This window comes from Bufo gargarizans, unplaced genomic scaffold, assembly GCF_014858855.1.
Source record: "Bufo gargarizans isolate SCDJY-AF-19 unplaced genomic scaffold, ASM1485885v1 original_scaffold_2009_pilon, whole genome shotgun sequence".
In the NCBI taxonomy this organism is placed as follows: Eukaryota; Metazoa; Chordata; class Amphibia; order Anura; family Bufonidae; genus Bufo; species Bufo gargarizans.
This window is the reverse complement of record NW_025334601.1, coordinates 5,123-212,722: the sequence shown is the minus strand read 5'-3', so window position 1 is coordinate 212,722 and position 207,600 is coordinate 5,123. Positions and strand designations below refer to the sequence as shown.

Below are 207,600 nucleotides of genomic sequence, written 5' to 3'. Positions count from 1 at the left end.
TTTATGTGGTAATAATTCTGGAATGCTCTTACTTATCCAAGTGATTCAGAGATTTTTTTTCCATATTGTACTTTGTTAGCGGTAAATATATTTTACCTTAATTTATTTTTTTTTTATCCAAAATTAACAGAACATTAGGAAAAATTCGCAATTTTCTAAATTTGAATTTCTCTACCTTTTAAGGCCTCATTCACACCTCCGTATCAGTTTTTGCGGTACGCAAAACACGGATACGGCCATGTACGTTCCATATTTTGCGGATCCACACGTCCTCCCCTTTGTTAGAGATGCCTATTCTTGTCCGCTAAACGGACAAGAATAAGAAATGTTCTCCTTTTATTTTTGCAGGGCTCGTAACGGACATACGAAAGTGGACACCACAAGGTATGCTGTCTGCATCTTTTTTGCGGCCCGATGGGTCCACATCTGATCCGCAAAGTTGCTGGTACAAAACTTTTTCTTTTTATTTCTTTATACATTACAGTATAAAATTCTACATCATGAGGTACGCTGAGACAGACATTGTTCACACCTACTCCCCTCCGAGCGTACCCCATGATGTACCATTTTATACTAGAATAAATTAAAGAAATAAAAAGAAACAAAAGGTTTAGTACCAGCAACTTGTGAGTATGACTTCTCTTGCTCATTCTTTATGTTGCCGTCATTTTGTTAAGTCATTTTATTTATTTAGGGAGTTAGAAGGCTTAGAATTTTCAAGAAAATTTCCAAAACCTATTTTTTTTTTTTTTTTTTTTTTTTAAGTTACTTTGAGGGGCTTACATAATAGAAACCACACATACATTAACCCATTTTAGAAACTACACTACTCTAATTATTAAAAACAAATTTTTATAAACTTTAACACTTTAGTGTTTCTGATGAATTAAAACAAATTGGAGGTGGAATTAAAAAATTTGCCTTTTGTTGCAGATTTTTCATTTTAATGTATTTCTTCCTGTAACACAGCAAGGGTTAACAGCAAAATAAACCTAAATATTTATTACCCTTATTCTGCAGTTTACAGAAACACCCCATATGTGGCCGTAAATTGCTGTATGGGCTCCACATGGCTCAGAAGGAAAGAGTGCCCTATGGTTTTTGAAAGGCAGATTTTGCTGGACTGGCACCATGTAGCATTTGAAGAGAACCTGAGGTCCTACAGTGGAAACCCCCAAAAAGTGACCCCTCGAGGAATGTATTGAGGGGTGCAGTGAATGCTTTAACCTTACAGGTGTTTTATAGAATTTAAAAAAACAATAGGCAACAGGAGAAAAAGCACCCCAAATTTTGTTACATAATTTCTCCCAATTACAACAATATCCCCTATGTGGTCATAAACTGCTGTTTGGACACATTGCAAGGTTTAGAGGAGACCAGCATGTTCATTTGAGTCCTAGTTTGGTGATTTATACAGCACTGGCTGACAACTGCAAAGGTTATGCGATGAAGTTTAAAAAAAAAGAAACCACACCCTTCAGAGAATTTACCAAGAGGTGCAGTGATCATTTTGACCCCACAAGCCCTGTGGCAGGGCTCCATAGGAACGTAGTATAATCCCCAGAGACTCCAATGCTAATGCATTGGAGTCTATGGATGAAGTAATCTAATAGCTGCTTGTTATAGTTCCCTATGGGAAAAAACATTAAAAATACACACCATGTGCATCGTCGCATGCAAAAAGCCCGTACTATTAAAATATACATGCGGGGAAAAAAGTCAAAATGGCCAATTCGCTGTTTTTTGGTCACTTCTCCTCCGACAGAAAATTACAGCAAAAAGTCGTACACACCCCAAAATGGTATCAATGACAAGTACAGATCATCCCGACAAAAATCAGCCCTTACATAGCTTCATAAACATAACTACCCAAAAAGTTATAGGGGTTAGAATATGGTGACAAAAAATAAAGGTTTTCAAGGTTTTTATTTTATCCAGTATAAAATTGCAAGAAAAACTATACATATGTGGTATCACCGTAATTGTACTGACCTAGAGTTTTGGTTAGGTGCTGGGTAGATTGTATTTTTTCCCTTATAACATGGTTATAAGGGAAAATAATAGCATTCTTAATACAGAATGCATAGTACAATAGCGCTGTCTTCTTTTTTGCTGTGTGCAGGAAAAGGACCTGTGGTGACGTCACTCTGGTCATCACATGGTCCATCACATGATCCATCACCATGGTAAAAGATCATGTGACGGACCATGTAATGACCGGAGTGACGTCACCACAGGTCCTTTTCCTGCACACAGCAAAAAAGAAGACAGAAGAGGAGCTGGGCTGCGCGAGCAAATGGATTAAGGTGAGTTTTTAATTATTTTTTATTTATTTTTTAACCCCTCCAGCGCTATTGTACTATGCATTCTGTATTAAGAATGCTATTATTTTCCATTATAACCATGTTATAAGGGAAAATAATAATGATCAGGTCTCCATCCCGATCGTCTCCTAGCAACCGTGCCTGAAAATCGCAACGCATCTGCACTTGCTTGCGGATGCTTGCAATTTTCACGCAGCCCCATTCACTTCTATGGGGCCTGCGTTGCGTGATAAACGCACAATATAGAGCATGCTGCGATTTTCACTCGACGCACAAGTGACGCGTGAAAATCACCGCTCATGTGCACAGCCCCATAGAAAAGAATGGGTCCAGATTCAGTGCGGGTGCAATGCGTTCACCTCCCACATTGCACCCGCGCAGAATACCCACCTGTGTGAACTCAGCCTAAGGCCCCTTTCACACGAGCGAGTTTTCCGCGCGGGTGCAATGCGTGACGTGAACGCGATGCACCCGCACTGAATCCTGACCCATTCATTTCAATGTGGCTGTGTACATGAGCGTTGTTTTTCTCGCATCAGTTCTGCGTTGCGTGACAATCGCAGCATGTTCTATATTCTGCGTTTTTCACGCAATGCAGGCCCCATAGAAGTGAATGGGACTGCGTGAAACACGCAGTGCATGCAGATTTAATGCGTTGCGTTGCGTTTCAATTTATCAAAGGATGTGACTTAGCAGCTGGGCTGTCACATGACCCAGGAAGTTAGCTGACTGCTGATCTGAGCGTTTTTTAAAGTCTGGAGCAGATCCAAACATTTGTCCCAGCCCCTGCCGTTCTATTTTGGCTACTATTTTGGCTACCTAAAATCCCCAGACCACTTGATGTGGAGAGAATGATTATCCTGGTGCAGGATAGGCCCTGCATTTGGGACACACGTTCCGCGGAGTACCACGACCGCTACAAAAAGGATGCTGCCTGGCAGGAGGTTACACAGGAGCTTTTTTCAAATGTGTGGGGCAAGACGTCGGAAAAGAATCGTCATGCTTTAGGTAAGTTCAAATTGTAATCTAATGTCGTATCCTGTAGTATGTGTCCTAGTACATGTCGTATCCTGTAGTATGTGTCCTAGTACATGTCGTATCCTGTAGTATGTGTCCTAGTACATGTTGTATCCTGTAGTATGTGGCCTAGTACATGTCGTATCCTGTAGTATGTGTCCTAGTACATGTCGTATCCTGTAGTATGTGTCCTAGTACATGTCGTATCCTGTAGTATGTGTCCTAGTACATGTCGTATCCTGTAGTATGTGGCCTAGTACATGTCGTATCCTGTAGTATGTGGCCTAGTACATGTCGTATCCTGTAGTATGTGTCCTAGTACATGTCGTATCCTGTAGTATGTGTCCTAGTACATGTCGTATCCTGTAGTATGTGGCCTAGTACATGTCGTATCCTGTAGTATGTGTCCTAGTACATGTCGTATCCTGTAGTATGTGTCCTAGTACATGTCGTATCCTGTAGTATGTGTCCTAGTACATGTCGTATCCTGTAGTATGTGTCCTAGTACATGTCGTATCCTGTAGTATGTGTCCTAGTACATGTCGTATCCTGTAGTATGTGTCCTAGTACATGTCGTATCCTGTAGTATGTGGCCTAGTACATGTCGTATCCTGTAGTATGTGGCCTAGTACATGTCGTATCCTGTAGTATGTGGCCTAGTACATGTCGTATCCTGTAGTATGTGGCCTAGTACATGTCGTATCCTGTAGTATGTGGCCTAGTACATGTCGTATCCTGTAGTATGTGGCCTAGTACATGTCGTATCCTGTAGTATGTGGCCTAGTACATGTCGTATCCTGTAGTATGTGGCCTAGTACATGTCGTATCCTGTAGTATGTGGCCTAGTACATGTCGTATCCTGTAGTATGTGGCCTAGTACATGTCGTATCCTGTAGTATGTGGCCTAGTACATGTCGTATCCTGTAGTATGTGTCCTAGTACATGTCGTATCCTGTAGTATGTGTCCTAGTAAATGTCGTATCCTGTAGTATGTGGCCTAGTACATGTTGTATCCTGTAGTATGTGGCCTAGTACATGTCGTATCCTGTAGTATGTGGCCTAGTACATGTCGTATCCTGTAGTATGTGGCCTAGTACATGTCATATCCTGTAGTATGTGGCCTAGTACATGTTGTATCCTGTAGTATGTGGCCTAGTACATGTCGTATCCTGTAGTATGTGGCCTAGTACATGTCGTATACTGTAGTATGTGTCCTAGTACATGTCAAACAGTACAGAGAATGTTAATATTTTGTTTCTTATATTTTCACATTTTAGTTGACGAGGTGAAAAACCGATGGCGGAGCTGCAGAGACCAGTTCCGAAAGGAAATGGTACATAGCCGCAGTGGGTCTGGCCTCTCAAAGAAGCGGCCATATATGTATAAGGAGCAGCTTATGTTTCTGCGTGCCATCATGGATTTGCGTCCGTAAGTAATATTTTCATAATCTACAAATGATGTTATAGTAATGTGAATAATATGATGTTATGTATATAAAAGCTAACTATATTTGAGCCTTCAATGCAATTTTGATGTGGGCTTGGTGTATATGAAATATTTGTAATAATATCCCGTCTGTCATGTGTATGCGCCTATATATTTTTTGGGCAGATTGGATCCCAAAGTGCTAAATGTATTTTTCATATAATGGTATGGATTCTTTCAAACTTGTGTCAAGTATAGCTGGCCTTAAGTTGCCAATAGCAACCAGTATCATTCTTTTATTTTGTTATTTTTGGATTTTGGATAAATTAACGGAGGAATGTCCGAGAAACACATGACACCCATTTGATAACTGTTCACTAATGTTTTTCCACCTTTTTTAATAGAACGGAGGACAACCTTGAGGAGGACGTGGAGGAGCCTTTTGAGCAGCGCTCCAGTGCCTGTGAGGCAGAAGGGCCATCCTCGCAACCTCCTACTGATGTGGAAGAAGGGAGACATCCAGTGCATCACAAGTGACTGCTCCCCCTCCTGTGGAAGTTGAGGCAGCATTGGCAGGCCACACACGCCGAAAGAGACCAGCCCAGCCTGTGGACACCTCTGTCAACCTGCAGGTGCTTGAGTACCTCAATCGTGCTCGCCATGAGGACAATTTTGACCTGTATGCAAGGAGTCTGGCCACCCACTTTCGAAATCTGCCTGTAGAACGATACTTTCAGATCCAATCTGTAATTAGTATTGCTCTGGAGGCAGCCACTCCTCCTAATGATCCTTCGGATCTTTTTTAGGGCCTGTGAGTACTGGCGGTTATATGGCAACACCAGTGGGCCTGTGCCAAGGCCACCTCCGCAAATATACCCACAGCCATCCCAATACCCTCCACAAGGGCAACACTATGGCCCCCCACCTCAGCATTATGGGCCTACATACAGTGGAGAGGCCGCTTACCGGCAACCTGGGCCCCTCATCTTCCCAGAGTATGCCAGCGCCACAGCCAGGTCCCTCCTCACGTGCCACTTACCATGGCCCACAGTATGAGGCAGGCACATCCTCGCCCACACGTTTTGTTCAGTTATAATTTGTTTTTGTGTATTTTATTTAGTTATGTTGGCCAGGACAGGAGGTCCTATCAGCAAAAAAAAAAAAAGATGAAACAGATAATCTTTATTAAACACGTTTATTTTGGTTATTTACCTGTCTGCTTTTTCTTAATGAACACTTTATTATTTAACGTTATTGTTTACAGACTCATTCCACATCTCCCTCGGGATACTTTTTATTATCATACATTACACACAATGTACACTATGGATGTATTGGAATGTGTTTTACAGTATTGAAATAACTATACCCTTTATTTCAAGTACACAAGGCCAAATATGTTCTTTATTCCACATCTTAAAAAAACATGTCCGTCATTAAAATATCATGTACTACAATTTACACACTTTTATATTAACATTACATTAATAATATGTAGTAAAGTAGCCACAATACTCCTACAAGAGAAAAAAAACATAGTCTCCTGGGACATCGCAGAGAATATCAGATAGCAAGTGAGCAGGGATGGGCAAAGTGCGGCTCTCCAGCTGTTGCAGAACTCCAACTCCCAGCCTGCCAAGACTGCCTACAGCTTTCAGCCTACAGCAGGGAATGGTTGGAGCAGGATTTTAGCCACAGCTGTAGAGCCACACTTTTTCCAACACTGGACTATAGACACGTGAGTGCATCTGACAGGTGTTTCGGTGTTTATTTTCTGGTGGTTGTGGGGCGGATCACACCTCTACACAGATGGTGCTTGGTGTCTATGAAGAGGCCCACTTTCCTTTCACCTCTCAGGGTGTATTTAGCTCAGCATATTCACCTTATCGCCAGTCCAATAATGGTTGTTTGGGTATCCTGTGCGCCCCGCTCATCTGAAGCTAAAGTTCTCCTGATTTTCAAAGTTGGGTTTTGCCTCGGTCTCAGGGAGACGAAGGGCCTTTCACGGTGAATGGTAAGGGATATTTCATCCCCTGCTCTCTATATTTGGCCTTGGGACAGTATGAGCAGGGAATAGGTTCCAGCGTATGAGTTTGCACACCATGAGGACTTGCTCATACTGTCACCTGTCATGGCGAGGCTCCCACCTGGATTGAAGGTCACCTTTCACTCTTCACTAGATTTGAGCCATAGTGTGTGTACTTGGTCATGTTTGTTTATTTGTTGTTCCCCTTAACCACAATTACCGTTATATTGATGATTTCCCAAATATAACACATCACATTGCTCGGTTCCTATTAATGAGGTATTAGTCCATATTTCACAGACATTTATAATAAACATATTGTGGAGAAATATCAATAGAATATCAGCTATTGGTATGTTTTGCACATTCTGATAAATCTCCCCCGGATGTCTGCCAAATATGTAAGCTCGCAACCCACGTCAAGGGTCCTCATTGTCTTGCGAGTCCCTAACTACAAAAATATGAACAAACTAACTAAAAAAAATATCCATCCAGGATGTATCCACTCTATATAGTCATCTTGAGTGAAATTCAAAATAAATTTAGGTATCACTACGGGAAGATTGCTGGGAAGTAAAAGGAAAAGAACCAGCTGGAGAAGAAAAATAATCAGCAAATAATTCCCTCACCCTCAGTCCTGCTGAACCAGCTCTTCCGAGTTGAGAGGGCTCTCCATGGTCTGGTGCTGTAAAGGCTTGGGTATCTTCATCCTGAGTAGCCTCATATATACGAATGTAATTATGGAGGACTACACATGCTTTAATGACTGTGTTAAAATTTTGCGGGGCCATCTGGATGGCAGAAAGAAATATACGCCATTTGCTGGCTAAGATCCCGAAGGCACACTCCACATATCTTCGGCCACGGCTTAGGCGATAATTGAAGGTTTGCCTTTTCGCGTCCAATCCTCGCCTAGGAAAAGGACGCATGAGGTTTGGAGAGAGTGCAAACCCCTCATCGCCAACTACGACAAAGGGTGCAGGTGGTCCAGAGGATCCAGGAAGAGGAGCTGGCTGGGGAATGTCCAGTTGGTTGGTCTGAAGCCACCGACTCATTCTGGAAGCCCGGAAGATGCGAGCATCTGCCGAACTTCCATAGGCCCCGATATCTACAATTATAAACCTGTAGTTTGTGTCAACCAAGGCCAACAAAACTACAGAGAAAAACTGCTTATAATTATAGAATCGGGACCCTGAGTTCGGTGGCTTCTTCACCCGTATGTGCTTCCCGTCAAGGGCACCAATACAGTTGGGAAATTGTGCCCTCTCCAGGAAGCCCTGGGCAATATTTAGCCACTGCTGCCTTGTTGGTTGTGGCAGCTCTCAGACGCAACCAAATAGTGGCACAGGTTCCCCTTACTATGCCAGCTATGGTTGAGGTCCCCATGCGAAACTCGAAGTGGAGTGAGGTAAAATAATTCCCTGTGGCCAAAAATCTGTAGGGAAACAAAAAAAAAAAAAAAAGTAGTAAAACACTGTAACCATACTCTCTTTTAGGGCTCAGGCACACGAACTTGTGCTGGCCGTTATGTGCATTGGGGACATTTGCGGCCCTAAATGCATGGCAGCATCCGTGCGCATGCCGCAGACAGATCCAGACCCATTGAACTTGAAGGGGTATGTGATCTGTGTACGCCCCCAAAAAGTGGTGCATGCACTAGTTTTTGCCGGGGCTGAGGCACGTACTGAAAACATCATCTCTAAATCCACAATAATTTACTTTTATGTCTTTATAACTACACAGTATTTTACCTACCGGAGAGTAATTATGAGCCGTTCCTCTGCAGAAACACAACGCCGCATGTTGGTGTCCATGAAGGTCAACCCAGGCCTCAACTCCGCCAAAAGCCGATCAAATGTGGAAATGGACATTTGGCAGTAAGCAAAAAATTTTGCAGGGTGCGCACGAAGGTCAGAATACAGGCTGGCAAACTGACCTTTACTAGCCCTCTGCGCCATAATTGGATGAACCCACATTCTTTCCTCTGCGGTTCCTCCTCAATACTTTCTCTCTGCTCCCCAAAGCAACGGGATACCAGCCAGTGCAAAAGCACATGGTCAGTATATGATACAGAGAAAGTAGACATCCTGCTAAGGAGCAAAATCAAACACACAACAGCTTCTATCCACACAAAATGGAGCTTTCCCAAAAAGAAGAGCATGCTGGGGGTATTTATATGTCTGGATAATGAACAGGTGACTCAAAAGGATGGTTGCGTTTTTTTTAACGCGCGGAAAAAACGCAGCCAATCCGCATGTCACCCGCGCGGAAAAAACGCAAACATGGAATGCAATCGCTGTGAAAACTGACTTGTTTTTGTGTCAAAATCGCACCATTTTCCCTGAACGCATCCGGCCCAAAACCGCAACGCCCGTGTGAAAGAGGCCTAAGGGTGCTGGCACACAGTGCAGTTCTGACATGCATTCAGGATGCAGTTTTCAATTTAGCCAGTTTAGCAGCTTCATTAAACCCTGATGTTCTTCATAGTGGAAATAATTTTATTTATTTCAGCTAGCTACAATAAAAAACTAAAGAATACCCACTGAGTCACAAATCCGCAACCTGGAACCGTGATGCCAAAGACTCGCCGGTAATAAATGGATTGGTTTTACCAGTATCCAGAGGATGCTTGTAATCTTTATGCAGTAGGAAAAATTGATGATGACGATATGCATGAGGGTCAGGACGGTGATTACATGCCCTGGAATGCCCTGTCAGGTCTATTTTGCCCTAATGACCTCCTAAATATGGAGTCATAGTCCCTACCAAGGGGTAATGATGCCTAATGATGGAATAGCTTGAACAGAAATGTCCCAACGTGTTTCCTCTAATATATTCCTAATACTCATCAGGGGACAGGGGATAAATGAAAGAGCTGCCTGTCAAGGGTTAAAACCAGGTTGTAATTCAGTTCTGTAGGGTCAGAACAATTGTCAGCAAGTCAGAAAATACCTCCTGTAAACAGCACATGTGGCGCTATATATATATATATACATTCCCCCCTCTTATTTGGAGCATATCTGACAAAGAAAATACCTTGCAGTGTCTGTCAGCAGCGTGGTCAGCTGTGCCGCCCGTTTAAATAATGTATGGTGCGCTTCCCTCCTCAGTTCCCGCTGTCATCACTGGTGATGTAGGCAAGTCTGCTGGCAGGCGTTCAGGGAGATGGGTGGTCGTGGTAAAGGAGGTGATGTAGTGTCTGCGCTGCTAGGCAATGGCAGCTAGACTCTCAAATCGCTCCCTCAGTGCACTAGGTGCGTGGTTTTGGATTTGTGGAGTGCACACTGTTTTATTGTCTGTTATTTTTATGGGCAACTTGGATTAAAAGTTTTAGTACATTACACTACCTAGTTCTTGTTTAATTTTTGATTTAAGAGGTAGTATGTGGGGACTGTGTAAGCATCATGCTTGATCACGTGTGAAAGTACGGATTTCTCTTTCACAACTGAATGGAGTTTTCAACTGCATCAGAACTGCTCTGTGTGCCAGCACCCTTAGGCCCCTTTCACACGGGCGTTGCGGGAAAATGTGCAGGTGCGTTGTGGGAACACCCGCGATTTTTCCGCGCGAGTGCAAAATATTGTAATGCGTTTTGCACTTGCGTGAGAAAAATTGTGCGTGTTTAGTATCGGTGTTCTGTAGATTGTATTATTACAATAAATAATAATAGCATTTTGAATACAGAATGCATAGTAAAATAGCGCTGGAGGGGTTAAAAATAAATAAAAAATAATTTAACTCACCTTAGTCCACTTGCTCGCGTAGCCGGCATTTCCTTCTGTCTTCATCTTAGCTTTGTGTAGCAAAAAGGACCTGTGGTGACGTCACTCCGGTCATCACATGATCCATCACCATGGTAAAAGATCATGTGATGACTGTGACGTCACCAAAGGTAGTTGTTACTGCACAAAGCTCAGATGAAGACAGAAGGAGATGCCGGGCAGCGCGAACAAGTGGAGTTAAATTATTATTATTATTTTTTAACCCCTCCAGCGCTATTTTACTATGCATTCTGTATTTAGGATGCTATTATTTTCCCTTCTAACCATGTTATAAGGGAAAATAATAATGATCGGGCCTCCATCCCGATCCGTCTCCTAGCAACCGTGCGTGAAAATCGCACTGCATCCGCACTTGCTTGCGGATGCTTGCGATTTTCACGCAACCCCATTCACTTCTATGGGACCTGCGTTGCGTGGATTATCGCACCGCAACGTACAAAGAGGAGCATGCTGCGATTTTCACGCAACGCATAAGTGATGCGTGAAAATAACCGCTCATGTGAACAGCCCCATAGAAATGAATGGGTCGGTATTCAGTGCGGGTGCAAAGGGGCCTTAGGTCCTTTTCACACGAGCGAGTTTTCCGCGCGGGTGCAATGCGTGACGTGAACGCATAGCACCCGCACTGAATCCTGACCCATTCATTTCAATGGGTCTGTGTACATGAGCGTTGTTTTTTACGCATCAGTTCTGCGTTGCGTGAAAATCGCAGCATGTTCTATATTCTGCGTTTTTCACGCAGCTTTGGCCCCATAGAAGTGAATGGGGCTGCGTGATACGGGTGCGATGCGTTTTTCACTGATGGTTGCTAAGAGATGTTGTTTGTAAACATTCAGTTTTTTATCACGCGCGTAAAAAGCGCATCAAAACGCATTGCACCCGCGCGGGAAAAAAAATGAACAACTAAACGCAATCGCAGACAAAACTGACTGAACTTGCTTGCAAAATAGTGCAAGTTTCACTGAACGCATCCGGACCCAATCCGCAACGCCCGTGTGAAACCAGCCTTAGGCATTTTGTAGGATTATAGTCAGGTGTATGATTAACCAGTTATACCAAACAAGTTATACTAATCTTCATATTCATATGTAGGTGGAAACACTACTTATTAACAGAAACAGCTGTGTATGAGGCTTAAAAATGAGTGAGGAACAGCCAAACTCCAAGGTGGAGCACAAAAGCCTCCAATACAAGCACATTTTCAGTAGTAAATGCCACAAAAAAATAATACTGTCAAAAACAGCATTTTCTTTTACTAATAACAGGCTTAGGCTACTTTCACACTTGCGTTCGGGGCTACGCTTGTGAGTTCCGTTTGAAGGCTCTCACAAGCGGCCCCGAACGGATCCGTCCAGCCCTAATGCATTCTGAGTGGATGCGGATCCGCTCAGAATGCATCAGTCTGGCAGCACTTGGCCTCCGCTCCGCTCAGCAGGCGGACACCTGAATGATGCTTGCAGCGTTCGGGTGTCCGCCTGGCCGTGTGGAGGCAAACGGATCCGTCCAGACTTACAATGTAAGTCAATGGGGACAGATCCGTTTGAATTTGACACAATATGGCTCAATTTTCAAACTGATCCGTCCCCCATTGACTTTCAATGTAAAGTCTGGACGGATCCGTCTGCAGCTACTTTCACACTTAGAATTTTTTCTACAATATAATGCAGATGGATCCGTTCTGAACGGATCCCATCGTCTGCATTATATGGGCGGATCCGCTCTGAACGCAAGTGTGAAAGTAGCCTTAAACAGTTTAGTAAATGTGCCCTGTAGTGTTTACTTCCCTTCCAAATCAGAAGATGTCAAGCAATGCCATGAGCTCAGAACTGGTAGAAACCATTGGGATCTTTGTAAACCCATCTAATGTTCAGAGAAGTCTGGCCAAAAGTGGTCTTCATGCAAGAATTATGGCCATATCTTGATGTGGAAACAAGACCAAGCAACTCCAGGAAAACATGAACAGGAGTGCAGAAAAATGGCAGCAGGTGCTCTGGACTGATGAGTCAAAATTAAAAATATTTGGCTACAACAGAAGGCAGTTTGTTCCCCGAGCACTGAACAGCGATATTATGTGTGTCTGCAGGCAACAGTGAAGCATGGTGGAGGTTCCTTCCAAGTTTAGGGCTGCATTTCAGCAAGTGGTGGTGGGGATTTGGTCAGGATTAATGGTATCCTTAAAGGGGCTGTCTCACCTGAGTCATTGGTAACACATAGCTAGGATATACCACCAATGTCAGGAGTGGATTCCACCTCTGGGACCCTTTCCCAGGGCCGGCCTTTGGGGTGTGTGGGCTGTGCGGCCGCACAGGGCGCCATAGCAACAGGGGCGCCGGGCAGCCGACAGCTCGCAGTGTATATGCGGCAGGCGAGCGAGCTGGCGGCGGCTGGGCACAGGGAGATGAGCACTTCCATTGTGGAAGCGCTCATCTCCAGTCATCTGTATCGCCGTCCTCAGGACAGCGATACAGATGCCTGCCTGTGCTGCGGTAGGGGAGGGAGAGGCGTGTCCCTTTCCCTTCCTCTGATAGGCTGCAGGCCTAGTGCCTGCAGCCTATCGGAGGCCGGCGCAGGCGGCGCAATGACGTCATCGCGCCGCCTGAGCCATACAGAGTGGGACACAGGCCAGAAGAGGCTGCATCGCATCACTGACATGGAGGTAAGTATGTGTTTTTTTTTATTATGTACAATACTTTTACTGGCGGGGGCTGTTATTACTGGCAAAGGGGGGCTGTTATTACTGGCAAAGGGGGGGCTGTTATTACTGGCAAAGGGGGGCTGTTATTACTGGCACAGAGGGGCTGTTATTACTGGCACAGAGGGGCTGTTATTACTGGCACAGAGGGGCTGTTATTACTGGCACAGAGGGGCTCTTATTACTGGGGGCTGTTATTACTGGCACAGAGGGGCTCTTATTACTGGGGGCTGTTATTACTGGCACAGAGGGGCTCTTATTACTGGGGGCTGTTATTACTGGGGGCTGTTATTACTGGCAAAGGGGGGGCTGTTATTACTGCCATAAGGGGGGCTGTTATTAATGGCACGGGGGGGGGGGGCTGTTAATACTGGCACATGATTGGGGGCACTTTAGGGGCATCTACTGAGGCCACAAAGAAGGGGTATTTTATATGGGCTCTCTGTACAGTACAGTTTTATACTGGGACACATTATGGTGGGTACTATGGGGAAGGGGGGAGAGGAGTACTATGGGGTCATCTACGGGGGGCACTAAGAAGGGGTATTTTATACTTGCAAATTATGGGGGACACTGAGGGCATCTACTGGAGCATTTTATACTGGTACATTATGGGGGCACTAGCAGGAAGGGGAGAGAGGAGCACTATGGGGTCATTTACTAGGGGCACTATATAGGGGTATTTTATACTGGCACATTATGGGGGCACTATGAGGACATTAGCTCAAATGGGGGCATTACAAGGGGGTATTTTTTGCACTGTCACATTATAAGGAGAATTATTACTACTGGGGGGGGCATTATGGTGGGCTTTATTACTCCCCCATGGTATGACCCCCTAGTAGCAGCACCAGCCTCTCCCTGCTCTGCTATCCCTCTGCCCCTTCTCCAAATCCTTATTATGAAATCTTTCTCATTAGGATAAAACATATCAGCTCCGCCGAGACCACCAAGGGCCAAGCCAAGTAACTGTTCATGTGGAGTATGTTTGTTATACACATATAGCCTACACTGTGCCCGACAATATTTATTTTATTTTTAGGGGGGGGGGGGGGGGGGGTTTGCGCCACAAGTTCAGTTTGGGAGCTACGTTCTAGAGACAGGTTTGGGGGACAAAAAAAAACCTGTCTGACATTGGTGGCATATCCTAGCCATATACCACTGATGTCTCGGGTAAGATAACTCCTTTAATGCTGATCCATACAGGCAGATACTGAATTCCATCATGCAGTATCATCAGGGAGGTGTCTGACTGGTTCCTAATTTATTCTGCAACAGGACAACAACCTCAAACATACAACCACTGTCATTGAGAACTATATTCAGCATAAAAAAGAACAAAGAGTCGTACAAATGTTGACATGGCCCCCACAGAGCCCTGATCAGAAGATGTTAGTTCTCCAAGATGTCTGAAACAACTTACCTGCCAAATTCCTTCACAAACTGCGTGCACGTGTACCTAGAAGGACTTATGCTATTTTGAAGCCATATGGTGGTCACGCCAAACGTTTATTTGATTTTAGATTTCTCTTTTGTTCATTCACTTTGTATTTTGTTAACACTTTTCTATTTTTAAAAGCATTCTTACTTTGTAGCATTTTTTCTACACCTGCCTAAAACTTTTTCACAGTACTGTACATATAGATACAAAGAAGAAATATCACAGATCTAGAAGAAACAAGGCTGGCAGGAATTTATAATTTTATTATAAAATGCACAATATAAAATCCTTCTGAAAACATAATATTAGGACGTTAAAACAAAGACCTGAAAATTGTTGCAAGGGGTCAGCCTTGGTATGTTCTCCACAGCAATTTGTAAATAATTAAGTAGCAAACCTCGTTACTGGCAATTAACTAAAGACAATGGAAGAATATCCTCATTTTTTAATTATTATATTATGTGCAACAAACCTCACAAGGTGCAAACCTCTAAGTCCCTGCTATAGGACTTAGGACATAAGGGAGTGAAACTTAGAAAACTCCTGACATTCATTATCTTTGGTTACATGCTGAAGTGCCATATGTAACAAGTCTATATAATGACTCCAAGCCTGCAGCCTTTAGTGGCTCTAGCGTTTCCAGTGTAAGTCACGTTCAGGAAGCACAGTCCTTTCTTACTGAGCACTAATTGTTGCAGATGAGAGGAACATCACAGTCAGAATGTAGCTCTGAGAGTCCAGACCCTACTTTCTGAAATTCACAATGCGAGAGGTTCAGCTTTCTGAAGGAGGTTTCTACCCCGCTGTCACACATGCTTTCATGGTTCTGCTGCTTGTATTCATCAGATGCTGCGGTCACAGGATCTACAGAAAAAAAAATAAAAAAAAAGCTGCTCAATGTCTCTAAAAGGAGGAATTATTGGGGGAGATTTATCAAATCTGGTACGCGAGGTCACCGCGCTCACCACGTGGTGAGCATGATTACGTCATCAAAGGTCCTTTTGCAGGTCCTCAAAAAAGAAGAAAGAGGACGATGCCGGCTGCGTGAACAAGTGGATGTGAGTGAGGTGAGTAATTTTATTTTATTTTTTTAAACCCCTCAAGCAACATTTTACTAAGAATTCTGTATTAAGATTATTATTTTCCTTTATAACCATGTTATAAGGAAAAATAATACAGTAAATAGACTTTCATCAATTTACTAACATCATCTCCTAGCAACCATGCGTGAAAATCGCATTGCATCTGCACTTGCTTGCGGATGCTATGCCATTTTCACGCAGCCCCATTCATTTCTATGGGGCCTGCGTTGAGTGAAAAACACAGAATATAGAACATGCTGCCATTTTCACGCAACATACAAGTGATGCGTGAAAATCACCGCTCATCTGCACAGCCCTGTAAAAGTGAATCGGTCTGGATTCAGTGCGGGTGCAATGCGTTCACCTCACTCATTGCACCCTCGCGGAAAACTCGCCCATGTGAAAGGGGCCTTAGGCCACCAGTATTTTACACCAGTATTTGTAAGCCAGAAACAGAACCTAAAGAGAAAAATTATCATGGGTTCCTCTTCTGTGTTATAGACCTGTTCCTGGCTTAAAAATACTGACTATGTGAAAGTGGTCTTAAAAAAAAAAAGGGTGTCAAAACCTGCATATTACTAAAAGATGATTCTATGAAAGACGAAGTTGTGGTTGTGCCACATATAAAATTATTTGTGGGCTTCGCTATTGAAGGCAAAATGGTAAATGTCTCTCTACCTACACAATTTATTACAGTTCACCAAAGTTATGGTCCCAGAAAGGCAGGGAGTGAAAAACCAAAATGATCACTGTTACTACCAGAAAGTTGGAGTCATCTGGTAGTTTCATACCTAATATACTTAAGTTATACAGCAGGGGTGCACAACCCGCGGCCCGCATGCGGCCACCAGTTTAAATTTTTTTTTTTAAAACACAAATAAAAGAAAAAAATATATATGATGTGGCAAGAAAATAAAAGGAAAAATTTCAAAATAAAGAGTGTTCACTGTCCCCTAACAGTCTTTTTATGATCCCTTGGGGGACACATTATGTGGCAAATATATATTTAAAAAAATTATAGAAAATTTAAAAATAAAAACATAAAAAATAATAAAATACAAATAAAAGGAAAAAATAAAATGTGCTAAATAGTAGTGTTTATTGTCCCCCAACAGTCTTTTTCTGACTTCTTGGGGGACATATTATGTGGCAAAAATATATAAAGTAATAATTAAATAATAAGTAATAAACCAATTATAAAAAAAATAATACACTAAAATAAAATAAGTGAAAAATTAACAAAAAGTGTCAGTGTCCCCAAAGGTCTTTTCATGACATCTTGGGGGATATTATTTGTAGCAAAAATATATTAAAAATTAAGTTAAAAAAGCTAAAAATAATAAAATACATAAAAGAATAAACACCCACACCAACCAAAACCATCGCCAAACTATACGTATTATATAACAAAACGACCGACACAAAATAGGGGACTAATTATAATAATTTATTTTGGTGGCAGTTTGCATATTTAAAGAATAAGGAGTTATAGTTTGAAAAAAAATACTTTAAAAATGTTTTGTACAGTTTCCCCTAAATAAAAATAAATTATAAGGCCCTATGTGTTAAGTTAACAATTTTAGCAAAAATTATTTTGGTAGTCCCAACACACAAAAAAGTTCTAACAACCGTTCGAACCACCACGTGCACTAAATCACAAAAAAAAGTGTCTGTTCAGGCCTGGTTATTAAAGTGTTAACCAATAAGTGCTTTCCCCACTAATAAGGGAAAATTGCTTACTGGTTATTGCATGGCGCCTGTAACTGGCAGGAGGTGGTAATAACCAGGGAGCGCCATTCTCTTATTTGCGGCCCCTTGAAATAGAGCAATGTGACAATGCGGCCCTCAGACCAAAAAAGGTTGTGCACCCCTGTTTTAGAGCATGGACCAAGTTAAGCTAATATCCATAGATATGCTCACCTCTTTCCTGTGTTTCAGAAAGAGAATCAGAAGCTTTGGGTGTATGTTTAATGCTTGGCTGTGACTGCTCAATGACATCAATAGCTTCTGTGAATGACATTGTTTTCAAGGCTGTAAGTAGTTCTGCTACTGTTCCTCCGGAAACCTAGAGTAAAGTGAGAAACGTGAATTCAGGAACATAAACGTGGATGCTGTCATTTAATTGGAGCTTCCACCAACACAAGTAAGGTTATGTTCACATCTTGACTAAAAGTAATCCGGCAGTCTGTTCTTGCAGAGGAACAGACTACCAGAGACCGTATCAATCATGGCCAAATACCGCCAGATCCCCCTTAACTATAATGTTCACATCTTGACTAAAGGTAATCCGGCGGTCTGTTCTGGCACAGAAACAGACTACCAGAGTTACCGAATCCAGCTTGGCAAATACAACTGGATCCCCATTGACCAGTAGTCTGTTCCTCTGCCACAACAGACTACTGGACTACTTTGGTGTAGATGTGAACCTACCCTTACCCTCATTTTAATTATTTATTTGGTTATCAAATTGCTAAATTAAAGAATAAAGAGAATTAAAAAAAAACTGCCCTATCTGTCATGAAAAAGAGTTGCAAAAATATTTTTTTTATCCCAACAAGTAAAAAAGGGTTAGGAATGTTAAACTAGTAAGTGTGCTAAATCACAAGAATGTCCTAGTCATAAAGGCATAAGGGACTGGAATATGAGATCATGAAGCTGTGAAATAATAATCTGTAGTCCTCAAGCACACAACTGTATTTTGCATCCGTGTCCAGTCTGTTTTTTTTTTTTTGCATATTGCACATGGACCCATTCAGTTCTATGTCATCCGTGTGCTGTCTGTATCCATAAGTCTGTTCCGCAACTGATTGAATATGTCCTATTCTTGTCCGTTTTGCAGACAAGAGCAGATATTTCTATTTATGGGTTTAAGAAAAATGCGAATTACACATGGAAGGTATTGCATTTTGCAGATTTGTGGTTTGTAGACCACAATATGGACACCTTACTTACATGCTGCCTACTGTATATACTCCACTACTCCTTACAATTAAGGAAGCAAAAATAAGCAAAATGATGAAAGTTGTGGAAACCCTGTGCATCAGACCATGACACAAAAGGAAAAAGTAGAAGGCAATGTATAAAAAGGCAATGGCTATGAGTTCCCCTTCTAATGTGATCTTATGCCTAACACAAGATCAAGAATGAGAAATATAGGTTGTTATGCTTTTTGATTGAGAAGTTTAGTATGCAGTTGTAGCTTGAAGTGTGTGTAGGCACAGTGCTAGAATCCAAGTAAATGGGTACTGACGACCTGAGATCAGCCATTCCTAAAATAATTCTGTCCGTCCGCTCTCACTGCTCATCTGAAGCACAATGCTGATGTTCTATCCCTATCAACAAATATTTCTTCAAAATTAGTCACCCAAACATACAGGGGTATTCTAAAGTAAAAAAAAAAAAAAAGCTTCCCCAATAGTGTCGGAGTCCCTACATGGGTCATGACACACGGGGCCTTGTGTAAAGGCGTTGGCTTTAGGGTTCCAACCAAGGAATCTACACTCACCTAAAGAATTATTAGGAACACCATGCTAATACGGTGTTGGACCCCCTTTTGCCTTCAGAACTGCCTTAATTCTACGTGGCATTGATTCAACAAGGTGATGATAGCATTCTTTAAAAATGTTGGCCCATATTGATAGGATAGCATCTTGCAGTTGATGGAGATTTGAGGGATGCACATCCAGGGCACGAAGCTCCCGTTCCACCACATCCCAAAGATGCTCTATTGGGTTGAGATCTGGTGACTGTGGGGGCCATTTTAGTACAGTGAACTCATTGTCATGTTCAAGAAACCAATTTGAAAATGATTCGAGCTTTGTGACATGGTGCATTATCCTGCTGGAAGTAGCCATCAGAAGATGGGTACATGGTGGTCATGAAGGGATGAACATGGTCATAAACAATGCTCAGGTAGCCCGTGGCATTTAAACAATGGCCAATTGGCACTAAGGGGCCCAAAGTGTGCCCAGAAAACATCCCCCCACCATTACACCACCACCACCAGCCTGCACAGTGGTAACAAGGCATGATGGATACATGTTCTCATTCTGTTTACGCCAAATTCGGACTCTACCATTTGAATGTCTCAACAGAAATCGAGACTCATCAGACCAGGCAACATTTTTCCAGTCTTCAACAGTCCAATTTTGGTGAGCTCGTGCAAATTGTAGCCTCTTTTTCCTATTTGTAGTGGAGATGAGTGGTACCCGGTGGGGTCTTCTGCTGTTGTAGCCCATCCGCCACAAGGTTGTGGCTTCACAAATGCTTTGCTGCATACCTCGGTTGTAATGAGTGGTTATTTCAGTCAACGTTGCTCTTCTATCAGCTTGAATCAGTCGACCCATTCTCCTCTGACCTCTAGCATCAACAAGGCATTTTCGCCCACAGGACTGCCGCATACTGGGTGTTTTTCCCTTTTTACACCATTCTTTGTAAACCCTAGAAATGGTTGTGCGTGAAAATCCCAGTAAATGAGCAGATTGTGAAATACTCAGACCGGCCCGTCTGGCACCAACAACCATACCACACTCAAAATTGCTTAAATCACCTTTCTTTCCCATTCTGACATTCAGTTTGGAGTTCAGGAGATTGTCTTGACCAGGACCACAACCCTACATGCATTGAGGCAACTGCCATGTGATTGGTTGACTAGATAATCGCATTAATGAGAAATAGAACAGGTGTTCCTAATAATTCTTTAGGTGAGTGTATGTAGATCAACTGTTTAGAAGTGTGCTGGAGTTTTGATATACACTGTTATTTTTTAAAGCCTCGGGGAAAGCCTTCTTTTTGTTTAGGAATACCCCTTTAAATTCCATACAAAAAGGACACCTATCCACTTCAAGTTATGTTTACCTCAAAATTGTCCAGTAATGTTTTGGAAGGTGAAGGGCTTAACCTAAAAGCATTATTTAAAATTCCCAAGCCAAGGTGCTGTGCCAGCGTGGACCAGTTCTTGTCTGCATCTTCACTTTGTAACAATGAGTAAAGCTTCTGCTTTGAGTCTTCGCTGAGGATGTTCATGTCTCCTAGAAAACAAAGATTGTTAAATCTTAAAGGGGTAACCTGGTGTAGAAAACAATTTTAGGTTTGTAATAATAAGTCAGACTGAACAGCAGCTACAAAATATCTGTATAAGGGTACTTTCACACTAGCGTTTTTCTTTTCCGGCATAGAGTTTCGTCCTAGGGGCTCAATACCGGAAAATAACTTATCAGTTTAATCCCAATGCATTCTGAATGGAGAGTAATCCGTTCAGGATGCATCGGGATGTCTTCAGTACAGTCTTTTTGACTAATCAGGACAAACATAAAACCACAGCATGCTACGGTTTTATCTCCGGCCAAAAAAACTGAAGACTTGCCTGAATGCCGGATCTGACATTTTTTTCAATAGGAATGTATTAGTGCCGGATCCGGCATTCAAAATACTGGAAAAAAATAGAAACTGATCCGTTTGTCCGTATGACAAACAGGCAGACGGATATGATCTTGCAAGGCATTTGTAAGACTGATCCGTCTACAAATGCTGTCCATTTGCATGCAGATTGCCGGATCACTCTGCCACAACTGTGAAAGTACCCTTAACCAACATTGGTCACTGTTTAAAGGAGTTCTCTGGGATTTTTCATAACCTCAGGATAGGTAATCAATATCAGATTGGTGGGGGTCCAACACCCGGCACCTCAGCTAATCAGTTGTACTAGGAGACCGCGCACGCAATGCGCATGTGCCATCCCCATTCTCTCATACAGCAGCGAGCAGGAAGAGAGAAAGGAGACGGCACGTGCGCACTGTATCTTTATACAGCTGAATGGCGGGGGTGCCGGGTCTCGGAACCATGCCGATCTGATATTGATGACCTATAGTGATGCCTTTAGGAGGCATTCAGTCATAATCGAAGTCTATGGGCCACATAACAGATCCGTCTGGTTTCCCTTATGCAGGAGGCCGATATGTTATGCCCATAGACTTCTATTTAAGAGGCATTCAGTTATGCATTCCGTCATAGAATTCCGTTATGGCCCGTGGTAATGGAATTGTAATAAAATCCCAACCCCGAACTCAAACTTGTAAATCCCAATTCGCTCATCCCTAGTGTTGGCCATATGCTGATGAAATTTCAGAAATGGCATAACTCAGAGTGCTGCCATGTGCAGCTCTAAAAATGGTCCCTCCTTTTCCCCATGCAAGTTGAAGTAGTGATGTCAGCAATTGTGCGGTCTGTACCTGCATATGTGATTAACACTTTAGGTGCCGGTACAGAAGAAGATGCAGCCGGGATAGTGGTTAGGTGGACAAATCAAGAAACTACCGCCATGTTAGGAGCAATGAACGCTGTGTCCAGTGTTTACGCAAGGGCAGACAGTGTAACTTGTGTTTGTGATGTGCTAGTGTACAGAACATGTATAATTAGTACTAATAACAATATTTTTAGACTAAATAATTTTTTTAGTTTTTTAAGACTAGCAGCATGCAGCCAAGCCATCTCCACCTGTTGCAGCCAAATTGTAGTCATTGGCTGCCGCTGGTGAGCATAGTTTGGCATGGTCTGCCATCTGTGTCGTCTGGACATACCCTAAAGATTTACAGAGACGACAAATGTAAGTTACTAATCTATTTTATTGATCTAAACGCTTTATGTCTACAGCTCTTTAACAGACCTGTGTCCTGTTCTTACAGACTACAAACCCTCTCTTCTACTGTATCCATTGAAGAGTGGCCTAAGAATTCTGTTGTAGCTTTCAGTGGCATGAAGGGGAGTGTTATAAATATTCTTATGGCCAATTATGATACGTACCTTGTAAATTGGTGTCCTCAGAAGATACTGGTGACATGTATGGTTTACCGTTCAATATTTCAAGGACCTGTGAGACATCATGTGAGAGGAATGAAAAATTATAAACTAAAAAGAGAATATAAATCATCATTTACTGTAGTTCTTTCCTCAAAGCTGAAAGTCAAGCATGAGGGTCCTGGGCTGCTGCACACAGTAATGCCTTTAGGGCTGATCTGTTCTGCCATTCCACACTGTCCTCAAAATCTTCACACCCACTATCAACAATAGATCACCAGGAACCTATGTAAGTACATATGACCCCCCTCTCCCCTAATTGAGATTTTGATCTATGCAGAGAATCCATTTAAAAACAAAACGGGGCACCAAAGGAAAACTACTGTATGCTATTTACTGATGCTTTCTTTGTATATAACTGTCCAATTAATATTTTATTTTACATTTTTTCTTTTATTAAGTTTTTCAATGCATGATGTTAATGAACTGATCTCTATTGCTCTGTACATTCTGATTTATGCAGTCATTTAGTAAATACTTTTAACCTGTTTGAAGGTAATTCTTATTGTGTTTCTCATTCATATACATAGCTGTGTTCAATATTTGTTCAAAATTCTGGTGGCTTAGTTTGGTCCAAGCAATGGTTTAGTTTCAGTCGACAGCACCATTCAGAGGTTGCTTTCACACAACCTTATTTTCGGTCCGCATCTGATCCACATTTGTAATCAGATTGTGCATGGACCTATTCATTTCCAAGGGCCTGCAAAAATGTGGAGAGCACACAGACGTCATCTGTGTGCAGTCTGAGCCGCAAATCATAGACCATGTCCTATTGAATATTTTGTGGACAAGAATAAGCATTTTTCAGTGGGACTTATAGTTATCACAAAAAACTGCCAACCTACTGAGGTCACCCCTGGTAAAAAAAAAAAAAATGCAACAATATACTGTATCATGTGGAACTTTGTCATTAGGGATTTCATGTCCTGTAGCCACTCCGGAAAGATATGACATAATCGTGGAGGCAGTATCACTACAGCCTAGTCTTCGCACTAGAGCATGGTGGATGATTTTCAAATTAAGAATATATTATAGACCCTTTTCTCCTATTTTTGGAAGGTTTGTATGGAAAACTCTTGAAAACGTGCCATAGTTATTAAAACTCTGTATTGTGGGTGCTTAGAGGTCTATGACCATTATTGGCTATGGACCCAAATAAATCTGTGCTCCATGTGTAACTGCAAAAAAAAGGTTGACCATACACACAGTATGCCTGTGGACCACAATTCCCCATTTTTCCCTTACAACAGAGGTTGCAGCACTGTCAGACTTCTATACACTCTTGGCCAAGATTACCTAATATGTGTGGCCAGTTGTAAGATACTGCATAATTCAGAAACTATTTTGTGAAGAATACAGGGAAAAACAACTACTGCTTACCTCATCACTGATGGCCATGTCTAGTGGTTTTGTACCAGGGACAATTCCTTCATCTACATCACTGTCATCCTCTGTGTTCCCAGGAATGTAGAGGGGTTCAAAATTTTCAATGAAGCAATCAGCACCTAGACAATAATAAATTTTAAGTTCAGATCTGCCATAGTTTTGAATTCAGTCAGGGTAAAATCAACTTGAACTTGTATGGTCTCCACATGCTTCATATCTTGGTTTGCTCTCACACACCAAAAATATGCTAAGGCTAGGTCTACACGTCGACATTTGTTGCGCGACAGATAGGGCGCAACATTTGTCGCGCGACATTTTGTTGCACGACAATTTTTATAATGGCAGTCTACGGTGTCGCACTGCAACATGCGACATGCTGCGACTGCGACGCGACAGTTGCAGAAAAATCCATCTCGAATGGATTTTCTGCGACTGTCGCAGTCGCAGCATGTCGCATGTGGCAGTGCGACACCATAGACTGCCATTATAAAAATTGTTGTGCGACATTAGTGCAACAAAATGTCGCGCGACAAATGTCATTGTGTAGACCTAGCCTAACTGCTTCTTCAACTAAGCCTGGCTTAATTCCGTTTTACTCTCCAAATTTCTACCAAATACAGGAATGGCTTCCAGTAGAAAAACAAATCAAAACATTAACATTGATAAAACCCCATAATCCCTCTCCTGGCATGCATTCTCATTTTGGTTAAAAGGAAATACTCAAGGTTTACACTGAAATTGTCCCTAGCATGTATTTATGACCGAGAATACCTGAGTGGGAACCAGGACATGTGTGACCTATTAAATGTGTTTAGCACAAAGGGCATATATCGTCTCTATGAAAAGGTGGGTATTTTGTTCCTCAATGGACAAAGAAGAATGAGGTTAGCTTTTTTTCTTTGTGGTTACACCATGCATTAGGAGTGCTGCTCTTAAGTGATTGTACTGCATTAATTCCATCAATATGATCTGTCAGGCACCGCTCCCTCTCCTCAATAGTGCAGACAACCACAGCAGACCAGTTAGTCACATTAAAACCAGGTGGACATACCTGCTGCTTTCAGGAGTGCAGTCAGTTTTGTGGAGCCTTTACCAGCTGCTATGTGGAGAGGGGTATTTCCATCGTAGGTTGTACTGTCCACACAAGCATCTCCCTGTAAGAAATCACTTAATATAAAATTCTTTACAAACACTATTCATGGAGCCATTTTTAGTGATATGTTTAACCCACAACTAATGTAGTTAATTAATCCACTCACATAACTATGGTACAATAGAATTGTTTAGTGAGGTTTGACCCTCCAGTAACTAAATGTATACCATGCCTATTTCCAAAGCATTATTGCTGAGAATATATTAGGCTGCTACAATTAGTAGTCAAAGATGCACTTTGCTCATTACGCAAAATGACGTACATGTATGCTATTAGTGGTCAGGGTAAGTATGGAGTAGGCTTACAAGTGGACCCTGCTACATACGTGGCAAGTGCTGGCTGTGTAATACAGCTGACACCTGGCTGCAATTACTCCAGTCATGGTCATTTAACCCCTCAGATAGACAACGTGGCAAATGGGAGGTTAGACAGAGGGAGGGGGCAAAATCACAGGGTTGTCTGATTACTTGTTATGGCAACTTGTGTCAAACTGCCTCTTAAGCTCAGCCTTTGGCAGGGCTTGAAAGGAAGCCATTAAAAATACCATAGACTTCAATAGTATATCATTGCAGGCTATGGTGTAAGTGATCAAACAATCACATGTTCAAGTCCACTAAGACAAAAAAAAAAGTGTTTTTAAAAATATAAAAAGCACAAAATTAAACATTCAAATCACTCCTTTTCCCAATTTTACATATAAAAATAAAGAATGAAAAATTAACATAGTTCATATTGCCGTTTTAAAAAAAATGTCTAAACTATTAAAAATATTTTTCATGCCAGATGAACGCTGTAACAGAAAAAAATAACTGCCTGATTCATTGTTTTCTGGTCACTTTGGCCCCCCAACCCAAATTAAATAAAAAGTGATTAAAATGTTGTATGTATCCCTAAAAAGCTACCAGCTGTGTAGACAAAAATATAAAAAAAAGTTATGATTTTCAGAATGTGGAGAGGCAAAACTATTTTTGTTGACATTTTTTATTTTAAAGGCTATGTAAATTTTGAATCATTGTATTCATACTGACCCGCAGAATAAGGGCTCGTTCACATGAACGGATTTTGCGTTCCATATACGGGCCGTTTTCTGCATTCCGCATACAGAGCCATTCATTTCAATAGGTCCGCAAAAGATGCGGACAGCACTCTATGTGCTGTCTGCATCCGTTGCTCAGTTCCGTGGACCCACAAAAATTATGAGTCCTGTCCTATTCTTGTCCATTTTGCAAATAAGAATAGGCATTTCTATAATAGGCCTGCTGTTCCGTTCCGCAAATTGCGGAAGGCACCACACAATTTGCGGACCGCAAAAAACGGCACGGTTGTGTGAACGAGCTCTAAGGTTGTAATGCGTTTTTCACACACAGTGAACGTTATAAAATTGAAACCCAAAAATCATGGTGGAAAAAAAAAAGTTGAGGCTCTTGGAAGACTGGAAGGAAAATAATTGGGTTTTCCAGGATTTGTAAACTGATTGCCTATCCTGAGGATATACCATCAATATTAGATCAGCGGGAGAATTACAGAGCTCCATCCATTGTGTACTGACAGAGCTGGTAACTGCAGCGCTGCTCCCTTTGACTTAATGGGTGCAGTGCTGTACTTACCAGCTCCATCCACTATGCAGTGTATGGAGCTGTGTAGTTGCGCCTGAGCTACAAGGTAACTATTGACTGGTGAGGGTGTTGGACCCTGCCAATCTGATATTGATAGGCCATCAATATCAAAATCCTGGAAAACCCTTTTAAACAGTTTTTAATAATGGAGAAAACCATACTTTTACTTAGATTTCTTGGTTTGCAAATGCATTTGAATGGCAAGGAATTTACACAGTCAGTGCCTATTATTACCACACTGAACAAATGGGAGACACTGTAAATAAGACCCACCTCAAGAAGAAGACAGCCTGCCAGGGAGATGTTGTCTTGATCCACGGCCAGGTGGAGGGGGCTTCTCCCGGACTTCTGTTCCTGTGCATTCACATCTGCCTTTGCTGATATCATTAGTCTAAGACAGGGCATGCTATTTGCGATAACTGCTTCATGAATTGCATTCAATCCTGTATGCAAACACAGTATTCTTATAGTTCTAGACATTTTACATGAAGGGCTTTCCGATAAATATGTTCATTCTGAATATGGAAGCATACTCGCATAGCTTCAATATCTTAAGGTGGCCATATACCTTAAATAACTATTGGTCGAATTTTCATATCGGCGAGTTATTTATGGTGACTCTCCTCTAAACATGCACGCTGGACATGGCCTAAATGTGAAGAGAGGAATAAGCCACTGCCAGAGAGCTCTGGTAGCAGCTACTGTGCAAACAAAGGACAGGGTATGTTGAAATTTAACATGCCCAATCTTTTTTTTCCATTTACTTTTATGGAACAGTTCTGTCTGTTCAAGTGAATACTACAGAACCGTCCCACAGAAGTGAATGGGGACGCCATACTTGTAGTTACACCTGCTCACCACTGCAATTGCTGCAGCGATCAGGTAAACAGAGCAGAGAATCGTATGAACGCTTCCTTCTTTTCAAACAGCTGATTGGTGGGGGTGCCAGGGGTCAGACCCTCTCTGATATCATATTGATGACCCATCCTGAGGACAGGTCGTGTGTCGGCATCTTAACTGTATAATTAAAAGGCCATGCATTTTTATTTATTTTTTATCTCTGAAAAACCAAAGCTTCACTTTGGCATGAGTAAGTAAACCAGAAATACAGGAGCAGCAAAGTGAATGAGATTTCAACACGTAGAAGTTGGTCTGCAGTAGGATTTAGGCCCCTTTCAGACGAGCGAGTGTCACGCTCCGGCCTCACAGCGAGGCACCCGGCCTGAACTTCCAGCACTCACGGGTTGCATTGTATTGATTTATGATGCTATGTAACCATTACAGTTCTGGAATGTATTGGACAACACTGACAGCATTATGTCAGTGTAATCTAATACATTCCAGAACTGTAAGGGTTACCTAGCATCATAAATCAAGATAATGCTATGCGACCCATGAGTGATGGAAGGTTAGGACAGGTGCTGCGCTGCGAGTCCGGAGCATGACACTCGCTTGTCTGAAAGGGGCCTAAATCAGCAGCATGCCCCTCTCAATGTAGAGGGATGAAATCTGCTAAATTAATGGCAAATTCTGTGCTTTCCGATGCATGTAGATGCAACCCAACAGTTACTTACCCTCATTGTTTGGAAGATCGATGATCTTAGTTATCTTGGGATGATTAAGGAGAATGCTTAAGGTCGCTGCGTCACCTCCTCTGCATGAAAGATGCAGAACAGAATTTCCATTGCGGTCTAACATTAATGGGTCTCCTCCTGCTTTCAGGATCTCTTGAACAATGTCAGCTTGATGAGTGATAACAGCCAAATGTAATGGTGTCTACAAATTTTAAAAGATTTATATGATCAGTGTCACATTTTTAAGAGTGGCTAATTATTCTATTTTCACACTAGCACTAAACTGGTAGAGGAACAGCGTGCCGGAGTTCATTGTATCCAGAATAGCAGGGTACCACCTTTTCCCACCTGAGCCCATTGACTATAATGGGTCCCTGTGAGTTGCAGCGCACTAATGAGGGAAATATGCTGGATTCCCCCTGCGTCCCATTATAGTCATTGTGGCCTGGCGGTGCACTGGCAGTTTCTGACTATGTCGGTTGCGACGAACTCCAGCAGGCTATTCCTCTACCGGAACAGTCTAGTGCTAGTGTGAAACTAGCCTTAGATACATGATAAGTCCAACTAATGCCTCCCTAATAATGCATTATTCTTGATAATAGGAAAATAAGAATTGGCAAAGATTGAAAGACTATCACTGTCCATTTAAAGCTATTGTAAAAGCCTCATATTTTATAACTGAGTAGAACAATGGAAATAATAGTGCTGATGTGAACGTGCCCTTATATACACAATGTTGAACTGGTGACATACCTGATACAGATCATTTCGCACATTGATAATATCCTCACATATAATTTCTGAAGTTATCTCTAGGAACATCTTAACAAGTGCAGATTGAAGATGAATAACAGACAGATGAAGAATACTGAAAAAGAAAGAACAGTCTTATTCTGAGCTCTTCAATACAATAAAATATTTCCAGAAGAAGTTGTTGTGCAGTTCTTTTCTTACTTGTCTCCGTTCTCATCTTGAACTGACGCTAGATGGCGCTGCACGGCCAGCAGTGTTCTCACATCTCCTGTTACTGCGAAGTCAAACAAGGAAGCAGCATGTCGCTTTGCAAGTTGCACAGTCTTTTCTAATAATTCACAACCTGAGGAAAATAAGTCTAATAGTCATCCCCTGTGATACATCAGCCCCCATACGTTTTTTTGACTTGCAACCCTAGAAACATGAAAATGATCCCTTCTAACAGTATGTAAGTGGGTTATCCTGTACACCTCCAATGTAGGAGGATGATGATGATTGAGGCAACAACGACAAAGATACAAGTTCATAGGAAGAAGACAATGGTGCACTATTCCTCTACCAGGAAAACCATATGGATAGACAAAACAGAAGGAATGTTCCTCTAGTGTTGGGAAACTCGCCGTGGTAAAAAAAATAAAAACAATAACCCACCGGTAAAGTTTCATTAAAAACTGTGTGTATGTCTAAGGCTACTTTCACACTCGCGTTTTGGGCGGATCCGTCATGGATCTGCAAAAACGGATCCGTTACAATAATACAACCGCATGCATCTGTCATGAACGGATCCGTTTGTATTATCTGTAACAAAGACAAGACTGATCCGTCATGAACTCCACTGAAAGTCAATAGGGGGCGGATCCGTTTTCTATTGTGCCAGATTGTGTCCGAGAAAATGGATACGTCCCCAATGACTTACGTTGTGTGCCGGCAGCGTTTTGGTGTCCACCTCCAGAGCGGAATGGAGACGGAACGTAGGCAAACTGATGCATTCTGTGCGGATCCTTTTCCATTCAGAATGCATTAGGGCAAAACTGATCCGTTTTGGACCGCTTGTGAAAGCCCTGAATGGATCTAATAAACGGAAAGCCAAAACGCGAGTGTGAAAGTAGCCTTAGCTGGCCTAAATCCTTCTAGCTGCTGGACTTGTATTTTGCCTAGGGACGAACCATCCGAACATGACTGTGCTAAGATTTATAAGCAGCCAGTGAACTCAGATGACAGGAGAACACAATACACAAGACATCACATAGTGGGAAAACAAGATGATTTTTGTGAATATAATGATTCCTCCATTCCCTTCTTAAAGGGATTATCCCATCAGTATAAACCTTGTCCATATGCCTTATTAGTGCATATGGTTATCACAGAGAATCATCCCCACACTTGGTCACTTTTGTCCCATAGCAGTAAATGGAGAAAGCAGCATATGCACGGCATGCTCTACATTTAAAGGGAACCTGTCACGGAGATTTTGTGTATAGAGCTGAGGACATGGGTTGCTAGATGACCGCTAGCACATCCGCAATACACAGTCCCCATAGCTCTGTGTGCTTTTATTGTGTAAAAAAAACAATTTGATACATATGCAAATTAACCTGAGATGAGTCCTGTCCCTGACTTATCTCACGTACAGGACACATCTCAGGTTAATTTGCATATGTATCAAGTCGTTTTTTTTACACAATAAAAGCACACAGAGCTATGGGGACTGTGTATTGCGGATGCGCTAGCGATCATCTAGCAACCCATGTCCTCAGCTCTATACACAAAATCCCTGTGACAGGTTCCCTTTAAGGCTGGACCTGTTCTAGAGTTAACAGTGGGTCCCAGAGGATGTAACCACACCCAAGAGAAAGTTGTGGCATATTCTATCCATACTGTATGCCATAGATGTCTCAGGTTGCAATACCTTTTTAAGGGAAATGTTTTTTTTTTTTTAATCCTCTCCACCCCCAACAAACAGGACCTGTGAGGGGACCTACACCTACCTGCTCCTTGCTGCTTGGTTCCAGCTCTGTGGTTCCTGGACTGTCTTCATTAGTCCTCACAAGTAAAGTGCACAGATGTAGTCATGTGTGCTGCTGCAGGCAATGATGGGCTTCAGCGGTGATGTATCCCCAGGTGGAACGTCACTGCTGGGTCATGTGCCAAATGGGGACACTTCACCACCACACGTCACATCTCAGCCAATCACATTGCCAGCAAGTGACTTCTGTAATACTGACTGGCTGACAGCTGTTGACTAACAGACAAGACCCATTTGTTTCTGGTTGAACACACTACCATATTATGGCTGTGTAGGTACAGATCTAGCAAACATGTAAAATACAAAGTTGCAGCAAACTTTACACTGATAATTAACACAACAAAAAGCACATTAGGGTTCACTGCAATTGTGTATATAAGTGTCAAGTTAAACTTTGCTACATCTGTATGCTTACAATTGCAGACAGAAGTTATGAATGTACTTCATCTGATGCAAGTTACAGAAATATTCTCCTCTGAAGCATTGCTTTAAAGTGGATGTATAGTTGTGAACTGCATATCCGATGGTTGTACAAATAGGCACTCCGGAAAGGAGCAGTTAACATTAAATCTGTGAAATTGATAAATGCCATTAACGCTTGTTTGCATTTACCAGGTACTTTGCAGGCCTCTACTTCCTTCCTTCCAGGATCTGTTTGTGAGTCACTGTGTGTGAGTGACGCCTCCAGACGCTCGCAGCTAGTTTCGCTCTCTTTACACTGGGACAGCACAGACTCCTCTCCTTCCTGGTCTTCACCACAATGGGACTGCGAGACTAAATGTACACAAATCATTTAATTGTTATACAATCCTTCTTCCTTATGTCTAATAACTCAGGGTTTACTGTAATATTAATAATAGAATTCTATTCTCGAAGCAGAAAAGTTAGTGTGAACACAGAACTCCACATTTGGACTCCCTTTGAAGCCTCATATAAGTACTCTTTTAGCAGACTAACATCACCTCTAGCTATCAGGATGCATCTTTCCCACTTAACCCAGAACTGGGGGGTCGTCTTCAGCATCTGACTTCATGGATGGAGCTTTCTTGCTCTGTTTCCTCCCAGGCCCATAGCTGCCCGTGACAACACTAAAAGGGCCCTTTACACGGGCTGAGAATCCACCAGATAATCTGCCAGTGTAAGGCCTCATGCACACGACCGTTGTGTGCATCCGTGGCCGTTGTGCCGTTTTCCGTTTTTTTTCACTGACCCATTGACTTTCAATGGGTCCGTGGAAAAATCGGAAAATGCACCGTTTTGCAGCCGAGGCCGTGATCCGTGTATCCTGTCCGTCAAAAAAATATGACCTGTCCTATTTTTTTGACGGACAACGGTTCACGGACCCATTCAAGTCAATGGGTCCGTGAAGTGTGCGCCCACCATCGCCCAGCCCCCCCCACTTCCTCTCTCTATAGTTAAAAATCGTTGGTGGCACAGTGTGCGCCCACCATCGGACCCCCTCTCTCTATAGTAGTAACAACCATTGGTGGCAGTGTGCGGCCTCCCATTCCCCCCCCCCCCCATCATTGGTGGCAGCGGAGTTCCGATCGGAGTCCCAGTTTAATCGCTGGGGCTCCGATCGGTAACCATAGCAACCAGGAAGCTACTGCAGCCCTAGTTGCCATGGTTACTTAGCAATAGTACAACAGTAGAAGATTCATACTTACCTGCTTGCTGCTGCGATGTCTGTGACCGGCCGGGAGCTCCTCCTACTGGTAAGTGACAGTTCTTTAGCAATGCGCCGCACAGACCTTTCACTTACCAGTAGGTGGAGCTCCCGGCCGGTCACAGACATCGCAGCAGCAAGCAGGTAAGTATGAATCTTCTACAATTGTACTATTGCTAAGTAACCATGGCAACCAGGGATGCAGTAGCTTCCTGGTTGCCATGGTTACCGATCGGAGCCCCAGCGATTAAACTGGGACTCCGATCGGAACTCCGCTGCCACCAAGGATGGGGGGGGGGGGGGGAGATGGGAGGCCGCACACTGCCACCAATGTTGTTACTGGTATAGGGGGGGGGGTGGGCGCGATGGTGGGCGCACACTGTGCCACCAACGATTTATTACAATAGAGGGAGGGAGGGGGGGGGGGCGATGTGGGGCGCACACTGTGCCACCAACGATTTATAACAATAGAGGGAGGAAGGGGGGGGCCCGATGGTGGGCGCACACTGTGCCACCAACGATATTCAAACTGGGGAGGGGGGGCGGGGGTCTGCCCCCTGCTGCCTGGCAGCCCTGATCTCTTACAGGGGGATATGATAGTACAATTAACCCCTTCAGGTGCGGCACCTGAGGAGTTAATTGTGCTGATCACGGCCCCCTGTAAGAGATCGGGTGCTGCCAGGCAGCAGGGGGCAGTCATGTACACAGTTTTTCAGTATATTCTAACCTGAAGCATCCCCATCACCATGGGAACGCCTCTGTGTTAGAATATACTGTCGGAAATGAGTTTCACGATGTAGCTCATATCCGACAGTATATTCTAACGTAGAGGCGTTCCCATGGTGATGGGGGCGCTTCAAGTTATGTTCGGGTGTCCGCCTGGCCGTGCGGAGGCAAGCGGATCCGTCCAGACTTATAATGTAAGTCAATGGGGACGGATCCGTTTGAAGATGACACACTATGGCTCAATTTTCAAACGGATCCGTCCCCCATTGACTTTCAATGTAAAGTCTGGACGGATCCGTCTGAGGCTATTTTCACACTTAGAAATGTTTTAACAATATAATGCAGACGGATCCGCTCTGAACGGAGCCACCGTCTGCATTATGAACACAAGTGTGAAAGTAAAGAGACTCCTGACTTTACATTGAAAGTTAATGGGGACGGATCCGTTTGCAATTGCACCATATTGTGTCAACGTCAAACGGATCCGTCCCCATTGATTTGCATTGTAATTCAGGACGGATCCGTTTGGCTCCGCACGGCCAGGCGGACGCCAAAACGACTTTTTTTTCATGTCCGTGGATCCTCCAAAAATCAAGGAAGACCCACGGACGAAAAAACGGTCACGGATCACGGACCCCGTTTTTGCGGACCGTGAAAAAAAACTGTCGTGTGCATGAGGCCTAAAGGTGCCGACGAGTAGCTGATGAATGAGCAAAACGCTCGTTCATCAGGTAATATGATCGCTTGTGCGGACACCTAAATTGTCGTTTGCTGGAAGCAGATGGTAAAGTGTAAATAGCCTCTGCTGCCGGCACACAATGAGTCTGTATGGGGACGAGTGATGGCATTAACGATCACTTCTCCCCATGCTGTGAATGAGAGAACACTGCATGCACTGACAAGCAGGCTCGTTCCTTCCTGAAAATTGACTGTTGAATTGGCCAGTGTAAAGAGAGCTTAAGTTATGTTAGAAGATTTGACAGCGTGATCAGTAAGACTGGAAGTGATGTCATTTGACAGATGCAGACAGGAGGACGTTATTTGGAGTAAAAGTACACAACATGAATCTTTTACATAAGTCACATATCTTGTCACTGAACTTAGGCTTTAACCACTTCCAGCTGAATCATTTTGACCAAATGTTGGAGCCCCATTTTAAAAATGTTATTTACATTTTATGGGGTAATATCTTTGGAATGCTTTTACTGTATTTATCTATGTCATTCTGAGATTGGTTTTTCGTGATATATTTATTTTAAGTTTGTGGTACATTTTGGCTAATATATTTTTGGGGAATTTATCATGCCCTGCACTCCAGAATTCCAGCTTAAAACAGTCACAAAATATTTGCGTAAATATGTGTGATTTTTTTGTGTGAAACTTTTAGACCACTCAGCCCAGTTTTGAAAAGAATGTGAAAGTGGATGTGGTTAGTTATGTTAGACCAGCTTCACATTTGTTCGGTGATACAGCTCAGTTCCCCTCCAGCGTGGTACAAAAAACGCCATACAGGAACTGAAGCTAGATAGCGCCAGACAGGAAAACACTGCATGCTGTCCGGCTCTATTAGTATATGGATGGTGGACTTGTGTATTGAAGTGCAGTGTGCATATCAGTTGAGTCCGGCTCCCGGCCTAAAACAACTGGCTGGGCAAAACTGTTATATGTAAAGTGGGCCATAATGAGTTTTCACTCCAGATTTATCACTGGGACTTTTCGCAAAAAAAAAGTCACAAACTTTTGTGGGGGGGGGGGTTGAAAACTGGAGTAGACTTTCTGGATAAAAGTGTTAGGCTTAGGCTACTTTCACACTAGCGTTCACATTCCGTTTGAAGGAGCTCACGAGCGGACCCGAACGCCTCCGTCCAGCCCTGATGCAGTCTGAATGGATGCGGATCCGCTCAGACTGCATCAGTCTGGCGGCGTTCAGCCTCCGCTCCGCTCGCCTCCGCACGGACAGGCGGACAGCTGAACGCTGCTTGCAGCGTTCAGCTGTCCGCCTGGCCGTGCGGAGGCGAGCGGATCCGTTCAGACTTACAATGTAAGTCAATGGGAACGGATCCGCTTGAAGATGTCACCATATGGCTCAATCTTCAAGCGGATCCGTCCCCCATTGACTTTACATTGAAAGTCTAAACGGATCCGCTCAGGCTACTTTCACACTTAGAATTTTTTCTAAGTTATTAATGCAGACGGATCCGTACTGAACGGAGCCTCCGTCTGCATTAATATGATCGGATCCGTTCAGAACGGATCCGATCAAGCGCTAGTGTGAAAGTAGCAAGATACACCAAATTAAACAAACAACATATACTACCTGAAAAATTTAGTTAAAAAATACTTCAACACAGGCTCAAACAAAACTAACTTCAAATATTACCCTGATTTCCCCCTTTGTTTTTATTTCTAAAAAATTAAATTTTCCAAATTAGAATTTCTCTGCTTTTAAGAAAATGTATTTTATGCACTTATATAGCACTGCTGTATTCCACAGCACTGTACAGACATTAGCATCAAGCTGTCCCCAATTGGGCTCACAATCTAAAGTCCCTAGTTTCAGTATGTCTTTGGAGTGTGGGAGGAAACCCATGCAAACACGTGGAGAACATGAAAACTCCATGCAGATGTTTTCCTTGGTCAGATTCGAACCTATTACTCTGGTTCTGCTGTTGCACCTTGTGGATTTTAGGACAGCATTTTTATAGGATATTTTGCAAGAACCATTTCGGGTTTGCAGAGCCTTGGAGGTTCCAAAACATTGAAACACCCCAACATACCTCTTTTGGAAACTCTGCTCCTAAAGGAATTCATTTAGGGGTATAGTGGGCATATTGACCCCTTAGAGTTTAATAGAATGTATTAGAAGTTGGCCATGTGGCATGTTTCCAACAGTATGACGTTTTTAAAAAAATTTATTTTCACAAAGGTTAGCAGAAAAAGCATCCAACAAATTGCTATTTGGGCAAAATGCAGGGGTCAGAAGGGAAGGTGCACAATTTGACTTCTGAAGCACATGTTTTACTGGAATGGGCTTGGGCACCAGGTTGCATTTGCATAGACTCTGCTGTACAAGAAATAACTCAATTTTGGTAACTACATTCCACGGGTTTTCATCCCACAGGTGTTTCATGTACTTTAACACTGGATCATGAAAATGAAAAAAATAAAAGCAGGCTGGTTTAAGAGCTGCATTTATACAAGCAGGGTGTTGAACAGGGTGTTAAATAGGTGAGTAAGGCTACTTTCTAGGGCTGCAGCTAACGGTTATTTGAATAATCGATTAGTTGTCGATAATTTAATCGATTAATCGGGGAAAAAACACCAAAATTACAAAACAAAGAGGTTTATATGATTTTACTTGAAAAATTATGTTCAAAGGCCATATTAAAACAAATTGTGGATGGCACTATTATGGGGGATCTGTGTATGGCGCTGTTATGGGGAGATCTGTGAATGGCGCAGTTATGAGGGGATCTGTGGATGGCGCTGTTATGGGGGGGATCTGTGGATGGCGCTGTTATGGGGGGATCTGTGGATGGTGCTGTTATGGGGGGATCTGTGGATGGTGCTGTTATGGAGGGGTTCTGTGGGTGGCACTGTTATGGAGAGGGGGATCTGTGCGTGGCACTGTTATAGAGAGGGGGATCTGTGCGTGGCACTGTTATAGAGAGGGGGATCTGTGGGTGGCACTGTTATGGAGAGGGGTATCTGTGCACTGTTATGGGGAGGGGTATCTGTGCACTGTTATGGGGAGGGGGATCTGTGCACTGTTATGGGGAGGGGGATCTGTGCACTGTTATGGGGAGGGGGATCTGTGCACTGTTATGGGCATAACAGTTCACAGATCCCTTTCCCCATAACAGTGCACAGATCCCTTTCCCCATAGCAGTGCCATAGACAGATCCCCCTCCCCATAGCAGTGCCATAGACAGATCCCCCTCCCCATAGCAGTGCCATAGACAGAGCCCCCTCCCCATAGCAGTGCCATAGACAGATCCCCCTCCCCATAGCAGTGCCATAGACAGATCCCCCTCCCCATAACAGCCCCGGCCCCGCTGCTCACAGCAGACTAATCACTGCATCTTTTTTTTTTTACCTTACAATGACGCTCCAGTAAGGCTGCTTTCACACTAGCGTTCGGGTGTCCGCTCGTGAGCTCCGTTTGAAGGGGCTCACGAGCGGACCCGAACGCAGCCGTCCAGCCCTGATGCAGTCTGAATGGAGCGGATCCGCTCAGACTGCATCAGTCTGGCGGCGTTCAGCCTCCACTCCGCTCGCCTCCGCACGGACAGACGGACAGCTGAACGCTGCTTGCAGTGTTCGGGTGTCCGCCTGGCCGTGCGGATCCGTCCAGACTTACAATGTAAGTCAATGGGGACGGATCCGTTTGAAGATGCCACAATATGGCTCAATCTTCAAGCGGATCCGTCCCCCATTGACTTTACATTGAAAGTCTGGACGGATCCGTCCGAGGCTATTTTCACACTTAGCTTTTTTTTGCCATTTTAATGCAGACGGATCCGTTCTGAACGGAGCCACCGTCTGCATTAATATGAGCGGATCCGTTCAGAACGGATCCGCCCGAACGCTAGTGTGAAAGTAGCCTAACAGGCACTGGCAGAGCGGACGGCGGCGTAACGTCACTCACTCACGTGACGCACCTGCTCCGCCCACTTTATGAATGAAGGAGGCGGAGCAGGCGCGTCACATGAGTGAGTGACGTTACGCCGCCGTCCGCTCTGCCTGTTACTGGAGCGTCATTGTAAGGTAAAATAAAGATGCAGTGACTTAAAGTAAACCGCCCGCATAGCAACGAATCGGACGATTATTCGATAACTGGATTTGTCGGCAACTAATCCAGTTATCGATTATTATCGATTATATCGATTAATCGTTGCAGCCCTATTCTTATCAATGAACTATATTTTATTTTTTCTCTTTTCTTGCGTAATCCCCATTTAGTATGTGTTCCATTATTGGGAGACTCAATTATTAGGGGTACAGATAGGGCGATCTGTCACAAAGACCGTGATTGCAGAACTGTGTGTTGTCTTCCTGGCACCCGAGTTCCACACATCACGGATCAGGTTGACAGATTACTGGGAGGGGCTGGAGAAGATCCAGCGGTCATGGTCAATAACGACCTTAAAAACGATTTTAGGGATATAGGTCAAAAGCTTAGGGCAAGGACCTCAAAGGTAGTATTTTCTGAAATACTACCTGTACCACGAGCCACACAAGAAAGGCAGCGGTATAAGAGAGAGGTTAACAAGTAGCTCAAGAACTGGTGTAGGAAGGAGGGGTTTGGGTTCCTGGAGAACTGGGCCGACTTCTCTGTCGGCTACAGGCTATATCATAGGGATGGGCTGCACCTCAATGGGGAAGGGGCAGCTGTGTTGGGGGAGGAGATGGCTAGAAAGTTGGAGGAGTGTTTAAACTAGGGACTGGGAGGGAAGGTAATTACGTTATAGGATGGGAAGTGCAGATAGAGACCGGGGGCAAGGTAATGGGACTGGGGGAGGAACTAGAACAGCTCAGAAGAAAAAGTGAGCCACCAATGAGGAGAGAGGGGCGGAGGAGGGGCGGGCGCACTGAGCCACCAATGATAGGACTATTCCCATTTCCCACACAGAGCGGCGCCCAGCGATGTCTCAGCACTCACCATTAGTCCTGGGCGCCGCTCCGTTCGCCCGCAGTGCCCCATTACTGTCTCCTCTCCTGCTCCACATGCTGCTGATTACTATCGGAGCGATGGGAGGAGACATCAGCTTCACTAGTGGGCGTTCCTTCTCCCTGCGCTGCGATTGGACAGCGCTACAGCCAGGAAGAAGGAACGCTCACTAGTGAAGCTGATGTCTCCTCCCATCGCTCCGATAGTAATCAGCAGCATGTGGAACAGGAGAGGAGACAGTAATGGAGCACTGCAGGCGAACAGAGCGGCGCCCAGGACTAATGGTGAGTGCTGAGACATCGCTGGGCGCCGCTCTGTGTGGCCTGATAGTGAAAGTCAGTCTTTAACACAATAAAGGAGGCGGGTGCCGGCAGCAGAATCGCATTGCCAGCACCCTGCCGCTGACAGGGAGCTGCGATCAGAGGCAGTTAACCCCTTAGGTGCCGCACCTGATGGGTTAACTGCTGATCTGCCAGTACCAGCCTCCTGTATAAAGGGGTAATTTATCATTGGTGGTGCAGTGTGCCGCCCCCCCCCCCCTCAACCCCCCATCCCATTAAAATCATTGATGGCACAGTGCGCCAGCCCCTCTCAACCCCCCCAGTATTTAAATCATTGGTGGCAGTGGCCACAGGGACCTCTCCCCTCCCCCTCATTGGTGGTGCAGTGGCAGCTTCTTATCGGAGCCCCAGCTGTGTAAGCCTGGGGCTCCGATCAGTTACCATGGCAGCCAGGACGCTACAGAAGCCCTGGTTGCCATGGTAACATCCCTGATGCTGTGTGCACAAGGCACAGAGCAGCAGGGACAGTGTGAAGTCCTATTCACCCTGATAGAGCTGAATAGGACAAGGGATGAAAGATCCCAGGTTCTCGCCCCTAAGGCTACTTTCACACTTGCGTTCAGAGCGGATCCGTCTGAGACGGATCCGCTCATATAATGCAGACGGTGGATCCGTTCAGAACGGATCCGTCTGCATTATATTGTAAAAAAAATTATTATATTTTTTTTTTGATGCTGCCCACATAAACTTAAATTTTTGTTTTTTTTGGCCCATGTTAGCCTTTGAGTTTGACATGCTTGATGTACAGGGTTACAGTCTGTTTAGTAAGGATTGCCAAAACCAGAGAGGAGGGGGGGGGGGTCTGCCTTTATGTAAAGTCCTGTCTAAAGCCCACAGTCAGAGAAGATATAAGTGAGGGACATGAACATGTGGAGTCACTGTGGGTAGAAATAAATGGAGGCAAAAACAATAATAAATTACTAATAGGAGTTTATTATAAACCACCTAATATACCAGAGTCCACAGAAAATCTTTTACTAAACGAGGCAGACGAGGCGGCAAATCATAATTAGGTGGTTATTATGGGGGACTTCAACTACCCAGATATAGACTGGGAAACTGAAACTTGTATATCTCATAAAGGAAACAGGTTCTTGGCAATAACTAAAGACAATTACCTCTCCCAACTGGTTCAGGACCCAACTAAAGGGATGGCCATACTGGACTTAGTATTAACCAATAGACCTGACAGAACAACAGATGTGCAGGTTGGAGGACACCTGGAAAATAGTGACCATAAAGTAATAACCTTCCAATTATCATTCAAAAAAGTGTTTCTTCAGGGAGGAACAAAAATACCAAACTTCAAAAAAGCTAAATTTAGCCTAACTAACTTGGACAAAGTCCTTAAAAATAGAAAATACAGCCACAAAATGGGGGGTGGGCAGGGTGTTTGCGTCCCACCATCAGTTCCATGACTTCAGCGTCTGTTCCCCTGGTTTGAACTTCTACGGAAGAGGGGTACTTTGCACAAAATGTGCCCGAGCTTATGGAAGTGTTTTCGGGTAAAAAAGTCAGACTTTGCCCCTCTGCCATTTCGGAAGTGAAGGTGGCACAGACTAGCTGGAGGTCTCCCCTTGAAGCACAAGTCCCCCCTCTACTAGCCCTGCGAGTCTGGGCCTCCTAGCTCCATAGGAAGTGGCTGTGTGGTACTTCCATGTAGGAGGGGGACTTTGCACAAAATGTGTCCGAGCTTATGGAAGTGTAATCGGGTAAGGTAGTCTGACTTTGTCCCCGGTAAAACTTCCACGAGTGGTGCAGTTTTGAGAAAGAGAACCGCTATGAGAACGAATCTGGATTTTTTATCCGACCAGCAGTTCCAGAGCCTGGGCATGCCGGCGCACCACCCCTGGGTCACAGGGGTGGCGTTGCACGCGAGGGGGGCCCCCTTTCCAACACCTCCCGGAAGAAGGTAGAGAGACCCTGGGGGGTGGGCAGGGTGTTTGCGTCCCACCATCAGTTCCATGACTTCAGCGTCTGTTCCCCTGGTTTGAACTTCCACGGAAGAGGGGTACTTTGCACAAAATGTGCCCGCGCTTATGGAAGTGTAATCGGGTAAAACAGTCAGACTTTGACCCTCTGCCATTTCGGAAGTGAAGGTGGCACAGACAAGCTGGAGGTCTCCCCTTGAAGCACAAGTCCCCCTCTACTAGCCCTGCGAGTTATGGGAATAAAAGTTTAAGGAACAAAAAAAAACTAATGTGGATAAATAGAACGGTAAAGAAATAAATAAATGAATGAAAAAAGAAAGCATTTAAATGACTAAAATAGAAGGGTAGCAAGGAAGCACTGAAAAACTATAAGGATAAAAATAGAATATGAAAAAAACAAATAAAAGCAGCCAAACTAGAGACCGAGAGATTAATTGCAAAAGAGAGTAAAACTAACCCTAAAATATTTTTCAATTATATAAATGGTAAAAAGTATAAATCTGAAGATGTCGGCCCTATACAAAGTAATGAGGGGGGAGTTGCAGAGAGCGATGAGGAGAAAGCAAAGCTACTAAATATTTTTTTCTCCACTGTATTTACTGAGGAAAATAAACTGTCAGATAAAATGCAGAATGTAAAAGTTAATTACCCATTAAAAGTGCCCTGTCTGACCCAGGAAGAAGTACAGCGGCGTCTTAAAAAGATTAAAATAGACAAATCGCCAGGACCAGATGGCATACAGCCCCGTATACTAACAGAATTAAGTAATATCATAGCAAAACCCTTATTTCTGATATTTAAGGACTCTATACTGACAGGGAGTGTTCCACAGGATTGGCGCATTGCAAATGTAGTGCCAATATTCAAAAAGGGTCCAAAAACAGAGCCCGAAAACTATAGGCCGGTAAGTTTAACATCTGTCGTGGGTAAACTGTTTGAAGGTTTTCTAAGAGATGCTATTTTGGAGTACCTCATTGAAAATAAGCAAATAATGCCATAGCAACATGGCTTCATGAGGGATTGGTCATGTCAAACTAGTTTAATCAGTTTCTATGAGGAGGTAAGTTCTAGACTTGACAGCGGCAAATCAATGAATGTCATATATCTGGACTTCTCCGAAGCATTTGACACTGTACCACATAAAAGGTTAGTATATAAAATGAGAATGCTTGGACTGGGAGAAAATGTCTGTATGTGGGTAAGTAACTGGCTTAGTGACAGAAAACAGAGGGTGGTTATTAACAGTACACAGTCAGATTGGGTGACTGTCACTAGTGGAGTACCTCAGGGGTCAGTACTGGGCCCTATCCTCTTCAATATATTTATTTATGATCTTGTAGAAGGCTTGCACAGTAAAATATACATTTTTGCAGATGACACTAAACTGTGTAAAGTAATTGACACGGAAGAGGACAGTATACTGCTACAGATGGATCTGGATAGATTGGAGGCTTGGGCAGAGAAGTGGCAGATGAGGTTTAACACTGACAAATGTAAGGTTATGCACATGGGAAGGAATAATGCAAGTCACCCGTACATACTAAATGGTAAAACACTGGGTAACACTAACATGGAAAAGGACCTAGGAATTTTAGTGAACAGCAAACAGGCTACTTTTACACTCGCGTTTTGTGCGGATTCATCCAGATAACACAACCGTCTGCATCTGTTCAGAACGGATCCATTTGTATTATCTTTAACATAGCCTAGACGGATCCGTCTTGAACACCACTGAAAGTCAATGGAGGACGGATCCGTTTCCTATTGTGCCAGATTGTGTCAGTGAAAATGGATCCGTCCCCTCTGACTTAAATTGTGTGCCAGAAAAGATCCGTTTGGCTCAGTTTCATCAGACAGACACCAAAACGCTGCAAACAGCGTTTTGCGGAATGGAGACTAAACTGATGCATTCATTTTCCATTCAGAATGCATTAGAATGCAAACTGATCCGTTTTGGACCGTTTGTGAGAGCCCTGAACGGATCTAACAAACGGAAAGCCAAAACGCGAGTGTAAAAGTAGACTAAGCTGTAAAAACCAGTGTCAGGCAGCTACTGCCAAGGCCAATAAGATAATGGGTTGCATCAAAAGGGGCATAGATGCCCGTGATGAGAACATAGTCCTACCACTTTAAAAATCACTAGTCAGACCACACATGGAGTACTGTGCACAGTTCTGGGCTCCTGTGAACAAGACAGACATAGCAGAGCTGGAGAGGGTCCAGAGGAGGGCAACTAAAGTAATAACTGGAATGGGGCAACTACAGTACCCTGAAAGATTATCAACATTAGGGTTATTCACTTTAGAAAAAAGACGACTGAGGAGAGATCTAATTACTATGTTTAAATATATCAGGGGCCAGTACAGAGATCTCTCCCATCAGCTATTTATCCCCAGGACTGTGACTGTGACAAGGAGAGATCCTCTGCAACTGGAGGAAAGAAGGTTTGTACACAAACATAGAAGAGGATTCTTTACGGTAAGAGCAGTGAGACTTCTCTGCTTGAGGAGGTGGTGATGGTGAGTACAATAAAAGAATTCAAGAGGGGCTTGGATGAATTTCTGGAGTGTAATAATATTACAGGCTATAGCTACTAGAGAGGGGTTGTTGATGCAGGGAGTTATTCTGATTGCCTTATTGGAGTCGGGAAGGAATTTTTTCCCCACTTAAAGGGAGTCTATCACCTAAAATGACCATTATACACCCCAAACATGATGATATCCATTACATTCCCCATTTTATAATCTTACCTTTCATATTGCTGTCCGTCGCCTATTCGCTCTTAAAAACACTTTTATTCCATATGCTAATCGGGTTCTGAAGGTGCCCAGGGGCGGCGTTTATGCGGCCGGTGCCCAGGCTCCACGGCGCTGTTCAAATCAAACCCCTCCCCTTTCACCCCTCTGGCCCGCCCTCGGTTCTTCAGATACCATCCTCCAGTCAATGACAAATCCGGCGCCTGCGCACTCCATTACTCACTAGGGCAGAGGCAGCAGAGCGTTTAATGCGCATGCGCCGGCCCGTACATCCCGATATTTTGGCAGTTTACTTCCGCCGGCTAGATCGGGATGTACGGGCCGGCGCATGCGCATTAAACGCTCTGCTGCCTCTGCCCTAGTGAGTAATGGAGTGCGCAGGCGCCGGATTGGTCATTGACTGGAGGATGGTATCTGAAGAACCGAGGGCGGGCCAGAGGGGTGAAAGGGGAGGGGTTTGATTTGAACAGCGCCGTGGAGCCTGGGCACCGGCCGCATAAACGCCGCCCCTGGGCACCTTCAGAACCCGATTAGCATATGGAATAAAAGTGTTTTTAAGAGCGAATAGGCGACGGACAGCAATATGAAAGGTAAGATTATAAAATGGGGAATGTAATGGATATCATCATGTTTGGGGTGTATAATGGTCATTTTAGGTGATAGACTCCCTTTAAGTGGGGAAAATTGGCTTGTACTTCACAGTTTTTTTTTTTTGCCTTCCTATGGATCAACTTGCAGAATAACAGGCCAAACTGGATGGACAAATGTCTTTTTTCGGCCTTATATACTATGTTACTATGCAAGTCGGTTACGACGACAAACTGCTGGTAGGTCCAGACCCCAATGAGGACGACGAACATGCAGATGAGCTTCCCTGAGATGGTTTCTGACAGTTTGTGCAGAAATTCTTTGGTTATGCAAACCGATTGTTGCTGCAGCTGTCCAGGTGGCTGGTCTCAGACTATCATGGAGGTGAACATGCTGGATGTGGAGGTCCTGGGCTGGTGTGGTTACACGTGGTCTGCAGTTGTGAGGCCGGTTGGATGTACTGCCAAATTCTCTGAAATGCCTTTGGAGACGGCTTATGGTACAGAAATTAACATTTATATCACGGGCAACAGCTCTCAAACGTTGCGACATCTGGGGCATTGTGCTGTGTGATCAAACTGCACATTTCAGAGTGGACTTTTATTGTGGGCAGTCTAAGGCACACCTGTGCAATATTCATGCTGTCTAATCAGCACCTTGATATGCCACACCTGTGAGGTGGGATGGATTATCTCGGCAAAGGAGAAGTGCTCACTAATACAGATTTAGACAGATTTGTGAACAATATTTAAGAGTAATGGGTCTTTTGTGTATGTAGAAAATGTTTCAGATCATTGAGTTCAGCTCATGCAAAATGTGAGCAAAACCGAAAGTGTTGCGTTTATATTTTTCTTCAATGTATATATACACACACACAATCCACAACTACAAACCGGATTCCCAAAAAGTTGGGACACTATACAAATCGTGAATAAAAACTGAATGCAATGATGTGGAGATGGCAAATGTCAATATTTTATTTGTAATAGAACGTAGATAACAGATCAAACGTTTAATCCGAGTAAATGTATAATTTTAAAGGAAAATACGTTGATTCAAAATTTCACGGTGTCAACAAATCCCACAAAAGTTGGGACAAGTAGCAATAAGAGGCTGGAAAAAGTAAATTTGAGCATAACGAAGAGCTGGAAGACCAATTAACACTAATTAGGTCAATTGGCAACATGATTGGGTATAAAAAGAGCTTCTCAGAGTGGCAGTGTCTCTCAGAAGCCAAGATGGGTAGAGGATCACCAATTCCCGCAATGTTGCGCAGAAAGATAGTGGAGCAATATCAGAAAGGTGTTACCCAGCGAAAAATTGCAAAGACTTTGCATCTATCATCATCAACTGTGCATAACCTCATCCGAAGATTCAGAGAATCTGGAACAATCTCTGTGCTTAATTGTCAAGGCCGTAAAACCATGGATGCCTGTGATCTCCGGGCCCTTAAACGACACTGCACCACAAACAGGAATGCTACTGTAAAGGAAATCACAGAATGGGCTCAGGAATACTTCCAGAAACCATTGTCAGTGAACACAATCCACCGTGCCATCCGCTGTTGCCAGCTGAAACTCTACAGTGCAAAGAAGAAGCCATTTCTAAGCAAGATCCACAAGCTCAGGCGTTTTCACTGGGCCAGGGATCATTTAAAATGAAGTGTGGCAAAATGGAAGACTGTTCTGTGGTCAGACGAGTCACGATTCGAAGTTCTTTTTGTAAATCTGGGACGCCATGTCATCCGGACCAAAGAGGACAAGGACAACCCAAGTTGTTATCAATGCTCAGTTCAGAAGCCTGCATCTCTGATGGTATGGGGTTGCATGAGTGCGTGTGGCATGGGCAGCTTGCATGTCTGGAAAGGCACCATCAATGCAGAAAAATATATTCAGGTTCTAGAACAACATATGCTCCCATCCAGACGTCATCTCTTTCAGGGAAGACCCTGCATTTTTCAACAAGATAATGCCAGACCACATTCTGCATCAATCACAACATCATGGCTGCGTAGGAGAAGGATCCGTGTACTGAAATGGCCAGTCTGCAGTCCAGATCTTTCACCTATAGAGAACATTTGGCGCATCATAAAGAGGAAGGTGCAACAAAGAAGGCCCAAGACGATTGAACAGTTAGAGGCCTGTATTAGACAAGAATGGGAGAGCATTCCTATTTCTAAACTTGAGAAACTGGTCTCCTCGGTCCCCAGACGTCTGTTGAGTGTTGTAAGAAGAAGGGGAGATGCCACACAGTGGTGAAAATGGCCTTGTCCCAACTTTTTTGGGATTTGTTGACACCATGAAATTCTGATTCAACATATTTTTCCCTTTAAAATGGTACATTTTCTCAGTTAAAACTTTTGTTCCGTGATTTATGTTCTATTCTGAATTAAATATTAGAAGTTGGCACCTCCACATCATTGCATTCAGTATTTATTCACGATTTGTATAGTGTCCCAACTTTTTTGGAATCCGGTTTGTACCTCTAGCAAAAGATTTCTATACTGCAGGAATAAACCTAATAATAACACGCTCCCCGCACCGTTCACACCAGCGCGCCGATCAATCAGGACACGGCGCTCCACATGTCGCCTTCACCGCCAACACGTGCGGCCCGGCAAGCAGGTCGGAGCGCCACCATTTCTGTTCGGCAGTCCCAGCCGCCATTTCTGTTTGCCAGTCACAGCACTATCAGCCATATAGAGAGGAGCACCTGTCAGCAGTTTGACCTACCAGTTGCTACCAGCAGTCTCAGCACCAGCAGTCAGTGCCACTCAGCCACCAGTCACAGTGTCAGCCACCAGTCAGTGCCAGCCATCTCAACCATCAGTCAGTGCCACCAGTCTCAGCTACAGCAAGCACTCAGTGCCAGCAGTCACAGCCAGCACTCAGTGCCAGCAGGCTCAGCCACAGCCAGCACTCTCAGCCGCAGCCAGCAGTCTAAGCCACAAGTCAATGCCAGCAGTCTCAGCCACAGCCGCCAGTCTCAGCCACCAGTCAGTGCCAGCATTCTCAGCCACAAGCTGCAGCCAGCAGTCAGTGCCAGCAGTCTCAGCCACCGCCAGCAGCCTTGGCCACCAGCCGCAGCCAGCAATCTCAGCTACCAGCCACCAGTCTCAGCCACCAGTGTCGGCCACAGCCGCCAGTCTCGGCCACCAGCCACAGCCATCAGTCAGTGTGGTCAAGTTCCCTTGCCATTTAATATAGACTGTTCCTACTAATGTTTATGCACTACTGTTCTAGCGCCCGTTATTGCAACGGGCTTAATGTCTAGTATGTATAATAATGCAATACTTGTGTGCTACCTTGAACGGAGTAAGCACTGCTGAGGAAATGATTTATTGTCTTGTAAAATACAGTCATATTAGGCATTGTATGTATTTATCAGGACATGCTTTGGTAGGCTTTTATAATAGCCCTGCATGTCAAAGATGATTTGCAGCACTAAATAAGCCATTAAAATGTAGAAAGCTACCACATTTTAGATACTCTGAAGTTGTTCCCACAGCAGAATAGTTTCCAAGATGTAATTTCCATAGCAGAAATACAATGCTGAACTTCAGATTTCTGGCTGTGCCTTTGCTGGGGATCCACAAGAGGATTACTCCCACTCTCGTTCAATGGGACTAATCTTCACGTTTTGCCTCCGAAATAAATGATATTCTCAAGCATGGACTGTATGCTGATTTCATGCACATTCTCTATATTTAATACTCCCTCTATGTTACTCATCACTCAAGAAACAATACATTTAGGATCCTTTTACATGTGAAGATAAATTTGTAAAAAAATAAATAAAATAATCGCCGATCAATCATATAGCAAGTGTTAACTTTAAAAAGCCCTGCATTTATATGTAACAGTAATCATGCTTTTTTCCGGAATTTCAATCACTTTTGAGATATCTTGTCTGTACGCCTTTCCTCTTGTCTCCAATGCTAACAAATGGCCTACGTCTACCCTGGACAATGTCTCAGAACATCTGCTCGATGTAATGAATTGTTTTTTGATTATCGCCCTAAGTAAAAAGGCCCCTACCAGATGTTCAGGGTTATTCCCTATTATTAAACAGGACACGTCTTTTGTAACAAGATAATCATGAGTAACGTCCTGAAGCTCTCAATAGAAGGGCTGAGCCTGTATCTTACCTGTGTTGGAATTCATTGTGCCTCCATGAAAATTCAGTCCTCCATAACTATTCGTATAGTTGAACGCGGAGTAGCTGTAACCTGCAAGTAACAGTGAGTTCCATGTTCATAATGGTTCTTCTATTGGCTCAGACATTAGTTTTGTTTTTGGCTGATATCGAAAAATCCTAAACACACTGAAATCAAGAATTTGGTCTGTTACCTAATGAGGATTTTTAGTAACTTTCATTTAATAGCCAGAAGATTGGAATGAAGAACGTTGTTATCGGAGTCTGTCACAGATAACATTACAGTTTACATGCATGGTTAAAGGGGTAGTAAGGCTAATTTCACACTGGTGTTTTTCCATCTTGGTGCAGTTTACGGTGTCCGAACTGAACACAGACCCATTTAATTGAATGGCTGCGTTCAAAAATTCAGGACTGCACTTGGACTATATCAGTGTGTGGTCCAATTTACAACTCGTCGTGTTCACACGGACGAGACTCCTGTTGGCTGAAATAAGCCCTATAGTCATATCTATAAAGAGGGCTCTTGTCTCACACGTAAACCATCTTTTATTAGTCACGGCTATCTGTAGTTACAGCTGCATTTACACGCACTGACTGGGCAGCCAGTTATCGGGAAAGAACCATTTCTCCTTGATAACTGCCTGCTCCTCACAGGAGGTGAGAGTTGCTTTTACATGTAGCAATCCCCTCCACTGTATGGTTACGAGTGATGGCTACTACTATCGCTCGTCCTCATGCAGATTCATTGTTTTTGGGGAGTAGTTTGCTGTTTATATAGCATGATCTTCTGCCCAGAAACGATGATTTAGGTGTCCTCATAAACAATGACCACCCAATGTGTTTAAGGCTACTTTCACACTAGCGTTCGATCGGATCCGCTCATATTAATGCAGACAGTGGCTCTGTTCAGAACGGATCCGTCTGCATTAGAACTTAGAAAAATTTTCTAAGTGTGAAAGTAGCCTGAGCGGATCCGTTCAGACTTTACATTGAAAGTCAATGGGGGACGGATCCGCTTGAAGATTGAGCCATATGGTGTCATCTTCAAGCGGATCCGTCCCCATTGACTTACATTGTAAGTCGGAACGGATCCGCTCGCCTCCGCACGGCCAGGCGGACAGCTGAACGCTGCAAGCAGCGTTCAGGTGTCCGCTCACTGAGCGCTGGCAGGCGGATGCATTCTCAGTGGATCCGCCTCCACTGAGAATGCATTAGGGCCAGACGGCTGCGTTCAGGGCCGCTCGTGAGCCCCTTCAAACGGAGCTCACGAGCGGACACCTGAACGCAGGTGTGAAAGTAGCCTTACCTGTTTATCGGGTGATCTGTGGCACCTTTAGGGGGCTTTTTATACCAAACTTTGTGGCTACCTGCCTCTGTGCTGTAGATAGGATTCCCAGCCCCGTAATCGTCAAAATCATAAATCACAGCAGAAGGGTCTTCTGTGATTTATGATTTTGACCTTTAGGGTGCTGCCAGACAGCGCAGTTGAAAACTGTATGTGGTTGAATACAAGCAGTTACTGCATCAACAAACATGCATTTACAGCGCAGTTTTAAAATGTAGTCAGTTTAGCGCATATTTAAAAACTGGTATACTGCATAGGAGAAATCAACTAAATGATTTAATTATGTGTAGCTGACTAAATTCTATGACTGCAGTGTAGATACCGTAAATAGTGAATGAAAAGTGGCACACTCAGATGAGAGCACTGGAATAGCCAAGGTATACAATTTAATAAAACATATAAAAAGATGACAAAATGGCATAAAACCATACATAAAAATAGCCCTATACAAAGGTAGCACCTATATAACCTGTACTGGCTATACACCGCTTGAGGAGCAAGTGATACGTCTCATACACCAGTGTACAGCTTGCTAAAGATATAAACAATGGTATAAATGAGACCTGTATCAGCTCCGCACCATGATGAGTGCACCAGATGGTCAGTCCCGTATACAAATGCGCTGCAATGTGAATAGCCGTTTCACCGTAAAGAGACGTATAGCGATTCGTCTACTCAGACATGTGGCTATCCCAGCAGCATAGAAACATACTCCAAATGTAGTCAAGTTCATACACGTGATAAGTTCATAGTCAATCACTTAATGCAGCTTAGAGATATGCCTCCGTAACAGTGCCCAGTGTATGCACAGCTACAAAACAAACTCCCCACAGGTCTTGCCCTTCTTCACTGCTACTCTGCAGCGCTGGTCCCAGGCGGCCGCACACCAGCGGCATCCCACGTGGTGTGCTAGACCTCAGTGTGGCATCCCACTCTGACCTGATTGCTCGGGAGACCTGATGAAGCTGAAGTGTCGTCACTAGTAAGGGACGGCTTTACCGGATCCAAATGTTACAGACTTTCTTTCTTTGTATGTAGATGTTGTCTCTGCTGGACTAATGAGTCGAACGCTCACTCCTTAAGAAGACCCTGCTCCTGTGAGGAGTTTGTTTTGTAGCTGTGCATACACCTTTTCATTCACTATTTACTTTCTCACTCTGTGCCTGAGGGTGGGCCAATAAGGTGAGCACCTTATCCATCTACGGTGAGAGGTTGAGCCGCTGAGATTCCTATTGCAGTGTAAATACCGGTTTGTTGATACAGTAGCTGCATCCAAACTGCATTACAACTGCGCTGCGCTGTTTGTTCCCGATAATTGCCCTGTTTAAATGTGGTTTTAGATTTTTAACATTCATAATCGGCACAAAGCATTCAAGTGGTTGTCCAGGATTTTGAATTTGATAGCCTATCCTCAGCTGAAGAGGTTGAAGCACTCCAGTGAGCGCTAAGGACTCTTCCTAGGCCAGTGATGCCACGTTCATTAATTACGTGGCCTAGACTCAGTTCAATGAAATTCAAGTGAATAGGACTGTGCAGCAATACCAGACACAGCCACTATACAATGTATGATGCTGTGCTTGGTAAGATCTGAGGAGGCCACAGCCTCTTCAAACAGCTTACTTGCAGGGATGCTGGAAGTTGGACCTCCACCGATGAGGTATTGATGACCCAGGGTGGGCTGAGGATAGGCCATTGAATTCCAAATTCTAGACAACCCCTTTAAAATTATAATAAATCATGTACACGATCTAGCTTGTATCCAACTGCCCTGCGGATCTACACACAATTTTGATGTTTGTCAATGACATGGATTTGCCCAGAAGTGTCATAGGAAGTACTCTTTTCTTCGTTACTTATTTTGTAGTTTATTTCCGGCACTTAGGATTATCTAAGCATTTCCATGTAGAAATACAGTGCTAGGGCCCATTCACTCTACCGTATGTAATCCGTGCTGCGGTGCAGACCCACGGACTTGACTGGGTCTGCGATACGCAACATACGACAAAAGATATGACGTCCTATCTTTTGCGTAGTGGAGGCATGGATTGGAAGCCTACAGAAATACTCAGAAGCCCTTCAGTGGGCTTTTGGGTCCGTGTCTCCACACCGTAAAAGATTGGACATGTCCTATCTTTTGCCATATCTTGCGGATCACAGATCCATTCAAGTCAATGGGTCCGCACCACAGCACTGAGTTCGCACAGCCAGTTTTGCAGGCCCCTATTTGCTGTGCTCAACACGGGCATGATGGCCATATGTTCATCTGAATGAGAACTTAGGGAACATCCTGCCGGGTCTCTCTGGAGCCTGCATTGCCAGAAACTACATGATTGCGGTCCATCCCCATTAACTATAAAGAGGACATGTGTAGATCCGGTCGCAACCCAGTAAAAATGCAGAGAATCGGTCTGACTTAAACCACTGCATGGCTGGATCTCTGCCAGTCTCCATTATAGTTTATGGGGCCGGGCAGCAATCATTCAGTTCCAAAGAGACCCGACAGGCTATTCCCTGCTGGAACAGTCTGCCAGGTCTTACTAACGCTAGTGTGAAACTAGGCTTAGGACATCCCATGTAATGACATACAAAAGATCCTACACAATTTGTAATTCAACATGATGTGCTTAACATGTAAGAACATGAAAGAAAATCAAGGGTGACATCCAGCCAGAGTCTCTTTCTTCATTACGTGGCTTTGTATATATGCTATTCTGTAAGGGAAGTGCTACTTAACACAGCTAAATGTCTCAAGTGATTTCATGTATTAGGGATTCTTTAAGTCACATTTACAGCATACAACTAGTGTGCCACGGCATGTTAGAGCGCAAGACGAGAATAAAAAGCCGTCTGAAGTAGAGCAAAGTGCAAGTCATCCCTGAAAGGTTATTCTTAATGTGCATTTTTCAGTTATGCAGTACAAGCTCCAACATGTGCAAGACTGAATGTTTGTAGGACGGTCTGACAGTGAAGTGCCCTCTTCCCACACTATTCCTGTGCTGTAATTCAGATTTCATACACATTTTACATTGTGTCAATGATCTAGAATTCCATGCCATGACACATCATTTATATATATATATATATATACACACATAGTTCCTGGTATTTTTTCTAACACTGGGTATATGCATGTACGAAATGTTCTCCTATATAGCTACTGGAACAATATATGGGACAATTTCTTATCACGGAGTTAGAAGTTATAAAAGGCTACCACGGAATACATCAATTACAAAAATGTTCTAATGGCTAGGTACTCTAGCAGTTGTTATATGGTGTAGTTCACAAATTTGGTGTAAAGACCTGAATCAAAGTTTAAAAAAAAGGGGTTGTGCAGCACTTAAAGGGGTAGTCCGGGTTCAGGGCTCAACCCGGACATAAGCTCCCCTTCACTCCATTAGCATGTAGGATATGAGCATCAGAGAGCATTTCCTTGCTAGTGATAACTGCCTCTAAAACCACTCAGAACAGCGCCATATACCGCCTACTTGAGCCAGTGATGTCACCAGGCTCCCTGCTAGGAGGAAGTCTCCGCCTAACATAGTGTTGTGAGGCCCAGTATGTCATCGGCTCACAACAAACAAGCTTTGCCCTGCGCCGACACTCCTATCCTACATGCTAAAGGAGTGAAGGGGAGATTATGTCCGGGTTCAGGGCTAACTCCTTTGAAATATTAACTGTCCTCAGAATAGGTTTATCAATATCTGATCGGTGGAGGTCTAACTCTTGGCAAACCCACTGATCAGCTTTTGGAAGCTTGCCTTTTAGCAGCATCTTTGGTTCTCTTTAAAGGGGTTATCAAACCCCCAAAATGCCAGGCCCCTCATACTGGTTATACTTACCCCCGCACCCAGGGGCACAAACTGCATGACAATTTTGATACCCCCTCCCAGAAAATTAAAAAAGATATATATATACTTTTTCACACTGTAAGCTTAGATAAAGCAGCTCATTGCTGTGCAGTTACATCTGCTTTAATTGAAATAGTCTACTTTCTCAATAGCAACTTGTCATCTAAGCTGTTTGACAGCAGATGGAGGGTCTTACACACCACATTGTGCTTTTTGTACAGGTATCTCTCTGATGTCAGCCAGTGCGTGAACGGCCAATTTTTATCTACCTGGGCTGTGGGCCCTGATATTGACCTCACATTTGTTAGTGGATAACCCTACACACCACCACCTCCAGAACAACCACCTGAGTTGACCTGTAGGTCTAGTCATCTGTACAGTTCAGAAGCATCTTCCGTACAGACATGTGATATGATAATGTCGTATTCCTTGCAGCCGCCTGTCTGCATTCTTCTCCACAGCCTTTCTTCCCTCTAACAGTGGGGAATGTCTAGCAGCCGACATCGTAAATCTTCTTCCTCTGTCCCCTCCACTTAAGCATCTCATTGCACCATAAGATTTATGATAGGAGATCAAAGAAATGCAATCAGCATTAGTATGGAAAAGGGTGGGTGACCACTGAGACCCCTATAGCTGTGCACTGCGTACAAAAATGGTCAAAATTTGTATGGATATTTTCAATTTGTAGCCAAATGTTTATACCAGTAAATATCACATTTCTTACAATGTTTCTTGATAGTTCCTTGAGACAAAATAAATATGTACAGATTTTAGTTAAGTTTGTTGTACCTCCTCCTGTGCCTGAACCACCAGCTCCACTTCCATATATGCCACCGCCACCCCCTCCTCCTCCACCTCCTGCCCCGCTTCCACCAAAGCCATCAGAGAAGTTTGGCATGAGTTTTAAGCGCTTTCGTTGAACTTCTTCTTTGTCTAGAGAAATAAGTCAGATCATCAGTAGTGAAATATAAACTCTGAATGATAAGCTATGGCAGAGTACTAAACAGATCTGTAATGAAACATGGGTGATTCTGATGAGTATCCACCAAATGCCAATTTATCATTAACGGGTTTGTCCCAAAGTGACAACTTATCACTTATCCGTGATTAGTGGAGCATCTTCTTTAATATGTCTTCATATTTAATGACCACACCCTAGTGGTTGGTAAGACAAGCAGATATAAATAGCCAAGAGTGACTCATGTCAAATTATCCTAAAATATAGCTTGTTATTACACATTAAAGGGGTTGTCTCATCTGAGACATTGGTGGCATATAGCTGGGATATGCCACCAATGTCAGAACAGAGATAGGACCTGCACCTATCTCCAAACATTTCTATGGGACTGCAGAAAATAGGAGAGCCACCTGGCTTGGGTACCTGCAGCAGTCCTATAGATGTAAATTGAGGAATGGCCGCACTTGCGCAGTGTGCTCTCCCTCCATTCATTTCTATGGGACTTCTGAAAATAGCCGAGTGAGCGTCCGAACTCCAATAGTGCGGGACCCAGACATGGGACCCCTACCTATCTGGCATTGGTGACATATACTAGCCATATGCCACCAATGTCTCAGATTAGACAACCCCTTTAAGTATGTTATTTGTGTTTCTCACCTTTTATTTCTGGATAATACAAAAATGGTTTGGGTTCACTAGTTTCGTAATCTGATTTTCTCCGAAGCTGTACAAATACAGAGGCCGGCCTTATAATGTTGACATCCTTGTACTTAGGAGTTTTAAATACAATGGCAAACTAAAGGAAAAGATAAAATATTACAAAAATGTTCTTTCAAAAATACGATTGCATAGGTGCTGTATACCACATCCGTTAATATATTATATCACTGCTTAATCTGCTTGGTTAACATTTGGAGAACACAGCAATAAACCTCCACACCTAGAGCAACCATAAAAGCTGTCTCATGTAGAAATAGTGACAACCACTTGTTATTATAGAAAGGAATGAGAGACTTCCTGAACGTCGCTGAATACAATATATAGATTCCATAGCACAAGTTACAAGAGGAGAAAGTCAGTGATACTAACTTATTTTATTTATCTAATATATTTATATACACCTTATTTTTTAATTTATATCATGTGGGTTGGGTTGCACCCCCTAAAAAACCACCTTCACATTATTGTGCTCTTTGATAGCTTTAGCATCATGCTTTCACATAAAATGTATGCAGGGAGCGCTGTCATTTTTATTGATACTATTTTGGTGTGTGTATGACTTTTTGATCAACTTTTTTTATTCAACTTCTGAATAAAAGGTGAGGTGACGAAAAAATGGCAAATCAGCCGTTTTGATTTTGATATTTAAATTTTTTAAATATTTTTATATTTTGAAATGCAGACATGCTATTTATATTTATTTTTTATTCATTTTTAATCAGGGTAAAGGGAGTGATTTGAAATGTTTTTTGTTTTCTAAATTTTAAAAACTGTAAAAAAAAATTTACACTTTTTTTCCTTTTTAAGTCCCCCTAGGGGACTTGAATATGTGCTCATCTCTATGGTATTCCCATAGACTGCAATGATTTAACATTGCAGTCTATGGGAGATTCGTCACAGGCAGGGCTCCACAGGACCTTTTTACTATGGCAGGTCCCGGTAGGATGGAGCCATTCCAGCCCTGGGTGTGCAACGGTCCTGGGGAAACATGTGTCCTGGTTGCAACTTACCACGGCAAAAGTCCATGATCAGCGCTATCGTTAATCACGGACAAAGCCTCCGGGTGTCTGCTATAGCTCAGCTCCTTAGCGGATGCCATCTTTAAAGAACCAACATCCACCATATATGTACCGCGGATGTCGGGAAGAAGTTAAATAGTAAAACACTGTGAAAATCTTCAACTGGAAGTAAACTTAACTTTAGTGACCATTGCCAGGAAGCTGCTCCCAAAAATAAATGTATAGGATGCATCAAAAGAGGCAATGATGCTCATGTCAAGAACATAGTTTTGGCTCTATACAAATCACTAGTCAGACCATACGTGGAATATTATGAACCTGTGTATAAGGCCTCAGTTTTTGCAGCTCGGATAAGGACCCATTGACTTCAATAGGGCCGCAAAAGATGCGGACAGCACTCCGTGTGCTCCATTCCGTGTCCTATTCTTGTCCGTTTTGTGGACAAGAATAGGCATTTCTACAATGGGCTGCCTGTTTTGCAAATTGCAGAAAGCACACGGGCGCCTTCCGTGTTTTGCGGATCTGCAATTTGCAGACCGCAAAAAAACAGAACAGTCGTGTGCATGAGGCCTAAGAAGGATATAGTGAAACTGCAGCTTATGCAGAGGAGGGGGAACAAGGTAAAATAATGAATGCATTGTGATAACAAGACAGGTTATCAAAATTTGGTTTGTCTACTTTGGACAAAAGAGGAGCTCTAATTAAAATGTATGAATACATGAATGGACAGTACAAAGATCTGTCTAATGATCTTTTTCTATCTAGGCCTGAAAACAGGACATCCTGTACATCTGGAGAAAACAAGGTTTCACCATCATCATAGAGGGGGATTCTTTACTGTAAAAGCAGTGAGACTATGGGACTCTCTGCCAAAAGGTGTTGTGATGGTTGATTCATTGAACAAGTTCAAGAAGGGCCTGGATGTCTATCTTAAAAGTCAAGATATTGCAGGCTACGATTGCGAGATTTCTGAAGATGGAATGTTCATCCAAGGGTTTATTCCGACTAACAGATTTAAAGTTGGGAAGGAATTTTTCTTCCTTAATCAATACAATTGGATTATCGCTGAGACTTGATGGACCCGTTTCTTTTTCCAACTTTATCAATTATGTAACAATATAACTATCTATGGCTAGCTTTTGCCTGAAAATGAGCACACTTATTATTTAGGCTACTTTCACACTTGCAATTTCGCAGGATCCGGCAGAGTCCAGCAAAAACGCTTCTGTTACTGATAATACAACCATCTGCATCTGTTATGAACGGATCCGGTTGTATTATCTTTAACATAGCAAATACGGATTCGCCATGAACTCCATTGAAAGTCAATGGGGGACGGATCAGTTTTCTATTGTGCCAGATTGTGTCAGAGAAAACGGATCCATCCCCATTGACTTGCACAGAGGGTCATGATGGATCCGTTTTGCTCCCCATCCCAGGACAGAAAGCAAACCGCAGCATGCTGAGATTTGCTCTCCGGTATGGGAACGGAACGGAATGCATTTTGGAGCATTCCGTTATGTTCACTTACGTTTTGTCCCCAATGACAATAAATGGGGATAAAACGGAAGCATTTTTTTCCGGTATTGAGACCCTATGACGGATCTCAATACCGGAAAATATTAACGCCAGTGTGAAAGTAGTCTTATACAGTCATTGGATCAACGGGGGGAAAATTCTAAAATGAAACCCTCCTCTATCATCCACATCCTTTCTCTTACCCTGGTCGAACTTGATAGACAATTTTTTTTTACCAACCTAATTAGATAACTATTGTATGTTCAATGGATACCTGTCTGTGAACATCTGTAGGTGAAAAATCACCAAATCCTTCCCAGATATGTCCATTTTCATCCTCTTCATAAAAACGTATTTGGATATCATCTGCAACAGACAATTAGGACAAATTAAAACATTTTCTAACATATTCACCTAAATGTTTGCTAAAATACACCGAATGTGTCAAAGAGATCTCTACATCTCTCTTATAGACTATGTCCAGCCATTCAATCCAAGATCGCCGATGGCTATTATTCTACCATGGAAAAAAGTTATGGGATATTGTTTTCCCGGCTCTTTCAATAACCTTCATAGATGGCCTCATGTAAGCGCTGTGACCTCTTTATAGTTTTATATGGGGAATGTAGCAGAATAAGTGCATCAGGTTACAAATCCCCTGTTTCCTCGATAGATAAGGATCTCAAACAAGGGCATAACATACTGCAGTGCAAAAATAAGTAATACTATATGTGAGCAAAGAATACGTAAAGCCATCTCTAGGCACCTTGTCTGCCTTATGAGCATGTAGGTAGGCAAAATATTCCACTCTCTAGTAACTGGTTAGCTGTTTGCAGGCAGCGCTTTACATACGCTGGCCAATACGGTAAGCCTTTTACTGGGCATTCTATGTACTAGCTGTGTATTGAATACACAAAAGGGTACTGCATGTGTGCTTTACCTTTATCTGCAGTTGTACTTTGCTTTTCATGACCAAGATGGGGGTGGCCAGAGTTACAGAAACATCTGAGCTCTGCTGTTCTGTACGTCCCACTGCGGAGAATAGGAGCTACACAAACAGCGCAGCACATCAAGCTACACTGTTTCTGGTACCATCACACCTAGCTGTGCTACGCTGTTTGTGTGGTTCTACTTCACTGCTGGGCCAATTCCGTACATCTGCTTACCAACCGGCCAGAGCTTACTCTTGTTATAACCCTTTAAAGGGGGTTTCAACAATGGACACTTTCCACCTATCCACAGGTGATAAATGTCTTGATTTATTTGGGCTCCACTGATGGGAACCCCATGATCAATAGAACTGGAGTCCCAATCCTCCTCAATGCAAAACCACAGTGAGAACGTTCAAGTCTGCACAATAAGGGTAAAAAGGTCCATGATGGTAAAAAATGTTACAGATTCCACAATAAATCTACAGAAAAATCAGCATGTTTGTGGTAAAAATCCACAAAAAAGTTTACAATTTTTCTGCAGCACATGAATGACATTTGCTGCTATTGTTACATACTGTGGATTTTCCACTAACAAATCCAGAGAAATCTGCAGCATTTCTAGTACTAGAGAATATCATATCTTTCTCTCTGCCTAATTTCTCCAAACCCTTTTTAATGATCCCTGTATCCAGTGAAGGACACACTGAGACTAGAAATACTGAAGAATGCCATTGTGTGCCTACCTTTTTGTACTTTATCACACAGAAGATAAACCTCTTCTCCTCCTGTAACGCAGCCAGAGGTTCTATCCATTCGGACAATTTTTAAATTAGATGCATTAGGTGCTTCTGTCAGACACGAGAGAAGGACACATGTTCATACTTTTATAGCAACAGAGAGAAACATTTCTCATAAGGATTCTGTCACACAGCAAGCACTTGCATGACGGTAAAGTCATGCATATCTAATGTATTCTGTGGAAAGCGTAGCAGATGGTGGTAATGGATAGCTGCAAGCAACCAAACCTAAAAGAGATTATTACGGTTATGTTAAGTCATCCTCTACCCACTATTAGATCCGTTGGGGTCCTATCACTGGGACCCCCACTGATCACAAGAACAGGGCCCCTGTGGACTACCTTCCCCCCTCAAAATAAGTAGAGCTGCCAGTTTGGAATGCACGCAGCCTCTCCATTAGATTCTATGAGTTCCGACTATAGTAATATATTACTATATACAGTGGATATAAAAAGTCTACACACCCCAGTTAAAATGTCAGGTTTCTGTGCTGTAAAAATATTAGACAAAGGTAAATCATTTCAGAACTTTGTCCACCTTTAATGTGACCTATAAACTGTACAACTCAATCGAAAAACAAACTGAAATCTTTTAGGTAGAGGGAAGAAAAAATATACAAATAAAATAATACGGTTGCAGAAGTTTGCACACCCTTAAACTAATACTTTGTTGAAGCACCTTTTGATTTTATTACAGCACTCAGTCTTTTTGGGTATGAGTCTATCAGCATGGCACATTTTGACTTGGCAAGATTTGCCCACTCTTCTTTGCAAAAACACTCCAAATCTGTCAGATTGCGAGGGCATCTCCTGTGCACCGCCCTCTTCAGATCACCCCACAGATTTTCAATCGGATTCAAGTCTGGGCTCTGGCTGGGCCATTCCAAAACTTTAATCTTCTTCTGGTGAAGCCATTCCTTTGTTGATTTGGATGTATGCTTTGGGTCGTTGTCATGCTGAAAGATGAAGTTCCTCTTCATGTTCAGCTTTCTAGCAGAAGCCTGAAGGTTTTGTGCCAATATTGACTGGTATTTGGAACTGTTCATAATTCCCTCTAGCTTAACTAAGGCCCCAGTTCCAGCTGAAGAAAAACAGCCCCTTGGCATGATGCTGCCACCACCATGCTTCACTGTGGGTATGGTGTTCTTTTGGTGATGTGCAGTGTTGTTTTTGCACCAAACATATCTTTTGGAATTATGGCCAAAAAGTTCAACCTTGGTTTCATCAGACCATAACACCTTTTCCCACATGCTTTTGGGAGACTTCAGATGTGTTTTTGCAAAATGTAGCCTGGCTTGGATGTTTTTCTTCGTAAGAAAAGGCTTTCGTCTTGCCACTCTACCCCATAGCCCAGACATATGAAGAATACAGGAGATTGTTGTCACATGTACCACACAGCCAGTACTTTCCAGATATTCCTGCAGCTCCTTTAATGTTGCTGTAGGCCTCTTGGTAGCCTCCCAGACCAGTTTTCTTCTCGTCTTTTCATCAATTTTAGAGGGACGTCCAGTTCTTGGTAATGTCACTGTTGTGCCATATTTTCTCCACTTGATGATGTCTTCATTGTGTTCCATGGTATATCTAATGCCTTGGAAATTCTTTAGTACCCTTCTCCTAACTGATACCTTTTAACAATGAGATCCCTCTGATGCTTTGGAAGCTCTCTGTGGACCATGGCTTTTGCTGTGGGATGAGACTAAGAAAATGTCAGGAAAGACCAACTAGAGCAGCAGAACTTTATTTGGGGTTAATCAGAGGCACTTTAAATGATGGCAGGTGTATGCTGACTCCTATTTAACAGGATTTTGAACTTGATTGCCTAATTCTGAACACAGCTACATCCCCAGTTATTGGACACGTTATTTTAGTTCTTTTTGTTTTCTTTCTACCTAAAAGATTTCAGTTTGCTTTTCAATTGAGTGGTACAGTTTATAGGTCACATCAAAGGTGGAAAAAGTTCTGAAATGACTTATCTTTGTCTAATTTTTTTACATCACAGAAACCTGACATTTTAACAGGGGTGTGTAGACTTTTTATATCCACTGTAGGTTCCATAGTAATCGACTATAAAAATGAATGGAGAGGCTGTGCATACTCCATTTATTTCAAGGGGCTCCATGGGTGACGAGGGACCAGTTCTTTTGATTGGTGTGGGCCCCAACAGTAGGACCCCCACCCATCTAATAGTTATTGCCTATCCACAGGATAGGGGATAGCGTGGCATAACCAGAATACCCCTTTAAGGTAGCCATATACATTAAATAGTTTTCAGCTGAATGCAAATTTTTTTGACAGCTAATTCTCTCAGCTCCCCTCCCCCATACACATGCATGCTCAGTTTTGGCAATAAGACACTGCCAGAATCCTCTGCCAATGACTTATCTCCTGTGAGAACAAAGAGTGGGGCATGTTGAAAACCTTCATGCTCAATCTCTTGTTCGGATTACCATTTATTCTGTATACTAATCAAATGTATATACATACAGTGGGGCAAAAAAGTATTTAGTCAGCCACCAATTGTGCAAGTTCTCCCACTTAAAAAGATGAGAGAGGCCTCTAATTTTCATCATAGGTATACCTCAACTATGAGAGACATAATGATAAAAAAAAAAATCCAGAAAATCACATTGTCTGATTTTTTAAGAATTTATTTGCAAATGATGGTGGAAAATAAGTATTTGGTCAATAACAAAAGTTCATCTCAATACTTTGTTATATACCCTTTGTTGGCAATGACAGAGGTCAAACGTTTTCTGTAAGTCTTCACAAGGTTTTCACACACTGTTGCTGGTATTCTGGCCCATTCCTCTATGCAGATCTCCTCTAGAGCTGTGATGTTTTGGGGCTGTGGCTGGGCAACACAGACTTTCAACTCCCTCCAAAGGTTTTCTATGGGGTTGAGATCTGGAGACTGGCTAGGCTACTCCAGGACCTTGAAATGCTTCTTACGAAGCCACTCCTTCGTTGCCCGGGCGGTGTGTTTGGGATCATTGTCATGCTGACCCAGCAACGTTTCATCTTCAATGCCCTTGCTGACGGAAGGAGGTTTTCACTCAAAATCTCACGATCCATGGCCCCATTCATTCTTTCCTTTACACAGATCAGTTCGTCCTGGTCCCTTTGCAGAAAAACAGCCCCAAAGCATGATGATTCCACCCCCATGCTTCACAGTAGGTGATGCAGCTCAGCATTCTTTCTCCTCCAAACATGGCAAGTTGAGTTTTTATCAAAAAGTTCTACTTTGACATTCTCCCAATCCTCTTCTGGATCATCCAAATGCTCTCTAGCAAACTTCAGACGGACCTGGACATACACTTCCTTAAAGGGATTCTGTCGTGAGATTTTAGCCCTGATGCACATGCGCACTTCTCTCAACGAAGCCGCTGCCAGGAGTCCGCGGCGAATCAGGCTGAGCCTAGTGCGCAGGCGCCGGATCTGGCAGAGGGACGGGAGGATTGCGGAGGCGGCGCTGAGGTGAGGAAGGCGGCACTGTAGACAGGGAGGGCGGCGATTAAGACTGGGAGGGAGGCGCTGGGCACCAGACGGCCAGGCACATTGTATTAACGGATGTCCCCTTGGGCACCTTAGGTAGGTGATTTAAAGGTTATAAAAACTGTTTCTTGGGCTAATAGAGCCACAAGCAGGTTTAATAAGGCCAGTTTAGGATTCATGTTATTAGTACAAACATGGGCATATGTTTAGCTTATAGGGCTAAAATCTCATGACAGAATCCCTTTAAGCAGGGGGACACGTCTGGCACTGCAGGATTTGAGTCCCTGGCAGCGTAGTGTGTTACTCATGGTAGCCTTTGTTACTATGGTCCCATCTCTCTACAGGTCATTCACTAGGTTCCCCCGTGTGGTTCTGGGATTTTTGCTCACTGTTCTTGTGATCATTTTGACCCCACGGGGTGAGATCTTGCGTGGAGCCCCAGATCGAGGGAGATTATCAGTGGTCTCGTATGTCTTCCATTTTCTAATAATTCCTCCCACAGTTGATTTCTTCACACCAAGCTGCTTGCCTATTGCAGATTCAGTCTTCCCAGCCTGGTGCAGGTCTATAATTTTGTTTCTGGTGTCCTTCAACAGCAATTTGGTCTTGGCAATAGTGGAGTTTGGAGTGTGACTGTTTGAGGTTGTGGACAGGTGTCTTTTACACTGATAACAAGTTCAAACAGGAGCCATTAATACAGGTAACGAGTGGAGGACAAAGGAGCCTCTTAAAGAAAAAGTTACAGGTCTGTGAGAGACAGAAGGCTTGCTTGTTTGTAGGTGACCAAATACTTATTTTACCGATGAATTTACCAATTAATTCATTAGAAATCCTTCAATGTGATTTCCTGTATTCTTTCCCCCCATTCTGTCTCTCATAGTTGAAGTGTACCTATGATGAAAATTACAGGACTCTCTCATCTTTTAAGTGGGAGAACTTGCACAATTGGTGGCTGACTAAATACTTTTTTTTTCAAAGTCCAGGATATATACACAAGAAGACTACTTACTACTGTCAAATATGGGAACGGATAGAGCAGGTTCCAGTCGTCTAGTGAAACCCCCATTGCTATCTGGCAAGAAAGCCGTGAACATCAGTCGTACCACGCTAAGATCAATGTCTTTTGACTGCTGAAATGCTGCCTGTCGAATCAGCTCTTTTTCCCGTTCTACAATACAAAATACAAATAAGAAACGTAATCCAATGAACGCGTCAAGGAGGAGAAATGGCACTGAAGAAAGGATAAAGTCCTGTAGTCAAACTATAGGTATTATCTTGGCTGATACCAGTAATTTTACAGCAATGGGTAGACATAGGGATATCTGGGCTGAGTTTCATTAGAATCCAAGTTACTCCAACAGGTAAAACAGAATCTACAGGTGGATTTATCTGCAGTTCCCGGTCATCTACCACTGGCTGACACATCTTCTGAGCTCCTGAAGAAGCACAGTGCTGCATATTGTTAGGGTGCATTCACACGACAGTGAAGAAAAGGAGTTTGATGTCCGTTTTCAGAAACATTGCTGTCTATGGTTCTATTCACACAGCCGTAATTGGCTGTGAATAATGGCCATCGAACAATAGGATATGTCCTATTTTCTCAATTTTTACTGTCGTCAGTCCCCATACAATTCAAAGGGGCTGTTTTTAATGGCTATTTTTCAGAAAGGCATCCATAAAAAAAAGCCGGTAAAAATGGACCGTGGCTGCAATGTGTGAACACAGTATTAAGTATATGTGCATTTTTTTTAACATAAGCCATTTATTTCCATATATGTGACTAACCTGTCAACGGCCTGTCCGGTAAACATGGATAATTTAACTCAGGGTGCACCAAGAGGCCAGCATTATAACCCTTCTTAAAGGCATCCAACATGCGCATCTCCAGTATCTCAATCACTTTTTTCTTTGTTACATGAAGAATTCCTAAATTGGGGAACCTATTGATACATTAAGCAAAGGAACAGATGGAATATTATATTCAAGTCTACAGTTTTAAATGCTACATACTCACCCTGCCTCATAGCAGAGTATGTACTACGTATTATTACTACATATTAACCCCATTACAATAACGGGCGCTAGAACAGTAGTGCATAAACATTAGTAGAAACAGTCTATATTAAATGGCAAGGGAACTTGACCACATTGACTGGTGGCCGAGACTGGCGGCTGTGGCTGACACTGCTGGTACTGACTGGTGGCTGTGGCTGGTGGCCGAGACTGGTGGCTGTGGCTGAGATTGCTGGCTGTGGCTTGTGGCTGAGACTGCTGGTACTGACTGGTGGCTGTGGCTGGTGGCCGAGACTGGTCTCTGTGGCTGAGATTGCTGGCTGTGGCTTGTGGCTGAGACTGCTGGCACTGACTGGTGGCTGTGACTGAGATTGCTGGCTGTGGCTTGTGGCTGAGACTGCTGGTACTGACTGGTGGCTGTGGCTGCTTGGTATTACACTTTTTGTGATGTAAGGTGATAAAAAAATTGCTGTTTTGGCACATTTTTTATTTAATTTTTTTACGGCGTTCACCAGACGGGTTGGATTACATACTATTTTTATAGAGCAGATTGTTACGGACACAGCGATGCCTAATATGTGCATGTTTTATTTTAGTTTACACAATAAAAGCATTTTTGAAAAAAAATAATCATGTTTTTGTGTTTCCATTTTCTGAAAGCCGCGATTGTCTTAGGTAGAGTCTCATTTTTTGCGTGATGAGATGATGGTTTGATTGGTACCATTATGGGGCACATATGACTTTTTGATTGCTTGGTATTACACTTTTTGTGATGTAAGGTGATAAAAAATAGATTTTTAATATTTTTTTTTATGGTGTTCAACAGATGGGTTGGATCAAATGTTATTTTTATACAGCAGGTCGTTATGGACATGATGATGCCTAATGTGCATTTTTTTTACTTTATTTTTATTACTAAAAGCATTTTTGAAAGCCATATTTTTTTATTTATTTTTTGGACGATTGGCTTATGTAGGGGCTCATTTTTTGTGGGATGAGGTTACGGTTTAATTGGTGCTAATTTTGGATACATATGACTTTTTTGATCACCTTTTATACCATTTTTTGGGAAGTGCGGTGAGCAAAATTACAATTCCAACATAGTTTTTCATTTATTTATTTTTATGGTGTTCACCATGCGGTAAAAGTAACATGATCCTTTTATAGATCAGGTCCTTAAGGACACGGCGATACCAAACATGTTTAGTGTTTTTAATTTTTTTTTTTTATCAATTATGTGTGGATATAGGAATTTTTTTTTTTTTACTTTTTTCACATTTTTATTTTTACATTGTTTGGACCCAGACACACTTGGTTCTTGCAGATCCATTGGCCCGATAAAGGGAAGGAGCCCCGATGGTTAGCCCCTTCATACAGCGGCCCCTAAGGACCACTGCATGGAAGGGGCTTAACGGCCGACATCGCTGCCAGCACCGATGTCGGCCATTTAAAGCAGAGTGTTCGCTGTACATTACAGCTAACACTCTGCCCGCTGCCGCTCTGCCATCCTGAAAGGGTGGGTGCTGCTCGCTCTGCCATCTTGAAGGGGGGTGGCGGGGGTGGGTGTTGTGTGCGGGTGGAACATTAACCCTTTAAGCATCAAGCCGCTGACAGGGCAGAGCAGCGGCCCGATGGTTAACCCCTCCATACAGCGGCCCCTTAGGACCACTGTATGGAAGAGGTTAAACGGTCGACATCGCTGCCAGCACCGATGTCGGCCGTTTCAAGCAGAGTGTTAGCTGGACATTACAGCTAACATTCTGCCATCCTGAAGGGGGGGGGGCGGGTGTGCTGCATGCTCTGCATCTCCTGAGCCGAGAGAGGAGCGAACGGCGGCAGGGGAACTGTGGCAGGAGCAGACAGCGGCGGGGGAACTGTGGCCTCGAAGGTATCTATGGGCAGTCAGGCTGCAGGGAAACTTGTGTGGAGCGCTGTGTCCGTGTGGAGCGCTGTGTCCTAAATGGACGCCACGTCGCACATGCCCAGTGCAAAACTGGTGACACACACATGGACACAGCGCACTCACACTGGGATTTTATTATTATAGATGCCACAACCTGAAGTCTTGGTCCAATTCAGATTATAGTCTGCAATCTAATGACAATATCTGAGGACCATTCAAAATAACCTATGGCAGTAATAACTAGCAGTTTAATACTTAGTGACCTCTATGCAGTACAAATTAACCCGTGTTTAGATTTCACATGAACAAAGACCCTGTTACCTCACTGGATCCAAGCTCTGCGCTACTACTGATCTCGCCACTCTCTTTAGTCGGGACTATTTCACTGGCAATCTGTCTCCAATGTGTTGCCTCCTATCCAGGCTCCTGTTCATGTGTTTCTGCTACTGTCTTTGACCTCTGACTGAATTTGTTCCCGATTCTGACCTTGTTTATGACTACCCGACTGTATTGTCCTTTAGATTGATAGTCACCTGTTGTACCACCTCTCGCTCTAACCTCTGGATTTCTCTTGACTACAATCCTGGTTTATCCTCTGGACTGGTGCATTGTGTCTGAACTCCTGGTGACAACACTTAGCTCTGTTCCTGATCACTGCTCCACCTGTGCTGGCACCATCAATCTGTGAATATTCTGGAGACTATGAGGGCATTTACACCTTTCATTTTTCACAGCTCCTCTGGGAAATGAAAGATGGAATGTGAATGATGGGCAACTAGGGCAGTTTTCCTTTACACCAGTTTTGATAAAACGCCTCCTGACCTTGGAATTCTCCTCCAGCAAAGTTTACACCTCTTTGTGGGAGTTAACTGTGAAGATCAGGGGATTCTCTGCACCCCAATCTAGTCAGCATCTAGTGGTTTAGAGAGTCCACATTCTGGTATGTGACTATAACACTGGCAATAGCCCTGTGAGTCAACACTAAGTTGCCACTTGTAACAACATAGTCTGAGTTCATTAGTATCATTGCCATATGTGTACAAGGGACACGTAAGAATAATCGCTACAACTTGTTTGTTTCCATGCCTAGTCCAAATACATGACTAAGTACAGGGTCTTAAAAAAGTATTAATACCCCTTGAACTTTTCCACATTTTGTCACTTTACATCCATAAACTTAAATGTATTTTATTAGGATTTTATGTGATAGCCCAACATAAAGTAGCAAGTAATGTGTGTGTGAAGTGAAAAACAAAATTATACATAGTTTTCAATTCAAAGTGTGGGGTGTATTTGTAATTAGCCCCCTGCACTCTGATACCCCTAAGAAAAATCCAATATGACCAATTGCCTTCTGAAGTCACCTAATTAGTAAAAAGAGTCCACCAGTGTGTAATTTTTCTCAGTATAACTACAGCTGTTCTGTGAAGGCCTCAGAGGTTTGTTAGAGAACATTAGTGATCAAACAGCATCATGAAAACCAAGGAACACACCAGACAGGTCAGGGATAAAGTTGTGGAGAACTGTAAAGCAGGGTTAGGTTATAAAGAAATCCCAAGCTCTGAACATCTTATGAATGGATACCTACCAAGACATAGCCATCCACCTAAACTGACAGCCCAGGCAAAGAGAGTACTAATTAGGGGAGCAGCCAAGAGGCCCATAGTCATTCTGGAGGCGCTGCAGAGATCCACACCTCAGGTGGGAGAATCTCTCCACAGGCCAACTATTAGTCATGTACTCCACAAATCTGGCCTTTATGGAACAGGGGTAAGAAGAAAGCCATTTTTGAAAGAAAGCCATGTTTGCAGTTTTCCATAAGCCATGAAGGGGACACAGCAAATATGCAGAAGAAGGTGCTCTGCTCAGATGAGACCAAAGATAAACTTTTTCGCCTAAATGCAAACTGCTATGTGTGGTGGAAAACTAATACTGCACATCACCCTGAACACACCACCCTCATCGTGAAACATAGTGGCAACAACAGTATCATGCTGTGGGGCTGCTTTTCTTCACCAGGGACCGGGAAGCTGGTCAGAGATGACAAGAATATGGATGGAGCTAAATACAGCGCAATCCTGGAGGAAAACCTGGTAGAGACTACAAAAAACTTGAGACTGGGGCAGAGGTTCACCTTGCAGCAGGACAACAACCCTGGACATACAGCCAGAGCTACAATGGAATGGTCCAGTCAAAGTCCAGACCTAATTCTCATTGAGAATCTGTGGCAAGACTTGAAAATTGCTGTTCACAGACGTTCTCCATCCAATCTGACCAAACTTGAGCTATTTTGCAAAGAAGAATGACATTTTAAATTAAATGAAATGAATGAAAAATTTCTGCCTTTATATCTGGTAGAGACATACCCCAAAAAACTTACAGCTGTAAGGCTTTGTTCACATCACCGTTCAAAATGAGCCAAACAGAGCCCTTAGGCCCCCTAGACTATAATGGGGTCCGTTATGTTTCCGCTCATCAGATAATTTTGAAGCGGAGACAAAAGTCCTGCATGCACAACTTTTGTTTCCGTTTCAAAATCATCTTCTGAGCGGAAACATAACTGACCCCATTATAGTCTATGGGGTCCTAAGGGCTCAGTTTGACTCAGTTTGGCGTCAGTTATGTGCCCTTTCCATCCTTTCCGTTCTCCTGCTCCGTTTAGGCTGAACGGTGATATGAACGAAGCCTAATTGCTGTGAATGGTCATCCTACAAAGTATTGACTCAGGAGGGCTAAATACAAATAAACGTCACACTTTCCAGATTTTCATTTATAAAAAGTTTTGAAAACCATGTATAATTTTCTTTTCACTTTACACATACTTGTTACTTTGTGTTAGTATATCACATAAAATTCCTATAAAATATATTGAAGTGTGTGGGTTTAACATGTGAAAAAATGTGGAAAAGCTCAAGAGGTATGAATACTTTTTCAAGGCACTATACAGTTCATCAATGATTCCAGTTGTATGCAGACAAATCATTGCAGTTATTAGTGCTATCGGTTACTTGTATTAGGCTACTTTTACACTTGCGCCAGCAGGGTCCGGCAGGCTGTTCCAGCAGGGGAACAGCCTGCCGGATTCATACTAACGCTAGCCAATGTGTGCTGCCGGAAGTCAGCTCCAGCCCCATTCACTATAATGTGGATGGGCAGAGTGTCACAAGGATGTCACGACCTATTGCTGACCCTGTTGTGCCTGGGGTCAGAAGGTTTCAGCTGGTGGCTACTCGCTCGGTTCCAAGAGATCGCTCCATGACCTAGTAGTGGGAATGGATTCCGGTCCAGGTTTTTCTGCTTAGGTTTTCAATTGTTTTTGTTCCATTTAGGAATCTGTAGATTTTCCTTTCAGCTGTTCTCTGTCAGCCACTCCCAGCTACTATATATTCTCTCTTTCTACTTCCCTTGTTGCCAGATATAGACCTTCTTTCCAGATCTTCTATTCTGACCTCTGGTGGAGTTGGAGTTGCTGTGGAGCTGTTGGAACTGTTGCTGTTGGATCTCCGGTTCTCTCCTGTTTGTTGTCTCCCTTCGGGGATTGTTTGTGGTGTTTGTCCTTTCCCTGTTGTCACCCTAGGTGTCAGCGGTGAGGACTAGTGCTCCCACCTCCCTACTCACTACCTAGGGCTTATTTCAGGGTAAGCCAGGGACAAGGCACATGATGAGCGTACGGGTTAGCAGCCCGTCTAGGGACGTTAGGGCAGTCAGTGCTAGCTGAGTTAGGGGTCACCACTCCTCCCTCTCCCTAGTAAAAGTGTACCCCCCTTCCCTCCCCTCTGTGCCGCACGTCTGTTACCTGCTATATCAGACGTGATACTGAGCATTCTGCAGTTTTTTTCCGGCCTCCTCTCGGCATGTTTGGCCCGTCCCCATTATAGTGAATAGGGCCGGAGAGGACTTGCGGCGGCACACATGGGCTAGCATTAGTACAGAAAAGTAGCCTTATGTTGGCATTTACTATATATATACTGCTACGACTGGACTTCAATTTGTTAATGGTAGCATGAGTACAATCATTGTTCTGATGGAGATTTTCATCAATAGTTTCAAAAACGGCTCCACATACATGGGCCATAACATTACATTTCAGAGAGACTGGGTGTGTAGATATCAGTACTACTAGTCATCTAGCGTGAGAAGTACAATGTCAGTGCACAAAAACCTCAGATGAATGTCATGCATGTTTGAAACATGCTGTGGTTTTGGAATATATGAACAAACCAAGTACAGAGGTTTACTAGTTATTTCCTGCTTTTTGTACTTTACATGAATGCCTAGAATCACCGGTACCTCCAAAGTGCAAGGAAGAGCGACTCACCCAACAACGTTGTCTTTGGGTCCCACGCTTATAGAACAGACTCCATCTTCACAATGCTTTCCTACTAAACTGTGGGCATGTAGGCGGACATCTTTGCCATTGGTCACCAGCTGCACAATGATTTTAGCTTGCCCAACGTAGTTGTTTATCTGTCAAAGATACAAAAATCTAAATTCCATAATTCATAGACCACAATACTAATATAAGTAGGAAGGATATTTTTTGTAACACTAAACCATGAAGAAGATCTTTGACCACATCAAAAAGGTTGTCCAGGAGTTTGCAGAGGTTGGACCCATCTGGGACATTGATGATACATCACTAGGATATGCCATCAATGTTAGATAGGTGCGGGTCTCACATTTGGGATCTGCTGCTATTGAAGAACGGGACCTCTAACAGAAGACAGCCACACATGCGCAGCCACCCTCTTTTTCACCGGAATTCAGAAAATAGCTGAGATCTGGCTCGGCTTTTTCCAGCAGTCCTGTAATACTCTCCGTTTACCACTATGAGTCTTTTGAAAATAACAAAGTAGTCAAACATACTGTTGTATCATAAGAAAAGTATACAAGCATATACTGGCTCTATAAAGTTCAAATATACACTCTTTCTGCAGAGTTCAAAGACACAAAGATACACCCTCGCTGCAAATTTTGCAAAGGCAAAATCTACCGCGTCTCCTGCCGCAGAAATGGCACTTGTTTTTCTATTTGGCTGCTGCTGAATTGAGCTAAACTACATGTGGTCACCTGCCATGGGTTCCAGCAGTATCTGGTGGGACACTGCAGCAAGAAAGGACATTCGCTTCCTTGAAGTGATGGCGGCTATAAACAAAGGCTGCATGACGTGCAGCACAGCCCCCTATTGAAAACATTGCCAAATCTCACCGGTAAAAGAATACTGTGTGAATGGGGCCTTATGTTAGGTGAATGGGACTTACAGATATTGTAACACGATGTAAAGTACTGTAGGGGGTGTATATCAGATGAGGTAAAAAGAATCCAGAAAGCTAGGTTCCTTCAGCAAAGTTTACTTTGCTGAGGCACTTTATTATGGGCTGGGTTTTTATGGAGTGGCACATAGGTGTTGCCATTCTCGCTCCACTCCAGTACACCACTTTCCTCTGGCTTGAGGCAAACCCAAGTGTGGCTGCCGGGCTCATTACTGGGGGAATAAATACAGAGCTGAAATGTTCATTGAGTGTCAGAGCTCGGAAGTATGACCTGCTGGCTGAGTAAAGCCTATTCTCTGCTGTATGCCTAGGTGAGGAAATCTATGTTCAGTTAGCGCCCAGATGGGAAGGTGCTTTCCTTATGTTTATGTTCCTATGAAGTTGCTTAGAGTGACTACATAACTTTGTCGTGATATTATTATTATTATTATTATTATTTTAGAACAAAAATAAACAGTGTTGGACTTTTAACTTTCTGAAACTTCTGCCATTGCCAACCCCGCCCACTTGTACATATCCCAACAATACATTTGATGGATTTAACCATTGGAGCTCTCCCATCATATATGCTATGTCATGTCTTGAGGACAGTTTTTGTTTTTGCTTTTTCATTTTTTCCCTCCCTGCCTCCCAATCTTACAGCTTTTTGAGGGCTTATGACTTGCAGGACAAGTTGTATTTCTTTAATTGAAAAACGGGGAAAAATTCTTTGTCAAGTGAAATGAAAAAACAAAACGCATTTTTGCCATGGTTTTTCGGGTTTTGGTTTTATAGCGTTCATTATGCTCTAAAATTGACTTGACGAGTTTATTCTCTGGGTCTGTACAATTCCAGGGATACCAAATTTATACAGTTTTTATTTTAACTACTTTTACAAAAATAAAAACCTTGGAAAAAATAAAAATGTTATTTGCATTGCCATATTCTGACACCCATTACTTTTTATGTTTTTGGCTCCTTTTAGACAAGCGACTTCCACACTCCGGACTCGCAACATGTCAGAGAGAGCACCCGTCCGTATAGTTCTGGAATGTATTGAATAACACTGACAGCATTATGTCAGTGTTATTCAATACATTCCAGAACTGTAAGAGTTACATAGAATCCTAAATCAATATAGTGCTATGCGACCCCGTCAGTGCTGGGAGGTCAAGATGGGAGCTGCCGCATACTCGCGCTGTGAGTCTGGAGCGTGGAACTCGCTCGTCTGGAAGGGGCTTTTGTCTGCAGAGCTGTGTTAGGACTTGTCTTTTGTGGGGACAGCTGTAGATGCTGTTTGTACAATTTGAGGTTACATATGACCTTTTGATCATTTTTATTCAATTGTTTTAGAGGGGCAAGGTGAATAAAAATGGGGAATCATGCATTCTTATTTTTTCGCAGGAAAAATATTTTTATATTTTAAGAAGTTCATTAACATTTTCAGGCACAGCAATGACAATTAAGCTTACTTATTATTGTTTATTTTTATATGTAAAACTGAGAAAGGGGATGATTAGAATTTTAAGATTTTAGTGTTATTATTTTTTTCACTGTAATTTTTAGTTTCCTCAGGGGCCTATTGATGGCTTGTACCATAGACTACAATAGAGAACCATCACAATCTAGGGAATTTTTACTTGCTGCCTGTAAGGCTATGCCTCAGCTTAGCAGGCAGCTTACTATGACAAGCCTGACCGCCTTCACAAGACCCCGAGCTGTCATTGTCACCAATCTGAGCCCTGAGATTTCGCTGTGGGGGCTTTGTTCAGAGGGAGATCTCTCCCTCTGTTTTACCACTTACGTGCTGTGCTTGCTATTGACCATAGCATCTGTGGGGTGAAAAGACCAGGATCGGAGTTGTCTCTGATCCCAGTCATTGCGGTCTGCTGGCTGTATTACACAGTTGATATATGCGCTTATGGAGCAGGATCAACTGATGACTCTGCTCCATACACCTCTTGCTCCCTGTTGATGTACTAATTCGCTAAGGTCTGCGATGGGTTAAACATACACTGCATTGTGAATACAGAGGGGAAGGAAATTGTTACCGTGAACGAGTTGGATGGTTAGGGTATTTTTCTTCTTCTAACTCTCTGGCTCTTTAAAAGCAAACACTACAACCGCAAAAATCACCCAATGAATAATAGTAACAAATCACTGCATTTGTGTAACAAACAATACCCCCTGCAGCACAGTGAGTGAGCTAGAAGCTGGACACAAGCATCCCATCCACTATCACAAATCCGTGTAATAACCCACATGTGTATACAGTAGCTTCTGAATAGCTCTCAACATCTGGAAGGCAGCCAATGCATTTACATGTCCCTGTAATGGAAAGTACACTAACCGGTCCATGGAATTTCCCAAATTAACGTGCGGCCAACCAGCTTGCAAAAACGTACTGCTACACTCAGAAATATGCTGCGGCATGAAAGGGATTATAATAGCTACACTAGGACACACTGATTTATAACATACTCTATAAACATATGAATGGTATAAATTACAAACTGAATACAGCCCCTTCTTACATATTGCCGCACAATTCCTATTCTCATTTTAACAGATTAAAAAACACTTGGCATAGGGTACATTTTAATACAAACGCCCTATCAAAACAGTGTCTTCGAAATGTGGCTTCTGTCCCAAGAAGTCTGCCCCATGCACATAAGAAGATGGTACCACGCATGGAACAGCCACATGTGCATGGCTACATCATTAGGGGGAGGAAGACAGGTGAGTGCCAGGCACCTCTGCGTCTGCTCTCCTGGACAGCAAAGGGTCTGGCATGTTAACTCATTCAGGACATGACAGGTATGCTCGTCATAAGCCGCAGTTGTGCATGTGTGATCAGGACAGGAGAACTGGCTGTATTACAGGAACCTCATCAGGTATGGATCAGGTAATTACACATATTCTGTATTGTTGGTTTTGACACTCTGGTAACAGCCTGGACAATGGATTTATAGCAACATTTAAAATAATCATAGCATACCATAAAATAAATTAAAAGTCAGTGTGAGGGTCCATTCACATGTCCGTAAGTGTTTTGCGGATCCGCAAATTGCGGATCCGCAAAACACGGACACTGGCAATGTGTATTCCGCAATTTGCAGACCGCACATTGCTGGCACTATAATAGAAAATGCCTAATCTTGTCCGGAAGTGCGGATCCGGAAGTGCGGATCTGCAAATGCGGATGCCGATCTGCAAATACGGATGCGGAAAGCAAATTCCGGCCCCATTGAAAATGAATGGGTCTGCACCCGTTCTGCAAAATTGCAGAACGGATGCGGACTCATTTTGCGGACGTGTGAATAGACCCTTACTGAGTTAAAAGTTAAAATAAATGGAGTTGGCCGACTGATTTCAAATGTAACCTAGCGCCACTAAATATGATGAAATAAAAATCCCGCACTCAAGTTATTTCCCACAGTTTTCAGCACCATGTTTCAGTCCTCCATCTCAGTACATCCCTCCCGCCAAAGCCAATCACTAGACTCAGCAGAGGCCAGTGATTGGCTGCAGTGGTCATGTAGTATGTACAACTACGTTAATGCTGCAGAAATGTAAAGACAGACTGGAGGTGAGGACCGTAGTGGGGGAACTGGGGAGTGTAGGATATTTACAATGCTACTGGGTTGCTTTTTTTTAAAAAATCTAAAAAAAAAAAATCATTTTTGTAAAAATGCTGAAATAAAAAAGAAAAACATTCCACTGCTCTTTTATAGTTCATGATCACTATAAATCATGCTGTAAATATCCCATAGAAGCAAGTACAGCCACTTCTCCATTCATAAGGGCTGTGGGAAGGGGCCCTGCTCTTGAGACAGGAGCAGGTCCAACCTCCTGTGGATATCACATAAATGGTAACATGGGAATATCCCTTTAATTTCTAGGTAAGAAGTATAATAAAATGTGTGCTGATGCAATGTGTACCAGACCAAGACAGTAAAATATAAATACATTACTTGTGTGATTTTTAAGTTCCTTCTATTTAGGGAAAGTAAAACTTCCCCTTTTGTAAACGGATGAAATGTAAAAGGCACAGCATTGTATATGCAATATGGTAGTGTGCTTGTCCTTATACCTGTTTCTCAGTAATATGTTAAAGGAGTTTTCTATGAGTTAGCGACTGATGGCCTATCCTCAGGATAGGTCATCAACATCTGATTGGTAGCTGTCCAACTCCAGTCACCCCTGACAATCAGATGTTTGAAGAGGCCATGGAACTCCAGTGAGGACTTCATTGGTCAAATGTGCAGCCTACTCCAATTCAAGTGAATGAGCCGGGGCTTCAATGCCAAGTAAGGCCACAATCTGCTTGGCAGGCTGTGAGAAGGCCACAGCCTCTTCAAACAGCTGATTGGTGGGGGTGTCGGGTGTCAGACCCTCACCAATCAGGTACTGATTCCTTCACAGATATACGGTTTACCCACAGCCCTTTAAACAGGGCTATCAGGTGAGTCTGTGGCATCCAGTCAGATTACTATGCCTTCAGCTCAGGGCAAAATCATCAAGGAGCTAAATGGCAAAGAAGACTGACAGTACTAAAACCACACTGGACCTGGATCAACTGCTAATATAATGGATAACTGCACTATATAGATCCAAGAATAGTACCAATGGGTAATGTACATACCATGGGGCATACTGGTGACCAGCAGACACCACACATCCAATAAATCAGTGTTCCTCAACTCCAGTCCTCAAGGCCCACCTACCGGTCACGATTTGAGAATGTCCCACAGAATGAATACCTGTGGTAAGTTCTGATGCACTGACACTAATTATACCACCTGCTCAATACCAAGGAAATCCTGAAAACATGACCGGAAGGTGGGCCCTGAGGATCGGAGGTGAGGAACACTGCAATAAATGACAAGATAGTGCATGTCATAAACTGAACAATACACATTATATGAAGTCTGCCATATATACAACTAGACAGCATAATAACCATGAAGTACATTGAATTCCTTTAAGGGCTTGTTCACAGTTTGGAGCTTCAATCACAGATTCCGTCAGAAACAGCAGACAAAAAAGTGCTGTACGTAAGACTTTCCTTCTGCTAAAAGGGCGGAATCCCGAACGGAAACTGAACTCACCCATCATGGTTAATGGGGTTCACGCAACACCATTCAGATCTGTGCCAGATCCAGCCCTTTCATTATCTTCATTGTTCCACTCTTCTGAAGGAAATAACTAGTGGTAGTATGAACAAGTTCCAAGTCTATCCGGATAAATCTAACCTTAATTTGAGGATAGGATTTCTTGTTTTTCTCACTAGAAGCTCCAGGAAGGCCACCATGTGAAGGTCCTTCACACACGTATCGAAAGCGGAAACCTCTCTGCAAAGAGAAATATGACATACAATAAAAAGAATAGCACAGACTACATTTCATGCTTCTGCATGATAACATAATCTGATATACATGCTGACATAGGCATATGCCATGAAGTCTAAATGTGTTAGTAAGGACTTGTAACCTCCCCTGACAAGTCTGTTTTACTACTAGTAGTAAGTACTTGCATTTCCCATTGTAACACTGTGTATGTGAAAGGACTGGAGGGGGTGCCATTCCACCTCACTCCAGTACTACTTTTCCCCTAGTCCAGTGATGGCGAACCTATGGCACGGGTGCCAGAGGCGGCACTCAGAGCCCTCTCTGTGGGCACCCACACCCTGGAAAAAGTCTATGGTGTACCAATATGCCTTAGACTTTTCCTGCCATTCAGCAGCGCACGGCGCACTATGAACAGCACAGGCAGCGCATTGAATGTAGGCAGGCTATTATAGATAAGTGATAAAGTACATGGAAGATATTCTATATTGGACTGTAGTATTCAGGGTAAATTGCTGTGTTGGCACTTTGCGATAAATAAGTGGGTTTATGTTGCAGTTTGGGCACTCGGTCTATAAAAGGTTCGCCATTACTGCCCTAGTCTAAGGTAATCCCAGGTGTAGCTACTGGGCTCAATACTGTGGGAATAAAAGCAGAAATGCTCATTCTGTGTGAGAGAGCATGGGAGGCTAGATGTCCTGCTGGTTGTGTGATCCTGATCTCCTGTTATCCAATGCTGAGCCTGAGCATAGGCGAGGAAAACCTTGTTTAGTTAGCGCCCAGACAGGTAAGGACTTTATTTTGCTGTTTTATGTTAAAGGGGTTATACAATTCTATGAAGAGCCCTCCCCAATATGCCGGACCCCCCCCAACACTGAATATACTTACCTGGCTCCCCACTCTCTGTGCCGCTCCTGGTCGCTGCACAGCCGCTGCAGCTTCTCCCCGTGCATGGATGAAAACATCCGGTGTCGTGGGGGAGCAGCCAATGGCAGGCAGGGGACAAGTGATGCTAGGGTGGCTCGTCCCAGTCCCCGCCTGCCATTTGCTGATCCCCCCCAACTCCTCAGCACCGGATGTTTTTATCCGCGCACGGGGAGAAGCAGCAGTGGCCGTGCGGGGACTAGAAGCGGCGCAGGGAGCAGGGAGCCAGGTAAGTATATTCAATGTAAGGGGCCTTTCATATGAGGGGACATTTTATAGGATTGGATAACCCCTTTAATTTTGATGTGGATCCATACAAGCAACTGTTCAAGGCTGAGTTCACAGCGTTCAGCCTTTCCGTTATTCTGCTCCATTATAAGAGCAGAAGAATGGAAAGGACAGATTCAGCACATAATTCAGCACATTGAGCCGAAAGGAGCCTACAGACCCCTTAGACTATAATGGGGTCCCTTATGTTTCTGCTCAGAGGAAGAGTTTTGAAGCAGAGACAAAAGTCCTGCATGCATGCTGAATGCTGGTGTGAACTCAGCCTAACTTGTGTTGGAGGGAAAAAAACATTGGGGTCATTTACTAATCTGAAATATGCCTAAATTAGGGGTATTTCAGGAGCAGATGGCGCAACTAAACGCTCTTGACATGAACGAGTAGGCCCGTCTCATTTACCATTTTCTACGCCTGGTTTAGGTGTAGAAAATGGTCAAAATGTAAGACAGCTCGGAAGCTGTCTTACATTTAGAACTGGCGTTAGATGCGCCTAAGTTATGGAGAGGCCTGCGCCTCTTCATAACTCCGACGGATTCACAGCCACCTATGGGCCGTTATTATGACCGGCGTCTAAAACGCAGTTCTTAATAAATGTGCCCCGTTATTATGGACTTGCTGACCTGCTGTCTTCAGTAAAGCCTGCCATTTCTGACACCATCACCATGTAATGACATTGTACCATGTGTTCTTATACCGTAACTCAATGTTGTGCCATTTCTTTTATTCCTACCTGAAGTTTATGAATGAGATGCCAGCAGTCAATAATGAAGGTCCATCTGGGTTTTACCAGTTGGAGGTGTGTTCCTGAACAACCTCCCAATGGCAGCACTGATTGGATAGTGTAAGGCTGTGCAGGACACACCTACAACTAGTAACACCCAGATGGAACTATATTACAAACGGCTGGCAATTTCTTCATAAACTTCTAGTGGGAATAATAGCAGAATGGCACAACACAGAGTTAGGTGCTCCAAAATGGTTACACATGGAATGCAGGTAGTCACTAAAACAGACATGTCAGGAGAGGTGACAGGTCTTCTTTAAGGTAACTGATAACCAGGCCATAAACATAGCATGGAAGCATAAAACAGAGTTTATGGATGAAAGGTAAATAATAAGAGTTCTTTACCTGTTTAGGTTGCTCTACAACTTCAAGATATGGTCCATCAACTTAAAGAAAAAACAAGGAGAGCATTTAGAAGGATCACAAGCACATTAGTCTAAAGCAGATCTGCCAGCCTATGTAAGTGCAGTATATTACAGCTACAGGCCCATACCACTAGTAGGGAAAACGCCACAGGAGTGCTGCAAGAATACATCAGACATATAGTTCTGGGTCCTGTGGAGTCATGAGGAGTGTGCACATGGTGTGTTCATCTTCCAGGCTTGTTTTCTTCCAAGACAGCATGGACATGGTCACATTGTGTCACAGACGTACCGAGACATACGGCTGTCCCCGCGACAGTGAGTGGCAGGAGATCTTTGGGACTGGCAACACGTGGTTCGATTTGACATGTTTACCTTGTGGATCAATAGGCGTCTGTGCCGTGTCTGGTAGTGGCCACACCCTTAACCTCCAGGTGTTGCTATTGTGGTCATTTAACTTTCCCTATTTATAGTTGTTTCTCCCACAATGCTGTGCGGTTTATAGCTTCATTTGGACCTGTGGATTGCTGGCGTTTGGATCCCGGCTGAGTTCCTGGTCCTGCCATAGCTTCTTGGAAGTTAAGGCTACATTCACATGAACGTATATTGTTTCCGTTCGTTTTTTTGGGGGGGGGATAGGATGCAGACCTATTCATTTCAATGGATCCGCAAAAAATGCGGACAGCACAGCGTGTGCTATCCGCATCTGTAGGTCTGTTCCGTATCCCTGCAAAAAAAAAATAGAACATGTCCTATTCTTGTCCATTTTGTGGACTAGGATAGGCATTGTTACAATGGATCCGCAAAAAAAAGGATGCCACTCGGAACGTCATCCGTGTGAATTTTTTTTGCAGACCGCAAAACACATCTGGTCATGTAATGTAGCCTAAGTGTTACCCTTTCTCTTTGTATTTTGGCTTTTCTGTGTGTTGCTTTTCCTTGTCGTTTTGTATTAGGCCTTAGGGAGACTCCCGTTCATCCTTCCTTTTGGAGGAACAGGATGTCTCATAACTGTCATTAGTACCAGGGTCCTTTAGGGTTAAATAGGACTTTAGGTATTTCTGTGTAAGAACTCACCTACGTTTGGGGTCTGATCATACTGGTAGTCATCTTCCTTCCCTAGTTTTCAGACCTCATTTCCTTTCCCTCCTATGTTCAGTGTGGGGTTTCCCTCCCACACTAGAGCGTGACACATTTGCTCCACTGCAGCTAATAACTGGCTTCAGTGGTGATGTGCTGCTTGTAGAAACGTCACTGCTGAAGCCAGTCATAAACATAAAAATGACTTTATAGTGATAAAAGTATGATTGCCGAGGCGTCCACTGCTGGGACTAGAACGTGGGTCCTGTACATGACTGCAGTGGTTGAGCATGTGCCCTGCAGCTCCAATCAATGTCTACGGCACTGACGCACACAGCGGAGGAGTGTACATGGAGGAATGGGGGTCTCGGGACCCCACTCTAGTGATCGATGGGCATCCCAGCAGTGGAGCCCCCAGCAATTAGATATTTATCACCTATACTATGGATAGGTGATAAATGTTCAATGTGGGGAAACCTATTTAGGACAATTTGAACTTGCTTCTTTTTAATAAACATGCTCGAGGTGGAAATGGCATGCAAAGGCTATGGAACCCTTTGCAGGTGTCTGCTCATTTTGGGCCAAAAGTAATTTTTGTTTCAACTGATTTATTAAACATTTTCTAATTAAAAGATGTCAGTTTCAGTGCATTTGCAGAATAGCAGGCTCTCGGCTCCCGGGATCAACAGCTGTTATTTCTGAACTCCTGACAGCTCATAAACACTCATTTAACTGTTAAGAACGTCACTATAATGAGCATTTATGAGCTGTTAGGAATCTACGGAAACCCCTTTAATCTCTAGCTTTATTGAATGACAAAAAAGGATTTCTATAAAGCAGGCATGCTCAACCTGCGGCCCTCCAGCTGTTGCAAAACTACAACTCCCAGCATGCCCAAACAGCTTACAGCTATCAGCCTACAGCAGGGCATTGTGGGAGTTGCAGATTTACCAGAGCTGGAGGGCCGCAGGTTGAGCATGCCTGCTATAAAGTAATTAAACATTTAGCTATTCTTAGAAAAGCATTCACAAATGAGCTTTACGTTTGTGATGAGATGAAACTAAGATAAGAAGCGTGGAGTTTTTGAAAACCACCAAGAGTCAGATATAAAGTGCTGAAAGTTGATAAAATTGTTAGGACTGATCAGCACCAATGGTTTACAAAAAATAGATATAATCAATTTATATATTTATTACACATTTTATTCAGTAAGCTTCTCTGAAAAATTAGTGATAGGAATCAGAAGACGCAAGAACAGTAAAGCAAATCAGTAGGAAGTGTAGAAGAAAAATCCTTTAATGAAATGTCTTCATGTTCTGCTTAACTAGACAGAAATGATCTGCTTGACTGCCCAGAGCCATCATTATGTGTTGTAATATCTAAACTGACTGAATTAACATCACTTTGCACGTTTTTCTATCCATCAACCATTGATAAAAATAAATTGGGCTGGGTCTTTTTTTTAAAAAAATGTCACATTTATTGCAATTCTAGGTGTGTTCTGTGATGTCACATACATGGATTACTGTTAGGGCTCATGCCCACAAGCGTAAGGGCAGCCGCATTCAAGTGACTGGGTCCGCGATCTGCATCCGACGGTCCGCTAAAAGTAGTGCTTCCGTGGGGTTCTGATCCGTGCTTCCGCACAGCATCGCCAGTTTTGCGGACCCATTCAAGTGAATGAGTCCGCAACCGTGATGAGGGGTGCACACGGCTGTGTGCAAGAGCCCTTAGAATAGCACATCAATCTATGATCAGTGGAGTCAGACGGCCAGCAGCTCAGTCTCCTTCACTTGAATGGCTTGAGCTGCACTTGTATGGAGGTAGCTGTGTTGGGTACTGCAATGAAAGCCCCGAGGTACTGCAGCAGGCAATGCTACTTCTTCATTCTGCTGATTGGTGAGGTCCTGTTTGTGGTAAGTAAAGGATATCATCTGGTCACCCAACGGATACTTGAAAAAAAAAGACATGCTACAGGAGCAAAAAAGATCAGGCTATTTATCTTTACAGCTCAGCAGTGGACAACAGGGTCCCAAACACATGGGACAACAACTAAAGGGACACTTCTAGTTGTGAGAAGTTATCCCTTATCCACAGAGTATAGTATAACTATTAGATTGGTGGGGGGTCCTACTGCAGGGATCCCTGCCAATCATGCGAAAAGGGACCCCATACCCCCAGAGGCCCCCCAAAATGAACAGAGCGGCTCCATTTATGTCTAGCGCTAGGACCCCCACTGATCTAATAGTTATCTCCTATCCATTTAAGTGGCTTTCACGCATGCTGAATTGTGGTCGTGGTTTTCATGGTTTCTATAGATGAACAAGTTGAAAGTTGGAACATGCAGAGTTTTCCAGGATTTTAATATTTATGACCTATCCTCTGGGTAGGTCATCAATATCAGATCGTCAGGGGTCTGAAACTCGGCACCCCTGCTGGTCAGCTGGTTGAAGAGAAGGCCACAGTCCGTGCTAGGGCAGCCTTCCCTTTACTGTTTAACCGCTTGCCGTAGACATTGCAGCAGTGAGCAGGTGTAACTACAAGCCGTCCCCTTCACTTCTATGGGACGGCTCCTTCCGATTCAAGTGTATGCTGTAAACTATACTATCCTAAGCAGCATTCAGCAGCATACAGAGTGCTCATGAAAATGTAATAGATATCAGTATGGACTATGGGTCTATGTTCAGCTCTGCAGTGTGCATGAGCTCATAAAATGAGATGTTAACCAATATTTTCCATTTTCATTAAAGTCTTAAGGTTTTGTAATCCACAAAGTAAAAACCAGCACCCTTGTTCAAAGCCGTGACTATCCTTTATTCTTGAGTACAGCAAATACATAAAAATAGGACATGTAGTTTGTCTGAAACGCGTTTACAGTCGGGGTGCCGTGATTATTTGTATGTGCTTGCTGTACTCAAGAATAAAGGATTGTCAGAGCTTTTAGGAACAGTGCTGGTACAGCATTATACGTGCTGTAGTGAATGTGCCTGGAAATGCCACCCACCGGCACTCTGTCCCATTCAAGTGAATAGGCCTGAGTTGCAATCTCAGACATAGCCACTACAGGCTATAAATAATCAAGGGGAGGTGAGCGACCCCCCACCCAGTGGCGTACATAGAGAAGTAAGGGCCCCATAGCAAGGATTAAACCAGGCCCCCCACACAGGACAGAAGGGTTTCTGCCTCAACCCTTTTCAATGCCTAATTTGCTAAAAGTTGTTCCTTTAGAGCATGGATGTCAAACTCGTGGCCCTCTAGATGTTGCAAAACTACAACTCCCATCATTCCCTAATAGCTGTAGTATGCCCAGGCATGATGGGAGTTGTAGTTTTGCAACAGCTGGAGGGCCACGAGTTTGACATCCCTGCTTTAGAGGGTAGAGTCCTGGTCAAGTTTTCACCTCCAGTAGAAATCCCAACTAAGACTAGGCCCCATAGCAGTCGCATGGTCTGCCCCTGCCCCCACCTAATTCATATTTATGACCTATCTTCAGGATAGACCATCAAATTGACAAAAAACTCTTTTAAATTCTCTCCTTCCATGAACTTTCTTGTTTCCATCGTTCCACTGCTCCAACATGTTATCTGTAAGCATGATATTTTATAGAACAGCAGAATTAAAAAGTTTGCATTGACTACATTTGTTGCCCTTATTTTGTAAGATCCGATTTGACCTGGCGAGTTTACTTCTACATTGATATGATGGGCGATATGTTTAGATACTGTAATAGCTAATATCTGCATTTATTGTATGAAGAATTTTCTTACCATTCCTATGTGGAGGTATGATTTGTTCGTCATATCCATAGGCAGGGTTTGGTGTGAAGTAGACATCTAGCATCTACACAGAAGAAAGAAAGTTAGTTTTTGCCAATCTGATTTACATTTCCAGTCACATAAGGCACACCCAACCTTTCAACACACTCTGCATTAATCAGCAGTACAGTGATTTACAAGAGGGATAACACTATTTCTGGCTATCACAATTCTTGTATCTGGCATCATTTTCAGCAGTTTTCCTCTATGCATGCTGAATGTCTAGTTTGCAGTTCTCACAAAGATAGTGGGTGAAAGCTGGCTACCATGCACTGCACACAGAAAGTAGAGGAGATAGCAATGGACATGTTGTGTTAGACAACTCTTCACATGGTGCAGTACTGCGCGGTGGCCTTTGTATTTGTGGCACTGTGCTGGTGGGTTGGTGGGACCCAGTGTCATGCATGGCATTGTCAGACAGCAGGGTTGCTGTTGGACTCCTGGGTCCCGCCGCCTACTAGGGCAGTGCCGCTTTGTCACTGCATTGTCGCTGCACCTTTTTGTCAGAGTAGGTCCCACTCAAAGAGGCGACCTTGGCGTGGTGAGTGGGCTTATGCATTTTGATCAAAATGTACACTAATGCCTCTTGTACAGCATGCAGTATGGGGGGCTGTACACTTTAATATAGCGCTGAGAAATAAGTTTAATTAGATCAAAGCATAGCATTGTGGATGTGCGATCCAGTTCTGTTTTTCTCTCCCTGACAAGAAAGTAGAGGAGTATCTGCTTCCTAACCTTCTCTTACTCACTAACAAGCAGCCCCAGGATCAAGGAGGACATAATACAGAAATATTGACCTATATGGTTGTGAATATAGCACTTGGCTTGATATAGGAACTTTCTTTTTAACAGTTTTCTGGCATACGCTAAGCGAAGGCTGAAATCTACAGCAGCTCTGAGTTGTGTGGAAAGTTAGTGACCATTGAATTTTATATTACAGCTGTACGCTAATTATTAACTTGCTCAGCAGACCTTGGAAGGAAGTGTTACTTGCTTCTACTTCATGCTATCTCATAACAAGTATGTACAGTATGTGGAGTAATAATAATTCCCATTTTTAAAATAGGAAACATATTGATGATAAAGATCCCTTTATTTTTGCCTGTGGGTACATCTTCGTATAATGATTCCCTTACAAAACAATTGCTTATGCCTCATTCACACGTCAGTGTTTTGGTCAGTGATTTCCATCAGTGATTGTGAGCCAAAACCAGGATTGGAGCCTCGACAGACATAAGGTATAAGGGAAAGTTCTGCTCCTGTTCTGTGTTTAGAGCCGCACCTGGTTTTGGCTCAAAATCACTGATGGAAACCACGGACTGAACACTGACGTGTGCATGAGGCTTTAGGATGTAATCTTAATAAACGGCATCTTCTTACGAAAATCATAACGCACAATCTGCGGAAGATGAAATATTGTATCACTTTTACGGAGGTCTAGTAACTGCTAATAGCCAGTGATAAGGATAGATACTACACTGCTATCTTGAGCATAGAGAATAATAGAAACCATAATGTGATGGTGACGTTCATGTGACTTTAGGTTAACATTTGATTATACTTGTTACGGGGCCCCCGTGGTGTTCTATTGATTCCTGGCTCACAAGGTTCACCTGTGCAGTGCCAATTAAGACACATGCCCGAGTAGCTTATTCCCACCACCCAAAATCGGTGGCATAATGATTTCTGCTATTGTTCAGACCACCCAATAAAAATCAGTGCACTAGAAACGGCTTCTTCTCAAGAGCACTGGACATATTAGGTGGACGTTCTGAGAGGAAATCAAAAGAACACCAGAGGGCGACATAACAAGTCTGTAACACATACACCGACACTTGGGGTATTTATTTGAAGTAATACAATTGAAAAAATAAGTTTTCCATGATCCAATAGAGAAATGTATTACTTAATTGTAGGACCCCGTGTTGTCCTTATCTAAGGACAAGGAATTATATGAATCAGTAATTTCAGGGCAAAGTATTGTTTTAAATGTATTGTCCAAGCTACTATTTTGTAGGAATGCACTAACTTCTATATCTCATCATACATACAACCTGGTCATTTAACAAGCATACACAGAAACTTAGGACATTGTTACTCCTCTTTAAGGGGTTGTCTGACCCCCAAGGAAACATCTGCTAAGGCCTGGCATGATTTTAAAGGGGCTATCCCATGATTAATGTAAAAAATGAAAATCAGACATCATATAGTACATGACAATCTCTAACAAAGCTAGAACCAACCCTGTATCTCCCCACTCATTGCTCTGCTAGATTTATATCAAGCTGGCAGCTCAAGGGGAGTGTCTTTTTTGCTGCAGCTAAGGGGGCGTGTCCATGCTCTCCCTATCACAGCTCAGGAGGAGATTGAAGGATGAAACTGAGCATGTGCGGCCTTCTTAATGATAAGGTCAAAGAAATAAGAAATTAAGTGGTGCTATACAGATGCATTTTATTGAATACCTCTATACAAAATTTTTAATTACATGAAATTACAAAAGTATCCAGATCCAGGTACTGGTTTGAAAACTGTAGAATATTTTTCCTGCTGTTTTCCTGCTGATTCCAGGCCCCTGTGGACCAGAAGTGTGACGTCCCATCTGTCATCATGTGCACCGCAGCCATTCACTGGCGTCAGTGCTGATGGGTTCCTACGCATTCTAGGCATTGATTTTACCTTGGTCGCCGGTCTACCCCTTTAAGTAAAAGGAAAGTATCTAATTCTAATAGTTCTAACCACACTTCCCTTAGGCATATGCAGGAAATAATAATGACAGTATGAACTCACATACCGCCATTTCCATTTCAAAACTACTCAGATGCTTTTACACCGATGCATTACATAAAATGTGATTCAAATAAAATGTCTTAGTAATCATACCAGCGTTTATTAGCCGCAAACAGCGACAGGGGTCGTCGCGTTTCACGAGTATTATCACGACATCAGACAACTGATGTGACATACGGGTAAAACCTTATACACAATGTCAATATTTTATTAAAGAACTGATGCTAACATTGTGTCTCTTCTATCTCAGATGTACTTTCGGTGGAATTTATATTAGCTGCATCGCCCATATCACATCAGCCGTCAGTCCAGCCACACCCTGAAGCTGCTGACACACGTTCAGGCTTTTTGATGTAGGTCTGGATTTTAGGAGGAGAGAAGGTATGAAGGCCAGATACAACTTCTCCACTTTTTTATTTACAGGTTTTGGCTTCACAAAATGCATGAAAAAACATGAACGTGTGGCATTACCCTGACCCCTGCTGCACATTAACAGGCCCAAAGCAACTAATAAACTGCAATTTTCACAGAGAGTAAATCATGGGCAGACATAACAGTCACCACTGTCTGCCATCACCTTAGGCTGTCCTCATACAGGCGGTGACAGATTCCCTTTACAGTTTTTGTTTTTTTGCTTTGCTTTTTTTAATTCCTGTCACACTCTATAAAAACCTCACACAAAAAGGCAAAGCAGCACATGAACAAATAGTACACACCCAAAAGAGTTAGGCCTCCTTCAAACGGGTGTCGCGTTTGAGGGCCGGATAGGATGTGGTTGCGTCGCGGGAAAATGCGTGATTTTTCCGCGCAAGTGCAAAGCATTTTAATGCGTTTTGCACGCGAGTGAGAAAAATCTGCATGTTTGGTATCCAGACCCAAACCGGGACTTCGGGTTTGGGATCGGTGTTGTGTAAATTTTATTATTTTCCCTTATAACATGGTTATAAGGGAAAATAATAGCATTCTTAATACAGAATGCTTAGTAAAATAGGGATGGAGGGGTTAAAAAATTAAAATTAAAAATTAAACTCACCTCATCCACTTGTTTACGCACCCCGGCTTCTCTTCTTTCTTCTTATTTGAGGACCTGGGAGGAAAAGGACCTTTGACGTCACTGCGCTCATCACATGGTCCATCACCACCATGATGGATCATGTGATGGACCATGTGATGAGCGCAGTGACCTCACCAAATGTCCTTTTCTTCCAGGTCCTCAAAGAAGAAGAAAGAAGAGAAGCCGGACTGTGTGAACAAGTGGATGAGGTGAGTTTAATTAATTAATTTTTTAACCCCTCCATCCCTAATTTACTTAACATTCTGTATTAAGAATGCTATTATTTTCCCTTATAACCATGTTATAAGGGAAAATAATAAAGATCGGGTCCCCATCCCGATCGTCACCTAGCAACCATGCGTGAAAATCGCGCCGCATCCGCACTTGCTTGCGATTTTTCAAGCAGCCCCATTCACTTCTATGGGGCCTGCGTTGCATGAAAAACACACAATATAGAGCATGCTGCGATTTTCACGCAAGTGCATACAATAAGTGCTCTCAAAAAATTATTTCCCCATATTGCGGAACTGCAACTTTTCTGGTCACAATTAGCATTATACACCGCCCTCTCCAATTTGACTAAAAAGATCTCATGGTGAGGACAGGACCATCGGCCTCGGCTCATTCACCTTTATTATCGCCAGAAATTGGTGTAAATAATGACTGAAATCTACTGCAGTTCTGAGCTCCTGAAGGTTTTATTCCAGGAACTGCCGGAGGAGGCAGGTAATTTATGATGAAGCCTGCTCCTTGTCATAAATCACATGCTTCCTTCGGTGGTGCAGGCCCCATCAAGACAGGCATAGCATACAGTGGTCTTGCTGAATCAGGGCATCAAGTTTTTATCTTGTATATATTTATGACATGTGGTTTTCCATGGCTGTGCCCGCCCTCCTTTCATATACTTTAGGCTATAACCATACAACGTCCTTTTTAACGACCGTCATGCGGACATTTTCAGAACAACAAAAAATTCAATTTTTGACTCTTTTGATGGCCTGACGGACCCCACAGCAGCCAATGGGCCAGTTTTTAACGGCTGGTCTACGGAATGGCATTCGTCTGACGGATTTTCAAAATGGGTTGCTTGCTAGGAGACACTAAAGAGAGGCAGGGAAGTCCCCTTTTATGCTGTAAAGGACAGAGAAAATGGCTAACAGCTGTTAGCAATGTTTAGGCCCCTTTCAGACGAGTGAGTCTCATGCATCAGACTCGAAGAGTAAGGCCTCATGCACACGACAGTATTTTTTCACGGTCTGCAAAAACGGGGTCCATAGGTCCGTGATCCGTGACCGTTTTTTCGTCCGTGGGTCTTCCTTGATTTTTGGAGGATCCACGGACATGAAAAAAAAGTCGTTTTGGTGTCCGCCTGGCCGTGCGGAGCCAAACGGATCCGTCCTGAATTACAATGCAAGTCAATGGGGACGGATCCGTTTGACGTTGACACAATATGGTGCCATTTCAAACGGATCCGTCCGCATTGACTTTCAATGTAAAGTCTGGAGTCCATTTTATACCATCGGATCGGAGTTTTCTCCAATCCGATGGTATATTTTAACTTGAAGCGTCCCCATCACCATGGGAACGCCTCTATGTTAGAATATACTGTCGGATATGAGTAAGATCGTGAAAACTCATTTCTGACAGTATATTCTAACACAGTATATTCTAACACATGGTGATGGGGACGCTTCTAGTTAGAATATACTACAAACTGTGTACATGACTGCCCCCTGCTGCCTGGCAGCACCCGATCTCTTACAGGGGGCCGTGATCAGCACAATTAACCCCTCAGGTGCCAAACCTGGCACAGTGTGCGGCCCCCCGCCCCCCCCCCCCTCTATTGTAATAATAGGTTGGTGGCACAGTGTGCGGCCCCCCGCCGCCCCCTCCCTCCCTCTGTTGTAATAATTTGTTGGTGGCACAGTGTGCGCCCCCCATCGGCCCCCCTCCCTCTATAGCATTAACAACATTGGTGGCAGTGTGCGGCCCCCCCCCTCCCCCCATCATTGGTGGCAGCGGAGTTCCGATCGGAGTCCCAGTTTAATCGCTGGGGCTCCGATCGGTAACCATGGCAACCAGGACGCTACTGCAGCCCTGGTTGCCATGGTTACTTAGCAATAGTACAATAGTAAAAGATTCATACTTACCTGGGAGCTGCGATGTCTGTGTCCGGCCGGGAGCTCCACCTACTGGTAAGTGACAGTTCATTTAGCAGTAGCGTCCTGGTTGCCATGGTTACCGATCGGAGCCCCAGCGATTAAACTGGGACTCCGATCGGAACTCCGCTGCCACCAATGATCGGGGGGGGGAGATGGGAGGCCGCACACTGCCACCAATGTTGTTAATGCTATAGAGGGAGGGGGGGCCGATGGGGGGTGCACACTGTGCCACCAACAAATTATTACAATAGAGGGAGGAAGGGGAGGGGCCGGGTGGGCGGGGGGGCGCACACTGTGCCACCAACGAATTATTACAATAGAGGGAGGGGGGGCCGATGGGGGGCGCACACTGTGCCACTAACAAATTATTACAATAGAGGGAGGAAATGGGGGGGGGCGATGGGGGGCGCACACTGTGCCACCAACCTATTAGTACAATAGAGGGAGGGAGGGGAGGGCCGGGGGGGGGGGGCGCACATTGGCCACCAACCTATTATTACAATAGAGGGAGGGAGGGGGGGGCCGCACTGGCCACCAATCATATTCAAACTGGGGAGGGGGGGGGGGGAGGGTCTGCCCCCTGCTGCCTGGCAGCCCTGATCTCTTACAGGGGGATATGATAGTACAATTAACCCCTTCAGGTGCCGCACCTGAAGGGGTTAATTGTGCTGATCACGGCCCCCTGTAAAAGATCGGGTGCTGCCAGGCAGCAGGGGGCAGTCTTGTACACAGTTTGTAGTGTATTCTAACTAGAAGCGTCCCCATCACCATGGGAACGCCTCTGTGTTAGAATATACTGTCGGATATGAGTTTTCACGAAGTGAAAACTTAGATCTGAAAAAGCTTTTATGCAGACGGATCTTCGGATCCGTCTGTATGAAAGTAACCTACGGCCACGGATCACGGACACGGATGCCAATCTTGTGTGCATCCGTGTTCTTTCACTGACCCATTGACTTGAATGGGTCCGTGAACCGTTGTCCGCCAAAAAAATAGGACAGGTCATATTTTTTTGACGGACAGGATACACGGATCACGGTCTCGGCTGCAAAACGGTGCATTTTCCGATTTTTCCACGGACCCATTGAAAGTCAATGGGTCCGCGAAAAAAAAAGTCAATAGGTCCGCGAAAAAAAACGGCAAAAACGGTCGTGTGCATGAGGCCTAAATAGCAGGCAGCTCCTGTCCTGACCTCCCAGTACTGCTGGGGCCACATAGCATTATATTGATTTATGATGCTATGTAACCCATACAGTTCTGGAATGTATTGTATAACACTGACATAATGCTGGGTTACATAGCATCATAAATCAATATAATGCTATGTGACTCCATCAGTGCTGGGAGGTCACGACGGGAGCTGTGCTGCGAGTCTAGAGCGTGACACTCGCTCGTCTAAAGGGGCCTTAGATGGCCAGGATATGGAAAAAAATGGATGAGACAGATGCAAAATGGCCATGAAAACTGACAGTTTAACCAATTTTAACTGCTGTTTTCTCTTCACTGTCATGTGAATATAGCCTTATAAAAACCTGAAAAAGTGGCAGCAAAAAAGCTATAAAAATAAATAAAAAAGCTACAGTCGACAGGCAGTAATTTTAGCCTTTGGCCTCTTTCACACGATCGTATGGAAATCCGTCAGTATTCTGGCTCTGGATTACCCACGGATTCCTGATGATGTACCATGAGTATTGCTTCAGGATTTCATCCGGATTTACATGCGCATTTTTTCCTCCCTGCATGCCTGATATACACTGGAAACAAATCCGCACAAAACTCGGACACGCTGCAGATTTCAAATACTGACGGAAATTATCCACCCATGTGAATAGCCCTATTCATTAACATTAGCAGCGGATTCCGGTACATAAAATCCAGGCCACCTACGGCTTGCATACGCTCGTGTGAAGGCAGCCTTTATCTGTTCTATATAGAAAGGTACAGGGAAGAAAAGCAACACAACAAAGCTTAGCTTAAATGTAATCCACAATCACGTGTGAAAAGATATTCCTGCCAGGTGCACGTGTGACACAAGTAATATTGTTTTTTACTGCGTGGTGCTTTATGTTTCATTTTTAGATGACTTCCTCCCTAAACATACTACCGCACTCTCACAACCGTAATTCTGATATCACATACAGTTCATGTTTTACAATGCGGCTAATCGATACTCAGAATCATGAGCTGTAATACTTACAGGGTCAGTCATGTCAAACGCGTGTTTCGCCATAGCTGCCTGCAAAACAAAGTGTCCATTGTTATCCTTCACATCATTCTACAATTAAAGGGGTATTCCGGCATACAAAGTCTGACTCTTATTGAAAGCACACGGTACAAAGTAAAAATCCTCTATATATAGTATTTCAATCTTTTCAGTAGTTTCCCACATTAGCTGGCCCAAATGTATATAGCTGGCTGCCAGGGTTATGACCTGTAGTTCAGCTCGTCAGTTCCAGCAGTGGGAACCAATGTGAGAGGAGGCTCACCAGTGAGGGAACACAATATGGAATGCGCAAGGGGGTGGGGCCAAGGAAATACAGCGGAGGAGAACAGCCTAGAATAAATGTCAGCAATGCAAGATGTAGTCTGTTCCCCCATGGGCTGCTGCTGATGACAAGCCTTCTCTTGCTGTACTAAGGAGGGGCACATAGGGGGCATTAGTGACAAAAAAGGTATTTATACATGTTTAGGGTGTCCTGCATTGTGTGTGTGATGGCCCTGCGACCTTCTTCCAAGTTTCTCTCCTGAACACTCTTATACTAAAGGATTTTGTTATTGATAGTCTATCCTCAGGACAGGCCATCACCATCTAATCAGTGGCTCTGGAAGTAAGCAGCGCAGCTCCTACTGCAAAGGATGGGAGAACCGCTACACGAGCAGCGTGGTTCTGGTACTAGAGCAACACAGAAGCAGCTGATGGGGGGGTGTTGGACCCCCAGCCATTAGATAGTGAAGGTATATCCTGAGGATAGCAAAATCTTGCAATATCCCTTTAAGTCTATGGCATACAGAGGTAGATTAAATTTCTATTTTCATGTTTAAAATATCTCCATGGAATTTCCCGCTTAATTATAGGTTAGCAAATTCCAGGTATTTCATGTAGAAATAAGTATCAGTATTTTTCTGTGCTCAAGAAGAAAATATTAAAAAACAATGTTTGGAGAAATTTCAGGGAAGCAACCAGCCAGTAGACCTGATATGGTAAGATACAGTAAGTATCTGATAACCACTTACCTGCCTGAGGAGCTGAGGCTAAAACATTTTGACCTTTTCTGTGTATTATCTCATTTATCGGTCTAAAGGTACATTCACACTTGTGGCAGAGGATTACGGCAGGCAGTTCCGTTGCCGTCCGGACGCAAATTGATGGCATTTGTAAGACGGATCTGGATTAGGATCCGTCTGACAAATGCATTGAAATACCGGATCCGTCTTTCCGGTGTCATCCGGAAAAAACAGATCCGGTATGAATTTTTCTTTGCATTTTTAAAGGTCTGCGCATGCGCAGACCGGAAAGCCGACTCCGGAATTCCAGCAAGTGATCAGTATTTTTGTCCGGAGAGAAAAATGCAGCATGCTGTGGTTTTTTTCTCCGGCCAAAAACGTAAGAGGGACTGAACTGATGCATCCTGAAGAGAATGCTCTCCATTCAGAATGCATTAGGATAAAACAGATCAGTTTTTTTCCGGTATTGAGCCCCTAGGACGGAACTCTATACCGGAAAAGAAAAACGCAAGTGTCAAAGTACCCTTAGAAATGTGATTTGAAGGGTCTGTGCAGACAACTCAGTTTCATACTGGCTTTAAGGGCATATGGATGTAAAAATGGAGGAGTTTAATTTGGTACGATAGTGGGCACCTTTTCATGCTTCATGAGCAGTCAACTGCTGCTACCCCTGGTTATAACATCTGATGGACCCTAGCCAGCGCTACTATATGATCACCTTTTACATAGCTAGGGGTTATTCAAACTGGACAAGTCATCCCCTATTTGATCAGTGGCACCCCACCCTGTTCCCTGCAGAGCCCCCTGAAATGAATGGAGCGGCGGGTTGACCATGCACGCTGGTAGCTGCCTAGTAACAGGCCGTGTGGCCTATAGGTGACCACAGATTTTGTACCACAGCGTGACAGCTAGTAACAAGTAAAAGAAAAGTATTAGAGCAGCTGTAAACAGTATAAATCAGTTACATATAAAAGGCATGACGTTGTGAAACTGAATCACGGCTGCACAAAGCGCTCCTATAACCTTTCTCTTACAAACCAAGAGGAAGTAAGCTGAATACTGACATTCAGGAATATCAAGGAAAATGCCAAATGCTGTGTAGTGAAAGAGACAGCACAACTAATACATACTGTAAAAGCTGCACTCTGAGGCAGCTATGAGAAGACCTCTTTCTCACTATTAGACTATGGACCACAAGTGCGTAACTAGGGTATGTGCATTTATTCCAACCGTTATGAAAGTGAACAAGGAAAGTGTGATCTCAGGACCTCCGAAGTGAATGAAGCAGTTCCTCTCGCACATTTAGATGCAATCTCAACAAAAAGCAGAAGCAGCTTGGCAGCAGATGCCATGTCATTCCCAATGTTAGACTGTGATTTTCATCAGATAGACGCCAAGATCACTGTATAAGAAGAGCTCAGTATCTCAAAGGACAACCACAGCATCTGCGGTGACCCCTGAAGGGACAGCCAGAACCGTAAGACACCATCTACTTGAAGAAACACTGCTTTCACGCACTCTACTATCTTGTTTGCCACTGATCTCTCATCGTCGCCAAGAGAACATACACTGGTGCCACGTAAGAGCCCACCGGAGGCATGAATGGCAAACAATAGTGTTCAGTGATAAAGTCAGGTTCTGCCTTGGTAGTAATGATGGCTGTATCAGAGTTCACAGGAGGGCTGGAGAGCATCTACTGCCATCCTACAAAGCGCAGAGGCACACAGAACCAACAGCACCTGTTATAGTGTTCAGTGCCATTAGCTACCATAACCGCTTGATTCTGGTATTCGTAAAGGTAACAATGACCAGCCTTCGGTATCTCCAGGACATTGTGGAACCAGTCCTACTGCCTTTTGACTCAGGAGACATGGTTTTCCAACAAGAAAATACCCAACCACAAACAAACCACACAAGATGCTCTTCAGGGCATGCAGCAGCTCCACTGGACAGCTCAATCACCAGATCTCTCCCCTATTAAGAATATCTGGGACTCGATTGGGTGACGGAGCTCCTGTGCACAGTCTACCTTGACTGAACTACATGTCCAAATTGAAAGAGCTTGACATCTGTAGTAGTAAAAATAATGGAAACACTACTAAAAACTAAGATAACCGACCACCTAAAAACCAACAACCTATTGGACCCAAAATAGCATGGCTTTACTTATGGCCGATCATGTCAAACTAATCTTATTGATTTCTTTGACTATGTCACAAAAGTGTTGGATGAAGGAGGTGCCGTGAATATGGCCTACTTGGATTTTAGCAAAGCCTTTTCTACAGCGCCACATAATGAACTGATAGATAAATTATTAGGATTGGACTTAATCCCTGGATAGTTCAGTGGATCTGCAGTTGGCTGTTGGATAGATATTGCTGCTGCTAATGGTGTACATTCTGAGGAGAGACGAGTCACAAGTAGTGTACCTCAAGGATTCATCCTGGGTTCTATTCTTTTTAATATTTTTGTAGGTGACACAGGAGAAAGAGTGGTAGGTAAGTTTGCCTGTTTGACTATGACACAAAAGTGTGTAAGGGCTCTTTCACACTTGCGTTGTCCGTATCCGGCGTGTACTCAATTTGCCGGAATTACACGCCGGATCCGGAAAAACGCAAGTGAACTGAAAGCATTTGAAGACGGATCCGTCTTCAAAATGCGTTCAGTGTTACTATGGCAGCCAGGAGGCTATTAAAGTCCTGGTTGCCATAGTAGTAGTGGGGAGCGGGGGAGCAGTATACTTACCGTCCGTGCGGCTCCCGGAGCGCTCCAGAATGACGTCATCCATGCGCGTGGGGCGCCCTGACGTCACTCTGAAGCTCCCCGGGAGCCGCACGGACGGTAAGTATACTGCTCCCCCGCTCCCCACTACACTTTACCATGGCTGCCAGGACTTTAGCGTCCCGGCAGCCATGGTAACCATTCAGAAAAAGCTAAACGTCGGATCCGGCAATGCGCCGAAACGACGTTTAGCTTAAGGCCGGATCCGGATTAATGCCTTTCAATGGGCATTAATTCCGGATCCGGCCTTGCGGCAAGTGTTCAGGATTTTTGGCCGGAGCAAAAAGCGCAGCATGCTGCGGTATTTTCTCCGGCCAAAAAACTTTCCGGTCCGGAACTGAAGACATCCTGATGCATCCTGAACGGATTTCTCTCAATTCAGAATGTATTGGGATAATCCTGATCAGGATTCTTCCGGCATAGAGCCCCGACGACGGAACTCTATGCCGGAAGAAAAGAACGCAAGTGTGAAAGAGCCCTAACAGGGTTGACATTCCTGAAGGGGTTTGTAACATGGAAAAAAAAAATATCCTCACTAGATAAATGGTCCAAACAATGGAAACTGCAGTTCAATGTTTCCAAATGTAAAATAATGCACTCGGGAAGAAGGACCCCTCATTTTGAGTATCATATTGACAGCTCTGTGTTAGAGAAGACTTCAGAAGAGAAGGATTTAGGCGTCCTGATTTCAAACAGGTGAATGACTGCACAGGGTGGACAGGCAGCTGGGAAAGCAAGTAGGATGCTTGGCTGTATAGCTAGAGGTATAACCAGTAAGAAGAAAGACTTTGTGATCCTACTAGTGAGACCACATCTGGAATACTGTGTCTAGTTCTGGGGACCCCACCTACAAAAAGACATAGATAAAATGGAACAGGTGCAGAGAGAGGCTACAAAAATGGTGGAGGGTCTTAAGCATAAAACGTATCAGGAGAGACATAAAGAGCTGAATCTGTATAGCTTTGAGGGGAAAAAAGGGAAAGGAGAGACATGATCGAAACCTGTTAAAGGCTTAAATAAGGTTCAGGAGGGAAGTGTTCCCAATAAGAAGCTAAACACAAGAACAAGGGGGGCACAATATGAAATTAGCCAGGGGTAAGATCAGGATGTCAGGAAATATTATTTTACTGAAACAGTGGTTGAAGCTTGAAACAAACGTCCAGTAGTTGTGGTTAGGAAATCTACTGTAAGTTAATTTAAACATGCTTTGGATTAGGGTTGTTTTGATACCAAAATTTTGTTTCAGTTTCGATACCATAAAAAAGCATTGCAATACTCGATACCGTTATACCAATACTCGATATTTGACGAAAAAAATAAAACACCAAAAAAAGCCACGTGCATTCCGCATTTTATGGAACTTCCGACCCATAATAGAACAGTCCTATCTTATTTTTAGGGGGGACAAGGTGACAAAAAATAAAATGGCGAATTTTTTTTTCTTTTACAGTGTTCACTGCATAAGAGAGATTTTTTAAGATTTTGGACACTTCGGACGTGGCGATATGTAATATTTTATTTATTTATTGTTTATATATTTTATATGTAAAGTTAGGAAAGGGGGTGATTTATACTATTTTGGTGTACAGTACAGACCAAAAGTTTGGACACACCTTCTCATTCAAAGAGTTTTCTTTATTTTCATGACTATGAAAATTGTAGATTCACACTGAAGGCATCAAAACTATGAATTAACACATGTGGAATTATATACATAACAAAAAGTGTGAAACAACTGAAAATATATCATATTCTAGGTTCTTCAAAGTAGCCACCTTTTGCTTTGATTACTGCTTTGCACACTCTTGGCATTCTCTTGATGAGCTTCAAGAGGTAGTCACCTGAAATGGTTTTGCCCTGTCAGGTTTAATAAGTGGGATTTCTTGCCTTATAAATGGGGTTGGGACCATCAGTTGCGTTGTGGAGAAGTCAGGTGGATACACAGCTAATAGTCCTACTGAATATACTGTTAGAATTTGTATTATGGCAAGAAAAAAGCAGCTAAGTAAAGAAAAACGAGTGGCCATCATTACTTTAAGAAATGAAGTTCAGTCAGTCCGAAAAATTGGAAAAACTTTGAAAGTGTCCCCAAGTGCAGTCACAAAAACCATCAAGCGCTACAAAGAAACTGGCTCACATGCGGACCGCCCCAGGAAAGGAAGACCAAGAGTCACCTCTGCTGCGGAGGATAAGTTCATCCGAGTCACCAGCCTCAGAAATCGCAGGTTAACAGCAGCTCAGATTAGAGACCAGGTCAATGCCACACAGAGTTCTAGCAGCAGACACATCTCTAGAACAACTGTTAAGAGGAGACTGTGTGAATCAGGCCTTCATGGTAGAATATCTGCTAGGAAACCACTGCTAAGGACAGGCAACAAGCAGAAGAAACTTGTTTGGGCTAAAGAACACAAGGAATGGACATTAGACCAGTGGAAATCTGTGCTTTGGTCTGATGAGTCCAAATTTGAGATCTTTGGTTCCAACCACCGTGTCTTTGTGCGACGCAGAAAAGGTGAACGCATGGACTCTACATGCCTGGTTCCCACCGTGAAGCATGGAGGAGGAGGTGTGATGGTGTGGGGGTGCTTTGCTGGTGACACTGTTGGGATTTATTCAAAATTGAAGGCATACTGAACCAGCATGGCTACCACAGCATCTTGCAGCGGCATGCTATTCCATCCGGTTTGTGTTTAGTTGGACCATCATTTATTTTTCAACAGGACAATGACCCAAAACACACCTCCAGGCTGTGTAAGGGCTATTTGACCATGAAGGAGAGTGATGGGGTGCTGCGCCAGATGACCTGGCCTCCACAGTCACCGGACCTGAACCCAATCGAGATGGTTTGGGGTGAGCTGGACCGCAGAGTGAAGGCAAAAGGTCCAACAAGTGCTAAGCATCTCTGGGAACTCCTTCAAGACTGTTGGAAAAACCATTTCAGGTGACTACCTCTTAAAGCTTATCAAGAGAATGCCAAGAGTGTGCAAAGCAGTAATCAAAGCAAAAGGTGGCTACTTTGAAGAACCTAGAATATGACATATTTTCAGTTGTTTCACACTTTTTTGTTATGTATATAATTCCACATGTGTTAATTCATAGTTTTGATGCCTTCAGTGTGAATCTACAATTTTCATAGTCATGAAAATAGAGAAAACTCTTTGAAGGAGAAGGTGTGTCCAAAATTTTGGTCTGTACTGTATTTTTTTTAGTAGCATCCTGGCTGCCATGGCAACCGATCTGAGCCCCAGGATTACACTGCTGGGGCTCCAATCACAACTGCCACTGCCACCAATGAGAGGAGGTGAGGGGACTCTGTGGCAACTGCCACCGATTTTTAATACTGTGGAGGGGGGGAGGGCGCACTGCGCCACCAATGTTTTTAATACTGGGGACGGGGGGGAGGTCCCACCAATTATAATTAACGTTTAATATACAAATACAGCCGGCGGCAGAAACACATTGCCGGCACCCGACCTCTGACAGGGCGCTGTGATCAGCGGCAGTTAACCCCCTCAGGTGCCGTATCGCAGCACCCTGTCAGAGGTAGGGTGCCGGCAATGTGTTTCTGCCGTTTGTACTTGTAATGTATTAAACGTTAGTTATCATTGGTAGCGCTTTCATTGGAGGCAGCAGCAGCACAGGGCGGAGGGAGAAACTGCTTCCTTCTCCCCGTGCTGCTGAGGGAACATGGCCGCGCTGAGAGCAGCACGCTCATGTTCTCTGATACTGGGCTGTGCAGTAGCACAGCCTAGTATCAATAAAAGACAAATTCCGGTATCGTATCAATACCGGGACAAAAGTATTGACTGGGTATCGAAAGTTCGATACCCAAAACAACCCTACCTGGGATAAACACACGTCTATCCCAAAACAACCCTACCTGGGATAAACACACGTCTATCCCAAGATAAAAACTTACAAAGAAATAATATAAAGGCAGACAAGATGGACCAGGTGGTATTTTTCTGCCGTCATTTTTCTAAGTTTCTTCTACAGTATTATATGTTTTAGAGACTTTTTACACCTCGCTAGATAATTTTGAAAGGTTTCTAGAAAAAGGGAGGTGATGAAGAGGAGATTTATTAATGATGTGCGCTATTATTTTAGGCACAAAATACTGGTGGTAAGCATGCCAGCCAAAGGGTGACAAAAGGAACAAAAACTTACCTAAGAAGTCTATCATGACATTGATCACACAATACATTTTCCACATATTCTGTCTCATTTAATCTGTCTAAACTTAAGCCAGTTATATATTAAATCTCCGCCTCTGCATGTCTCCGTTCAAGGTAGATATTGTATATTTTGTGAAAACTTTCGCCTTTTGCTTATTTTCTCTAACTTCTGCTAAAACTGTACATACTCTATTTTATTTGTCACTCCTACGCTGGTCACCTTCATGTGAAATAATGTTACTCAACTCATTTCAATGCTGTGGTTTCCTCCCCCCAGTTAATGTGTGTTGCTAAGTGAACCAGACTGCTTCTTTTAACCACCCGTCTTCTGTTCCCCCAAGAAAAAGTGCTAGGTGGGCAAGATTATCGATATCCAATGCTGACATCAGTGCCCGTAGGAGTTGGCATCCTGTGGTTTTCTGCCCGCACTGCATACCTCCAGGTCATTATAATTATTTCAGATCATCAGCATCCTTTGGCAGTGAAGGGGACCAAACTTTCTCCTACATCTACTACAACTACTTGGCACAATGACATCATGTGAAGTATCTGACAGGAGTTTATACAATTACTGCACTGCTGTGAGCTCCTCTTACCATGATGCAGGTTACTTATTGTAACCTAGATTCTTGTGTTGTGTCAGGAAGAGCAAAAGTGAAACTACAAAGGTTAATTCTAAGAGATGAGAAATGTCATCTCCACACTGTATCTTATCTAGTCCAAGGTCAGCAGACTGTCTACAAATCTCATATCAAGGTGGAACATTCTAACAAAATATGCTTGTGCATCACTAAACTAAAGAAAATGTCATTTTGAATATCAGGCTACAACTGCAGCCTCTCGACACATTACAATGAACATATGTATTTGTGTATACATCGAGCTACGTGGGGAGATGACAGAGTTTTAAAGAGGACCTTTCATCAGAATTAAACTTCTAAAGTAACTATACAGGCATGTAGAGCGGCGCTCAGGGACCCCCCTGCACTTACTGTTATACCTGGGCGCCGCTCCATTCTCCGGTAATTGCCTCCGGTATCTTTACAGTTAGGCTCCACCCAGGGGAACCTGCCGTCGGCTCATTCTCCAATGCTGCAGCGCTGGCCAATCACAGCGCTCAGCTCATAGCCTGAGAGAGAGCTGAGCGCTGTGATTGGCCAGCGCTGCAGCATGGGAGAAGGAGGCGCCGGCAGGTTCCCCTGGGTGGAGCCTAACTGTAAAGATACCGGAGGCAATTACCGGAGAATGGAGCGGCGCCCAGGTATAACAGTAAGTGCAGGGGGGTCCCTGAGCGCCGCTCTACATGCCTGTATAGTTACTTTAGAAGTTTAATTCTGATGAAAGGTCCTCTTTAAAGGGAATCTTGTTCTCTCTAACTGTCAGTCACTCATAAGTCTGCCTTGTGCACAACTATCAGTGACTGAGTATATCTCTGTATACACACCTACACAGAGAATGCTATCAATCCCTGATAACACCTCCACTGTGTACAGCTATCAGTGACTGACAACTATCTCTGTATACAGACCTACACAGAGAATGCTATCAATCCCTGATAACACCTCCACTGTGTACAGCTATCAGTGACTGACAACTATCTCTGTATACAGACCTACACAGAGAATGCTATCAATCCCTGATAACACCTCCCCTGTGTACAGCTATCAGTGACTGACAACTATCTCTGTATACAGACCTACACAGAGAATGCTATCAATCCCTGATAACACCTCCCCTGTGTACAGCTATCAGCGACTGAGAGCTATGTATACACACCTACACAGAGAATGCTATCAATCCCTGATAACACCTCCACTGTATACAGCTATCAATGACTGACAACTATCTCTGTATACACACCTACACAGAGAATGCTATCAATCCCTGATAACACCTCCCCTGTGTACAGCTATCAGTGACTGAGAGCTATGTATACACACCCACACAGAGAATGCTATCAATCCCTGATAACACCTCCCCTGTGTACAGCTATCAGCGACTGAGAGCTATGTATACACACCTACACAGAGAATGCTATCAATTCCTGATAACACCTCCCCTGTGTACAGCTATCAGTGACTGAGAGCTATGTATACACACCCACACAGAGAATGCTATCAATCCCTGATAACACCTCCCCTGTGTACAGCTATCAGTGACTGACAACTATCTCTGTATACACACCTACACAGAGAATGCTATCAATCCCTTATAACACCTCCACTGTGTACAGCTATCAGTGACTGACAACTATCTCTGTATACACACCTACACAGAGAATGCTATCAATCCCTGATAACACCTCCCCTGTGTACAGCTATCAGCGACAGAGCTATGTATTAGGGATCGACCGATTATCGGATTTACCGTTATTATCGGCCGATATTCAGGATTTTGAACACTATCTGTATCGGCATCTATTTTGCCGATATTCCGATAGTGTATGGGGAACACAGATCGCGCTGCTGACAGCGCTCTCCGTGTTCCCCTTAGCAGCACAGGGGAGAAGGAGCAGTGTCTCCTCCCCCTGTGCTGCCGCTGCCGCCAATGTAAGGACAGGGGACAGGAGGAGGGGAGGAGCTATGGCCACTGCTCCACCAATGAAGATTAATCTATCATTCATTCATATACAGGAGGCGGGAGCTGCAGGATCACATAGCCGGCTCCCGACCTCTATGAGCTGTAGCTGCGATCTGCGGTAGTTAACTCCTCAGGTGCCGCGGATCGCAGCTACTGCTCATAGAGGTCGGGAGCCGGCTATGTGATCCTGCAGCCAGCTCCCGCCTCCTGTATATGAATAAATGTGAGATTAAGCTTCATTGGTGGCGCAGTGCGCCCCCCACCCCCCCTCCAGTATTAAGCATTGGTGGCGCAGTGCGCCTCCCCCCCAAGCCCCCCCAGTATTAAGCATTGGTGGCGCAGTGCGCCCCCCCTCCCCCCCAGTATTAAGCAGTGGTGGCACATAGGGCCCCCCCACCCCAGTCGCAGTGCGCCCCTCCACAGGATCCCCTCTCCCTTGCTCCTCCGATCGGAGCCCCAGCAGTGTAATGCTGGGGCTCCGATCGGTTACCATGGCAGCCAGGACGCTATTGAAGCCCTGGCTGCCATGATAAGCTCCATGCTGCTGTGTGCACAAAGCACACAGCAGCAGGGACAGTGTGAGCTCCTATTCACCCTGATAGATCTCTATTAGGGTGAATAGGACAGGGGTTCTAGTCCCTAAGGGGGCTAAAAGTTAGTTTTAAAAAGAAGTTACAAAAAAATAATAAAAACACCAAAATATTAAATATAAATGAAAAAGAAAGGTTTACAAAAAAAATACACATTAACAATAAACATTAATTTTCAGCAGATTTGTGGGAATTTTTTATTTTTTTTCAAAAATGAAAATTCCCAGAATATCGGTATAAATTATCGGCTATCGGCCTGAAAGTTCACAAATTATCGGTATCGGTATCGGCCCTAAAAAATCAATATCGGTCGATCCGTACTATGTATACACACCTACACAGAGAATGCTATCAATCCCTGATAACACCTCCCCTGTGTACAGCTATTAGTGACTTGACAACTATCTCTGTATACACACCTACACAGAGAATGATATCAATCCCTGATAACACCTCCACTGTGTACAGCTATCAGTGACTGACAACTATCTCTGTATACACACCTACTCGGAGAATGCTATCAATCCCTGATAACACCTCCCCTGTATACAGCTATCAGTGACTGATAGCTAACTATGTATACACACTTACACAAAGAATGTTATCAATCATTGATAACATCTCCCCATGTACAACTATCGGTGACTGACAAGTATCTATGTATACACACTTACACAGAGAATGCTATCAATGACTAATAACCTCTCCCCGTGTACAACAATCAGTGACTGACAGATATCTATATATACACACAAACACAAAGAATGCCATCAATTACTGATAACATCTCCCCTGTGTACAGCTATCGGTGACTGACTGCTATCTCTGTATACATACTTACACAGAGAATGCCATTAATCAGTGATAACACCGAACACTACTGAAGTAAAAAAGAGCAGAGATTTAAATGTATAATTTACTAAATCTTTTCACTCGCTATACCAATCTTCTCAGCTTCTCCCACTCTGTAACTGCTCTGCAGATAGCACTGCATTTTGTGTTGACACGCTCCCTTTAAGCAGCATTACAGACCCTCTCCTCTGAGTGACAGCTGTGGCATCCAACTAGGACATCACTACAACTGTCCTACAGAGGAATGGTGAAGCCCTGAACTCACCCGCACCACTGTCCCTATCTACTTGCAAGATCCATCCTAAAGCATTCAGCCCACAACTGGGCGACAGTACATACCTTCCTGACGAGGTGCTGGGTTCTACCAGGAAATTACAAGTGGAGAAAATAATAAACAAAATGACAGACAGGCAAAACCAGGACTGGATCAGAATCCAAAACCAGGAATGGATCAGAATACAAAAGCAAAGTCAAATCAGGCCAGAGTCCAAACCAGAGAGATAAGTCAGAACCAAGACAAAATACAAAAACATCTGGAGTCAAATACCAGATGCAGTCAGAGTCAGGATATTATGTCAGGAAATAATCAGCAGCCAGGAGTAAGGTGAGGGACAATCCGACAGTCAGGGAATCAGGTATCCAAATAGCAATACAATACACACTAGTGAGCCTTAGAAAACCAATCACAGGCACTTGTTGCCTGCAGTTGCCTGTTTAAATCTCCCTCTTTCAGAGAGCATGTGATGCTTAAGGGTACTTTCACACTTGCGTTTTTCTTTTCCGGCATAGAGTTCCGTCCTAGGGGCTCTATACAGGAAAAGAACTGATCAGTTTTATCCCCATGCATTCTGAATGGAGAGTAATCCGTTCAGTTTGCATCAGGATGTCTTCAGTTCAGTCGTTTTGACTGATCAGGCAAAAGAGAAAACCGCAGCATGCTACGGTTTTATCTCCAGCGAAAAAAACTGAAGACTTGCCTGAACGCCGGATCCATCGTTCCGTTCTGCGCATGCGCAGACTGAAAAAAAGGTGAAAAAAATAAATGCCAGATGCGTTTTGCCGGATGACACCGGAAAGACGGATCCGGCATTTCAATGCATTTTTTCGACTGATCAGGCATTTTTAAGATTGATCAGGATCCTGATCAGTCTTACTAATGCCATCAGTTAGCATACATTTTGCCTGATCCGGCAGGCAGTTCCGGCGACGGAACTGCCTGCCGGATCTCTCTGCCGCAAGTGTGAAAGTAGCCTAAGCCACGCCTAACTGGTCCGACACCTATGCTCCCTGGTAGGCCGAGCAGCTCCCATGCCAGTGGGGCTTGCTGTGATGGCAACAGAACGATGCCAACATTACCGCCATTGACTGACGGGACCTGCCATGGAAGTACAGCCAAGTGAGTTCATGACAGACAGGTTGTGAATCAGCTCAAGACAGAGAGCAATTCATGGTGAATCTTCACCTCTTGGGCATTTCCTAGAGTATACTCTGGCAGAATAAAACATCATATTCAAAATACTCCTGGTAATAAAAGATTGACAAAAGGTATGTTTGTCATGTTCTCCCCAGTCCCTAGCTGCTGAGGTTTAAAGGGGTTGTCCGCTTTTGTTATATATCTGCTATTGTTATATTGATGACCTATAGCTTATCAATATCAGATCGGCTGGGGGCCAACTCCCAGCACCGCATTAGTATGGTGAACAAGGGCAAGCAGAAAAAAACACAATTTTATTGTGATTGTACAATAAATATGATTATTCACTGTACAATCAAATATATGAAAAAGAAAGACAAAGGACTAAAAGCAATTAAAAAACGAAACCAACTGCATAACAAAGTATAGTATAACCAGGCAAAATATAAGATAAAAAATAGCCGTCCACCTGTGCAGAGAGATACAGGATTTTTTGCTGCTTCTATCTGCACAAACACTGAAGTGTACAGAGCCGAGGAACAGGCAGGAAAGCGGCCACATGGGTAAGGCTACTTTCACACTGGCGTTTTGGCTTTCCATTTGTGAGATCCGTTCAGGGCTCTCACACAAGTGGTCCAAAACGCATCAGTTTTCCCCCTAATGCATTCTGAATGGAAAAAGATACGCTCAGAATGCATCAGTTTACCTCCGATCCGTCTCCATTCTGCTCTGGAGGTGGACACCAAAATGCTGCCTGCAGCGTTTTGCTGTCCGCCTAACGAAGCGGAGCCTAACGGATCCGTCCTGGCACACAATGTAAGTCAATGGGGGACGGATCCGTTTTCTCTGACACAATCTAGCACAATAGAAAACTGATCCGTCCCCCATTGACTTTCAATGGTGTTCAAGACGGCTCCGTCATGGCTATAGAAGACATAATACAACTGGATCCGTTCATGTAAGTCAATGGGGACGGATCTGTTTTCTCTGACACAATCTGGCACAATAGAAAACAGATCCGTCCCCCATTGACTTTCAATGGAGTTCATGACGGATCCGTCTTGGCTTTAGAAAACATAATACAACCGGATCCGTTCATGTAAGTCAATGGGAACGGATCCGTTTTCTCTGACACAATCTGGCACAATAGAAAACAGATCCGGCTCCCATTGACTTTCAATGGAGTTCATGACGGATCCGTCTTGGCTTTAGAAAACATAATACAACCGGATCCGTTCATGTAAGTCAATGGGAACGGATCCGTTTTCTCTGACACAATCTGGCACAATAGAAAACAGATCCGGCTCCCATTGACTTTCAATGGAGTTCATGACGGATCCGTCTTGGCTTTAGAAAACATAATACAACCGGATCCGTTCATGTAAGTCAATGGGAACGGATCCGTTTTCTCTGACACAATCTGGCACAATAGAAAACAGATCCGGCTCCCATTGACTTTCAATGGAGTTCATGACGGATCCGTCTTGGCTTTAGAAAACATAATACAACCGGATCCGTTCATGTAAGTCAATGGGAACGGATCCGTTTTCTCTGACACAATCTGGCACAATAGAAAACAGATCCGGCTCCCATTGACTTTCAATAGAGTTAATGACGGATCCGTCTTGGCTATGTTACAGATAATACACGCATGCATGCGGTTGTATTATTGTAACGGATCAGTTTTTGCAGATCTATGACGGATCCGCCCAAAACAGGAGTGTGAAAGTAGCCTAACCCACCTCATCATCACCATCTTTATCCCTATGGACATGGAGAGCACAGCGTCCAGCGTCTACACAAGCTGTAGGGGGCCTTGAAATACATGGCTGGGGGTAATCATTCTTGTTTTACAAAGAGTGTGCTTTAGGAGTACCTTTTACCTATTATCTGAACCAGAAGAAACAGACAATGACACCAATATGACTGAGGACCTGACTGTAAGTTGGACTGTGGCTGTTGAATGTCTTGTTGGAAGCAGGCACTCAAAGACCTGGGAGAGCAGGATCAGCCGTTACATAAGGGTGATCACTTCTGACCTGGGTAGGGCAGCTGGTTTTTGAGAGTCAATTATCGGCATACAGGACTTCTCACTGTTACGGTACATTAAGAGGAAGCAGTAAGTATGATGACATGTTTAATGAGAACTTCCAGGGGAACTTCACATAAATGACATATCTACTTCAAACAATAATGTGTGTGCCTACAAGCAATCAATGCCTACGCATTTTTCTCACCTATGGTTGCCTGTACTTGCTGCTGCCCAACTACTGGACCCAAAAGCAAATTTCCACTAATTGCCAGACTGCACTTGTACTCACCATCTGAAGTCATTGGCATGTGGCTGGGATGCCCCATGTACAGGCACCCTATATGGTAGGACAACGCCAGGACGCATATAAAATAAAGGCTCAGTCTTTGGCCTCATGCATACGACTGTTGTTTTATTCCGTGTCCGTTGCGCCATTTTTCGTGATTTTCTGTGGACCCCTTGATTTTCAATGGGTCTGTTGAAAACTCGACCAATGCACCGTTTGCCATCCGCTTCTGTGATCCGTGGTTCCAGTCCATCAAAAAAATATAACCTGTCCTATTATTTCCGCGGAAAACGGTTCGCGGACCCATTCAAGTCAATGGGACCGCTAAAAAACGCGGAGGCTCACAAGATTGTCGTCCGCGTCCGTTTCATTCCTATCATTTGCATGGCAAACCTGTCTTAGACTTTTTTTACTTTCCTTCATGTCTGGTGAGCCTCCAAAAATAAAGGAAGACACACGGAAACAAAAACGGAAACGGATAACGGAACAACGGAACCCCGTTTTGCGGACCGCTAAAAAATACTGTTGTGTGCTTTGCGGCCTTTTGCTGTTATTGAATCTATTCCGGGCTTTGACTTCTAAAACTGCATTAAAAAAAAACGGAATGTGTAGACCTAACCGAGCAGCGAGGCATATACAGTGAGGAACAAGTATTCAAACACCCTGTGATTTTGCAAGTTCTCCCACTTAGAAATCATAGAGGGGTCTGAAATTTACATTGTAGGTGCATTCCCACTCCGAGAGACAGAATGAAAAATAAAAAAAACTGGAAATCACATTGTATGATTTTAAAGAATGTATTTGTCTAGCACTGCTGAACATAAGTATTTGAACACCTGAGAAACAGCAAGGATTCTGGCTCTCAAAGAAAAATACATCTGTTCCTCACTGTAAGTTAATAAATGAAAAGCAAAGGATATAAAAGCCAGGATACTAGAGGTCTTCAAACCGAGAGCAAAAACAGCCTAGAATTCAATGGGAGAAAGGCCTTATGCACACGACCGTTGTTGTGTTCGGTTCCGCAAAATGGGGGTCCGTTTCCGTGTGTCTTCCTTTATTTTTGGAGGATCACCAGACATAAATGAAAGTAAAAAAACATCTAAGACAGGTTTGCCATGCAAATGATAGGAAAAAAACAGACACGGACGAGCGGATGCGGATGACAATCTTGTGTGCCTCCGCGTTTTTTAACGGTCCCATTGACTTGAATGGGTCCGCAAACCGTTTTCTGTGAAAATAATAGGACAGGTTATATTTTTTTGACGGACTGGAACCACGGATCACGGACGAGGGTGGCAAACGGTGCATTAGCCGAGTTTTCAAAAGTCAATGGGTCCGCAGAAAATCACGAAAAAAAGGCACAACGGACGCGGAATAAAACAACAGTCGTGTGCATGATGCCTCAATGTTAGGCCTCATGCACACGAGCGTCTGCCGCCCGTTCCATGCACTGGGTACTGCAAATTGCGGTCCCAAGCACGGGTACCGTCCGCTCTGCTGGTGCAGATGGATGCAGATCCATTCAACTTGAATAGGTCCGTGATCCGTCTGCAACTCAAAAAAAATAGAACAAGTTCCAGATTGCGGACCCGTTCAAGTGAATAGGTCTGGATTCATCATGTGGTGCACACAAACGAGCCGGACAAAGAATTGACATGCTGCTAACTTCAAAATCGGAACGGAAGGTCAATTTCTGCATGGAATGAAAATGCAAAGTGTACATGAAATGTATGTAATCTCATACAATTTGCTGGCACTGTACTATGCTGTGGTGGTGCTGCATGAAAATACACACGGAAAAAAAATGCGTAATCTGCATCGTGTGCAAGTACCCTAAAACGCTGGTTTCTGCTGCAGACAGTCCACCCTGTGTGGATATATTCCTATGGTTTACTAAACAACAGCCTGAAAGTTCACGGTATTTCATCATAATTTAGAATCCCCGTTATAGCTGAAAGCTCTTCTTTCTTTAGGGGTCCATTCATGCGTCTGTAGAATGGGTCCGGATCTGTTCCGCAACGTTGCGGAACAATCCGGTCCCATTCATTCTCTATGGGGCCGGAAGATATGCGGACAGCACAAAGTGTGCTGTCCGCATCCGCATTCCCGGAGCGCGGCCCCGATCTTCCAGTCCGCAGCTCCCGAAAACAATAGAACATGTCTGCTATTGCGGACAAGAATAGGCAGTTCTATGGGGATGCCGTCCGGGTGTATTGCGGATCCGCAATACACTACGGACGTGTGAATGGACCCTTATAATGAGTCAAAATTTATCCTAAGAGTGTAACAGCTTTTCTGACCAACCTGTTAAATAAAACCTTACAGAAACGTCCTTGTATGCCTAGATACAGTGCCTTGCAAAAGTATTCACCCCCTTTGTTGTATTACAATTCTGGCTTCAAGAAGGCACAAAATAAGGCTTTTGCGACTTTTTGGGCTTATCTGTGTACACCAACACAGACTCAGGCAAAACTGACTTCAAACCTATAATCCTACTGTGTTGATTCTGCAGAAGACAAAACCCTTTCGAGATGGATGCCCCATATTCGAGGAAAAATTCCTTCCCAACCTCAAATATGGTAATCAGGATCAAAAATCCATGGTTTAATGCCACTTCTCCAGAAATCTAGTACCAATAACTTGTGAAGATTTGTGACTTCTTAAGGCTTCATTCACACTAGCGTTAGGCTTGTCCAGCAGGCTGTTCCGGCAGGGGTATTTGTCCGGCCGCCTCTTGGCATGTTTGCCATGCTGCGGCCACATCTCCCGGTGAATAGGGCAGGACCGGACTTCCGGCAGCACACATGTGCAAGCGTTAGTGCAGATACGCTAGTGGAAAAGAAGCCTAAAGGAGTTCTCCAGGATTTTTATACTGATGAACTATCCTCAGGATAGGTGATCAATATGAGGTCTGCCAGCACTCCTACCAATTAGCAGTCACCGGTGCTCTGGTGACCACCGCAACCTCCTCACAGCCAGCTAAGTACAGCACTGTACATTGGATAGCGGCTGTGCTTGATATCGCAGCTCAGCCCCATTCACTTTAAAGAGGACCTGTAACCACAAAACCACAAAATGCTATGCAATCTGAAAGCACCATGTTAAAGAGCAGGAGAAGCTGAGCAGATTGATGTATAGTTTTGTGGGAGAAGACTCAGTAACACTTGTAATTTATACGTTTATATCTCTGCTTTTTCCACCTCCTGTTGGTATTCGTACAAGGGGGAGGAGTTATCAGTGATTGATAGCATTGTGTGTATAAGTGAGCATAGAGAGACAGCTGTCAGTCACTGATAACCCCTCCCTCCTGTACCTATAGCTGTTCACAGGAAGTATAGAAAGTATAGATTACAGGTGTTACTATATCTTTCCAGCTTCTCCTGCTCTACACTGTCGAGCAAATGGGTAACAATGTATTGAACTTTTGACTTTCAGGCTCCATATCTCACCATCCACTACAGCTTCGCACATGAGACTACCATCATTTTATAGACAATCATTTTGGCTATCACATAGTAACTATTTGTAACTATTTAGCATATTATTAGTTATGCAGATTCTTGTAATGTAACTTCATTGTTACTGTTTTGCTCCTGGTGGTGGAACAATCTTTTTCTTCTTGTATACTACAAACAACCTGTTCTCACATCCGTAATAGCTCAGTGTGTTTTTAGGTTGATTTCCAAGCAAAATGTCACTGGTTCAAATCGAGGAACAGCCATGAAGAAGATTTCCCAAGAAAAGAGAAACGGCATCATCCAGCTTATCGATAACAGTATCTCGGCCAAGAAAATTGCCAAACTGCATCATGTGAGTGCCATGAGAGTTGGAAGAATACGAAATGAAGTCCGTCCATCCATTCTAAAGCCAAGAGGTGGACGTCCAGGCAAAATATCGCATGTCAACAAGTCGGCTCATCACAAGGTCTATCGGTTCTGGCGCAACAAACGTGGCAGAAAAGTATGAACAGTGAACAGTAGAAGATTGGAAACGGCTGATTTGGAGCGATGAGACGAAAGTCAATAGACTGGAACAAGGGAAAAGGGGCTAACGGATCAAGAAATTGAAGAAACTATCACGTTTGGTGGAGGAAGCCTGATTATATGGGGTGGTTTCACAGCCAAAGGCGTTGGATTCTTGACCAGGAGCGATGGTGGTTTCAATGCTGAGCTATATGAGTATACTACAAGACGAGTTACTTTGTACACTCCAGTACTATGGGTATGAAAAGGACGACATAGTGTTCCAGCAGGACAACAACCGGAAGCATACGTCGAGATTGGCAATGAAGTTCAATGACAATGTAGTAGAGGTGCTGGATTGCCCCCCTTTTCCCAGACCTCATCCCAATCGAACACTTGTGGGCAGTGTTGAAAAAAATGTTGCATTCGTACTCAAGTGAGTAGAGCAGTATGCACCAACATTAACCACCTCCGGACCGCCTAACGCAGATGTGCGGTCCGGAGGTGGCAGCGCTGCGCACAGTCACGCATATACGCGTCATCTCGCGAGACGCGAGAAGACGCGACTATGCGCGCGCGCATGCGCAGTTCGCGCCGGCATTTCGCACAGAAGTATTTCGTCAGCAACCTGCCAGCCAATGATCGTGGCTGGCAGGTTGCTGATTTTTAAAAAATCCAATCAAAGTGCCAGATAGCAGATCATATTTGTAAATATGATCTGTTATATGGCTGCCTGCTCCTCTGCTGGTTCTTTTCGTCGGTTGGATCCAGCAGAGGAGCAGGCTTCACAGTGAGTACACCAAACACTACACTATAGCCCCTGATCACCCCCCTGAACCCCAATTAACCCTTTGATCACCCCTTTGATCACCCCTGTCAATCACAAGTGAAAAGAAAAAAGTGATCAGTGCAAACTGTCACTTTTTTTTTTCACTGTTATTGACCGTTAGGTTTTAGGTATAGTTTAGGTCCCTTGGTTAGGTAGTTAGCGATCAGTTAGCGCCCAGCCCACCGCACCGCAGTCCGTTATTCGCTGATTAGCGTATCGCTAATCAGCATTTGTACTTTTATAGTATCTGGAAGTGATCAAAACTGATCACGGTCAGATCTATAATAGTACTAGTGTCACTTTAGTTCGCCCTCCACCCAAAACGCAGTGTTTGCCCGATCAGGCCTGATCGGTCGCCCACACGTGCGTTCGCCCACACCCGCCCCACCGCAGTGACAAAAAAAAATTTTTTTGTTGATCACTGCACATTCACTTTACACGCACTGCGGCGATAAAAAAATCAGTTTTGATATTTTTTATCAACCGCAGCGGCCTCCGGTACTTCGCTAGCCTCCCCTTTGTAAGACAGGCTTGCTTGTTTTTTCTTGGGTAGTCTCAGGGAATACCCCTAAATTTAGTTGCCCACATGTCTAACAGGGGGTATTCTTCTGAAGAGGCCTACAGGCTTCTGACCCAGTCGGATGAGGAGTGGGAACCCTCATCTGATGAATCCAGCGGGTCAGAATACGAACCTGTAGAAAGCAGTGGCTCTCTGACCCAAAGTTCGGACGAGGAGGCTGAGGTCCCTGATACCACCAGGCGTACCCGGCCCCGTGTCGCTAGACCGCAGGTTGCGCAGGATCCGCTTCAAGAGCAGCAGAGTGGGGCTGGTGCTGTCGGATTACGTGGTGAGTCATACACCAGCAGCCCAGCCCTCCCTGGACCTAGTACCAGCACTGCCGTAGAACATGGTGAAGTAGCGAGCACCAGAAGGGCAGTTGAAGCTGGTACGGTGGCACGTGCAGTAGTGACCCCGTTGCAGCCACCGCAAAGACGTGCCCGTAGAGCCCCTAGAATCCCTGAGGTGCTGGCAAACCCTGATTGGCAGTCCCCAACTTCAGCCGCACCTGTAGTTTTCCCTTTCACTGCCCAGTCTGGAGTTCGGGTTGAGACGGCTCAGATCGGTTCGGCCCTGGGATTTTTTGAGCTGTTCTTGACTGCGGAGCTTTTAGACATAGTTGTGGCCGAAACAAACAGGTATGCCACACAATTTATCACCGCTAACCCGGGAAGCTTTTATGCCCATCCTTTCCGGTGGAAACCAGTCCAAGTTTCCGAACTTAAAACTTTTCTGGGCCTCCTCCTCAACATGGGCCTGACAAAAAAGCATGAATTGCGGTCCTATTGGTCCACGAACCCGATTCATCACATGCCCATGTTCTCTGCTGCCATGTCCAGGGCACGTTTTGAGGCCATCCTGCGGTTCCTGCACTTTAGTGACAACACCGCCTCCCGTCCCAGGGGCCACCCTGCTTTTGACCGGCTCCACAAAATTCGGCCCCTCATAGACCATTTCAACCAGAAATTTGCAGATATTTATACCCCAGAGCAAAACATCTGCATAGACGAGTCCCTGATACATTTTACCGGGCGCCTTGGCTTCAAACAATACATCCCAAGCAAGCGCGCCCGTATGGGGTCAAATTGTATAAGCTCTGTGAAAGGGCCACAGGCTATACCCACAAATTTCGGGTCTATGAGGGAAAAGATCAAACCCTGGAGCCGGTCGGTTGCCCTGACTACCTGGGGAGCAGTGGGAAGACAGTTTGGGACTTGGTGTCACCCTTATTCGGCAAGGGGTACCATCTTTATGTGGACAATTTTTACACAAGTGTGGCCCTCTTTAGGCATTTGTTTCTAGAACGGATTGGCGCCTGTGGTACCGCGCGAACTAGTCGCGCGGGCTTCCCCCAACGGCTCGTTACCACCCGTCTTGCAAGGGGGCAGAGGGCCGCACTGTGTAACGAAGAACTGCTCGCGGTGAAATGGAGAGACAAGCGTGACGTTTACATGCTCTCCTCCATTCACGCAGACACGACAATACAAATTGAGCGAGCAACCCGTGTCATTGAAAAGCCCCTCTCAGTCCACGACTATAACCTCCACATGGGAGGGGTCGACTTCAATGACCAGATGTTGTCTCCGTATTTAGTTTCCCGACGCACCAGACGCTGGTATAAGAAGGTGTCTGTATATTTAATTCAATTGGCTCTGTACAATAGTTTTGTTCTCTACAGTAAGGCTGGGAGAACTGGATCCTTCCTCAAATTTCAGGAAGAGATCATCGAGAACCTCCTGTATCCAGGAGGTTCCGTGGCCCCAACCACCAGTGTAGTTAGCCGTCTACACGAGCGACATTTCCCCAATGTCGTTCCTGGTACCTCAACCCAACAGTCACCCCGAAAAAGATGTCGTGTCTGTAGCAGGAGTGGAATAAGGCGTGACACCCGCTATTTCTGTCCTGACTGTCCGGACCACCCTGCCCTATGCTTTGGAGAGTGTTTCCGGAAGTACCACTCACAGGTACACTATTAGCATAGGGATCATCTCACCAGGACAGGCACACAGGGCTATTAGGGCCCATACACTCACTGCTGCTGCAAACGTCTCCTTTCACATGGGACAAAGTGCATAACGCACTTCGCCACATCTTTGGGCGATTTGCGCTTTGCACATTGACCCATGGGGAAGGAGAGGTTTGTTCTATAAAGGTAAAAAAAAAAAAACAAAAAAAAAAAAACACACCAGTAAGCAAACACGTTAATGTTCAGTTAAAAAAGTTAAAGTTTATATGTTCTGTTGCAAAGTTAATAAAATTATTGCGTTGTGGCCTGGTTTTTTCTTTTTTTTTTTTTTTTCTTTTTTTACCTTCCAGGTGGACCAACCGATTGACTAGCTGCAGCACCGATGTGCATTCTGACAGAAGCATTGCGCTGCTGTCAGATTACACGCAAGTCGGTGTATGCGGCGCTGCAAGACGGGATTTTCTCCTCTGCAGTGACAGATACGTTTGCCGAGGCATACGAGCTGAGGAGGAGGCGGCGTTCCTATGCTTTGGCAAGCACTTTGTATATATATATATATATAAAAAAAAATAAAAAATCCCCGCAATGATTTATTCATCCACATCGATTGATGTGAATGGAGAAATCTGGTTTGCCAGGGCATACGAGCTAAGTGGGTATGGATGTAGGGCGGAGCTCCTATGTCTTGGCAGACGCCTTTCCCCTCCATTTTTTTTTTTTGGCAGAGATTTTTTCATCCACATTGATCGATGCGAATGAAGAAATCTGTGCCGTTCATTTTTTTCTTTCAGCCCAGAGGCTGAACGGAAAAAAAAATCTCATTACCTGTATGCTCAATATAAGGAGAATAGCAGAAACTCCTAATGCTGGCCATACATGTAATGATTGCGGAGACCCTCAAATGCCAGTGCAGTACAAACACCCCACAACTGACCCCATTTTGGAAAGAAGACACCCCAAGGTATTTGCTGAGGGGCATATTGAGTCCATGAAAGATTTACATTTTTGTCCTTAGCGGAAAGTGAGACTTTGTGAGAAAAAAAAAAAAAATCAATTTCCGCTAACTTATGCAAAAAAAAAAAAAATTCTATGAACTTGCCAGGCCCCTCATTGGATACCTTGGGGTGTCTTCTTTCCAAAGTGGGGTCACATGTGGGGTATTTATACTGCCCTGGCTTTTTAGGGCCCTAAAGCGTGAGAAGAAGTCTGGGATCCAAATGTCTAAAAATGCCCTCCTAAAAGGAATTTGGGACCCTTTGCGCATCTAGGCTGCAAAAAAGTGTCACACATCTGGTATCGCCGTACTCAGGAGAAGTTGGGGAATGTGTTTCGGGGTGTCATTTTACATATACCCATGCTGGGTGAGAAAAATATCTTGGTCAAATGCCAACTTTGTATAAAAAAAATGGGAAAAGTTGTCTTTTGCCAAGATATTTCTCTCACCCAGCATGGGTATATGTAAAATGACACCCCAAAACACATTCCCCAACTTCTCCTGAGTACGGCGATACCAGATGTGTGACACTTTTTTGATGCCAAGGTGGGCAAAGGGGCACATATTCCAAAGTGCACCTTTCGGATTTCACCGGTCATTTTTTACAGATTTTGATTGCAAAGTACTTCTCACACATATGGGCCCCTAAATTGCCAGGGCAGTATAACTACGCCACAAGTGACCCCATTTTGGAAAGAAGACACCCCAAGGTATTCCGTGAGGGGCATGTCGAGTTCCTAGAATTTTTTATTTTTTGTCGCAAGTTAGTGGAATATGAGACTTTGTAAGGAAAAAAGAGAAAAAAAAAATCATCATTTTCCGCTAACTTGTGACAAAAAATAAAAAATTCTAGGAACTCGCAGTGCCCCTCACGGAATACCTTGGGGTGTCTTCTTTCCAAAATGGGGTCACTTGTGGCGTAGTTATACTGCCCTGGCAATTTAGGGGCCCAAATGTGTGAGAAGTACCTTGCAATCAAAATGTGTAAAAAATGGCCTGCGAAATCCGAAAGGTGCACTTTGGAATATGTGCCCCTTTGCCCACCTTGGCAGCAAAAAAGTGTGACACATCTGGTATCGCCGTACTCAGGAGAAGTTGGGGAATGTGTTTTGGGGTGTCATTTTACATATACCCATGCTGGATGAGAGAAATATCTTGGCAAAAGACAACTTTTCCCATTTTTTTATACAAAGTTGGCATTTGACCAAGATATTTTTCTCACCCAGCATGGGTATATGTAAAATGACACCACAAAACACATTCCCCAACTTCTCCTGAGTACGGCGATACCAGATGTGTCACACTTTTTTGTTGCCAAGGTGGGCAAAGGGGCACATATTCTAAAGTGCACCTTTCGGATTTCACCAGTCATTTTTTACAGATTTTGATTGCAAAGTACTTCTCACACATTTGGGCCCCTAAATTGCCAGGGCAGTATAACTACGCCACAAGTGACCCCATTTTGGAAAGAAGACACCCCAAGGTATTCCGTGAGGGGCATGGCGAGTTCCTAGAATTTTTTATTTTTTGTAGCAAGTTAGTGGAATATGAGACTTTGTAAGGAAAAAAGAGAAAAAAAAAAAAATCATCATTTTCCGCTAACTTGTGACAAAAAATAAAAAATTCTAGGAACTCGCCATGCCCCTCACGGAATACCTTGGGGTGTCTTCTTTCCAAAATGGGGTCACTTGTGGCGTAGTTATACTGCCCTGGCAATTTAGGGGCCCAAATGTGTGAGAAGTACCTTGCAATCAAAATGTGTAAAAAATGGCCTGCAAAATCTGAAAGGTGCACTTTGGAATATGTGCCCCTTTGCCCACCTTGGCAGCAAAAAAGTGTCACACATTTGGTATCGCCGTACTCAGGAGAAGTTGGGGAATGTGTTTTGGGGGGTCATTTTACATATACCCATGCTGGATGAGAGAAATATCTTGGCAAAAGACAACTTTTCCCATTTTTTTATACAAAGTTGGCATTTGACCAAGATATTTTTCTCACCCAGCATGGGTATATGTAAAATGACACCCCAAAACACATTGCCCAACTTCTCCTGAGTACGGCGATACCAGATGTGTCACACTTTTTTGCTGCCAAGGTGGGCAAAGGGGCACATATTCCAAAGTGCACCTTTCGGATTTCACCGGTCATTTTTTACACATTTTGATTGCAAAGTTCTTCTCACACATTTGGGCCCCTAAATTGCCAGGGCAGTATAACTACCCCACAAGTGACCCCATTTTGGAAAGAAGACACCCCAAGGTATTCTGTGAGGGGCATGGCGAGTTCCTAGAATTTTTTATTTTTTGTCGCAAGTTAGTGGAATATGAGACTTTGTAAGAAAAAATAAAAAAAATAAAATCATCATCATTTTCCGCTAACTTGTGACAAAAAATAAAAAGTTCTATGAACTCACTATGCCCATCAGCGAATACCTTAGGGTGTCTACTTTCCGAAATGGGGTCATTTGTGGGGGTTTTCTACTGTTTGGGCATTGTAGAACCTCAGGAATCATGACAGGTGCTCAGAAAGTCAGAGCTGTTTCAAAAAGCGGAAATTCACATTTTTGTACCATAGTTTGTAAATGCTATAACTTTTACCCAAACCATTATTTTTTTTGCCCAAACATTTTTTTTTTATCAAAGACATGTAGAACAATAAATTTGGCGAAAAATTTATATATGGATGTCGTTTTTTTTGCAAAATTTTACAGCTGAAAGTGAAAAATGTCATTTTTTTGCAAAAAAATCGTTACATTTTGATTAATAACAAAAAAAGTAAAAATGCCAGCAGCAATGAAATACCACCAAATGAAAGCTCTATTAGTGAGAAGAAAAGGAGGTAAAATTCATTTGTATGGTAAGTTGCATGACCGAGCGATAAACGGTGAAAGTAGTGTAGTGCCGAAGTGTAAAAAGTGCTCTGGTCATGAAGGGGGTTTCACCTAGCGGGGCTGAAGTGGTTAAGAACGTGTAGAAGAGACTTGGGAACAGATTTCAGTCGAGACATGCTTGAAAGTAGTGAAAGTACCCTAATATTGTCTAAGGGCTCATTCAGATGGCTGTACGCTGTCCGCAAAAAATGTGGATCCGATTAGATGCTGACCCATTCACCCCTATGGGGCCCTTTCTTCCATTCCATGGCTCAGCAAAATCAGGCCATGGCCCCATTGATGTCTTCGGGTCCGCCCAAAAAACTGAATGCAATCCATTTTTTTTTTTGCGGACATGCTGAACTGTCCGCAAAAAAAAAGGATCCGCATTTTTGCGGACAGCATACAGCAGTCTGAATTAGAGTTGTTGCAATACCAAATTTTTTATTCGGTTTCGATACCATAAAAAGGTATTGCGATACTCGATACCATTCGATACCATGTGAAAAAAGAAACCAAAAAAGCCACGTGCATTCCGCATTTTAAAAAATGGCGAATCGCGCAGTTTTTTTTTTTTTCTGTTCCGGCGTTCACCGCATAGATTTTTTTTATATTTTAATAGTTTTGACTTTTCTGACGCGGCGATATGTGATATGTTTATTTATTATTTATACATTTTATTTGGAAAAGGGGGTGATTCATACTTAATATTTTGGTGGGGTCTTTTAAACTTTTTTTTCTTTAGACTTTTTATTTAATAACTATTTCCCCCCTTAGGGGCTAGAACCTGGGATTTTTTTCATCCCTTGTCCTATTCACCCTGATAGATCTCTATCAGGGTAAATAGGACTTCACACAGTCCCTGCTGCTCTGTGCTCTGTACCCACAGCATCAGGGATGTTACCATGGCAGCCAGGGCTTCAGTAGCGTCCTGGCTGCCATGGTAACCGATCGGAGCCCCAGGTTTACACTGCTGGGGCTCCGATCAGAAGCTGCCACTGCCACCAATGAAGGGGAGGGGGGAGGACCCTGTGGCCACTGCCACCAATGATTTTAATACTGGGGGTAGGGGGCACTGTGCCACCAATGATTTTAATGGGATTGGGGGTTGAGGGCGGGGGACGCACTGCGCCACCAATGATAATTACCCCTTAATACAGGAGGTGGCAGATCAGCGTCAGTTAACCCCTCAGGTGCCGCACCTGCCGCTGATCGCAGCTCCCTGTCAGGGGCAGGGTGCCGGCAATGCGATTCTGCTGCCGGCACCCGCCTCCTGTATTATGTGTTAAAGTCTGGACCCATATAAAGTAGTCTTTAAGTATTAGGCTACACAGAGCGGCGCACAGAGATGTCCCAGCACTTACTATTATTCCTGGGCGCCGCTCCGCTCGCCCGCTGTGCCCCATTACTGTCTCCTCTCCTGCTCCATATGCTAATTACTATCGGAGCAATGGGGAGGAGACATCAGCTTCTCTAGTGGGAGTTCCTTCTCCCTGGCTGTGGCGCTGTCCAATCGCAGCACAGGGAGAAGGAACGCCCACTAGAGAACCTGATGTCTCCTCCCCATTGCTCCGATAGAAAAGTAGGGAAGCTGCCTATAATAACCAACCAGAAGCCTCACTGAAACCTAAAACTGAAATCTGCTTGGATGCAAAAGGGGAAACCAAAAAGTCAAGTACTTCACTTTTCCTTTGCATTCATTTTGTTAGATCTCACTTATTATGCTGTTACTGCGACTATGGGATGTGTGTGACATTACAGCGTACGGTATATATGAGGTGACATTTACAGAACCACAGAACCTTAACCACATTTCTGCTGCTGCTGATGAACTTAAAGGGAATGTGTCACCGAAATAGTTTTCTGCATGTTAAAACCAGATAGTGACAGATATCCTTTTTTCTAATGTTTTTATTTTATGAGTGTAGATTTTTTTAATTCTAATTCCTGAAAATAATTATGGTGCCTGAGCTGTTCTTAACAGCATTTAGAGATATACTTTACAACAACCGCCATGGGCCATAGGCACAATAGACAGGAGGGGACTCATTAGCTTCTATAGGAGACTTTTCTAAACATGCTCTGTAACCTGTACAGAGGTCAGGAGGAAGTAGATAAGCTGTGATATCACCCATTGTGAATGGTGTCTGTCATTGTAATTCTGCCTGTGGTGATGAGCAGATAACTGCAGTAAAATGATCTGCACGGACCATGAAGTGGTGCCTATTATTAGGATCAGTGGGTTATGTAGATATTGACATGGAAAATTAAAAATAACATCACCAAATAATCTTAAAAAACATGTTTAACATAAATACTTGATTTCAAACACTGATGTCCTCTGGGACCATAGACAACTAGCACAATGAAGGAGCCGCTATAGTAAGTATGGGCCTCTGTGTCCTGTGTTACTAATGAATGGATGCAACACTCGCACGGCCCTTTCATTGTGCTGATCAGTGGAGTCCCACACTGATTAAACATTAAAGGGGTTGACTCACTTCAGCAAGTCGCATTTATTATGTAGCGAAGGTAAAAAAAAAAAAAATGCACTTACTAATGTATTGTTATTGTCTATATTGCTTCCTTTGCTGGCTGGATTCATTTTCCTATCACATTATACACTACTCGTTTCCATGGTTACAGACAACACTGCAATCCGGCAGCGTGGCTGTCCTTGCACATTGTAGGAAAAAGCACCAGACTATATGAGCTCCCACGGCCACAGATAGCACAGTGGCTGGCACTTGTTCCTATAGTGTGCAAGCACGACCACCACTGATGGATTGCAGGGTGGTCATAACCATGGAAACACACAGTGTATAATGTGGTGGAAAAATTAACCAAGCCAGCAAAGGAAGCAATATGGACAATCACAATACATTAGTAAGTGCCTTGTATTCACTTTCTCTACATTTCTCTCCACTTGCTGAAGTGAGACAACCCCTTTAATAGGATATCCTAAGGAAAATGAGGTATTTTTGCTGACCTGCGCTGCGTTTATATTTTGTGGCACATTTTTGTCACATTGGCTTTCCTGACCATACTGAGGGATGTATCCATGCATGTAGTAACAGGTAGGCCATCTTGCGATATTCATGTTTTATAATGTATATTCTTTGGACATGGCGACACTTGACATGTGGAGTAGTAGCAGCATAGGTCAGGCGATTCTGGCACCCTTATCTGTTGTTTTCCTTTTATCATTACCATTATATTGTAATATATTGTGTATATGAATTTTTATGCAATAAAGTGGATATATTTTTGATTATAGTGAGTATGTTTTTGTTGTCTGTGAGTGAGCAACACTATAGGTATATGTTCTGGTGACTATACATACCCTGATTTGTTGTTGTATTGAGGCCTGTTTAGGTTTTATCCTAAGGATAGGCCTACTCCGAGTGTAAAGGGAATCTGTCATCTCTGAAACTACCCAAACTAGAGGAGGCGAGGCGGTACAGTGTAAATGATGCAGAGTTTGATTCTGTATCTTCATACTTCATACTTGCGATCCAACTCTGTGCTCTCCTACAAACCAGCTGTGAAATGCATTGAGAGGACTCCTGAGCTCATGCACCTAAGGCCTCTTTCACACTACAGTATGTTGAATTCAGTGTTTTGCGTTCCGTTTTTCACGGATCCGTTGTTCCGTTTTTTGCTTCCGTTGTGGTTCCGTTTCCGTTCCGTTGTTCCGTTCCGTTTTTCCGTATGGCATATACAGTATACAGTAATTACATAGAAAAAATTGGGCTGGGCATAACATTTTCGATAGATGGTTCCGCAAAAAACGGAACGGATACGGAAGACATACGGATGCATTTCCGTATGTGTTCCGTTTTTTTTGCGGACCCATTGACTTGAATGGAGCCACGGACCGTGATTTGCGGCCAAATATAGGACATGTTCTATCTTTTCAACGGAATGGAAAAACGGAAATACGGAAACGGAATGCATACGGAACACATTCCTTTTTTTTGCGGAACCATTGAAATGAATGGTTCCGTATACGGACCGTATACGGAACGCGAAAAACGGACCGCAAAACGGAAAAAAAAACGGTAGTGTGAAAGAGGCCTAACTGAGAGGACTTCTGGAGAAGTCCACTCAATGTATTTTACTACTGCTGGTGTGTAAGAGCACAGAATCGGAATGCAAGTGAGTAAAATGATACAAATTGCATAATACTAGGTCATTTATGCTATGTACAACTTACTGTAGTTTGTGGGGTCTTTTGAAGCTGACAGACTCCCTTTAAAGGTGCCCATACACCTTCAATAGCCGTCGGCTGAACACAGGTCCGGCTGACAGCTATCTCTCCATACATGCTCAGTATGTGTTTTCAATGGGGAGAGAGGAGAAAGCTGCAGCCAGACACCTCAAGCATTGGCTCATCTCCCAGGAAAACAATAGGATCTGGTGTAGCATTTCAACACACCCGATTCTTCTCATACCCCCCATCATTTCATGGGTGACAGTCATAAGGTCCCCATATATATTAGATTCCCGGCCAGTCCCTCCGAAAACTGGTATACATTGACATCGCTGTTCCTTCAGCTATCATCAGTGATAGATAGCATGCTCTGTGTGCCGCAAAGGGCCGATTCTTGGCTAGATGGTGATGGTGAATTCACTAAAAGAGTTCAAGAGGGCAGGGCTCCAGATGGCTCCCAAAATGGTCGCCAATGCGACTTAGAATTTACAAATGGCAACAATACTTTTTAGTCTTGTCGCCATTTGCGACTAGACCCGCCTGAGCAGCTTTGCAGTTAAATACAGCAGCGGGCACAGGAGATGATAGTTCTCTGCCCCACCGAGAAGGAGTCCCTCCCCCTGTGCTGCTGCCACCGCCAATAAGAAGAGAGACGGGAGGAGGAGGGGAGGGGCTGTGGACACTGCGCCACCAATGAAGATAACTGACCTGTTAATACAAATACAGGAGGCGGGTGCTGGAATCAAATAGCCGGCACCCGACCTCTATGACAGGGAGCTGCGATCTGCTGCAGTTAACCCCTCAGTTAGGGGATCTGCTGCAGACCGCAGCTCCCTGTCATAGAGGTCGGGTGCCGGCTATTTGATTCCAGCACCCGCCTCCTGTATTTGTATTAACAGGTCAGTTATCTTCATTGGTGGCGCAGTGCCCCCCCCCCCCCCAACACCCCAGTATAATAAACATTGGTGGTGCAGTGCCCCCCCCAACACCCCAGTATAATAAACATTGGTGGCGCAGTGCGCCCCCCTTCCCCCCCAACACCCCAGTATAATAAACATTGGTGGTGCAGTGCCCCCCCCAACACCCCAGTATAATAAACATTGGTGGCGCAGTGCGCCCCCCTCCCCCCCCCAACACCCCTGTATAATAAACATTGGTGGCGCAGTGCCAATGAGGGTTAAAACATTTTTTTTTTTATTAACTCACCTCCTCCAATTGATCGCGTAGCTGCCGGTCTCCTGTTCTTTCTTCAGGACCTGTCAAAGGACCTGTGGTGACGTCACTGAGCTCATCACATGGTCCATTACCATGGTGATGGATCATGTGATGTACCATGTGATGAGCACAGGAACCTTTGACAGGTCCTGAAGAAAGAACAGGAGACAGGCAGCTACGCGATCAATTGGAGGAGGTGAGTTAATTTTTTTACCCTCAATTGATCTTCTACTGAGCATTCTGTATTAAAGAATGCTATTATTTTCCATTATAACCATGTCATAAGGGAAAATAACACAGTGAATAGACTTTCATCCTAGCAACCATGCGTGAAAATTGCACCGCATCCACACTTGCTTGCGGATGCTTGCGATTTTCACGAAGGCCCATTCACTTCTATAGGGCCTGCGTTGCGTGAAAAACGCACAAAATAGACACAGCGTGATCCGACAAGCAGTTCCGTCGTCGGAACTGCCTGCCGGATCCGCCGATCTGGATGTGACTGAAAGCATTTGTGAGACGCATCCGGATGCGGATCCATCTCACAAATGCATTGCAAGAACAAATCCATCTCTCCGCTTGTCATGCGGACAGACGGATCTGTCTTGCATCTTTTTACACATTTTTACCGGTCTGAGAATGCGCAGACCGGAAGGACGGATCCGGCATTCCGGTATTTTGAATGCTGGATCCGGCACTAATACATTCCTATGGGGAAAAATGCCAGATCCGGTATTCAGGCAAGTCTTCAGTTTTTTTCGCCGGAGATAAAACCGTAGCATGCTACGGTTTTCTCTTTTGCCTGATCAGTCAAAACGACTGAACTGAAGACATCCTGATGCATCCTGAACGGATTACTCTCCATTCAGAATGCATGGGGATATGCCTGATCAGTTATTTTCCGGTATTGAGCCCCTGTGACGGAATTCTATGCCGGAAAAGAAAACCGCTAGTGTGAAAGTACCCTAAAATATTAAGTTTAAATCCCCCCTTTCCTAATTTTACATATAAAATATATAAACAATAAATAAATGAACATATTACATACAGCTGCGTCCGAAAAGTCCAAACTATTAAATTATTAGAAAATATATCTCCTATGCGGTGAGCTCCGTAACAGAAATAAATAAATAAAAACCATGCGATTCGCCATTTTTTTGTCACCTTGTCACCCCAAAAAATAGGATAGGACTGTTCTATTATGGGCCGAACGTTTCATAAAATGTGAAATGCACGTGGCTTTTTTTTTTTTTTTTTTTTTGTGTGGTATTGAGTATCGCAATACTTTTTTATGGTGACGAAAGCAAATCAAAATATTAGTATCGAAACAACCCTACAGCGATCTGATCGGCGTAGCGTTTTCACGATACCAAAATTTTGATTCGGTTTCGATTTGGCGACTAAAAATTTAATTTGGCTCCTAAATTTTTCAGTTCAGGAGCCAATGGCTACTAGGTATTTTTTTTAGTCTGGAGCACTGGAGGGGCCTGGAGGTATTTCTGGAGTGTAATAATATTACAGGCTATAGCTACTAGAGATGGGTTGTTGATCCAGGGAGTTATTCTGATTGCTTGATTGGAGTCGGGAAGGAATTTTTTTACCCTAAAGTGGGGAAAATTCACTTCTACCTCACAGTTTTTATTTGCCTTCCTCTGGATTAACTTGCAGGATAACAGGCCGAACTGGATGGACAAATGTTTTTTTCAGTAACTATGTTACTATGTAACCATGTAATCAGATATCACTGAAAATGGAAGAAAAAAGATTCTGACAGCCTAACAGAAAAAACTGTCACTGGTGATGGCACAATAAAGGAGGTTTATAAAGAAACATTTATGAAATTACGAGTGGATCACAATGGTGCCTGTGGTATGATATATCCGGCACCACATGCTAGGCATAAAAAAAATAAGGATAGGTCATCAATATCTGATCGGCTGGGAACCTGTCTCAAAGGGAACCTGTCACTGGGATTTTGTGTATAGGGCTGAGGACATGGGTTGCTAGATGGCCGCTAGCACATCCACAATACCCAGTCCCCATAGCTCTGTGTGCTTTTATTGTGTTAAAAAAAGATTTAATACATATGCAAACGTCGGATCCCCACTACACTTTACCATGGCTGCCAGGACTTTAGCGTCCCGGCAGCCATGGTAACCATTCAAAAAAAGCTAAACGTCGGATCCAGCAATGCGCCGAAACGACGTTTAGCTTAAGGCCGGATCCGGATTAATGCCTTTCAATGGGCATTAATTCCGCATCCGGCCTTGCGGCAAGTGTTCAGGATTTTTGGCCGGAGCAAAAAGCACAGCATGCTGCGGTATTTTCTCCGGCCAAGAAACGTTCCGGTCCTTAACTGAATACATCCTGATGCATCCTGAACAGATTTCTCTCCATTCAGAATGCATTTGGATAATCCTGATCAGGATTCTTCCGGCATAGAGCCCCGACGACGGAACTCTATGCCGGAAGAAAAGAACGCAAGTGTGAAAGAGCCCTTAGAGACCTATTGAGAATCAAAGTAACACATTGTCACAACCAGACAGCTGAGAAGCTCTGACAGAGGCCTTTCAGAACCTCCTCCTTGAGTTCTCTTTGTTGTGCTGTTCAGTTCCTCATCTCGTTAGCCTCTCTCAGCTGTCATGGAGTTGGACTGATTGCTTCCCTTTAAATCCCTCCCCATGGTGCATTGCTGGGCGGCTTATACTTCTTCCTGGAGTGTGTGTGCATGCTGACCTTGTTCTCCTGTCTGCTACAAAGCTAAGTGTTGTACCTTTATCTGTTATTTTCTGTTTGCTGGATCCCAGGTGACCCTGACTCCCTCTGTATCTTGTGTAGGGAGCCGGTGGTCGTGTCCCCTCACCATTGTAGGGTGCTCAGGGCTTTATAGTCAAGGTTCGTGGATATGCAAACCTCCACCATTAGGATCTTTGCATAGGCTGAGCAGCCAGGGAAAGTGCCAGGTCTTCTGCAGGGGTCTCCCTTGGTTCCTTAGCTTTTGGATCCAGCGAGTCATTTATACATGTTGCTTTGCCTTGTTTCCTGTACACCGTCCGTGACATTATAAGCTGCCATAACCGTCTCAAGCATGGATCCGGTTTCACTTTTGGCTGAACGCTTCCAGGGTCTTTCATTGGAGGTAGCTGATCTCCGTAAGACTTTTTCTCAGCTTCAAGTGACCGGTTCAGCTTGCGTTCATGGAGTTTGTTCTGAGCCTAAGATCTCGCTCCCGGATACGTTCTCCGGGGGTAGTGAGAATTTTGTGTGTTTTAGAGAGGCTTGCAAACTCCATTTTCGCCTTCTTCCCCACTCCTCTGGTGATGAGGAACGGAGGGTGGGGATCATTATATCGCTGCTCAGAGGTAACGCTCAGTCGTGGGCCTTTTCGCTGCCGGAGTGGGCACGGCCCCTCCGTTCAGTGGATGAATTCTTTTTAGCCCTGGGTCAGATATATGATGATCCGGATCGTATTGCTCTGGATGAGTCTAAACTACGTCTATTATGCCAGGGTAAACAATCCGCAGAAATATACTGCTCAGAATTTCGGAGATGGGCAGTTGATACTGGTTGGAATGATGCTGCACTCCGAAGTCAATTTTGCCATGGTCTTTCAGAGGGATTGAAAGATGCATTTGCCTTTCATGAGAGGCCTATTTCTTTGGACTCTGCCATGTCTCAGGCTGTTCGTATTGACAGGCGTCTTAGAGAGAGAGGGGAGATGTCCCCTTCCTGTCATACTCAGTCCCAGGACAGTGCAGCGGTCCCATTCTGTCCGCAGGGGTCTCAGTCGCTGTCAGCCCCTTCTGAGCAGGAGCCCATGCAGCTGGGGTTGATTGCTTCTGACAATAGAAGATTCAGCTCGCATGGGAGGGTTTGTTTTTGTTGTGGAGGTATAAATCATTTGGCAAATATTTGTCCCTCTAGGAGATTCAGGCAGTTTTCTGGGAGTAATAAAGAAACAAACAGGAAAAAATCTTTTAAAAATGTTCCGTCTGTTACTATTGGCAGGGTTGAGGCGGAAATTGAAGGTTTTCCATTTGCTTGTAGTTCCCGTTTTGTCCTGCCGGCTAGGGTGGCGCTAGAGAGCAAGAACATTTTTTGTGAGATTTTTGTGGATAGTGGAGCATTGATAATCAATTTGCGATAACTCATGGTTTCCAGGTGCGCACTTTGGGAAAGGATATTCCTGTTTTTGCCATCGATTCCGCTCCACTTTCTCAAAAATCATTAAAGGGCATAGTTCACAATATCCGTTTAATTGTGAGTGATGCTCATGTTGAGGATGTGTCATGTTTCGTCCTTAGCGGTTTACCTACCCCTCTGGTGTTGGGGCTGCCCTGGCTCACTAAGCATAACCCCACCATTGATTGGCAAGCGAGGCAAATAAATGGTTGGCGTGACTTTTGCAGAGAGAATTGCCTCATGACTTCTGTTTCTGAGGTTGCTACTAAGACTGTACCATCTTTTCTCTCTGAATTTTCGGATGTCTTCTCTGAGAGTGGAGTTCAGGATTTGCCCCCGCACAGGGAGTACGATTGCCCTATTAATCTCATCCCAGACGCCAAGCTGCCTAAATCTCGTTTATACAATCTTTCCCAACCTGAGAGGATCGCTATGCGTGCTTATATCTCTGAGAGTCTGAGAAAGGGACACATATGACCCTCGAAGTCACCTGTTGCCGCTGGTTTTTTCTTTGTTAAGAAAAAAGATGGTTCTTTAAGACCTTGTCTGGATTTCAGGGAGCTGAACAATATCACAATTCGTGACCCTTATCCGCTTCCTCTGATCCCGGACCTGTTTAACCAGGTTGTTGGGGCTAAAGTCTTTTCCAAATTAGATCTAAGAGGGGCATACAACCTGGTCAGGGTCAGAGAAGGGGACGAATGGAAGACGGCCTTCAATACCCCTGAGGGCCATTTTGAAAATTTGGTTATGCCTTTTGGTTTGATGAATGCCCCAGCCGTTTTTCAGCATTTCGTGAACAGCATTTTTTATCATTTGATGGGAAAATTTGTATTGGTGTATTTGGATGACATTTTGATTTTTTCTCCCGATTTCAAAACTCATAAGGAACATTTACGTCAGGTCTTGCTCATCCTGCGGGAGAATAAATTATATGCGAAACTGGAAAAATGTGTGTTTGCGGGTCCAGAAATTCAATTTCTGGGGTTTCTTCTCTCCGCTTCTGGTTTTCGCATGGACCCCGAGAAGGTCCGCGCTGTGCTTGAGTGGGAGCTTCCTGAGAATCAGAAGGCGCTGATGCGTTTTTTGGGCTTTGCCAATTATTACAGGAAGTTCATTTTGAATTATTCTTCTATTGTTAAACCACTCACTGATATGACCAGAAAGGGGGTAGATTTTTCTTCTTGGTCAGTAGAGGCGCGTAAGGCTTTTTCTGATATCAAGGAGAGTTTTGCTTCCGCTCCCATCTTGGTGCAACCTGATGTTTCTTTACCCTTCATAGTTGAGGTTGATGCTTCTGAGGTGGGTGTGGGGGCGGTCTTGTCTCAGGGTTCCTCTCCTGCCAATTGGCGACCGTGTGCCTTTTTCTCAAGAAAACTCTCCTCCGCAGAGAGAAATTACGATGTGGGAGATAGGGAATTGTTGGCCATCAAGTTAGCTTTTGAGGAATGGCGCCATTGGCTAGAGGGAGCCAGACACCCTATTACCGTATTTACTGACCATAAAAATCTGGCCTACTTGGAGTCAGCCAAGCGTCTGTACCCGAGACAGGCCAGATGGTCTTTGTTCTTTTCTAGGTTTAGTTTTGTTGTCACGTTCCGCCCTGGAGTTAAGAATGTGAAGGCAGATGCCCTGTCACGTTGTTTTCCGGGAGGCGGGAATTTTGAAGACCCGGGTCCCATTTTGGCTGAAGGTGTGGTGGTCTCTGCTCTTTTTCCTGAATTGGAGGCAGAGGTGCAGGCAGCCCAGTCAGAGGCTCCTGATCTTTGTCCTCCTGGGAGGTTGTTTGTGCCTCTCGCTTTAAGACACAAGATTTTTAAAGAACACCACGATACGGTCCTTGCTGGGCACCCGGGGGTAAGAGCCACACTGGATCTCATCGCTCGGAGATTCTGGTGGCCTGCGCTTCGTAAGTCGGTTGAGGGTTTTGTGGCAGCCTGCGAGACTTGCGCTCGTGCCAAAGTCCCTCATTCACGGCCATCAGGTCCTCTCCTTCCCTTACCCATTCCTTCCCGTCCTTGGACACATCTGTCCATGGACTTCATAACGGACCTGCCTCGTTCCTCGGGGAAGACTGTGATTCTGGTGGTGGTGGACCGTTTTAGCAAAATGGTGCATTTCATCCCTTTTCCTGGTTTGCCCAATGATAAGACGCTGGCGCAGGCATTTATTGATCACATTGTCAAATTGCACGGTATTCCTTCAGACATAGTCTCTGATAGGGGCACGCAGTTTGTTTCCAGATTCTGGAAGGCTTTCTGTTCTCGCTTGGGGGTTCGGTTGTCATTCTCTTCTGCTTTCCACCCGCAGTCGAATGGCCAGACAGAGCGCGTCAATCAGAATCTGGAGACATATCTGCGCTGTTTTGTGGCGGAGAATCAAGAGGATTGGTGTTCTTTTTTGTCCCTTGCTGAGTTTGCTTTAAATAACCGTCGTCAGGAGTCCTCTGATAAGTCACCATTTTTTGGTGCATATGGGTTTCATCCGCAGTTTGGGACTTTCTCGGGAGAGGGGTCTTCTGGTTTACCTGATGAGGACAGATTCTCCTCGTCTTTGTCATCTATTTGGCAAAAGATTCAGGATAATCTAAAGAGCATGAGTGAGAGATATAAGCGTGTGGCAGATAAGAGACGTGTGCTTGGTCCGGACCTGAATGTTGGTGATCTGGTGTGGTTGTCTACCAAGAATATCAAATTGAAGGTTCCCTCCTGGAAGTTGGGTCCTAGGTTTATTGGGCCTTACAAAATCCTGTCTGTCATCAATCCTGTTGCCTACCGTCTTGATCTTCCTCAGACTTGGAAGATCCATAATGTTTTTCATAAGTCCTTATTGAAACCTTATGTTCAACCCATTGTACCCTCGCCTTTGCCTCCTCCTCCGATTATGGTTGATGGGAATCTTGAATTTCAGGTCTCTAGGATTGTGGATTCTCATCTTGTTCGCGGTTCTCTTCAGTACCTTGTTCATTGGGAGGGTTATGGTCCTGAGGAGAGGACGTTAAGGCCTCTCGTCTCATCAGGGCTTTCCATAGGTCCCATCCTGAGAAGGTGGGCTCTGAGTGTCCGGAGTCCACTCGTAGAGGGAGAGGTACTGTCACAACCAGACAGCTGAGAAGCTCTGACAGAGGCCTTTCAGAACCTCCTCCTTGAGTTCTCTTTGTTGTGCTGTTCAGTTCCTCATCTTGTTAGCCTCTCTCAGCTGTCATGGAGTTGGACTGATTGCTTCCCTTTAAATCCCTCCCCATGGTGCATTGCTGGGCGTCTTATACTTCTTCCTGGAGTGTGTGTGCATGCTGACCTTGTTCTCCTGTCTGCTACAAAGCTAAGTGTTGTACCTTTATCTGTTATTTTCTGTTTGCTGGATCCCAGGTGACCCTGACTCCCTCTGTATCTTGTGTAGGGAGCCGGTGGTCGTGTCCCCTCACTATTGTAGGGTGCTCAGGGCTTTATAGTCAAGGTTCGTGGATATGCAAACCTCCACCATTAGGATCTTTGCATAGGCTGAGCAGCCAGGGAAAGTGCCAGGTCTTCTGCAGGGGTCTCCCTTGGTTCCTTAGCTTTTGGATCCAGCGAGTCATTTATACATGTTGCTTTGCCTTGTTTCCTGTACACCGTCCGTGACACACATCTACAGGGTGACCAAGCACTGTGCAGTGTTCAACACTGTGATTGACACTAGTCTTAACCCCTTCTTTCCCAGGCCAGTTTTTACCTTAAAGAGGACCTTTCACTAGTGTACAAACTAAAAACTAACTATACCTGTGGGCAGAGCGGCGCCCAGGGGTCCCCCTGCACTTACTAGTATGCCTGGGCGCTGCCCCGTTCGCCCGGTATAGGCTCTGGTGTCTCAGCTCCGTCTGTTGTACTGGACTGATTTTTTTGTAGGAGGCGTGTTCCTTGCTGCAGTGCTGGCCAATCACAGTGCACAGCCCATAGCCTGGCTATGAGCTGTGCGTTGCGATTGGCCAGTGCTGCAGCACTGGCGAAAATTTAAGGAGAAATTTCTAACTTTTACTTCTTTTTGCAGATTTTCCATTTCAATCCATTTTTTCTGGTAAGGCAGGAAGGGTTAACAACAAGATAAAGCTGAATATTTTTTTACCTTGATTCTGCAGTTTACAGGAACACCCCATATGTGGTTGTAAACTGATGTATGGGCACACGGCAGGACGCAGAAGGGAAGGAGCAACATATGGATTTTGGAGGGCAGATTTCACTGAGATAATTTTAAATTGCCATGTCACATTTGAAGACCTCCTGATGTACCCCTACAGTAGAAACTCACAATTTTGGAAACTATGGGATATTATGCGATATTACGCTTTTTGTGAGGCAAAGGTAACCCCAAAAAATTCAGTTTTGGCAGTTTTTATTTTTATTTTAGATCATGTAATATTTTATAGAAAAAGTCATTACAGACGTACTGATACCTAATATGTTTATTTTGTATTTTATTTATATCAGTTTTACACAATAAAAAGCATTTTTGAAAAAAAATTATGTTTCTGTGTCTCCATTTTCTGAAAGCCATATTTGTTTTTATTTTTCTGCCAATCATCTTGTGCAGGGGCTTATTTTTTTGCGGGAAGAGTTGATGTTTTTATTGGTACTGTTTTGGGTACATAAGATTTTTTGATCTTTCAATATTACACTTTTTAGGACAGGGTGACCAAAAAATTGCACAGTTTTTCATTTATATTTTTTTACGGCTTTCGCCTAAGGGGATAGGTCATGTGATATTTTTATAGCGCCGCTCATTACGGATGCAGCGATATCTAATATGTCTATTTTTATAAATAAATTAATGTCTATTTTTTATTATAAAAAAAAAAAAAAGCTTGATGAATCGCTCCATTTACTGTAAACTTTTATTTATTTTTGTCCTAGTACATGGACTTTAACATTTCAGGGTCTGATGTTTAAATGTAGTACATTGCTATATTTTACTACACTAAAACTATCAGTTTCACACTGACAGTGTGCCTGTGAGACCCAGCCTCGGGGCTTTCGTAGTTGGCAGCCTCCGGCCCCCTGTCACTGCAGTGCAGGGGGCCGATGGAGAGGCAGAGGGAGCCCCCTCCCTCTGCAATCCTCTGATATGCCATGGTCGGATATAAAGGGTTAATCCGTCGGCATCAGCGTTTACAGTGATGCTGGCGGATACAGCAGGGTAGTACAGAAGAGAGAAAGAAAAGCAGTGTGTCAATCAACCAGATTGCCCCTTTTGGTTATCAGTGTGAAGTATAGATACTATACTATACTATAAGTATAGATACTATAGTGCAGGGATCAGCAACCTTCGGCACTCCAGCTGTTGTGAAACTACAATTACCAGCATGCTCCATTCATTTCTATGTAAGTTCTTAGAAGAGCAGAGCAAGTATGCATGCTGGGAGTTGTAGTTTCACAACAGCTGGAGTGCCGGAGGTTGCCTACCCCTGCTATAGTATAGTGCAATTAAAAATAACAACCATAACCACCGAGAAGGTGTCCGGCGCCACACACCTCTGTTGATATCAGCTATTTCATTCGTTTTTTTAGCGGATACAGCAGGGGCCAGGCTGGCAGTCACAGCTGAGCCCCTGCATTGATCAGGCGCCCACAGCCCGCCCGATCATCATGATGTACCAGAACGTCAATTTGCGAGTAGTCACTACCCGCTGTGACGTACTGGTACGTCATATGTCGCCAAGGGGTTAATTACAGACAGGGCCCCGTACATGCAGCCCAATTCCTAGCCTGACCGGCACTGAGAAAAGTTCCCTGCGTGTGTCCCTATTTCACACGGTCTCTGCCTAAATATTAGATCACCACTGACTACATATATGGGGTCATTTATCAAACTGGTGTCAAGTAGAACTGGCTTAGTTGCCCATAGCAACCAATCCGATTCCACCTTTTCATTTTGGAAGGCTCCTTTAGAAAATGAAAGCTGGAATCTGATTAGTTGCTATGGGCAACTAAGCCAGTTCTACTTTACACCAGTTTGATAAATGACCCCAATAGTTTTTTAGTCCCCTAAGAGGAGTTTTACAGCAGCCCCTTATACAAGTGGACCACCGATCAATTCACTTCTCTAAGACCTCCCTGTATGGCGCTCGGCTATCAGTGGTCATGCATGTGCACCACCATTTCATTCACACAAGGGACACTATTCTCATGATTGGTTGGGGTGTGACAATACAGTTCTCACCACGTACATAACGATACAGTTCTCACCACGTACGTCAGGAAGTGGGACCCCTTCAGCAAACGTACATGTACGTGATAATTCAGTAACAGGGTTTTATGCCTTTTTTATGTACATTTGTACAGGTGTTTTACATACATTTTTGCCATTCTATTGAGAAGCCTGAGGAGAAGAACCCCCATAGAAACAAACTTTCTTCAGGATGCTGCGTTTTTATAAAACACTTCTGAAACCACATGGACCAAACACTTTTACCTCATGAACCAAAAACTCTCAAGCAACACCTGGCCACCACATTTTAGTCCAAAAATGATAAAACAAACCTTCCCTAAAAACGCACCTAAAATACTATGATAGAGATTTATCAAAACTGGTGTTGAGGAAAACTGGCTTAGTTGCCCATAGCAACCAATCAGATTCCACCTTTCATTTTGCACAGGAGCTCTGAAAAATGAATAGCGGGATCTAATTGGTTGCTATGGGCAACTAAGCCAGTTTTCCTTTACACGAGTTTTAATAAATCTCCCCCTATGTTCTATGAGCCATGACCCTGCATCTGGGTTCCCATCACTGTTGACAGCAAGAATAGTGGAACCCCCAAAGATGCCAAGGGGGTAATGAAAATGGAAGAAGGGACAGAATGGGTTAAAAATATAAACAAATCATTAATAACCTGATCGATCCCCACTACTGCCAATCCTGGTCCTGGCCCAAATTCCACACACAGCAGTGACCCGCCACTGTCATTGGCAGTAAACCTGTGTCTCGAGCCTATGACCAGGAAGAGGAGAGCAATGAGGACAGGAGCAGCTAGGGACCGGGGTTGGTGAGTATTGATAATCTTTTTAATTTTTAACCCATTCTGGCCCTTATTTTTCCCTGGCAAACTCCTTAAAGTCATTGTGGTCCATCAGGATTAGCTGCTATCTGGAAACACTGTTATGGCTCAGTTAATGCTGGTGTCAAAAATCAACATCGTCATTCCTTTTTTATATGATATATATATTTTTTTATCATGCTGCATTCCAAATATCAATTTTTGCACCGAATAGGAGCGTGTCTATATGAAGTCCTATTAAAATCAACTGGATCCTAGGGTTATATTAACAACTGCGTCAGTGCCTCCATTCGACAGCTCTATTCCCACTGACAAAACCACCTTGATGGGATTCCATTATAAGCCAATGGGATCTGCTGAAATTGAGGTATGATTTTTTTTTGCTATTTTATGACATTTACTGCTGCTGTCCAAGATTTCATTTATCACGTGTCATCCATTTCCAAGCAGGTTTTGATAAAAAATAAATTACAGACGTGGATGGCATTAAAGGGGTACCAGTGAGTGTCACACCACTTGGAAACCAATCGATCAGGACAATGGGGACCCTGCTGGGCCCCTGAAATGCACTGCCACTGCTGCAGCCCTCAGCTATATCCGCCAGCCGCTCTGTTCTTTTCGGGGGACCTGTGCTCCCATTCTCACAATTATTGGTGCTCCTTCCACTGATCTAATAGTTATTCCCTATGCTGTGTTTAGGGGATAACATAAAATTACAAGGATATATACACCGCTGCTAATTTTATATATTTCTCAACTGTTCCAATGTGCAAAAAACCCATAAACTTCCTTCAGAAACAATCTGATTAAGGCCTAGTTCACACTTCAGTCATTAGGTCAGTTATTTCCATCAGTTAGGTCTCATGCACACGACCGTTGTGTGTTTTGCGGTCCGCAAACCGAGGATTCGCAAAACACGGATGGCGTCCGTGTGCGTTCCGCAATTTGCAGAACGGCACGGACAGCCTTTAATATAAATGCCTATTCTTGTCCGCAAAGTGCGGACAAGAATAGGACAGGTTATATTTTTTTTTTGCGGACCACGGAACGGAGCAACGGATGCGGACAGCACCCGGAGTGCTGTCCGCATCTTTTGCAGACCCACTGAAGTGAATGGGTCCGCATCCGAGACGCCAAAACTGCGGCTCGGATGCGGACCAAAACAACGGCCGTGTGCATGAGGCCAAATTGTGAAAACCAGTAATGAAGCCTACTCAGAGATGAGGTGTTATGTAAAGATCTGCTCCGGTTCTGCGGTTTTGACCCGCACCTGGTTTTGGTTAATAATAACTGACCAAATAACTGAAGCTTTAGGGCTCATGCACACAAACGTATTTTTTGTCTGCATCCGATCTGGTTGGATGCGGACCCTTTCACTTCAATGGGGCCACAAAAGATGCATCTATATAGAACATTTCCTATTCTTGTCTGCATCACGGACAAGGATAGGACTGTTCTTATATGGGCCGAACGTTCCGGAAAATGCAGAACGCACATGGCCGGTATCAATGTTTTGCAGACTGCAAAAAAACGGCTACAGCCATGTGCATGAGCCTTAGGTTCACATCACATTTCATTTTACGTTCTTTTGATCCGTGAGAAGAACAGAAAAAAAAAAAAAAAAACCTGATCCTGTAGAAAAAAGGATCCTGTAAAAAAAACCTGATCCTGTAAAAAACCTGATCCTGAGCATTCGTTATGAACATTTTGCATCCGTTTTAGCCATTTCTATCTGAGATCCGTTAAAACGCACCTCAGACAGCGATAGCTAATATGGATGAAAGATGTGCGTAATGGATCCTTAAAATACAGGATCTGTCTTTGTTTTTTTCTGTTCTTCTGACAGATCAGAAGGACGGAGAATGAAACGGTGATGTGAACGCAGTCTTACAGGTAAAGGGTGGATTTTCATTTGCTGGAATTTTTTACCACAAATCTGCAACGTGAATAAAAACTGATTGAAAATGAAAATGCCTTGTCTGAGATGTGAACGGATGGTAGCAGGTGACACTAGTAACACCACTGCACTTTCTACACTTATCTAATGAGGACATCTGAACACACATCTACCACCCCAGTGCTGCCCTCTGTCACTTCACACACAGCACTGTGACAGCATGTGACACTCTGAGGAACAAGGACACCAGAACAAGTTCTACAAACCTAATATAAGAAGCCCTGGTCCAGCTCTCCCTGGCACTGGGCTCCCTGGACTCATTTCCTCTGTTCTTCCTCCATGTGCCCAGTGTTTGAGGAAGTGCCTGCACACTCTTCTGGTCCCTTATGGACCTGACACAGTGCTAGACACCAGCAGGACTTGTTGGCTTCTCTAGTTCCTCAGCAGCAGGCTGGAGAGCCTTACCTGTCAGGAGCTCTGTCCACATGCAGCAGGGTGATGCACGCTCAGGGTCCCCTAGCTGGCCATTGCCCTGAGTCTTCTTCTGGTGACCGAGCTCCTTTCAGTTTCCTTGTTTTCTCCGTGCTCTGGGCGGGTATTTGGGTGAGCTCATCACATCACTGATGGTTCCTCCTCCCTCCCAGGCTGGAGGTGTGTGGCTTCTTCTGTGAAGAAGTCGCTCTTGTTCTCACTTCCTGACTGGAAATTCCCATTTGGTGTCTGTGTAGTGAGAGGAGGACGATAAAGAGATGCCTCGCTGTCAATGGAGTCATGACAAGACGTCATGGGGATTTTAGATGTTGTGGTTTGACACATAAATGTCTATGAAGATGCCCTGTACTTTTTCAGGGCGCTTTCTACAAGCTTATCATAGTCATCCTCCAGGGAGTCCACATTGAGGGCTCATGAACGTGTTTGTGATACACATTTTTTGCGGGTCAAATGCGGACTCATTCACTTCAATGGTGCCGCAGAGGATGGGCACGACGTTTTGTTCCTCAAAATGCGGAAGGCACACGGACGGTATCCGTGTTTTGCGGAACCGCAAAAACGGCAAGGGTTGTGTGCATGAGCCCTAAGGGTCCATTCACACGTCCGTAGAATGGGTCCGGATCGTTGCGAAACGATTCCTGACCCATTCGTTCTCTATGGGGCTAGAAGAGATGCGGACAGCACACAGTGTGCTATCCACATTTCTGGAGCGCGGCCCCAATCTTTCAGTCCGCGGCTCCCCCCAAAAAATAGAACATGCTCTATTGTCCGCAATTGTGGACAAGAATAGGCAGTTCTATGGGGGACACGCAATACACTGCGGACGTGTGAGTGGACCCTTACACGAACAAAGTTTCTTATAATTTAACCACTTAATGACCACCCACTGTCTTTTGCAGTCTCTACTGTAGAAGGAGCAGAACAACCCTGCTCTATGAATGAACTGCAACAGCAGTGTTTCGGGCTCGGGTCTGGAGGTAGCTCCAATCACAACAGCTTATGACCACGGCATGATCAAAGGGAATTTCCACTTCTGACTGGGTCTCATTGATCTGATCGGAGGCTAGGTAAGCCCTCTGCCGTCAGCCCTGGAGACCTAAAAAGGACCCCAGGACTTTTTAAAGGGAATAACCAACTATGTTTCAGACCCCACAGAGTGGCCAGACCCACAGCAGTGATCATACTTGCCTGTTCGCAGCCCTGGGTTCTGGCTCTGCAGCTTCTCTCTCGGCTTCAGTATCCTGATGACTGGGGCATGTGACTGCTGCAGCTAATCACTGAGCGCTGCGGTTAGGCTACTTTCACACTAGCGTTTTGGCTTTCCGTTTCTGAGATCCGTCATGGGCTCTCACAAGCGGTCCAAAACGGATCAGTTTCGCCCCAATGCATTCTGAATGGAAAAGGTTCAGCTCAGAATGCATCAGTTTGCCTCAGTTCAGAGACGCCTACAGCGTTTTTCTGTCCGTATGTGGTGCGGAGCAAGACAAATCTGTCCTGGCACACAATGTAAGTCAATGGGGACGGATCTGTTTTCTCTGACACAATAGAAAACGGATCCGTCCCCCATTGACTTTCAATGGTGTTCAAGACGGATCCGTCATGGTTAGGGTACATTCACACGTCCGTAGTGTATTGCGGATCCGCAATACACCCCGTCGGCACCCCCATAGAACTGCCTATTCTTGTCTGCAATTTCAGACAAGAATAGGACATGTTCTAAGACCGGGCGAGGGGTGCCACCGTATGGGGCGCAAGTCAAAGGGGGGCACTGGTCACATTGGCGATGCAGGGGGAGGCAACGGGTCAAGAATATTATTAGTCAGGGCAGAGAGGGGATCGGGGGATGAGTGCTTCCATTGTGGAAGAGCTTATCTCCATAGTCATCTGTATCGCCGTCCTCAGCCTATTAGAGGCCCGTGCGGCGTGATGATGTAATTGCGCCGCCTGAGCCGTACAGCGCAGGACACAGGCCGGAAGAGGCCTGCATCGCATCGCTAGAGAGGCACTTCTAACTGGCACATTATTGGGGGGCATCTATGGGGGCACTTACTGGCACATTATTGGGGGGAATCAATGAGGGCACTTCCTGGCACATTATTGGGGGGCATCTATGGGGGCACTTACTGGCACATTATTAGGGGGCATGTATGGGGCACTTACTGGCACATTATTGGGGGCATCTATGGGGCACTTACTGGCACATTATTAGGGGGGCATCTATGGGGGCACTTACTGGCACATTATTTGGGGGCATCTATGGGGGCACTTACTGGCACATTATTGGGGGGCATCTATGGGGGCACTTACTGGCACATTATTGGGGGGCATCTATGGGGCACTTCTTACTGGCACATTATTGGGGGCACTAGGGGGGCTTCTACTGAGGCCACAAAGAAGGGGTATTTTATATGGGGGGCTCTGCATGGTACTACTATTATCAGGGGGTTTATCTGTTTCTGCAGTATAGTATTGGGGAGCACAGGATGTAGGGTAGTAGGATGATTTGTCCAGAAGATGGGAGGATGATGGAAAAGTAGTAAACAAAGATTTTCTTTTGTCAAACTGCAGAGACGAAAAATGGCTGAAAAATGATTGTTTAGTCTGAAGGTCTGAAAGGAGATGAGGAAGAGGGAAGGAAGATCTACATCAAAGGAGACGTCACTGGATGTAAGAGGTATGTGTAAACAAACTGAAAAGAAAAGGAAAGTGACCAAACTGAGATCTGTAGAGACTTTAAAGAGGACCTTTCATGGGTGCCAACATTGGAAGTTAACTATCTGGCCATGTAGAGCGGCGCCCAGGGATCTCACTGCACTTACTATTATCCCTGGGCTCCGTTCGCCCGCTGTGGCCCCGTTACCTTCTCCCGCGCTGTATGGTAATTGCTACTATCGGTTCACCAGGGAGGAGTCTGCCCTGTTTCTCTCTGGGCGTTCCTTCTCCCAGGCTGTAGCGCTGTCAAATCGCAGCGCAGAGCTCACAGGGAGAAGGAACGCCGAGGAGAGGAGCTGATGTCTCCTCCCTGTTGCGAAGTTAGCATCAATTAGCATACAGCGCGTGGAATATACCGGGGGCCAGAGCAAACTGCCCTTCATGACGGATCCGCAAAAAACACTAGTGTGAAAGTAGCCTTACCTGACACCCGTTCGAGACATGACCCCGTGAGGTGCTGCATGGGTAACAGGTCACCACTGCAGCCAGTCATTGTGCAGGATGTTGATGCCGAGAGAGATGCGAGCTGCACAGTCGGTGGTGAAGACAGTAAATGGGCTTTGTTTTAAAATGTAGTAAACTTATGCAAAAGAAAAAATAACTGCACTTATTAGGCATCCACATGACCAAAATAACCTGAAAGTAAAAAAAAATTTAAACAATGTCAAAAATTGCTTTTTCTATATTTGCAGCACAGAAATAGAGCAAAAAAAAAAAAAGTACAGTTTCAACCACATAAAATTAGGCCTTATACAACCATGTCAATAAAAGAAAAAAAAAAGCATGGCTGCTTAAAAATGGGAGAGGCAAAATCTGGAAAATAATGGCTGGCCATTAAGGGGTTAATACACATCCAGTGCACTGTGCTCTTCTTATCTGAGGCTTCTTGCCCAGACTAGTCTTCTCTCATGGGCAGCTTCCTGCAGGATGATACCAACAGCCCATTCTAAGCCTGGGTTCACACGTGACTGATTAGCTGAAGGATTTTGTTCGGCAAGTCTGCAGTATTGTACAGTACCAGAACTTCTGTATACAAAAACGGCAGTGTAAACGGACCCGTGGTGCGGATTTAAAATTTACAGCAGATCAATTTGCGCCACGGATCTCTCTTGCGGATTTTACCCATTGCAGTGCAGAGGATGAAGTACTTTTCTATGGCAAGACATACCTCCCAACTGTCCCAGTTCCAGCGGGACAGTTCCAGATTTCGGCGGCTGTCCCATGGTCCTGGGGGGGCTGAGGCATGCCCGTTTTCAGCTGTATCTGCGTCCTGACAATGCAGATACAGCTGAATACAATAGTTTTATGTTTTATTAAAGCTACACGGGCAGTACAACTGTAAGAGGGGCACTAAGGGAGCATCACAACTGTAAGGGGGGCACTAAGGTGGCAGCACAGTTGTAGGCTGAGCATTAAGGGGGAACATTGCTGTAAGCAGAAATAAGGGGGCAGAAAAGTTATAGGCTGGGCACTGAAGGGTTAGCACTACTAGAAGGGAGCAGCATTACTGTAAGGGGGCACTAAGGAGGCAGCTCAGTTGTAGGCTAGGCACTAGAGGACAGCACTACGGTAAAGGGGCAGCACTGTGCTAAGGAGGCATAATAGCGATGTGACAGTTGATCCTAGTCTAATAGTGACCAGGTTTACACATAAGATCATGCCAGGATCCCAGGCTAATAGTGACCAGGTTTACACATAGAGTAATGCCAGGACCACAGTCTAAGGGCTCATGTGTGTGTCCGTTCCATTTTTTTGTGGCCTGTATGCAGAATCATTCACTTCAATGCAGGAAAACAGAAATGACCCTGTGCGCATTCCGTGTCCTTATGTCCGCATGGCATTCTGCCAAAACATTTAGAATACATCCTATTATTGTTCGCATTACAGACAAGGATAGGTCTGTTCTATTAGTGGCCGGCCCTTCTATTCCACAAAAATGCGGAATGCACATGTCTGGTATCGATGTTTTGTGGATCCACGATTTGCAGACCGCAAAAACACCAAACGGTCATGTGCATGAGTCCTAATGACCACGTTTACATATAGGCGTAGGGTCATGCCAGGATCCTAGTGTAGTACTAACCTGGTTTACACATAGGATCATGGCAGGACCCTATTCTAATAGTGACCAAGTTTACGGTCCGTACACATGTCAGTATTTTTTCCTTCAGATTTTTGTTCTGTTTTTTGTGAATCTGTGTTTCCGCAAAATACTTTTTTCAAAATGTACACGGCAGTGGGTCCATCCCATTGTTGCTCAGCACCTTAAAAAATTACAGTTCCATACGTATAACGATCTATATAACGATCTGTGACGTGACCCCATTAAGTTCAAAAACTATTGCCGGATGTCCATGGAAGCATTTCATCACCTGCTGGTCTGTCTTCATCCTGACCTGACTTTCATGGACACCAGGATGAGGTGCAGCATATCTGCTGAGCAAAGGTTGATTGTCACCTCGAGGTAAGTGAATTTTATCTTTTTAAATACTATATATTGAATATTAACTTTATTTATTTTTTTAGATTCCTTGCAACCGGAAACTCATTTGCTTTTCGAGTTTCTCCTTGGGATCTCAACAATCTCTGGGATCGTCTGTCATACCTGCAAAGTCATCTGGCAGCTACTCAGAGAAGCGGTGATTGGCTTTGTATCGCCGAGGGATTTCACCAATCTGCGCAGTTTCCTAACTGCATTGGGGCACTGGATGGAAAAGCCTCCATCACTCAGTGTCCCAGTACTTCAATTACAAACAATATTTTTCTGTAGTGCTGATGGACTTGGCTGACAGTAATTACAAGTTTGTAATTGTTGATATCGGGGCCTATGGGAGCACTTCAGACGCCGGCATCTTTAGTGCTTCCAGAATGGGTGAACGGCTTCAGACAAACCACCTTGCCCTGCCACAGCCCAGTAGACTACCCGTATCTGCAGGTCCGCCGGCTCCATTTGTGATTGTGGCAGATGAAGGATTTGCATTGTCACCCTACATGATGCGGCCCTTCCCTAGACGCGATCTGGATGACCGGAAGCCCATCTTCAACTGGATTGACTCGCGCCCGTCGGTATGTTGAGTGTGCTTTTGGAATACTGTCCACAAAGTAGAAAGTGTTAATGTCATCCATACAGATTAATCCGGACAATGCCACCGTGGTGATACAGGTCTGTGTACTCCTACACAACTTCACCAGGATTCACAATGCCTCCACAGATGCAGAATTGGGCTTAAATATAACATCTTCGGTCATTTTAGACCTGAGTCGGCCCGGATGCCCTGGAACGACTGGACTAGCTGTTCGGGAACTCTATGCCGACTACTTCTGCATTGTCGTAGCAGTTGGACGCCATTCATGGAAGACGTTGATTTCAGCTGGAATCTGGTTTAAAATTTTAATAAACTTTTTTTTTTTTTATTAGGCTACTGTCACATTAGCGTTATCAAATCCGCTATTGAGATCCATCATCGGATCTCAATAGCGGAAGAAAACACTTCAGTTTTGTCCCCGCTCATTGTCAATGGGGACAGAACTGAACAAAAAGGAATGCGCTAAAATGTATTCCATTCCGTTTGGTTGCGCTCCCATCATGGACAGAATAACGCTGCAAGCATAATTTGGTGTAACTACCTACTAATACCTCATTTCTAATTACGTCTTAAAAAGTTAAAAAATATTTTTAATGTGAAAAAACTTGTTGTCCAGGTTCAGAACTGAACGCGAACATGTCCCATTTATCTAATAATTTTTAAGGGGATTCATCTTTGAACTCGAACAACATATGACGTAATCAGACCCGCAATCAACAAAGAATAAACTTCTATGCAGACAAGGTACAGCAAGTATAGAACATCAGCATTTTAAAGGGACAGCACATGATGATTTTTATTGTTTGTATTCAGCTAAATGCTGTTCATGCGTTGGCGTTATTGAAACAATAGAAGCCGTCATGTTCCGTATCAATAAAAAGCTGATTGTTAAATTATAATAAATTACAATTTTTAGGTACAATTATTTTATATTGTTGACCTGCACAGATAATAGCTCATCAATTTAAAATGCAATCCTACATTTTTTTATGCTAATTTCATACTGGCGGCAGCATGTTCCGGCGGGGGAACAGCCTGCTGAATCCGTGCTGAAGCTATACTACTGTGCTGCTTGATTTCCGCTCCAGCCCTATTCACTATAATGGGAACGGGCTGGAGTAAATGGGGCCAGAGCTGAAATCAAACTTCATGGTGGGCTAGCTTTAGAATGGATCGCTGTCGTCTGCCTGATGAACGACAAACACGTTCCTCCAAAACAGGAGTTGTTTCCACGTTGTCCTTATTTTCGGTAAGCTGCATAATCTCTGGTTCTACTCTCTCTTGCATATCCACTGTCTCTTCTTGCGGAGCTTGAGAGGCCTCTGATTCTATTTGGGAAACATCCTCTGCAGACTGAATTAATTTGAGCTGAATCAGAAGAAAGATTGTTCACAGTGCTGTTGAAAAAAAATATATTATAATTATATGTAATTTTTTTATTTACATTTAAATAAATATTTTAAAAAATGACCTCCTTAGTTCCATTAGAGGTTTTAAAAATTGCAGTTGTCTTGTGTACATGTATGTTTGTTTGTTTTTTTTTGCTTAATTAGCCATCACAACTATGGCAGGAATACCATCTCTTCTTTAAATCTTTAACTGTTAAAAAAGAGAAAAAAATTGTTAAAATAAATAATTAAAAACCAATATTAAAAAAATGTATATGAGACGGGCACTATCCATGCGGCTGCCTCAATGAATCCTAAACCATTCAGCTAGAATGCGTCCATGAGCCGTCAGAATAAAAAATAAAATAAAAAGGGTTCTAGGCCTATGACCCTATCCTGCACCTAAACTATCACACACATCCTTCTGCCTATCAACTAGAAATTGTGAAAGAGGCCTATATAAAACTCAATGTATATACCAAAAATGTACATTTCTGCAATATAATTGAGTTCATAAAGATTTGAAAAAAATAAAAATAAAGTTAGACCACGGTTGCTATGAAACAAGTTGATTAATGCATTGCAGAAAGGGAATAATAAATATATGCAATGCAATAAAGACTAGGCCTCGTGCACAAAAATGGAATAATCTAGAAGTTATATAGTGGCCATATGTCCTAAAGCAGCATAGAAAATGTTCAAATGAGCATCCATCGTCACTCAAATGTACACTATCTATGCTGTTTCGGGACATATGGCCCACTAACGGACCTTATGTCTAAATCTATACTTAAAAATTACACATTTCATATTAAAATGATGTACTCACTAATTTTGTCCTTCTGGACACGGTCATGATAGTCAGCCTTCCGTGTGTTCCATAAGGAAGGGCGCTCTTGGATCATTACGATCAATTTTTCTACCTCAAAGGAGGACATTTTCAATGTGTGTGTCTCTCTACACAGCTTTCCAAGGTACTGAAAGCACATGTCACAAGGGGCAGACCTTATTTTTTTCTATTTCCTGGAAACGGATCCGCAGTTGCGGACGACATGCGGAACTGTCACTATGCAGTGTTCTGGGAAGCGGGGACGGCTGGGGCGGCTCGCGTCACCAGCGCGCCCGGCGTCGCCCGTTCCCATGACAACCGCAATAGGGCTGATCGCTCAGCTGCTTCAGAACTCAGGAGTCATGTGACGCTGGCCTTGTCACATGACTCCACCAGCGCTCTATTTAAACAGGCAATCTGCTGGCCACAGATTGCCTGTTATTGAGGTCCTTCCTGCATGATACTCACCTGGTTTGTGTGTTCCTGCTCAGCTTCCGATTTCCCGTCCGTCTCATCCTCTGGTCTTGGCGTGCTCTCCTGGTTTGACTTCGGCTTGTCCTGACGATTCTCTGCTTGCTCCTCCGGTACCTTTTCTGCTCTTTTGGTTTTGACACGGCTTGTTTGACCTTTCTGTTTATGTGTTGTTTGTCTTCCCTGCACTATCCTAGCTAAGGGTTTGTCGACCAGTTTTCCCTTGTCGCTAGGACTTCCAAGGCAAGTAGGCAGGGACAGGGGTGAGGGTGGAGTTCAGTGGTCACTACCCTACCCCCTGTGTGTGTGACAGCAACACCTTGCAGCATTCCGCATGTCATCTGCATTTTTTGCGGATCCATTGACTACAATGGGACCAGGAAACGTATTTTGCGGACAATAGTAGGACAAAATGATGAAGAAAGGGCATCACTCCGGTCTTGTAGGTGATGTTTATAACACCCAAAAGCAATGCAGCATTTCAGCTCTCTCAATGGAGCCTTTGTCAAGCTAGTGAACATCGTGCTCTCAACATATTTAAATAAATGGGTCTCATCAATGTGACATAATTGCTCATGAAAGAAAAATGACAAATATACAGTGTAAAACATGATTGAAAACTTCATTACAATATAATGATGTGCACAAATCGCGATATTGATTACATAGTGTTTATGATTACAGTAAAAAGTTATCCCATACCTATGATTCAGTGTTACATTCATAATTGTCGCTAATTCCTATATAAAGTGCATCTGTGCTAAAGTCATAAATCAATTAAAAAAGAGGACAAACCCACGTCATGAATTCTCACATAAACTTCAGCGTCCCTTAAAAAATTTAATGAATGCATCACAAGTCCATGACTATATCACCCAAAAATCAACGTTTAATCCATTAGGTTTAAAGTTTGCAATTAGTAAATCCAATAGAGTTCACGCTGTTTCAGCATGACTGACCTATCACCGCCCCGCCGTGGCATGGCGACCTGGTCAATGGTCCTGAAACGTAAATCCCTCTGTGTGTTTTGCTTCCGTAAGGTGTTTTAGTATCCGACGAGGGACGCTGAAGTTTGATCACACATGTGAGAATTCATGACGTGGGTTTGTCCTCTTTTTTTAATTCATTTATGACTTTAGCACAGATGCACTTTATATAGGAATTAGTGACACTGAATCTATTTAAATATGTTGAGAGCACTAGGTTCATTAGCTTGACAAAGGCTCCATTGAGAGAGCTGAAATGCTCTATTTCACCTGATTTTCACTACAAGACCGGAGTGCTGCCCTTTCTTCATCATTTTTACTTTACTGTTCCTGTTTTGGGAACTATTGTGGAATTTGCACCTGGCAAACCTATAGCGTGCTGCTGACTTCTTTTGCTTTTTCAATAGTAGGACAAGCTATATTTTATTTGCGGATCTGCATAACGGAACGGAATGAAATGACTGATGCGGACAGCACCCTGATTGAAATGAATGGGTCTGCATTACGTTCCGCGGAATGGATGAGAATTACAAACTACGGACATGTGAATGGACCCTTACACATAGGGTCATGACAGGATCCCAGTCTAATAGTGACCAGGCTTAAACATAGGGTCATGCCAAGGCCCTAGTCTAGTAGTGACATGGTTTACACATAGGGTCATGCCAGGATCCCAGTGTAATAGTGACCACGTTTACACATAAGGTCATGCCAGAATCCTATTCTAACAGTGACCAGGTTTAGGCCTCTTTCACACTACCGTATGGCTATTTCAGTGTTTTGCGGTCCGTTTTTCACGGATCTGTTCTTCCATTTTTTTGTTACCGTTGTGTTTCCGTTCCGTTTTTCTGTTCTGTTTTTCCGTACGGCATATACAGTATGCAGTAATTAGATAGGAAAAATTGTGCTGGGCATACATTTTCAATAGATGGTTCCGCAAAAACGGAACAGATACGGAAGACATACGGATGCATTTCCGTATGTGTTCCGTTTTTTTTGCGGACCCATTGACTTGAATGGAGCCACGGAACATGATTTGCGGACAATAATAGGACATGTTCTATCTTTCAACGGAACAGAAAAACGGAAATACGGAAACGGAATGCATACGGAGTACATTCCATTTTTTGTAAAGAACCATTGAAATGAATGGTTCCATATGCGGACCGTATACGGAACACAAAAAAGGCCCGCAAAACGGAAAAAAAAAACGGTTGTGTGAAAGAGGTCTTATACATAGGGTCATGCCAGGATCCTGGTCTAATGGTCATTAGGTTTAAACACAGGGCCATGCCAGTACCTAGTCTAATAGTGACCAGGTTTAAACATAGGATCATTCCAGGATCCTATTATAAGAGTGAACAGCTTTACTCATAGAAAGAAGAGAGGTTATGGCAGCATCTCCGGTATATCCTTTATTGTAGCCATGAGTGCGTACAAGTAGCAAAAAATACGACGTTTCGGCTACATTATCAAGCATGTGAACAATAATTATAGCAGCCGTAAATAGTAAAAATTAACTCCTCCCACCATTTGGTGGGATCACAACCCACTACTATCATCTGTGTAATTAACCACTTCACATCTGGGCCATTTGCCCCCTTCCTGACCAGGCCTAATTTTGCAAATCTGACATGTGTCACTTTATGTGGTAATAACTTTGGAACACTTTTATTTATCCAAGCCATTCAGAGATTGTTTTCTCGTGACACATTGTACTTCATGCTAGTCATAAATTTGAGTCAATGTATTTCACCTTTATTTATGAAAAAATCCCAAATTGACCAAAAAATTTAAAAATTCGCAATTTTCTAAATTTCTATTTCTCTGCTTTTAAAACAGAAAGTGATACCTCATAAAATATTTATTACTTAACATTCCCCATATGTCTACTTTATGTTGGCATCATTTTGGAAATGTCATTTTTTTTTTTTTTTAGGACGTTAGAAGGCTTAGAAGTTTAGAAGCAATTCTTAAAATGTTTTAGAAAATTGACAAAACCCACTTTTTAAGGACCAGTTCAGGTCTGAAGTCACTTTGTGGGGCTTACATAGTGGATACCCCCATAAATGACCCCTTTGTAGAAACTACACCCCTCAAGTTACTTAAAACTGATTTACAAACTTTGTTAACCCTTTAGGCGTTCCACAAAAATTAAAGGAAAATGGCAGATTTTCCATTTTAATTGATTTTTTTCTTTAACACATCGAGGGTTTACAGCCAAACAAAACTCTATATTTATTACCCAGTATCTTCGATTTACAGAAACACCCCACATGTGGTCATAAACTGCTGTATGGGCACACAGCAGGGCGCAGAAGAAAAGGAGCGCCACATGGTTTTTAGATGCCATGTCCCATTTGAATCAGCCCTGATGTACCCTTACAGTAGAAACTCCCCAAAAGTGACCCTATTTTGGAATCTAGGGGATAAGGTGCCAATTTTATTGGTACTATTTTTGGGTACATATGATTTTTTGATCATTCATTATAACACTTTATGCGGCAAGATGACCAAATAATTGGTTGTTTTAGCACAGTTTTTATTTATTTATTTTTACAGCGTTCACCTGAGGGGTTCGGTCAAGTGACATTTTCTTTTAGAGCAGATGGATACGGATTTGGCGATACCTAATATGTATACTGTTTCTTATTTAAGTTTTACGCAATAATAGCATTTTTGAAACCAATAAATTATGTTTTAATGTGTCCATGTTCTGAGAGCTATAGTTTTTTTGATTTTTTAAATGATTTTCTTATGTGAAAATGGGCTCATTTTTTGCGGGATGAGGTGACGGTTTTATTGGTACCATTTTGTGGGACATACGCCTTTTTGATCACTTGGTGTTGCACTTTTTGTGATGTAAGGTGACAAAAATGGCTTTTTTTGACACTTTTTTTAATTTATTTTTTACGATGTATATTTTTTATTTATTTATTTCACTTTAACACAATAATAGCATTTTGTAAACCCCAAAAATTATGTTTTAATGTCTTCATGTTCTGAGAGCTATAGTTTAATTTTTATTTTTTGAGTGATTTTCTTATGTAGCACGATGACGTCATCGACATGCGCAATGCTCCCTGCTAGATGCTGACATGGAGTCCAGGTATACTTTAGCTTGACTGATTGCGACCATCTCATATAAGGTAAACATAGTGATTAATTATGCACTGATGTGTTTGATTAGATACTAGATTGTGTTCACTTCTTAATTACACAGATGATAGTAGTGGGTTGTGGCTTCACGCTGTTTGGTCCCAACAAATGGTGGGATGAGTTAATTTTTACTTTTTATGGCTGCTATAATTATTGCTCACATTGTGGCTGATGCATTCCGTGATTAGTCGGTGAGGTCCGTTGATGCTGCTCTACCCTTTTGCCTTTACAGGTTTACTCATAGGGTCATGGCACACCTCTCAGTATAGCTATGCAGAGCCAAAGAGGCACAACATACAGAGCACCACTTCTGCCCCTTAGTTTTAGGAAAAAAAATGATAATCTTAATTATAGTCATTGTATGATGGGAAATTACATCATTTAGCCAGTTTTCGACTGCCCATAAGCTATAAACATCTGGGAGGTCGAGACTTATCTCTGATCACAGGTTTTAAAACAGCCATTCAGTGATCACAGCTTCCCGCTAATCATGCAGCTACTGAGCAGGGGGCACACTGTCAGTGAAAGCAGGGCACCCCATAGAGAATGGTTATTCCTTCCCTAACGCTTTGTATATAGATCAGGAAGTGCTATGCTGCTTCTTGTTCTGGCTGAAGTGGTCATGTCAGTCTTACCAGACCTATATCAACTCTGCTTTAGGCTGAACAGCACTGTGGCGTGCTGTACAACCTCTCTGGGGTCTGTATACCGCATGTAACTGGGGCTACGATGTCAGCCCCAGTTATGGGGAAAATCAGCAATGAAAAAATGTGACATTAAATGTCCCCTAAAGTTTTAAAAGACCTTATGGGGGCACAAATTGTAAAATAAAAATAAACAAAAAACGTGTTTTAAAACAATAAAAAAACAAATTTCAGGTTAGAAAAATTCCAATTTCCCTCATCAAATTTATCATTGTAAAAAATAGACATATATGGTGTCGCTGCATCAGAAACAGCTGGCTCTATAAAAATGTCACATGATCTACCTCTTTAGGTGAATGCCATAAAAAAAAAAAAAAAAAAAAAACTGTGCCCGAACAGCTATTTTTTTTTCCACCTTGTCTTCAAAACAATGTAATATAAAGCAATAAAAATTCATATGTAACCCAAAATAAGAACAATAAAAACGTCATCTCATCAAGCAAAAAAACAAGACCTTCACCAGAAAAATAAAAAAAGAATGTTTCTCAGAAAATTGTGACAAAAAACATGATTTCTTTAAAAAAAAAAATTTTATTGTGTACAACTGAAAAAATGTACCTCAAAATGGTACCAATGAAAATCTCATCCTATTCCACAAAAAAGCCCTCACACAAGACCATTGCCAGAATAATAAAAATATATATATATGGCTCTCCGAAACTGGCAACATATGGAAAAATATGGAAAAATATTACTTATTGCTTTCATTGTGTAAAAGTAGCAAAGCTAAAAAAAATAAATATGTAACTCTACTGACCAGTACAATAAAGTTAACATGTTGTTTTTCCCATACAGTGCATGATGTATCAAAAAAGCAATGGCAGAGTTGCTGCCTTTTCTTAATCCTGCTTCCCAAAAAGTGAAATAAACAGTGATCAAAAAGTCGTATGTACCTCAACATAGAACCAATTATAATGACCACTTATTTTGCTAAAAATAAGCACCTGCACAGCTCCATCTAGAAAATGTGATGTAGAACTCGAAAACCATTTCAGCTAAATCCACACTCCAAAAGTCCAATGGCGCTTTTTACCATCTGAGCCCTGCCATGTTCCCATACAGCAGCTTACATCTACATTTATGGCATTTCTGTACCCAGTAGAACCCGCCTAAGAATGCAAGAAATGTGGTGTAAGTCTCAGATGGCACCAGCTGGGCAAAACATTGGTCCCCAAAAATTGCCATTTTTCTTTTGCAACATCCACAGCACATTCATTTCTGTTAAATATCTGTGGCATCAAAATGCTCACTCCACCCCTTAATACCTTGAGGGGTGTAGTTTCCAAAATGGAGGTCACTTCTCGGAGGCAAAACACCTGTGACATCCAAATGCTTACTACACCTCTTAGTAAATTCTGTCAGGGGTGTTTTTTTATTTATTTTTATTGCGTGAGTTCTAGGAGGTTTCTTTTTTCACTTCACTACAGGTCCTCTGCAGTTGTCAGCCACTGCTCTACAATGGGTAACAAGTTCTGGGGTGCTTCTTTTCTTGTGAAAATGAAAAAACAACATTTTATTTGTAAAAAATGTAATGTTTTAAAATTCTACAAAAGGCCTCTTGGGTCAAAGTGCTCTCCACAAGCCCTTGAAAAATTCCTTGAAGGGTGCAGTTTCCAAAATAAGGTCATTTTTGGGAGGGTTCACTGTAGGGGGTACCTCATGGTCTTGTCAAATATAACATAGTGCTCCAAAACCATTCCTCCTAAAGCCATATGGCGCTCCTTCCATTCTGAGCCCTTCTGTTTGCCCATACTGGCACATATGGGGTCATTCTGTAAAATGTAAAATCAGGGTAATAAATATTGAGGTTTGCTTTACTGTTAACCCTTGCTGTCTTACAGAAAAAAGCTACTGAAATGGAAATTCGGCAAACAAAATAAAATTTTAAATGTCACCATTTTGCTTTAATTCTTGTTGAATACCTAAAGGTTAACAACAAACCGGGACTCTCTACTATCTCCTCCCCCCTCCCACCCTGTCCCTCTGATTTCCCCCTCCCCCTGATTTCCCCCTCCCCCATCAGTTTTCTTTGGTTCGGTTTTGGTTATGGGTTTGACCACTTTATGTTATCACACCAAATATGAGTGATTCTCCATGCTGCTCTGTCTTTTGTATGTGCTATTTATTGTTTTACTGGGAATTGTAGCTAATGTATTATTGTAAAATGAAAAACTGACATCTTTTGTATTGACAACAATCTCTACGCAGTGGCAGGACAGTGCTTTAATGTGAGAATATGTCTAGTTGTCATTTTGATTTTGATGTCTTTAATAAAATATCTTTAAAACTAAAGGGTTAACACAATTTCTAAAATAATTTTTCAATAATTTGAGTGTGTTTTCTAAAATGGGCTCATTTATGGGTGGCTTCTATTACCGTATTTTTCGCCCCATAAGACGCACTTCCCCCTCCCCCTAAAATGGGGGAAGAATGCCCCTGCGTCTTATGGGGCAAATGCTGACATTTTTTACATCGCAGGGTGCGGGAGGAGGAGCTGGGGGGCGGCAATTGCGGCGGGGCCGGTGCAGTCACTGTACTCCGGTCCTGCCGCTCCAGTGCTGCACTATACAAATATAAAATGTCTCATTCAATTAAAAGTGATTAAACATGCCCCCCCACTTTTAATATTACCGTACACCCTAACCGCTTCTGTAGAATTCAGCCAGGCCGGGAGGGCGGCAGCGTAACTCCCTGATGTCACATGCCTGCGCCGCCTACTTTATGAATGACGCGCCGGCCGCCCTGCCTGCCTGTGTTGTACAGAAGCTGTTAGGATGTAAGGTAATATTAGGAGTGAGGGGGCATGTTTAATCACTTTTAATTGAATGAGACATTTTATATTTGTATACTGCAGCACTGGAGCAGGGGGGGGGGGGGAATCTGTGGATGACACTGTTAAGGGCTGGGGGGTCTGTGGATGGCACTGTTATGCGCTGGGGGGGTCTGTGGATGGCACTGTCATGGGGTGGGGGGTCTGTGGATGGCACATATATAACAGTGCCACCCACAGATCCCCCATAACAGTGCCACCCACAGATCCCCCATAACAGTGCCACCCACAGATCCCCCATAACAGTGCCATCCACAGATCCCCCATAACAGTGTCAGCCACAGATCCCCCTGTAACAGTGTTAGCCACAGATCCCCCCGTAACAGTGTCAGCCACAGATCCCCCCTGTAACAGTGTCAGCCACAGATCCCCCCTGTAACAGTGTCTGCCACAGACCCCCCCTGTAACAGTGTCAGCCACAGATCCCCCCTGTAACAGTGTCAGCCACAGATCCCCCCTGTAACAGTGTCAGCCACAGATCCCACCATAACAGTGTCCGCCACAGATCCCCCCATAACAGTGCGTCATCCACAGATCCCCCCATAACAGTGCGTCATCCACAGTTCCCCCCATAACAGTGCGTCATCCACAGATCCCCCATAACAGTGCGTCATTCACAGATCCCCCATAACAGTGCGTCATTCACAGATCCCCCATAACAGTGCATCATCCACAGATCCCCCCATAACAGTGCGTCATCCACAGATCCCCCCATAACAGTGCGTCATCCACAGATCCCCCCATAACAGTGCGTCATCCACAGATCCCCCCATAACAGTGCATCATCCACAGATCTCCCATAACAGTGCCATCCCCAGATCCCCCCATAACAGTGTCCTTCACAGATCCCCTATAATAGTGCCATCCACAGATCCCCAGTAATAGTACCATCCACAGACCACCATTAGTTCCAAACCCACCAAAAGCACACCTTTTGGTTAAAAATATTTTTTTCTTATTTTCCTCCCCAAAAACATTTTATGGGCCGGTGCGTCTTATAGGGCGAAAAATACGGTATATAATTCCCTTTAAGTGATTTTAAAACTGAATTGGTCGGTTTTAGAAATTCTTAAAAAAATTGCTTCTAAAATTCTAAGCCTTCTAACATCAGAATAAATAAAAATATAATTTACGAAATGATGGCAACATAAAGTAGACATCTGATGATTGTTAATTAATAATTATAATGTGAAGTATCACTGTCTTAGGCCTCATGCAGGCCTTCGTTCAGTTTTTTTTACGGATAGGATGGGGACCCATTCATTTCAATGGGTCAGCAAAAAAATGCTGATAGTTCATCCGTTTGTGTTCCATGTCCGTTGTCCGTGTTTCCCTTCAGTAAAAAAATAAGGTGCATGTCCTACTTTTTTCACATTTGCGGACAAGGACAGGCATTTATTACAAGGGATCTGTGGGAAAAAACGGATCCTCCCAAAAAAACAGATGCCGCATCCGTTTTTTTTGCAGACGCACAATTTGCGGATGCAAAAAACGACTGTCGTGTGCATGAGGCCTTAAAAGCAGAGAAATTCAAATTTTGAAAATTTATAATTTTGCCAAAATTCCTGAAATATTTCTTTTTTTTTATTAAATGTAAAACACATTGACCCAAATTTACCAGTAACTTAAAGTATGATGCATCACAAAAAAATCTCAGAATTGCTTTGATAAGTAATAACATTCCAAAGTTATTATCACATAAATTGACCCATGTCAGATTTGCTAAACTATGCTTGGTCAGGAAGGGTGGTAGGGTTATGGTTCCCTATAGTTCTGTGTCAATATAAACACTTAGCACAAATTGAAATGAAATGGTGCATTATGCTTACTTTATTTTTGACGTTTGTTTCATGGCATATAGAATGTGGAACATGTGGGGGTTTTAAATGGTAGAATTTCTCATCATACAATGGACTATGAATAAGGCAGTTTGCTGAAACACACAAACTGTTGTACGGCTTGTATCCATACCTGTATGTGGATTTATTTTAAAATGGACTAAATAAAGAAGATATTAGGGGAGATATACTAAGACTGGCATTACAACTGCAAGACCTAGCATAAAGTCTGTCCTCACAGAATTCACCAAATTTATGGAGGCACAGGCCTCAAAAAAATTTGGCTCAATTTCAGGCAGTCCATGCGCCAGATTTTCTGAGGGCAGCATAAACTGGTGACAGACACCTTGAGCAAAGCACTTGGTCAATTACTTGAATTGTGTCATCACCAGACATCTCAGAAGCTCTGACAGACGTTCTTCAGAACCTCCTCCTTGAGGTTCCTTTTGTTTTGCTTTCGTTTTCTCATCTCGTTAGCCTCTCTCAGCTGTCATGTAGGTGCACTGATTGCATCCCTTTAAATCCCTTCCCATACTGCATCACTTTGCGGTTTATACAACTTCCTGGAGTGTGTGCATGCTGGATGCTACTACTGAGTCTTCTACAGATAAGTTTTGTTCATTCATTTGTATTTTCCTGTTTGCTGGTTCCCAGGTGACCCTGACTGCCTCCGTATCAAGTGTAGGGAGCCGGTGGTCGTGTCCCCTCACTATTGTAGGGTGTTCAGGTGTTATACAGTCGAGGAACGAGGATATGCGATCATCTACCATTGAGATTTTTGCATAGGCTGAGCAGTTAGGGAGAGAGCCAGGTCTGTTGCAGGGCTATCCCTTTGGTTCCTTAGTTTTGGATCCAGTCAGTCGGATCTTCATTTTGTGTCTTCTAGTTTTCTGTACACCTTCCGTGACAAATTGACTGAACTTGTTCTGTCTTCATACACGTTCACACAGTGTGCAGTCTGACATTCAGCATAAACCATTCCTGTCTTCCAAATAAGAGGACTCTTCTTTGTAGTCTAACTTGTTTATTGGTAAAACAGGTTGTACTCTCTGCACGGTGCGCGTGAGTGAGAGATTGTACAAGTGTGCGGTAAAACTACAAGAATACAAATAACATGTATAAGTATAATGTATATAATAGGATGTACTGTAACATTTGCATAACACTGAAGCACGTGGTAAAATAGCTGCCTATACATAAGACTACATGTTTATCTAACAGTAGTAACAACTCCCTGAGTAATAATTACAACTGAGATATCTCACCAGATATGCTTTTACAAGGATGGTGGAGTTTGAGAAGGAGATATGCAGAAGAACAGCTCTGCTGATGTGTCCTGGTGACTGCAGACTTCTCTTTCCCAGAATGCTTGGCACTCCCACAATGCTTTGCACCCCCCACAATGCAGCAGTCTTTGTAACCGGAAAAACTAAGTGTAATACAACTTAACACCGCTAGATGGTGTTATTACCACATTAAACACTTGAGAAATACCAAAACCCTGGCAGAATGAAATAGAATCATGTTCTAACCCTGCTGGGGAGAACAGAGCTGTTTTGCTAAAATCTATATTGAACGGCTCCAGCATAAGTTAGGTGCTGGAGCTAGTCATACACTAGGATGCGCCACAGATTTATGAGTTTCCAGCTCTCTGGGCTACAATAGATAGTCATGATACAATCCTCTGTCATAGCTAAGTAGCCTGACAGGAAGAGGGAACAGGATTACATCCCTTCTCCCCGTTCCTGTCATATTGTACGCATCATTACTATCTAATCGTAGAGCAGAATTCCTAGGTAGTAATGGAAAGATCATACATGAGATTTTGCTAGAGGACATGTTGATAATATTACTGGAGAACCCCTTTATGTGTACTAAGAACTGTAAACTGTGAAGTAGCCACATTGATCAACGGAACGCTGTGGCACCTCCAAGCAGTTGAAGCGCGGGTGCCCAGCGACAGATTTGTCAATGATCTAATATTCATGGCCTATACTTAAGGTCAGTCCCAGAAAATCCCTTTAAATCTATGTATACTTTCTTTACTTAATCTTATTTTTACAATTTTCTAATCACTCGGATCAGATGTGCTGAGTGTTCAGACCTTGTTCAGTAGCACATGGAAAAAATGTTGACATTTAGAAAAACCCATAATTTTTATTATGTAAAAGTGCTCATGTAAAACAAAAACACAATTTTAAATTTGGCTGGCAATACATATGGAATTTTGAATTCAGAGCAAACATGCTACAGATGCAGAGAAACCATGACTGATAACCAGTCTGCCTACACACTGACTGATCCTGCCAAATGATAATACCATTGTGCTGTCTGGCCATGCTTGTGTCAGTCTTCCCAGCATTCCACACCAGTTGTCTTCAAGCTGTATTCCTTTCTAATTACATGCCAGAAAAATTGTACAATATCCATTGTGTTATGACCTGTTGAAGCCATATGTACGATCCATTTTTAACATTCATTTTTTAGTATATTCTTTATTTATGAAAATTTTAAGAGAACATACATAATCAAATACAACAACATGGTATAAGATACATCATCATTCAAGTGTTAGAGCTGTCTAAACATTAGCTGGTACAAAAAGAGTGCTGGATAAGTATTGAGCGCTAAGGAAGTCCAGTAATGTAAGGCTTGTACAAATGCTGGATGAGTATCTCCTGAATATCAACATGGTAGACACATTTTGACATAAAATAAGGGGGGAAAAAAGAGGAAAAAGAAAAGAAAAACAAAAACAAACAAATATACAAAAACAAAGAACCATCAACAAAGAGGTAAAATATACATATCTGGGTTCAGGTGTCAGACATCAAAATAATACAAGGTTGTATTAGGATGGTTGGATATGTATATGACTTCTCTTGAAGGAGTACAGTAGTCCAGATGACTATAGGCGTTAGAAGTCAGAAAATTCGAAGATAGATGTCATTAACATTTGTGCGAATGTCAGAGTGGCCCACAGGTGTTTAAGTACTGAAGGAGTCGCTATGGTACTCTAACCAGGGTTGCCAAATTTTTAGGAAGGTGGTCCTATTTCCTCGGTCCCACCCCACCATTACCTCTAGAAGACATATTTGATGCACCTTGTATAATCAGGCTGAGACTGATGGGGGGGGGGGGGGGGTCAGGGTCTCGCCATTTGGTCGGTATAATATATTTGGCTGCTGCTATTAGGTGTGTGGCTAGGTTACCAGCTGAGGGAGAAAACCCTTGCTGTGGCTTCCACAGTAGGAGAAGGGATGGTGTGAGGTGTATATTTAGTTTACATATCTTGTTAATAAGAGCTCCCACTTCCTTCCAAAAAAGGGCTAACCTAGGACATGACCACCAAATGTGTGATATTGTTCCCACCTTGTCATGGCATCTCCAGCATTTGTCTGTTCATATCAGGTTAGCTTTGTAGAGAAAATCAGGAGTTCTATACCAACGAGATAGGATCTTAAAAGAGTTTTCTTGAAGGCGTATACATCTTGAAAAGCCATGTGAGTGGGTTAGGATAAATTTACTCTCTTCTTCGGACAGGTCGATCTGTAATTCCCTGTCCCAAGCCTTTAAGTATGTGGGTCTATCTACCAAACGATCTAGTGTGAGTTGGAAGTAAAGGAGTGAGAGGCACTTGGGGGGTGAGGCTGGTAAGAGGACAACATTTTCTAACCACGTGGGGGCAGTCAGGATGGGGAGAGTTCATTTTAAAGGTTTTACTATTTATTTCCAAATCAAGTAGGGACAGAGGTGTTGATACTGGGTTGGGAGTTGTGCAGGCACTGACTGCAAGTATGCTGGTAAATCTGTTGTCTGCACCACTTCAGCTATACTGTGTCCAGTTAAGGAAGATCATAGATGGTAGTGGCCTTGGTGATTAGGGTTTAAGAAGTGAGGTAGTGTAGATATGGGGGCCAGGGAAGAAAGCTTATTGGAAGATATCTGCAGGGCTTTAGTCCTTCCACAGTAGTGAAACATGCTGCGAGTAAGGTTGCTGACCAAAGTACTCTTCTTTATTTTGGGGGCTTTTACCCACAAGAGGCGCATGGCCTCATCTCCCATCAAGGTTCTCTCTATCTCTGCGTAAAGCCTAGTGTTGTCAATCCTAGCTAAGTCTGCCCATCTCTCCAACTATATGGCATGTAAGTAAGTCTGGAGGTCGGGGAGAGAGAGTCCTCCCATTCTAGTTTTTTCAATAAATTGGGAGTAAGCTAGGCATGGTCTTTTGTTAGAACCTAGAAAGGTTGTGAAGAGGCTTGAAAGTCTAAAATCAGATATTGAGATGGGAATGCATCTCAAGGTATATATAATCTGTGTAAGGACATACGTAGCTAACAGGTTCTTTCTTCCTAGCCAGGAAAGGAAGGGGACTTTGATAGAGCCTAAGAAGGCCTTAATCTTAGTAAAAAGTGGGGAATAGTTTAGTCGAAGGAGTTGGTCTGGGTCAGCAGGGATCATAATTCCAAAATCTTCCAATGGCCAAGCTTCCCTTGGCCATTGGAAAGATGAGGAGGACTTAATCGCACTTGGTTGACTTGCTGGTGCTGTGATAGTCAGTATTTCTGATTTATCATAGTTTACTTTAAAATTGGATATCTCCCCATAGTCCTCGAATATCCGCAACACCTCTGGGATAGCCTCCCTGCGATTGGTTACAAATAGTAGCAGATCATCCGCAAATGCTGCTAGGGAGTGAACATTTGTGCCCACTTGCATTCCCCTAATTACATTATATGATCTTACTGTATATTGCTTAAAAACATTTCTAGAGTCAGTATGAAAAGCACAGGAGAGAGGGCAGCCCTGCCTCGTGCCATTTGTGATTCGGAATAAGGGGGGGGGGGGGGAACCATTGACTAGGACCTTGGAAGAGGGTGAGTTATATGGAGAGAAAATGGCTGAAACAAAAGTGGTGTAGTGTTTTCTCCGTGAAGAACCAGTTGACTCTGTCAAAAGCCTTTTCGGCATCTGTGTCAAGTAGAACTATTACTAGTAGTATTTTGTGTTTTTTAACATAGTATATGGCATGTAGCACTCTACTAACATTGTTTTCCCCTCTCTCCCTTTGACAAATCCTACTTATTCTTCATCAATCAGATGGGGAAGTAGTTTGGCTATACGGTGGCTAAGAAGTTTGGCCCATAATTTGAGATCCACATTAAGTAATGGGATAGGTCTGTAACTACTGCATTTTGTTGGATCTTTTCCTTCTTTTGGTATGATAGTGATGTGAGCCATTAAGGCTTGTGGAGGTAGCGAGACCCCTTGAAGTAGCGAGTTACGCATAGCCACAAAGTGAGGGAGTAAGGTCTTACTGAATTTATTGTAGTAGGTGATGGGAAGGCCAGCAGGACCTGGACATTTCCCTGTTCGGACACTGGACAGGACTTCCAAACCCTCCTTGTCTGTGACTGGAGACAGTAAAGAATCTCCATCCAAGTCAGAGAGAGTGGGGACTTGGCTAGAGGCAAGAAAGGAGTTGATCTTCTCTTCCAGCTGAGCTGGGTTTCAAGATTGTAAATTATAGAGTCAGGAGTAGAATTTAGTGAATTCCTGGGCCATATAGGGAGTGGTAGTGAGGTTACTGCCTTGGTCAGATTTGATGTTAGAAATAAATGCTTTATCTCTTTGGCCCCTCAACATCTGCAAGAGAAGCTTCAATCCTCTGTCTCCATGCAAATAGAGCTTATGTTTAAAAGCTTGAAGGGCTTAGTTTTACACTGTCAGAGTAGGTGGTGTTAGAAGAGGAGGTTTTGTTGATATTTTCTAATGCAGACAATTAAGAGAGAATGGAATCTATTTGGCTATTCTCTATTTACACATCCAAGACCCCAAGGCTTTAAGTTCACCTCTAATGTAGGCCTTGTTTGATTCCCACAGAATAGGCTTGGCCATTTGGGTATTATTTTTTTCAAAAGAGTTTAATTTAGTCTCCATGTTCAGGCCCTCAGGGGAATGTCTTTTAACTGAATTGTCAAGGAAATAGGGGAGTGATCAGAGACTGTGATTTTGCCAATATTGGATAGTTTAACAGCTCCTAACACATGATTTGAAATACATTTATAGTCCAGGCATTGATAAGTGCCGTGGACGGCTGAATAAAAGGTATAATCTTTATCACTGGTGTGTAACAGTCTCCAGTCGTCTAATAATTGATGGGCAGATAGGGCTACCTTGAGTTTGCGAAGTTCTTTAGTGAAATATTTGGGGACAGTGGAGGTGGAGTCCATAGGGTCATCTACGACTAAGTTGAAGTCCCCTCCCAGGAAAAGTGTTTCCTCTCTGAATGCGTGTAGGGAGTGTAGCATGTCAACTACCCAGTGGATTTGTTGCGAATTAGGGGAGTAAATGTTTGCTAGAGTCACCCTATAGCCATATAGAGTGCCTTTTATGAATATCTGCCTTCTGGGTCTACGGATTGTGCTTGGAGCTGAAAGGGGGTATTAGCATTAATTCCTATAGAGACGCTTTGTGAGGCCGATGAGTGAGTGTTGTGAAACCATTTGGGGTAATGTTTGGTGAAAAGGGCGGGTATGTGTTTTTTTGAGGAACAGTAGGTCCGCTCTCTCTCTCTTAAGCATGTGAAACACCTGACTTCTCTTTTGAGGAACGTTTAGGCCATTGACATTCAATGAAACTATTTTAAGGGGATCTATAAAATCCTATTAAACTATTATGAGCTAATAAAGATGAATCATGGGAAAGCATGACATTTGCAGTAGCGGCCCCATTAGAGTAACTATATACAGACCAGTCATAACTGCTACTGGTCATGAGTGTACACAAATGGTGAACAGAACAAAACAAAATCATAAGGTGCATTAATAAAGCAGGTTTGAGGGAGGAGACACTGTGATGTGCACAAAGCCTGGGTGAACTATCACAACGCTCTCTTGCAAAGTACGGTCCAACTTTGCAAGCTGTAAGATCTCATAAATATGTAGCTTATTGTATGAAAATGAGATAGCCAGGAACCATGAGATATATCCCAGTGTGTTCCCATGGCTGTTCGTTTCTAGGCACAGTAGGGACCGTGCTTCGGGTACCATATAAGAGAATGGTGGATGCGTATATATACACAGGATTACGAATATACATTGCTTAATTAAAATTCTAGATATAAAAAGGCATAGAGTAAGAGGCAAGAGCATAGAATAATATTAGGACAGATTATAAGGTCAGATATAAGGCCGAAACGAGGGCCCAGGAGGGAGAGGTCTCCTTTAACTCTGGCTGCTGCTAAGATGGCGGTGGTGTAGAAGTACTTAAGTAGGCCGCAAATGATGTCCCTCAGCGGAGAGCCCGGATCAGGTTTGGGCCTCAACACTCTATGGGCCTTTTAATGACAACTGAGTCAGCCTTCTCCTGACCTAGCAGTGAACCGAATAAGTGTATGATCGTGGTGAGTATGGAGTCTGTCGAGATGGATTCAGGAATTCCTTGTATACGGACATTCTTCTTACGGCTCCTGTTCTCCTGATCTTCAAGATGTAGGAAGGCCACGTTCATCTGGCTCGAAGGCCAGGGCCAAAGATTCTTTTAGAAAGGCTCTTGTGATGGCTCTTGTGATATGGATGGAGTCATGCTCACTGTGCGCCTCAGACATGGCGCAGGAACTCCCGTCGTCTGAATCTTCCATGTATGTGGGTGCGGAGGCAGTGTCCAGCGCCATCTTGGTTCGTCCTGCCGGGGAAGACATTTTCTTCTTGAGATATTTGTCCATTTGAGATTGTCCTTTGCTTTGCTGAGGAGTTCCTTGGGACTCCCTGGGTCTGTTTTTGCTCAGTTTGCCCATGACTGCAGAGTGTAGGTACCCAGTAAGAGGCTTTAGAGAGCGCTATGTTCAGGAGCTCCCTAATCAAGCGGCCATCTCCTGATGCGGCTAGCTCCAGCCCCCCCATTTATAACAGTCTTACATGCACAGTACATCTACAGGTAACGTAAAGTGTTGTAAGCTTCTTGGTTTATATTTTCATATTTACTTGTCATTATTAATATAATATTATTATTATTGTTAATTGAATTCCTGGTAAGAGGAGTAATATCGATGTGTCTTGTAGTATCCTTTATCTAAAGGAAACTAAAAAACTGAGTCTAATAAGCTGCAAACCAAGTGCAACCACGATTGTTACACCCTTGGACAGTGGATTGTATGAATAATTCCTGGTGTCTCCTATGTGCCATATAAAGGTAAGCTCGCTTATATGCCGCAGTAGCTCTACTATGCAGTCATCATTCCCAAAAATAGGAAGTTTTTGTCCCAGGCACAGTACTCACACCCCCCTCATCACCCCTACACTCTAAATTCCTGCCTCCAAATGCAGGCTGCCAGCTTCCTCACTGCGCATGCGCAGAATACTGAACTGCGCGGGATTTCCCCAGGACACAGGGCAGGCAGAAGGATGTGAACGATGCCTGGCCCTGACTTGAGATGGGAGCCTCTAGGTGCAGGAGCAACGCCCCCCCCTGCTCCTAGATGCTCATTTACATATTCTAAGTTAGGTGCAGTGACATTAGCACATCGCTAACGTCAGCCAGTTTAATACTGAAAATTCTAGCGACAGAAACCCTTTAAAGGTGCTTTGGAGGTCACAGTTCAGGGGGCAGGTAGGGTGGCCATTCAGGCCACTCTCGAAAGACGGACTTAAAAACTACACCCCCAGGTCGCGCTAATCCACATCCCTGACCCGGTTAGGCCACACCCCTCCCACTCCACAGCTGATAGGGATGGAAAAATTAAGGTAAAAATCAATTTATGTCAGCTGCAGGAGTGGGAGGGAGTGACTTTCTCCCTGCAGCTCACGCTTAGACAGCACAGTGCTGCTGTCTGAGAGTGAGCTGTTCAAAACATCCCTGTGTCTGTCCAGGCCTTGTGCCAGACAGAGGGCAGAGAGTCTGAAAGTCCGGCCTAAAACCATACCTCTGGCGACCCTAGGGGCAGGCTGCTGTGGAGGTCACAATTAAGGGGACGGTCTATTATGGAGGTCAGTGTTAAGGGAGAGATTGCTGTATAGGCCATTGTTAAAAGGAACCTGTCACCGGGATTTGGGGTATATAGCTGAGGACATGGGTTGCGAGATGGCCGCTAGCACATCCACAATACCCAGTCCCCATAGCTCTGTGTGCTTTTATTGTGTAAAAAAAGTTAAAAAAAAACGATTTGATACATATGCAAATTAACATAAAAGAGTCATATCTTACTTGTGTGACCAGAGAAGAGTCATATTTTCAAGCTCTGACTCATCTCAGGTTAATTTGCATATGTATCAAATAGGTTTTTTTTACACAGTAAAAGCACACAGAGCTATGGGGACTGGGTACTGCGGGTGTGCTAGCGGCCATCTAGCAACCCATGTCCTCAGCTCTATACCCAAAATCCCGGTGACAGGTTCCCTTTAAGGGGGTGGGGTGTTGTGTAAATCACTGTTAAGGAGAAAGGGGACTGTGGAGGTCACTAATAAAGGGGTGGCCACTGTGGAGGTCACTGTTAAAGGGGCGGCCACTGTGGAGGTCACTGTTAAGGGGGCAGGATGCTGTGGAGGTCACTGTTAAAGGGTCGGGTGCTGTGGAGGTCTCTGTTAACGGGGTGGGGAGTAGTGGAGGTCACATTTCAGGAAATGGAGCTCTATGGAGGTCAGTGTTAAGGGGGCAGGTTATTGTGTGAATTACTGTTAAGGAGTCTGGGTACTGTGTCACTGATAAAGGGGTGGCCACTGTGGAGGTCACTGTTATAGGGGAGGGCACTGTGGCTGTTACTATTAAAGGGGCAGGCCGCTGTGGAGGTCAGTGTTAAAAGGGCGGGCACTGTGGAGAACACTAAGGGAGGAGGGGACTGTGGAGGCCACTATTAAAGGGGCAGCGGGGTACTGTGAGGTCACTGTTAAGGCAGCGGGGTACTGTGAGGTCACTGTTAAGGGGGTGGGGTACTGTGGCAGTCACTGTTAAAGGGTCAGTCGCTGTGGAGGTCTCTGTTAAGGGGGCCAGGAATGGTGGAGGTCACAGTTAAGGGGACTGTAACCTATGGTCAGTGTTAAGGGGCGGGTGCTGTAGAGGTCACAGTTAAGGGGGTGGGCTGCTGTGGAGGTCCTATTTTAATGAGGGGGGGGTCAGTGTTAAGGGGTGGAGGGCTGTGGAGGTCACTGTTAAGGGGGCAGGGTACTGTAGATGTCACTGTTATAGTGGATACTGTTGATATCTTTCAACGACACACACAAACATTAACTGAAATAGATTAAATATACCCGAGCAAAGCCGGGTCCTTCAGCTAGTATGTATATATATATATATAAGTCGCAAAAATCCACGGCACTCCTTAAAAGTGAAAAATGTGCTATTTATTCACACGTCATACAGCAACGTTTCGGTTCTCTCTCAGAACCTTTTTCTTTACTTTTGATGTATATATATATCTATATATATATATATATATATATATACAGGTCCTTCTCAAAAAATTAGCATATTGTGATAAAGTTCATTATTTTCTGTAATGTACTGATAAACATTAGACTTTCATATATTTTAGATTCATTACACACCAACTGAAGTAGTTCAAGCCTTTTATTGTTTTAATATTGATGATTTTGGCATACAGCTCATGAAAACCCAAATTTCCTATCTCAAAAAATTAGCATATTTCATCCGACCAATAAAAGAAAAGTGTTTTTAATACAAAAAAAGTCAACCTTCAAATAATTATGTTCAGTTATGCACTCAATACTTGGTCGGGAATCCTTTTGCAGAAATAACTGCTTCAATGCGGCGTGGCATGGAGGCAATCAGCCTGTGGCACTGCTGAGGTGTTATGGAGGCCCAGGATGCTTCGATAGCGGCCTTAAGCTCATCCAGAGTGTTGGGTCTTGCGTCTCTCAACTTTCTCTTCCCAATATCCCACAGATTCTCTATGGGGTTCAGGTCAGGAGAGTTGGCAGGCCAATTGAGCACAGTAATACCATGGTCAGTAAACCATTTACCAGTGATTTTGGCACTGTGAGCAGGTGCCAGGTCGTGCTGAAAAATGAAATCTTCATCTCCATAAAGCTTTTCATCAGATGGAAGCATGAAGTGCTCCAAAATCTCCTGATAGCTAGCTGCATTGACCCTGCCCTTGATAAAACACAGTGGACCAACACCAGCAGCTGACATGGCACCCCAGACCATCACTGACTGTGGGTACTTGACACTGGACTTCAGGCATTTTGGCATTTCCTTCTCCCCAGTCTTCCTCCAGACTCTGGCACCTTGATTTCCGAATGAAGTGCAACAGTCCAGTGCTGCTTCTCTGTAGCCCAGGTCAGGCGCTTCTGCCGCTGTTTCTGGTTCAAAAGTGGCTTGACCTGGGGAATGCGGCACCTGTAGCCCATTTCCTGCACAATGCCTGTACACGGTGGCTCTGGATGTTTCTACTCCAGACTCAGTCCACTGCTTCCGCAGGTCCCCCAAGGTCTGGAATCGGTCCTTCTCCACAATCTTCCTCAGGGTCCGGTCACCTCTTCTCGTTGTGCAGCGTTTTCTGCCACACTTTTTCTTCCCACAGACTTCCCACTGAGGTGCCTTGATACAGCACTCTGGGAACAGCCTATTAGTTCAGAAATTTCTTTCTTTGTCTTACCCTCTTGCTTGAGGGTGTCAATGATGGCCTTCTGGACAGCATTCAGGTCGGCAGTCTTACCCATGATTGCGGTTTTGAGTAATTAACCAGGCTGGGAGTTTTTAAAAGCCTCAGGAATCTTTTGCAGGTGTTTAGAGTTAATTAGTTGATTCAGATGATTAGGTTAATAGCTCGTTTAGAGAACCTTTTCATGATATGCAAATTTTTTTAGATAGGAATTTTGGGTTTTCATGAGCTGTATGCCAAAATCATCAATATTAAAACAATAAAAGGCTTGAACTACTTCAGTTGGTGTGTAATGAATCTAAAATATATGAAAGTCTAATGTTTATCAGTACATTACAGAAAATAATGAACTTTATCACAATATGCTAATTTTTTGAGATGGACCTGTATATGTATATATACAGTACAGACCAAAAGTTTGGACATACCTTCTCATTCAAAGAGTTTTCTTTATTTTCATGACTATCAAAATTGTAGATTCACACTGAAGGCATCAAAACTATGAATTAACACATGTGGAATTATATACATAACAAAAAAGTGTGAAACAACTGAAAATATGTCATATTCTAGGTTCTTCAAAGTAGCCACCTTTTGCTTTGACTACTGCTTTGCACACTCTTGGCATTCTCTTGATGAACTTCAAGAGGTAGTCACCTAAAATGGTCTTCCAACAGTCTTGAAGGAGTTCCCAAAGATGCTTAGCACTTGTTGGCCCTTTTGCCTTCACTCTGCGGTCCAGCTCACCCCAAACCATCTCGATTGGGTTCAGGTCCGGTGACTGTGGAGGCCAGGTCATCTGGCGCAGCACCCCATCACTCTCCTTCATGGTCAAATAGCCCTTACACAGCCTGGAGATGTGTTTGGGGTCATTGTCCTGTTGAAAAATAAATGATGGTCCAACTAAACGCAAACCGGATGGAATAGCATACCGCTGCAAGATGCTGTGGTAGCCATGCTGGTTCAGTATGCCTTCAATTTCGAATAAATCCCCAACAGTGTCACCAGCAAAGCACCCCCACAACATCACACCTCCTCCCCCATGCTTCACGGTGGGAACCAGGCATGTAGAGTCCATCCGTTTACCTTTTCTGCGTCGCACAAAGACACGGTGGTTGGAACCAAAGATCTCAAATTTGGACTCATCAGACCAAAGCACAGATTTCCACTGGTCTTATGTCCATTCCTTGTGTTCTTTAGCCCAAACAAGTCTCTTTTGCTTGTTGCCTGTCCTTAGCAGTGGTTTCCTAGCAGATATTCTACCATGAAGGCCTGATTCACACAGTCTCCTCTTAACAGTTGTTCTAGAGATGTGTCTGCTGCTAGAACTCTGTGTGACATTGACCTGGTCTCTAATCTGAGCTGCTGTTAACCTGCGATTTCTGAGGCTGGTGACTCGGATGAACTTATCCTCCGCAGCAGAGGTGACTCTTGGTCTTCTTTTCCTGGGGCGGTCAGCATGTGAGCCAGTTTCTTTGTAGCGCTTGATGGTTTTTGTGACTGCACTTGGGGACACTTTCAAAGTTTTCCCAATTTTTCGGACTGACTGACCTTCATTTCTCAAAGTAATGATGGCCACTCGTTTTTCTTAGCTGCTTTTTTCTTGCCATAATACAAATTCTAACAGTCTATTCAGTAGGACTATCAGCTGTGTATCCACCTGACTTCTCCACAACGCAACTGATGGTCCCAACCCCATTTATAAGGCAAGAAATCCCACTTATTAAACCTGACAGGGCACACCTGTGAAGTGAAAACCATTTCAGGTGACTACCTCTTGAAGGTCATCAAGAGAATGCCAAGAGTGTGCAAAGCAGTAATCAAAGCAAAAGGTGGCTACTTTGAAGAACCTAGAATATGACATATTTTCAGTTGTTTCACACTTTTTTGTTATGTAAATAATTCCACATGTGTTAATTCATAGTTTTGATGCCTTCAGTGTGAATCTACAATTTTCATAGTCATGAAGATAAAATATAACTCTTTGAATGAGAAGGCGTGTCCAAACTTTTGGTCTGTACTGTATATAATTATATTTACTGTGTATATATACATATTGTACATGTGTGTGTGTGTGTGTGTGTATAGAGAATCAGATACATTGTTGTTGTTCCTTTCAGAGCAGTGAAAATCAACAGTGATAAAATGAATAACTCTGTGCTCATAAACAGAGGTAGAGATGAGCAATCACTGAAAGTGCAAGTAAAACAGAAAGTACCCTAAAACAGAGATTTATCAAAGAATTCAAACAGTGATAAAATGAATAACTCTGTGTTCATAAACAGAGGTAGAGATGAGCAATCAATGAAAGTGCAAGTAAAACAGAAAGTACCCTAAAACAGAGATTTACCAAAGAATTCGAACAGTGAAAGTTTCCCTTTCTCAGTTACAGAATTTTAATTTTCTGTTTCAAATTAGAAAAGGTAGCTTTGTTATCTGGCATTCCAATAAAGGCAAATAACTATTTTGTAAAAGACAATTTTACCCCGTTAACAGCCGCACAACTGTGTTCTTAGGCTGTTATCTGTGAGCTGCTGTGTATACTGTATATTGCTGCTGCTTTAACCATTTGCCAGCGTCACTGCATATCCCCATGACTGCCTTGTTAATATGCAGCAGCAGTCACAGGAAAACATCCTTCAGTACTACTAGAGCACTACATGCTGTGGTCCATAGCTGCTGTCCCATCCCAGTGGTTCGAAAGAGGGAGGGGCTCGCACGGTCACCCCAACGGTGCAATTGTGGAATGGTTACTATGCTTGCTGGGGGTCAAATAAAAAACTAAGACCAGCCATGGATATGTGCCAATTAGGTAACATCAAAGGCATGTCTTAAGGCTAGTTTCTCGCCTCCGGTGTGAAACTTCAGCACGCTGTTCCAGCAGATAAATGGAGAATCGTCCAGACACAAACCGCTTTCAGTGGTTTGTGTCCGGCCTACTCTCCGATTGTCTGCCGGAACAGTGTATAGATCTCCGATGGACATTCTGTACTGGATCAGGTGAATTCTGGAAGGCTGTTCTCTGCCGGAACAGCCTGGCAGAATTCACACCGGAGTTGGGAAAATAGCCTTACAGATTGCCTGTCAGTTTGTTACTGATAGGGAGTAATGCGTTTGTATATTGAGTATAGGTAACGGGTTGATTTTTATGATGTTCAGGTAATGACTATGAGCACATAATAATATAATAAAACAGTTTGGATAAATGAAATACTTAACTGTTACAGATATAACAGATGAGTAGTTTTTTTCCACACTGACATGGTACGCACCGTGGTACATTATGTACACCCTTCTCTTTTAGTAGGGACCACAAGACTGTTGGGCACCAAGACATGGTCCATAGTAAAACCAGTAAAAAAAAAAAAAACGTTCAGTGCTCAAAGAATTCCCTTAGTGTGAAGAATTAGCACTTGCATACATAACATGTGATAGTTACATTACTAATTCCACGTAAAGCAAGCCCTTATACAGCCACATCAATGAAAAAATAAAAAAAGGGTCTCTGAATGTGGCAAAGAAAAAACAGACCAAAAAAAATCTGCCACAATAGGCTTAGCAATGAAAGGGGTAAACCTGTCTGTAATGAAGTGAATAAAGATGTGGCGAAAAATAGGAGTTATGACGTTTTTGTGGTTTTGTTTTTTTGGATTTCATCATTCCATCTCAGTGTGGTATAAATGACCAGTTAATTTCTGCAGGTCAGTTAGATGCTGCTAAATTTATATAGGTTTTTTTCATCTTTTTCACAATAAAAATCTTTTTTAATACCATAATGTGGATAATTTCCTAAAGACTGGTGTTTCAAATGCTGGTTTTAGTAAAAAACGTTTTTTTTTTTTTAAATGGTATTCACTGTGTGCGTTAAATGACATGACAATATTATATACTCATTGACAAAAAAAATAACACGTCCAGATAGAAATGTCGGATTGCTGGAATACTCAGCATCCAGTTATGTCTCAGACAGATATGTAAATGATTACAGGTGTGGTCTGATTAGACATTGGGTCTTGCCACCAAAGGGGGTAAAAGTGCTTCACCCACTGCCCTATAAAAAGGCTCTCAGGGGTTACTTTTGGGTAGTATACTTCTTGTTGAGAGATCGTTGACTGCTAGAAATACATGCCAAGTACCCGTTAGAGACAAAAAGTTCAAACCAAGTACCCCCCCCCCCCCCAAGGAAGCGAACAGTGATAAATAAATGTATCACAGATAGGCTGTGTTCTAAACCTCTGACAGCAGTACCTTCAGATTTGACAGAAAGAATAGTGCAACACACCCTAAACCACATTAGGCAGCATACACTCCACCATAACACATTTGGACCAATGATTAATGACTATTACTTTTTAAATTGCATTCTGCACTACCAATCATACAGGAGAATACAGCACCACATACCTATTACATCTAGTGATGTATCCTCTGATATAGATGTTCACTTCCCTCTTTTTCTCCATTCAGACCAGACTGCAATGATGACATATTTTAGCAATATCTCATCCTTGCCAGTTTGCCACGCAGAGGTGGACTGGCTATGAACCCTACAGGGAAATTTTCTGGTGGGTCAATGCTGAGGTGCTGAGGGGGGGGGGGGTTGGCTCCTGAGCCCTTCTTATGGCCGCTGGCCATAATGATCCTATGCTCTAAACATTAATTAATGTAGGAGTATCAGGTTCTTATGCACCTGGCCGGCAGTTGCAGGTGCCCTTCTGAATTCAACTGCATTGCTGTTCTCAAGACACCTGAATACTGCAGCGGGAGTGGAGGTATTTTGTGCTACACTACAGTATTGCTGGCCTGTCCTACTTTTGTTGTCCCTGCTTACTTGTGTTGCCATGCCTTCTATAAGTTTGGACTTGCCTCCAACATGGGTCCACTTTTAGGTTTTTAGGGCCGCTTTAATTTCCCAGTCCAACCCTGCTTTGGTTCCTACTTTTCCATCATCCTCTCCACCTTCCCATCCTTTCACTCCAATGCTGTGCCCGTTGTGTTCCCCAATACTATACTGCACAATCTGATTGTCCCCCTGAAAATACTAGTACCAAATGCATAGTACCTCCTTCAATAATTATGTCCTAAAAAATCACTATGCACAGCAAATAGTGCCCCTGAAAGTAATAGTGCTGTAAACATAGTGTCCCCCAAAAATAATTGTGTTCAGCTGATACTGTGCGAGGGTTTCAACAGCAATAATGCTCCCAAAAGTCTAACCAATTGTAATAATTCTCTTCCAGAGTGCCCTTAGCCCTTATTGTCCCCTTATAGAGCCGCTAATAAAAACATTTGCCACCCTATAGTGCCCCAGTAGTATAAATTGCCCATTATAGTGCTTCCTATAGAAAAAGATGCCTCCTCATAGTTCCCCTGTAATACTAGTTGCACCCTTATATTACTGCCAGTAGAAAAAAATGCCCCCTTATAGTGCCCCCATTAGGACTAATTGCCGCCTTATAGTACTGCCAGTAGAAAAACATGCCCCCTTATAGTGCCGCAAGTAGAAAAACAAACCCCTTTATAACTCCCCCAGTTATAATAATAACCCACCTATAGTGGCCCAATAGCATGCCACCAAATTAAAATAATAAACACAAATACTCAACTTCATGTCCCTGTCTGTGATGCTGTGCCGGACACAGGCCTCTTCTGGCTTGTGTCCTGAGCTGCTTGTAGCCTGGCTCAGGCAGCACTATAACGATGACATCATTGAACTGGCTAAGCTGGCCTCTGATAGGCTTTAGCCGGGTAGTCTGTAGCCTACCTGTGAATGGCGGGACAGGGAGACATCTGCTCCCATGCCACGCTGCAGTCTTTAACTGTTTCCCCGTCCTGCAGTGCATACCTCTTGGGTATAACTGCCACTGGTTAAGAACCACTACTGTAAGACACACCCAAAGACGTTTGCCCAGTTGACAGAATTTTAGTTGGGGTGAATTATTGGACTGATAGAAGCAACATGGTTATTTTGATTAATTCTGACCTAGTTGTTAGTAAGTGTTGGTGCAGCAGTTACATGCGGGCACTTACACGAGTGACTTATGTACTTATGTACTTAACTAACATACTGTATATCATCATTACAATCACACATGTAAAGTTTCATATGTCAATGAGTGTAGTCTAGGTCTCTACTGATGTAGCAATACGAATTATGTGTACTGTACTTTTTTTTCTTCACACTTTTTTATATCCTAAAGGCTCTTTCAATTAAACTTATTTAAAACCCTTTTCAATCTGATCAGAATAATTTTTGTACTATACTTTAATTATTTTTTTGTTTTGTTTTCCTAGCAAAATAGGCACCTGCAGTTCTGGGTGTCTATAGCACTATGTAATAGGTACAGACGTACACTGCTGACATGTCAGCTGTATACTGCTGTATGGATTCCATTAGGGCCACGAGCTAGGTACAGGACCAGCGACGGGTGCTCCTGCCTGTACATCGCTCACTGCAGCCCCTTTAGAAACCATACACCAGTACACTGCTGACATGTCAGAAATATACATGTGTACCAATTCCAAAGTGCTATAGGCAACTAAAGTTCAGGTGCCTTTTTTGCAAGGATTTTTTTTTTTATCACACTTAGATAGGTTTTAGTAAAGTTTAGTTGAAAGTTCATATACACGTTAAACATTTTATTTTACATTGTTTATTTAGTCCCTCTAGAAGTCTCTTGATACATTGTATTATGTGTGTTAGTGTAACACTGACTGACATCTTATCAGGCCCACCTAACGGGCCCCTCTGGAAGACCTGGGGACCATTGTTAGGTGATGGACTGCCATTACAACCTTCCTCCAACCGCTAAGATGCAGCAGTCAATATTAACTTGGGCATCTAAGGGGCTAACTGGCTGGGACCAGAGTTATCTTTGATCCTGGCCATTGTCAGTTGTGTGTGCCATCACTGTACTGTAAATGTATAGAAAAGTGTGCAAACCCTCATCAGGGGGTTAAAAATTACAGTCTGCAATAACAGTTTTGAATATCGAAAACTGTACAGACCAATACAGAAGGCCTGTAAGAAAATTCAAAATATGGCCTTTCTGTTCATGTTGGCATACTCCCCTTACATTACTTGGATATATGGATATATGGTACATAAAAAATATAGGGTTTCAATATGCAGCATTAAGATGCAATTAGAACCTATTAAATATCCAATTAGAACCTATTCAGCAATAGAGAAAACTGTGAGGAAGTCCTGCATGTAGCCGACAGGTAGTTCTAGCTCCCTGCTATGCAAAACCTCTGTCATTTGTACAAGATAAAGATTGTGGGGTCATTTACTAATCTGAAATACACCTAAATTATGCATATTTCAGGTGCAGATGGCGGCGCAAAAATTTGTTGCATCCCTATCTGCGACTTCTCTCTGCTCACACCAGGTCTAAAATTGTGGCCGTGGCATAGGAGGGGAAGGGGACGGGTCACTAGGACAGCTAGGGACAGCTGGGAAGTGTACTTACATTTAGAACTGGCACTGGATGGCCTGCGACCTCTTCATAACCTTGGCAATCCACTGCCAGCGATGGGACTTTATTAAGAGCGGCGTCTAAAATGCCAGTTTGAATAAATGTGCCCCAATATTTTGAAAAACCATTTGGGTCCATGGTGGCAGTAAAAATCAATTTCAATATATTTTTTTTATATACCGTAATTCTGGGTTTGTCTACAAAGTGGCAAAATGATAGACTATGCTGCTGTTCTTAGTCCCACATTTTGATTCTGTAAGTAGTATTTGGATGATTAAAAATGAACATCTGCCAGATTCACTGTAGTGTTACCTCTGTGTATAATTCTTGCCACCGTTGTCTATATCACAATTTTACTTTCATTTTAGTTTGTTTGTTATAACACCCCAAAAGTAGATTCTGTATCTACTAAAATGTTTTGTCTGGATTCGAAAAATCTTTCCAAACACACTATTTGGAATTAGGAGTGAAAGGGCTTGTCCTACACTAAATAGCAAATTCTTCTGTTATGCCCAGCAGTAAGATGTAATCTCTTTGAGAACTCCACACCATTTCCAGTTCCCCTGCAGCAACATTACTCACAGGGGTGGTTAGTGGCCCATAGGCCTGGGGCTGTTCCTCAAGCTTGGGCCCCACAAGAAAAACAGTATATAGCACAGTATACCGCTCCCCTCCAGCCATGGTGCTAAAGACATATTTAGATGGACATTAAATTCCAACACATCACACATACAGGATAATACAGCACCACATACCTCTTACATCCATGAATCCTTCTCTGATGGAGATGTTCTCTTTCCTTATCTTCTCCACTGGAAGTAGACCACCATGTTATTTCAGCCACATCTCGTCTCTGCAGAGTTTACCACATCTTACTTTCCTCAATTTTCCTTCATCCACCCCTCTCAGCAGTTATAATGCCCCCTATAGCAATCCAAGTAGTTACACTGGCCCCTGTGGCACCTCCAGTAGTTAAGCGCTCCCAGTAGTTTATGTTCCCTCCCCAGTAGTCCTTATTGCACCCAGTAGAGCCTATTACTCCAGTAGAACCTATTGACCCCAATAGTGCTTATTGCCCCCAGCAGTGCCTATCTCTCCCAGTTGTGCCTTTTGCCTCCAGTAGTGACAAAATAAAAAAAATTAAAATATATACTCACCTCACTCCCACCATCTGCGATGCAGGTCGAAGGCCTGTGTTCCCAGTTCCTGGCATGGATAATTGCGATGATGTCATTGCGCTTCCAACGTCCCAATGCAGGCTGTGGCCATCATATCATCAAACTTGTCTGCGCCACTCTATGGCCCCATAGGCTTCAGGCCTAGAGGCTTGTTGCCTATGAGAATGAACAGCGTGGTATTCAAAAGCGGGATCCAAGCCTCGGATGTTTGCCCAGGAATATTGAGGTCCATGTGCCCCTCAGCAGCATCAGACCCAGGGTGTCCCTTTTGTAATCCACCATTGATTACACACTTCCTATTGATATCAAGATTGTAAAGCACTGCAGAATATGTTGGCGCTATATAAATAAATAATATTATTATTATTATTATATCAAGGGGCTATCTATATACTGCATGCATGTGTTAGAGGCATCCTAAGTGGGGAAGGCCTAACTCTGGGTTTGCTCAGAGCATACTGATTTTTAGAACATCCACAGGCCACAGCGCTGATGAGAAGAAGCTGTTTCCAATCCACTGAATCCTACTGACTGGCTTGAGCAATAGCAGGAATCACTCCACCATTCATGTACAAGAGGCTCTAGGACAGTGATGGCAAACCTTTTAGAGACCGAGTGCCCAAACTGCAATCCAAAACCCACTTATTTATCGCAGAGTGCAAGCATGCCAATTTAACCTGAATACTGAAAAATACAGTCTAACGTAAGCTGTGGAGGCGTGGCTTAACACAGGCTCCAGTAAAATGAATGCTCCCGTTGGCGCCCCCTAGTATTAAAAATGTCCCATTAGCGGCCCCTAGTAATAATAATGCCCCAGTAGTGTCCCCCAGTATTAATAATGCCCCAGTAGTGGCACCCAGTATTAATAAGGCCCCCATCACTGGCCACCAGTATTAATAATGCCCCATTAGTGACCCCAAATATTAAGTCCCCCATTAGTGTACCCCAGTATTAATAATGCCCCAGTAGTGGTAGCTGGCAACCCTCCACACGGCCCACACAGAGCCGCGTGCCCACAGAGAGGGCTCCGAGTGCCGCCTCTGGCGCACGTGCCATAGGTTCGCCACCACTGCTCTAGGAGATGGGACTGAGGTACTAGACCTGTGTGACCACTGGCACAGGACATATTAGGCAGACATTATGACAAGGTGTAACAATGTTGATGGGTCACAAGGGCACAGAACTATAGCAGTTGTCTTTCACAAGCGCTAACTTTGTCTCCCTAGACTCAGATACCTGGACTGAATTACAGTAGTACAGAACTGTATAGCAACTGGGTGTTCGTGAGAAAAATATATAAATCAACACAGTCAGACAATAATGTACTGAAATAAACCAAATTATGATGGCATTGGGTGGAGATGATGAGAGTCCGGTAATGGAGTAGATAGGTAATGGCATACAAGTTGAGAGGGAATAAATGAACAGAATTATTAGAATTATTAGTGAATAGAAATAAAGATATACTGAAGTGACCCTGCTCACAGCCACCGGAGTACTTCCCTATCACGATCGGCGTGACTATCACATACGTGACACAGAGGGCCCTGCCCAAGTGAGAGGGAAGGTGGTGACCCCTGACTCACCTTGCGGCTGGCACCTGGCTGCCCTGACGTCCCTAGACGGGTTCCTCACCCGTACGCCGATCACGTGCCTAAAACCCTGGCTTTCCCTAAGATGAGCCCTAGATAGTGAACAGGGCGGTGGGAACACTAGTCCGCACCACTAGCTCTAAAGGAAAACACCAAGGGGAGGACAGACAATACAGACTCAACATATAATCCCAGGTGGGCGACAACAGGAGACAACAAAAAGCCCAACAGGGATCCGGAGGGTAGCACTCTGGAACAACAACCAGGATTCACAGCTCCAGTGGGTCAGTATAGAAGTCCAGGCAGGAAGCTCTATAACTGGCAACTAGAGAAGTGTGAGAGGAGAATATAAGGAGGTTGGGGGTGGCAGACAAGAAACAGCTGAGGAGGAGAACCTACGGATCCCTGAGTGAGACAAAAAGGATAGCAAGGCAAACACAGAAAACAATCACTAAGGCTGGGTTCACACTTGAGCGTTGCGCAAACGCGCGTTTTACGCGCGTTTTTGACGCGCATTTTTATGCACGTTTTTGTAATAGTAAACGCGCGTTTGACGCGCGTTTGTGTGATTCACTACAGTGTCCTATGGCCACAAACGCCCCAAAAGTCGCTCATGTACTTTTTGGAGCGTCAGGCGTTTTACAGCGCGATCGTACGCGCTGTAAAACGCCCAAGTGTGAACCATTCCCATAGGGAATCATTGGTTTCTCCTTGTTGAGCGTTTTACAGCGCGTAGGAACGCGCTGTAAAACGCTCAGGTGTGAACCCAGCCTAAGAAACAACGTGATCTTTAGACATAGAGCGCGCAGCCACCCGCTGCGACTTCCTGACTAGTGTTGAGCGCGAATATTCGAATTGCGAATATTTTTCTCGAATATCGCGATTTCGAGATTTCGCGAATATTTAGAATATAGTGCTATATATTCGCGAAATCGAATATTCGTTTTTTTTTTTTTTTTTTTTTTAAATGCTCAATTCAGTGCCTGTTGTCGTGCTCACGGAGCGTCCCCATCACCATGGGGACGCTCCATAGACTATAATGTACTGTCGGATTAGAGAATTACGTTGAAATCAACATTAGATTATTTCGTGTTATATTATTCGCATCGCGATGCGAATAATATAACACGAAATAATCGCATGTTGATTTCTACTTGGTACTGCTATAGTTCATATTCGGCGAATATGGAATATAGCAGTACTATACTTCGAGTTATATTCATCGCATGGCAATTTCAACTGATGGACTATGGCAGTACAAAGTAGAAATCAACATGCGATTATTTCGTGTTATATTATTCGCATCGCAATTTCAGCTTAGCACTACTATGTTCCATATATGTGTATTTTACGAAATCTCGTACTATTGCTCTAACTTTGTCTTTTCGAATATTCATAATATTCTAAAAGACGAAGTTAGAGCAATATTACGAAATTTCGTAAAATACACATATATATTGTAATTTAGCTAATATAGTGCTATAATCATTTTTTTTTTCTTTAATTTTTTCTTCCCTCTTCTGAACTTAAGTTTTGTAAAATATGTACACTGTTAAAAAAATTAAAATAGCAGTATATTAGCTAAATTACAATATATATGTGTATTTTACGAAATTTTGTAATATTGCTCTAACTTCGTATTTTAGAATATGACGAATATTCTAAAAGACGAAGTTAGAGCAATAGTACGAAATTTCGCAAAATACACATATATGGAATATAGCAATGCGAAGCTGAAATTGCGATGCGAATAATATAACACGAAATAATCGCATGTTGATTTCTACTTTGTACTGCCATAGTCCATCAGTTGAAATTGCCATGCGATGAATATAACTCGAAGTATAGTACTGCTATATTCCATATTCGCCGAATATGAACTATAGCAGTACAAAGTAGAAATCAACATGCGATTATTTTGTGTTATATTATTCGCATTGCGATTTCAGCTTAGCACTGCTATATTCCATATATGTGTTTTTTGCGAAATTTCGTACTATTGGTCTAACTTCGTCTTTTAGAATATTCGTCATATTCTAAAATACGAAGTTAGAGCAATATTACGAAATTTCGTAAAATACACATATATATATTGCAATTTAGCTAATATACTGCTATTTAAATTTTTTTAACAGTGTACATATTTTACAAAACTTAAGTTCAGAAGAGGGAAGAAAAAAATTAAAGAAAAAAAAAATTATTATAGCACTATATTAGCTAAATTACAATATATATGTGTATTTTACGAAATTTCGTAATATTGCTCTAACTTCGTCTTTTAGAATATAACGAATATTCGAAAAGACGAAGTTAGAGCAATAGTACGAAATTTCGTAAAATACCATTGACTTATACTGTTATACTAGAAAAAAGATTTTTTTCGCAACATGCGATTAAATTAATCGCATATTATTCGCGAAAATTTTTATAATTACGAATATTCGATTTCGACGAATATGACACGAATATTCACTCGAATATTCGCGAAATATCGCGAAATCGAATATGGCACCTCCCGCTCATCACTATTCCTGACCCCGGGTATAACGGAAGTCAGACGTGGCTCTTGACACCCTCGTGACATTCCCCTTCCAGCTGCTGTCCCTGCCTGCTTCCTGCTGCTTAGTCTCTTAGGCCGTGAGCTATCTCCCCTGCTTTTAAAAGGCCTATCTGTCCCAATCCAATGGCAGCGATCCATGGGTTATATAGGGCACTTTCCCCTATTGGAAGGTGCCTGAGCTTTAGGTTCCTAACTTGTTTAGTCAAGGTGCACTACTGTATTGTTCTGCCTAATTCTGTATTGTGTGCCCTGTCCTAACTCATTTCCTGACTACCGTACTACACAAACTCTGCCACACTCTTGCCTTTCTCCTTTCTGTCACACATTGATGTCTTCATCCTCCTGTCTCAGCAGCCTCTGAGAGACTACTCCTAGAGTTTGTGGCCTAATGTCACACTCTATTGTAGCAGACAGCCAAGCTACATTATGTCGAAAAATTTTGCTTTTTAGGCTACATTCAGACGTCCGTGTCTGTTTTGAGGATTCACGTGTGCATCCCGCATTATCCACAGGCCCCATTGTAAAAATTGTTATTCTTATTCTCAAACTAGATAAGAATAGGCCGCACGGATGCGGACAGGACACAGGTGACATCCATGTGCTGTCTGCATTTTTTGTGGCTCCATAAAAAAATGAGTCGGCATGCGATCCTGAAATATGGTCATGAGAATGTAGCCTAAAACTAATTTAACATTATTTTCACAAATATATATTATAGTACGTGATGTCTATCTTAAATGCCTCATATGACCAGAATGAATGCACTACACTGTTGACAATTTACCGGTACTGTATGTAGGAGAGACTTGGATGCATATGTTCATAGTTGAAGAGTTTGGTATCCCTCTTCCCACACACAGCTGGTTTTATAAACCTCCCACCCTTCTATTTAAAAGTGTTTCTGTGGCACCTCTGCTCTGTCAACTTTGAAGTGTACGAAATGGTCAAGTCCTACACTCATAATACATCTAGTTGAGGTCTTCCGTATGGCTGACAGCTGACGGATTACAAGCAGAGTATGTTCTAAACTAGAACTGGAGTGTGGGGGATTGTAATGTATCGTATTTGATTAACTCATATTCATCAGAACATAAAGGGCATTGCTATGTCATTCATTGCAATCTCTGCAGAGGTGTTGGCTGTGTTGAGGACTTCTGTGAACTGCATGACAGGAACCAACTTGCAGCAATAAATAGGCTATTTTTACAGTCTATATTGGGTGGAAGACACACTGGAGCAGATTTACTTACTAATCCTGTTTAAATTGTAGATATTGCAAACGTAGGCAGTATAAAGGTGCACCAAAATATCACAGTGACTCATGCTGTGTTCTGAATTTAGGACATGCCTAGACATTGACCTAACTGTACGCCAACTATTAGTTGGCTTTAGTTTCCCCCAAATTTTAGGCACAATTTTGGAGCACTTTGTTTCATCGTAGGCGAGCCCTACTATTTTTGCTAAGCCGCCCTCTCTTGCCCTGCTGAAAAACCAAAACAGGTGAGCTAGGTGCATTGGTTTATTCTTTTTAGTATTGATGAGGTATTAAGCTGTAGAGATGTCACAATTTTTGGCACTAGGCACAATCACATTAGTAAATTTGCATTAATATATGTGATAGAAGTATTTCATCCTATAATTGTTCTTTACTTTTAGAGCTTTAATGCATAGAGACTTAAAAAAGTAATGTTAAAGGGGTTGTCCAGCTTTGGGAGCCTTTCGGCTCCACCCCCCCCCCCTCACCAGACCTGCCTAGGGGAAATATACTTACATGTTTCCCACCTCTGGGATCTCTGTGCTCTGATACACGCTGGCATGGTTAGGGTCACGTGTGCCAATGCAGCCAATGTTTTGGGAGACACATCACTGCTGTGGCCAGTCATTGGCTGGAAGTTGACTGGGACCTCAGCACTGGATCAAAGGAGCTGCAACCTAGGGTTGGGGAGCAGGTAAATATGCTTCCTTTCGCTGGTCCAGTGAGATGTGGGGGAGGGCAGTCAGAAAGGCTGTCAAAGCTGGCCAACCCGGTCAACCCCTGGTAATAAAGCTGAATGTATTGGGTAGTGTAGTTCACTAATAATACACTTTTTTTGTTGTAATTTTGCACATGTGTAGAATGGCGAATTTGTAACATGATTCCAAAACACTCTTTTTGTTTAGGAAAAAATCATGCTTGGTCATTCAGATCTTACTGTAATTTCTGTAATAAAAATATGGAATTCTCCAAATAGCTCTACAGCATGTACAGACTCATTTATGCTGCTCTCTTAATAAAATAGATTTTTTTCTAAATGTCTTTACACCCAGTCTTCACCAGTGCTTTAGTGAGAGATTCAGACTCACGCAGACGCTGCAGATTGTAATCCTAGGCTAGGATGACATGCTAAAAGTACAGCATGTGATCCTAGAAGTGGTGGCCGCACAGGATCGCGGCCGCATCTCGGATGATCCTTTTGAATACTTACATTTACCAATTTATATCCCACCCCTTCACAGGTGGCATTTAAAGGAGATAATCATTGTTATTCACTTGATATTTTAATGTTCTGGCTTTTAGGGCTCTTTCACACTTGCGTATTTCTTTTCCGGCATAGAGTTCCGTCGTCGGGGCTCTATGCCTGAAAAATCCTGATCAGGATTATCCCCATGCATTCTGAAAGGAGAGAAATCCGTTCAGGATGCATCAGGATGTCTTCAGTTCAGGACCGGAACGTTTTTTGGCCGGAGAAAATACCGCAGCATGATGCCAAAAATCCTGAACACTTGCCGCAAGGCCAGATCCGGAATTAATGCCCATTGAAAGGCATTAATCCGGATCCGGCCTTAAGCTAAACGTCATTTCGGCGCATTACCGGATCCGGCGTTTAGCTTTTTCTGAATGGTTACCATGGCTGCCAGGACACTAAAGTCCTGTTTGCCATGGTAAAGTGTAGTGGGGAGCGGGGGAGCAGTATACTTACCGTCCGTGCGGCGCCCGGGGTGCTTCAGAGTGACATCAGGGCGCCCCACGCGCATGGATGACGTGATCGCATGGATCACGTCATCCATGCGCATGGGGCGCTCTGACGTCATTCTGGAGCGCCCCGGGAGCCGCACGGACGGTAAGTATACTGCTCCCCTGCTCCCCACTACTACTATGGCAACCAGGACTTTAATAACGTCCTGGCTGCCATAGTAACACTGAACGCATTTTGAAGACGGATCCGTCTTCAAATGCTTTCAGTTCACTTGCGGTGTTACGGATCCGGCGGGCACTTCCGGCAACGGAAGTGCACGCCGGATCCTAACAACGCAAGTGTGAAAGAGGCCCTTAGATATATATTTTAATTTCTATGTAACCAACATTTCTATCATTTGTATTAGGCCTCATGCACACAACAGTTTTTTTTTTTTTTGCGGTCCGCAAATTGGGGATCTGTTGTGTTTCGATGTGTCTTCCGTTTTTTTGGGGCGCACAGCCCAAAAAATGAAGGTAAAAAAAGTGTAATTTTAATATCTCCACCCAGGACACTGGTATATATGCTGGTCACCTGAGTTTTGTTTGGTGGCCATTTTCTGTAGTCTTTACAGGGTACAGAGGTTTGTTTGATTCTTTGGCTTAGCTGTTCTTGGATTTTCCATTTTTGTGTCTTGGTTTCACCATGGCGGATGAATCTGAGGAAGAGGTTGCACTGCACTGGCTTGTTTCTTGGCGATGGGGACATCGCTCCCTTTTGTTGGACGAGGAACCGAGTAGAAGGCGGCAATTTTGGGTCCATCCCATTGTTTCCCAACTCTACCCGAAAGGACACTTTCATACCCTCTACCAAGATCTTCGGCAGCATCCAGAGAAATTCTTTTCGTTCTGTCGGATGTCAGTGTCTAAATTTGATAGCTTGCTGTCGTCTCTACGTACTGTCCTTACCTTCATGGACACCAATATGAGGCGCAGCATTTCTCCTGAGGAAAGGCTCATCGTCACGTTGAGGTAAGCAATATCTTACTTATAGTTAAAACAGTAATGTGCACTGCTTCTGTCATGAGGAACATGTTTAAGAAAATGGTTGGTATTAACATGTGCTAATGTTTGCTGAAGTTACCTTTGTTTGTCCATAATATGTTTGGACCATTGTAAAATCTATTTTTTTTTTAAAATCCCTGACACATAACATGGCAAGATTAAAGGTAGTCGCGTATTTTAAACAGGTTTTCCTTTTGTGTTCAGCTAACTTCATCATCATGCAGAGTGTTCACATCATCCTTAAGTCGCCCATACATTCTGCATGGAAATGGCGTAAACACAGTTGGTGTAACATAGCTTGTAGGAGTAGTGCCCACACCCCAATTGCTGCTAGTGTTTTGTTCATACACACAAATTCACATTAGAAATTGTATTTTTCGTGAATGGACATTGATTGTTTAAACACATATCTCATATCAAACAATAGAGGAATCATGTATCGTATGTTCCCTTTTTTTATGCTTATTGATATGGTTTTTATTTCTTTTTATTCTACAGATTCCTTGCAACTGGGAACTCTTTTTCATCCCTGCATTTTGAGTTTCTTTTGGGAACCTCAACAATTTCTCACATTGTGCGTCACACTTGCCACGTCATCTGGCATCAACTCCGAGAGACGGTGATGCCACAGCCCAAGGCGGACGATTGGGTTCGGATTGCTGAGGGCTTAAATCTTTCTGCACAGTTTCCCAACTGCATCGGGGCAATGGATGGCAAGCACATCCGTGTGAAGAAGCCTCCTCACTCAGGGTTCCGATTCTTCAATTATAAGCAATATTTTTCGGTAGTGCTTATGGCTGTTGCTGACAGTAACTACCGGTTTGGTTTATAATGGTTGATATCGGGGCCTATGGAAGCACAACAGATGCTCGCATCTTTAGAGCTTCTAGAATGGGTGAGCGGCTTCGTGCCAACCAGCTTGCCCTGCCCGAGTTCAGAAGACTGCCCGGATATGCAGGTCCGCCGGCTTCATTTGTCATCGTAGTGGATGAAGGGTTTGCATTGACTCACCATGTTATGCGGCCCTTCCCATAGCGTGGTTTGGATGTCAGGAGGCGTATTTTCAACTACCGGTTGACTCGTGCCTGTCGGTATGTTGAGTGCGCTTTCGGAATACTCTCTAGCAAGTGGAGGGTGTTTTTGTCATCCATACAGATGGATCCGGAGAATGCTACCCTGGTAATTCAAGCTTGTGTTGTTCTACACAACTTCACCAGGATTCACAAGGCTTCCTCTTCTGTTGACATGGAAGATTTTTCTACGTCACCAGGTTTGGGTTTGGATAGGACCCTGCATAGGTGACCTGGGACTGCAGGCATAGCAGTTTGGGAACTCTATGCAGACTACTTTTTCAGTCCAGAGGGCTCCTTGCCATGGCAGAGGGCCGCTATTCGTAGCAGTGTTTAATTTCTTCTGTGCTTGATAGTTTTTTTTTGTTTTCAAGATAGCGTGTGTAATTTATGTTATAGTTAAGTGTAGGGACTCGCAAGAGAATGAGGACCCTTGACGTGGGCTTGCGTGCTAAGGTTTTTTGGACCAAAAACATAATCAAGCTCAATATAAAGAATAAAGATGTTTATGATAGTATTGTTTTATAAACATCATTATTCAACTTGTTATATGATTCAAAAAACCTTCTAATACCTCAAGTACAGATTATGAATGTTAAATTTTTGTGAGAAAATAAAGTTTTGTTTACTTGAAGTATTGTGTTATGTTTAAAGTTTGTGAAATGTGATCATGAGGATCTCAAGCTATAATATAAAACGCTCAAAATATTACATTCTACATATAATCCTGTAACATCATATTGTTATTTTAAAAAATAACACTGAATTCCAAGTGGGTGGCGGATAATGTAAATACCCAAGTGGTTGGTTGACCAAACACTTGGGTATTAATATTTAACTCAACCCACTTAGGCTACTTTCACACTTGCGTTCGGGGCTCCGCTTGTGCGTTCCGTTTGAAGGCTCTCATAAGCGGCCCCGAACGGATCCGTCCAGCCCTAATGCATTCTGAGTGGATGCGGATCCGCTCAGAATGTATCAGTCTGGCACAGTCTGTCCTCCGCTCAGCAGGCGGACACCCGAACGCTGCTTGCAGCGTTCGGGCAGCGTTCTGGTGTCCGCCTGGCCGTGCGGAGGCAAACGGATCCGTTTGAAGTTGACACAATATAATCTGAAGTTGACACAATATGGCTAAATTTTCAAACGGATCCGTCCCCCATTGACTTTCAATGTAAAGTCTGGACGGATCCGTTTGCATTATCATGAACAAAAAAAAATAAAACATTTTATTTTTTTTTGTTCATGGTAATGCAAACGGATCAGTTCTGAACGGATACAAGCGTTTGCATTATAGGTGCGGATCCGCCTGTGCAGATACCAGATGGATCCGCACCTAAACGCAGGTGTGAAAGTAGCCTTAGTTTGTTCTTATATTTGTGCCTTTTGTGTGGAGCAATATTATGTTAGATCAGGGATGCTCAACCTACGGCCCCCCAACTTTTGTAAAACTACAACTTCCATCATGCTCGGCTGTAGGCTGATATCTGTAGGCTTTCCGGGCATGCTGGGAGTTGTATTTTTGCAACAGCTGGAGGGCCATAGGTTGAGCATCCCTGTGTTAGATTGATCCCGGTACAAACAGATCTTTTGACTGCCCCCTATTTCTTGGACTATATAATCTGTATTTCCTCTTCATCATCAAAAGGTTGAGTTGTGTGTTGAGCCCCTTCCCATAGTTATTATGTTATTATCGAGCCACTATCATTGAACACATAGCATTTGGTAATGTAAAAATGTACTTAAACCCAGGCCCCCCCAAATACAAAAATGCACACAATTGTGCCAAATATTAAAGGAACATAAATAACAATAAATAAAAACAACAATTGCAATACACAATTCCCTGCTGGGGGGCCCAGGGGTAAATGATGTTACGGGCCTAACCTGGGCAGGTTGTTGGCCGACAGTTGAATAACTGGCCACATAACTTGAATTAGCACAGGGTTGGTTGGGGTCTTGTGCCCCGCGATAAGTTAGCACAGGGCAAGGTGGCCCATGGGGTGGTTGTTGCATGTAGCTGGGGGCATGCTGCGAGGGTGCTTACATTATTTGGCAACGTAAGTTATTAATTTGTGTCAGAATGTCTCCCTGGTATGGGGATGCAAACATGTCAAAAATCATAGCAACTGCTGCTACACATAAACTATGCTTTGCAGTGGGAACCCCCCCCCCCTCAGCAAAGCTTCCTCTTGTCCCTCACTCCTCCTCTGGGCAAGGAACTCCATGACTCGGGCATTAATCATCTCTCGAGTCTGTTGCGCAGAGGAAGAGTGTGGGGCATTCCTGCGATGCCTGGGCTGAGGCTGCTGCGCTATTTCTGGGCTCCCCTGTGAAATGGTGGGTGGGTCCATTGATGGTTGTTCACGCTCCTCAACCATTGTGTACATCATTCCCAGACAACCAACATGTATCAGGCATCACAAGGCCAAGGTGGTAGTTGTAGTTAGAAATCAGCTGGAGGGACGTAGTTGGAGCATCAATACTCAATATAATAGGAGTATGTAATTGGCATTTTATTATAACTTTTTATAATCCATGTTGTGGTTTGTAAGCCAACATTAAAACTATGTAAATGACAATTACAGTACAGAAGGGTTACAAACAAAAAACAACATATAAATGAAAACTATTTTAGCATGTATGTTCTAAAAAATATGAACACAAATAACCATACACAAATCATATTTGTGACCTTTTCATATTTATGACCTATCCATAGGATAGGTACACAAGATCAGATTGGCGATGCACCAACACCTGGCAACCACGACGATCAGCTGTATGAGGAGACAATGCGTGCAGTGCGCACGTGCCATCTCCCTTCTCTATTCCTGCTATGATTGCAGATGTTATTTGATCTAGAAAATAGTGCCACACAGGAAGAGAGACGGGAGGCGGCATGTGCGCTCTGCACGTGTCGTCTCATCATACAGCTGATCAGCGGTGGTGCCAGGTGTTAGTCTCCCCCAAAAATGATATTGATCACCTACACAGAGGACACGTCATCAATAGTAAAACGCCACATAACCCCTTTAAGTATTTCCTACTGATGTTAACCGATTATGAACTATTAATACCCTGAAAATAATGTTTTTTTGGCCCAAAAATACTTACGGGCTCAAATCCATAAGCGGCTTCAAAAACTGCAATTGTGACGTGTATAAGTAGGGCCTTTCCTTTGAGCCGCCTTCCCCACTACGGCCTTTTATATTAAAGTCACGCCTGAATTGATCCCGGCAACTATTCCACCTGGTCTTGGTCTGTTTCACTGTGAAGAAATTAAACATAAAAATTACTATAAATAGGGAAAAGAACTATGAAATAATAACTGGACAAATACCAAAGCCAAAATCAAGTCGACAACAAATAAAAATGTCAGAAAATGCAAGATTCTACATCACATGGTACAGTAGTGCAGGTGTGGGTATACTACTGTACAATAAGTTCAGGAAGGAGGAGATTAGTCGTGCAGGCCATTTGGGATGGTGACAACTATTGGATGCTCAATTACAACAGGAACACATGTGCCACCAAATAAAAAGTACACATGCAGGTTATACATGACTACTGTTTGCTGTAGCAAAGGTAGGGACAGCCATTTTAAGTAAAAACAAAAATTATGGGGTATGGTATAAATTGCACGACTCATCAAAAAACCATGTACAGGTCAATACAAAATTATGGCGGGCCACAAAATATCATGGAATTAATAGCTACATCATTTGTGACAACACAGGGCCAGGACCGTACAATGACATTGCTGGCACTTACCTAAATCTGCCCGGCCTCTGCCATCTGCTTTTTCCCATTCGGCCCGCCTCTTGCGACGGGCAACCTGCTCCCATGCCACCTCCTTCCGAACTCTGTCCTGGTAGGCATTTGTCCGGCTGTCCCATAGTTCGGGCCTCTCCTGGACCAATGTAATTAATCTCTCGAAATTCCAGCAAATAAATCCACAGACTGCCACAGCAAACTCCAAAATTTTACCTCAGGTGCCTAGCAATCAGCAATCTGCATAACCTGTGACCTTCAACTTCCTGTAATTTTTTTTTACATTTTACTGCCACAAGGTCTGGCAGAGAGGTTGCCAGGCAAGTGATTCTACAAAAACGGACGCAGATGGCAGACGGTCGTGCATCTGCATTTTTGGCGTTCCCATTGACTTGAATGGGTCCGCTAACCGTCTTTCGCGAACAAGAATAGAACAGGTTATATTTTTTGGACGGACTGGAACCACGGACACGGATCACAAATGGTGGACTAATCGCATTTTCAACAGCTCCATAGAAATAAATGGGTCCGCATCAGATACGCTAAAATTGGCGGAACGGAAACAAACAACGGTCGTGTGCATGAGGCATTAGTATATAGATTGTTGCAAATGTGACATTCAAGCAGTGTGTTCTGATACAAAACCCTTGATGCCATTGTCATACAACAGTATGATATGATATCCCTCCTGAAGTACAGACTTGTTTCGATTAGGACAGCTGATATATTTAAGACAGATACATGTTTATCCCAGGCGTGTTTAAAGAGGACCTTTACTGATTATTACACTGTGAACTAAGAATACAGACATGGAGAGCGGCGCCCGGGGATCTCACTGCACTTACTATTATCCCTGGGCGCTGCTCCGTTCTCCTGCTATGCCCTCTTGTATCTCCAGTCACAAAGTTATAGTAGACAGAGTCTGCCCTTGTTCTGCTCTAGTGCTGGCCAATAGCATTGCAGAGCTCACAGCCTGGGAGAAAGTAACCTCCCAGGCTGTGAGCTCTGCGCTGCGATTGGCCAGCGCTAGAGCAGAACAAGGGCAGACTCCGCCTACCATAACTTAGTGACTGAAATCTCTGCCTACTATAACTTAGTGGCCGGAGATACCAGAGGGCATAGCAGGAGAACGGAGCGGCGCCCAGGGATAATAGTAAGTGCAGTGAGATCCCCGGGTGCCGCTCTACATGTCTGTATACTTAGTTCACATTGTAATAATTGGTGAAAGGTCCTCTTTAACTCATAGGATACATGTAGGATAAAGTTTTCCAAAATAAAAAAATTAAGTTTCAAGTTTAAAAAAAATTTGAAAAAAAATAGGGAAAAAGAGAAAAGTAAACATAATTTGTATCGCTGCATCCGTATCAATCAGCTCTATAAAAATATCACATGATCCACCGCGTCAGGTAAACGCCATAACCCCCTTCCCTAAAACAGTGCCAAAACAGCCATTTCCTTGTCGTCCTTCAGCAGCAGCGCCCATGGGGATTTCTAATCCTCCTGAAAACATAGGACAGGAGATAATTAAACAATTTAATTCCGATCCTATAAAACTGCCTAACTTAGTCCCTCCTATTGTGTTTTTTTCTGTCCTTCCTGGGAAAGGACATCCTACTGGAGAAGGGGAGATGTTGGGAAGTATTTGATTTATTTATTTATTTTTGACCCTCCGTTCAGAGATTGGAGTGTCGTTAGGCAGCCTTTATATGTCTCAGGACCAAGGTCCTCTTGGTATATTATAATCTGGCGCCGCATTAGAACTGTATAAGGCAGAGGCCCTTATGTTACATACCGGGCGGCGCATCCCTCTGGTGGTTCCACCTCCCCCCGGCCTCGCAGGGGGGAGGGATAAGAAGTTTCCGGCGTCCGTTATCTTTACATCGCTAAGTATTGGCTTCAATGTAAAATGTTTCTATTTTCAGGTGTAGTAATCTTCTTTTTCTATCTGCCAGTCTGCAGGTAGTCTGCTGCCATCTATTGGATGTTTTATCTCACTACATGCTGACACTACACTATAGGAAGAGTTCTTTATTGCAGTCTATTTTGTTTATAATGTACATTTTCTGCAAAGTAGTATATATGTATTTAGAGATATAGATATGTAATAAGGCCATTAGGCCTGTATTTGTGGGAGGAGTTAGTCCCCTACTTAAACGCCCAGCCCCTACTCACCTCTGCCGTCTAGTCCAAGTGTCCAAGCACTTCCGGTTTGCGCATCTGCAGGTCCGCGTCACTTCCGGTTCGGGCGTCCGACGTTTGGGGCGGCACAGCGTGTTCGGCGGTCCGGTCTGGCTCCAGCCTAATCGTAAGTTGTGCTACTCCGGTCTCCACCACACCGCACGGCGGTCTCATCAGGGACCGGAGCGCACATGCCGGTAATTTACAGGGGACCACCCGCAGTCCTCCCTCCCCCCCCGTCGGCATCTGGGCTGGTCAGTGCACGTCTGGGGTGGGGAGGGTTACAACACTATTCCTTAGGCCGCAGCACGTGGGAAGGCCAGTTCTGCATCACAGACCTACCTTCCTCTAAACTTTCATTCACTCCGGGCTTGTATTCAAATTGCATCCTGTTTGGCCTGCCAGCGCCACCTAGTGGCTCTCAGGTGCTCTTTTCTTTTTTTTTTCTCCTCTCCCTTTTTTTTTTTCTTTTCTTCTCTTCCCTGTCTTTCCACATCATGTATTTCCCCGGCACCAAAGCAGTAGCCAGTTGCACGCTTACCTGGAAGTCACCACGCAAATCATTCGCACAATAGTTTCCATGCCTTACGTACATAATTACACTCAGCCCTGCATAAATAAGCTTTCTTTTCTCTACAGATCATACTGTGTGAAAATAAATAAATAAATAAATAAATAAAGGGGTTCTCTTTCCGAAATATCACCGTCCGGTTCGCTTTCCTCACGTGTCAAAACCCTGATTCTCGTTCATAATCCAGGTATAATTCCTTTTTATCCAATGCTTCACTTCCTCACATAGTACGCCCATACATCACGCTCGCTCAGATTTACATCTGTCTTAAACCCCCAGGTCTCTTCTTCATAAAAAACGTCTAACAAACTGAACTTCTCCATAAATTAAAACGCAAGAACCTGGTTCTCGTTCCTTTTATCCAGGTATAGTTTTGTTTCCGTTATATTCAAAGCCGCAGTCAGCCCTCATTGTCATTTACCACGCTCGCATACCTCTCATTCATGCCCCCAGCAGTTCTCCAGGCGCTCACACGCCACGCTCACAGATTTACATCTGTCTCAAACCCCCTAGGCTTCGTCGGCGATATCAACTACCGCTGGGCCTGTCTTCCATATACCCAAAGATCAAATCCCTGGGTATAATCACCATCAAGGTTAGTATTCTACCATCTCATAATAATTCGCCAATTATCCCATAGATGGTACATGAACTGGCTCACAGGGTCTGGACGTCAGACCTAGCTCACCGAGGCATTTACAAACCATCTCCCACCTCAACACGGAGGTACGGCCCAACGCCCAAATCATAGTTAGACGCCTCATTCGCTCTTCTATAGGGCCATAGCCAGGGCCTCACCTCTCACGGCCACACGTTTTGAACCTTTTAACCGTCATCGAGAGGCCAACATCCCGCCACCACATCTGTGGCAACGTAGTTCACCTCGCCCAAACCATAGATAGAGCCTCTCACCGCCACTTGGCATTAGCAGGGTCTCATCCGTCACTAGTCTAAGTTAAGTTTTTTGCTTCGGCATTAGCCTTACAGTCCAGTTCACAGGAGCAACCCCCCAACCCCTTGAATTTATTTTATTTTTCTCAGACAGCCCTACTAAATCCAACTCATTAATTCATTTTCTAGAATGTCGCAAGACGCGTCTCCCATGAATGAGGTACCTGATGAGGATATGATATCCACTCCTGTCAGACCAGTTTCCCCTGGAGTATCTCTCGCCCCTTCTACCCCTACGTCTTTGAGAGCATGGACTATACCCAAAATCACAGCCGAACTTAGACTCAGGGGCATCCCCTTTCCTGCTACGGCTAGAAAGGCGGAATTATACAGACTATTAACTAACCAAGCCCCTGAGCCTAGGCCAGGCAGTAGCTCTCAATGGCAACCTTCCGGCGCCGGCATTGCCACCCAGGACACCCTCGCGGCAATCCTGGCCAACCTACAGACCTTAAACAGCAGGTTAAGCAAGGTGGAAAGTGCTATAGCCTCCCCAGGTAACCTTCCTGATCCTTCAGCCCTTGTCCCAGCAGTACCCACGGCACCAGCACCCGCCCCCGCGCTTCCCCCTCCAGCCCCTGCTCCTGTCACGTCACCTTTCATGTCACCAGCTCACTCTGTCCCAGACTCCATTAGGAAGGAAATCCTTGATGGGAAGGACGTGTGTCTGGTGTCTTTACTCATCGCCTCCCAGGACGTACTGGAGAACATGGCTTACAATTTTGGCGATATCTCGGTGGTCCTTAAAACCAGAGACCCAAGGCTCAACAAGAAATTGTCAATTCCTAATTTCGTGTTGGCCTTCGGAATATACAGTGATGTCATCTGCTCCGTGTATCCCCACAGGAGAGAGGAACTGGACCTCTATCTCCATAAAGTTGTGGATTTGGGCGTCAAGTACGGGGGCTCATCTTTTTATGATTATCATAAATCGATATCAGCGAAAGCGGCGACACATTTGAAGCAGTTCAATGTCAGAATCAACTGGTGTCAAATGGACACAGAACTCTTCTGTCGCCATTTCGCTGGTCTGAGGCCCCCGTCCTGCGCCATTTGCAATTCTTCTACCCACCTGGCCGATTTGTGCCCTTCCATGGCCGACCCATCTACCACCACCCCTCAATCCTCTTCCACTCCTCACCTCAAACAGGAAGGCGGACAGCGGGATAAACTAGGGAGGCCCATCTCTTTTTTAGGGAAGGCGCAGGTGTGCAACAACTTCAACGCAGGTTCCTGCAGCTTCAGCGCTTGTAGATTGTTGCACATCTGCTCTATCTGTTTCAGGGCACACACAAAGACCATGTGCCCGGCCAGGTTGTCCCCCAACAAATGACTAACCGACATTAATATCGACAACCTGGCTTTTTATTTAAAAAGTCATCCGAGTAAACATCTGGTGGAGTATTTGATAACAGGTTTTACCCAGGGCTTTCTCACGGGTCTCGTGGCCATTCCCCCAGGGATACTGGAATGCCCCAATCTTCTATCAGCCTGCCTAGACCCGGAGGCCACGGACGTTCTCCTCTCCACAGAAGTAACTCAAGGTTTCATGATCGGCCCCTTCACCTCCTCACCATTTTCCTCCTGGCGCACTAACCCTATTGGCATAGCTGTACACAAATATTCGAATAAAAAGCGTATGATTATTGATTTATCAGCACCGCACTCCTCTTTTGTCCCTAGCATCAACGCACTCATTCCCGCAGACGAATTCTCACTACAATACGCAAAAATAGACGACGCAATACAAACCATCATTTCATCTGGTAGCAACGCTTGGCTTAGTAAAACAGACATTACCAACGCATTTAAATTACTGCCCATGCACCCATCACTTTGGCACTTGCACAGTGTTAAATGGCGAAACAGATACTACTTTTCAACGCGTCTCACCTTTGGGTCCAGAAGAGGCCCAAAACTGTTTGATATTTTCGCCGAAACTCTTTGCTGGCTGCTCCTGAACATTATTAGATGTCACGCCGTCATTCACTACTTGGATGACTTCCTCATCATAGAACCAAGCACACGCACACCCACAGATATCCTCAGCACCTCTGCTCTCTTCGCCACCCTCGGGGTACCCTTGTCCCCCGCTAAAACCATTGGCCCCACCACCAAACTCACTTTCTTGGGGATAGAGCTGGACTCTGGTACCTTCCGCGCCAGCCTTCCCCCTGAGAAACTGGTCCGCCTAAGAGGGGATATAGATATGTTCCTGCAGAAGGATGTTTGCACCAGGAAAGAACTTCAGTCCTTATTGGGGTCCCTGAATTTCGCGATGCGCATCGTTCCGCAGGGTAGATCCTTTGTGTCCAGGCTCCTCTGTCTACTTCACGGGGTTCCAGACGCCTGCCCTATCGTGTTGGACCAACACGCCAAAGCTGACCTGCTCATGTGGGGGAAGTTTTTGACCCAATGGGACGGCATCTCCATGTTCATTCCCCCTCTCTCCGATTCTTCTCCCTGCATCTACACTGATGCTGCAGCCAACACGGGTTTTGCAGCCATATTTGGCAATCACTGGTTTAGGGGTCACTGGCCAGCAGAGACGGATGCCTTGCCGGAGTTTAGAGAAACTTCAGCTCTGTTTGAAATTTACCCTATCGTGGCGGCCGCATACACTTGGGGTCACCTCTGGTCCGGCAAGGCAGTAAAATGTTATTCCGACAACTCGTCAGCTTGCGACATCATTAACAAAGGGCGCTCTTCCTCTCTCACCATCATGCGGCTGATTCGCAAGCTGACCTGGTTGGCAGCAACCGTCCAGTTTCACTTAATTTGCCTTCACATCCCGGGCATTCACAACACGGCTGCTGACGCTCTGTCTCGATCTCAATTTCAGGTGTTTTTCCAGACACTCCCGTCAGCCCACCATCAACCATCCAGAACACCGAATTTTCACGAGCTAATCTTGGATTGAACGCACTCATGCACCACGCTAGGACTCTTACGCACCAAACACTATCACCAAACACTACTATCACCTACAATAGGGCACTCACCATTTTCAACAAATTCACAGCTGAATTCGGATTACAAGGTGATTTCTCGACCCAAACCATGGTGGCTTTCGCCTCTTTTTGCCACTTACACTTAAAACTCTCCCACAACACAATTAAATTATACCTCACGGGGGTACAGCATCACAGCCTAACTAATTTCCCTAACAATACCCCCTTTCTGTCATCATACCCCATCAAGAAAATCTTAAAGGGGATCTCTAAAGTATCGGTTCCACCTATCACCACCAGACTACCTATAGATGGCCCTATCTTTAGAGCACTTAGCAACCTCCTCGATGAATCCCCTTTTGATCCCAACACTAACCTAGTGATCAAATCAGCTATCTATTTGGCTTTTTATGGGTTCTTAAGACCTAGGGAATTTACTGTTGTCTGTCAAGGAGATACCACCCACAGCCTTAAAACCTCACAACTCACTAAAACAGATGACCATTACATTCTCTCAATCCCATCTACCAAAACTAATCAGTCCTCACACCCCACTATCATTCCTCTCTTTCCAACAGATAATGCTTGGTGCCCAGTTAAGACACTAGACCTCTTACGGTCAACCTATAGCACGCACTTATCAGACTCTCCACTCTTACAACTGCAAGGGCGCCCTCTCACTACAGCTAAGTTCACCACACACGTTAGAATCCTACTGGGGAAATTGGGTCACAACCCAACTTCATTCTCCGGGCATTCCTTTCGTATAGGAGCCGCTTCATCAGCCTCTAGCACTAACACCCCGGTCCACATCATAAAGAAACTGGAAGTCCTCCATATACACTACGTGCAGAATTATTAGGCAAATGAGTATTTTGACCACATCATCCTCTTTATGCATGTTGTCTTACTCCAAGCTGTCTTACTCCAAGCCTACTACCAATTAAGAATATTAGGTGATGTGCATCTCTGTAATGAGAAGGGGTGTGGTCTAATGACATCAACACCCTATATCAGGTGTGCATAATTATTAGGCAACTTCCTTTCCTTTGGCAAAATGGGTCAAAAGAAGGACTTGACAGGCTCAGAAAAGTCAAAAATAGTGAGATATCTTGCAGAGGGATGCAGCACTCTTAAAATTGCAAAGCTTCTGAAGCGTGATCATCGAACAATCAAGCGTTTCATTCAAAATAGTCAACAGGGTCGCAAGAAGAGTGTGGAAACACCAAGGTGCAAAATAACTGCCCATGAACTGAGAAAAGTCAAGCGTGCAGCTGCCAAGATGCCACTTGCCACCAGTTTGGCCATATTTCAGAGCTGCAACATCACTGGAGTGCCCAAAAGCACAAGGTGTGCAATACTCAGAGACATGGCCAAGGTAAGAAAGGCTGAAAGACGACCACCACTGAACAAGACACACAAGCTAAAAAGTCAAGACTGGGCCAAGAAATATCTCAAGACTGATTTTTCTAAGGTTTTATGGACTGATGAAATGATAGTGAGTCTTGATGGGCCAGATGGCTGGATTGGTAAAGGGCAGAGAGCTCCAGTCCGACTCAGATGCCAGCAAGGTGGAGGTGGAGTACTGGTTTGGGCTGGTATCATCAAAGATGAGCTTGTGGGGCCTTTTTGGGTTGAGGATGGAGTCAAGCTCAACTCCCAGTCCTACTGCCAGTTTCTGGAAGACACCTTCTTCAAGCAGTGGTACAGGAAGAAGTCTGCAAGGTAAGAAAAACATGATTTTCATGCAGGACAATGCTCCATCACACGCGTCCAAGTACTCCACAACGTGGCTGGCAAGAAAGGGTATAAAAGAAGAAAATCTAATGACATGGCCTCCTTGTTCACCTGATCTGAACCCCATTGAGAACCTGTGGTCCATCATCAAATGTGAGATTTACAAGGAGGGAAAACAGTCCACCTCTCTGAACAGTGTCTGGGAGGCTGTGGTTGCTGCTGCACGCAATGTTGATGGTGAACAGATCAAAACACTGACAGAATCCATGGATGGCAGGCTTTTGAGTGTCCTTGCAAAGAAAGGTGGCTATATTGGTCACGGATTTGTTTTTGTTTTGTTTTTGAATGTCAGAAATGTATATTTGTGAATGTTGAGATATTATATTAGTTTCACTGGTAAAAATAAATAATTGAAATGGGTATATATTTGTTTTTTGTTAAGTTGCCTAATAATGCACAGTAATAGTCACCTGCACACACAGATATCCCCCTAAAAAAGCTAAAACTAAAAACAAACTAAAAACTACTTCCAAAAATATTCAGCTTTGATATTAATGAGTTTTTTGGGTTCATTGAGAACATGGTTGTTGTTCAATAATAAAATTAATCCTCAAAAATACAACTTGCCTAATAATTCTGCACTCCCTGTACAATGCGTACATTCCACAACCAGAAAGAGAACTTCGCCTAGCCTTCAGGAATTTAGTCATGTAAACAAATGCAATAAAGTGTGGTTTTTTGAACTTCTCTTTGCCCTCTTTTATTTACAGGCCCACTCGGACGTTGGTTTCGGCACACCACAACCAACTTCTTTCTCTGACACTATCCAGCTCATATTAAATTCCGAGCACAAGTAATAAGGCCATTAGGCCTGTATTTGTGGGAGGAGTTAGTCCCCTACCTAAACGCCCAGCCCCTACTCACCTCTGCCGTCTAGTCCAAGTGTCCCCACCCACCAGCACCCTTGGCGCATACAATCCTCCTTGGTGGGCCCTCTTTTATTTACAGGCCCACTCGGACGTTGGTTTCGGCACACCACAACCAACTTCTTTCTCTGACACTATCCAGCTCATATTAAATTCCGAGCACAAATATGTATATATTATATATTTTATAGTATATGGGTACGTCGGCTTGATGCTGAGTTCCCTTATTAGAATTACCGTCACAATGGAGCAGATTGAACTAATGCTCTCTGCTCTATTGTAGAACAATGTCTCATGGTTCTGAAGATAGAGGCTCCACTGCAAGAAAGTCTGCTGGAAAACGAAAACATATATCCTGCAGATCGTGTAACATCCCCCTGCCAGATGGCAGTGAATTTTACTTCTGCTTAAATTGCAGAGCAAATGACTTTCCTGTAGAGGATCAGCCCTTATCCAATAAAGACATGTTATTATAGATGAAGGACTTTGTACATGATGCATTTAAGCAGTTCAAGGAGGAGAGCCGCCCAAGGTTGACGTAGCTATTTCTAAATTGTTCAGACGCACATTGGTTCCAAGTGAGGATGGATCTTATTTTACAAACCCAATGGATAAGAGGATAGAGAATGCTCTACGCCGCAGTTATCTCGCAGCCTCAGGCCAGTCTAAAGCAGCACTAGCTTCCAACGCGGTCGCTAAGAACCTTAGATCATGGCTTCTCCAAATGGAGGAGGATATAGATCAAGGTGTTCCTAGAGATGACATTTTATTATACTTTAAGAAGATAGCTCTGGCTTCTGACTTTCTTTGTGATGTGTCAGTACAACAAGCAAGATGTGCTGCATGGTCCATGGCACTGTCTACTGCAGGCAGAAGATCTCTGTGGATAAAGCCTTGGGGGCAGATGCCCACTCCAAGAGCACGCTGTGTGCCATGGAATACCGTCCAAATATATTCTTTGGGCCAGAGCTAGACACACTCATGGAGAGCTTGTCAGACAAGAAAGGTAAATCCCTTCCTTATGTTTCCAGGAGAAAGTAGTTTTCTTCCTTTCGCACAGCCAATAGAGGCACGGGGCGTAGAAAATCAGATAGAGGAGAAACATCCAGTTCAAGAGGAGGTAGCTCCAGAGGAGCCTCTACACTGTGGAGGAGAGGCCATGGAAGAGTAGCTCCGCCCCGAGACACAAGCTGGAGTTCTGACGCCAGAGGTATGCCTGTAGGGGGCAAATTAACCTACTTTCATATAGAATAGGAGAAGGTAGTAAAAGATCTTTGGTTGGTACATACCGTAAAAGATGGCTATCGTATAGAACTACAGGCCAGGCCCCCAGACAGCTATGTCAGAACCCAAAAGTTAGGAGGTCAGAAGCAAGTTCTAATAGAACAGGCTATAAAAGAGTTCATTCAGATGAATTTTCTAGAACCTGTTCCGAAAAAAGAAATCTTTCAGGGAGTGTATTCAAAGGTATTTCTAGTTCCAAAGATGAGATGAGCTGGAGAACTATTGTAGATCTAAGGTATCCCAACAGATTCATACGCAAAAAGAAATTCCTGTATGGAAACGGTTCAGAACGCACTAAGTCTTCTAGACCCTGGAGATTCCCTTGCTACGATAGATTTAAAGGACACGTATTTACATTCACAAAAGTTACCGAAAGTTTCTGCGCATCACAGTCTTCTTAGGGGGACACCTGCAATTTACATCACTTACGTTCGGGAGTTCGTCAGCCCCATTCACTTTTACAAAGGTGATAGCGGCAGTAGTAGCAGGATTCAGAGAATTGGGAATAACAGTAATCCCATATTTGGGCGACTGGCTGTTGAAGGGGTCGAGTGTGGAGATTCTCAACTCACATCTCCAGTTAATATTCTAAAGACTTGCGGCAGTTACAGTGAGAGATATTACAGAAGTGGGACAGAGTCCAGTACGCCCATTGTCTCCAGTTCAGTGTTTATTGTGGGGGATTGGGGCTTAGTAGTCCGCCTGACTATAGCCCTGTGACCCTCCCAGGCGTCGCTTCGTCACCCAACTCTAGGCTATCTCCCAGCCTTGCCCAGCTGAGACCACACACACAGAGCCTCCAGGCCTCTGTCCACAGGTAACACACTCCCCCCTTGCTGACACTCTGGGAGGTGCTTTCTGCCAGGCTGAGTTCCTCCAGCTGGTCTCACCTTTCATGGAATAGGGGCGTGGACCGCACTATCCACCCCTTCCTTGCCTCTAACCTGCGTGAGACCTGTCACTATCTAACACTCTGAACAATGGCAGGACATTTGCCCTTCCCGTATGGACCGAAAACACAACCGATGCTTCAGCTACTGGTTCAGGTGCTCACATGAAGGGGCAGATGGTGAAAGGAACTTGGACCCCAGTGGAGAGACTAATGTCATAGAAGAGAGCGGTCTTCAATGCAGTTTTACCCTATGGTCCGGGATCAAGCCATAAAGATAAAATCGGACAACAAAACCACTGTTGCGTACCTAAATCGCCAGGGAGGTACCAGATCCTTAGCCCTCCTTAAAGAGGTGTAACGGATCTTCGGATGGCCAGAGGCCAATATCCAACAGCTGTCAGAGGGAGGAGCAATGTAGTAGCCGACAGACTAAGCCGCGACTTACCCCCTCCGGGAGAATGGTCATTGGCAGGGCTTTTTTTCTCAGAGAAAAGGTGGTGGAACTCAAACCCCCCTCCCCTGGCCACGCCTAGGACCGCCCCCTAAAACTGCCTCTTTAGAGAACAGGGATGCAAGTAAAATTTGGGGGGGCTATAAAATTCCAGCCCAGCAAAGAAACCCCCCAGATGGGGATGGCACTGTTAATGGGGGATCTGGGGATGGCACGGTTATGGGGTGGAGGATCTGTGGATGGCACTGTTATGGGGGATCTGTGGATGACATCCACAGATCCCCCATCCTATAACAGTGCCATCCACAGACCCCCATCCTATAACATTGCCATCCACAGACCCCCCACCCTTTAACAGTGTCATCCACAGACCCCCCCATCCTATAACAGTGTCATCCACAGAACCCCCCCACCCCTTAACAGTGTCATCCACAGACCCCCCATTGCCGCTCCAGTACAGTTATAAAATGTGTAATTCAATTAATAATGATTCATGCTGCCCCCTCTGTAGTATAACATTCAATATATCCTACTCACAGGGCTACTGTTATATCGTAATGCAGGCCGGCCGGGCAGACGAGAGGCAGCGTGACTGACTGACGTCACGTGCCTGCGCCGCCTGCTTCATTCATAAAGTAGGCCGGGAGCGGTGGGGCCGGAGCACAGTGAACGCACTGCCCCCCAGCTCCTCCTCCCAGTCCCTCCCTGCTGATACATCGCAGCCTGCAATGCTGGAGCATGGCAGGCTGCGATGTCAAAAGGTGGCGGAACCTCGTTCCGGTGAGTTCCGCCAGAAAAAAAGCCCTGGTCATTGGACCCAGAAATATTTGCGCAGCTTATAAAGCGTTGGGGTCAACCCCAGATAGATCTAATGGCTACTGGGAACAATGCAAAGGTTCCTCTATTTTGCTCCCTATTCAAGAGGGACAACCCCTGGACGCTAGACGCCCTCTCAGTCCCGTGGGACTTCACAATGGCCTATAAATTTCCCCCCATACCTATGATCCCTAAGGTCTTGCAGAAGATCAGACGGGACCAGGTCTCAATAATCCTAATCTGTCTGTACTGGCCCAAGAGAGCATGGTTTACCCCACTAGCGGTGATGAGCAAGAACACCTTTTGGAAGCTTCCACAGATTCCGCACCTGGTGACGCAGGGCGACAGATGTTGTCCGCATTTACGCCACCACGAGAAAGGCTTAAAGGCTGGCACGATTGAAGTTCAGATATCAGCCCTATCAGCTGCACTGGGAAGGAGACTATCACAGGAGCCTCTAATTCAGAGATTTGTCAAGGCGGTAAAAAAGATTAAGCCGCAAGTCATCGACCCGATTCCAAGGTGGGACCTCTGTGTGGTTCTAGATCAGCTATGCAATACTCCCTTTGAACCACTCCAAGAGACAGAGATAAAGTTTTTGTCCATCAAGGTCTGATTTTTAGTGGGAATCACTTCAGCTAAGTGGGTGAGTGAAATTCAGGCCTTAGCATGTGCTGAGCCTTAGGCCTCATGCACACGACCGTTGTGTGCATCCGTGGCCGTTGTGCCGTTTTCATTTTTTTTTCACGGACCCATTGACTTTCAATGGGTCCGTGGAAAAATCGGAAAATGCACCGTTTGGCAGCCGCATCCGTGATCCGTGTTTCCTGCCCGTGAAAAAAATAGGATCTGTCCTATTTTTTTCACGGCCAACGGTTCACGGACCCATTCAAGTCAATGGGTCCGTGAAAAATCACGGATGCACACAAGATTGTCATCCGCGCCCGTGATCCGTGTCCGTTTTTTCCTATCATTTCAATGGCAAACTTGACTTAGATTTTTTTTTTTTCATGTGGATCCTCCAAAAATCAAGGAAGACACACGGACGAAAAAACGGTCACGGATCATGGACCTATGGACCCCGTTTTTGCGGACTTTACCTTCTTTTCAACAAAAGGTTCCTTCCTTTACAAATCTAAATCAGCAGATTGAGCTGCCCGTTTTTTCCCCGGATCCTGCTTCAGAGGAAGAGTGTAGACCTCACTCCCTGGATGTGGGCAGAACATTAAAGATATATGTCTAAAGAACAAGACAGTTTAGGAAGACAGACCACCTGTTTATATCATATTCAGGGAAGAAGAGATGGGAGAAACTAACAAAAGCCTCAATATCCAGATGGATACGACAGGCTATCACTATCTGCTATGAACTTAGTGGATCAGAAGCACCAAAACCCATAAGGGCCCATTCCACTCACACTATACAGGTCCTTCTCAAAAAATTAGCATATTGTGATAAAGTTCATTATTTTCTGTAACGTACTGATAAACATTAGACTTTCATATATTTTAGATTCATTACACACCAACTTAAGTAGTTTAAGCCTTTTATTGTTTTAATATTGATGATTTTGGCATACAGCTCATAAAACCCCAAATTCCTATCTAAAAAAATTAGCATATTTCATTCGACCAATAAAAGAAAATTGTTTTTAATACAAAAAAAGTCAACCTTCAAATAATTATGTTCAGTTATGCACTCAATACTTGGTCGGGAATCCTTTTGCAGAAATGACTGCTTCAATGCGGCGTGGCATGGAGGCAATCAGCCTGTGGCACTGCTGAGGTGTTATGGAGGCCCAGGATGCTTCGATAGCGGCCTTAAGCTCATCCAGAGTGTTGGGTCTTGCGTCTCTCAACTTTCTCTTCCCAATATCCCACAGATTCTCTATGGGGTTCAGGTCAGGAGAGTTGGCAGGCCAATTGAGCACAGTAATACCATGGTCAGTAAACCATTTACCAGTGGTTTTGGCACTGTGAGCAGGTGCCAGGTCGTGCTGAAAAATGAAATCTTCATCTCCATAAAGCTTTTCAGCAGATGGAAGCATGAAGTGCTCCAAAATCTCCTGATAGCTAGCTGCATTGACCCTGCCCTTGATAAAACACAGTGGACCAACACCAGCAGCTGACATGGCACCCCAGACCATCACTGACTGTGGGTAATTGACACTGGACTTCAGGCATTTTGGCATTTCTCTCTCCCCAGTCTTCCTCCAGACTCTGGCACCTTGATTTCCGAATGACATGCAACAGTCCAGTGCTGCTTCTCTGTAGCCCAGGTCAGGCGCTTCTGCCGCTGTTTCTGGTTCAAAAGTGGCTTGACCTGGGGAATGCGGCACCTGTAGCCCATTTCCTGCACACGCCTGTACACGGTGGCTCTGGGTGTTTCTACTCCAGACTCAGTCCACTGCTTCCGCAGGTCCCCCAAGGTCCCCCAAGGAATCGGTCCTTCTCCACAATCTTCCTCAGGGTCCGGTCACCTCTTCTCGTTGTGCAGCGTTTTCTGCCACACTTTTTCCTTCCCACAGACTTCCCACTGAGGTGCCTTGATACAGCACTCTGGGAACAGCCTATTCGTTCAGAAATTTCTTTCTGTGTCTTACCCTCTTGCTTGAGGGTGTCAATGATGGCCTTCTGGACAGCAGTCAGGTCGGCAGTCTTACCCATGATTGCGGTTTTGAGTAATGAACTAGGCTGGGAGTTTTTAAAAGCCTCAGGAATCTTTTGCAGGTGTTTAGAGTTAATTAGTTGATTCAGATGATTAGGTTAATAGCTTGTTTAGAGAACCTTTTCATGATATGCTAATTTTTAGAGATAGGAATTTGGGGTTTTCATGAGCTGTATGCCAAAATCATCAATATTAAAACAATAAAAGGCTTGAACTACTTCAGTTGGTGTGTAATGAATCTAAAATATATAAAAGTCTAATGTTTATCAGTACATTACAGAAAATAATAAACTTTATCACAATATGCTAATTTTTTGAGAAGGACCTGTAGCTACATCATGGGCAGAGAAAAGATCTGTTCCAATAGACCTGGAGTTCGTCCCACGTGTTTGTGAAGCATTACAGACTGGATATGAGACAAACAGGAGAGGAGGCTTTTGGCAGAGCGGTAATAGAGTTCGCGGTATAATGGAGAGCCCTCCCTGTAGGATTACTTGCTAAATCCCCATGGGTGCTGCTGCTGAAGGACGACAAGGAAAGTGTAATATTTCTTACTGTATATTATCTTTTCTTTAGTCCAAAGCAGCAGCACATACTAAGGCTACTTTCACATTTGCGTTCGGGGCTCCGCTTGTGAGTTCCGTTTAAAGGCTCTCACAAGCGGCCCCAAACGCATCCGTCCTGCCCTAATGCATTCTGAGTGGATGCGGATCCACTCAGAATGCATCAGTCTGGCAGCGTTTGGGCTCCGCTCAGCAGGCGGACACCTGAACGAGGCTTGCAGCGTTCGGGTGTCCGCCTGGCCGTGCGGAGGCAAACGGATCCGTCCAGACTTACAATGTAAGTCAATGGGGGCGGATCCGTTTGAATTTGACACAATATGGCTCAATTTTCAAACGGATCTGTCCCCCATTGACTTTCAATGTAAAGTCTGGACGGATCCGTCTGCAGCTACTTTCACACTTAGAATTTTTTTTACAAAATAATGCAGACGGATCCGTTCTGAACGCAAATGTGAAAGTAGCCTTACCCGCCCAATAAAGTGATTGTTGAAACTTACCTTGAGTGATTATTGTATTGTACAATAGGAGGGACTAAGTTAGGCAGTTTTATAGGATCTGAATTAAATTGATTAATTGACATCTCCTGTCCTATGTTTTCAGGGGGATTAGAAATCCCCATGGGTGCTGCTGCTTTGGACTGACGCTGGGTTCAGATCTGAGCGTTCGGGATGTCGCGCTCTGTATGCGCGATTCTACGGGCGTCTGACATACGCGGCTCCGGAACAAGCGAACGCCTATTGTCACGCGTACCCGCTAAGTCTATGTACGGGAATGCGCGACAAGACGCCCCAAAGAAGCTCATGTACTTCTTG

The 207,600-nt window shown here is 43.7% G+C and overlaps 1 protein-coding gene across 1 annotated transcript; it reads right to left on the bottom strand.

Annotated features, from left to right (window-relative positions):
• Positions 1–14,950: 14,950 nt before the first annotated feature.
• NFKB1 (nuclear factor kappa B subunit 1) lies at positions 14,951–139,645 on the bottom strand. The gene is made up of 24 exons (XM_044274701.1): positions 139,503–139,645; positions 93,587–93,625; positions 85,339–85,411; positions 80,475–80,515; positions 78,044–78,142; positions 71,855–72,003; positions 65,406–65,560; positions 64,630–64,788; positions 60,076–60,180; positions 58,675–58,766; positions 55,801–55,939; positions 54,975–55,118; positions 48,979–49,059; positions 31,765–31,926; positions 29,328–29,469; positions 29,127–29,241; positions 28,374–28,575; positions 27,073–27,242; positions 25,082–25,184; positions 24,025–24,149; positions 22,591–22,657; positions 20,647–20,819; positions 17,710–17,854; positions 14,951–15,571 (listed from the first exon to the last, which is right to left on the bottom strand). Exons 2-24 carry the CDS (start codon positions 93,617–93,619, stop codon positions 15,393–15,395), a joined length of 2,853 nt encoding a protein of 950 aa, XP_044130636.1. The 5' UTR covers positions 93,620–93,625; positions 139,503–139,645; the 3' UTR covers positions 14,951–15,392.
• Positions 139,646–207,600: the final 67,955 nt, after the last annotated feature.

Bases quoted from the DNA above. Each gene is read 5' to 3' on its own strand.
- NFKB1 (XM_044274701.1), bottom strand. From the start codon at position 93,619: ATGGCGAAACACGCGTTTGACATGACTGACCCT. The intron at 60,181-64,629 runs GTAAGTAGTCTT...CGTGTCTGACAG, and splicing joins CGTTCCCATATTTGACAGTA to AAGCACCTAATGCATCTAAT. The intron at 17,855-20,646 runs GTAAACATAACT...ACTTTACTCTAG, and splicing joins CATTACTGGACAATTTTGAG to GTTTCCGGAGGAACAGTAGC.